Source organism: Microcaecilia unicolor, chromosome 7, assembly GCF_901765095.1.
Source record: "Microcaecilia unicolor chromosome 7, aMicUni1.1, whole genome shotgun sequence".
Classification (NCBI taxonomy): domain Eukaryota; kingdom Metazoa; phylum Chordata; class Amphibia; order Gymnophiona; family Siphonopidae; genus Microcaecilia; species Microcaecilia unicolor.
Genome location: NC_044037.1, coordinates 61,510,477 through 61,798,834, shown reverse-complemented (window position 1 = coordinate 61,798,834; position 288,358 = coordinate 61,510,477).

Here is a 288,358-nt window from a genome sequence, read left to right as displayed (position 1 = left end):
AAAATCATACCAGCATTTTGTTTTGCAGTTATTTTTCATTTTCAACTAGTAGTTTTGCTTCAATACAATATTTTGGGGCCCTTTTACCAAAACGTGGGTCTTTCTCACACGTTGAGACCACTTTTAGCATTGCTGGTAAAAGGCAGCTTTTTCCATTTTTCCAATAATGGTCATGCGTTAATTTCCCCATTAGCGAATGGCAATAGGCGTGTGAGCCCCTACTGCCACCTATTTTATAGGCATCAGGGCTCATGCATTAACTATGTGCTAATCGGTTAGTGTGCAGCAAAGACCTATGGGGGTCTTTTACTAAGGCGCACTCACATTTTTAGTGCACGCTAAAAATAGGCATGTGCTAAATGTTAGAGATGTCCATAGGAATACATTAGCATCTCTAACATTTAGTGCGCACCTATTTTTAGCACACGTTAAATCATGAGCGTGCCTTAGTAAAAGACCCCCTAACTACTCTCCTCCCCCAACTTGCCCAAGTGCTAAAAAATAAGATATACTTTTTAGCACATTGGAAGTGCACACTGATGCCAAAATTACCATGAGATGCATGAGCATGCCCTATATTAAGGCATTTTAAGTTGTGGTAAGCACATGTTAGTGCTTATCGCAGCTTAGTAAAATGACCCATTAGACTTGCAAGGAAAATGTGGATAATGCCCCCTCTTTCTTCCCAACCATAGTTGCTACTGTATAAAACATAGCTGAAACCGAATCAATGATAGTGTGTGCCAAAAGTTATGAAGCTACTGCTTTCCGTAACAAGCTATACCTTTAAGCCAGGAGCCTTGTGGTCTAGACAAAAGAGACCATCTGCAAAACAAATTGGAACTTCAGATCTCAGACTTAATAAAGTGGTAGCCTGTAGGTCAGTGTTTGAGGGTAGAAATAAAAAAAAGGAATGCTAAATAGTAAAAAGGACACAACCTCTTCTGTATGTCATGAAATTGCAGGTCACGGTTATTACAAAATGTCAAAACCATTGCTCTGCTGCTTCTGAAGTAATCCTGCACATATTTTGTTTTAGTAGTAGCCAAGTGCAGCTAGATTGACACTAGTTTATTCCACTTCAATGACTTATTGCAACCTTTTGGCACCTTCAGCAGTTTCAACATGTGTTTCTGTACTACATGTACAATTAAATAACTCCTTTAATGCTGTACACTGTGCTAGATTTCATGTTGCATTTTCTCAGGTATGTCATTAAAAGATTATCAGAGCTCAATCCATCAACACATTGTGGAATGAGCTATTGTTATCATTCAGAAAACAAAGGAATGCCACATTAGCCATTATTAAATGAAATTCACTCTACTGTCTCAGCACTTTTATTTTCATGTTCATACTTCTACTACTACTTATCATTTCTATAGCGCTACCAGACGTACGCAGTGCTGTACACTGGACATAAAGAGACAGTCCCTGCTCGACAGAGCTTACAATCTAATTAGGACAGACAAAAAGGACATAAGAGAGAAGGAAATTACTAAGGTGGGAATGATAAAACATGGTTACTAAACAAGCGAGTAAGGGTTAGGAGTTAAAAGCATATGGTGATATTCTGTCCACAGGGTGGAAAAATGTTCCATAGTAGAAACAAGTTCCCTTGTGGCAATATACCTTTTTTATGCCAAATGACAAATCTGAGTCATTGGTTTAATTTTCTTTTAAAGTATATGTCATATAATAGGGATAGGCTGTCATTTGACATGAATGTGTTCTATCTATAAAAGTGTGCATTATTTGTATATAGTGCATACATTTTTTAAATGTGTTCACCATCCCCCAGATTCTATATATGGCACCCAAATTTGGGCATGGTTTCAAAATGTTTGTGCAACTTAAAGGTTAACAACCAATTATTGATGTGAAATGGTACTAATTAGGATTTGCGTGCATCTGGCTGCATGCAATTCTAGAATGCTGGGTGCCTAAATCTCATAGAGTGCAACCCAACAAAGGGCTATGGGCAGGTGGGGCATTCCAAAAAGTTATGTGCAGTGTTACAGAATAATAGGTCAGTGCGCTGTAAGGAGGAGGTAGAAGGAAGGCAGAGAAGAGCTGACAGGGGCAGTAAGCCAAGAAAGGAAGAGCACTTTCTGACGGGAAAAGGGGGTAGGAGACTTGCAAGAAGGGAAGAGAACTACAGAACCCAGCAGCACTGGCAAGGGAGGCGGGAACAAGAGAAACAGCACTACAACTCCCAGCAGGTAGTAAAGTCAGGAGGTGATTGGGAGATGGAGGATAATCAGGTGGAGGAGCAGCACCTGGGAGAGAGGGTGGGGGAAGACTCCATGGAGTGGGAGGAGATTGAACTAGGGGAGAAAAGTGAAAATGTCATGAAGGAGGCTGAGGTGGAGCAAATGGAGTTCTTTTGCTCAGGACAAAGGGAGATGGAAAAGGAAGAGACTGCAGAGAGAAGCCAGAGATTTGAGGCCGCTAAGTGACAATGCCTAGATGCGGTCTGGCTTCATGGAACTGTGGGAATTCATTACCTGAAGGAGGTCAGTCTGAACATTTGTGGGAGGTTGTCAGAGTGTTGGTGTCTGGCAAATGAGGGTGGTGAAAATGCCTCTAACTCCTAGGCAGTAGCAGAGAGGAGGGGAGGAATAGACTGAACCACAGGTTTTCCCAAGTCTTTAGCTAATTCTAAGACTGAACTGTTGTTTGTTTGGTGTGTTTGAAAAGTGCAGCAAAGTGCACGGAGACCAGCAGCTGCGGTACAGTGAACATACTGTTTTTCCCACTGGTACCGTGGTGTAATAAAGTACTCTGCAGGATAAATTTGGTACTGTGAATAATTACTTTTTTGCAAGTGAGCAGAAGCAGTTCCTTTTAGGAGGTGGATTAGCCCCAATTGTGTGGGTGAAGACAGACAGCACGGAGAGGTGCAGGTCGAGAGCGGACAGCACGGAGAGGTGCTTGCTGACAGCGCCCAACTTAAGATCTAGGATTTATATCAGGTTTCAGCAGGTACAATCTGGCGACTACAGTTGGTCAAGGTAATCGGTACTAAGGTCTTTTTACTAAGCAGAAGTAAGCCCACTATGGGCTTACCAAACGCAAACCTGGAAGTAGTTCCTAACCCTAGCACATGCCATTTCTGGTGTTACAAAAATATGATCTATTTTTGTTGCGCTGGAACTTAACTGGTGGTAATTGGGCAGCACTATGTGCTCCCCAGTCACCACCAGGTTAACGTAGGAGCCCTTACCATCATCTCAATGAAAGGTGGTAAGGGCTTCCCCCCAACATGGCTGCACGTTAAGTGTTTCACTAACTACACGGCCATTTATTTTCCTAAAAAAAAAAAAAAAAGATAGCCTTTTACCCACTATGGTAAAAGAGGGCCTCAGCGCATGTCAAAAACAAGTGCTGATGCTAGAACAGGCTCCCTTTTACCACAGCTTAGTAAAAGGGACCTGAGCAACTGTTATGAAATAGCACTTAGCACCGATCTTTTCCAGTGCCCATTTTTGAGCACCATTTATAGAATTCCTCCAATATGCACATACTAAAGAGTGCCCCTGGTATAAATCAGGGGCACCATAACAAGGCCAAGTCAGGACTGAGGGAGAAAAGGGTTAATAAAAAAAGGAGGGCTAATTATAAGGAATGGGCCTAAGAGAGAGCGAGTTGGAAAGATAAGGAAAGTGTTAAGAGGGATAGGGATATAAAGTGGAAGGTTAACAGGGATAGGTGGCATGTTAGGAGAGAAAGGGAGGGCAGCCGAGATGCTGATTGGTGCTAGGTATTGAAGGCTAGCCAATCAAGTTTGAGGGTTAGAAGCTGTAGCAGTAGTGATTTTGGGAGGGAGAAATTTGTTGGATCCAGAGCATGAGGAGGGTGTCACTCGCCCACCTTTCCGAGATCAGGACCTCTTCAACTACACAATACCCGTAAGCACCTAATCATTTTGGGGACCTTTTATAAGCTGCATTAGATGCTAATGTGCACCTAACACAGCTTAAAATGGTGTAGCATCCTCCAATTTCCTAAGGTCTTCCTGCAATATTTCACAGTCCGCACATGCTATAACAACCTTGAATAGTTTTGTATCATCTGCAAATTTGATCATCTCACTTGTCGTTCCGATTTCCATATCATTTATAAATATGTTAAATAGTACCGGTCCCAGTACAGATCCCTGCAGCACTCCACTGTTCACCCTCCTCCACTGAGAAAAATTACCATTTAATCCTACCTCTGTTTTCTGTCCAATAACCAATTTCTAATCCACACCAGAACCTTGCCTCCTATTTCATGACTCTTTAATTTTCTCAGGAGTCTCGCATGAGGAACTTTATCAAAAGCTTTCTGAAAATCTCGATACACTGCATCAACCGGCTCACCTTTATTCACATGTTTATTCACGCCTTCAAACAAATGAAGCAAATTGGTGAGGCAAGACTTCCCTCGGCTGAACCCATGCTGACTCTGGTTTATATGGTATGTTGTGTGATTTATTTAGTGTTTTCTTCTTAGGAAGTAATGAAATGTAATGTAAGAGCACGCCTCACTTCTTATCCTAATTACAATAACTGACTATAATTGAAGAGTTCATTTATAGTCAGTTATTGTAAGAGTTATACTAGCACGGAACATGCCTAATCTCTACCCAAGGCCCAACCACAGTGCTAAAAATATTTTTTAGCATGCGCATATCCAAACATTTCCACGGGATGCCTAAACGTGTCCTGTAGTAAGCCCTTTCTGGCTGCGGAAAGCATGCATTAGTGCTTACTTCAGTTTAGTAAAAGGACCTCTTATTGTTATCTATAGAAAGACTGACCTTTCCATTTTTTTTTCTCCTGACATATCTCCCTCAAAAATACTAAAACATAAATCCCAGAACATACTCCTTTGGAACTTCACAGATAATTCTCCTTTGCTTGAAGTGAACACCATTTATCACTCTTCTCTTCTACATAAAATTTAACTAGTTTCTAAACCACTCAGTGTTCTGTTAAGACAGTGTCAAAAAGTGTTCAGATTCAAATACCTGCCCCTGATCTGACTATATGGTCTCATATTAAAAAGAAAAAAAATGTTTCACACAATCTCCCTCTGGTAAAACTGTGCTACCATGGTTCCTGCAACACATTGAGTTCAAGAAGTTCACCATTCTAATAGTTATTCCTTTAATTTGCTAACCATTGAAGTCAGAATAACTGATTTATAGTTATCAGTTTCCTCTTATTAATGTCTTTTTTCTTTTTTTTTATTAAAAGGATGACATCTGTCTTTCTCCTAGTCTCTGGAACTAACTTTGTCTTCAAAATTGATTAAGCAGAGCCGTCAGTGATGCGACCAGAATTTCTAACCCTTCTCTTAATATCACAGGATGTATCTATTCTGACCCTATTGCCTTTTCACTTGTTCTAGTTCCAAGTACTGTAAATCAGCTCTTCCATTAAGAGTTACATCTATTCTACTACCATATGTATTCCTCCAACTGCACATGGTCCTTCTCTAATCTCTTTTTTGGTGAGCACTTAAAACAATTGTTTTTTTCAGTGAATTCAACTTTTTCCTTGATGTCCTCCACATATTGATCCCCGGATAAGGTCATGTGCAGGAGGGTAAAATTTGGTTTGAGAAATCTTACATTTAGCTGTTATGAATTCCATTCTCTTTCCCAATAGTGCACATGTGTGATGGTTCATGCATGCATGCATACTCTCTTTCACTTAGTGCACACTCAAAGAAAAGTGCACCTTCTTTACATATTCCCCCAGCTTTTGTATAGGTCATCCAAATTTGGGCACAGATTGCAGATGCATGCATAAATTAGTCAATTAGGTGATAATTATTGCAGTTAATTGGCAATTAATTGGCATCCATATAGCAGTTACGGGCGCATCTGCTCTACACCTTTTTCTATAACATGTTTTCTTCATAGTGCACAACTCTAAAAGGGATGTGGCCATTGGAAGAGCATGGGTGGGTCAGGGAAATTCCCAGAAATTAGGTGTGATGTTATGCCATCATTTGGGTGTGAGCATTTAGAAAGAGATTTTGGTAGGCATATATGCTCACGCCCAAAGTTAGGCATAGGAAGCATGCCAATCTACTATTCTGTAAAGAGTGAAGATCATAGCTGTGCCTAATTTGGGGCACCATTTACTATATCTGGCCCTTAGTTTACACTCCTTAACAAGAGTGCTCACTCTTGACTCTCAATGACATTTGTTCTGGAACAAGAACAATGGAAAATCACACCTTTTCTCCCCTACCCATCCCTAATGGCCTAATAATAGCTGTCCAGTTATTGTGTTTGAGTTGGAGGTCTGTAACACCCCTTTGCTTGGGCGCTTCTGGGTCTGTGGTCCAAGTGGGCTGCAGTCCCTGTGAATGGCAGACCCTCACTCACTCACTTAGCATGTGGTGCCTCCACCTGGGGAAAGAAGTGTTAACAGGTGGTATTACCCTCTCCTCTCTCCCAGGAAAATCAAAGTCATGGTTGGCAGTTAAGATGGGCTATCTTTGGCGAGACAGCTGTGTACCTTTCAATCCAAATGATCTCTCCACATTCAGCAGCTTAAAACTCAAACAGTTTATTCTTCAACTTCACAGGAACATCCAACTGTATGAACTCTTCATCAAATAGAACAATCTCTAAATAAATCTTCCTCTGGTATTCCCCCAGCAGAACCCCTGTATTCTCCTTCCTTAGGGTATACTTTACAAGGTACTCTAAGGTAACAAACAAAAAAAAAAGGGTTCAGGAGTGCACAAGCACAAATAGCAAAAGGATAAAAGCACACCAGGACCTGCAAGACTGGAATAATCAAGAGTCCTTTATTTATAAAGACTTGGCACGGGCCGTGTTCTGGTGTAACAGAGCCTACCTCAGGGGTCCAACTACTCAGATGCTCTCAAAAGCAAACATAAAAAGAAGGGCAAACTCTTATAAATGTCTCTGCTAACAGACTAAAATAAAAGGCATAAAAACACTGTAGTATATCTATAAAGTCAAAACTTCTCCCACACGGTGGACAAAACCAATGTAAATACTGGCAGCACATCAATTAAAACTGCTACAGTGACCACTGTAGAAAAACTGCCATTTATAGGAGTTTGCTCTCTTTTCTGTGTGTGCCTTTCAGAGCATCTGAGTATTTGGACTCCTGAGGTAGGCATTGTTACACTGCAACATGTCCCGTGTTGGGTCTTTATAAATAAAGGACTCTAGAATGTTCCTGTCTTGAAGGCCCTGGTGTGCTTTTTTCCTTTTACAAGGTACTCTCAAACAGGATTATTTACACTTGGTGCAACTCCAGGTCGTGCCTATCCCCAAACATAGTGTTCCAAATGCTTGGCTCCTTTTCTGTATCTCAGGTCCAGACCTTTGTGGCCTGACCTCCTCCCAGGGTGACTTTTGCGTTGGCTCACCCTGGCTATGGTATGGGCACTCCCTGGCTCTGATACCATGCTTCTGGGCTGGGTCTCTCCACTGCCAACCCAGAGCTCTCCTTCCCAGTTACTGTTTCTCCTAGCAGTAACTCTCTTTTTCTTTAGCCAATGGATTCACTTCTTTTTAAATGGGATCCCACTTCTCCTTCTTTGGGTCACTTGGTAGGGGCTTGCAGACAACCAAAGACCCACAATTACAAATAGAAAAAAAACAACAATTAAAAAAAACCCTAAGAGAAAGAACCCCCTTACAGGGTAAACACTTACAGGCTCATTTTCGAAAGAGAAGGACGCCCATCTTTCGACACAAATCGGAAGATGGGCGTCCCTCTCCCAGGGTCGTCCAAATCAGTATAATCGAAAGCCGATTTTGGATGTCCCCAACTGCTTTCCTTCACAGGGATGGCCAAAGTTTAAGGGGGCGTATCGGAGGCGTAGCGAAGGCAGGACTTGGGAGTGCATAACACATGGAGTCTTTACCTGGCCCTGTTTTTCTTACGACCAAGGCACAAAAAGGTGGCCAAAATGACCAGATGACCACCGGAGAGAATCGGGGATGACCTCCCTTTACTCCTTCAGTGGTCACTAACCCCCTCCCATCCTCAAAAAACATCTTTAAAAATATTTTTTGCCAGCCTCTATGCCAGCCTCAGATGTCATACTCAGCTCCATCATAGCAGTATGCAGGTACCTGGAGCAGTTTTAGTGGGTGCAGTGCACTTCAGGCAGGTGGACCCAGGCCTATCCCCCTCCCTACCTATTATGTTTGTGGAGGAAACAGCGAGCCCTCCAAAACCCACAAGAAACCCACTGTATCCATATCTAGGTGCCCCCCCTTCACCCGTAAGGGCTATGGTAGTGGTGTACAGTTGTGGGTAGTGATTTTTAGGGGGGTTTTGGGGAGCTCAGCACACAAAGTATGGAAGCTATGTTCCTGGGAGTATTTTATGAAGTCCACTGCAGTGCCCCCTAGGGTGCCCAGTTGGTGTCCTGGCATGTGAGGGGGACCAGTGCACTAGAAATGCTGGCTCCTCCCACGACCAAAGGGCTTGCATTTGGTCATTTCTGAGATGGGCATCCTTGGTTTCCATTATCGCTGAAAATCAGAAACAACCAAATCTAGGGATGACCATCTCTAAGGACGACCAAAATTTCAAGATTTGGGCGTCCCCGACCATATTATCGAAATGAAAGATGGACGTCTATCTTGTTTCGATAATATGGGTTTCCCCACCCCTCCATCGGGAAGTTTTGCGAGGACATCCTCAACAAAATTGGGCGTCCCTTTCGATTATGCCCCTCTTAACTTTATATCCTCCTAGTCTCCTTCCCCAGTGTCACTCTTCCTTTCAGTGCACTTTCTCTCTGAATTTTATTCCAAAATTACTCTCCTTGGGCTGGGCTTCCTCTAACCTGAGGACCACCCAGTCACTTCCCCAGTGACTCTTTACAGGGATTTAGTAATCCTAACCTAACAGAGGATTATATACAACACCCCTATGGATGAAGTTCCACCTCCTCTTTCCAAGATGATCCCTATTGCTTCCTCTTTCCTCCAAGCTCCATGAATTGCAGCCACTTTAATATTGTTTTTCAACATACACAGCTGCTCCTCCATCTTTTTGGCCATCCCCTCCTAAGGAGATCATAGTCCAGTATGATGGCAACCCATTCGCTGAAGTCATTGAACCATATTTCTACAATAACAATATGAAAAGGTTGGCCTCTAGCATTTCAGTTTGTAGATCCAGAACTCTTTTTGCTTAGACTTGAACATTTGTGGTCACTGCTTTCCAAATATATTTTGTTGGCTATCTCATCTGTATAGATCTTTGCTTAGTCTCCTTTTCTACTTTGTTGCTGATAATTGAGTTCCTAAGGTAGTTTATATTGTTATTTTCTCCACTGTTGTCATGTTTTTTTGTGGGGGAGGGGTGACATTGTGAATTTACCTGCATCTATGTGACATTACAATCATCTAATTTAAATGCCAGAATATATTTCCTGAATTTCACATGCAGGATCCTCTTTCATGCCATAGAAAGATGTAGGATATCATTAAAGTACAGTGTAACCTTTTGTTTTTCCATATATTGCCCCTGCCTCCAAAGTATCTAAAACCTCTTTGTTGATACCAGGTTTTGAATCACTTATTAAATTTCTCTATATGATGGAGCCTTTCCTCTCTTTCCTTTGGCAGTGGACTTTGATCCTGGGGAACTGGGTTTGACTCCCACTGCAGCTTGTCCCAGGTACAAATAAGTACCTGTATATACTATGTCAACAGCTTTGAATGTACTTGCAAAACCCACAGAAAGGCAGTATATCAAGTCCCACTTCCTTTCCCAAATAGAAAAATTACTTGATTTTCACTCAGTTGAAGAAACAGATTATGTGTATTGGGAAGAATATATAGGGAAAACAAGGGAGTAGGGTGAAAGGGATTAGAAGTGACACAATCTGATTGAACCCTCAAAATATTATAGAAATAGAATAGTAACATGCCATATGATTGAACTTATCAGCTAGCAACTCCTGTTGGGCAATTAAATTACCTGAACCCAGCCCTGACTGTTCTCAAATACAGGTCAAGGTTGGTTTTCTAAAGTTACCACATAATAGAAGCTGATATATATTCTATTTTTTTTACAGATACAGATTAATCAAAGGCAGCAAAGTTAGCAATAGTGATGTTCATAAGTCCTGTCTCACTTGGCCAAAATCTGTTTTAGCAGTTTAAAAGAAAATTTTGAAACTGTGTTTTTTTTTCTCCTCATTTTCATTTTGGGTTATTAGATAAATCTCTCTTATCTGTCCCCTTGTCCTCTACTGCTAATTCTAGACTCTGTTCCTTTTGTCTTGCTGCACCTCACACCTGGAATAGACTTCCCGAACCTATGCGTCTAGCCCCGTCTTTGGCCGTTTTTAAGTCCAAACTTAAAAGCCCACCTCTTTACCACTGCTTTTGACTCCTAACCATTACTCACTTGCCCTGTCCTTATCCTTACCTATGTATTCCCTTACCCTTATTTGTTCTGTCTGTTTACCTGTCTTATCTAGATTGTAAGCTCTTTGAGCAGGGACTGCCTTTTTGTGTATGGTGCACAGCGCTGCATATGCCTTGTAGCGCTATAGAAATTATAAATAGTAGTAGTAGTAGTATATGCAATTACTTACAACATACACTACCTTTGACACCATAAAGTTCTAATTATAAGCATGGAACATATTGCTGGTTCCTATTCTGAATTTCCACATTGAATTGACAAAGTTGCCTTATTGAAACCACTATGGACCCTGTTCACTAAGATGAACTAGCGTTTTTTTGCATTGTACATAAAATTAGCATGTGCTACATGCTAGAGACACCCTTATATTCCTGTGGGTGTCTTTTAGTGTTTAGTGCATGCTAATGTTTAGTGTGCACTAAAAATGCTAGCGCGCCCTTAGTGCTGATTTGTAAACAAGGCCCTATATTTTTAATAAGTACATAAGTTTTGCTTTTGATTTTAAATATAGCCCTAAAAAGGACTGTTTCTGCTTTATTTACTGTATACAATATGTGGCCAACTTTAACTGTTGCAGAGAAGTCAGTGTTGTTCTGGCTTAGAGTGGACAAGATTCACAACGTGGTCATGAATGATCGTGTTCCAGGCTGCAATCAGTGACTCTATAAACTCATGCTTTGTCATTAGCTTTCATATGGATATTTGCACTGATACTTGTGCCACAGATTTTTGATAGGATTGAGATCTTGTGACTGAGCAGGCCAGTTAACTGTTGGCACATTGTTCTTTTTCGACCATTCAACAACACACTTGGCCATATGACAAGTAGCAGCTGATGGCAAAATACATTTCTGTACGATTTCCACATGTTTCTTTTCATTTAGCATCCTTTCCACAATATGTAGCCTTCCAATACCAGTTGCTAACATACCACTCTAGATCATACCTTTTGTGGTATACTTCACTGATAGGTCAATGCACTTTGATTTGAATTCCTTCCCTGGAAATCTTACATATGCCTTCCCCGATGTCCCAGATGGAACATGTACTTTCATTACTGAACAAACCTTCTCCTACATTTCCTTGCACCACTTTGAATATTTCTTAACCCAAGTCAATGATCTTTTTCTTTGTTTGACTATCAGTAGTGGTTTCTTCCTGGCTATGTACCCTCTCCAGACCAAATTCTAGGCATCTACCTCTTATAGTGCAGGTACTTATTAAAACTGCCATTCTCTTTACAGTTGAGTTGATGTAAGCTTCCTATACATGAGAGATGTCCTTCTCAAAATACAATCCTGACAATCATCTTTCTTGGTTGCCCACAGTGGTACCAGCCATTTGTATGCCCAGGCTCCATCTTCTGTAGTATCTGAATCACAGTAATCTGACTGCACCAAGAGTAGTGTATATTCTTTCTGCTCGAATAGCCCTCCTCTTGAAGAACTATTATGACTCAGTTCTCCTGTAACAAGTACTAAAATTGGGATTTCATAGCTTTTGGTGTGCTGTCCATCCAGCATAAAATGTGTCAGTGTCTAATATCATGGGGAATTTATAGTTCCCAATGTAATATCCAAAACCCAGATCCAATTCACTTCGAAAAAAATAGGTGAAACTTCCTCAAAATTCTAGTGAATTAGTGTTTATCAACTCTCTACTTATATATTTATATAAAAGGGGAAAAAGATCTCATACAGCATAGCATTTTGAGGTTCTTATCCTCTTTTACATAAATATATAAGTAGTTGGTTAGAAAGTTGATGAACATTAATTCACTGGAATTTTGAGGACATTTATATTTTCCAAATCAAGCTAAAGTCTAAATGTGACAGGCTATTATTATTACTTATGATTGGTCAGATGCATTATACAATGATTGGCTGACTATGATCCTTATATTTGACACAATCCTATATTGCCATTAACATGTTTATGTTATGTTTGTGTTTATTCAATTTGATATACTGCCTTTCACAGTATTGTATACAAAGTGGTTTACAATCAAGGACAGAAAGACATAGAAAGGAACATCAAATATAAACAGGACAGATAACCCTTAAAAAAAGAGAAAAGCTATAACAGAAGTGGGGAAATTAAAGAATCCAAGCCAAAGGGACGTTGCTAGAGGGGAGGGGCCAGGATGCTGTGCTCCACCACGCTACCATCAAAGGCATGGTTAAAAAAAAAAAGAAGTCTAGAGAGTGAACATTCAGACTGCAGAGAAAGAGAGAAAACATTCCAATTTGAAGGAGCTGTGTGACAGAAAGCACTCTGACATGTCGATTCCAGTCTGGCTCCCACCACTGCAGCCAAGAATTATGAATGCTATGTAGAGAGCAGGTAGGAGTCTTAAAAAATGATGAGTAGAGACAAGTAAGGAGTCAAAGAAGAGACTAGAATATTTACCTACAAAAAATGCAAGATGGTGACAAATGAATGCAGTCTGAATTTGTTTGCATGGAGGATGATATTTGCAATAAAATGGTATAACAACTAGAATATATTTCCTCAAGCTATAGATGTAACTGATAAATTACATCAAAAGTCGTAAATTAAGCAGGTGATTCAGGACTTGCACACCACTGTATTTTCTATGAAGCAACAAACATTCAAATAAGCAGACTGTTAAGCAATTTTGAAATCATTTTTAAGAACAGCAAAATTAACCAAAGACTGAAAATAAAGCGAGAAAAATAGTTTAAGCAGCCATAAATGTTTCAAAATTAAGCACATTTTCCAAATTGATTCTACCAGTACACCTCTGCCTCAGTTCTCAAGACACAACAGGAGCCCCTCAAGGGGCAATTTTATCTCCTATTGTAATTAATTTTCATATACCGCCACCATTGCAGACATTGGACAGAGCTTGGAATAAATGATACGCTGTATGCAAACAACATTCAACTTTATTGCACATTAGGGAAAGATCGATTGGAATCTGTAAATAAACTAAATCAATGTTTACAGCAAGCACAATCATGGCTATGTGTAAATAAGCTTTTGCTGAATCTAGTTAAAACTGAGCTACAATAGGTCGCTAGGACCCAGATGGCCTTTTCTTGATCAGAAAATCAAATTAGATCAGGGACACAGGACTTTGGGCTTTGAGTGCTGCAAGCAAGCCACGTTTTCAGGTTATTCCTAATGAATATACACAAGATAGATTTGTATGGATGCTAAATCCATTGGCTTGTTTGCGGCACTCAAAGTCTGAACTCCTACCTACCTGAATTTGGTGACTGTTTACTTCCTGCTGAAAAAATAAAGGTTCTGGGTATTCAATTGGATTTATTTTTAACCATCAAATCATAGATACACTTTGTAGTAAAGGCTTGTTTTTTCAACTTATGGAAATTAAAGTACCAGTGCCCAAATCCAAATAAATCTGATTTGCAAACAGTAGTCCAGTCTTATTATTATCCACTTGAATTATGGTAATGCTCTTAATGTAGGCATACTAAAGATGAAGATCCTGAAATTCTAGTTGCTGTAGAATGGGCATGCTCAAATCTAAAATTACTGCCGGGGGGGCATAGCCTGGCACTAATTTCATTTAGGTGCACGCTACACATGTATAGCGCCTAACACACCTTTTTAAAAATGCCTATGTTATGTTTTATAATTGTAAACCAATTGTAGCATTTTGTGAAGGCTGGTATATGAGTGCCTGGCCTAACTTCTCTGTTTTGCTGTTGGGTCTCAAAACTTTGCCTCTGTTGCTATCTCCAACCTTCCATTGCCTATCAACCACTGAACCCATTTTCTCCAGGGGTCTTCACTTCTCTGCCTTTCATCTTCTAGACCTCACTCCTCCTGGACCTAGATTCTGCTCCTCACCGAGGTCCTGATAATACTACTCTTACTGGGAGGTGATTCTAGCATCACAGTGCTGCCACTCAGTGATTCTAGCTCTTGCCAATGATAGCTGCCTAAGCCTATGGCCTGCATTTCAACAAATAAACAATTTTTTCTTTTGTATTCACTAGGTCATGAGTAGACATTAAAAACATCTTCCTGCCTTATCATTTTGTTTTTGCTTGAAATTCATCTATCCGGGGTTTTAATCTCTATTTACTGGTCATGATGAAAATCTGCCTGCCAGATGAATATATTCCAGAAAGCCTAGTTTCACTTTTCCCAACTAATATGTCTCTGTAGCAGCAAAAGTGAAGCCAGGCCTGGAGCTTTGATAAATACAGCCACACAGAGGTTTTAAGGGTAAAATAAAACAATTTATTTATGTGCAGGAAAAGAAGTAACCTGTTTCTTTCACAGATCAGGAGAAAATAAACATGCTAAAAATCCATTCTTAGGCTCACAGAGTCCTCTCTCTTGCTCCTGCAGGCCCATAATGTGTACTAGTCTGTCTCTCAAAAGGCAGCACAAACAACTTGTCTTTGGCCTGGAGTCCTAGAGTTAAAGTTCTATCTTTTATTATCCAGCACAATTAACATTTAATAATCTCTTCGACCTCATGTGCAACTTTCTTAAATAGTCACCTTATTTTCTAACTCCTCTTACTCTCTTACCTATTTGTTCCATGTTTGCTTATACCCTACACTATCTATTAAAACATGTTCTATTACATATTGTGTTGATATTGTAAGTAGTATACCATGTAATACTTTATATTGTTATTTGAATATTTTTACTGCTGTAATTGTCTATTGCTTATTTTTACTATACTGACTGAATTATTTCAAAAAGATGGTAAATAAATCCTAATCCTATATAATAATTCTCACCTCCAATAGGATGTGTTTGGGACCGTGCCTGCCGGAAGTGGTCTACTAGGCAGGCAGGCACTGACCTTAGTGACATCAGTGACAGACAATTTGGCAAAGCAAAACAATCTGAGTGCTGGCCATTAGGACACAGGGGTGATAGGAGAGTTTTAAAAGACTGAAGGACCGAAAGTGTTAAATGGGGGGAGGGGGGGAGTTCTGAACGACTGAAAGACATGAACATTTGGAAAAGGAAAACAATCTGAATGCTGACCATTAGGACACAGGGTAGATAGGAGAGTTTTAAAAGACTGAAGGAAACAAAAGTGTTAAACTGGAGAAGGGGGGGGGGGGAGTTGTGAATGACTGAAAGACATGCAAATTTGGGACAGGAAAACAATCTCAATGCTGGCCATTAGCACACAGGGTACATAGGACAGTTTTAAAAGACTGAAGGAACCAAAAGTGTTCGGGGGGGGGGGGGGGGGGCAAGTTCTGAATGAATGAAAGAAATGAAAATTTATGAGAGGAACACAATCTGAATGCCAGGCATTTGTACACAGGGTAGATAGGACACTTTTTTTTAAAAAAAATGAAGGACGTGAAAGTATTACATCTTGGGGGAGGGGTGAGGAGGAAAGCGGTGGGGTATCCGGATACTGGGCGTTAGGGCCACGGGGGTACATAGACTTTTGAAAGCCTTAAGGAACCCAAAGTGTGGGAAGGAGGAGGAAAAGGAGGGGATGGAACGGGGTCAGGGGCATTAGGAACAGGAGAGGGGGCCCTGTCACACACTCTCATTCTCACACACACACACTGTCACACAGACAGTCTCACTCTGTCACATACCCGCACAATCACTCTGGCTCTCTCTCTCAAACATACACACTCCCAGGAAAACCTTGCTAGCGCCCGTTTCATTCGTTCCAGAAACGGGCCTTTTTACTAGTAATAAAATAAATTGGGCCAGGTTGGCCCTGAGTTCCAAAGTTACAATTTCAGAACAGTTCCATGATAAACTTGGCCTACCTGAGAAGAGCTTCTGCATCTAACACTTCTGATTTATGCTTCCCTTCTGTCCTCTAGGCCTCTCCAACTGAACAATGCTGAGGTTTTTTATCCTGCCTTGACCACATCCTCCCTGCTCTGCTCCTGCTGAGTCATCTCCTTCCTGCTCTGTAGCCTGTCTTTTAAGGTGGATCTGTGGCTATGAGGGAGTCCTTTTAAGAGGGAGCACTAATTTCCTGTGGAGGGGCAAAATCGAACGGGGCACCCATGTTTTCCTGAGGGCGTCCTCACAGGACATCCCAGTGAAGGGACAGGGAAACCCGTATTATCGAAATAAGATGGGCATCCATCTTTCGTTTCGATAATACGGTCGGGAACGCCCAAATCTCAATATTTAGGTCGACCTTAGAGATGATCGTCCCCGGTTTTCGGCGATAATGGAAACCGAGGACGCCCATCTGAAAAATGACCAAATCCAACTCATTTAGTCATGGGAGGAGCCAGCATTCATAGTGCACTGGTCCCCCTGACATGCCAGGACACCAACCGGGCACCCTAGGGGGTACTGCAGTGGATGAACTGATGCACTAACTGAACGGAAAAAGCCCTTCCCTTACTGATTCCTTAGCGATTTGGAAAGGAGCGGGCATGCATGAAGGAAATTGCATGCAAATGAGGTGCTCACTGTTAGCTCATTTGCACACGATTTCCTTCCTAAGGAGGGGAAGCCAGTGCAGAGCAGCCAAGCATTATGTGTGGCTGCTCTGTGCATGCCAAAGATGGCTTCATACATGTAGACAAGCTGCGTGTATAATAGCCGTCTACAACCTTAAATAAATTGCCATCTGCAACCTTAGAAAAATACAAGTCCAGGTGATAATGTCCAAGTGCTTGTCAGGGACATCTTTTTTTTTTTTAAAGTATGGGTGAAGGACGTCCATTACTATGCCTCCATCCCTGCGGCAGTTGAAGATGTCGTCCAAAATGTGGGTGTTTCTGTGAGAAGGATGTCCATGCCTGCTATGCCTCTGACACCCCTTTATTTATTTGGATTTTGTATCACAAGTAGCAGCAGTGGGATTTGAACCAACCACCTCTGGATTGCAGGACCAGTGCTCTAACCACTAGGCCACTCCTCCACTCCCTTGAAATTTGACTGTCCCTGTGGGGGGGAGGGGCAGTTCAGGACGTCCAAAAAGTTTGAAAGAGAGACGTCCACACCTTCGCTATGCCTCCGCTCCCCCTCCAAGGGACCTGCATACTGCTGCAATGGACCTGAGTATGACATTTCAGGCTGGCAAAATAAGTTTTTAAAGTTTTTTTTCAGGGTGGGAGGGGGATAGTCACCACTGGGGGAGTCAGGGGAGGTCATCCATGATTCCCTCCGGTGGTCATCTGGTCAGTTTGCGCACCTTTTTGAGGCTTCGTCGTAAGAAAAAATGGACCAAGTAAAGTCGCCCAAGTGCTCGTCAGGGACGCCCTTCTTTTTTCCATTATCACTCAAGGACGCCCATCTGTTAGGCACGCCCCAGTCCCGCCTTTGTTACGCCTCAAACAAGCCCCCGGGAACTTTGGTCGTCCCAGTGACGGGAAGCAGTTGGGGATGCCCAAAATCGGCTTTCGATTATGCTGATTTGGACGACCCTGTGAGTAGGACGCCCATCTCCCGATTTGTGTCAACAGATGGGCGCTCTTCTCTTTAGAATATAAGCCTGATAGTCTCCCTCACAGTCTATCACAGTTTTAAAGTTGCACTATTATTTATCTATGTAGTAATATTATTAGTAAAAGCAAAGAATTTGTATTTTCTATCCTTTTGCAGTTAGTTCCCTCTAGTCTGAAACTTCCAGGAATTTACACCAGGCAGCTGATTGCCAGAAGTGTTGGTTCATATTATATTAAAGTGGTTTGGAAGTCCTGCACTTTTCTGTTTAAAATTCATTTCAGCTAAAAAAAAAAAAAAAAAACAACCAAAAATAATTTCTTCCATTCCCCCCAAGACCCTGCTGGGGGGGGGGGGGGGGGGGCACAAGATTATGAGAATTTCTGGGGTGCAGATATTTTTATAGATATAAAATGAGATTTTTAAAAGGGGGGGGTTCTAATTTTTCCCCAAGAAAGAATTTTTATTTTTATAGTATCCAAGTATATATAAACCAGAATAAGAATTTTTACTGTGAAGTCAGCACTGCTTGAAAGCTATATCTATTTCAGGCAGAATTAAACATGTTCAGGCCTGTGGGCATTGAGGTAAATGCAAGATGCCATTGTTGTGGATGAATCAATATTATGAGGCAATTTCTTGGTAAAATGGAAAGTGTTAGTGGATTATCTATGGCGACTCCTTGTCCCATGTGGCTTAAAATAAAACTGATTTGTATTTAATATATATTCTTTTTAGCTGAAAACTTGCTAAATCAGGTTTTATTGCACTTACTATTCAGAACATTCTCAATATCTTTCCAGTATAAGCTGAAAATAATTGTAACCAGGGGACCTATCTGCCCATCAGCAGCAAACTGACTGTTGCAGATAGGACCCTATCCCTTTAGGCCTCTGAAACTCGTTTAGATCAAGCATACCAGGTCCTAAAATCAGGGTTCTGGAGTTGAGTTACATGAATCTGGGATGCTCTTGACCTAGGAAGCCAGTTGCCCAAATACCCCTGTGATGTGCCCCTCAGGAAAACGCAACATCTACAGGCATTGCTTAACATCAAACACAACTTTACTAGCATCTATTGGTTAGACATATTATACAAGCCAGCAGGAAATACCATTTAAAAGAACATTTATTATTATTTGATATGATTTATTTACCACCTTTTTGAAGAAATTCACCCAAATTGGTGTATAGCAAGAATAAGTTGGACATATATAATAGACAATTACAGCAGTAAAAATATTCCAATCACAGTACATTATAATGGCATAGTATTCTTCTTACAATGTCAACATAATGCACATTAAAACATTTTAATAGACAGCACAGGGTGTAAGTAGAGGTGGAACATATAGACTGATAAGATAGAAAATAAGGGTGATTAACAAGAGAAAATTATACACAAAGTCAGAAAAGATGCATGAAAATGACTCAGCTAGAGCAGCAGTGGATAAGCAAGTCCTGCTACAGTATACACAGCTGGTGTTATTCCTTGTGCGTGTGACTAGCTAGTTAGTTGCATTTTCCATTAAAGGCTGGGAAGAAAAGTCAAGTTTTCTCCCGCTTCCTGAAAATAAAATAGCAGGTTAGATACAGCAAATAAATACATAAACAGTGGGGATCTTTTATTAAAGTGTGCTAAGTTTTTGCACATAGAGGGGTCCTTCTACAAAGGCTCATCAAACACTGGCATGCGGAAGTGGGTACATGTTTTTGGCATGCACTTGACACTTATTGTACTGCACCTGGAAAAAGGGAATTTTTTTAAGGTGCTGGAAAATGGATGTTCAGCAAAATGAAAACTAGCGCGTATCCATTTTCATCCTGAGACCTCACCGCCACCCATTGACTTGCTACAATATATGCCTAACTTACCTTACTATTCTGCCATGGCTTTATTTTTTTACTACAATGTTTCAGAGATGGTGCTTATAAAAAACACTGACCATTTAAAAGATCAGATGACCCATGCCTCCCAATCATGAGTAATCATATTACTCAAGGATGATTCACCAAATTTCTCCTGAATTAACTAGCTCATTGGTTGGATCACTATTCAATTTCTTATATGTTTGCTGATGGGCTAACTGTTGTTGTGCTTTGGTAATATAAACCTGTACTGGTTAGACAGTAGTAAAACTTCCCTTGTCCGCTCTCAAAATCATCAATCTAGATTATCCCTTACAGATTTTAATTCCTGCCATTCAAGTGATGCAAGATTTTGCCACAACTTATGACCTCGAAATTACTCTTCTACGATCTTCAAATCCCTCAAGATCAAGTGTTGAAATACCTGAATCGCAGGATCCAATGGTCCTGGAGGTGATCACATCGATTTGTTCTTGTATTTCTCAAAAATACAAAATTGAAAATGTTTTTTTAGGTGTAACTTGCGAAATAACTGATGGAGTGCAATTCTCATTTTAAACAGATCATCTTATTGAGTAGGGACAAATCCCAACCCCATCATTAAAATCTGGTCTTGCTGCTCTGAAATCTTTGCATGTGCAGTAGTGATTACTGTTGAAGTTAATGATCTTGCATTAATTATTGGCATTATTAATACCAATCAAGTATTGGTATTAATTGGCAATAATTTGGATTTATGCTCACATCTCGCTAAGTTCTATTCTATAAAAGATTTGCTTGCACATTTTTTAACATGGATCTCAACAGTTCACCACTTCTGGTCCTAAGTTCAACCCTTTCAGCTTATTCATGAGTCTTCTGTGGGGGACCGTATCAAACGCTTTGCTGAAATCCAAGTAGATTACATCTAGCACACGTCCTTCATCCAGTTCTTTGGTCACTCAGTCAAAGAAGTCAATAAGATTCGTTTTGGCAGGATTTTCCTTTGGTAAAGCCATGTTACCTCGGGTCCTGTAACCCATTGGCTTCTAGAAAGTTAACTATCCTTCTTTCAGCAGCGACTCCATTATTTTTCCTACCACCAACGCGAGACTTACCAGTCTGTAGTATCCCATTTCTTCTCTGTCTCCACTTTTGTGGAGAGGGACCACATCCACTCATCTCTAATCTCGCGGTACCTCTCCCATCTCTAAAGATCTATTAAATCTTTAAGAGGTCCCGCCAGGACCTCTCTGAGCTCCCTCAGTATCCTGGGATGTATCCCATCCAGCCCCATAGATTTGTCCACCGTCAGATTCTCAAGCTGTTTATAAACTCTTTCTTCTGTAAACGGCGCAGTATCCACTCCATTCCCAGATGTTCCCTCGGCAGCCAACCGCAGTCCTTCTCCAGGATTTTCCTCCATGAACACCGAGAGAAATAATTGTTTAACAAGTTCGCTTTATCTTCATCAGCCTCCACATAACCATTCTCATTATCTTTCAGTCTCGCAATTCCATTCCTATATTTTATCCTTTCTCCAATATACCTGAAAAAGGTCTTGTCACCTCTCTTTACATCTTTAGCCATTTTTTCTTCCGCTCATGCTTTCGCTAGCCATATGTCCCTCTTCGCTTCTTTGAGTTTAATCCAATAAGCTTTTCTATGATCCTCTCATTATGTTCTTTTGTATTTCTTGAACAAAGCCTCTTTTGCTGTTATTTTTTCAGCTACTTGTTTGGAGAACCATATAGGCTTCCTTCTTCTCTTGTTTTTGTTTACTTTCCTCTCATAAAGATCAGTCACCATATTTATAGCAGCCTTTTGCTTGGACCACTGTTTTTCCACATCTCCTATGCCTTCCCATGCCAACAGCTCCTTCTTCAGGTATTCCCCCATTTTATCAAAATCAGTACGACTGAAATCCAGTACTTTGAGTTTTGTGCGTCCACGCTCTGCTTTCACCCTTATATCAAACCATACAGTTTTTGGAAGCTCAGCAGTGAAGGACCTTGCTTTTAGTGAGGTTGCTCACATAATTATGGTGCATCAGTCTACTATTTTGGGTGGGCCCACAGTAACTTGGATATGCCCTTCCACCCCACCCTTAGCTCAGCATTTCCTCTTTTCTTCCCAACTCCTCCCACTCCCAAAGACCAGCATCTGCCCCTCTCAGAAACCCCTCATCTCTCACCAGTGTACCTCAAAGGCATCCTGGCAGCCACAGCAATTCATCTTTGCTGATTTACCAGCACCCATAGGCTTTCCTCTGCCATGTCCCGCCCTCACTGACATCACTTTCTGTTTCTCACTGGCAAGATGCAGCAGAAGGAAGCCTTTGAGGTTCAGTGCAGGCAGCAAAAGTGAATTGCTGTGGCTGCCGGGTTGCCTCTGAAGCACACCTGGGAGGGATGAGGAATTTAGAGAGGGTGCAGATGCTGGTCCGACAGAAGAATTGAAGAAGAGAGGGGAGTGAGATGCCGCTGCTGGATGAGCCTGTGACCACCCAGGCACACCCGTAGCTACTTCACTGGTTAATAGATATTTTTTTAATACAAAGAGGCTGAATTATTATGATAAAAACTGAAAACAGAAATTCAAGATAATATATATAATCATGCAGCATGTAAACTCCTGAGTTTTGCTTTTAGTGCAATGCTCTAGGTTTGTTTGTTTTTTTAATTCTGCAATCTATTTGATAGAAAACAAAACAAAAAAAATGCACTACATAATAAAGTATTGCAGCCAGAAATTCATTTAACAATTAGCATTTTCTAATGTTGTTTTTTTAAACTGAGGAAGCCAAGCAGTCAGCCAGTCTGACTTGCAGTGAAAATCCAAAGCTAAAGGGTCAGTTACAATGTCATTTTGAAACATTTAGGATAGAGATATTATATGCACATTTGTGAGCAATGAATGTATTTTACATTTTAACGTTCCACTCTACACATCTGGATTTTTAGACTTAACATCAAACTGTAAAAGCTGATTTTAAGTTTTGGATTTCTCTGAACCTTTACCTTTAGTATAATTGTCTACCATTATTTCCACTAGATTCGATCTTGATATTTACTTTTCATCACTTGGTGATAGGAGACAATATAGTTGCAGTTGTTTTCTGTTTATATTAACTGGTTTAGGCATGTATATTGCCCCATTTTTATTATGTTGTATAAGGTACACTGTTGAAGTAAGATTTATTAAGCACATTAAAAGGTGTGTCTACTAAAGTGTGCTCACAAATGGTCTTAGCACGTGCAAATGTAGGACCTTCCTGTGTGCTAGAAAAGTCCATTTCTAGCACGCCCATGAAATACAGAAATGTTCTGTATTTCTCTTTCCAGTCATGTGCTAATATTCGCATTAATGCACATAACCTGAAAAACATTGACAGAGGAACACTTACCACTTCCTATTTAGGAGGCGATAAGGGCTCCTGCATTATGGACGTGTTAACCAGTTAGCACATAGTATTCGGAACAGGCTATCTGGATAGCGTGTCCATGCCCATTCTTTGCTCCAATACACCCTCTCCAGAAAAGTAATACAAAACAAATTTGAATACTGCATGTTATGGCAAGTACTGGTCATGCCTTGCCGTAGAGAGGCCACTAGAGGGAGTTCTGCCTCATATATGACAGCCTAAATCAAAAAAGGCAAGATGAAGTGGTCTGGCCCTTTTTAGGTTAAAGGTAGGTGGGAGCTTGTCTGAGAGACTCAAAGAGGTATTTCCCTTTTAAGAATAAAACCCCAGCTAGGAAAGTTCTGGACTAATCTAGAACTAGGAGGAGGTGCCCAGAAAGCATGGGTTCAGGTATTAGAAACCCGATAAATCATTCCTTAGGAGGAAGAAGTCAGAAAGGGAAGGGACCCCTGAAGAACAAGGACCGACTGACTGACCAGTAACCTGAGAGAATAGCCAGAGTGGGCTGAGAACCCCAGTGCTTGGACCCCTAAGAAGGAGCCAAGAAGCTGGACCTGTAACAAGATGAAGGTACTTATCTTACTGACTTTCATGTAGAGGAGTTTTTTCCAATGCATTGTATTGGAGACAATGTGAAGAAACACTGGCTTAATTTGAGACTGGAACTAACACTGTGGGGTAGAGGACAGGACCAAAAGTTCAAAGTGAGATATAATCCTGTCTAAGGGAAGGTGGTTGTTAGACTGAGACCCCAGCAGTATACTAAGAGGGACTCAGGTCAATGTTACCTGAATCAGAACTGTGTTTAAAGGCAGAGAACCCCACATTATTGCTTGGAAGAGGCTAATCATGAGCTGAATTTGCATAAGGCCAATTACTGATGAGAGCCTAATTTCCATATCACCTATAACCTTCTATCCAAGGATGTTTTGTCACCCAGGAAAACTCTGAATGTACCAGAATTACTGTTTTTGTCCAAGGAAAGCCTTCAACTCGGTGAAAGGACTGTCTGCTAGGAGATGAGAAAGTCAACCTGAGTGTGAAGAGTTCCCACATCCAGGACTACTAGCCTATAGGGAGGGCTAAGAGGGACTGTCTCTGAGTTCTTTTCTTAGCTGTGATGGCTTTGCTTGCAGACTCCTGAGGGCAGTATCTTGAATTGTGTTTCTAAACTGTAAGGAGAACATGGAGTTGATACCCTAGCAATGCTTAGTCCCAAGATTACCTGAGTAAGGGGAGGGCTATTATTCCATGGATCTCTGTAGAACACCTATAACAAGGGTTATGTTTTGATCTTGAAAGTGTGGGAGATTAAAGTGACTCCTGCTTGGACACTAGAGTAGTAAACTGCTTACTTACAATTCTGTGTTTGCCTGAGTTCCAACATTGCTCTTTGATCATCTGTCTGTGTCTTCCATTTTTCCCAGATACCACCTTGGGTGTGACAGTACTTATCACATGCAAACAGCTTAGAGCCCCGTTTACTAAGCTACACTGTAAGCACGCTAACTTTTTAGAGTGCACTAAAAATTAGCATGTGCTAATTTTAGAGACACCCATTATATTCCTATGGATGTCTCTAGCATTAATGTGGAAAAGTGGAGTCATGCAGCAAACTTGAAGGGACCAACGTGCCTCAATGATCCTGGCCATCCACCGCTATTTATTATTTATTATTTTATTTATGTCACTTATATTCTACCTACAACCTAAGTGGATTCCAATATAAAACATACACAATATAAAACTCAACAACAAAAACAACAAAATAGGTGATTTTTGCAGGTAGTGCTACTCTGCACTCTCTGCAAACACCACCTGTAAATTCTCACAGACTTAACAGCCCTATTTTTTCTTCCTTCCTTCCTGCTATACACTGAAATCACTGCCAATAGTCTATTGGTTTACCAGACCCCTCTACCATACCTATAAGAGTCTCCTGTAAAAGCTCACTAGGCTAATGGTATTTTCTTTCCACTTTCTGCAGTCATCCATCATGATTTGGTAGGTAGATGGTTTTTGTCCTTCCCTCAATCTCCCTCTATCGATCATTTTTTCTTGCCATTTCAGAAGTGGCCACCATATGATGAGACGCCCCTTTTTTTCTGCACGATCAAAAACCATGAAAGCTGAGCTCTCCTGCCACTTTGCCATGTATGCAAGGTGGGATTAAGGAGACCTTCAGATCAGCAACTCTAAAGTGGGTGCTCAAATTTCAGGATTTCCCGAATCCACTGAAAATATCAGGTGTGGAAATCAACACATGGAATAAGTATTCTATAACAGGTTTGGCTGTTATAGAATACTACCATAGCACCAGTGGCATAGCCAGGAATTTTTAACAAGGGGTGCATCTCACCCCTCCCCCACCCCTGCCCTCCCCTGACCCCCCTGTACCTTAAAATCACCTCCTCTCCAGTCTTCACCTGGTCAGTGGCAGCGGCACTGCATCAGGAGTTTTTCTCTGAATCATCCTGCCCTTCACAAAACAGGAAGTTGCATCAGAAGGGTTGGGATGGTTCAGAAAGTCCCAGTGCAGACCACAGGCAGCCTATGAGTGCTGTTGCTGCTGCCCAGGTGAAGACTGGAGCACAGATGATATTAAGGCAGGGGTGGGGGAAGTAGGAGGGGGTCTGACAGGTGGTGCATACGCAACATATGCACCTTGAAAAGATACATCACTGCTTAGCACTCAAATTTCTGGCACCTAACTTTTCATGCCCTTTATAGAATTGCCTCCATAATGCATCAATGCAATTGAAAAGGGTGTCTAAAAATCTGACAAACTTGGGGCACATATTTTTACCTCATATGAAAGAAAAAAAAAAGATCTCATGAGAATTGCTGGTAATAAATTGAACATGCATTTTGTTAATCCATGAAAAGGCGTCTCATTATTCTTAAGCCATGCTATTAGTTAAATTACTACCTTGCCACATTAAGTCTAGCAGACTTAAAATTGACAATACATTTTGCTTTAAATATCTTACCTTTGCAGAACAAATGTAATGATGGCCAGAATAAGTACAGTGGAGGTAATTCTATAACTATTGAATGATCATGGGAAAAAATCTCTAAAAATGTTGATGTTTTCTGTTATTGTTGTAATTTATACTCATGTGACAGTTTGTCTTATTGTAAGTTCCTTGCTAATGCAGTATACTTATTAGTGCATTTTGCCCATGTAAATCAAGATTGACAAGTTAGTATAAGTATGCTATATTAACACTGATTAATGATTTCTCCACAGTGCTGTACATTCCTGTATTCTTTGTGAGCCTGGCAAGGAAAGCATCAACTAGCTTAATTTTGCAGATAACATATGTTTCCCAAAAGCATACTAATGTATCAAGGATGAAAAGGGTAAAGGCAAAAAACACATTTATAAAGGCGATGTTTTAATTAAACAGAAAACCTTTTAATTAGTTTTATTTCTCAAAACATATCAGTGTCTCCAAACATAAATTGATCTTCTAGTCTATCCAAATCCAGGCTTGATAACAAAATTAAGGAAAGGCAGTATTCAGCCAAAGATTAAGAGACAGATAAGAGGTAGGGGAGTGGCCTGATGGTTGATGCAACAAGCTTAGAGCCTGGGGATCTGGGTTTGATTCCCACTGCAGCTCCTTGTGACCTTGGGCAAGTGATCTAATTCTCCATTGCCCCAGATGCAAAAACTTAGGGCCCCTTTTACCAAGCTGTGGTAAAAGGGGGTCTGCAGTAGCATCGGCATGTGTTTTTGATGTGCGCCATGGCCCCCTTTTACCACAGCAGGTAAAAGTTGTTTTTTTTTTTTTTTTAAAGAAATGGCCCTGCGCTAATCACAGGGATAGGCACAAGGCCATTTCTGTAGTGAACCCTTACCACCACCTATGTAGTTGTTGATTAGGGCTCCTGTCCTAACACTGTGGTAACTAGGCAGTGCACTGTGCTGCCCGATTACCATCGGGTAAGACCCAGCAGTATAAAAATACAAAGTATTATTGTAGGGCTGGGAATGGTGTGCGCTAGGGTGGGCACTACCGCTGAGCTCCTGTTGTAGAATTGCCACATGCCAAGCCTTTTATAAAAGGACCCCTTAGTTTGTGAGCCCTCGAGTGACAGAGAAAGTACCTGCATATAGGGCTAGATTCTGTATGTGATGCCTCAAAAATCAGTACTGAAAAATACCCTCATAAGCAGTATTCTTTAAACCACACCTAAAGTTCAGCATGGTTTATAGAATAAACACTTAAGGAGAGAGGTCACATATAAATTTAGGCACCAACATTTGCACCATCAAAAACATGGTGCGAATGCCCATGCCTAAATTAACATGCAGATCACCCATATTCTGTAATTCCGCATGTAACTCAAAACCACACAGCTGTTCTGCCCCAAAACACCTATGACCCTCCCATTTCTGCACCTCCTTTTTTGAACTTCACTTAAATTTTAAGCACTGATCCCAAGCCTAAATTTACACACGTTAGTCCCAATGAAATCTAATTAGTGCCAATAATTGCTTGTTAGAAAGCCAATTATTGGCACTAATTGGTTCATTATTCTATTCAATTGCTCGCAGAAATCAGGAATGCGCTTACATTTACATGCACAACTTTTGGCAAATTTTGTAGGATCGGGAGATAATGTGTACAGCACTGCATATGACTAGTAGCACTATAGAAATGATTAGTAGTAGGTAGGTATATTTTCATCCATCTGTCATAGAAAATATTACAAATATGCCCTAAACTCAAATGGCGTTAAGTCTTGTATGGGTCCTTGTATCTCATGAAATGATGTAGAACAATAACTCTGCAGCTCTAACAGAAAAATAATGAATGCCTTATACTGTTCTACATCTGCACTTAGTCTGAGCTGTCTCAGATTCTTTTACTAATTGAAGAGAATCAAAAAGAGGAAATCTGAAAACAGAAGGCAGATTCCCAAAAGTCATTGCAATTATCTTATTACAAATGTGCTGAGAGAGACAGACATGTGCAGACAGACAATATAGATTTACAGTTAGTACTCATATAATCCTGAATTGTCCTCTTTTCTCAGATTAGAATGTAATTAAAACAAATCTATTTACAATGATAAATTGGAGTTTATTTTAATCACATATTTATAGAGGAACTATTAAAAGTTGAATATATTTTGAATAAAAAGCAAAATCCAAATGTTATGATTGTTGTATTTTCACAGACCTTCAAAAAGGTTCACTATAGTCTTCTTTCACATTTGTTTATTTAGGGCCCCTTTTGAAAAGCTGCAGTAAAAGGGATCCTGCGGTAGCATGTGCCCATGGATTTTCTGCATGCTGAAGCCGCTGAGGCAACATTTTTTTAAAAGGAAATGGCTGTATGTTAACTTGCTGCATGACCATTTCTTGGGGAAGCCCTTACCAATAGGACGTGATAAGGGCTTCCGTGCTAACCCGACATAAAAATCACAAATATTTCCAGTCGCACCAGAAATGGCATGTGCTGGGAACAGCAGCAATGTAGTTGGAGAATTCCCGCTCAGCTTAGAGGGAACAGTGCACCTGGTTTTTCCTTATGGAGGAGGAGTGGCCTAGTGGTTAGTGTGGTGGACTTTGGTCCTGGGGAACTGGGTTCAATTCCCACTGCAAGCACAGGCAACTCCTTGTGACTCTGGGCAAGTCACTTAACCCTCCAATGCCCCAGGTACAAATAAGTACATGTATATAATATGTAAGCCACATTGAACCTGCTGTGAGTGGAAAAGCACGGGGTACAAATGTAACAAAAAAAAAATCCATTGCCCCTGGTACAAAATAAGTACCTGAATATATGTAAATCACTTTGAATGTAGTTGCAAAAACCTCAGAAAGGCAGTATATCAAGTCCCCTTTCCCTTTCATTTAGTTCACAGATATATCCAGAAACTAATTACCAGTCCTAGTGTTAGACATATGATCAAACACAGCCACAGACCAGTGAGAGGGACCACCAGTAAATGAGACATCCTTATTAAAAACTATTGAAAAGGGGCAATGGCTATGGCACAAAAATGCACAAAACAACTTTAGAGCATATTAATTCAGAGGTTTTATGCACATAAAGTTGATTTAAGTGCCTGTCTGCTCAAATGTGGTAAGTTTCTGTTTGCAAAATTAAAAATGTAGCAAGTGTGAAGCCTGTATGGTGACTGTTGGGAGCATGGCCAGTATCTGCCCAGCAGTTGCTGCATAGGATAGATACTTACTGCATGCTAAATGTATCAGCAGATAGTATGGTAAGTACATCCACACTATCAAGGAAACTCTATAACATAGGAACTAACATTTGCATGCCAATTATGTGCTTAACTGTTTTGAATAGTGGCATTTCTGTGTGTAAATGCCAAAGGTCTACAGATATCCACTTAATTAAATAGTGCATATTTTCAAGGAGGTTATGTACCAGGGGTGGGTTGTTGTTTGCAAATGCAAGGGAAATGTCAGTGACATATCCCATGTTGTAGTAAGTCATTAAAACCCAAAATTGAGCAGAAAATAACATGAAGATGCGTAAGGTATTTTTGTCCCCTGCTAATAGTGCACACTATTTTGAAAGAATGCACTCTAAAAGAGTGCATACTCTTTCCCCAATAGCACACACATGCATAACCGGATGTCATAATAAAACAAGGGAGAAATAATACTAGATGAAAAAAGTTTAAGTTTTTAACATATATTAAAATGAGAAAAGCTATAAGAAGGAAGAAATAGAAAGCAATATCTATAGCAGTGGTTCTCAATCTAGTCATTGGGCACATCCAGTCATGTAGGTTTTCAGGAAACCCACAATGAATATGCATGAGATAGTTTTGCATACAATGGAGGTAGTGCATGTAAATCTATCTCATGCAGATTCATTGTGGATTTCCTGAAACACTAACAACTGGATTGAACACTCCTGATCTATATTTACAAATAGATCTGTATGTCTATATCTATTCTGAGGAATCCCTGAGGGTCAGGGAAGAAGGGATCCGGGAGAGGAGCAAGATGGGTAGGTTTCATATCCGGGATTCCAACTACAAGTCCCAGGATCCTAGGGGCTGGGAAGCCATGCCCCCATGGAGGCATAAGTTTCCCAAGAGCTGGAGATGGGAGGAGGACTACAGTTCCCAAGAACCCTTGCAAAGCCCTGGGGGGAAGCAAAGGGAGCAGCAAGGGAACTACAAGTCCCAGGATCCTGAGGGAGAGGAGGGGGATTGGCTGAGGAGGAATAATCAGGAGGGAGAGGACCAGCTGGGGACCTTAAAGGGAGAGAAGCCCATGGAATGGGAGGAGGAGAAAGAGGTCGGAGAGGAGATCCAAGCCCAAGATGACTGGGGAAGTGAGCCCATGGAGATTGCTGCTCTAACTCAGGTATAAGGGAAGAAGTTGAAAGGCTTCATAACAAACCTTCTTCAAGGCTGGGGAAAGTTTGGAGGAAAAGTTAAGCAACTGTTCCACTCAAGGAGAGAGAGGTGCCGTGCTGTAAAGCAATGAATGATTTCAGCTGTGGCCAGAAGTCAGACCCGGCTGGAGAAACAGGTAGTGACTTTAACTGTGTCCAGGAACCTGGCCATGCTGGGGAAGCAGTGAGTGATTTGAACTGTGTCCAGAAGTCATGCCATGCTGGGGAAGCAGTGAGTGATTTAAACTGTGTCCAGAAGTCATGCCATGTTGGGGAAGCAGTGAGTGATTTAAACTGTGTCCAGAAGTCATGTCATGCTGGGGAAGCAGTGAGTAATTTAAACTGAGTCCAGAAGTGGTGCCATGCTGGGGGAACAGTGAGTGACTTGAACTGTGTTCAGAGCACTGCCATGCTGGTGAAACAGTGATTGATTTAAAACTGTGTCCAGGAATCAAGCCATGCTGGGGAAGCAATGAATGATTTAAACTGTATCCAGAAACTGTGGCTGCAGGGGGAAGGAACAAGGGGTGATATGTGCTGTAACCCAGGACTGTGTCTGGAAGAGGAAATGTCTGGGCCTTGCTGATGGAATAAAGCTGTTTTAAACATATTTTTGGAGTCTGCTTCTGGGAGTGCTGTGTCCAGGGAAGGGCCCTTCCAGGGTCAGCCGAGTTCATACCTGCAGGAAGGCCTGAAGGTGGTGGCCTGCTGACACTATATATCTAGATCTGCCTATCTATATAAGAGAAAGACAGAGAATTTAAAACATTTTTTAAAACGAATACATTTATACCGCTGGAGAGCTTCCAGGGTGACTAAATACAAGGTTACTGCACCTGTGAAATACAGAAAGGAGAAAACTTGATATTAATTATAAGATCAGTTCTTCCATGTTTAGATTTGAATCAATATTAATATTTTTATACCTGCTGTTTTCAGTAGTGATTAAATATTTTCTTCAGCTAATAAATCTTGATCAGCATTTTAATGATTTTCTGCATTTAGTAATTATAATTTAATTTACAGTTTTCATAAGTACTTCTCACTTCTTCCTGAGGAACAAATTGTATAGTTAATTATTACTATATAGGGGACAGTTCTGTGTTTTTCTTGTGTCCTTGCACAACCGAGACTGCTGTTTTATGGAGACAATATAAATGTATTTATTTTACTGTCCAATAGTTTATTTATTTCAGTTTACATACTGCCTCCCTTTACAATAAACTCCAAAGACATTTAGGAAGAAAGTTACTAAGTTGCAGCAAAATGTGGCAGTACTGCAGGTTAGTGTCTCTCACAATAAAACAATAATAAAACTTGTGATCAACCTCACAAACTGTGTTATCTTGCCCCCAGAATCACTGGGACAATAAAATATGCCCTGATGCTCTCAGGGTTCATCTCTTAAAGGATCTATTGTGGTAATACTGGCAGCCTTACCACTAGGGTAGTACTTTGAAACTGCATTATTGTACGCCACATTGAGCCTAGGGGTCATGGGTACCATTTTGAACCTGGAACAGCAGGAAAGGGAATGATGGGCACTGCTGATGGCTAGGACCTCTGGACCACCAACAATTACTTCAGGTAGGCTTAGAAGATCTATAGTGTGTGTGGGGGAGTGGGGGGGGGGGGGGCTAGTGATGATCTATGGGGACTAATGTGGGCAGGGTTTTGGTTTGAGCTTGAACCTTCTAAATTGATGTGTTTGGAGCTGGTAGGTGGGGTTTAATCCCTTCTAAACTGATGAGTCTGGGGAGTAGAGGTCTGGGTTATTGAGAGAAATCTTTGGGGGGCTTTGCTGAGAGGAAAGAGGCCCTCAGACCACACATAATTGTTACTGTACTGGCTTCTTTAAGATAACATTCAAAAGCATCAGGCTGTGTGTTAGAGGCCTACTGCTTCCAGTCAGGGAAAGTAACACAGCTTGTAAAGTCAAGTGCAAGCTGCGTTATTCAATTTACATAATAATATGAAGTGTCTAACATGTATTACTTGCTTTGCATCTCCTTGTTATGTAGCTGGAAATACTAAATGTTAGTCCAGGAACCATCTGTGGATCAACATTGGACACATGAATGGTTATGAAAGATGAATTGAAACCTAAGGATGAGTGATTGATAGTTGCAGCCCAGGACAGCTGATTACGAACGGCATGGTTTACTGCAAGCTTTGAAAAAAACAGTGCAACAGACATCTGTAGATTCTGTAAGAAAGAGCTAGAAACAGTTACTCATCTCACTGCTGGCTGCAACGTGCTGATGGCAGAAAATGTTTATACAAAAAGGCACAACAGGGTGGCACATCTCACTCATTGGAAACTCTGTACGCATTATAACATCAGTGTTCTGAAAAAGCATTGGGATCATGACCCTACGAGAATTGTGGAAAACAGAGAGGATATGATCACCTGGGACATCCTCATTCTAACTGGATACCAGAAAACTGGATCTAGTGGTAAAAGAGAAAAATGCTAGAACAGCATTGATTATAGAGGTGTCACTGAATCATGTGGATAGAAAGAAGATCCTCGTGTTCGAAGAAATGCAGTCCGAGACCAAGAAAATGTAACAGAAATATACAGAAATATTTCCCATCATTTTGTGTGCCACAGGCTTGATCAAAAAGCACATCCAAGCATACCTGGATAAGTTGCCTATTCATGTTACACCTTATAAACTCCAGAAAGAAGCTTTCTTTGGCACAATGCAAGTACTACAGCGAGCGTTAGCAGTAAATGTGAGAGACTGAAATCATGCTCCACTTACACTAGCTTAGGAGTGAGGCTCATTCCTTTCATGGTATACATAAAAATAAACCATGTGCAGAAATTGCTGCCAAGATGCACCAGTGATGTAAGTTTGTGTCTGCCTCATGGAGGCATGTAGGCCCCAGGCAATAGCCCATTCAATGTTATAATGCTACAACCATGCTATATTTACTCTCTCCCACACATGTGTGCCCTGATTTTCCATTATATAGCATAACAGACATCACATTCAATATGTGACTCGAAAAGATACCTCACTTATCAACATAAAGCACTGACTTTGCTATCTGCCTCATACTCCATGAAATAGCATTCCTGGATATGTTAACTTAGCAAATCTGCATACATGGCGCAAATTTAATAGCGTTATAAGGGACAGAGCTACCAATGGTAATCTAAACAAAGACAAAGATCTATGGCCCATTATTTCAGTGATTCTTATGAAAGGGTTACCCTCGTTCAGTTTTAAGGAAAGCTTATTTGAGAACCAAATTTGCTAATCCATAGCTAAAGTTACAGGAACGTCTATCTGAACCATTGGACAAGCAGCTTTGTGTGGCTACATATTCTGATTGGGCTTAGATGTTAGATGTGAACATTGGGAGACACTGGAATGTTTTGGTTTCTCATCAAGTTTTTCAGCAAGGACACTGTATATCATTCAAATGTAAGAGGAATTTGGCAAATCATCTGGTATGGGCTGATTTGAACAGTTCGGACAGGAGCAAAGTGCATGAGGATTTCATGGTTTATGTGGTACATGTAGTGTCTGCAAACTGTCTTTACAATGTCGACAGTGGATGAATCCTATTACAAGCAAAAATTACAGACAATGGTCTTTTACATCTTATGATTCTACGTTTGTTGTTTGTGTGATAATACACCCATGTGATAGAATCTACATGGGGTGCACTACATAAAAGATCAAAGTTAGATCGCAAGAACAACACAGGAGGTTATATATGGTTTCTAATTCATCTCCCATGGTTCCTCATTGTAATGAGTTGAGACACAAATTCACAGATTTGAAATGGCTAGTGATTTAAAAAATCTGGGACACTTATTGGGGTAGACAGGCAGGCATACTTGTAACTCCAAGAATGGTATTGGATCTTTGAACTTCAGGCCATTAAACCAGGTGATCTAAATGATTGTATATAATGTAACATTGTATGAAAGCTTGTTCAATAAAGTTTGTTTGATGATGTCATCATCTTTATAAAGCAACGGTCACTATTTTGAAAGCTGAACGGGCATGTGTTACAGACAGTTGTTATACTACAGAATGCTCAAGGGGAGTTCCTGATGAAGGATTTACAAAACAAAGATTTGTAGAGCTCCAATTGAAATTGGGCACATGGACGTTGCATTATACAATCTTCAAAGATAAGTGCTATTGCTTTTGGATTTTATAGACAATTTGTCTCTGTAAACATTTACCCTCATGTTTACTAAGCCATGCTAGCAGCTGTCATGTGCTATTGCCGACACAGCCCATTCAGTCTCCCAATGTGGTATATATCATTCAGTGTAAAAAATGTAACAAAGGATGCTATATTGGAGAAACAGGCCAGATGCTTAAGACAAGATTCAATTTACCTAGACATCACATGAACAATACTGGTGCCAGTAGGGCTCCCATCCCTGTTGGTCAGCATTTTACAGGACCAGGACACTGTACCAGTGACTTCACAGTGAGAATCCTGAAAGGTAACTTTAAAACCATACAAGAACGTAAGACCTTTGAAGTCAGAATGATTGAATATTTTAACACCCAACAGAAAGGACTTAACAAGGATCTGGGGTTCCTAGCCCATTATAAACCATAAAGCTGTATTTCTCTGTTGATCACCCCACCCCTCACCTATCCACACCCATCCTGTTAGAATATCAATGATATGCTTTGATGTCCCCATGCATACCTCCTACCCACCCCCATCCTCCCATCCTGTCAGACTGTCATAGTAATGCTTGAATGTTTTCACTTATATACACTGTCAGCTAGCATTTGCTTATTTCCGATCTGACGAAGAAGGGCAACCTTCGAAAGCTAATCAAGAAATGTATTAAGTTATGTCCAATAAAAAAGGTATCATCTTATTTTCTTTTCCATGTTTTATTTTGTTTGATTTCTATTGATAACCTTAAGAGTGGACTAACACGGCTACCACACTCCTCTATCTAAAAGTAAAAGAAGCAACTTTCATGCCTTCTGAAAAAAAATCATACTATTAAATATACATAAACCAATAATAAATATCTCAGTTGCTCTTAATGGTCTGCATATTTTTACATCGTTTTCCATGTGAAATAAACCTAAATAAATATTTTAATTCCAGATTTTATGCAGATTCCCACTGGGCTAAATTCTATGCTATTCTCCTTCTTATGGTGTGCTATAAATATTTCCATTTGTTACCGCCTGTTAAAAACAAACCGTAGTCATTTTTAGAGATAATTATTGTTACATTTTAACAAACCATGTTCATTCATTCATTTCTATGGCTTCCCTTCCCCAGTAGCTTCAATTGCTGTAATATGTATATATTGATGAAAATACAAGTAGAAGTGACTGTATTTCTTCTTTTCTATGATGCACTTTTTTGCCAGTTTTGATATCCGTGGAAAGTAGGTTCGTGCGGCTTACATTCGATGGCATCTTAGAATCGAGGTCCAAAATTTGAAATTACGTGGCCTAATTACTTATTCTTTCCATATAGCCATTGGGGGCCTTGGGGATCTGCCTCTCCCCCCACCACAACCAGTAGCTGCTGCATTACTCCCCTAACCTCTCCCATGATGCTGTCCGATGTATAACTAATCTGCTTCTCAGCATCTTCTGTGGGGCCCACCTCTTTCCAAATAACTACATTATCCTCTTTTTCCAGTTCTCCCTAGACAGTGGGTGATATGGGGGGGGGGGGAAGGGGGAGGTGGATGACAAGGTTGTGATAGGGCATGGAATTCGTATTTGAATAAACCTGCTGTTTGGATACACATCTGGTCTACCCCCTACTTCTTTTTTTTTATACACTGTGGGGTTTGTTGCTAGGGGGATACTTATGTTTAGTTTTTTTGGTTAGGGCAAGGAAAATAACATCTGGTCATGGAATAGGAGGGGGATCAATAAGGGGTCCTGCAGAGATTGGTGGTGGTGGATACTGGGGGAGGGGACAGCAGATTCTTTTCCCTTTTCACCATCTTCTTCCAATTTACAGATGACTCTACTGGAAGAAAAGTTGATTTTTCAGCCTTCATTCAGTATGTGTCATGTTAGAACATGTACTAAGCTTGCTTGGTTTCTGATGAGGGATATTGGGTGATCTCTGAACTGAAGTGCCACGCTTCACTTGAGATTATCCATTTGCTCCTATACCACTTTTTTACTCTTGTCTGAGATGGTGTAAAGCATTTGTGATTTATTATTCAACAGGGTACAATAATACACCTGTAAAACATATCTACATATATAACCCTATATCTATCTATCTATATGATTCTCATGGAAAAAGTCTTTATTCATCCAATTGTCATGTGCTTTTGTGCACTGTATATATCTTTTTATATAAGAATATTTTATAATTTACCTAAATTATAACGGGTCCTTTTATTAAAGCTTAATGCGTGTTAATGAAATTAGTGCACTCTAAATGCTATGAATCCCACTTTAGGGGGAAGTTATCAACATGGGCTACCATTAAGACAGGTTTTTTTTTTACCACCAGTCATGTTATTTTAGCATAGCCTCTCGGTGCATAAAATGCGACCCTGTGATAAATTAGCATGACTTGTGCTAAAATCACATGATTTAATGGTAGCTCAGGTTGATAACATCTCTCTTTTATATCTATGGGCTTCTTACCATTTAGCATACACTAATTATTTTAGAGCATGTTAAGCTTTAGTAAAAGGGCTTCATATTTTTAAATGGGAATTTCTTTATCTGTAACTTTAACATACCTATTATATACTATAGGCTTTTTTTTTATTTGTCAAAGGTTACTTTATTGAACTAGCAAGAACAAGATTAAAAAAGCATCAAACTACAATAATCCTCTCATATCAGTATTAGCAAATGCTCATATATTAATACATGAACAAAAGCTATTTGAGTATATACTGTAAATTGCCTTTGTTTGTACAGGTATGTAAGTGTTATTGGTAGTTCTTCAGCAATAACATTAACATACATACAAATGCCACTAATTGAAAATATAAATTAAGAGGGGCATTTTTGATAAAACGTCTAAGACCGATTTTGGACTTTTTGCTAGAAACATCAAAAAATTGAGTGGTAAACATTGTCATTTGGGGACCTGAAAAACATCTATCTTTTTGATTAAAAAATTGCCTTTTCCTAGACATTTTGTGCTTAGTGCAATTTTCTGTTGGGACCATTTCGGAAAATAAAATATTCAAGAGAAAAGTGCATCAAAACCAGCCACAGAGACATCCCAGCATAGCGGTGGGGCAACCTAGGGGGCACTGCAGTGGACTTCATATAAAATGTCCCAGGTACACATCTCACCATAAACTATATTGTATGACGAGCCCTCCAGGAGCAGACAAATGCTACTATAATAGCTCTTAAGCTTGCAGGTGTCACCTATATGCAGGTATAATAGGTATTTAGTGTATTTTGGAGGGTTCACACATTTCACCACAAGTGTACCAGTTAGAGTAGGATATGGTCCGGGTCCCCTTTTCTACAGTCCACTGCATTGACCACCAGGCTTCTACTGAGTCCTGCTTGCTGCTCTATTAGGAATGGTCATATCTGAAGTTGTCATAGAGCCTGGTATATATTGTCACTGTCATCTTTTAAGGAGCTGGGAGAGATCAGTGACCAGTTGGGGGGGGGGGTATAATGCCTTTATCTCTTTAGTCGCCATTCGGTCACTTAGTCGTGATTGAAACAGGTCTAGCCAAAAAGTCTCAATTTTGGTCCTAGATGTTTTTATTTTATTCTGTTGTTGTAGAAAAATGTCTCTCTTTTTGGGCCACCCATGTTCCACCTAACACATGCCCCCATCATGCACAATTGAAATTTAAACAATCTGTGGAACAAAACATCTAAAATTAGGATGTCAAAAATCATAACTCAGATGTTATTGTGAGACAATTTGTCCTTCTGCCACCTTATGATGTTTGTTTGTTTTGAAAATGAGTCCCTAAGCTATTATGTATTAACAATGGATATATTAAAATTATTAACATATCCTAACTTCGCAAACATTAACTCTATGTCAGTGGATGAAGGTTATTTTAGCAGCCACAGAAAAGAAGACATTTCCATAGGTAAAATAAATTGTGTGGGAGGGGTGTGGAGCCCAAGGAGACTGATTATTGTTCTTTTGACAAAAAAACTTTTCACCATTACAAGCTAAAAATGGCTTCCAGGGCCACTCGCTCACTGCATTCTCTATGTTGACAAGGACATGCATGGCCAAAATAGCTATCTATTCATATTCAAACCAGTCACCCCACAAGATTTTGTTATAAAAGGGAAGGAAAACTGCTCCTTCCAAACAATCAAAGTTTGCTAATTTTGGGTGTGATTTACATCTGTGGTTGGTAGGTTGTTGGAGGAAATTGAAGAGGTCCTTGTCAGCTGGAGACAGTGACAAGGAGGATACAGTAAACATGTTAGTTTGGGAATAGAAGCCTTCTAAAGATTAGGAATTGGTAAGGGGTTTGGATGTACTCAAGAGTTCCTTGTCAACTTGAAGAGAGAGCAGAGCAGTATAGAGAACTGTTCTTCTCATGCACTTGACCTATTTATTTTCCTCAAATTCTTTTCTTGGTTTTTTTTTACTATTTAATTACCTTTCCTGTATCATGATCATATCACTTAATGGCCAGGTTACCCTTCTGTTGGTGCATACTGTGCCACTTAATGCCCTTAGACAAGCAGAAATCTTGCACACATTGATCTAGATTATCTTCCATCTAAATTCTCTTCTGCTCGTTCCATCTTTTTACTTCAATATCACTCAAGGGACAGATAATTATATGGAACATCACACTTAATATGCCATTGGATGAGGTAACCACACTCACTTTTCACTATCCTAACCTTTGTAGCAATAATCCATGATATCAACCTTGGTTTAGACTTCTCAATCTAGGCAATATGGGTGACTATGGAGGAAGACCAATAAGGTAGTTAACCTTAATATATATAAATTACATCATCATGAATATTATGATAACGTAAAAGCAGCAAAAACAAAGCATTCTCTTCTTCACTCATTTATTCTAGTCAGAATCATTTTACAACAATCTTTGCTACCTCTTCTTGTCATATCTCCTCTGCTAACACAATAACTTTTTATTTCTCATTTAAGACTAGAGTCATTAGGAAAGAATTTGACAATGCCCATCCAAACTTGAGCTCCTTAACCTATAATTCAGATTGCCTTGGTCCAGAAACAGGGGTCCCAATACAAAGACTGTCTTTTCTCCTTTAATCTGCCATTTTCACATCTTCCTGCCACTTAAAATTAGATGATTTCTTATAGAATTATCCTATTAATGCATGGAAATCTCTTTTTATGCATCCACAGCATAACTGCTGCATTGTGTATCTCAATATTTTAGTGTATTGAACATTTAAGCATGATCCATGGCCATCATTAAAACCAGCAAGTGACTTACATGCTCATGGTACAGTTAATGCTGGTAAGTACTAATGCCCCAGTTTGGAATAGTATAAAAATTGGGCTTCCTTCTCACATGGAAGTGGGTTGAAAAAAATCATGCTCCTTTCTTTTAAAAGCTTCAGTATGACCTGTGATTAGCATCTGCTCTCCCTTTAAGTTGTCCAACCTGTCAACAGTTTCTATTTTCCCTTCATTACTCAGTTGACAGTAAAACCTTGTATGAGAAACAATCTATATTTTAAGTATTTAACATTGTAAAGATGCAAAAAAAAAAAAAAATAAAAAGCTGAAGATATACATTTTACTCTAAGATTTGATAGATATTTACACTTTCGGTATTTTTCTTTGCTGTTTTCATTTCTTACAGTTCTTGGAAGCTCCTGTAATTAGGAATCAAACTGTGCCACAGAAACCAGTTGGGGATTTTGATGGTGAGCTGTGCATTGTAGCTGCATCAAGAGATTGTTGCAATGCTCTGACTTTTCTTATTTTTGCTGCTGTCTCTTTTGAACTGTAAATATATAGCAAACATGCAGAACAGTACAAAAGAAAGCAAAACTCCTGCTATTTCAAGGGGATCACACTGAAAAGAGATATAATATATAGTGCTGACCTTTTCAAACAGCAGGATATCCATCATGCTCCTGTGGATTTGGCATTGGTTGATGCACCAACTTGCCAAGGTTAAGCTGGTTTCAAAAGAGTTGATTGCCATGGGACGTTGCTGAATGACAGCAGAGTAAAAAGCTGGTATTGTATTATGTCAACATCTTCTGAAATGACTTGCATGGCCTGCATTAAGAATCCTCTTCAAGTACACATAGGATCTGGTTTAATAAACGTTTACTCCATAGACACAGACGGGCCTATTCACTAAGCTGCGGTAGGTGTTTAATGTGACTGTCGGCTCTGTTATGTAACATACTGTACTGTTTATATACATTAATTGCTGTAATACATACCTTTTACTAAAGAGCGTTAAGCCCTAATACATTATTAGCTCACGAGAAAAGGCTTGCCACAAAATGCATTACAGTTATGCAGAAACATTCTTATTTTTAAACACTAACCCCCTACTTCTATAAATGTTGCCAAAAATTGTGTATGCAAATTTGTCCACATGCACAATTTATGTGTGCAATTTAATTGAATAACAAGTTAATTAGTGCAAATAATTGACTTTTTAGCAAGCAATTCTTGGCACTAAATAGATTTATGTTTTGTTTTGGTTTTGTTTTTTTACTAAAGCTTAGCTCAAGTTATCTGCAGCAGGGCCCATGTTATTCCTATGTTTACTTTTGTTAAATTATCTCTGACAGAGAAGTCATTACAGCATGTTAAATCTTAACAATGCAGATAATACAGTACACTTAGGGGCCCTTTTACTAAGCTGCATTAGATGCTAACATGCACCTAACACAGCTTAAAATGGTTTACCAGGGGACATGCTCAGGGATCCTGCGGTAACTGCCAAATTAGCATGTACTAACTGCTTACTAAAAAATATTTAAATATTTTTAAAGGGACATGTAAGGAGGCAGAGACAAGGAATTCCCGTGCTAACCATATATACAAAACAAAAATACAAAAAGGCCTTTTGTACAGCTGCAGTAAAAATGACTTTAGTGCATGGGAAAAAAACTGAACAAGGGTGCGCTAAGTCCACTTTTTGCCACAGCTTAGCATAAGGACCCTTTAGTTACAGCTACAAGGTTGCAACAAATATTGGCCATGCTGTTAACGTACCATAGCAATTATTGTTTTATCTTAACTGCACAGCTCCCATCCACAAAATGCTGGGAATTCTCTCAACAGTAAACAGAGATGTTTGTATTTACCACACCTTCAATTGGGTTCTTAACATATGTTAGTTATTATTATTATTATTTGTTGCATTTGTATCCCACATTATCCTACCTCTTTGCAGGCTCAATGTGGCTTACAATACATCATGAATAGTGGTAATACATGAGGAATTATACATTTAGTAATAGCAGAAGTGTTTTGGTACATGATAGTGAAATGACATGGTAATATTATAACAAGCAAACATAATAAGAGATATATAGGAGAAATATAAGAATTAAGTAGAGTGTGCATTTAGTGATAACAAAAGATTTTTGGGTAACATGAAACTGAGAAGAAAGATGATAGTAACATGATGCTGAGAAAAGATGGTAGTAGTTTGACAACCAAATAAGGTTGGGGCCTTTCTGGATAAGTGTATAGCGTTCATGTTTGATGATCAAATGTTGTATATCTTGTTGAAGAGGTGGGTCTTCAGTAGACTTCGGAAGTTAACTTGTTCGTAGGTCGTTTTTAGGTTTCGCAGCAGCGCATTCCAGAATTGTGTACTCAGGTAGGAAAATGTTGATGCATGCATTAGTTTGTATTTAAGACCTTTACAATTTGGGAAGTGAATGTACGGGATGACTTTTTAGCATTCCTGGGTGGTAAGTCTATCAGATCTGACATGTAGGTTGGTGCTTCTCCGTGAATGATTTTGTGAACTAAGGTGCAAATTTTGAACGTGATACGTTCTTTGAGTGGTAGCCAGTGCAATTTTTCTTGTAAAGGTTTGGCGTTTTCGTATTTTGTTTTACCAAATATGAGTCTAGCTGCCGTGTTTTTGGCTGTCTGAAGTTTCTTGATTATTTGTTCTTTGCAGCCAGTGTAGAGTGCATTGCAGTAGTCTAGATGACTGAGTACCATTGATTGTACTAGGTTGCGGAAGACAGATCTTGGGAAAAAAGGTCTTATTCTTTTTAGTTTCCACATTGAGTAGAACATCTCCTTGGTTATGTTTTTCACGTGATTCTCAAGTGTTAGGTGTCGGTCAATGGTAACCCCAAGAATTTTGGGGTTTACCATTGACCAAAATTGGAAGATTCAGTTTTGGTGTTTCAATGGTGGTGAATTTGCTCATGTTATATTGTGAGGTGAGTATTAGGCTTTGGGTTTTTCTGCATTGAGTTTCAGCTTGAATGCGTCTGCCCATGTGTGCATGATGTTTAGGCTTTGGTTGATATCATTGGAAATTTCCTTTAGATCTTGTTTAAATGGAATGTAGATCGTTACATCGTCTGCGTACAGTATATGTATGGGTTAAGGTTTTGATTTGATAGTAGTTTCGCCAATGGTATCATCATTAAGTTGAATAGAGTCGGTGAGAGGGGGGATCCTTGTGGAACACCACATTCAGGTATCCATGTAGCTGATGTAGTTAATTAGATGTAACTTGGTATGACCGTGTGGTTAGGAAACCTTTGAACCAGTAGAGAACATTTCCTCCGATTCCAAAGTATTCGAGGATATATATTCCATGATCAACCATATCGAAGGCGCTTGACATGTCGAATTGTAACAATAGTATGTTCTTGCCAGTTGCAGTCATTTGTTTAAATTTATTCATGAGAGTAACTAGTACTGTTTCCGTGCTGTGGTTAGACCGAAATCCTGATTGTGAGTCATGTAGTATTGAGAATTTGTCTAAATAATTTGTGAGTTGTTTGGTTACCATCCCTTCTGTCAGTTTGGTTATTAAGGGCATGGATGCTACTGGTCTGTATCAAGTCTTACACAGGTTTTCTTTTTTTTCAAAAATGTTTTTTTTTAATAGGCTCCAGAATGGGGAAAAAAATCCTTAAACATCGATCCAATAGTTCCAAGTTATTTTTTTTAACCTGTCCAGCAGGAAGTCAAACTAATGTTACCAGTTATCAGTAGTTTCTTTCATGGGCTTTTATAAGCAACAGGTTAAGAGCCTGAATTAACTTTCAGATAAAAATCTACAATTTAGCTTATTTTTCTAGTTTTAAAAGTGTATTCTTTGTTTATGAAATGCCTAAAAAGATTCAGGGGCTATCAAGCTGTGCTAGGGCTTTAAGTTATATAGGGCCCCTTTTACAAAGCGGCGGTAAGTCCAACGTTTATCACTGCTAAACAGGAAGTACCACCGGGCTACCACAGCAATCTGGCAGTACTTCCCACCCCTAGTGCGCCATCATATCTTGTGCTACAAATACATATTTTTATAGCGCCAGAGTGTACCCGGCGGTTATTTGCTGCATGACCATTTCCTGCAGGAAAGAGACTTCCTATTTACCCGCTGTGGTAAAAGGGGGACTTGGCGCGCTTGAAAACACACACCAATGCCAGTAAAGGCCTCCTTTTGCTACAGCTTGGTAAAAGGGGCCTATAATTTGCTCCCTACTGTGACTTAAAAGGTCATAATGCATCGTGGTTTATTTTACAATGGCAATATTTAATTTGCCATGGGTTACATAGTAATGAGATGCAAAACATCCAAATGCATGTAAAGCAGCTCATTACTATGTAAAAAGTCCTAACGCAAATTGTAGTGTGCACATTAGGGCCCCTACTAATTTCAGCTTTTAGCTAGGATTATTTTACTGTCCAGGTGCATTGGGCTGCATATCCCCAGCCTAATACTCCCAGACTGAAAGAGCTGGTCTGAATCCAAAGGCTACATACAGATCATGCTTCCTTATTCTATTGCCTGAAAACCCACTGGACCACCAATAATAACATGGTAGGCATTTAGGGAGTGGGTTCTGGGCTTTTTGAAAGGTGGGGATAGGGGTCTGGAGCTGGGAGGCAGCTTGAATCTTTGGGGGTGGGGGTGGGGGTGGTAGTTCTGGAGCTGGAAGAGAGGTGGGCCTTTGGAGGGTAGGGGTGGGGGCTGGATCCTTTGGGGGATGGCCTCATCTGCCTGCCCGGGAGCATCAAGGTGCCTTGAAAGCAGCATTATTCTTTCACCATGGGATTCAGTAACCCATGGTATATCAAGGTTAGTTATTTCAAAAGCGGGGGGGGGGGGGGGGGGTGTTATCAATGCGAGTTATCATTAAGATAGGCTATTTTACTATAGCTTTTGCTGTTTAGCACAAGTCCAATTATATGCAATGCGACCTAAGAACTAATTTTAATAAAGGGCTTTAAGCCCTAAAGCATGGTTAGGGGTCAATTTTCTAAGGTGTGGCAAAAATGGCTTTAAGGCACCTTTGTAAGGGTTTTCCCCATACACTAAGATCATTTTTACTGCAGCCATAAAATGGCAAATTTTCTATTTTTTGTATTAATGACCATGCGCTAATGTTGCCATTAGTACATGGCCATTAATAAAAAAGAACCAAGTGAGTACTTACCCCTTTTGTAGGTGGTAAGGGCTCAAGTAGTAATTCTGCACCAACTGGTTAGCGAGTGGTGATGTAGCTGCACTAACTTAATAGTGCCAGAATGCAGTCTAACATGCCCCCTCTTAATGCACAGATTTTGGGCACCTGAGGCCCAATATTCAGCTGACAGTGGGCAGCGCTTTTGCTGTCCACCGCCAGCAATAAACCTGGATATTCAATGCCGGGCCAGTTCAGGCGACCAGCATTGAATATCTGGGTTTTTTTAGCGGCTAAAAATGTAAACGGTTAAGCCGATATTCAGCAATAACCAGTTAACATTTTAGCTGTTAAAGATAGACCTGCTATTTATGTGGCCTATTTTGACCACTAAACATAGCTGGCTTAGCACTTAATATCTGTGCCTAACAGGTTATGTCACGTGATATATCTAATTTAACTGCGGATATTTAGCAGGAGAGAATTGGTTAATTCCCACTGAATATCTGCATTTAGGCAGTAAAACACTATTCAACTGACCAGGAGATGTTCCTGGCTGGTTAAATAGCTTTGAATATCAGTCAGCTAATTTTTAGAACCCTTTATAGATTTGCCCCCATAATGCACACTTTTCTTAAAGAGGGCACACTATTTTCATATAACGCATACTCATTCCTAATGGGCACAACATGAACAAACCATGATGCATGCATGCCCTCTTTGGAAAGAATGTGCATGATGAGCAAATAGTGTGTCCTCTTTTAAAAGAAGTGTGAATGATAGTCATAGGAAACAACTGCCAATCCTTGATTGTGACCTGCATTGACCACTGTTGGAAACAGGATACCAAGATTGATGGACTTTTGGTCTGTCCCAGTATGACAATATTTATGTACTTATGTATATATTCATACAGTCATGCAAGCTTTAAGTGTAGCACAGAGACATATAGTCACAGATGCCTGGAATGTTTGGAATGTTTAACCAGCTTTGGAGCTAGCAAAGTAAAGACAACATCAACTATTTTACACTTAGAATAAATCAAAGCAACTGTAGCAGATGCTCTTCAAGGACAGCAGGCATATATTTTCACATATGGGTGATGTCATCCATGGATCCCGGTGCTGACACTGCCAAGTGCACTGTCACTTTAAATCTTTGAGGCACTGCCCTCACCACGCAGGTGCAGGTGCCTTCCTGCCCAACAATCTAGCGCGAAACCAGCAGTACAATATCAAAGCTAAGAAGACAACCCCAAGGACAAGCAGGCATAATATTCTCAAATGTGGGACTCACCAGCTATCAGGCTCACAATATAAATCAGTTTCTGCAATTAAAGAGATAGTGAGTCTGGAGGGGAAAATGGGCCAGAGGGCAGAGTTGGCTTTTAAGTAGTAAAAGGATTTTGCAGGACTTCTTGTACAAACTGGCTATCCTGCCTGGAATGCTGCTCCAGACAGTACTGAGCAGTGAAGGTGTGGATAGAAGACCATGTAGCCAGCTTGCAAATGTCTTCAATGAGGACAGAACTGAAATGGACAACTGAGTGGAGGAGTGGCCTAGTGGTTAGGGTTGTGGACTTTGGTCCTGAGGAACTGAGTTCAATTCCCACATCAGGCACAGGCAGCTCCTTGTGACTCTGGGCAAGTCACTTAACCTTCCATTGCCCTATGTAAGCTGCATTGAGCCTGCCATGAGTGGGAAAGCATAGGGTACAAATGTAACAAAAAAAAAAAGCCCACCTATAAATGATCATTCCAGCCTCAGCATACATGGAGGGGCATAATTGAACAGGACCAGCCATCTCTGGGGCTGGCTCTGTAAATGGGCAGAGCCAACTGTATTTTCAAAAAAGATGGCCAGCCATCTTTTTTTTTCGATAATACGGTTGGGGCCGGCCAAATCTCGACATAAATGTTCAGATTGCCGGGTTTGAGATGGCCATCTTCAGTTTTCGCCCATAATGGAAACCGAAGCCGGACATCTCAGACCCGGCCAAATCCAAGCCACTTGGTCATGGGAGGGGCCAGCATTTGTAGTGCACTGGTCCCCCTGACATGCCAGGACACCAACCAGGCACCCTAGGGGGCACTGCAGAGGACTTCAAAAATAGCTCCCAGGTGCATAGCTCCCTTACCTTGTGTGCTGAGCCCCCCAAATCCCCCTCAAAACCCACTCTCCACAACTGTACACCACTACCATAGCCCTTAGGGATGAAGGGGGGGTACCTACATGTGGGTACAGCTGGTTTTTTTTTTTTGGGGGGGGGGTTGGAGAGCTCAATATTTACCACTACAAGTGTAACAGGTAGGGGGGATGGGCCTGGGTCCATCTGCCTGAAGTGCACTGCACCCACTAAAACTGCTCCAGGGACCTGCATACTGCTGTGAAGGAGCTGGGTAAGACATTTGAGGCTGACATAGAGGCTGGCAAAACAATATTTGTTTTTTATTTTTTTTTTTTGATGGGAGGGGGTTGGTGACAACTGGGAGAGTAAGGGGAGGTCATCCCCGATTCCCTCCAGTGGTCATCTGGTCAGTTGGGGCTACTTTTTGAAGCTTGGTCGTGAAAAAAAAGGGTCCAAGTAAAGCCGGCAAAATGCTCGGCAAGGCCGGCTTTCTTTGTTTCCATTATCGAGCGAAGCTGGCCATCTCGTGAGCACGCCCCAGTCTTGACTTCACTACCCTACCGACACGCCCCCTTGAAGTTTGACTGGCTCCGTGATGGAAAGCAGTTGAAGCCAGCCAAAATCGGCTTTCGATTATACCGATTTAGCCGACTTCAGGAGATCGCCAGCCATCTCCCGATTTGTGTTGTAAGATTTGGCCAGCGATATCTTTCGAAAATAAGCTGGAGAGTTAGCCAGATAAGTTAAGAGTGTACATTTGGTGATGGTTATCCTTAATCTGTTAGGGCAAAAGGCGCGGAAAGCTGGGAAGACTTCTGATGAAGTTTTGCACATTTTAGATAGTATGCTAGAGCATGCTTGCAGTCCAAGGTATGCCATGCTGCTTCTCCAGGATTGCAGTGTGGCTTAGGGATGAAGACAGATAGTACAATGAATTGATTGAGATAGAACTCCAATACCACTTTAGGAAGGAATTTGGTGTGGGTTCAGAGTACAACCCTGTCACGGAAGAACTCGGCATAAGGAAGTTCTGCCACAAGGGCTTAAAGTTCACAGACTCTTCTGGCAGAAGTAAGAGCTATTAAGAACACTACCTTATATGTGAGGAATTTCAGGGAACAGGAACAAAGTGCTTCAAATGGCGGTTTCATGAAAACTGTTAGGATGAAATTCAGATCCCACACCACCAGAGGTGGTTTGATAAGAAGTTTGCTATGAAACAAACCTTTCATGAATCTATTAAGGGATGAACTTAAACTGGTTTATTATCAACTTTAGAATGAAAAGCACTGATAGTACTCAAATGTACTCTCACTGAGATAGTTTTGAGGCCAGAATCTGAACTGTTGAGGAGGTACTTCATAAGGGTAGGTAAAGAACTTATAATAGGCTTGAATGCTCTGGCTGCACACCAGAGAGAAAATCTTTTCCACTTTAAACAGAAACATTTTCATGTAGAAGTTTTCCTAGAGGCCAGGAGTATCCTAGAGACTGTATCAAGATGGTTTAAGGAACATAAATCTTCATTGTCAGGAACCAAGCCATCAGGGCTAGAGAGTGAGGGTCTGCATGAAGAAGGGGGCCTTTGTTCTATGTTATTAGGGTTGGAAAATAATCCATCTTCAATGCTCCTCGGATGATAATTCTAGGAGAAGAGGGAAACAGATTTGATGGGGCAAGTAGGGAGCTATTAGAATCATGGTGTCTTGGTTTCATTTCAGTTTGAGAAGATTTTTCACTATGACAGGTAGAGGGGGAAAAGTGTATAGAAGGTCTGTTCCCCGGTGAAGTAAGAAGGTGTCTGGGGCTGTATGGTTGGGAGTATACAGATGGGAATAAAAACAGGGAAACTTGTTCTGAGGAGAAATAAAGAGATATTTTACTGGGGTCCCCCACTGCTGGAATATTCAATGAATGACAGAAGTGGTGAGAGACCATTTGTGAGGTTGAAGGACCCGCTCAGTTTACCTGCTATAACATTCTTTTGCCAGACAGGTAAAAAGCTCTTATAAAGATGTTTTGAGAAGCTGCCCATGTCCATATTTGGATTGCTTGGTGACAGAAATGGTAAGAACCTGTTCCTCCCTGTTTGTTCAGTTAATACATTGCTACTTGGTAATCTGTGAGAACTACTATTACCTGACTGAAAATATATGTCTGGAAGGTCTTGAGAACATTCCAAACAGCTCAAAATTCCAGAAGATTGATATGATGTCTTTTCTTCTGTGTGTACCAAGAGCCCTGTGTGTGAAGAGCATCTAGGTGTGTTCCTCAACCTGTCATGGAGGCATTTGTGGTGAGGACTTTGTGTTTTAGAAGGAGCTGGAATAGAAGGCTCTGGGTAAGATGTTGAGACCATCCACCACTGTAGAGTGTGGCTTAGCTGTGGAATGATCCAAATGCGAGCTTGTTGAATGGTGTGTAGCACCCAATGGTCAGAGGTTATGAGGCCACCTCTGTTGGGACAAAGTAAGCCTCTATCCAACAGGTAGGTTGCATGGCATGGGCAGCTGTACAGTGGCAATGCTCTGAGTCAATAGTTAGGTTGTTGTTTAGATTGAGATGGTGTCTGGGTTTTCTGACCCTGCTGTTGTCTTGGACATAAGCACTGGCCATAGTTCTTTGAAGCGGAGTAGGAGTAAGAGTAAGAGTATAATTATGCTTGAACATGTAGCAATTTTAGTGCCAAGATCCTCCTGAAAATCTTCTAGAGAAGAAGAAGTAGCAGAAGTTTGTGGCCTGAATAGAGTCTTAATAGTACCTGTATGTTTTTTAATTATGTCAGCCACTTCCTCGACTTTTTCTCCATGAAAAGGGAAAATCTGCTAGATGCTCCTGGACAGCAGATTCAAGGTCATAGACCCTGAGCCAGGAGACATATTGTATTCCCACTGTTAATGCAGAAATATATGAAGAGACATCAAAAGCCTGTCTGAAAGAGATGGACTTGATGGTTACTGACTTTTGGAATCGGACCAGAGCTTTTTATGTGCAGGAATTGCATTACATCTGTGAATGTATGGTGGAGACATATGTGACCCCTGATGAAGGTTTTCCGAAACTTGGTCAGGTTGGGTCTTGTTTCCATTAAAGTTGACATTTGGATAAACTCTTGCAGTGTTTGTTCTTTCTTGGATTGATGCTGCTGTTTGCCTGTCTATATTTTCTAAATACCATGACCCCCTAATGGGTTACATTTAGAAATTGATTGGGCTTCACTCGGTTGGACTAAACACGTGATGGCTTTAATGTCAGTGTTTAGCTGACTTCTCCTTCTTCAGTTAAATGAACAAGTGAACATTGAGGCTAATTGAGGCTAGGTAAGAGTGATCAAACAAGTTTTTATAGATTTCTATGTATTTATATGTTTAAGTAACTTTTTAAATAAGAGTTTTGTTAGTCCAGGGCCTTGCCCTGAAGCAGCATTGGCGAAACATGGCTTATGTTGGATAGGGTCCTGATTGAAGATATCTATGGAAAAGATAAGTCAAAATGGATTGAGATGTAAGAAATTTGTAATAAAGAAGGGGCTCATTAAGATTTAAGTGACTCATGAGGCTGAGTACCTTGTGCGAAAAGAGTCGCTGCCAAAGTCCATTATAAAGGGAATAGAAAAACAATGAGACATTGATTATGATTGTTTAGACCTATGTGAACATTATTTATGTGGCACTGGGCTTTTTGAGATTATTTTGGTCAGATATTTATGACAGTTGAGAAGTTTTCTGTGAAGTTTAAGGAATGCCTCTGCTTTTTTTTTTTTTTTGGGGGGGGGGTAGAAGGAATTCTTCAAAAGATATAGAACTCTGTATTAGAGATTTTAAATAAATAGTGGAATGAAGTTGATAATTCAATATTTGATTGGTTAGCATTGAAGCCTGAAAAGCTTTTTCTGCCAAAAGAGTCTAACATTCTAGCTTCTCTTCCTGGAGGAGCAGAAGCATGAGATCTTTCATTTTCGAATGTGTTTTAAAGCAGATTCCACAACTAATGAATGGTGAGGTAGTTGTGTTTTCCCAAATCTAGTGGATTTTTGTATCCCATACATTGTATCAATTTTCTTTGGGCCTACCTGAACTCTCAATGGATTCTCCCAGTTTTTGAGTAGAGCATTCTTCATTATTGAACAGAGATTCCTTCCTACAAGGTGAATCATAATCTAGAACTTCAAAAAGTTATTAAAAAGGTTCTCCCTCTATTTCTAGTTTAAAGTGTATGGCTTGAGCCATCTCTCGGACAAAGCCAGGAAAAGAGATACTCTCTGGCAGAGAGGGATCAGATGGAATGCTATAGGACTCCTCAGCTGAGAGTTCCTGTGGGTCCTGATCCATCTCCCAGGAGAGGTCTGAGTCTGACTCTTCAAAGTACTGATCATGGACACTGTTCCATCTAAGATGAGTGGGAGTCCTCCAACTTCATTGTTACCGGTGGGGGGGGGGGGGGGGGGGGGGGGTGATGCTACAATATTGTATTTCAATCACTAGGGAAAGGCAGGTTCACTGGACTCCTACAGATATTGCCTGTCTCTCACTATTAAATATGTGATACTGAAACAGCACTCCACATTGGAAGGACTGTAGGTGTTGGACTTCTTCTTAGCTTAGAGGGAACAGTGTTCATGGGCAGTACGAGGAAGAGAATGATGACTAGAGCATCAGTTCTGTGACGAAGTTTATCAACAGAGTTGAGTCTCCAAAGTTGGAGAAAGCTCACCTGCCTATATAAATGCATGCACTGCTCAGGTTTGTGTCACACTGGATGATTGACGCTGAACTGGTGTGTTGGACCTCTCCTGTGACTGTCTCTCTGATGCATTGATAGGCTGGGCTGAGGCTGGCGTAAGCACCCTGTAGGCCTGTATAGACTGCAAATGCAGTAGCCCTGAAAGCTCCTCTGAGCACAACCCAGATATCCTTGTGAAGAGTAGGCATCTGTACCGGCTGAGAAAGCGGTGTGGAAGCAGTCAGACATATAGCCTTTGCAGGTATAGGATATCTGGAAGACCGCAAAGGTTCTTGATAAAGGAAGCAGGAGGAGCAGTCATTGCAGGTCCCTCGATATGCGCAACACTGACAACAGGATATAGAGTCCTTATGTGTATGTGGTAATGAGTCTGATGTCAGACCTTCTCAGTGTTTCTTTGGTGCATCTGATGTTGATGCAGATGCAGGCTCTGTGTTGAATACCAAATCCCCTGCCGTGCTCAATGCGGATGTCATTGCAGAACCGAAAAGTTTTCTTGCTGAACTCTGTGAGCTTTAAGGGTCCTCGCTTGCTTGCGCAGGCAGAGGTTACACTGTTTGTCTCGGTGCTCTTGACCTAAGCACTGAATATAATAGTTATGGGGGTCTGTGCCTGAAGTAAACCTATTGCATCTACTACACTTCTTAAAGTCACTCAGCACCCTCTTTGACATAAAGGGAAAATGGTCAATGCTGGGTCAAAAGGCTCTATTGCTCAGGTAGATCGAGTAGTCCTATACCCAAAAATAGCCAATGCTTCCCAGGTAAGAGAAGGGCTCAGATGCTCCAAAAGGCCAAAAATTGAAAAATAAAAATAACTAAAAAAAATGTATAAAATAAATTGGACTGATCAACAGGCAAATGTAATTTAACAAGTTTAATACAACCAGATTTTCCACCGATAGCTCAAAATATTCTAATAATAATCTGGTTTCAATGTCTCTATATCGTCTTGATACTAAAGATAATGAACAATTTATATATAAAACGTTTATAGCAAAGATATTCCATCCAAGTATTTAAAGCATATATCTATTCTTGAACCTCAGTGATATAAATCGTCCTTTAAAGATAGGAACGATTTAAAAGAACACCCAGTTCTTCATTGGTTCTTATTTTCCTATTTTTTCTTTCAATTTATCTATATATAGAATTATTTCATATCAAACACTTATCTTTTAGTTATTAGTTTTGTCGGACCCAGGGGATCAAACGTCCGACGTGCACATTTCGCCCATAATGGGCTGTCTCAAGGACATTCCCCCCGTGCTTATTATAGCGTCAGCTCGGCAAAAGTTAATGGCCAAGGAAATAAATTGGATACATTTAATACTGAAAATAGAAGAATATGAAGAATAAATGTCTCGAAAAAGGGAAGTCACCAAAAAGACAAAGATTTGACATGACGTACTAAGGAGATATCAAAACGTCAACCCCTCTGCTCCACAGAAAATGATCAACTGCTGGTCCCTTGCTTCAGCATCAGGTGGGATGGCATCCATGTATTCATAGTGGTGGCAGTGTCCACATCGGGCTCCGTGGACAACGTGTGAGAATATTATGTCTGCTTGTTCCCGGAGAATTGCATATAATTTTGTGCACTTTATTGGGTATTTTTATTTTAAGAAATTCACCAAAGCTGGTTTGCTGTAAGTGTAACTGTATGTAGGCAATGTACAGTTATTGTGACAGTATGACCATAATAAATGCTCAAATATCAGCATAGAACAGCAAGTTAGACTTGTAAACAGGCAAATTAAATCATACTAATAATGGTAATATGATACAGTGTTGATGTAATACATATTTATATTATTTTTATTGATTTGGGATATTGACATTCACAGAATACATCAAGACCGTATACAAAAACAACACAGTAAAACATTCAAGCATCAGTTCACATTAAAACAGAGTAAAATATTAATGTATTTTATATTGCATCAGAAATGCAAGAGGATAACTGCTGATGTGATAAAACACATTATCTTTCCAGGTGCTGTAATCTAACTCCATTGCTTCAAAGAAATGCACTTCTAGGAATAGGCAAGAAAAGGAAGGAGGTTGGAATCTGCAGACCAGTTATTCTGATTCCAGTGGTGAAAAATAAATAGCATGCCTTTCTGAAGCAAAGATAGTGAAACACATTGGAACTGGTGGGTTGCATGATCTAAGGCAGCATCCAAGGGCAAAAGTGCCAGACAAATCTGATTTGGTTAATTGGATTACCAGAAAATTAGATTTATGATGGGTCTTAAATATTTGGATTTCAACAGAAGTTTGGATATTGTTCTGCATTGGAGGCTAATAAATACATTGCTGGCTGTGGTGTTTAAACCAGTGGCGTAGCCAGAAGTCAATTTTTGGGTGGGCCAACAGGTTGGATGGGTGGGCACTAGACAGTGGTTTGCTGGTAAATGTTTAAGAACAGGCTCTCTCCCCGGTCCACCTCTGCGCCCCTCCCCCGTCCACCTGTGCACCTCCCCTCAAAATTGCAGAGCTGGCTATAGCCAGGGAGACAGCCTGCTGGGGGGGGGGGGGGGGAGGCAATGCATTACTCTCTCCAGGAAAAAAAAACATTAAATGATCCCAGGTTCCAATCTAATTCATGATTAATGTGGGATAAAATGCCATAAATAAGTAAATAAATATAAACTTTTAATGTTGAGCACCTGATTCTCAAAATGGACATATTCCAAACACTATAATGAAAATAAAATTATTTTTTTCTACCTTTGTTGTCTGGTGACTTTGTTTTTCTGATCATGCTGGCCCAGTATCTGATTCTGCTGCTATCTGTCCTCTTAACTCCGTTTCCAGGGCTTCCTTTCCATTTATTTCTTTACTTTCCGCCTTTCTTCTTCATTTCTTGCTCTATATCCATAAGTAAAAGCTGGGCCCTCCGCAGACTTGACTGTCCAGTGGATCCAGCTTCGGCCTATTTTCTTCATCCATGTGCAGTTTTTCTCCTCTCTTCCTTTTCCCTTATCTCATCTCCTTCCTCACTCTTCCATCCCCTCCATCCATGTCCAGCATTTCTTCTCTCTCCCTTCCCTCTCCATCCATGTCCAGCAACCCTCCTCTCTCCTGCCCTTCCCTCCATCCATCCATCCATGTCCAGCAACCCTCCTCTCCCCTGCCCTTCCCTCCATCCACCCATGTCCAGCAACCTTCCTCTTCCCTCCCCTCCATCCACCCATGTCCAGCAACTCTCCTCTCCTCTCCCCTCCCCTCCATCCATCCATATCCAGCAATTCTCTTCTCTCCCCTGCCCCCCTCTATTCATCCATACCCAGCAATTCTCTTCTCTCCCCTGTCCCCTCCATCCATCCATACCCAGCAATTCTCTTCTCTCCCCTGCCCCCCTCCATTCATCCATACCCAGCAATTCTCCTCTCTCCCCTGCCCTTCCCTCCCTCCCATCCATCTCCTGCTCCTTCCCTCTGCTGTGCCCCATTTCTCCCAGTCCCATTCACCCTCTGCTCCTTTCCTCTGCTCATCACCCCTCCCAGTTCCATCCTTCCCTCTGCTCACCATCCCTCCCAGTCCCATCCATCTACTGCTCCTTCCCTCTGCTCACCACCCCTCCTAGTCCCATCCATCTCCTGCTCCTTCCCTCTGCTCACCACCCCTCCCTCTGCTGGGCCCCACCTCTCCCAGTCCAAGTTGCACCCCGCCTGCGAGGTCCAGGATCGCGCAATTCCGTCTACCCCCTCTCATGGAACCAGGAAAACTAATTTGTGTCAAAAGTAAAGTGCCCTTGAATGTAAAAATAGATAAGAACGTGAAGTTCAAAGAAAACTATTTACAAAGTCCCCTTTTGAAAATACAGCTGGTGTTCACAACGTGGATACTAAAGTACCTACACACTTTTATCACCACATGAGCACAGGAATAAAACAAGCACATTTCAAAATTCAAAACAAACCTCATGAGTACTTCCTTTCCCAGGACCCGTCCCCAGCCAGGGGAGTATATACTGCTCCCAGCGAGCTTATTTCACTTTACACTCTAGGAGGGAGAGCCATTTTCAGAGGGAATCTTTTTGCAGGTAAATACCCATTTAAAAAGGGGAAATGCCTCTGGAAACTGCCCTGCCATAGCCAACCCTCTCTTCCTCCCTCCCTCCGGCACTGTGAAGTCTTTAATCTACCTGGGATCCCGGCAGCATTAGCGATGTATCCACGCTGCCTTCGCACTGCCCCGGAAGCCTTCTCTTCAACTTCCTGTTCCCGCATAGGTGGGACCAAGGGACGCTGCAAAGAGAAGGCTTCCGGGGCAGTGCGAAGGCAGCGTGGATACATCGCTAATGCTGCCGGGATCCCAGGTAGATTAAAGACTGCAGCGCTGGAGGGAGGGAGGAAGAGAGGGGATAGACGGAATCGCGATCGGCGGTGGCAAGCTGTTTGGGGGGGGTTGGGCTGCTGTCGGGGTCCGGGAGCTGACGGACTCTGCTTCTGGGTGGGCCTGAGTCTAAACTGGGTGGGCCTGGACCCATCCAGGCCCACCCGTAGCTACGCCCCTGGTTTAAACCTGATCCATATATTTAGTACAGCTACTGGATAGAAAGCAACACTGAATATAACCATAGAATTATGCACAATGCCAACAAAATGCCCTAAACATTTCAGCAGCTGTACCTGGATAGTGCCACAGAAAATTGGCAGATGAGGCACTTATCTAAATAACAACTTCAACTGTACACATTAATTCTTTTGAATATTGGGCAGAAAGGGGATAATTCTCTGTAAATCACCCAAAGTTATATGCTAGGATGATGCACATGAAGCACAAATTCTGTAATGACTAGTAAAAAAGGCCCGTTTCCAACAGAAAGGAAACAGGCGCTAGCAAGGTTCCAGGGCCCCCTCCCTACCTCCCTCCGTCCTCCGAGTTCCAGGGCCCCTACCTGCCTCCCTCCCTCTCCTCCGAGTTCCAGGCACTCCTCCTCTTCGAGTTCCAGGACCCGCCTCTCCTCCTGCTGCCCCTCCCCCTCCTCCTCCCCCCTCCTCAGAGGGTGTCAGTCCCTTAGGTGAAGAGTGGTTGGGGCAGTTTAAGTCCTTCTCTCCCGCACAGAGAGGGATCGGGACAGGACAAAGGGATCTGTAAGCCCAGGGAGGCGAGCGAGAGAAGGGCGGTAGTGTGCTGCTGATGCAGTTATTTCACCCCCCCCCCCCCCCCAGCAGCTTCAGTCCTCTCATCTCCCGAGGGAAAGTTGAGCAGAAGAATCTCTGGAGAGGCAGCGGGAGAGGAATCACCCGAAACCAGCAGCCGAGGTGGAGCCCGATGAACTGACAGGATCCAGCACTGTTCCCAGAGGCCCAGTGAGAGCCCGCCACCGAGCGCGCATGCATCGGCCCTGTACCTGGTATCGCCGGCGCCAGGCACTCAGTCTGATCCGGAAGTCCCCCAGATCAGACTGAGTGCCTGGTGCCAGCAATACCAGGTACAGAGCTGATGCGTGCCTGTGGAGTTGCAGGCACGTGCGCACTCTGTGGCGGGCTCTCGCCGGGCTGGGGCCTCGGGGAACAGCGCTGGATCCTGTCAGTTCATCGGGCTCCACCTCGGCTGCTGGTTTTGTGTGATTCCTCCCCCGCTGCCTCTCCAGAGATTCTTCTGCTCAACTTTCCCTCGGGAGATGAGAGGACTGTAGGCTGTTAGGCATGTAAATGCAGGTATTATACAACCTGTGCATGTGTAACTGCCTGACATGCTTCTGACCTATCCATGCTCCTCCCAGGTCCAGGCCCCCTAGGAGTTGCACAAGCAAGGTATAGAATACTAAGGGCAGTTACACATGTATCAATTAGTGCCAGTTAGCATATTCTCAATAGAGCTAACACCATCAGGAAAGTCTCTGTAATTAAGTGGGGCCTCTTATGGATGCTTAGAATAATTTATTTTTATTTTTGTTACATTTGTACCCCGCGCTTTCCCACTCATGGCAGGCTCAATGCGGCTTACGTGGGGCAATGGAGGGTTAAGTGACTTGCCCAGAGTCACAAGGAGCTGCCTGTGCCTGAAGTGGGAATTGAACTCAGTTCCTCAGATCCCCTGGACCAAAGTCCACCACCCTAACCACTAGGCCACTCCTCCACTCCAATTCTGTTTCAAAGGCAGTACTCTAATCAGAAAAAGGTAATAAATACAAAATCGGAGCACAGAGAGTTTCTTCGTGGCCTAGGCTGGGGAAACTTGTGATAGCAAGCTTGAGTTTGGACCTAGCTAAAGAAGCAACAATGGCACACAGGTATCATGGGATATACAGTATTTGTGGGTGGGCTGTTGAGGCTTACTGAGTAACCCCCACAGCGCTGAGAGGTATTTCAAAGATTTAAGACTCAGAAAGATCATTCCGGGAGAAATATCAATGTGGGCAGTAAACAAATATTGTTTGAAAGCTATATCTAAAAAAGAAACGGATTACAAGTTATCTACAAAGCTAACACGACTCATGACAGAACAGTGAATACTAACCAACCAGAGGGGGACACATGATGCTCTTGAGCTGGGATTCAAAGACAAACTGGCTTATTCTTGGAAGGAGCAATTCAAGCTGAAATCGTGCCCTGTGTGATACATCCCTTTGTTTCCGCACCCCGCCCACTGCACAGCATCTACCACAGGGGAAACAATGGATGGAAACAATTTTTGCACTCATCCTGTGTGGCCACACTGCTGGCACAGCCCCCAGGATAACACTAGTTGTTGGGTCTCCGTTTTTTCCCCCTTATGTAATTACGATAGACTTGAGTGGACAATCTACTCAAGTCTCTCTCTCTCTCTCTATAGATAGATAGATAGATAGATAGATAGATAGATAGATAGATAGATAGATAGATAGATATGCATACTTCAAATGGAGAGGAGGATATAACATGAAATCTACTATAATAAAACGCACCCTCAACATTCTGAGGACACTGACGTCACTGCAGGCACTCAGACACCGGTTCGTAAGTTCATGGTAGTGAAGCCAGAACACTCACCATGTCTCCATGCCCCGCCCTCGCGTCACACATGATGACGTCGAGGTCGGAGCGTGTTTCCCTACTCCTCCCCTTCCAACGAATCGCAGCCGCCGAGGACGTGCCCATCACCCCGCCCCTTTCGCGCCATCGCCCCGCCCCTTTAACGCTAGCACCCCGCCCCCGGTCGCCCCTCTTCCCCCATCACCTTCCCTCCCCCCTGTCACCTCCCCACCCCTTACGCTACTATCCCTGGCGGTCTAGAGGTACCTGTTCGCTCGGGGCAGGAAAGAAAGAGCCCCCGCTTTCCTGCCCGGAGCGCTGCTGCTAGCTGCCCTGATGCATCCTCTGTGAATCGGGCTCTCGGCATTTCAAAATGGCCACCGAGAGTTGAAGCAGCCTCGTGAGACTTCAACTCTCGGCGGCCATTTTGAAACGCCGAGAGCCGGACTCGCACAGGATGCATCAGGGCAGCTAGCAGCAGCACTACGGCCAGGAAAGAGGGGGCTCTTTCTTTCCTGCCCCGAGCAAACAGGTTCCTCTACACCACCAGGGATAGTAGCGGAAGGGGAGGGGAAAGGAGTCCCGTGCTCGCTAGGGCCAGTTTCATCACAGGCAGAAACGGGCCTTTTTTACTAGTAATCAATAAGTATTCTGTCATGGAACATAGCTGGGATCTCTTCCCTGATAAAATGACAAATTCTGTAAAGGGCATGCACTGGATTTAGGCCTGCTGAAACCTGGTGTAATGCCAGCGCCCAACTTAGGTGCAGATATTCTATAACATCGTGCCTAATTTCTGGGAATGCCCCCTGATTCACTCATACTGTTCCCATAGCTACGCCCCTTTTGAGTCATACACTATGAAATTTAAATATGGATGTGATGTAATAGCAACTATGGCACATGCACATCCAAACTGTTACCACTTAATTCCAATTATTGATTGCTGACAACTCATTAACTAATTAATGTGCATGTGCACCTGCCCTGGCTGCCCAAATTTGGCCAACCTACATAGAATCCAATGGATAGTGGTTACACATCAATAATACTCTATAAAGGCTGATGCACTGAAGATGCACTGAAGAGTTAATCTTGTCTAGGGAACAGCCAAATGAACTGAGCTAAAAACAAGTTCTTTAATCTTAACTTCATGTTTTCTAATATTTGTAGTTAAATAATTCTCCTTGAAAAGTGTGCACTGCATCTAGCAAAACACAAATCTGTAGAAGAGGCACTTTGGGATCATGAGTAGAATATATTAGGGCAGCTTTCCTGTTCTCTTTTGATGATTGCCATACATAAGAAATTATGCACCCATTCCAGAACAAATCTTCTCTATATTTAAAATCTTTCCATTATTCAAATCCTATATAGAAATAAGTAGATGCATTTCAGTTGCTTTCTTACTGCACATCAAATGAAGTGGCAGTATACACAAATAAATGAGAAAAATGCACATTTAAGTCTAATGTTGATGAATTGATCCCTACAGGGTATATTTTCTTAATGGTTCATGAGAGGAACATTATATTGACAATTAATAGGATTTGTGCTCTGTATTTTGAAAGTTTACTCCTAATTGAGCACACCATTGAAATCAAACAGCTTTATAAAGTCTTGTTGCTTTTGTTTTTATTATTTCAAGCTGTTACAATTGTCGCACATGCGGCAGTTTCCAGGGTGCAACTTTCCTATATCATATCCACCATCCCTTGGATTCTATATATTGTGCAGAGATTTCCTCATGGAAATCGAAGTGTATTCCATAACAATGTGCACAACCTAATTAGTTAATAAGCCAATCTGCACTGATAATTGCCAATTAATAAGCAATTATTGACACTAACTGGCATTAATTAGAATTTACACGCAGAAATGTCTAAGCATATTCTATAAGGTAATGCGCATAAATTCTAAGTCGCATAGTTGAAAAGTGGGCATGGCTATGTACATGGAATGGACGGGTTGTGGGCATTTCTAGAATCTATGCACGTTGTTATAGAATATACCCAGTCTGTGCCATCAGAATTTACATCAAGTTTTACTTGGAGTAACTGCCTATCTAAATTTACTCATGCAGACCGGCACTTGGTGTATTATATAACCGTGTGGAAATTTAGGATTATTCTATAAAGTGCATCTAAATTAAGATGTACTTTATAGAAGGTGCTTAGGCAAATTGAATTTCAGCTCTAAAGTTTCGGTGTCATATATAGAATCTTGTCCTTTATGTGTCACAGAATATCACAGATGTGCCCACTTGCATTTTCTGCACTATTAAAACCTTCTACAGCTATCTATATATACCTGCAGATAAAGATACATAGATTTATAGACAAACATTTTAACAAATCAGTTATTCAATGGGGGCCTTTTTTTCTACACCATGGTAAAATGTGCAGTTACTGTGGCTTAACATGGGATTTCACCACAAAGTAGCTGCAAATTTAATGTGGCACCTATTGTGGATGTTCCCATTATTCCCCCTCCCCCCCCCCCCCCGGATTCTATATATGCAATCCAGATGTGGACGCCCAAATTTGGGCACAATCCTGAGATCCATGGAAAACTTAATTGGCTAATGAGCAATAACTGAGCACCAACAACCAATTATTTATGTTAATTGGCACCAACTGGGATTTGCACAATCATCTTGATGTGCACTATTCTTCTACTACTACTACTACTATAAATCATTTCTATAGCACTACCAGTCGTACGCAGCGCTTTACAATTTAACAAGAAGAAAGACAGTCCCTGCTCAAAAGAGCTTACAATCTAAATCAGGACAGACAGACAGGACAAATAAGGGATAAGGGTAGGACAGACAGATATGACATAAGGGAAAGGGATTATTAAAGAGAGGAAGACAAGATAAGGTTACGACCAGGTGACAGGTTAGGAATTAAAAACAGCATCAATCATCTAGGCCTTTAGCCCAGATTTGAAGGCGGCCAGGGATGGAGCTTGACATAATGGCTCAGGGAGTCTATTCCAGGCATGAGGTGCAGCAAGATAAAAGGATCGGAGTCTGGAGTTAGCGATGGAGGAGAAGGATACAATTAGGAGAGATTTGCCCTAGTGAACAGAGTTCCTGGGAAGGAGTGTAGGGAGAGATGAGGGTGGAGAGGTAGTGAGGAGTAGCAGAGTGAATGCACTTATAGGTTAATAAGAGGAGCTTGAACTATATACGGAAATAGGGATAGGGATAGGGAGCCAGTGAAGTGACTTCAGAAGAGGGGTGATATGGGCATGGCGACTTTGGCGAAATATTAATCGTGCAGCAGAATTCTGTATTAACATGTGCCCAAAGCCCATAGTGCACAACTCAAAAGGGGACATGACCATAGAAGGGTCATGAGCATGTCAGGGGCATTCTGAAAAGTTGTGCGCATTGTTACAGAATAATGGGTCAGTGCGCCCAGCTTGGTCACCAGTATTTACACTGGGTTTCAGCAGACATAAGTCTGGTTCCCTGTTAGGGTGCAGGAATTGGCATGCAGATTACATTTTAATGTGGACAAATGTAAGGTGATGCACATTGGAAAGAATAATCTGAATTATAGTTACTTGATACTAGGATCCACTTTGGGGTCAGCACTCAAGAAAAAGATCTAGGTGTCATTTTAGGTAATACACTGAAATATTCTGCTCAGTGCATGGCAGTGGCCAAAAAAGCAAACAGGATGCTAGGAATTATTAGGAAAGGGATGGTGAACAAGACCAAAAATACTATAATGCCTATACTATATCACTCCATGGTGCAACCACAGCTTGAGTATTGCTATCAGTTCTGGTCGCCGTATCTCAAGAAAGATATAGCGGCATTAGATAACGGTTCAAAGAAGAGCAACCAATATGATAAAGGGGATGGAACTCCTCTCGTATGAGGAAAGGCTAAAGAGGTTAGGGACCTTCAGCTTGGAACAGGGGAGATATGATTGAGGTCTACAAAATCATGTGTAGAAGTAAATCAATTTTTTACTTGTTCCAAAAGTACAAAGACTAGGGGATACTCGAGGAAGTTACATGGAAATACTTTTAAAACAAATAGGAGGATATATTTTTCACTCAACAAATAGTTAAGCTCTGGAACTCATTGCTAGAGGATGTGGTAACAGCGGTTAGAATATGTGGGTTTAAAAAAGGTTTGGACGAATTCCTGGAGGAAAAGTCCATAGTCTGCTATTGAGACAGACATGGGGAAGCAACTGTTTGTCCTGGGATTTGTAGTATGGAGTGTTGCCACGATTTGCGTTTCTTCCAGGTACTTGTGACCTGGCTTGGCCACTGTTTGGAAAACATGATACTGGGCTAGATGGACCATTGATCTGACCCAGTATGACTATTCTTTTGTTCTTATGTTCTATAAAGGACACACACACTTTATAGAATCACACTTAGCACCTATCTTTTCTGGTGCCCATTTTTGAGCACCATTTATAGAATCCAGCCCTTTGTGTAAAGTTGTAGAGAATAATAATACATTTTATACTGCTCTAGCCATTTATGTCTCTGTAGAATTTTCTAGTCTGCAAGGAATCAATATATTGCCTAATAATGCAAAAGTTTAGCATTTTTACCTCAGCAGACAAGCTGTGAGGGTTTAATCTGGGCCTCTCTCTTTGTGTCTGACTCTTGTTTGGTGGCAGCAGCATGATGCTATATGTCCTTCCCTTTTAATTTTCTTTCCCTTTCCATATTGTACCTTTGTTGGAAACTGAATTGTATAATTGTCTCCTTGTATCTGGTTCCTTTTCTTTGTTGTTTTGTCCTTGTCTATCCCAGTTCGTATCCTTTCCCTTTTATTATGTTTTTATATTCTAAATTGAACTTTAAATTTTGGTAGATAAGAAGGCCAGTTAATCACCCATGTTTTCATGGAGCTGGGAGATCAGAGCTCAGTTGAACCTGCTTCACTAAATTTCTACTGGGGTGAAAGATTTTGCTGCAGGAGACGTGGTGTCTCCTACAACGTACATAAAAGAGTAAAAGCAATTCTTAGAACTACAAAAGTGTAGCTCAAAGGCATATCCAACTTTGCTAGTTCAAGTGGAAATGGCAAAATAATCTACTTCCTTCCCTCTGAAAAAATGTAGTTGTTACTAAGAAGTTTCTGCTTTATGAGGAGTGGCTACCTCAGTACTGAATGCCAGCTGCACACTGCTGGCTGCACGCTGTTTGGTACAATTGTTAACACAGAATCAGGGAAGTATTTCTTTCCTTTTGTTTTATTTCTAAGGTTTTTTTTGCAAGTGACTTTGAGAGATATGTATTCACATGCCGTTGTTTCACATTTGGAAAGACCTGCACAGGAAAATGTTTGCAATATGAGTGCTATATTAAAGCATCTAAGTGTGGACTTGCACGGTACAAGTTAGACACTTCTCTGATTTATGTGCATTTTTCACTCTTTTGTGAAAGTCATTTTCACCACTTGAAGGCTAGAACAATTCTGAAAATTTAAAATTCAGAAGTATTTTACTTAGGGCCCTGTTTACTAAGGTGCACTAGGATTTTTAGCTCATGCTAAACGCTAGAGATAACCATCTATTCCTATGAGTGTCTCCATCATTAGCATGCTTATACTGCGGCTTAGTAAACAGGACACTTAGGGGCCCTCTTAAAAAGATGCAGGAGGGCTAACGTGGTAGCAAGCGCCCAATCAGCACTACTACTGGGGTAGTGCACACACACAGTAGAGGAGTAGCCTAGTGGTTAGAGCAACAGTCTTGCAATCCAGAGGTGGCCAGTTCAAATCCCACTGCTGCTCCTTGTGATCTTGGGCAAGTCACTTAACCCTTCATTACCTCAGGTACAAACTTAGATTGTGAGACCTCCTGGGACAGAGAAATATACAGTGTACCTGAATGTAACTCACCTTGAGCTACTACTGAAAAAGGTGCAAGCAAAATCCCATGGTAGAAAATAATTTTCTCTTTTCTACCCTGGGGGCATTCCCGGGGGTAACCAGCAGCACACCCACATTGGCGCATGCTGCATGGTTAGTGCGTGGGTAGCGCATGAGCTCTTACCCCTAGGTCAATGGGTGGCAGTAAGGGGCTCAGGCCATAAATAGGTGCATGCTGATTTTAATATTAGCACAGGCCCATTTCCCGGCCCATTAAAAAATAGCCTTTTTCCAAGCTGTGGTAAAAAATGGCATAGCGCATGCCTAAAAGACACGCCCACACTATCATAGGCCATTTTTTACTGCTGCTTTGTAAAAGGACACCTTAGTTTTTCAAATAAGCAAACAAATACCTCGTTCATGTATTTAACCCTAACATGCTGTACTTGAGCTGGTGTGCTGGCACTGGATACTGCTATCCAAGTGGGGAAAAAAGAGGGGTCCGTACAATTTCCACAAGAAAAGCAAGGAAAAACAACAGGGGTGAAAGTGAGGAAAGTTCCAAATGACTAAGCGTAAGAGCATCCAAAAGTTTATTTGCCAAAGGAAACTGACCCAAAGACCCTACACGGGTCGTCTTTCAGCACAATGCCTTCCTCAGGGGTCAAGATGGTTCAGATAAAACAGCTTTGCTGAGAATGAAAATGGTAATAACCATCAAAATACTGGAGCACAATACGCTGTGTGCCGTGGTAACCGGTCCTCTCTGGGAAATACGGCCCGTGTAGTGTCTTTTGGCTCAGTTTCCTTTGGCAAATAAACTTTTGGATGCTCTTACTCCTTGTTTGCCTCACTTTCACACAGCAGATTTCTTCAGTTTTGAGTGCAGGTTTTCTCACTCTTCACAGACTTAGATCAGTTCAGATGCATTACATACTCTACATCATGCTTTCGTTAGCTCCAGACTCAGTTATTGCAACATCATATTTGTGAGGCTACATCAGTCTAATCTTGAAAGATTTCAGTCTCTTCAAATTACAGCTGCTCCTCTCCTGTGTAAGACCACCAGACAGTTAGCACATGCAGATTGCAGATTTACCACAGGACGCCTGAGCATGTCCTGTGCTACTTCATCTTTTGCTTCATTAGGGGACCCTTTCACAGAGCAGCGGTAAGCCCAATGTAGGCTTACTGCTCGCTCTTCTGGCACTACCACTGGCCCAATGTGGCCGCCAGCAGCAGTCCCACCCTGAACGTGCATCATTTCCTGGCAAAAAAAAAAAGCCCTGGAAATGGTTTGCACAGCATTAACCTGGTGGTAATCGGGCATTGCTGCCTGGTTACTGCCAGTTTAGCGCCAGAGCCCTTATCACCACCTCAATGGGTGGCAGTAGCAGCTCCCTGCCACATGGCCACGCAGTAAGAGTTATCTCACCACGTGACCATTTTTTTCAGCTTTTACCGGCTACAGAAAAAATGGCCCTGGCGTGTGGGAAAAACAGCCCCCGCCACTATAACAGGGCCCTTTTTCCTGCAGCTTGGTAAGAGGACCCCTAGGTGTGCAATTGTGCCTAATGCAGTTTAGTAAAAGGATCCCTTAATTATGTATGTAAATTGTGCACTGCTTAGATTTATGGATAATGTTGTATAAAATATTTGTTAAATAAAAAAAATAATAATTCCTGTTTCATTTTTATTTTGCTCAACCCCTATTATGTGGAGAACTTGATTATTAAAACTGAAGATACATGGGCCCTTTTATTAAGCTGCGGTAAGCACTAATGCATGCTTACTGCAGGTTAAAAACCACTACTGTGGTGTGCACTCAGGCATCAGGTTGTTTTCAGATTGACTTGCGTTTCTCATACGCTGTTTGGAGGTGGAGAGTAGGCGTGTTCTGTGTATGTGTGTGTGTGTTTGTGTTTTCTCACATGCTATTTGGGGGTGGAGAGTAGGCGAGTTCTGTGTATGTGTGTGTGTGTTTTCTCACACGCTGTTTGGAGGTGGAGAGTAGGCGTGTTCTGTGTATGTGTGTGTGTGTTTGTGTGTTTTCTCACACGCTATTTGGGGGTGGAGAGTAGGCGTGTTCTGTGTATGTGTGTGTTTTCTCACACGCTGTTTGGAGGTGGAGAGTAGACGTGTTCTGTGTATGTGTGTGTGTTTGTGTGTGTGTTTTCTCACACGCTGTTTGGGGGTGGAGAGTAGGCATGTTCTGTGTATGTGTGTGTGTAAACTCTTCAGGTCCAAAATGGCAAGAGATGAATGATTCAGTGAAACAGTATCTGTTAATATTACAAGAAATATTTGAAATTCTGTATAAATATTAAAAACAAAAATTCCAAACAGTTCAATAAGTCACAATCAAGCAAAAAAGGAATAATCAGTTGCTTTAAATATGCGATTTACATAAAATTTGAATTTAAATAAATTAACCTTTGGAAAAGTGGCAGAAGGATGTTTTTTTTTTCTCAAAAACATCCAAGTTGTGATTTTTGACTCCTTTATTTTTAGATGTTTTGCATCACAGTTTGTCCAAATTTCAAGAGGATGAGTTGTGTGTGTGTGGGGGGGAGAGGGTTGGGGGGCATGGGTGGCAGCAATAGATAGATGTTTCCTACAATAATAAAACAAAATTAAAACTTCTAGGGCCAAAAGTAAGATGTTTTGGGCTAGACCTGTTTCAATCATGATAAATGACCAACAGATGCCCTAAATGACCACTAGAGGGATTAAGTCATAACCTCCTTACTCCCCTCCAATGGTCACTGACCCCCTCCCAGCTGCCTAAGAAGTGACAATGACAGTACATACAAGACTCTAAAGACAGCTTCAGAAATGATAACCATTACTAGCTTCGGGGCCACAGGGGCCTAGGGCCCCCCAAAATGGACCCAGGACCCCTGGTTTGGCTGACAGGTCTCCCCAACCCCTGCCAGCTAAAGGGTTTCTCCAGTGTTATTTCCTTACATTGCCTGACGTGCTTCCCTCTCGTCGCATGCATGTTCGGTTTTAGTGAAACTGAGCATGTGTGACACTTCAAGCATGCTCAATTTCGTTAAAATTGAACATGTACAATGTGAGGGGAAGCAGGGCAGGCAATGTAAGGAGATTATCACTAGAGACATGCTTCAGCTGGCGGGGGTTGGGGATCCCCACCAGCCAAGGTATTTGGCGTTGCGGTGGCAGCAGGGAGGCATGCCAAAATGTGCCCTCTCACTTTAGGCTCTGGACCCCACCCCCACCCCACTTTGAGGTCTGGCTATGCCCCTGTATTAAAGTAGCAAAAAGCTCCCAGGAGTAGCCTACTGGTCAGTGCAGAGAAGGGTACTGTAGAGAAGGGGACTCAGGCCCATATCCCACTCTAACTGGTACATTTGTGGTGGAACAAATGAGCCCTCCAAAAAACACTAAATACCTACTGTTCCTTCATATAGGTGACACCTGCAGGAATAAGGACCTTTCTTTTTAAATAACGAGCCAGATGCAATAAAGAGTTGTTGCTCTTTTTATGCCATTAGCCCTAGCACAGGCCACTTTTTACTGCAGCTTAGAAAAAAGACCCCTGGGTGCTTAAATCCCATAGCACACATCCCAGAAGGGGTATGGCCATGGGAGGAGGATGCAAAACGTTATTAACAATGTTATAGATTAATGGGTCTCTATGGTCAACTTGGGTTCCAGGATTTACCAGGTTTCAGCAGAAAATTAGAGCTAAGGTCTATATAAAGGGAGTGCGACTTACATAGATTAGCACTTATCGCTGAATTTTTCTGGTGCCTGATTTTGAGTGTCATTTATAGAATTTCCTCCAACATGCACATTTACATCTGCCTCAGAACAGATCTAAATTTGTGCAAGAACATTTGGGCACTTCTGGGGATACTTCAAGTGCTTACTTTAAAAGTCTTCATGTGTCAAAGGGATCTGCTTTAATGTACCACTGTTTTATCTTTATAACTTTTATGTGCTCTAACATTAGAAGAAACAGAAAGAAAAATTCAAAGAAGCAAAATTTTAATTTTTATGATGTGGTATGGAAATCTACAAGGTATATATTTGGAGTACATGAATACTAATAAAAATAACATAAATTAATGATACAGCACATTCCTATCCATGCTGTCTGAAGTTTGCAACACATGAAATTTCAGGGCACAGAAGCAATACAAAATTAATAAATTCCTGGCTGCTGTGGCCTTCTTCAAAAGGCAAAATACTCTATATGCAATACTTCTATTCAACTAAAAACTGGTTTAACATGACTGCAGTGAGGATATATTAAAAACTATGACCAACCATGATAAAAATCAATGATTTCTGGTCAAATTATATCATATTTTTACCATATCAAAGTCTTTGATATGGTAAAATATGCTATAATTTGACCAGAAATCATTGATTTTTATCATGGTTCTTCTTAGTTTTTGCATAGTTTTTGCATAAGTCTTTGCATAATTTTGTAGATTAAATTTGATTGCATTTATGTTAACAGACATAAGTACACTCTTTATCACCTCCTACATATGGATGTTCACTGTTATTTTCCATTGCTTATCCAAATGGCAACCAGATTTATTATCCCATTTGAAAACTCTATTTCATGCCAGCCATAAGCATATTTAACTAGCATGTTTCTTTTTAAAATCAATTCCAATAGTTTTCTCTGTGGCACATGTTATGAATAAAATACAGTGGGTCCTTTTACTAAGCTGCGGTAAGAACTAACGTGTGCTTACAGCCAGTGGCAGCCCTACCGTTAGGCCCTTTTCCCGGCCCATTGAAAAAAAAAGCCTTTTTTCCCAGATATGGTAGAAACTGGCCGGTGCGTGCCAAAAACTTGCTTCCACACTACTGCAGGCCACTTTTTGCCGTGCCTTAGTAAAAGGACCCCTAAGTGCATAGCTGTAGGCAACCTGTGCAGAATTACATGTGGCCGCTGCTATATGGATATATCCTATACGAATATCAGGCCCAAAGAATTTACTGTTAGACATCTTGTTGCCTAAGTTTGTCTTCCTCTGCTTGCAGTTGAATATAACAGCCTGGACGCAGCCAGTTTTGGATATTAACATTAGGACTACTATTTCTTTCTTGCTGCAAGTTGGCTGAGTTTTAATAACCAGCACCGAAGGCATATCTTCTTGGGCACAATACCATATTTCCTTTGGAAGTTCAGAATGCAGTGCAAGACGTCAGACGCACGCACACAGATTGCAACTTGATCACATCCTTCGTCCATGTCGTGCAGCCAAGAGGAAGACTTTGGCTGGCGGGGATTTGGGTCCCCCGCCAGCACAGGTACGCGACGGCGGCAGGGTAGGGTTGGCGGTGGGAAGGGGGGCTTGAATGGGTCGCAGCAGGGGTTCCAGGGGTCAGGAACTCGGAAGGGGGGGTCTAGAAATCGGAAGAAGGGGGTCTGGAAATCGGAGGGAGGGAGGGAGGGATTCTTCTGATGTTGCTTTTCCATGAGCGGAGCTATTACGAAGCGTACGAACACTTCAGGGCTTCACGGCTTCACTTCCAAGCAGCCACGGAGTCAGCTTCAGAACATTGGAGGTGCGAATTATTATATTAGATGGTACTCCATGTGTGTTTAAAATGCCTTTTAGACAATCTCACTTGAAGACAAAAGAAAATGTGCACTTCCCTGCAACCCCCCAGCAGATGCCTCCCCATCCCATACCTTTCTAAAGTCCCTGGTGCCTAGTGAGAGAAGAAGCAATGCCTACTTTCTGCTGCTCTTCAAGTAACTTTATTTGATATATTGCTAAAACAAAAATAAAAAAATCTAAGCAGTTTACAATTTTTGACTAATTTATATGAAGGGGTACACAATAGATGTGGAGGGGCATAATTGAACGGGGCGTCCAAGTTTTCCTAAGGGCGTCCCCGCAGGACGGCCCCATGAAGGGGCGGAGAAACTGCTATTATCGAAACAAGATGGGCGTCCATTTTTTGTTTTGATAATAAGGTTGGGGATGCCCAAATCTCAACATTTAGGTCAACCTTAGAGATGGTTGACCTAAATGTTGAGAATTTATTTATTTATTTATAGCATTTATACCCCGCTCTTTCCCACTCAACAGCAGGTTCAGTGCGGCTTACAAGGTATGGTACAAGTATCACAGAGATAACCCAAAGTATGGTACAGGTATGGTACAGAGTATCACAGAGATAACACAAAGTATGGTACAAAGTATCAAGAGATGATCCAGTTATAAAGAGTAGGACAATAGGAAGAGATGTGAGGGAGATGTGGGGGAGATGATTGGAGTATGGGTAGTGCTAGTGGTGTGGATTAAGTTTGAGAATTAAGTTGGGTTGTTTGGTAAGCTTGTTTGAAGAGGTAAGTTTTCAACAGCTTTCTGAAGGGTAGGTGTTCATTGGTTGTTTGGATGTGTTGAGGTATTGCGTTCCAGAGTTGGCTGCCTATAACGGAGAAGGTGGATGCATAGTAGGTTTTGTATTTGAGGCCTTTGCAATTGGGATTATGAAGATTGAGATATGTACGTGAAGATATGGACCCGTTCCTGGCTGGAAGATCGATCAAGTTGGTCATGTAGCTTGGAGACTCGCCATGGAGGATCTTGTGGATCATTGTGTGGGCTTTGAAGTTTACGCGTTCCTTGATAGGGAGCCAGTGAAGTTTTTTGCGAAGTGGTGTTGCACTTTCAAATCGTGATTTTCCAAAAATGAGTCTGGCAGCTGTGTTTTGGGCAGTTTGGAGTTTTTTCATGATTTGGGCTTTGCAACCGATGAAGATGCTGTTGCAGTAGTTGGCAAGGGTGAGTACTGTGGATTGTACTAGGTTGCGGAAAGTTTTCTGTGGGCGGAATGGTTTTACTCTTTTCAGTACCCACATCATGTTGAAGAGATGGCCATCCCTGTTTTTCAGCCATAATGGAAACCGAGGATGCCCACCTCAAAAAAACCTCACTCCCCACAACTGTACACCAATATCATAGCACTAGGGGGTGAATGGGGGCACCTAAATGTGGGTACAGTGGGTTTCGGGCGAGTTTTGAAGGGCTCACATTTACTAGCATAAGTGTAAGAGGTATGGGGGATGGGCCTGGGTCCGCCTGCCTGAAGTGCACTGCACCCACTAAAACTGCTCCAGGGACCTGCAGACTGCTGTGATGGAGCTGGGTATGACATTTGAGGCTGACCAAAAAAATATTTTTAGGGTGGGAGGGGGTTGGTGACCACTGGGGGAGTAAGGGGAGGTCCTCCCCGATTCCCTCTGGTGGTCATCTGGTCAGTTCGGGCACCTTTTTGAGGCTTGGTCATGAAAAAAAATGAACCAAGTAAAGTCGATCAAATGTTTATCAGGGACGCCCTTCTTTTTTCCATTATCGGCCGAGGACGCCCATCTCTTAAGCACATCCCAGTCTTGCCTTCGCTATGCCTCCGTCACGCCCTCGTGAACTTTGGTCATCCCCACAACAGACTGCAGTTGAGGGTGCCCAAAATTGGTTTTCGATTATGCCGTTTTGGGCGACCCTGAGAGAAGGACGCCCATCTCCCGATTTGTGTAGGAAGATGAGCGTCCTTCTCTTTCTAAAATGCCCCTGCTAGACATACACAACATGGAGCCTAAGGGGTTATTTTACTAAGGTGCACCAAAATATGGCCTGCAGTGTTGTAGGCGCGTGTACTGGATGTGCGCAGGCCCATTTTTTAGCATGCCTGCAAAAAGGGCCTCTTTTTTTGGCCGAAAATGGACGTGCAGCAAAATAAAAATTGGAGCGCGTCCATTTTGGGCCTGAGACCTTACCGCCACCCATTGACTTAGCGGTAAATGCTGACATCTACATGGTTTCACACTGGCATGGATTCTTCTTGAGAAATGGAGAATCCATGTTGATGTTGGCCTAACCTAACAATTCCTTTCCCTACCTTCTCCACACTTCCTAGAAATATAAACATGCTTAAAATCCCCTCTTTTAGATAGTCCCTGTTCTGAAATGGTATTTGCCTTTTTCAAACACCTATATATTGTGTCCTTTCTTTGTTCTGTGTATGCCAGGCTCATGAAGTATGGTCTGCATAACTTATTTGTTCTGGGCACCCAAGTCTCCTGGCTCATTCCACCAGCACCCTGTGGAACCCTCCACCAGCACTATAGCAGTCCACACACTCATACACCCCAACACAAATGCAGAGAAAGAAACACCCATGCTCACTCTCACATATACACGGCCATGGACTATTAGACAACAGAGTAATAAGATTGTGCAAGGTCTGTTTATTAAGCACAGTGTCTAGCAGACCTGATCGGTTTTAAGGCAAAGAACAATCTTTTCACCATACTTGAGATATGGAGGTCAAAGATCAGGTGCTTTCACCCACTGATATGTGGGTGAGATGTCTGGAAAGTGAGGAAACATGTCTGTGTGGCCATTGCTTACAGTCTTCCTGAATCCAGATGCTAGTGATAGTAGTCAAATGACAGTGTAATGGGGGAAAAAATAAAAAAGATCATGCTTACTATAATGAAAATGACAATGTAGTACACTTTTCCAAACATGGACATTAAAATTAATTTGCATAAGGAGCGTTTCATGATAATTATAAGGAGGGCCTCTGTGTCATGGATATTTACAAACTATTTAATTATATTTATTGGAAACGGTCTGTAAATTTTCCTATTTGGAAAATGTGTTTTTGTCCCAAATTTTGGTGAATTATTTTTAAGCAAACAAAAATAGGCAGAGTTTGATTTCCATGTCTCTTATCTTTGGACTGATCGCAATTAAGGTGACCTTAAAATACATACCCACTGTTGAAATTGAAATATTAATCCAGTGCTACAAATTTCTAGTCCTCAGACAGCACCAGAAGTAATCTGCCAAAGTGCTTACATCATCATTTTCTGAAAGCAGCAGCATACATTGTAAATATAATTACTACTAATTGTGCTAACATGTGTCAGGGAAATTGGGTGCCCTTTAAATTTGACATTAAACCAAAAATGGTAATTTAGCAACCCAAGCTGTTTCTAGGCATTCTGCAGGTGATAGTCTGTTAAATATTAAAGCACACTTTTAAATAATCAGTTGGACTTAGCCACCATATTAGATATAAATGTTACTTAAATGAAGATTCCATCCCATAAAATCAGAATATAATGTTTTCTGGATCGGGAATTCAGAGGCTTTTTCCTCCATAAGAATATGACAGTCATAGCCATGCCATTGATAGCCACTCTATAGAATTTAAATATTAAAACACAACAGGAAGTGCTTTACCTGACCACCGCAATATACCCTGAATTATTTTTAAAGTATAAAGCTAAAGACCAAGGGGCCAATATTCAGTCCGCAAGAATTAGACCGTGGTTGGTGCTAAGCCCGGATATTCAATGCTGGGCCATTTCCGGTGACCAGCATTACATATTCGATTTATTTTTGACTGGTTTAAAGATAAATCAGCCAAGCTGATATTCAGCGCTAGCCAGTTACTTTAAACCATCCAAAGATATCCCATGTTTTCATGTGGCCAAATATGGCAGCTTAAACCAGCTATAAAATCGGCGGGTAGTCACTAACTGGCAATATTGAGCGGGAGATAGCTGGTTATCCCCCACTGAATATCACCGGATAGCCCGCTATCCAGCTTATTTTCGAAAGAGAAAGATGCCCATATTTTGACTCAAATCGGGAGATGGGCGTCCGTTTCCCGTGGGCGTCCAAATCAGTATAATCGAAACACGATTTTTGGTGTCCTCAACTGCAGTCCGTCACGGAGACGAACAAAGATCACGGGGGCGTGTTGGAGGCGTGGTGAAGGCGGGACTGGGGCTTGGTTATCGGCCGAGGAGAGATGGGCGTCTTTAGCTGATAATCGAAACAAGAAGGGCGTTTTTGATGAGAATTTGGTCCGTTTTATTTGGACCCTTTTTTTCAGGTCTAAGTCCCAAAAAAGTGGCCCAACTGACCAGATGACCACCGGAGAGAATCGGGGATGACCTCCCCTGACTCCCCCAGTGGTCACTAACTCCCTCCCACCAAAAACAACCCACTTTACAAACTTTTTTTCCCAGCCTGTATGCCAGCCTCAAATGCCGTACCCACCTCCATGACAGCAGAATGTGTTCTATCCTCTGACAGCCTTTCCCTGGTTCTGATGTGGGTCTCGGGTGAGTGTGACACCTTTTCTGTTAAGGGCACTGCAGAGTCACATCAGCAATACATTGTGGTGGGTGTAGGGTATTGGGCTTTGTGATTCCACTAGCTTGTGTTAAATGCTCACGATGTTGGTAGTTGGTAGGCTCTACTCCCATGGTGCTTTTCCCTCTGCTTACTGGGTTACAGTGTGCCCTGTTTTGTTTCCGGTAGTCCATGAGGTAGTGGCCATTTGTGTAAGACACTTTTAGATCCCTTTCATGTGTTAGCCACATTACAGCACTTAGTTTGTTTGTTTGTTTATTTATTTATTTATTGCATTTGTATCCCACATTTTCCACCTCTTTGCAAGCTCAATGTGGCTTACAATACATCATGGATAGTGGAAATATATTAGAAAATAGACAATTAGTGTTACAGAAGGATCTTGGGCAACATGATAATGATAAAACATGATAGTAGTATAACAAGCAGATATTGTAATACAGTTCTGAATATCTGTGGAGGAGTTGTGTATATTCACATTGGTTGATCTTGCCTTGTTAAAGAGATGGGTCTTCAGTACTTTGCGGAAGTTCGTTAGTTCGTAAATCGTTTTAAAGTTGCGTGGCAATGCGTTCCATAACTGTGTGCTCAAGTAGGTAAAGTTTGACGCATGCATTAGTTTGTATTTTAGACCTTTGCAGTTAGGGAAGTGTACATTAAGGAATGTGCAGGATGATCTTTTGGCATTCCTGGGTGGTAAGTCTATCAGGTCTGACATGTAGGCTGGTGCTTCTCCGTGAATGATTTTATGAACTAGGGAGAATATTTTGAACGTGATGCGTTCTTTAAGTGGGAGCCAGTGTAGTTTTTCTCATAGGGGTTTAGCACTTCCATATTTTGTTTTACCGAATATGAGTCTAGCTGCAGTGTTTTGGGCTGTCTGAAGTTCGTTAGTTCGTAAATCGTTTTAAAGTTGTGTGGCAATGCGTTCCATAACTGTGTGCTCAAGTAGGTAAAGATTGACGCATGCATTAGTTTGTATTTTAGACCTTTGCAGTTAGGGAAGTGTAGATTAAGGAATGTGCAGGATGATCGTTTGACATTCCTGGGTGGTAAGTCTATGAGGTCTGACATATAGGCTGGTGCTTCTCCGTGAATGATTTTATGAACTAGGGAGAATATTTTGAACGTGATGCGTTCTTTAAGTGGGAGCCAGTGTAGTTTTTCTCGTAGGGTTTAGCACTTTCATATTTTGTTATACCGAATATGAGTCTAGCTGCAGTGTTCTGGGCTGTCTGAAGTTTCTTGATTATTTGCTCTTTACAGCTGGCGTAGAGTGCGTTGCAGTAGTCTAGATGACTGAGCACCATTGATTGTACCAGATTACGGAAATCAGTCCTTGGGAAGAAAGGTCTTACTCTTTTTAGTTTGAGTGGAACATCTTCTTGGTTGTGTTTTTTGCGTGGTTCTCGAGTGTTAGTTGTCGATCAATGGTAACTCCAAGAATTTTTAGGGTGTCCGAAATTGGAAGGTTCAGATTTGGTGAGTTAATGACATCCTATAGTATATCTCCTATCAAACTGAGCTCTCTTTTTCATCAAGCACTGCCATTTCCTCCCCTCACCCTCCCCACAGTTTGAACTTCGTGGGTGTGGCTTGGATCTCTTGCAGGGAGAGAAAACTAACAACTTATAGCAGCAGCTTCAGAGAGCATTTTCCATCTCACAGATAGGCTGCAGAGAATACCTTCTCCTGCTTTAGGCTTAGTCCCGCCCACCCTACCCCTCTACCGACCCACCCCTAGAGTGACATGTCTTATATAACCTCCCTATCAACCCACTCATTACTTTTACATCACCCACTTCTATTCTTCTATCACCTTCTCCTACTACTCCAACCAGAGTTACACCTAATCACACTGACCACCCTTCAACATCTTCAGTCCTTCTGTGACTGTTCTCTTGTGCTTGACTGCTTAAATATTTTAAATTTAAATGCTTTACTTTTTGTCTATTAGATTGTAAGCTCTTTGAGAAGGGACTGTCTTTCTTCTGTGTTTGTACAGCGCTGCGTACACTTTGTAGCGCTCTAGAAATGTTAAATAGTAGTAGTAGTAGTTAATGGCAGTGAATTTGTTCTTGTTATGTTGAGAGGTGAGTATTAGGCATTGGGTTTTTTCTGCGTTAAGTTTCAGCCGAAATGCATCCACCCATGAATGCATGATATGGAGACTTTGGTTGATGTCGTTGGAAATTTCCTTTAGATCTTGTTTAAATGGAATGTAGATCGTTATGTCGTCTGCGTATATGTATGGGTAGAGGTTTTGATTTGATAATAGTTTGGCGAGAGGGGGGATCCCTGTGTGACTCCGCATTCAGGTATCCATGTGGCTGAAGTGGTCGAGTTAGATGTCACTCGGTATGATCGTGTGGTTAGGAATCCCTTGAACCAATTTAGAACATTACCTCTAATTCCGAAGTACTCAAGGATATGTAGTAGTATTCCATGATCAACCATGTCGAAAGCGCTTGACATGTCAAATTGTATGTTGCTGAAAGAGGGCATTGAACACCATTCTGCCAGCTTGGACCTACTGCTAATCTCAGTACCAGCGAAACTCGTTGATCTGCAGTTAACTGTGAGTAAAGGTGCTTATTCAAATAAAGGACATTTTCAGCGAGATTAGTCTTCAGGTGTGAACTGCTGTGCCAAGGTTATACACCAGCAACAAGCCCTGTCCCTGGAGCACTTTTAGTGGGTACTGCAGTGCACTTCAGGCAGGCAGACCCAGGCCCATCCCCCCCCACCCATAACACTTGTGGTGGTAAATGGGAGGCCTCTAAAACCCACTGTACCCACATGTAGTTGCCCCCTTCATCCCTAAGAGCTATGGTAGTGTTGTACATTTGTCCCTCCCACGACCAAATGGCTTTGATTGGGACGTTTCTGAGCTGGGCATTTTTAGTTTCCATTATCGCTAAAAAAAACCCGCCATCTCATTGCATTTGGTCCGTCCAAACCATATTTTCGAAATGAAAGATGGACGCCCATCTTTTTCGATAATACGGTCTGTCCCGCCTCTTCACATACCCGTTTTCGCACATAGACGCCCATGGTGATGGGCGTTCGCGTTCAATTATGCTCCTCCAGGTATCATTTAACCAGCCAGGTGCTGCTACTGGCCTGTTAAATGGTTATGAATATCAGGGAGGGGGGGGGGGGGGGCAAGTGATTTAAGTGATCCAGGAAATTTTTTTCTGGCCAGATTTTTTAAAGAAAGATTTAGTTTCTAAGGGGCAAGAGTACTGATTGTACTTTAACTGCTTAATTTATAAAGCCATGGGGGTAAGCAGGGCATATTTTAAATGGATTTTCCAACTGTAAATGGGTGCTTATATCACAGAGAAAAAAAATCTAGCTTAATGGGTACAGCAGCAGGCTGAGACTCATAGAAGCTAGGTTTTACTTCTACTGCCTCAGCTTTTGCAAGTAATATATGGAAAAATAATATGTATTTCTAGTAGTTTAGGTGCCATCCACATAATATATATTTTACATAATTTAATTTCCTTTTAAATCTCCAAGCACAGGTAAAAAGCAATTCTAGAATATATATAGTAACATAGTAGATGACGGCAGAAAAAGACCTGCATTGTCCATCCAGTCTGCCCAACAAGATAAACTCATATGTGCTACTTTTTGTGTATACTTTGATTTGTACCTGTCCTCTTCAGTGCACAGACCGTATAAGTCTGCCCAGCACTATCCCCACCTCCCAACTACCAGCCCCACCTCCCACCACCGGCTCTGGCACAGACCGTATAAGTCTGCCCAGCACTATCCCCTCCTCCCAACCACCAGCCCCGCCTCCCACCACCGGCTCTGCCACCCAATCTCTGCTAAGCTCCTGAACAGTTATGCATGGATTACTTAGAATAAGGGCTTATATGTGCACATATGCATGTTTATGCCAAAGGTTTGTCTAAGCACCATTCTGTAGGTATGCACGTATCTTATATAGCAAATATTTTACAAGAAGGCATACACATGGGCAGAATCTGGGCACGAATGGAGTTGATACAAGAAGGCATACACATGGGCATTTATGCACAAAGACGGTCAATACTCAATGAAATTTAAACAACCAGAAATGACTCCTGGCCAGTAAAATCACCTCTTCAGAGCTAACCGGTCATTCTTGGCAGCATTTAATTGGATAACCTCACTGAAAATAACTGGTTAGTGTCAAACTGAAAATTGGCATTCTGGGATGGAGTCAGCTAAGACAATTCAGGAACTCAAGACTTTTGAAGTCAAAATGGTGAAATGTTTTTTACACCCACCAGACAGATCTTAACAAAGATCTTGGTTTTCTATTACATTATAAGCCATAAAATTAGTAACCACTTGTATCCACTCGCCTCCACCTGCCCTCCTCTCCCCTTTCCTCTACACATTAATTGATTTGTTTGCTTTATTTTTTGTCTAATAGATTGTAAGCTCTTTGAGCAGGGACTGTCTTTCTTCTATGTTTGTGTAGCGCTGCGTACGCTTTGTAGCGCTATAGAAATGCTAAGTAGTAGTAGTAGTAAAATTAGACTGCTTCTTTTTTCACCCCCTTAACAGCTTTCCATCTCTCCCTGTCTTTCACTCACCCATCTCTCCCTGTTTCTCACATGTCAATATTTGGTTATTTCAGATCCAAAGAAGGTGGCATTGCCTTTTAAAGCTAATCAAAAAAATGTATTCTTTTCAATAAAAAAAGGTACCATCTTTTTTTCTTTTCTACGTTTTGTTTTATTTCTATTTATTACCTATAAAAAATAGGAAAATCGGCCATTTTAACCAAGCAGTAAAAATAGCCTTAGGGCTCTGTTTACGTGTGCTAGTGTTTTTAGCTTGTGCTAATGCTAGAGATACCCATAGGACTATATAGGTGTCTCTAGCATTAGTGTGTGGTAAAAGCGCTAGTGTGCCTACAGCATGGCTTAGTAAACAGGGCCCTTAGTGTGTGGGAATGACCTATGTAAGGTTGTGCTAAGGCCACTTTATATTGCAGTTTGTAAAATGGCCCCATGGTGTGTAAAAAGATCTGTGGGTAGATATTCAGCCGGTGGTGGCTATTGTTTTAAACACTGGCCATGGCAAGCTAAATTAGCCCCAGATATTCAGTGCCAGGACATGTGTGGGCCTAGCATTGAATATTCAGGGCTACACGGTGCTGCTCTGGCAACTGGAGCTTATGCGGGTTCCAGCTGATATTCAGCCAAGGCCTGCACAAGACAGTTATGCTGGCCTTTGCTGAATATTGGTCAAGACCTGAATAACTTAAAAAAAAGGTCCCCCCCCCAGAGCCCTCCATAGTATCCCACATCTTTCCCTTCTCCCTCCCCGTCCCACACTAGTAAGCACCTCCCTCCCTCCTAGTACATGCCCCAACCCCCAACCTACCTTAGTCTAGATAGGTCGCCAGACCTATCTATATCCCCCTGGGTCTACCTGTATCACAGGTGGAGCAGTGGGGGTGATGAGGTAGGAGTAAAGCCAATTCATTCATGCATCATCAAGCATTTAGACAAACTCATCAGTACACATTTCTTGAACTTTAGAACTTCCATTTTTCACATTCTAAAGTATGTCTGTTGCTTTCTTTCTTTTTCAGTTTGGTTCTGGTTCATTTATTGCCTTCTCTTAGTTGCTGTTTTCTCCAGTGTCCTTGTTTTCTGTTGTTGAAGACCTGTTCTTCCTTTATTTAATCTCCATAGTCACATTAACTTTTTTGACTCCTGTTTTGTTTTTCAGTATTTTCTCAGTTGGCTTCTGGCTTTTTAACCTTCTCATTGCTCTTACTTTTTCCAGCCTCTTTGATTTTTTTTTTAAGACTTAGGAGTAAAAGTATTATTATAAGGGTCTGATCAAAGATCCATCTAGCTCAGCATCCTTTTTCTAACAGTGGCCAATTTAGGCCACAAGTATCCGGCAAGATGAGAAAAATAGCAAGATTCCATACTACATATCTTCAGAGATGAACAATGACTTTCCCCAGATCTACCTTAATAACACTTTATGGATTGTTCCTCCAGGAATTTGTCTAAACCTATGTATTTTCCATATACTCCAGCAATGAGTTTCAGAGCTTAACTATACACTGAGTGAAAACATATTTTCTCTACTTTATTTTAAATATATTTTAAGTAACTTAATTGAATGCCCCCTAGAGTTTGCACTTTTTGAAAGTTGTGAGGCACCTAAGGAGGAAAAAGGAGAGGAAGCTAAGGACAGAGGCAGAACAGGCAGCCTGGTACCGGGAGAGCGGGACTACAAGGCCCAGAATCCTGCAGGCGGGGAGGGCAGGCCCCCTAGAGGCTGTAGGCAGACCGGACTCAAAGGAAGGGAGCTGGACTCCAAGGCCCAGCATCCCTTGCGGTGTGAGGAAGAAACAGAAGGAGGGGGGGGGGGTGACCGAGAGAGGAATGCTGAGGGAGAGAATGAGGACTGACTGATGGACACTAATGAGGCAGAAGGGCCACAGCTGGGAAGTACAGAGGGAGATGAATTAATGGAATGGGAGGTTGGAGGGGGAGAAGGAGGAGGCAGGGAAAGAGAAGCCACGGAGGTAATAAAGCCTATGGAGATTTCTGAGTGGGCTCAGGCATCTAGGAGGAAGATAAAAGAGCTATATATCTGCTCTGTTCTCCCAGCTATGGGGAACATGGAAGAAATCTAAGAGCCTTGTCTGATATAAGGGGAGCAGTTTCTGGAGAAGGAGGGAGGTGATAGAACTGCATTATTCCCTGGGTTAGTGAACTTGAACTGTGGGAGTGAAACTGCATTTCTCCTGTGTTTGTGAACTTGAACTAGGGGAGAGGAGCTGCATTTTTGCTGTGTTAGTGAACTTGAACTGTGGGGAAGAAACTGCATTTTTCCTGTGTTTCTGAATTTGAACTGTGGGAGAGAAACAGCATTTTCCCTGTGTTTAGTGACCCTGAACTGTAGGAGAGAAATTACATTTTTTTCTTTTCTATGCTTTTTGCATTCTTCCTGGGCATGGCGTGTGAACCTGGAGGAAAGGAAACTGCCTCCTAACATTTCTTTTGCTTCTTTAACTGCCATCAAGCAGTAAGCAGATTTCAATTTATTATTTGTTTCATTACCTCTACTGTTCCATTTCTTTCACTGTTTTATTCCCCTGTGTTCTCTTTGATAGAATCAGAAAATGATCCATTAAAGTGATCCATTATTTCAAGGCTAAGTTATGGCCTGAGGAAGAGTTCATGAAGACTGGAGTACCCAGAGAAGAGGGATAGAACAAAAGAACCAAGGGTCAGAGTGACAGTACCTGCAGATTCCTACATAGAAAACATGTGGCATTTGCAAAGTACAATGCAACAGGAAATAAAGGGCGTCTTTTACGCTCACATTTTTAGCACGCGCTACAATTATGGGCACACTAAACGTTAGAGACGCCCATAGGAATGCATTGGCGTCTCTAACGTTTAGTGCGCCCACAATTTTAGTGCATGTCAAAAATGTGAGTGCGTTTTAGTAAAAGACCCAATTATAATATGGCCTAAATGGATGTGATCAAAAGGCACTTTTTATAGTTGAAAATGGACATGCAGCAAAATAAAAATTGTTGCGTGCCCATTTTGGGTCTAAGACCTTACTGCCATCTTAGCGGTAAGGTCTCATGCGTTAACCGGACTGTAATCGTCAGCGCACTGTGATAAGTAAATGGCATGCCCTGCCATTAGCTGGTCACTAGGGGGAGCTCCAATGGGGACACCAATGTCAAATGCTATAAAGGGGCCATAGGAGAGAGTTCCAGTATGTGATAAGGATGTGACATGCCCTGCCCTGAAGAGGCCATCACGGGAGCACTCATGGTAAAAAGGTTGATGTAATGACCAGAAAGGTTCACTAGAGGGAGTCCTTGAATTGACAAGCCAGTTCCTGATGGCTGGGGAAGGAGGGCCAACTCTTTAAGAGATAGAAAAGATAGAGAGCGTTCTGGTCCTCGACCTTTATGGAACTTGGAGGAGGAGTCTAGAACGGGAAAGGTTAGCAATATTAGCAGCCCTATAAAAGATGCCTTCCAGGAGGACCTGAGGAGAAGGAAAGAGAACCTCCAGGAAGTAAGAAGGAAGGAAGAATGCCAAGTGACTCATGAGCAGAGTCCCAGGAGATGGACCAAGGCGGGCTAAAACCCCCCGATGATGTGACCACAAAGAGAAGGTCCATAAAGAAGGAGAAGGAAGGACACCTCAAAGAGAGGATCAAGGCAGGCTGAAAACCCCAAGGCCTAATCCCTGAAGGAAAAGGATCCCTAAAGGACAAATAAGGTACTTACCTTAAAATTATAATGACTTGGTTTGTGTGAATACAGAGTGGATCATGGTGGGAGGTAACACTGTATTCTCAGTAATGTTTGAACTAACAGCTGGGGGTGGAGGGCAGGATGGTAAAGTTAGAGTGAAAATAAAAGTCCTGTCCAAGAGGTGGTGGCTGTTCTAAACTGAGACCTAGGTCCCCCATAAAGTAGGCTCAGTTGAAGACTGTTTGCTGAAATTCCCTGCTTGCATGATTAAATAATATTAAGAGAAATATAATTTGCCAAGAAGTGGCTAATTTGCATATTTTGGTGAAGCCTGCTAGTGCAATGTTGTGTCCCCCAGAAAAGGCGCCGTGAGGGTGTGCCACAAGTATACTGAGACTGGAACCTGTTTCTACAGGGAACATCAAAAGGAAGGAATCAGGAACAGGAGGGCTGATAACTGAGGAACAGTCACCCTGAGTGGAAGGAGGACCATTATACCTAAGCCTGAAGGTATGAACAACTATAATTACAAGCTTCTTTTGGGATCTTTCTTAGAAGCAAAACTTTTGTGATGCTTCTATGAACATCCTGAGTGAGTTTTGAAGCTTTGATTGAAGGGCAGAAGTCCCAGGTTGATTGATGCCTCTGTAGAAGTTGTTTCAGGAGCACTCCCACTCATCTGCACTAGAGGGAGAAGGCATTGCAAGTGCACCTTTCAGTTGGAGAGAGTCAACGCAATGTACTCATCACATAGGTTACATTCAAGTTTATGGTGAACTAGGGAACTCCCACCAAGTCCTTGGCTGTCTGAGGTAGTCGGATCCCAAATGTAACCTCCAGTGTGGGAGGAGACTGGATAGAGAGAGCCCTTGACTACAAGGGGCTCATCACAGTGTATACACTGCCGATTACCGCCTTGTTAGAGCCACGCACCAGAAAATAAAAAATATTTTCTGGCGCACATATCTGACACATGTAAAAATTAGAATTACTGCCCAGGGCATGCAGTATCTGGGTGGTAGTTCTAATTTGACGTGCATTGTACACGCGTAGGTGCCTATGCACCTTAGTAAAAGGGCCCCCTAGTTTGTTATAAAAGGAACACAAATAACATGCAAGCAAAACAACAACAACAAAAACAAAGCGCACACGTAAAATGTTTTTTTTTTGTCTTTCAAAAACTGCCCACTTAAATCCAGTCCTTGCAAAATTCCTGTAGAAGACAACATGCATGAAAAGTAACACTAGAAATGGGACTGTCAGATTCTAATATCTGCTATGACTCCCCTGATGCATCATAAGAACTTTAAATTATAAGAAAAGGAAATCTTCAATATATTTTCCACAAGTTCATTCCCAACTGACTTAACACACAGAAATCAGCCACTTGATGCTAGACCTTTTTTATTCTCCACATAAAAGGATACATTGGTTTGAGTGCAAAATGCCTTTTGTATTTCAAAAGAATATTCAAACTCACCATGACAGCAAAGCTTGTCATGAGTCCTGGCCTACTTCTTTTTACTCTAAAGAGCATGATATATCTTACAGTATATGGCACTATACCAGAATATGATTAGAAATTATGCCAAAATACACATTTTAAAATTTCAAATTAGTAAATTTGTCAAAATTGATACAACAACATAGGATCAAATATTAAGAATTAGACCAAGAATAATCCTTCAGCAAGTACAGAATTCTAATACAATTCTACCATTAAAATAGCTATTAACTACAGTATTATCATAGTATGAAAGAACAATTGATATTGAGTAATCTCTACTAAGTAGTGAACTTTAGAAAGAGAGAACAAAATACTAGTTGAATGGAATACAATGTGTGCTGTTTTTTTTTTTTAAATTGTAATCATATTGAGCTTATGGGTTATGTGATAAATGTTTATATATATTAAGGGCTCCTTTCACCAAGTGATGGTAAAAGGGGCCGTGCGGTGGCATCGACACATGGGTTTGCTGTTTGCCTCCGGTAAAGGCTTTTCGTAGGACATGGCTGTGTGGTAAGTTAAACACTTGCCGCATGGCCATTTCCTGGGGTAGCCCTTACCGCCTCCTATTTAGGAGGCGGTAAGGGCTCCTGCGGTAGCCTGGTGGAAACTGGGCAGCACAGCACTTCCCATTGACTTAGCAGTAAGGGATCACACATTACCCATGTGGTAACCATCCAGCATGCGCCAAGTGCTGATTACCGCTGGGTTTTCAGTGCATGCCAAGCAAAGAAATTACCACCAGGTGTACGCACTAGCTGGGTGGTAATGCCAAATTAATGCACGCTGTATGCGTGTAGGCCCTTATGCCTTTGTAAAAGGGCCCCTTAATGCGTGTAACACTAAGCATTATAGGGTCTTTTTACTAAGGTGTGCTGAAAAATGGTCTGCGCTAGTATAGGCACAGGTTTTGGGCGTGTGCAGATCTATTTTTCAGCACGCCTGTAAAAAATGCCTTTTTAAATTTTTGCCAAAAACGGATGTGCGGCAAAGTCAAAATTGGTGCGTGTCCATTTTGGGTCTGAGACCTTACCGCCAGCCATTGACTTAGCGGTAAGGTCTCACACGTTAACTGAGTGGTAGTGACCTATGGGCGTCTGCTATACATGATAGAAAATAAAAAAATATTTTCTGATGAGCGACAAAACTGAAATTACCATGAGGGCGATGCAGTGGCTGGGCGGTAACTCGATTTTGCCGCATATGGGGGCGCACATAGGCGCCTATGCAGCTTAGTAAAAGGGCACCTATACATAGAATTTGGGCATCAGCACATAAAGTTAGGACAGCTTTTTTTTCTGTCCTAACTTTATGCACTCACTTAGCCAGTTAGTGGACTGAATATCACTGTTAACTGGATAAATCCTGGCTCTGCCCAGTCTCCACCCTGGCCTGCCCCTTAAGCTAGCCAGTAAGGTAATTACTGTTTAGGTGAGATATTCAGTGACACTACCTGGTTAAGTCTAGCTCAGGAGTGTTTACCCAGGCAGAAGCCTCTCCTGCCTAGTTAAATCCTGTTGAATATCGAGCCTATATAATGCACAGAAATATATATGTGAATTGACAATTACTTTGGGGCAAGCATGAATTGATATAGGTTTCTTCAGTCTTGTTTCATGTATAAGTATCAGTTCTATAAGGGAAATTATATGTGCACATTCAAATTTTAAAATCAACACTTCTTGGAAGAACATTGAACACATCTACTTATATGGCTGGTTCTAAAATCAATTTCTAAATGTTCTAGAGGTGTTATGAAAAGGCAAATAAAATGTGTTGCAGCTAGATTTCCTTCTTTTTTCTAAACGGTTGTGCTTCAGGCAAGATATATACCATCCTCAAGCTATAGTAAAAATTATGTACATTTATGGAGATGGGGGTGGGATGTGAATTATGGAATTCTGCAAAAACTATTAGTGGAGAATACAAAGTGAAATATATATTGATATCTTATGTATGTATCTATCTATCTAATAATGTATCTTTTTCAGGTTTTGATGATTACCCATTTTGTGGTGAAGAGTTACAAATATTTCTTATTCTTCAACTTCAGAAGCCAAAACTGATTTTGAGTGATCACGTTAATAACATAAAGGAAATGCTGTACTCAAAGACAATCCCCCTTCTATAAGCCATGAAACAGAAAGAATAAAAGAACAGATTATTGATATATAGTGAATGTGCCTGTATAAGGTTTGCAGCAGAAAATGTAATTAATTAAACAAATAATACAGGTCTGGGTATTGGGTATGTAATAATTTGAAATTATTGGAGCACTTCAGAATTTTCAGAGTGCTCAAATTTGTAAATGAAAAGAATTCTAGTCAGAGTAATTTGAAATGATTGGAAATGCTTTTAAATTTGAATAATCTTGAGTTAGTTTTCATTTTGCTTAACCAAAATCCTTTTCACTTGCAAATGACAAAAGCCCCAAGAATCTGAAGCATGCATAATGTGGGTAATTTTCGATTACTCATGTAATTCATATTCCTAAAAACACTTCAGTTTGGAAATGATCACATTTTAATACATATACTGTATAGAATGGTTGTCTTCATAACGAATTGACAACCATTCCTAGTTTTACCTTATGGCATCATTGTTTTCTAGGATAAAATTATTGGCATAGCTTGATTTTTCAGCATGTAAAGCATGGGTTAGACTAGGAAAAGGGAAAATCAAGAATGTGTGGATGAGTATACATGCAAAAAATAATGAAAAGTGAAAAATAATGTGTACTTAACTGAACTCTTTAAATCAATCAAGACCCCACCCGCAGATGAAACCTGGGAAGGCACAGATAGCCCAAAAGCTCCCAAAACACCAACATCATTTTAACTCCATTTATCATTTGTCTTCAAGCATCTGATTTTTGTTTAGCCAAAAATCTAGTTAGCAGTAGTTTAGCCAAGCTCAATCACCTTAGGTTTGCTACATTCTCACATTATATCCAAATACCAACATAAGACCAGGTACAAATCTGGCTTTACACACCTAAGGGTACTAGAAAGCACTTGAAAGCTAAAAGTCCAATAATGGATAAGTTTTGCGATCTTATCTTCAGGCTTTTCACTTTACTACTACTACTACTACTACTACTACTACTACTACTACTACTACTTAACATTTCTAAAGCGCTACTAGGGTTACGCAGCACTGTACAATTTAACATAGAGGGACAGTCCCTGCTCAAAGAGCTTACAATCTAAAAGACAAGTGAACGGTCAGTCCGATAGGGGCAGTCAAAATGGGGCTGTTTGGATTTGCTGAACGGTAGGAGTTAGGTGCCGAACGCAGCATTGAAGAGGTGGGTTTTAAGCAAAGACTTGAAGATGGGCAGGGAGGGGGCTTGGCGTATGGGCTCAGGAAGGTTGTTCCAAGCATAGGGTGAGGCGAGGCAGAATGAGCGGAGCCTGGAGTTGGCGGTGGTGGAGAAGGGTACTGAGAGGAGGGATTTGTCCTGTGAACGGAGGTTACGGGCGGGAGATTAGGGTAGAGAGGTAGTGAGGGGCAGCAGACTGAGTGCATTTGTAGGTAAGAAGGAGAAGCTTGAATTGAATGCGGTATCTGATTGGAAGCCAGTGAAGTGACCTGAGGAGAGGGGTGATATTAGTATATCGGTTCTGGCGGAATATAAGACGTGCAGCAGAGTTCTGAACAGATTGAGGGGGGATAGATGGCTAAGTGGGAGGCCAGTGAGGAGTAAGTTGCAGTAATCAAGGCGAGAGGTAATGAGAGCGTGGACGAGAGTTCGGGTGGTGTGTTCAGAGAGGAAAGGGCAAATTTTGCTGATGTTAAAGAGGAAGAAACGACAGGTCTTGGCTATCTGCTGGATATGCGCAGAGAAGGAGAGGGAGGAGTCAAATATGACTCCGAGGTTGCGGGCAGATGAGACGGGGAGGATGAGGGTGTTATCGACTGAGATAGAAAGTGGAGGAAGAGGAGAAGTGGGTTTTGGTGGAAAGACGATGAGCTCGGTCTTGGACATGTTCAGTTTCAGGTGGCGGTTGGACATCCAGGCAGCAATGTCCTTTAAACAGGCTGATACCTTTGCCTGGGTCGCCGCGGTGATGTCTGGTGTGGAGAGATACAGCTGGGTGTCATCAGCATAGAGATGATACTGGAAACCATGACATGAGATCAGGGAGCCCAGGGAAGAGGTGTAGATTGAGAAAAGAAGGGGTCCAAGGACAGATCCCTGGGGAACACCAACAGATAGGGGGATGGGGTGGAGGAAGATCCATGAGAATGAACTCTGAAGGTGTGGTGGGAGAGATAGGAGGAGAACAAGGAGAGGACAGAGCCCTGGAACCCAAATGAGGACAGTGTGGCAAGAAGTAAGTCATGATTGACAGTGTCAAAAGCGGCAGATAGATCGAGGATGAGGATGGAGTAGTGACCTCTGGATTTGGCAAGGAATAGGTCGTTACAGACTTTAGAGAGTGCCGTTTCTGTCGAGTGTAGAGGGCGAAAACCAGATTGAAGTGGATCGAGGATGGCGTGAGAGGAGAGAAAATCAAGGTAGCGGCTGTGAACGGCACGCTCAAGAATTTTGGAGAGGAAGGGTAGGAGGGAGATGGGGCGGTAGTTGGAGGGACAGATAGGGTCAAGTGATGGTTTTTTGAGGAGAGGTGTGACTACGGCGTGCTTGAAGGTGTCAGGGACAGTTGCAGTGGAGAGAGAGGGGTTGAGGATATGACAGATGGAGGGGGTGACAGTATGAGAGATGATGTTGAGTAAGTTGGTGGGGATGGGATCAGAAGAGCAGGTGGTGCATTTCGAGGAGGAAAGAAGGCGAGTGGTTTCCTCCTCGGTGATGACAGGAAAGGACTAGAAAGAGGCCTGGGTTGGTTGGTTGAGGGAGAGGGTTGAAGGGTGAAGAGGAGGAGATGGCTTGGTAGAGAACTCAAGGTTGATCTTTTGCACCTTGTCGCGGAAGTAATCAGCCAGTGATTGAGGAGACAGCGAGGGGGGTGGGTGGGAGCGGAGGGCACTTTGAGGAGGGAGTTAAGGGTGGCGAAGAGATGACGGGGGTTGGAGCTGAGAGAATTGGTCAATTGGGTGTAATAGTCCTGTTTGGCAAGGAATAGGGAGGACTGGAAGGAGGATAGCATGAATCTGTAGTGGAGGAAGTCTGAAAGGGTGCGAGATTTCCTCCAGAGGCGTTCAGCAGATCGGGCGCAGGAGCGAAAGTAACGGATGCAAGGGGTCAGCCAAGGCTGGGGATTAGTACGCTTAGTGAGGCGGGAGGTGGATGGTGCGAGGGTGTCCAGAGCAGAGGAGAGAGTGGCATTGTAAGCGGAGACAGCCTTGTCGACAGACTCGGAGGACATGATGGAGGGGAGGAGATTAGACATACTAGAGGATAGGGTGGGGGGGTCAATAGCCTGCAGATTCCTGGAGGTAGTGGTTAAGGTTGGACGGGGCTGAGGGGGGGGGGGGGGTGAAGAAGTGTGAAGATGATTAGGTGATGATCGGAGAGAGGAAGGGCTGAAGCGAGGAAATTGGAGGGAGAGCCGGAAGATGAGAGGATGAGGTCAAGACAATGGCCGTCTCGGTGAGTAGGGGTGGTGGAGCATAGCTGGAGGTTGAAGGAGGATGCTAGAGTGAGGAACTGAGAAGCGTGAGGGTCGGATTGGTCATCAACGTGTATGTTAAAGTCTCCGAGAATGAGGGACGGAGATGAGGGTTCAAGAAAAACGGAAAGCCAGGCATCGAAGTCGGTGAGGACGGAAGAGAGGGATTTATTAGGGGGGCGGTAAATGACTACCACTCTGAGTGGCAATGGGTAGAATAGCCGGATGGAGTGTGCCTCAAAAGATGAGAAGCAGTGAGACTGCTTCTGCATCTGATTTTTGTTTAGCCAAAAATCTAGTTAGTAGTAGTTTAGCCAAGCTCAATCACCTTAGGTTTGCTACATCCTCACATTATATCCAAATATCAAAATAAGACCAGGTACAAATCTGGCTTTACACCCCTAAGGGTACTAGAAAGCACTTGAAAGCTAAAAGTCCAATTATGGATAAGTTTTGCGATCTTATCTTCAGGCTTTTCACTTTGGGGTCATTTACCAAAATGCAGTAAAAAAGAATGGTCTTAGCACATACTAACACAGGTCTAAATACAAACATTGACTGTGACTGTATTAATATTGCTTAGCAATGTTCACAATATTTGATTTTTTCATGTATATATTGTCAGTCATTAAGGGGCCCTTTTACCAAGCTGTGCTAAAAAGTGGCCTGTCTATCACTAGCGTGGGGCTTTCCGTTGTGCTGAGGTCACTTTTAGGGCCCTGTTTACTAAGGTGCATTAGTGTTTTTAGCGTGTCTACACTTAGTGCACACGCTAACCATATAGGCGCCTTTAGGGATACTGTAGGCACTTACATGTTTAACGCATGTACATGATTAATGCGTCTATAATGCTGCTTAGTAAATAGGGCCCTTATAGTGGCTGTAAAATGGCTGCATTTTCCATTTTCTCTATTAATGGTCATGTGCTAATTTCCCCATTAGTGTACGGCCATTAGTGTGTGAGCACTTACCAACACCCATTTTCTAGGTGCTAAGGGCTTATGTGCTAATCCTGTACTAATCGGTTAATACATGCCAATGCCGCTACGCTTTTAGGGCCCTGTTTACTAAGGTGCATTAGTGTTTTTAGCGTGTCTACACTTAGTGCACACGCTAACCATATAGGCGCCTATAGGGATACTGTAGGTACTTACATGTTTAACGCATGTACATGATTAACGCGTCTATAATGCTGCTTAGTAAATAGGGCCCTTATAGTGGCTGTAAAATGGCTGCATTTTCCATTTTCTCTATTAATGGTCATGTGCTAATTTCCCCATTAGTGTACGGCCATTAGTGTGTGAGCACTTACCAACACCCATTTTCTAGGTGCTAAGGGCTTATGTGCTAATCCTGTACTAATCGGTTAATACATGCCAATGCCGCTACGCTAACCGATTAACGCAAAAAACACCTACTCTTTGCCCCAAACATGCCCCCAGCGCTAAAAAATAAAATCTATTTTGTTAGCGCATGGAAAGTGCACACCAATCCCCAAACTACCAGAGGATACCTGAGCTCACCTCACTGTAGTGGTTTTTAACCTGTAGTAAGCACATCTTAGTAAAATGTCTCCTAAGTTATAATGGAGATTTTTGAGGTACAAATCTTATATTATATCCTTCCATTTTAAAGATTTGTTCTTACTAGCAATCCTTGCTCTGAATTTTCAAAGATTCATTCAGGAGGTGATTTTATGGTTATGGTTATAGTTATGGTTTATTAGCTTATATACTGCTTATATCTAAGCAGTTTACAAAAGTACAAGCATAAAAGTTTAAAATTACAAAATATAAATCAAATCAATAAAAACATATAACAGCATATCATACAAAAATTTACATGTAAAGAAACACCAAACAAGACATAAAAACAATTCAGTTTGCCCATACCTAATTAGTTAGATCCCTGATTTTAATCATTTTCTCATCACTAGCCACAATATGATTCCACCTTCTCAACCATTTTCTATAAATGTAATCAAGCCTGTTGCACATTTCTCACTCACACACACAAGGATTGACTCGGGCTGCACATACTGCAGCGGGAGATGTTTATCCACTCCTACCCTAGCTGAGATAATATTTAACCATCTCTCTGACCTCACGTGCAGCTTTCTTCAAATCAATCACCTTGCTTTCTAATTCTCCCTACTTTCTTACTCATCTATATGCTACAACTTTGCCTTACCCCTCACTACCAATTATAATGTTCTAGTACATATTGTGCTGTCATTGCAAATAGTATACCATGCCATACTTTGTATTGTTGTTCGAATATTTTTACTGCTCTAATTGCCTACTGCTCATGTTTGATCTATTCTTACTGTACATCGCCTTGAGTGAATTCCTTCAAAAAGGTGGTAAATAAATCCTAATAAATAAAATAAAATACATTACATCAATATTCTCTAATAAACAAATGACTTGAGCAATTTCTGAATTATAGTTGTTCTTATTTTCATTGCACGTGCGATAGAAAAGGAGCTTTTCTAGATGTTTTTTCAAAGGGCACTTTTTTCAAGGCTGGAATATTAAGCGAGCAGATGTTTCAGATCTTAGTGCACGATTAGGTACATATATTTTCAATACTAATTACAAGTAATGGGCAGATTCATTATTAAAGGCATTATAAATCAAAAACAACACCTTGACCATGCAAAATCATGCAAAATTGGTGTAATAAGCTGCAAATGTGAGCAATCGAAGATAAGCCTGGCTGTTGCATTCTGAATAGCCTTTTAGAAGACTTGCTCAGCATCTGAACACGTAAATAACCAGTTTGTACTGGAAATTTCCTAAATGCATGGGCAGATTTGAAAGGAGCATGTTCTGGGCATGGTTTGGGTGGGCCCGAAAATTATTCATGTGTTTTTTATTTTGCAATGATAGTACACACAAGCTTAGAAATAAAATGCCTGTTAGAATTTACACCTGCTCTGAGTCACGTGCAAATGTCAGTTACCTACTCATTTGGACCTAGGTTTTGGAGAACTGATTAAAGGCAATGGTTCTTTACCTCCCTGGTAGTTAAAAGTGCCTTTAAAAAATATGAGCTTTGTAGCATTGATCCTTAATTGGCTTCCCTTGGAATGCTGAATTTTGCAAAACTATACAACATAGCGGAGCTAATTAATGATCCATGCTATAAAAATTAATTTTTTTCTGTTTGAGATAGTATTCTTTTTAATAGTGTTTGTTACAGTAAGGAAGAAACATATTCAGCATTTCCAGTACAGAAATCATTCCAACCAAAATTGTCCACAGGGTCTATATCACTAAACTGTGAGGGTTGGAAGATGAAGTTCTGGAATGAGAAAACTTGTGATAAATGCAAAGCCCATGTTGGTACCCTTTTGGCATGTGAAACACTGAAGCCTTTATGAACAAGAGTAAAAGTTAGAAAGGACCTATAGAACACTGCTCCTGGTATATAAGGTACCTTTACAGTAGAAAGGTATACCACAGTACAAAAGGCGATTCATGGTGATGCTTTTGGTTACAAAAATGATACTTTCTTTTAGAATAAAAGTAGAAGCACCCTCAGTGGACTGTTGGGAAAGAAATATGTTTGAAATGGTTTTGATCATGTTCATGATGGTTGAATACATGCATATATGTGGTGTCTGGAAAAAATGGATCCCTAATATTTTCCCAAATAACCCCAAAATGTCCTACTGCAGCAGAAACTTCTGCCTGAAATTTGACACATTTTGAGTACTTTATTTTTCAACAGGATGGAGCTCCAACACATTGAGTTCACAAAACCGTTGAGCTCTTCTTTAATGAAACCTCATAATTTATTGAGCCAACAGCTCAGTGTTTATGCTTGTATTTATTGATAAAACATGATTAATTGCCAAAAATTGAACTAGCTAAGACCAAGTGATGTACAACTTAAAATCAAAAAACATGACCAAGAAAGGCATTTTCTGACAGGAAAGATATCACAAACATACTAAAAGCCAAATCAAACTACCAAAAGATGAAAGGGATAGGTCTTCAGACCACTTTTAAATTCTTAAAGGACAGTTCAAACCACAAGTCATGGGGCAAGCAATTCCACAGAGTGGGGGCCAAAGAGAAAAAATGCTGGGCCTGGTAGATTCCAAGTTGGTTTTAAACAAAGAGGGAATAACCAACTGAGCTGAGCTGGAGCATACGGTATGATTAAGGGGTCCTTTTACCAAGCTGCGGGAAAAAGGGCCTTGTGCTAGCAGCAGGGGACATTTTTCCCACGCGCCAGGGCCCTTTTTACCGCAGTGGGTAAAAAGCCCCCAGACACACATGGCCATGAGTTAAGAGAACTCTTACCGCTTAGCCATGTAGCGGGGAATCCTTACCACCGGTGGTAACTGATGGTTTTCTTTTCCCACCAGAAATGGTGCACACTTGGGGCGGGTCTACCACGGATAGTCACGTTGGGCCTGCAGTAGTACCAGAAGAGCGAGCAGTAAACCCTCATTGGGCTTACCGCCACTCTTTGTGATTGAACCTCTAAATCAGGTATTCAGGAATCCCTTCTCTTAAAGCCTGAAAGCTTAGAAAAGGGACTTTAAACTGAATCCTAGGGGATACTGAAAGCCAATGTAATTTCTTAAACAAAGGAGTTATATGATCCCAATATTTTACATGACATAAAAAATTGTGCTGCCGTATTTTGAATAGACTGCAGATGCTTTAAAGGTGACATAGGAAGCCTTGCATAAATGATGTTGCAATAGGCCATTCTAGAAGTAATAAAGGTGTGATAACATGTATGAAGGATTTCTGATGTGAGAAATGGTCGTACAGTATAAAGCTGATGGAGCACTAAGAAACCAGATCTAACCATTGCAGAAATGTGTTCCTAATAAGTAAGGCGGGAGTCAATAATGGCCCCCAAATATTTAAAAGATCTCACAGGTCACTGTGGAATGGTAAAAAGGACAAGTATAGAGGAGGTGATAATCCAACATGTTGTAGTTTTATCTGTGTTGAGAATTAAACTATTGTCTTTTAACCATTTTGCTACTTCCTAGAAACAGGATTGAAGAGGCTGCAAATCAGGTTGTGCACCATCTGCATGATAGACCAAAAGAATATCATCCACATACATATAATATGAGATATTAAAAGATTGGTTGAGGACAGCTAGGGGGCTCAAAAATATTAAAAAGTAAAGTTGATAAAATAGAGACCTGAGGGATCCCACAAACCAAAGGAAAAGATGAAGATGTGGAGTCCATAAGTGATACTGCAAAGGTGCGATATTGAAGAAAAGAAGTAAACCAAGTCAAGATTTAACCCACTAACCCCAAGGAAACAAGTCGGTAGAGGAGCAGGAAATGATTAATGAAATCAAAAGTTCCTGTTAGGTCCAATGAGACCAATAGTGTCACTACACCTCTGTCCAAATTTCCATGCAGCTTTCTCAGTAAAGAAGTAAGGATGGTCTCAATACTATGACCCATGTGAAAGACAGACTGCATAGGATATGAGTGGCCTCAACGTGGGCTAAAAACTGCTGAAAGACCAGTTTTCTGTGACTTTAGAGCAGTGGCGTAGCCAAGGGTGTGCCCGAGTGGGCCCTGGCCCACCCACTTTGTGTTCAGGCCCACCCATTAGCAGCACACCTATGATGTGGCTGGCAGGGATCCCCAAGCCCCACCAGCCGAAAACTCCCAACAACTGTCCTTCCTGCATACCTTGTAAATAGCAGATCTTTGCCTGCAACAAGTAGAGACTGATACATACTGCTCACACTGGCCCCAAAGCCTTCCCTCTGATGTATTCTTGCCTATGTGGAAACAGGAAGTTGCATCAGTGGGAAGGCTGTGGGGCCAACATGAGCAGTGTGCATTAGTTGCTGCTCGCTGCTGGTGAAAATCTGCTATTTAAAAGATATGCAGGGGAGGGGGATGTTTGAGAGACCCTATGGCATGCAGGCAAGAAAGGGAGAGACCAAATCACTTGTGAGACAGGGAGATTCTTCTGCCCACCCATCTTGGGCCCTGGCCCACCCAAAATTGGGTGTCTGGCTAAGCCCCTGCTTTAGAGACAAAAGAAACAGTCAAAACTGGCTGATAATTAACTGGTAAAGATGGATCCAATGTAGATGTTTTTCAAAATTGGGCAATTACTTTTTTCCAGGCTAACAGAAGGGAACCTGTCAACACACTTTGAGTGACAATTTGCTAAACAACAGCTACCATTTCAAGAGAGGATGCCTTTAACCAACTAGATGGTACAGGATCTAAATGCGAAGGGGCAGTGGTTTCAAAGACTTCATGAAAGTGTCAAGGTTCAAGGAGAACACTTTGAACACAGAATGGGAGTGCCTGCATTATTTGCCTAGTCATATAATGCAGACCCAACACAAACATTTGACTTTAGCTAACAAAAGTGGTATGGTACTGTTCCCTCTCTCCTCCCTGATCCCCTACCTGTACCTTCTTCATGATATAATCATCCTTTAATATCAGATTCCCCCAACCCCCATGATCCAAACCCCTTTACATTCAGATTACCCCAACCCCCTCCTGATCATAACACCTTTCAATCCCACCACAGTTGCAGTGCATCGCATCTCCTCCATTTACCCAAGCCAAGAACCTTACCCCACCTCTAAACCCACCTGGCCCCTCTCAGATCTTACTATTGGGGATTTTCTGGTCTTCTAGTGGTATGGGGTGGGATTGTTCCCCCTCTGCTCTTACCTCTTTTATGAAAGGCTGGCCCCTAGTGGTAGTACAGCGATAATACTGTTAAAGGGTCATTTGTGTCACTTTGAGGCTCATTCTTTGAAAGAGAAAAATGTCCAAAAAGTGTCATAAAGCACCATTTTGATTAATTTCTTCTCAAAATGTCCAAATCAGTCTTTTTAAAACCTATTTTGCAGATGTTTATCTGTGCAATTCATCTACAGTGCATCCAAATCACAAGGGGGTATGTCGGGGGTGTTTTGAAGATGGGCTTAGGGTGTTCCTAACATCTGAACATTTTTCTGTCAAAAAGGAACAAAACAAAAACATCCAAGGCTATAATTTGGATGTTTTGGACTAGATCTGTTTTTCTAACAAATAAGACACAAAAAGGATTCAGGGATGGCCTCCTTACTCCCCCAGTGGTCACTGACCCTCATCCACCCCAAAAATGAGAATAAAAATAGTACTCACCAGCCTATATGTCAACCTCAGATGTTACAGCCAGGTTCATCAGAGCAGCACACAGGCCCCTAGATTAGTCTAGTTGTGGGTGCAGTGCACAGTAGACAGGTGTACCCAAGCCCTTACCTCCCCCACACCTATTACACTTGAGGTGGAAACTGTGATCCCTCTAAAGGTCACTGAAAACCCACTGTACCCAGATATAGGTGCCCCCATTCACCTATAACGGCTATTGTAGTGTTATACAGTTGGCGGTAGTGGGTTTTGGAGGGCTCATCAAACAAAATAAGGGAGCAATGGTGATATGCGTACCTGATAGCATTTATATGAACTCCACAGCAGTACCTCCTAGAGTGCCCCATTGCTTTCCTGAGATGTCTGGGGGACTAGTCTGCTAAAAAATGCTGGCCACTCCTATATCCCAATGGCTTGATTTTGTGCATTTTTTTTTTTTTTTCAAAAATGGCCAAAAAAGATAAATGCACAAAGCACAAAACCTTGTTCAAAATAGTATTTTTCAAAAAAAGATAAATGTTTTTCTCTTTTCAAAGATGGTAATATTTGCTATTCAGATTTGGGACGTTTAGCACAAATCGTCCAAAGTCCAACTTAGACATCATATTTAAAATGCCCCTCCATGTAACTCAAAGCAAGTAGGGTGGAAGTGGAGGGGGATTGGTCTTTCCATGTGCGACTAGGGGACAAGATATTCCCCAGTGTAAGATACAGGGGGTTCAGGGGTGGGGGAAGGTAAGCTTGAGGAAATATGGAAGAGACTTCAAGTCAGAATAGGATCTGGAAGGTGGATGTGATCAAGAAGTTAGTCAGGGGAATCTTAAGATAGGTTCATTTTGGGAGGGAGGGTTAAAAAAGGGAGGTGGTGGTAGAGCCATAGCTATGCTATCATCTGTCAATAGCGGTGCTGCATTTACCACAACTTCTTGAGGAGTTGGTAAATTCAGCTGTGTTATCAACAGTCATGACAGCACATGTTACCAATCCATGTGTTAATTGTCACAGCCACTCCTTGAACTGGTCTATGCCTTGCCTGGTTTCAACTCTTACCAATATGAAGCAGCTAGCATGGGTGTTTTATAGTACTGGCTGTTTTTGGACATGCGGGAGATGTGTCTACCAAGCTATAAAATCAGTGCTAGCTGCTTAGCACAACTTATTAAAAAGGTCCATTTGACTATTTACATGTGAAAATGGCATTTGTAAACATGTAAACCTTCTAAAATCTCCTACTTATCCTATTAATTTAAAGTCATGGATCTGTAAGTTAAATAACATGTATTTTAAGAAAATGGATGCTTTGGAAGTGTTTCCTTGCTTTTAAATTAATTATATATATACAGAGAGAGAGAGATGAGGAATTATTTAATATTCCATTTTTATGCTTTCCTTTTTCTACTTTTATGTAGTTAACTCAAACTTTTGCATATCTGAGGTGGAAGATACAAGTTGTTTGAAAATCATAAGACGAGTTAAGCTAGGCATGCAATCAACCTTTGTGATGTAATGATTTGCTATGTGTGCAACAATCAGTTCTAAATTGCCAAGATCAAGTATAAATTGTGATGAAAATGTAATCATGAAGAACATCAGGGATGAGACTCCATTTTCATTTTTGACTAATGGGTCTAATTTTAGCCATGTTTCCTTAAAACAAAATGTTGAATTTATTAATGTTTCAAGTGTGAAATTATGGTTAATACAGACCCAAATTGTACATACAAAAAAAGATTTAGCTTAGAATGGGTCAGATATATCCATACTGAAGATAGCTTCTAGCTTGCTGTGTGATATCAGAACATTTGGCAGCATTATATGAAAATATGTAGAGATAGAGATCAACAAACAAGTTGCAGGTGACACCTATTTATTATCATAGTTTAATGGATTTGTAATTATTTATTTATTTTACAAGTTTATAGTCCACCCAGTAGGTGCAGTACAATTTTTAAAAAACGTATAAAACTATCACACAGCAACACATAAACACATACAAAAACTGGAGAGATATACTAATGCACCTCTATAATCAATACTGCCCACTCCCTTCAATTGGAGGGAAAAGCAAGAAGAAATAAATGTCTTCTCTTTGAACTGCATCAAATTTGGACTCAGATGCAGATACCCAGGCAACCAATTCCACAACAAAAGACCAGCAACTGAAAATGCACCCAACCTAATCAATGTGCCAATGTGGTGAGATTTTGCATTACTTTTAAGATTTTAATGTTGCTTTTTAAGACCCATCAATCTGGCTCCCCTTCTTTTTTGGCCTATCATCTGGTCCCTTACACCCCTGCTCAAGCCCTTCGGTCAGTCCATCGCGGTCAGTTGGTGGTACCATCTTTTCACAAGATCTCCTTAGGTTCACAGTGAAACTCGACGTGGTAAAACCTTAACTTTGGAATCAGTTGCCAGCCTCATTAGGATGGAAACAGTTTTACTGACTTTTAAGAGGTTGCTTAAAGCACACCTTTTTCAGGATGCCTTCACTTAAAAACTTGTGGTCTATTTCAATTCTTTTTTCTTTGCTTGGCTGGCAGAGATTGTGGTATTATATACCGGCGTTTGGCACCCTGGAGATCCAGCAGGTTCCTGTCTTTTTGTTGTTGTTTTAATGCTGTATTTACTGTTCTTTTCTTTCTGCTTCTTTCCTTTTCAATTGGAGCAGCAGTGATTGGGCAACGGTAGCTGTCGGAGGGAAACAGAATTTAAATCACAGTGACTTTACCTATCTTTTCCTCTTGTTCCTCACCCTCGTCCAGATGGTTAGATAACCATCTCCTCCCAATAAATAAATAGTGTATCTTGTTTTAATGAATAGACAAAACTATTAGGAAATTATCAACAATGTATTGTTCTGTTATACCATAATGTTGATTAGTTATTGAACTCGGTTAAGTGTCTCATTCCAAATATATATCTTACAGTTTGGTGTGGGTACCCAAGCCCAGTGATTAGGGAGAAGTGGTTAGGCAAAAGATCACCATTCCTACTATATTTGATAGCCCAATGTTGAGTTCACAGGCTCTGGTATGGCATTGTGCCCAACATTTCCCTTTTACCCTTTGTATGGGGGAAGGCTATGACTTCTGCTAGTAGCCTTGCTTGAATGAGGCAGTAAGCCCAGATCTCCTTAATACCAATGAGAAAGACACTGTTTGCAGGACAAGTGCATAGGTCAACACAGGTTTAAAAGGTATTGGCTCACGCACATAGGAATTAAGTGTAATTAGACGAAAAAGCTAAGGCCTATTTTGACCAATCTCTGCTGTATTGGTGCTATTAGCTTATAATGCCTGAGACAATCTGGCAGTCGAGACGGGAGGGGGTTAATAGCAGTTTTTTTGAGTGTGTTATTTCTTATCCAATGACTAAGAGGGCACTAACATTTATGTGTCAGTTAAGTGAGTACATGTTTGTGAGGGAGTATATAGGATGCTGCCACTTCCCCTTGAGGATAATCCTTCACAGTGCCAGAGCCACCTTAAAACCCATAGTCCTACCCAATGAGGAAGTGACACAGGAGAGGTGGAGCCAGGAAGACATGATCCAGGAAGTATAAAAACTCAGGGCACAGCTAGGTTAAAGAGGCTTAATGGGAATCATTGATTCGCAAGTACATTTGCCTCTGTCACCCATGTATGAACTGCACCTGCAACAGTCAGGTGGGCCAATTTTGACTTGGTTTCTTTGACTCAGCTGATTGCAGTCCTAGTCTCTGTGAATGCTAAAGATTGTGCTGGTTACTCTGGAGAGCCAGACCAGAGCACAGCAGCATGTATTGCATTCTCTGGCCCTGCAGGAGCAGACCACAGGAGAATAATCTTGTATGAATTGAATAGCTGTGTGTTCACTTTTATTCCCCACCTGTGAATTGAACAGGACCCCTACCTGACACCTTAAGCAAAATACTATTTTGTTCACCTAACCTGCTATGTACCTTATTCTATAAAGGTTATGCTCCTAAATGTATACTCCTAAATTAGGAGCATAATCTACTTTGGAGCATAGGGTATGCTCGTAATTTAGGGGCATAAATTATGCTCATAAATTAGGAACATATATTTTAGGAGCATAAATTTAGGAGTGTAAATTTAGTAGCATAACCTTTATAGAATAAGGTCCTGTTTTGCTTCGATTTATCCTGGCTCCAGGGCCTGCTCTCACTCATGTTGCCACAATATTTACGAATAATAGCACAATTGTGGATATATGAGCACATACATGTGTAAATGCAAAAAAATTTGCATAAGAGTCAGTGGCGTAGGAAGGGGGGGGCGGTGGGGCGGTCCGCCCCGGGTGCATGCCACTGGGGGGGGGGGGGTGTCGTCTCCGCTTGTTCACTGCTCTCTGCCCCGGAACAGGTTACTTCCTGTTCCGGGGCAGAGAGAGCAGGGGAACCAACGGAACCGACGCAGCTCCAAGCGACTGCACTCGGGGCGGAGCGGTCCTCCCGCCCGCCCCCCTTGGTAAGACTGCGCCCCGGGGGGGTTGCGCGCTCCGGGGGGTGCGCCGTGCTGCACCCGGGGGGGGGGGCACAGCGGCGAACCACCCCAGGTGTCAGCTGCCCTCGCTACGCTTCTGATAAGAGCTATTCTGTAAATATGTGCAACCTGAAACCTGGGTGGATCATGGGTGGTAGTTTATAGAATACAATAAGTTACATTGTAACTCTGGCATTTAGGCACACTAACCGCCTCATAATCGAAAGTGAAAGACGCCCATATTTCGACCCAAATCGGGAGATGGGCGTGTCAGAGGCGTGGCGCAGGCAGGACTGGGGCGTGGTTATCGGCCGAGAGATGGGCGTCTTTAGCTGATAATTGAAACAAGAAGGGCATTTTTGACAGAGAATTTGGTCCGCTTTATTTGGACCCTTTTTTTTCAGGTCCAAGTCCCAAAAAAGTGCCCCAACTGACCAGATGAACACCGGAGGGAATCGGGGATGACCTCCCCGGACTCCCCCAGTGGTCACTAACCCCCTCCCACCAAGAAAAACCCACTTTACAAACTTTTTTTCCCAGCCTGTATGACAGCCTCAAATGCCGTACCCACCTCCTTGACAGCAGAATGTGTTCTATCCTCTGACAGCCTTTCCCTGGTTCTGATGTGGGTCTCGGGTGAGTGCGACACCTTTTCTGTTAAGGGCACTGCAGAGTCACATCAGCAATGCATTGTGGTGGGTGTAGGGTATTGGGCTCCGTGATTCCACTAGCTTGTGTTAAATGCTCACGTTGTTGGTAGTTGGTAGGCTCTACTCCCATGGTGCTTTTCCCCCTGCTTACTTGGTCAGATTGTGCCCTGTTTTGTTTCCGGTAGTCCATGAGGTAGTGGCCATTTGTGTAAGACAGTTTCCCTTTCATGTGTTAGCCACGTTACAGCACTTAGTTCTTACCTTGAATGTTGCTGAAAGAGGGCATTGTGCACCATTCTGCCAGCTCGGACCTACTGCTAATCTCAGTACCAGCAAAACTCGTTGCCAGTGGGGCACAACCTCTGATCTGCAGTTAACTGTGAGTAAATGTGCTTATTCAGATAAAGGACGTTTTCAGCGAGATTAGCCTTCAGGTGTGAACTGCTGTGCCAAGGTTATACAGCAGCAACAAGTCCTATCCCTGGAGCACTTTTAGTGGGTACTGCAGTGCACTTCAGGCAGGCAAACCCAGCCCCCCCCCCCCCCCACCTGTAACACTTGTGGTGGTAATTAGGAGGCCTCTAAAACCCACTGTACCCACATGTAGTTGCCCCATTCACCCCTAAGAGCTATGGTAGTGTTGTACATTTGTCCCTCCCATGACCAAATGGCTTGGATTAGCACGTTTCTGAGCTGGGCGTTTTTAGTTTCCATTATCGCTAAAAAAAACCGCCCCTCTCAGAAAGGACCAAATCCATGGCATTTGGTCCGTCCAAACCGTATTTTCGAAACGAAAGATGGACGCCCATCTTTTTCAAAAATACGGTTCGTACCGCCCCTTCAAGGGGACGTTCTCGAAGATGGACGTCCTTAAAGATGGACGCCCCTTTCGATTATGCCCCTCTAAGGGGCCCTTTTACTAAGCTGTGTAGGTGCCTATACACACCCAATGTGCATGAATTCAGAACTACCACATGGCTACTGCATGGCCCGGGCAATAATTTCATTTTTACATACGCCCACTACGCGTCTTGGGAAATTTCCAGCGCACGGTGCTGCCCTGTTAACATGTGAGACCTTACTGCTACGTCAATAGGTGGTGGTAAGGTCTCGGGCCCAAAATTGGCGCATGCCAATTTTCATTTTGCTGCATGTCCATTTTTGGACAAAAAAAAGGCCTTTTTTGCAGTTGCGTTGAAAAATGGACCTGTGCATGTCCAATACATGTGTCTACAACAGCGCAGGTCATTTCTTGGTGCACCTTAGTAAAGGACCCCTAATATCCTATAAAGAAAAGTAGACACCTACTTTCCTTTATAGAATAGATACCACATCAGCAACATTATATAGAACTACCCCTTTACTGTTTCTCTAGCAGATGTGCTATCAATCTGGAGTTGAACTACTTCTGTTAGATGTTGCAAACATCTAAAGAATAATAATTTTTAAAAAATCACATGATATCTGATAAGTTCATTAAGTAACAATATAAATATTGAACACAATAAGTGCTGTATGTCTAAGTATGCAACTTATTTTACAATCTATTGTTTAGAAATTGGGTTGACTATAACCTTATTCTACATTGGACTGACTTTTATTCAGTTGGTTTACTTGTAGTCCAGTGGTAAATGGCCCTAATCTTTATATTCTGATCATACATATTGGGTCACTAGAGCATCCTCTGCTACAACTTCCTTTATTGATTTTGTAAACTACAGTATGTATGTAAAAAAAATCAATACCTCTCAAAACTAGACAAAGAGCATAGAAAAAATGTACAATAGGGATTAAGTTCCTGCTCCAGTATAGAGAGTTCATTTTAGGAAATGATTGTTGAAAGGCAAATAGCACAAGGGGGATGAATAGTAAGAATATGAAAACTTTTAAAAAGAAGGAGACAAGAGAGCGGAATATATTTCAAAAACAGATCTGTGGAAGAGGAATAATTGATATGGTTCACAAAATAACTATAGACAACAGAGAAGACACTAGATGGGCGTCTTAAAAAAAAGTGTTTTCCCTAGGGTAACAAGAAAAGTAGTTTTGAACCTATAGCCCAAAGCAAAAAAATAGGTTATCTGCAGGCCCCCCCCCCCCCTTGCATCTTCTCCAAGTATCAATAGGAAGGAGCCTTGGCTTGGCCCTGAACCATTTCAAAACCACCAGATGTAGCATTTGATAGAGTGCCCCTACCACCAACAGCAGTAGTGGAAGTGGAAATATCTGATGTACTATCCAAAGTCCTTCCACCAGCAACCAAGGTTTCTGCTCTCCATTCCACTTTTGTTTTTGCCCTCTCTATACTCCTCTCCCAATAGGACCAACCTCTGTTAATCGATCATGATTTGTTACTTCATTGACTACATGAAATAGTTATTACTGATACTGTTTACAACTGGTTTTCTTCATGTCTCAAAAGTTGCACAAACACTGTCCTCTGGCAGGGAGTGCAATCCCAAACATACACCCTTCCTTGTAGGCACTGTTCCCTCTAAGATGAGCAGGAGTCATCCTCCTACAGTCCTGCCAGTGGGTGGTGATGTTTCATTATCCTGTGTTCCATAGTGAGAGACAGGAAAGTTCTGCAGGACTCCAGGAAACCTGCCTGTCCCAAGTGATTGAAAACACAATTTTGAAGCACAACCCTCCACTGGCAATAATGCAATTGGAGGACTCCCGCTCAGCTTAAAAAACATTTTTTCCCAGCCTCTATGTCAGCCTCAGATGTCATACCCAGCTCCATCACAGCAGTATGCAGGTCCCTGGAGTAGATTTTAGTGGGTACAGTGCACTTCAGGCAGGCGGACCCAGGCCCATCCCCCCCACCTGTTACACTTGTGGTAGTAAATGTGAGCCCTCCAAAACCCACCCGAAACCCACTGTACTCACATCTAGGTGCCCCCTCCATCCCTAAGGGCTTTGGTAGTGGTGTACAGTTGGGGGGAGTGGGTTTTAGGAGGGGTTGGGGGGCTCAGCACCCAAGGTAAGGGAGCTATGTAGCTGAGAGCAATTTGTGAAGTCCACTGCAGTGCCCCCTAGGGCGCCTGGTTTGTGTCCTGGCATGTGAGGAAGACCAGTGCATTACGAATGCTGGTTCCTCCCACGACCAACGGGCTTAGATTTGGTCATTTTTTAGATGGGCATCCTCGGTTTCCATTATGGCCGAAAAACGGGGGCCGACCATCTCTAAGGTCGACCATCTCAACATTTCCAGCAGGGACACTGTGTGCAAAAGTCATAGAGCCTTGAAGACCCACTTCCAGGTAAGTCATAATGGTTTAAAAACCCAAAGAAACCTGCAAACGACATTACCAACTACCGTCCAATTGCCTCCATCCCTATAATTACTAAACTGATGGAAAACAGAGTGACCTCGCAACTTAATGAATATATTCAGAAATTCTCCATCCTTCATGAGTCGGAGTCAGGCTTCCGTTCTGCCCACAGCACAGAAACGGTCCTTCTTACCTTAATATCCAAATTCAAACAAGAAATAGCAACTGGAAACAACATCCTCCTTCTACAATTTGACTTATCCAGCGCTTTTGACATGGTTGATCATACTATCCTTACCAAACTTCTGGACAAACTTGGGATTGGCGGCAATATCATTAACTGGATAAAAAACTTAATTACCACTAGATCTTACCAAGTCAAAGGAACCACAAATATATCATCCCCATGGTCATCAGAATGTGGGGTACCACAGGGACCTCCACTTTCCCCGGTACTCTTCAACCTTATGATGATTCTCCTGGCCAGATTACTAACCAAACACAGCCTCAATCCCTTCATATATGCTGATGACGTCACCATATTTATCCCCTTTAAATCCAATTTATCAGAAATCTCCGATAAAATTACTACTGGCATGACCACCCTAACCTCTTGGGCTAACACTTTTAAGATGAAATTAAATAAAGAGAAAACACAGTGCCTACTCCTTTCATATCAATACTCCCCACTCCTTCCGACTACTCTCAGCACCCCTGACGTTAAACTCTCCATATCCGACAACCTAAAGATTCTTGGAGTAACGATAGATAGCCATTTATCTTTCGATAACCATGCTAAGTCCATCACAAAAAAAATGTTCAATATGATGTGGATATTGAAACAAGTGAAATCATATCTTCCCTTGGACAGTTTCCGGAACCTGGTACAATCCACAGTTATTACCCACGCAGATTTTTGCATTAGTGTTTTCTTAGGATGTAAAACCCAAGTCCTGAAAAGACTTCAGACTCCCCAGAACACGGCAGCCAGACTTATCTTTGTCAAGTCAAGATTTGAAAGCACATCACCTCTTTGAGAGAAGCTTCATTGGCTCCCCATCAAAGGAAGAATAAATTTCAAAGTCCATACAATGATTCATAAGATCATATATGGAGAATCCCCTTGCTACATGAATGACCTGATCGACCTCCCAATCAGAAACAGATCAATGTCCTCACGTACTTATCTCAACTTACACCTTCCCAACTGCAAAGGAATTAAATATAAAACCTACTATGGATCCAGTTTCTTCTTTCTGGGCAGGCAGCTTTGGAACGCTCTACCAAGATCCATCCGAACAATTAACGACTATCTACCCTTCAGAAAAATGTTGAAGTCACATCTCTTCAAGCAAGCTTACCCTAACGACCCAACTTAATCTTATAAGCCCACCCACACAACTCCTGATCTGACACTGATTATACCTTAGACCTTGTCTCCCAATCTCCTTATACTTATCCCCAGTCTCTTCTTCTCCATCTTCCCTATACCATTCCCCTCCCAATCTCTTTTCCTTTTGCTTATCCTATCTCTGTTTACCTTCCCATATTCAAGTCATATATTCTTAAAACCTTACTATTACTATGTTTATTACAGTTTGTAATATTCTCCTTATAAAACTTTGTAACCCTATTTACTATGTAAGCTGCACTGAGCCTGCTGTGTGTGGGAAAGCGCAAATGTTATTACAAATGTAATAAATAAATAAATGTGCTCCAAAAACTATTTAATTGATTGGCCTGGGCATGCAACACAAAGCTAAAATGCAAAGGATGCAACAAAGAAGTCTCTACTGATGTATAAGAAAAGTGGGACACATTACAAAAACAATCATTTATTGGCTCATACCACAGACCAATGAAAAAAGCCATACACTCAGCAACCCCAACTCTCCTCTATCTCTTGACAGGTAAGACCAAGAAATAGACATTCTAGCCTTCCTCCCATTCCAGGCATAGCTTTTAATAAGGTTAGAAAGATGTTTATACTGTGCCACTGTGAGCACTAAAGGAGACATTTGGAATATATATAGCCATCGGGGTAATACGATCATATTATATAATGCAACTTTCCTCAATAAAGACAATGGATAAGTTTGCCATGTTTGCAATTTGCTCTTAGTAGTAACCAATAAGGGATCTATATTTCTAACATGCAAAGTAGATCCTGAGGGATCAAAACATCCAAATATATAATAAATCCCTCCACCCATGGTTATCCTTTATCATTTATTGATTTAGTATACCATGAGGGGCATAATCGAACGCGAACGCCTATCTCCATGGGCGTCTATGTCCGAAAACGGGTATGTGAAGAGGCGGGAAAGACCGTATTTTCAAAAAAAATGGACGTTTTTCAGCTGGGCGTTTGTTTTTTTTAGCGATAATGGAAAATAAAAACGCTCAGCTCAAAAAGTCCTAATCCGAGCCATTTGGTCGTGGGAGGGGCCACGATTCATAGAACACTCGCCCCCCTGACATGCCAGGACACCAACTGGGCACCTAGAGGTCAGTGCGGTGGACTTCAAACAATGCTCCCACATGCATAGCTCCCTTACCAAGGGTGCTGAGCACCCAACCCCCCTCCCCCAAAACCCACTACCCACAAATGTACAACACTACCATAGCTCTTAGGGGTGAAGGGGGCACCTACATGTGGGTACAGTGGGTTTTGGAGACCTCCCATTTACCAGCACAAGTGTTACAGGTAGGGGGGGATGGGCCTGGGTCCACCTGGCTGGTGCACTGCGGTACCCACTAAAAGTGCTCCAGGGACCTGCATACACTCAGGCCTCTAGGACTTGTTGCTGCTACATAACATTGGCACACCAGTTGACACCTGAAGACTAATCTCTCCGAAAACGTCCTTTATTGGAATAAGCACGCTTACTCACAGTTAACTGCAGATCAGAGGTTGTGCCCCACTGGCAACGAGTCTCCCTGGTACTGAGATTAGCAGTAGGTCAGAGCTGGCAGAATGGTGCACAATGCCCTCTTTCAGCCACACGTGAAAAGGATCTAAAACTGGCTTACAAAAATGGCCACTACCTCATGGACTACCGGAAACAAAACAGGGTACACTCTGACCCAGTAAGCAGGTGGAAAAGCACCATGGGAGTAGAGCCTACCAACTACCAACATCGTGAGCATTTGCCACAAGCTAGTGGAATCACGGAGCCTAATACCCTACACCCATCACAATGCATTGCTGATGTGACTCTACAGTGCGCATAACAGAAAAGTTGACACACTCACCCGAGAGCCACATCAGAACCAGGGAAAGGCTGTCACAGGATAGAACACATTCTGCTGTCATAGAGGTGGGTACGGCATTTGAGGCTGGCATAGAGGCTGGAAAAAAGTTATTAAAGTGTTTTTTTTTTGGTGGGAGGGGGTTAGTGACCACTGGGGGAGTCTGGGGAGGTCATCCCCGATTCGCTCCGGTGGTCATCTGGGCAGTTGGGGCACTTTTTTGGGACCTGTTCATGAAAAAAAAGGGTCCAAAAAAAGTGACCCAAAATCGCAGTAAAAACGCCTTTTTTTTCAATTATCAGCCAAAGATGCCCATCTCTCCTCGGCCGATAACCACGCCCCAGTTCCGCCTTCACCACGCCTCTGACACGCCCCGTCAACCATACCCGTTTCCGCGACAGATTGCAGCTGGAAACGCCCAAAATCGGCTTTCGATTATACCGATTTGGGTACCCACGGAAGAAAGACACCCAGAGTGGAGGAGTGGCCTAGTGGTTAGGGTGGTGGACTTTGATTCTGGGGAACTGAGGAACTGAGTTTGATTCCCACTTCAGGCAAAGGCAGCTCCTTGTGACTCTGGGCAAGTCACTTAACCCTCCATTGCCCCATGTAAGCCGCATTGAACCTGTCATGAGTGGGAAAGCACAGGCCACAAATATAATAAAAAATAAATAAAAAATCTCCCGATTTGGGTTGCAATATAGGCATTTTTCTCTTTCGATTATAAGCAGTTATCTCTATTTTGAATGCTATTCAAAACAGTTTACAATTCAAAAACAAAATAAAATAAAATCGGGAAAGGAACTCCATAAAATCACAGGAAAGAAGCCACACAACCAAAACACTCAGAAAGAGAGAAAATAATTAATTCCAGTAAAATTCAAAAAGGAAACAAACCCACCAACCCTGTCTTCACAGAGTTGGTGGGTTTATATAAAGTAAGCAAAAATCCTGAAAAATAATTGAATTCATCCACTGTACACAGAAGCCTTTCAATGAAGGTTGTGGCTATGACAATGCCAAAAGAATATCATCTACCAGTTCATGCCAGTTGATCTGGATACCACAGATCTCTATTTCTTTTATAATAGTTCATAGAAAGGGCTCCAAGTACAATAAAAACAATAAGTGGATAGAGGTAAATCTTGATAGGTGCCCCTTAAAATAAGAAACAAATCGGTCTTCACCCCATTAACCAAAATAGACATAGTAAGGGGCACATAGAGTGTGCAAATAGTTGAATATACCACCATTCTATACACATATATCTCAAATGCATGAAAAAGATAACTCTAGTCCACTTTATCAAATGTCTTTTCAGCATTGAGACTCAACCAATATACTGGGAGTCTGAGTAGACTGGGCATGAGCCGGGGCGTATCTGCGTGGGGCCACAGGGGCCTGGGCCCCCGCAGATTTCGCCCTGGACCCCCCTACAACAGACCCTCTCCACCTCCCCCTCCCGCCCGCCACCAACCCGTCGCCGATCTTTGCTGGCGGGGGACCCCAAGCCCCCGCCAGCCGAAGTCCTATCTTCCGTGCAGGATGCAAGTTTCAACGCTTCCTGTTCTTCTGAGTCTGACGTCCTGCACGTACAACGTGCAGAACGTCAGACTCAGAATTTGGAATTCAGTCTGACGTCCTGCGCGTTGTACGTGCAGGACGTCAGACTCAGAAGAACAGGAAGCGTTGAAACTTGCAGCAGTGCAGCCTGCATGGAAGAGAGGACCTCGGCTGGCGGGGGGGTTGGGGTCCCCCGCCAGCAAAGGTAAGTGACAGCAGCGGGGGAGGGTGTCATTGGTGGCGAGGGGGGGGTCCGGAAATGGCGGGGGGGGGGATCGGTGGCGCCGGGGGGGGGGCTAAAATGTGCCCCCTCCCTCTGGCTCTGGCCCCCCCTACCGCCCGAGTCCAGATACGCCCCTGGCATGAGCCATAGGTATCAACACCTTCTGGACATTAAGAACAGATTGATAGACTTTCAAGAACCCCACTTGTGCATAACAGATCAGAGATGACAGAAGGGAAATAGGTGGTCTGCCAATATATGGGCTAAAATTATAATATCAATGTTCAATTGAGATATAGGTCAATAAAATTCAGGGTGGACTGGACTTAGGTTTGGGGATAAGGGTAATCAAAGCTTCATTTGCTCTGAGGGGAAATGTATATGCTATGAGGGGTCCACATAAATCAAAAATTAAGTTTGTAAAACTCAGGGGTTTAACCATCCGGTCCTAGTGCTGTAAAGTTCTTTATAACCTTAATAGCTTTTTGGAGTTCTTTGGCAGAGAGCGGAACATTCAGGCATTCACATGCCTCTGGGGGAAGCAGTGGCATTCCTGCTTCCGCCAAGTAATCCAGGACATCTGGCCCCTCAGTTTAGTTCTCAGCCATGTAAGTCTATGGTCCACAAAATAATCCATGGCCTGGCCCCAACCTACATGACTGAACTTATTGACTTACCAACTAGAAACATCATCGAATCATCAAGAACGTTTCTAAACCTGCATTACCCAAACTGTAAAGGACTAAAATACAAATCAACATATGCATCCAGATTTTCCTACATTTGCACCCAGCTCTGGAACGCATTACCTAGAAACATTAGAACTGTGAACACCCATCTAAAATTCCGAAAAGATCTCAAGACTCACCTCTTCCGGGTCCCAGCAGACCCGAACTAATTCATGAACAATGCATCACATCTATCGAACTAAGAAATCAACAATACCCCTTCCACATAATCATATTACTTCAAACTGTATGAATTTTACCACTCCAGTTATAATTAAGTGTACTTCTACCCTTATCCTACTCTGTATTGCTCACTAGAAGCTGTAGTCCCATCCCTGAACACTTATCAGCATCATTGGGATTACTTCTCTCTATATGCTAGTATACATCCCAGAGTTGTATTCTCTTTTCTGGAACCTTATCAGCTTCCTTGCACCTACTGTTACTCTATTTTCCACTCTGTATATATTCCCGAAGTTGGTACTCTCCTCTCCGGAACCTGTAAGCCACATTGAGCCTACTGCTATGCGGGAAAATGTGGGATACAAATGTAATAAATAAATAAATAATAAATAAAATATTTTTTAAAAATCGTGACTATAGCAGATGTATCATGAAGTAGGTGGCCTACATTGTCTAACAGACAAGATATGTACCTGGAACCCATCTAACATTTGGAAATTTGAGTGAGTAGTTTGCCAGATTTATTACCATAATGTTAGTGTTAAAATTTTTTATAAAAAAACATTTTTTGTACATTCATGAATGAAGGCATTGAGAGCACTCTGTGTGACCATAAGAGCTTCATTCACCAAAGGCGTTGGACATTGTATATAAGTGCATTTAGCCAAAGTATGACTTGGGAGATACACCCAGTTCTCGCAGAGATATAAGAAACGATGCTTCTCCAAAGAACTACTTTGTCCATCTCCCAAAAGAGGCTAGGGGTATTTACATGCTGCGTGTTGAAGCCCACAAAATCTTCCCTGTTCTGGTGTAAATATTGATGAAAATGTGCATCATCATTCAAATATGTTGGATATATGGGTAAGCCCTACATCCAAATCTTCCCAAATCATGGAATGATTTGAGACATGTGGATCCAATCTCTGCCACATTCCCCTGCCCAAAAGCATCATGAGACATTAAAATATAATCAGTCTGGGATAGAGTCTTATGAGCCCTTGAGATATGGGTATAATCACCCTCAGTAGGATATAGAAGATAAGGTAGGCCCTGGGCCTCTCTACCATTGGGCATACCCTTACTGAGGAGTGATCCAGAGATGATTCTATTACCTAATTTGTTGGATTATTTGTAGTAAATAATTAGCAGATTTTAGTACACACAGCTTCAGCTTTAGAAATGTTAATTTCTTTCTTCATCTCTCTCATACACCCCAGAATAATTCACTGCTGAGTCACTTTAAAGTTGAAGTAACAAAACATCTGTTTACTCACAGTTTGTAGTTAGATTATAATCAGACAGGCTTATATATACATAATACTATACATTTGGATTATCAGCTCTTTCCATGTGCTTAGATGGTAATGGATGCTCACACCACCATAGATCCTCTCAGGTTAGGAGAGATCATGAGCTCCATGTGCTGTGTCTAACCCCCACAGGAAGTTGCATGGGTGTGACCTCTCTAAGTAATTCACATCAGAGGTCACAGAGTAATCACAGAGAAAAAATTGGTGACAGGCAATGCATGTAAAATACAATACATTCCAACAAACCCCTTCTCATGCATAACTGTCATGCAATTATTTATTCATACAAAGTCCAAGCTTTATACGCAGATTCACAAAATGTTCTCTGGGTAATGGTTTGGTCATGATGTCAGCTGTCATCTCACTGGTGTGACAATAGTCTAGACTGATGACCCCTTCTTTCGCCAGCTCTCGCACGTTGTGGTATTTCGTTGCGATGTGCTTGGTGCGTGACTGAACCTTGTCATTCTGTGACAGTCGGATGCAGCTCTGATTATCTTCCATTATCTGGATTGGTCTCTGTTCAGCTATTCCAAAATCCAGCAAAAGTTTTTCAATCCACATCAGTTCTCTGCATGCTTCTGATACGGCCACATATTCAGCTTCTGTAGAAGACAGACTCACAATACTTTGTTTATGACTGGCCCATGAAATTTGTACATTTCCATACATAAACACATATCCACTTGTGGATTTATAATCAGAATGATCCCCTGCCCAATCTGAATCACAGTAACATATTAGTTTTGGATTACTATTGGCTGAAATCTTTAATTTACAATCAATGGTACCCTTTAAATACCTTACCATCCTTTTAACTGCAGTCCAATCTGATTTGGTAGGTGAGCTGACCCTTCTGCTCAAAATTCCTACTGCATTTGCTATATCAGCCCTGTATGTGGTAGTTAGATATAAAAGCTTACCTATGGCTGATCTATATTGGATGTTATCTGGTAAAGGTTCTCTTACTGTTTCATCCTTCAGAAAATCAGTGATCATGGGAGTGCTTACAACTTGGGCATCTTGCATACCTAAACTTTCAATAAGCTCATTTATTTTCTGCTTCTGGCTTAGAAGATAAGAACCATCATTTTGTTTCTCAATTTCTATACCAAGATAGTATGACACATTACCAAGTTCTTTTATCTCAACATTCAGGTTTAAATATTTTACAATGTCCTTGTACTCTTGCTCACTTTTGCTTGCAATGAGCAGATCATCAACAAAAGCTAAAATGTATGCATATTGTCCATTTCTGCACCTAGTGTACAAGCATTTATCTGCTTCACCTTGCTTAAATCCTAAATTTGTCAATATTTCATGCAATTTGTCATTCCAACATTTTGCACTTTGCTTTAATCCATAAAGACCTTTGTTTAATTTACACACTAGCTGTCTTTGTTTTGTATTTATGAAACCTGTTGGCTGTTCCATGTACAAGTCTTCAGTTATATCTCCATGAAGAAATGCTGTTTTCACATCAATGTGGTTGACTTGCATGCCTTTTGAGACTGCAATGCTCAGAAGTGTTCTAATTGTCGTGTGTTTCACTACAGGTGCAAACACTTCATCAAAATCTTCTCCATATTTTTGAAGATATCCCTTTGCGACTAATCTGGCTTTATACCTTTCCACTTTTCCTTGTGCATTCCTTTTTAACTTGAATACCCATTTGCATCCTATAGCTTTCTTGCCAGGAGGTAATTTTGTAAGAATCCAAGTATTATTTTTATCCAATGCATCAATTTCTTCTTGTGCAGCTTTACGCCAGTCAGCAGCTTCTTCTGCTGGCATTTTCTCAATCTCATCCCATGTTAAGGGCTCTTGAGCTTCTGCTGACTTTGTTAGGTAAGACAGTCTTGGGGGTGGAACACCTTTGTTTTCCCTGGATGAGCGTCTGACAACAGGTTGGTCTGACCTTTCCGCATCCTCAAAATCTGAGAGTCCTTCTCCAATTGATTCCCCTTCTCCAACTGTACTGTCTCCTGCGATGATCCTTTCTGTGTCTGCGTCCTCTGCCTGTTCCTCGTTAGATACAGATGAGTTGCTTTCAGACATCTGCCTTGGTATGGCATTTATATACACTGGCATGTCTATTATGGTTCTAGTTTCATATTCTGGATGATAAGGCTCATCTGGGATAATCCAGCCTTTATCAACCCTTTTGTTTTCATCAAAATATGTAACATGTCTTATGCCAACAATGCCAGTTTTCAGATTTAAAATTCTATATCCTTTGTGTCCTGGAGCATAGCCAACTAAAATGCCCCTTTCTGTTGTGGAATCTAGCTTATGCCTTCTTTGCTTTGGTACATGAGCATATGCTGTACTTCCAAATGTTCTTATGTGTGACAGGTTTGGCTTCCTACCATGCCATGTCTCATGTGGTGTGCGCTCAGCGCCTTTAGTTGGCATTCTGTTTTGTAGGTACACTGCTGTGAGAATGGCTTCCCCCCATAGTCTTTTAGGGAGATTGCTATCTGACAGCATACACCTGGTCATTTCCACAAGTGACCTAAATTTTCTCTCTGCAACAGAATTTTGCTCTGGTGTATAAGCTACTGTTGTGATATGCTGAATGCCTTCTTGTTCTAGAAATGTGCGCATGCTTTGTGAAGTGAACTCACCACCATTGTCGGTCTGAAGAACCTTTGGTTTTCTTTCAAATTTATTGCTCACCATGGCTACGTATTTCTTCAGCATGTCTGTGACTTGACTTTTTTCTTTCAGCAAATAGGCCACACAGTATCTAGAGAAATCATCCAAGAATATTAGCACAAATCTGTTATTTCCCAATGATGGGATATTAAATGGTCCACATAAGTCACTGTGTATTAAGTCCAGTACTTTATTACTCCTATTTCCTGTGTATGCAGGAAATGAGGGTCTTACACCTTTTTGAGTAACACAGTCTATGCATTTCTCCATTTTACCAGTACCTGCACTTATCTGAATGCCAGTGGCTAGTTGCCCACTGTGAAGATCCTGGATCACCTTAAAATCACGATGTCCCAGGCGGCGATGCCAGATTTCCAGACTACATTTACCATCATTCTTCCTTACTTGCGCCATATGTGAGGCTTCACCTGAAATGCTCAGTTTATAAACATCATTATGCATAAAAGCTTCAGCATACACTTCATCATTTTTAGAGATTGTGCACTTACTGTTTTCAAAATGAATCACAAATCCCTTCTTATCTAATGTAGATACACTAAGCATATTGCAAACTGCTTGGGGAATATACAAGACATCACTTACAGGAATTTCTTTAACTTCATTAGACACTTTGCATTTTAAGAATCCAATGCCTTTTGCTTGGATCTTAGCAGTCCCTGCGTTTGCAGTATTAAGAATACCTTCTTCTGGACACATTTCCTGAAAGAAATCCTTAGAATTGGTTAAATGGCATGTGCTCCCCGAATCCAAAATCCAAGTACTTTCATTTGAATTATTATTTACCATAGTCAAAGATTTTTCTGCCATTAGAAAGCCCTTATGTTTATTATTGTCCTTCATACATTTCCTGGTTGGAGAATTCTTTTCTTCCATTGGCTTAGGTGAGCTAGAGGGGGTGTTTTGTGTTTCCTTACACCATTTAGATACATGTCCCTCCTTTCCACATGAGTAGCAAATCAGCTTGCCCTTGGGTGGAGTTTTCCCATAGCTCCGCCTTCCTCTATTCTTTGCCAAGAAATGTGTTTCATTTCTCTCTGACTTGCTTTGAGAACACATCTCCTCAGAATCATTTATTATGCATTCCTGCCTTAGTTTTGATGCTGCCTGTTCAAAAGATTGCCCTTCAATGGCTTCATTTACAGACCTAAAAACATCAAACTTCTTTGATAGTGAGGTAAAAAGAAATGCTCTTTTCAATGCATCACACATGGGAATTCCAGAAAGTTCTAGCTTTTGAAATGAAGACATAAGATGCATAATGTGATCATTACATTTACTTTTATCCCTTAATTTGGTTTCATTCAACTCTGCTAACCAAATTGGTTGCTGTTTTGCATATGTAGTTGCATACATAGTTCTCAGTTTATATAAAATGTCCTTTGGTGTATCTTTTCCCTCCACTAATATGGCTTGTTTCTCTGAGAGAGCTTCCAAAAACATGCACTTCACATAATAGTTTGCATTGTCCCATTCAGCCATATTTTCAGCTGTTCTGTTTTGGTCTAAGCATATATTTAGTTTCTTTGCTTGAAGGAGACATATGAATCTTAGTTCCCACTGCTGATAATTAAATTCAGTTAATTTAGGCACCTTGAGAGAGTAGAAAAATGGTGAATTTCCTCCCTCAGCCATTTTCTTAGCCTTGCCTGCTGTTTGGTGTGTGGGGGGAGAGAGAGACAGACTGAATCTTTCTTTTAAAACTTAAGAGAAAAATGTGGCTTTTTTACTGCCTGGTAATATTTCTCTTCTTTTTCAATTCCTGGACCCTGGGCCCATAACCCTTTTGTTGGATTATTTGTAGTAAATAATTAGCAGATTTTAGTACACACAGCTTCAGCTTTAGAAATGTTAATTTCTTTCTTCATCTCTCTCATACACCCCAGAATAATTCACTGCTGAGTCACTTTAAAGTTGAAGTAACAAAACATCTGTTTACTCACAGTTTGTAGTTAGATTATAATCAGACAGGCTTATATATACATAATACTATACATTTGGATTATCAGCTCTTTCCATGTGCTTAGATGGTAATGGATGCTCACACCACCATAGATCCTCTCAGGTTAGGAGAGATCATGAGCTCCATGTGCTGTGTCTAACCCTCACAGGAAGTTGCATGGGTGTGACCTCTCTAAGTAATTCACATCAGAGGTCACAGAGTAATCACAGAGAAAAAATTGGTGACAGGCAATGCATGTAAAATACAATACATTCCAACATAATTAAAGTCTCCCGCTAACAGCAAAGGTGATAAGTCTCGCATACCTAGATGAACCAATTGTTTGAAAAAGGCAAGCTCATATATGGTGGGTGTGTACACAGCCAAGAGACAGAACATAAAACCTTTTAAACAATTTTTTTTACAAAATGTAATACCCATAGGCATCTTTTGTAATAATCTTCACCTCACATAGGAAAGACTTCCATATGAGGACCACCAGCCCTGCCCTTGTATGAGAAGAGGAGGAGGAGTATACCCCGCCTCCCACCCATCCCTGGCTAAGCTTCTGACGTTCTTTATCTGAAAGTTTGGTTTCTTGTACATATACAATATCTTGATGATGATTCAGCAGTGTTAAAATTTTGCTACGCTTAACCGGGGATGTTATACCTCAAACATTCCAAGAGAGTATCCAAATACCCTGATTAGTCACCATGTATATCAAAGAAAATCACACACAGCTTAAATGTAACACTAATTCAGTATTCTAACCAGGGTGCCCAGACCTCACCCATGGAATTTCCAGAGCAAGATTTAAACAGAAAGATACCTGAGAATAATATATAGCATTACAAATACAACCATAGCAGCAAACAATGTATTGGGAAACACATACAAATAACACCAAATCAAAATCAATCTATCTCTAACCTTCACCCCCACCCCCTTTAACCAGTGGTGTGCTGGTAAATTTTTAACAACAAGCTCTCTCTCCGGTCCACCTCGGCGCCCCCCCCCCCCCCCCCCGTCCACCACTGCGCCCCCCCATCCACCTCTGTGCCCCCCATCTATCTCTGCGCCCCCCGTCCACCTCTGCGCCCCCCCAAAATTGCAGAGCTGGCTATAGCTGGGGGGAGGCAATGCATTACTCTCTCCAGGAAAAAAAATTAAATGATCCCAGGTTCCAATTGTTAATATGGGTTCTAGCTTGAGGCCTATCCACTGGAAGTGCCCTACCCTGTCCCAGTTACGACAAATGGGCTTTGTTCCATACAGCCCTGCGACACAGGCACGCGCTATTTGTCAGGAACTACACGATCAGGGTTATGTTAAGTTACCCCCTGACCCTGCTAATCCCTCCATGCCTATACTTATGCCTGAATGCTCTACTCCCCCTAGATGGGAAAAGTTGGGTGCACGACCAAAGGTTAGGCCTTCTCCATTGGAAGAGGAATTAGAAGCTCTTCCACATCCCCCGTTATTTCCAATCAAATCTAGCATGGAAGATATCCAAACCAAGCCTCCCCCCATACTTGACTTTTCATCCCTACTGGATTGTGAAGCGATCCCTTCCTTTGCAGACGATTCACCTCGCCATCCTCTACCCAAGGCTCTTACCCTTGGTACACCGGTCCCTTCGGGTGTTCGGCCTACGCCGCAATATGGCCGTGCTTTGGCCAGTATGGGAGATGACCTCGCGTTCGTTTCAGAAGGACTTCGTTCCTTACGCAAGTCCCTTTCAGCACACCCGAGTCTTTCTCACCCGCGTCCTAATATCCCGGATACTGTTGCATCTGCTGCACCAAAATCCGAATTACCCCAACTACATGATGTTATTTCTCATCACACCAGACAGCGCCACCCTCAAAGTTATCTTACTACTGACGGTTCTAGCCGGTGCCTTCCAGTCATTGACAGTCCCTGTAACCCTACAGTTTTTACTGCCCTAGATACCAGTGCAGAGCATACCCCACCTAGCACACCCGCCCAATATGTGGCATTACATGAGAATTCATGGCATTATGTTCAGCCATGGATTGATAATCTTGCAGGATGGTCTGAGGCTCTCCAGCCCCAGTCCGCCCTCTATCCACGTGAAGGATCCTTACGTTCTGACAAGCTCTTGTTAGTACGGGATCTTATTTACGACCACCCTGACCCCCATTGGGATCAAGAGACTACATTATACTTGATCCAAGGCTTATAGGTTTGGAAAAAGTATGAGAATCAATTTCCCCCAACTACCGCGGTAGGACATCTTACACCCTCAAATGTTAAACTCTTTCCCCTACTGAATAAGATGTCAGGCGGGGTCCCTCATACAGAGTACACCCCACTTTCAGCTGTTGAGCTAAATAGCCTCATACTACAGCTCCCAGATATTGCTATGGGTGGCAACCGATGGCTTAAAAAATTACAGGATATTACATTGGGTACTACTCTGTCAGTTGGTGACATGAAAGCGTTATTGGGCAGAACCCCACATGCTAGTGTCACCGATATATTCACTCAATCAGGCTATGCCAAATTTGTAACCGATACCCAGTATGATGGTAATCCTTTGACAGAGATTCAAACTAAGGTGTTTCAGGAGATCCGGACCATATATCCGGCCCTCAAAGATTTTTCTGTTATCACTTCCCAAAGATGGGAAATGGACTCAGAGCCTATTGAGGCTTACTTGCTCAGACTCCAAGATCTCTTTAAAGAAGAGACAGAGGAAAAATTTGACTCCGATAATGCTCTTCCAGTATTCTACCATTTACTTAAGGGAACCTTACCTTCTGAGATTAAAAATAAATTGGAGAACACAGTTGGCCTCCAATTGGAAAAATGGCCAAAAATTCGTGAACACATTCTACATCATTGTAGAAGGCTTATTAAAAGCAAACAAGATGAAGCTCAACATCGTAAGACAGTATGCACTAACTTAGAAGTGCTACAAACTGAAGATCTCAAAGAGAAAAGAGCCACTAAGAGCTCTGACACTGATCCCAATACTCCCGACACCTCTCCCCCGGTTATCGTCATGTACGCTGACCAACGCTATGATAATAACACCCGCAATCAGGGCCCACGGCCCTACCGCCCAGACCGTAGAATTGATTACCCAGAAGAACGAGGTCGTCGCGCCCAACCTCAGCGAGGTCCCCCACGGGGGCTCCCTGATGCAAATAGACGACCCAGAGACTACCGTTCCCGACCTAGTCCGGATCGATATCTAGATGTCCAGTGCTATCGTTGTCATCAATACGGTCATTATGCACGCGAATGTTCACAACCATTACAACAAACACCCAGAAATCAAAATCGCCGAAATCCTCCAGAACGCCAGTCTTTCCCTTTGTGGAACCCAGATCAACGCCGCCCACAGTGACTAGGCGTGGTCCATACTACAGCAGGACTGGATGATCCTATGATCACCCTGCTTATCTGTAATGTTCCCGTCCCCTTTTTAATTGACACAGGCGCTTCTCGCTCTGTGTTGGCCCACGTTCCGCACAAACTGCAGAAGCTTCTCAAAGTTTCTCCAGACAATATTACCACCACAGGATTTGATGGTGTCCCAACGGACACACCACTGCTTGAACCCCTGCCCATTAAATATGCCGATCTTCAACTTACGGCCCCCTTTTTGTATGCCCCACTATGTCCTGTCAATTTACTTGGAAGAGATCTGTTGACATTGTTTCACTTTGAAATTCATTTTGATCCTTCCCCTAATGAAAGCACTTCACTCATGATGGCTGTCACCTCTATGGTTGAAAAACAAATAGAGGTAGCACTGAATGACCTACCGGGTTTCCTTTGGGCCACACCTGAGAAACCCTATGGGGAAGTTACAGGCCCTCCCCATCGTATCCAGCTGTTACCTGGTTGTAAAGGTCCTAAAATTGCCCAGTACCCACTGAAGCCTGAAGTCATTGCTGGAGCTCAGGAACAAATTGATTCCTTGTTACAGCAAGGTATTATTGAAAAGTGTAATTCACCATACAACACTCCATTATTCCCTGTTCCAAAGAAGGATCCTGGAACCTTCCGTATAGTGCAGGACTTACGAGCGCTAAATGACCTCACTTATGCTACATTCCCAAATGTGGAAAACCCGACTACACTCCTCAATAGCATCTCCTTGCAGACATACCATTCCACTATTGATTTATCCAACGCCTTCTTTTCCATCACTCTCGATCCTGTAAGCCGCCCGCTAACGGCTTTCCAATTCAATAACACAACATATCAGTGGACTCGTCTTCCCCAGGGGTTTACTGACAGTCCTACCATCTTTTCCCAAACTTTAGCAGGACACATACAGGAATTTAAACGTGACAGGTATGTTCTCCCACCACATACTTCTATTGTTCAGTATGTGGATGACATGCTTATCACATGCCCTGACTTTGACACTTGTGTTCAAGTCACCTGTGACTTTCTGGGCTTTCTTGCTATGAAAGGCTACAAAGTTAACAGGAAGAAATTAAAAGTTGCTCAGACACATGTTACCTTCCTTGGCCATCACATTCGCCCCCGTCAGAAGGGCCTAGGTCCCGATACCCTCCAACACGTCTCTTCTTTGCGTGTGCCCACAACAGTTTCTGATCTCAGAGGTGTCCTTGGCATGCTAAATTTCTGTCGCCTTTGGATACCCAATTATTCAGCTCGTACTCAGCCGTTCTATATGAAACTACAAGGCAAACAGAAAGCAAAACATGAACCCTTACATTTTACAACAGAAGAAACAACTGATCTTATAGCCCTGGTGAAGGATGTTATGCTATCCTCGCCATTGGCAACCATTGATGTTTCTCAGGATGTGCACCTCTGGGTTGTGCATACTGAAGATACTTGGTCCTGCCTTATTACCCAAGAACATGATGACCTTGCATGCGGTTACCTTTCAGGAACTTTTTCACCCGTTGAAAGAGCTTTTGCTACTTGTGAGAAAGGTCTTGTTGCCGCCAGTACCGCTGTCACCAAATTATACAGCTACATTCCTCACCTTCCGGTGATTCTCCACACGTCCCATGATGTTAAATATCTATTGGACAAACAGATTAGTCACATGACTGTCTGCCGTTTGCAAAAGTATCAAGTACTTTTGTTTAGTGTAGTGCACTCCATCCACCCATTGACTTTAACTGACCTTCAACGTCTGGATCCACTACTCACTGTCACAGAGACAGCACAGAATGCTATCTTTCCCCATGAGTGCACTACCCAATTATCTGTACCCGATTCACTCCACTTACATTCTGAAATTTTGCAGAGTGGAGAGGTTTGGTTTACAGATGGTTCACAGCAAAACGGAGTAGCTGGTTTTGCCGCCCTCCGTTATACACCAGAAGAAGACATACTAGACCCTGTACAATTTAGGTTACCCGATACGTTCACAGCCCAAACTGCAGAACTTGCTGCTGTTTTATACGTTCTGCTGTTTAAAGCACTACACTCCGATTTGAGCATTGTCACCGACTCGGACTATGTTTTTGCTTCTCTGCATTCCCATGTTCGCAAATGGAATCAGAGGGGTATGATTTCCTCTACTGGACAACCCCTGAGTCACTTACCACTGTGGACTGCACTTTTTGACGTGCTGGAACAGCGCCATCAAAAAGGACTCCGCACTAGTATCTCCTGGATTAAGGCACATCAGGAGACGGTCTTTTCTTTCGCCATCAACGGCAACCATGCTGCTGATGAGCTAGCCCGTGAGGTCACTTCCCTTTCTAGTCTTCCTTCCGGATCCGCTGTCGATGTTACACTTCCTGTAATAGCGTCCTCAGCGCCCCCCCTTGACACGCCTCCTTCAACTCCATCAGATTCCACTCATTCTGATTCCTCCTCTCCAAGTACCCCTCCCCTTTTTCATGTTCCTCCCATCATTACTCCCCCCTTACCTCTTGTACCAGAGCCTCCTCTGAATGAGCCTACTCCTCTTGTTACATCTCCTACCTCCTCTGAATCATTGACTTCCGACTTTTCTTCTACCCTCACTTCCTCACTTACACAAGCAGAACTCACCTTGTGGAAGCAAGCTGGCTGTTTTCTTAATCCTAATGGTATTTGGACCCATCCCAACGGTCAATTGTGTGTTTCACAACATGTTTTGTCTCTCCTTCTGCATGCCCTTCATTACCCTTTACATTTGAATGCTAATACATTGTACGATCAACTGTCTTCCAAATTATGGGCTCCCCAACTGATGCCCATGTGTCACACTGTAGTTCACAATTGTTACAAATGTTTCTTGTATACACCTAAACGGGGACCCGTTATTCCTTCAGGTCATTTACCCGTTGTCCAGGGACCTGGCCAACATTGGTATATTGATTTTACAGATATGCAGACACCTGTTCGTGGTAAACGGTATCTGCTTGTCTGCGTGGACGGTTTCTCTAAGTGGGTGGAAGCTTTCTCTTGCTCTAGAGAAACTGCACAAACTATGGCACAGTCACTGTGCAATGAAATTATTCCTCGATTTGGTATTCCTGGCAAAATTACCACAGATAATGGTACACACTTTGTGAATGAACTTTTGCAGAACCTGCTTCCAGCACTTGGCATTACTCACAGAACTGTCTGTGTCTACAAACCCACCAGTAATGGTTTGGTTGAAAGATACAATGGATTGCTCAAAACCAAAATGCGTCAGCTTATGGCAAATGGGATAAAGAATTGGCTTGATGCCCTCCCTTTGGCACTTTTATCTCTCCGTGCCACCCCATCCTCTTCCCTTAAACTGACGCCTTTCCAATTATGTACAGGTCGCCCAATGCAACTCCTACCTGGCAATCCGGACACTCAAGTGCCTGATCAATACTCAGTATATTGGGATATCTTACAGACTATTGTAAGTTCTCTGTCCTCAATTCCACAGGCTATTTCGGACAGAAGAGGGGATTGTGATGCCAATATATCCCTCCCTTACAAAGTGGGTGATCTGGTGCACCGGCGTTATTATACGCACAAGACCTGGCGAGATCCCATCTACATTGGGCCCTTCAAGATAGAGGCTTTGTCAGCTACAGCTGCCAAGCTTGAGGACCATACATCCTGGGTCCATCTGAAAGATATACGAGCCTATCCGAATATCGAATCAGGCCTCCTTGATGTTTCCAGCTCAGCAGCCATTGGAGAAACCTGTCCCACCACGGACCCCATCTCCACCGCCACTGAGCCCAAGACCACCGACCCCGCACCCAACACTGTTTAACCATCTTGACCAACTCGACCAAAGACTTAATCACTTAATTAACCTAGACCAACCATCTCCTGAATCGCACCTACTTGATCTGGCTGATATCACCATCCAAACGATCACTGAATCACCAGAGTCACCACCTGAACAACCACCAGTACTCGAATCTGCATTTGAGTGGCCATCCTCACCTCCACCTTCCAGTGTTCCAGAATTCCCCCTTCCCTACGTTGACCTTCGTATCCGTCTCATCCGAATCCGCAACTTAGCAGGAGAATTGGATCTGGGTGAACCAGAGTCTGTTGAGTTTTCAACAGTGCAGAATTTGTACAGCAACATCAGTGAGCTGCTCGACATTCTACATTTGTATTTCCCGAATCACGCCAGATAAATGCCACGCCAAGTCCAGCCACAGTCCACTCCAGAAGAAAATATTCCCTTACAGACTATTCCTTTACAGAAAGTTCCAATCCCTCTACCACCTCCTTCAGCCACTCCAGTTGGTATACTCCTCCGCAGGGAATCAACCCTCCGCAGGGAACCGACCTCAGAGAACCTTACTGCCCTTGACGACATCAAGGAACCAGATCCACAAAAAACTGAACTTTATCCTGTTGACAAGTGTGACTCTGAGCAGTTATCTGAAACCAATACCCATTGGTCCAACGACTTCGACGGAACCTATCTGGAAGACGACACCATTCCAGACGACACGGACGCCAACAGCACCGTTGCAAGTGTTGTTTCAGCAGTAGTTACGGTGCTACATCAGTACACCCTCTTCTTCTGCTTTCCATCTGCTCGATTGTTTGCTGTTGGACTCTTGTGTTTTATCCTACTTTGTATAGGTTTGGTGTTGTTTTTCACTACCCTGTTTACCTATTCTGCCGATAGAAACCTCGCAGATCTTTGGATCACACTTAGTGCCTTTCCCACTGGCAACGTTACCTTGCCCGTTGGAAACGCCACAGTACTTGCAACTACTTCTGTACTTGCAGCTACCCCAGCAGTACTTGCAACTACTTCTGTATTTGCAACTACTCCTGTTCCAACAACTACTACAGCAGCCTACACAGAACCCCAACAGTATACCACATTCACGCGCTTGTTTGGACACACATCCCTCCAAATGATCAAAAAGACCAGTCCCCTTGCCACCAGTAATCCCACCCCCTGGGCAGACATATCTGCCACAACAGACTTTTCAACTGGCAATCCTACAGTGCCTATTGAAAACTCTGCGACTGCTTCTGTCCTCACTAATCCTCCTATTTTGCATTCTACAAGTGTTCCCAATAATATCAGTAGCTCGGTCCATATTGTCCCCAATCCTACAACTACTTTTGAGGATAATATTACCTTGCCTGAATTGCGAACCACCCCTTCTCCTTATCCTCTGGTGCCTAATAGCGACGTTCCTCCTCCCACGAATACTACCTTAGCCACCCCAAGTATCAGAGTCCCAGATACTCGTCCTCCCCGATAGTTATATTCTTATTAACTATCAATATATGTCCCATAGCAGACCTGGTAACCAGCCTTCTCCGCCACAATCAGTTCCTTCCCTTGAATCTCCATCACTGTCGCCTTTTAATTTAGGAGATCAAGTAATCCCTGAACCCCCAGAGTACCTTTTAGATCCGCGAGAATTAAGATATCCCCATTGGGATCCAGCCCCTGAAGACAATCCCATTTGGGATCCCCTCACACGATATCAGATACTGTGCGAACCCTTACTTGAGAGTTGGACACTCGGTCCCAGTCGAGTAGTTACTCATACCCTAGCATTGTTTGGAGGAAGCTTGGGTTTACAAGTTGAACAGACTGAAGAGCTCCTAATAAGACCAGAAACTGGTGACGTAGTGGATTTTTGGTTAATCACATACACCGTACTTGGCACAGACTGGATACCTTTCCTATTCATTAGAGAGGTTGGATTGGGACCTTTGGAAGTATACAGTCTTTTCGAAGTCCCCAATCCCACCGAACAAGGAGCTACTAGAATTTACCCCCCATACCCAAGTTACCCCTAATGATATATCAAGCCTTGGTATACTTTGGAATACTAATTATAGTGATTGCAGTACTTGCTAAGACCTTAGGGATAATTTTGTTACTCATTTTCATTAACCGCCAATTGCCTTTTGTACAGTCTAGGTCCAACATCTAATCATGAAAACTACCAACATGAAGTGCCTAGCCCTCCTGTTGTGTGTGCTCACCATGCCCATGGTACAAGGAGCACAGAATCTAGAAAGTTTTCTGCAACAATTCATAACCACTTACGAAATAACATTACCCACTACTAAAGACACAACCACAATAACCCTTGATGTGTGTGCTTACACAATGTGCGGGGAACATCCTGTGCAGCAATATTTGTCAGCTTTTGAAATATACCTGTGTCCCTTCTCCAATTGCGGAAGTTGGGCGCAAGTATGGTGGTACACAGGTTCGTGGGTTCCCTACTCAGGTAGCGAAATTCCAGATCTCAAAAAGAGCATTTCCATTATGAAATTGCGAGTGACTGGCCTTTGTTACTACTACTACTACTTAACATTTCTAGAGCGCTACTAGGGTTACGCAGCGCTGTACAATTTAACAAAGAGAGACAGTCCCTGCTCAAAGAGCTTACAATCTAATAGACAAGTGAACGGTCGGTCCGATCGGGGCAGTCAAATTGTTCAATGACCAAATGTAATCAAGTGGCCATCACTTTCAGAGGGGTAACAGCTGTTACATACAGAACTTATTCCTTAGGAATTGATGCCACAGGTAGAGACCCCATTGGAAAATTTAAGATTGTTCCACCCCCAGCCCAACCTGAAAAGAATCCTTTGATGCCAACAAAGATCCCAGAAGTAAAGATTCCTTACCAGATCGTGCCAATTAATAATTCCAAAGATTTAATGGCACTAGAAACAGGGTTTGGAGAGACAAACTTGTGGCTCAAATGGGCGCATTATACTACAAAGAGTTTGAATGTCTCTAATTGTTATTTTTGCGCCCACGCAAGAGCAGAACCAACAGTAGTTCCCTTTCCTCTAGATCTTAATAATGATCCAGATGGTTTTTGGTGTATGTTAGAGCTATTACAGGTGAAAGAAGAAACCAATCAGTCTTGTCAACCTCTTGACAGACACCACCCCTACTTACCCCCTCGGATGAGGGTTCCACCTGCATTCAGGATCCCAGATCCTGGTACTAGATATCATACATGTCTGGAACGATATGGAGTGAAAAATACACGGTTTCTAGGGAATTTGACTAATTGTAATACTACCCTAGAAAAAGGGACCCTGCGAAATCTGAATCTCACAGACTTTTCACAGGCTAGAGCAGATATATGGTGGTATTGTGGAACCCACACTATCTACCATACACTCCACAGGAGTTGGACAGGCAGATGTGCCTTAGTCAAATTGGTAATTCCAATTATAATAGCATCCTTGCTCCCTCCTCATAGCAGCTCTTCCTCACGAGTGAAGAGACATGCAATGCCTGGATCCTTTGATGATCGAGTCTATATAGATGCAATTGGAGTTCCAAGAGGGGTTCCTGATGAGTTCAAAGCCAGAAACCAGATAGCTGCAGGGTTCGAGTCAGCTTTCTTTTGGTGGGCGACTATAAATAAAAATTTAGACTGGATCAACTATATATATTACAACCAGCAGAGATTTGTGAATTACACTAGAGACGCAGTTCAAGGAATTGCAACACAATTAGATGCCACCAGCAGAATGACGTTAGAAAATAGATTAGTGCTTGACCAGATTCTGGCAGCAGACGGCGGAGTGTGCCGCAAGATAGGTACACAGTGTTGCACCTTTATTCCCAACAATACAGCTCCAGATGGGTCAATTACCAGAGCTTTGAAAGGTTTAACCTCACTGTCGCAAGAATTGGCAGAGAACTCTGGTGTCGATACATCCTGGACTGGTTGGATGGATAAAGCTTTTGGTAAATGGAAGACATTTATCATTTCTGCGGCCACCACCATAATCATAGTGGTAGCAATTTTTGTATTAGTAGGATGTTGCATAATCCCTTGTGCTAGAGGCTTAGTAGAACGCTTAATTGAAACCGCAATAACAAAAAAGACAACCGCAGGACAATATGCCCTGTATGAAAATCTCCTTCCCAACACTACAGGAGATAACACATTGGACTATCTTCCTATGAGATGGACCAATCGCTATGCGAATGCTAGAGACACTATAGAAATGTCTGCAACCATATAATCAGATAATAGCACACAGGGGTACAATATAATGAAGTAAAGCTTTAGGAAATTATATGGATTAAAAATGTATATGACTATGTAATCGTTACATATGTATACCTAACAAATAATCAGTATATAACCAAAGAATTTATGATTGTTAACAATATATACAATATATACACATATAGGTAAGAGTAAGATTGAACCCGCATATTAATGGGTAGGAAAATATTATTGGTGTAATTATAGTATGTAACGTAACTGCTGATATGCATAACCTAGGAAGGATTGAAATAATCAAAGTAGTACCAACATGGTAGTCTCAAACCAAACAAATCTGACTGTACCGGTTTACATTTAGACTCTCAAAATTCGATAGCTCTATAGAATACCTTCTGGAATGGATGGTACCATGGTACATTAACCCTGGTGTCACCCTATGGGATAGGGTGAAGAGGGGAATGTTAATATGGGTTCTAGCTTGAGGCCTATCCACTGGAATGGTGATGGGCCAAGTTACACGGCTTTAACCAGCTGAGAAGCCCTGACTAGGCCTGAAAGCCCACCAATGGCCTCATAGATGAGAACCTGCAAAAGCAGGCCTGCATGATGAGTCTTAACAAAATCTGGTACAACTGTCAAATTGAACATAGCACCTAAGATGTAGAAATAATGGACAAAAATGGATAAAGTTTGGTCTAAAATGGAGTTTGTCTTTCTATAAGATGGCACACAGATCATAAGATGATATAAAAGAGGATGTGAAACTGATATGTGATATTTTGGTAACAAGAAAAACAAGTTGTTGACAATAACGGAAATTGCAAAATAACTTGCAATAGCTAAAACGGAAAGGAGAGGTGGGTACAAATGGGCACCTGCCGGAAAGGAAAGTATGATTCAGAAGTTGTGCAATATTAAGAAAAAAAAGGGTCTTGCCATTGACTTGCATAGAGACCTGCGCCTATAAAAGAGATGAGATTTTGGCAGATCGTTGGAACTTTCCCCAACACATCCTCAATGCCAGAACTCTGTGCAGTTGAACCTAGAACTTGTCTGATGAATGTACCATATTGAAGACTTAACCTTGGTAAGAATAAACTAAACCTTCTTTCTGAAAACCATCTCTGTCTTCATTTCTACTTTATTTCTCTGTCATTAGTTCTACAAAGTAAGTCTTACACAAGTGACCCTCACTCCCAGAACTAGTTAGGGTAGACTTTTAATAGAATATATGTGGGAACATAAATTGCCTACGATCTCCTTAGATCCTATCAGACAGAAAGCTGTGGTCATGGGAATTAGTTTTGAACTCCGCCTTCTGATGCCCCCACAACAAAGATATCCCTGGGAAGGAATATCTCTGGAATTCAGGGAGGCATTCCGACAGATAGTAGAAGCCCAAACCCTCTATACACCTCCGTGTAGAAGGACCTCACGGGGGTCTAGAGAGGGGCGATAAAACACAATCTAATTCATGTTTAATATGGGATAAAATGCCATAAATAAGTAAATAAATATAAACTTTTAACGTTCAGCACCTGATTCTCAAAGTGGACATATTCCAAACACTATAATGAAAATAAAAAATGTTTTTCTACCTTTGTTATCTGGTGACTTTGTTTCTCTGATCATGCTGGCCCAGTATCTGATTCTGCTGCTCTCTATCTGTTCCCTTGACTCCGTTTCCAGGGCTTCCTTTCCATTTATTTTTTTTCTTTCCTCCTTTCTTCTTCATTTCTGGTCCTCCGCAGACTTGACTATACAGTGGATCCAGCTTCTGCCTATTTTCTCCATCCATGTGCAGTTTCTCTCCTCACTTCCTTTTCCCTCATCTAATCTCCTTCCTCTATCTTCCCTCCGTGTCCAGCATTTTTTCTCTCTCCCTTGTCCCTTCCCTCCCCTCCATCCATGTCCAGAATTTCTCTTGCCCTCCCCTCCATCCATGTCCTGAAACTCTCCTCTTTCCCCTTCCCCCCTCTATCCATTCATGCCCAGCAATTGTCTTCTCTCCCCTGCCCCCTCTACCCATCCCTGCCCAGCAATTGTCTTCTCTCCCCTGCCCCCCTCTATCCATTCATGCCAAGCAATTGTCTTCTCTCCCCTGCCCCCTCTACCCATCCCTGCCCAGCAATTGGCTTCTCTCCCCTGCCCCCCTCTACCCATCCCTGCCCAGCAATTGGCTTCTCTCCCCTGCCCCCCTCTACCCATCCCTGCCCAGCAATTGGCTTCTCTCCCCTGCCCCCTCTACCCATCCCTGCCCAGCAATTGGCTTCTCTCCCTTGCCCCCCCTACCCATCCTTGCCCAGCAATTCTCCTCCCTCCCCTGCCGCTCCTAAACATGTCCAGCGATTCTCCTCCCTCCCCTGCCCTCCCCTCCCGCTCCCAAACATGTGTAGCTATTTTCCTTCGCCCCCACCGCCCCTCCCCGCTCCATCCTTCTGAAGGCGGGACTAAGGGCACGACAAACGAACTCATTGAAGCAAGCAGGGAGGGAAGGCTGGAGATGCAGCAGGGCTTAAATAAGGCGGCGCTTCAACGGAGAGGTACTAAATAAGATGGATGGGAGCGGGGAGGGGCTGTGGGGGCAAAGGAAAATCGCTACACATGTTTGGGAGCTGGAGGGGAGGTAAGCATGGCGCCCTCCTGCCATGCTTACCTCTGTAATGGAGCCGGCTCGCCTCAAACAACAACCGGCTCGCAAGAGCTGTCAAAAATTAACAAGTGGCTCTTGCGAGCCAGACAGAGCCGGCTCTAGCACACCACTGCCTTTAACCCACCATCCACCAGAACATTCAGTACTAAACTCGACATCATCCCTCACCAAAATTTGGTAAGGAGATATAGCAGTTCATATTGCTGATGCTTCATGGGGCCACCACACCCCTTCACAGATGACAAAAAGGCTACATGGGCAAAAGTTGGAGCAAAACAGAGCAAAGTCAAAAAGTGAAGTCAAACGTTACCAAAATCCATAATGTCCGGTCACAAAGCACCAACTTATAGAAGAGAAACTTGTATAGCTCCCAGGAACTCCTAAGCTGGCATCAATGGTGGACAGTCCATAGTGTTGACAAAAACAAGTGCTTCAGCAAAAGAAGCATACACATGTCACTTACCCTCATGGTACACTTTCAAAATTGTTGGATAAAGAAACATGAAGTGCACCTTGCGATCAGATAAAGTTGCACATAATCAGTGGAATTGTTTCCACTTTTCCAGCAAAACTGCCAAATAATCCTGGAATACATACACCCGGACATCATTGTAATTTAACTTACATTGATATGTTTTATATTGTTTCAGCATTTCCACTTTATGTACAAAATTGTGGAATTTAGCAATGACGATTCTTGGCCAGATTTCCCCAGATATCTTCCTGCCAATACGGTGCATGCATGGGTGTGTACCAAGGCCTGAAGAGTCTTCAGCTCTGCAGACGACATGCATGCCCCATCTTCAAGCTCAGAGATGTGAGTTTCTAGTTCTGTTGTTCTCCTGTTTTTCTAAGTAGAGCTTCTAAATGTGTGATTTGTCCCAAAAGGTGCTCCGGATGTGGGTCCAAGGCTTTCTCTGTTGTTTGTTGTACCTCTGATAAGACCGCTTTGGTAAACTGAGAGATGACCCCTACCACAGGAGCCACCATCTTGTCTTCAGCCTGTTTCACATGTTCGCAGTCTCTCCAGCCCCTTTAGCTGACATTGCATCTCTCAAGCACTCCAAGAACTCGTCCATACATTCATCAAACAATGAGAAGTCTCGTCCAAGTAGCTTATAGCCCCAATTCAGCAAGGTGCAGGAATATAATGACGGGGGTCCCAGAGCATGTCAGACAAATCTCTTGCCTTGTTCACAGCATCACATGATCGCTAAGCATATATTTTAATAATATGCATCTTAATTTGTGTTCAAGATAGGACCACACATCTCTTATATAGGATGCTAAAATAACACTTTGACCTCTGCAACAGGAACACTTTCAGGATACTGCTAGTGGTATTACAGTTCTGAAAGACACAGCCCAGTATTCAACTACTGCAGAGTTTTATGTGAACCATATTTATATAAGCTACAATAAATATAGCTTTATGATTCTGTTTACACAAAAACATTAAGATCTCAAAGGTATTGGTGAAGGTTAATATAAGATTCATTTTTATTAATGCTTGAGGCCAAAGTTTTGTTGCTGGTCAATCAATAGTAAGAGTATATTGGGAGCTTTCCTGTTGCTTTTCTAGTATGAACTGGTATTTATTTTAGAAAGAGGCCAAATTGCAAAACCAAAGGAGGTTAAAAAAAACAAAAACAAACAATGGAACCAATATTTAGTGGGAAATAAGTGTGTATGAGACAGTGGCATAGCCAGAAGGCAATTTTTGGGTGGGCCAACAGGTTGGATGGGTGGGCACTAGAGTTGCCAACTTTTTTGAAAGAGAAAAAACAGCAACCTGATGCACTCATACTCTGTCCCTACCCCACTCCCCATAACTTCAATGAGGGTTGCAGTGCAGGCTTCAGTGGCTGCAGGCCAATTGAGACCTAAGGGAAGTACAATAGACTGCACCATTCAGACCCATTGAGCCACACATTCTGCATCCAGAGAACCTCCTGGCTCTCCATCAACAATGGATACAGAGCACAGCAAGGACAATTCTCCATAAAACTCATCATACAAAGAAATTTTGTTTTCTAGTGTAATCTCAATTACAGACATATTATAAATTAACTTTAAAAAAAATCTATAAAACAAAAGTCACTCAGAACCTAGAACAAATCTAGCAAGCCAACACTAACTTCCAAAAACAAAGATCCTAACTATGAAAAAGAAGTGCCTTAAATATTATAGTAGAGCCCTAAAATACAAATACATTTATCAGGAAAGCTGAACAAGCCAAATTACTACAGAATGCTACATGGAAACTTCATGCTAACAGAATACCTCAGTCACACAAACAAGACACAAATGCCAAATACAGAATAAGTGACCACAAACTCTAGAAATATAAATTAAACGGAAACCCCAAGAAACTAGACCTTGCATGTAGTACAACACCAGAGAAACAAGAAAGAAAGGCATTTGCTCCTGTGCAAAATATAAAAGATGGCACATGCCAGGGATGGTGTTAGGGGATGGAACTAGGGCAATTGTGCTTCGTACCTTGGCCAGGGAAAGCCTGCATGCTGGAAGCTGAAGGCGCAGCCTGGTAATGGACTTTGGGGTCCTTTCCTAGATTTTTGTTCTGGACCCCAGCCATGTTTAACATCAACTTTGGCAAGATGTACATTTCAAATCCAACATGTTATATTCACAACATTGAAAATAAAATATTTTTTAATACCTTTTTGTTGTCTGGTCATTTTTTCTCAAATCATATTGGTCCCAGTATCTGGTTTCTGCTTCCCTCTGTCTTCTCTTAAATAACTTGCCAGTGTCTCCTATTTGACATTTCTTCTTTCTTCATGTCCATCATCCATCTCCCATCTCTGTTTTCCTATATTTCCTTGTCCAGTATCTCCCCTGTGTTCTTATCCCCTCATCCATCATTCCTCTGTGCACCTATGCACCCCATGCCCAGCATATCCCTTCTATATTCCTATTCTCCCCCTTGTCTGGTATCTCTCCCCCCCTCTGTGTCCATATACTCCCCTTCAGTGTCCAGCATTTTATCTCTATTCCATATCCCCGTCCCCCCCCCCTTGTCAGGCCCCTCTGTGCCCATGTGCCATCCCCATACAGCATCTCACATTTGTGTCCCTGTCCCCATGCTCCCACCTAATGCCCATCATCTCCCTTCTGTATCTGTATACTTCCCTATGTCCCCTTTCTCCCTCCTCCACACACACCAATGTGTCCCTCTCCTCTCTGATCCCACCCCCCAACCAGCTTCTCTTCCTCTCTTTCCTTCCCCTTATGCATCTGGCTCTTTCTCCCTGCACCTCTCTCTCTTCCCTCTAACACCTCCCATAGGTCCAGCACCTTTCTCCCTTTGCTCCAGCCCTCCTTGCAGGTCCACATCTGTCTCCTTTCCTTTCAGCCATCATCTGCATATCCAGCACCTCTCTTTCAGCCCCCCCCTCCACATGTCCAGCATCTCTCTCCCTTTCATCCAGCCCCCCTACATGTACAGCACCTCTTTCCCTTTCATCCAGCCCCCCTACATGTCCAGCACCTCTCCCCTTCACTTCAACCCTCTGCGTATCCAGCACATCTCCCCTTTCCCTCCACCCCCCCTGCATATCCAGCACCTCTCCCCTTCCCTCCAACCTCCCGTCTGCAAATCCAAAACCTCTCCCCTACTCTCCAACCTCCCCTCTGCAAATCCCAAACCTCTCCCCTTCCTTCCAACCTCCCTCTGCAAATCCCAAACCTCTCCCCTTCCCTCCAACCTCCCCTCTGCAAATTCCAAACCACTCCCCTTCTTTCCAACCTCCCCTCTGGAAATCCCAAACCTCTCCCCTTCCTTCCAACTTCCCCTCTGCAAATTCCAAACCTCTCTCCTTCCCTCCAACCTCCCCTCTGCAAATCCCAAACCTCCCCCCTTCCTTCCATCTTCCCCTCTGCCCTTGGCAAGTCCAGCACCCTTCAGCCTTCTGTTCCCTCCCCTCCCCTTCCTGGGCCAGCACCCCACTGACTTCCTCACCCTCTCCCACCCCTGCAGCGCTTCTTTTAATGCTGTCGGCTGCTGTGCACAGTCTCCCACCCCCGCGGCGGCGCTTACACTTCACTACGGCGCTGCCTGCCTGCCTGCCAGCAACTCTACAGATGAGGCACTGACATCCGACGTCCTGCTCCGGGGCCTTCCGCGTCCCGCCTCCGTAAACAGGAAGTTACATCAGCGCAGCAGAGGGAAGGCCCCGGAGTAGGACGTCGGACGTCGGTGCCGCATCTGTAGAGTTGCTGGCAGGCAGGCAGCGCCGTAGCGAAGTTTAAGCGCCGCCTCGGGGGTGGGAGACTGTGCACAGCAGCGCCGACAGCATTAAAAGAAGCACTGCAGCAGGGGTGGGAGAGGGTAAGAATCTTCTGGGCGGGCCTGAGGCTAAACTGGGTGGGCCTGGGCCCATCCAGGCCCACCCGTAGCTACGCCCCCTGGTATGAGAGGCTCCCACCCCATTATCTCTTCCTCATCCTAGATTTCTAGCATAACTGAACAGGGACTGCCATGGTACTATATATTAGTGCTTGTGGTGCCAGAATCAGGGTAGATGTATTCAACAGTGGTAACTGGATGTTTACAGAGTTAACTTAGGAAAGTAAACAGGTTGTGCTAGGTTAATGAGTTAGCTATGAAGGTACCAATGCTGCATATCAGCAATAGGGATGGCCAGCTGGAAAATGTTTATTTTGTGTCATTTGTCCTTGTTATTTCAGGGAATACTCATTTTATATGGGTTTTCTTTGCCAATTTTTTATTATGGGAGCAATATCATTTAGAATGTGCCATTTTTACAAATAATGCTGATGACTGCCCAGATACTCGGGGGGGGGGGGGGGGGGGGGGGAATTCCTCAAGGTGCGGTAAAAGTTCAACTTTTACCTCTCCTTGATACCTCATGGGGTTCTGGCCAAGAAAATAATGCTGCCTGCAAGACACCTTGAAAGCAGCTCTAAAAGCTTAAAGCCCACCTCTTTGCTACTGCTTTTGACTCCTAACCATGACTCTCTTACTCAACACCCTCACTTATCATCCCTACCACTGCAATTTCCCCACCCCTAGCAGTCTGTTCGTCTGTCCAATTTAGATTGTAAGCTCTGTTGAGCAGGGACTGTCTTTTTCATGTTAATTTGTACAGTGCTGCATAAGTCTAGTAGCGCTATAGAATTGTTTAATAGTAGTAGTAGTGGTATTCCTGTGGTCCCGAAACATCAGGCTGCACAAAGCTGTGACCTACAGCTATGAGTCCCCCCAACTTATACCCCTGTAGTGACTACTTTAAGTGATCATTGATGGTGCAAGGAGGGGTCCAGGGGAGTCCGGGGGTCCGGGGAGTGGTCTGAGGGTCCAGAGGTTCTTCAGGCAGGAGCAGTGCCCAATCATTCCTGCCCTCTCTGGGTGACATTGTCCAAATGGTGCCCTAGTGGTAGTCTCATGCGACTACTGCTAGGAGTCATATTTCCATATAAGATAAAAATTTAGGGAGTCTTTTACTAAGGTGTGCTTATGTTTTTTGCTCATGCTAAAAATCAGCTGGCACTAAACGCTGAGATGCCAATAGGAATATAACGGACATCTCAGAGTTTAGGGCCAGCAAATTTTTATAACAAGCTAAAAATGCTAGTGCACCTTAGTAAAAGATCCCCTTAGAGTCTAAACCCTCTGGAAACAAGGAAGTACGAATTACCAGAATGTACCTTGCATTAACTTATTACTGAAAAAACAGTACTAGTACCTAACAGAACATTTTAGAGACACAAAGGGTGAACACTCAATTTAAATTCACTAAAGAGAATAGATAGCCAGTAGCTTGAATTAACAGCTTCAAAAGTCAGGATTTTTCTGACAACCACTGAGGTTATGAGGGGCATTGCTCTATGAATAGGTCTGGAGGAGTCCTGGCATCACCAGACATCTTAAATGAATGGTCCAGACAGCTGTAGAACGAGAAAGCAGGTTTTCTGAATGAAGATGGACTGATACACTCATTGAAGAAGAAGACATGAGGATCATTTAGAGGCAAATGTTTATGGCTGGATTATTTGCTTTACAGATTGCTGAAAAGTGTAGTTGAATGCTTTTGCTATGTTTTGTGGTCTGTCCCAAGAGTTGCCTGAGATACAAATGCTTTTGATGAGGAAGGTTAATAGCAAACTGAGGGGCCCTTTTGCTAAAGGATGTTTAACCCTAACGCATGCTTAGTATATGGTAAAACAGTTATTGCAAAACACATTAAAACATCTTATGGTAATTTTGCTTTTTCCACATTGCACACGTGTTGATAATTTGTTACAAATATTTTCAAAAGGGGGTGTGCATGGGTAGAGAATGGGCATGTCTGCATTAACCAGCTAGCACTTTCTAATTTCCATGTGTTAACAAGATAATGCAGTTAAGGGCCCCTTTTACCAAGCTGCAGCAAAAGGAGGCCTGCGCTGGAATTGGTGCATGTTTTTGACATGCGTTGAGGCCCATTTTTACCACAGTAGGTAGGTCTTTCTTTTTTTCAGGACATGGCCGTGCGGCAAGTGAAGCACTTGCCACGTGGCCATTTCTGGAGGAGCCCTTACCGCTACCCATTGAGGTGACAGTAAGGGATCCCACGCTAACTCAGCGGTAACCGGGCAGTGTGCAGCATTGTCCAATTACTACCAGGTACACACCGGTGCTACAAAAATAAATATATTTTTGTAATGCCGGATATGATGTCAAGCTAGGGGTGGGAACTACCATCAGGCTGCTGTGATAGCCCAGCAGTACTTCCTTTTTAGCAAGTGGTAAGCCTGCGTTGGGCTTACTGCCGCATTGTAAAAGGGGTCCTTAACATTGGTGCTCTTAGGGGTAGGTGCTCTTATTTTAATTATTTTACAGGTCTCATGCACTATTGGAAAAATTAATTCAGGGCCAGCAAAAAGAAAAAAAAAAGTCCTAAGTCCTATTTTATAGCAACATTAAAAATGGTCTTAGCATGCTGGAAAGTCCTGTGTTAAAATGCAGTAAACCCGTTTTCTAAAGTATTTTAGTAAACAGCTCCCTAAGCCTGTTGTGCTACTGTGAGAAGTGGTACAAGTACAACACTGGGAACAACTAAAGATTGTTTTTACTTTGGTACAAAATGCAAAAGTATTTTAAAGGTATATGGGACTCTAATACAGAGGTAATAAAAGTCTTCATTGGCAAGGACTATTGGAGAACCTGCTGGAACCTGGTGGAAGAAAACAGCAGCTATTTTAAAAATGAAGTTTGCCAAGCTGTAAGGACTGTTGGAATTTGGAATTCAAACTACTGGTCTGGTGTATGACTGCATTCACCTGTTTGGAAGACTTCTAATTTTGAAGCACATAAAATAAAATCTGTGGATTGAAACAATTAAGATGGTTCTGGTTCCTCTTATCATATATATACTAAATAACAGCCTTTTTTTTATCAAGCTGAGCTAGTGGTTCCCACACGGCAATGCCGATGGAGCCCATTCAAAGTGAATGGGATTTGTTCGGCATTACTGCACCAGGAGTCATTAGCACAGTTGTTACCATTTCAAGTTCCCAAACTATTTATTAAAAAACTTGATAAAATATTCTCAAAAATTTTTCTGGAAAGGTAAACCACTCTGAATATCTGTACAGAAAGTAAAACTTTCTAAACATTTTGAGGTTTAAAATGTCCTGATTTCTTCAAGTATAAACAAGCCTTTTTAATAAAGGCAGATACATTTTGGTCTTCTTTGAATTTAAAAATATTCCTGTTTGGTTATGTATTGAACAAATATTGCTTAACTCGTTCCCATTGGATAAACTAATTGTAATGCCTTCTATGTATAGACCACCTAACTGGCCCTTATGGCTGCAACTGTACACATTTTGGGCTCTGTTTACTAAGCAGCATTATATGCACGTTAAAGTTTTTATTGCGTGTTAACCATGTACGTGCCTACAACATCTGTATAGGTGCCTAAATAGCTCTAAATATAGACTTGCCTTTCTACATTAATACAAGTAGGAAAATCCCCACTACCAAAGTACTACTGGAATGTAAAAATATATTAAAAAATGAAAACTGATTTTCAAGTAAGATTTTATATTAAAATATCACACAGCCTCCTTGTGATAAAAGATGACAAGGTCCGTTCAGCTGCAGCTCTGTAGCTTACCCATAGAATGTGAACCAGTGCACAAAGCAAGGATCTTGGAACTTTATTCCTGGTGCAGGGATAGACTCACAGGTATCCTGCTATAGCCTCAACAGAGGAATCCCATTCTTCACAACACAACAGAAGTATGGAACCTGCGGACTGCAAAGGGTAAGAGAAGCAGGATTTTCCTTTCTATAATTCAGGGTAGCTGGTCTTTGCCTGCAACTTGGGTTATAACAGGACATGTGGTTAGCCTAACTTGCTGCTAAGTGTTGGTAATAATCTTTTCTCAGGATATTGTAGTTGTGTAATTACTCATATATACAGTATATATATATATATATATATATATATATATATATATATTGGTGTAATAATAATTATTTTGTAGTGCACAAATATATTTTTGTAACTTGATTTGCATTTTGCCATATTGCTATTTTTGTATGTATAATAAATAATATATTTCCATTTTTGGCATTATTCTTTTCATTGGTCCAGCCTGTTAGCACAGCTTAGGGCCAAATAAGAGTTATTGTCACAAATCCAGAATAATTGCTATTTAGTAATTTTCTGCCCACCTAATAATACTTCTACATGCCCCTATCAACCATCTCTTGCACCTGTTCTTAATGGATTCCTGATTGTTTTAGTTGAATCTTTTAAATATCTTGGGGCCAATATTCAGACTGTGGGAGGTAACCGGGCTGCCTCCTGTGGTCAGCACTGAGCCCGGATGACCAGCATTGAAAATCTGGTTTATTTTTGGTTGGTTCCAACATAACTGGCCAGTTAAGTTTGAACTGACCAAAGTCAGGCCTGCTATTCACATGGCCAGATTTGGCCATCAAACTTAGGAGCCTTTTTACAATGCCACGGTAGAAGCACCGCAACGTAGATACATGCCAATCCAGCACTACCACCGGCCCACCGTGGGAGCCAACAGTAGTACTGCCCCCACCATGTTCCATTTCCAGTGCGACTGGAAATTCTTTTTATTTTTACCACTGGGGGCTACCGGCAAATCCACATGCCAATGCAACCGCAGGGCCCCTTATACCACAGTTTGTTAAAAAGCCGGCAATGCACTGAAAATCAGCAGATAGCCAGTTATATCAAGTTATATAACCAGGTATCTACTAGGCACTAACTGGCGATATTCCGTGGGAGACAGCTGGCTATCTTTCACTGAACATTGCCAGATAGCCAGCTAAGTAACATTTAACCGACCAGGTGCCATTCCTGGCCGGTTAAATGGTTTTGAATATCAGAGGGCTTAAGTTATGTGCCCTGTTAGCTATATCGCCGTGCTAAATATGTTCTGACTTTGTCCCAGACCACCCCGTTACTCTTCAGAATGTGCCAGGATTGTCAGAGCTGACATACTAGCCAGTTCAGGGCTTCTGACTATTAGCAGACAGCTTGCTCGGTGAGTTACAGGCAGTAGCATCTCCTGTCTGCTAAAACAATGCAGAATATCAATACCTATGTTTATAAATTTAGGTCTGCTGTTCTTTTGGGTAGATTTATGAGCCTAATTTATGAGCCAGTGCTAAAAATCAGTATTAAGCTCCTAACTTTTGCCCCTGCCCTAAATCCACCCCTGTTGCCACCAACTTTTTATTGAATGAAATTTTGAGTACTCTGCCCTCATAAATTTTCACTGGCCAATTTTAGAGCATAATTCTCATAGAACTATAAATCATTTGAATAATGGGTCCAATCATTTAAAATCATGTTTAGGGGAAAGGTGATGGGGGAAATAGATCTTGTAGGGGAGAGGGCTACAACTATGCTGGAAAGTCTCCCTGCTAGACAAAATATCTATCCCTGCATAGTAAAATAAAAACTAAATATTCTTCAGCCATTCAGGCCTGCAGACACAGAATACTTATTGTCTAAAAATATCAACTGCTGAAAGAGTCAGACAGAATTTCCTAATATATTTTATGGTGCAGTAACTATATGCATAAAAAAGTAATTTCCAACTAGGAAAATATATAGATATGCTAAAACAAGTCAAACTCAATAATATTGCTTTTAAAAGCAAATTTTATCTCTGGAAGACAACCTTGAAATATAGAAGGCTATAGTCATGAGCCAGTGAGCAAATGCATATCATTCAAAGAAGAGCATACATTCAATGTTTGTCAGGGAAAAATAACAGAATATAGAGCAAAGTGACTGAGGTAAGATTATAAAATAATTTTAAGCAGATTGGATATATTCCATTTCTCTTTTAGGGAAAAAAAAAGAAAACAGACAACAAAAGGGTTAAATCTGGAAAAAAATACTAACACTGCAGAAAGCACATTGTCTAGTCAGAAAAGCCTCATTTGAGATAACTAAAGGGTCCCTTGGTTCAAGTTTCTGGGTGTGAATGAGCAGTTACTTCAACCCTCACACCTCAGTTACATTACAGTTGTGAACCTGGACCACTGATCCACCACTGCTAATCCCCAGGTAAACACCATAATGCAGCAGTGATGGGGTGGGGGGGGGGGGGTAGAGCTCAGGATGGTAAAGTTTTCTGGTGGGATGAGGCTTCTAGTACTTAAGAACATAAGAATAGCCATACTGGGTCAGACCAATGGTCCATCTAGCCCAGTATCCTGTTTCCAACAGTGTCCAATTCAGGTCACAAGTACCTAGAAGAAACCCAAATATTTGCCACATTCTATGCTAACAATCCTAGGGCATGAAGTGGCTTCCTCATGTCTGTCTCAATAGCAGACTATGGACTTTTCCTCCAGGAACTTATCTAAACCTTGTTTAAACCCAGATACACTAACCGCTATTACTACATCATCTGGCAAAGGGTTCCAGAGCTTAACTATTTGTTGAGTAGAAAGTATTTCCTCCTATTTGTTTTAAAAGTGCTTCCATTTAACTTCATTGAGTATCTCCTAGTCTTTGTACATTTTGAAAGAGTAAAAAATCAATTCACTCGAGTAAAAAAGCAAGGTATTTAGAATGGGGGTTGGATTGAGCATCGGGGGGGGGGGGGGGGGTTAGGTTGTGCATCAGGAGGTTGGTCCATTAAGTGAGGGGTGTTGAGTTGTGCACCAGTGGGTCAGAACTTTAATGGGCGGGGTGTCTGGTTGTGCCTCAGAGTCAGATTTAGCATTAGGATACCAGGTTGGTCATTGGAGTATCAGAATCAGTATTAGGATAGCAGGTTGTGCATCTTGGGAGGATATGGGCTTATGATAGGGGGCTCACGAATAGGTAGTGATGCCATGGGTAGCTGTCAGATAGGGTGTTAATGCATGGTCACCATATTACATGCCTGTACTGATAGTGCAAGAGCCTGTGCAAGTAATGTGGTAGTCATGCATTAACCTGTACCCTGTGTAATAAATGTGAGGCATATTCAGGACTTGCACCCTGGATTTACCACAAAGACTTTGCACATAGTACATGTTAATTTTTGTGTTACATGTGTTGTAAGCAGTGGCGTAGCCAGGGGGGGTGCCAGGGGAGCGACCGCTCCCCCAAATAGAGCTCTGCCAGCTCTGGCGCCAATTTTCTCAATGTGCCACTCTCAATGTGCCACTCTCGCGCTGCTCTCGCTCCCCCCGTGCCATCAACCTGGCTCCGCTTCTGGTTGTAAGTGAAGCTTAGTAAAAGGGCCCCTCTATTTGATGCATCATCCTATTTTATTATTAAGATTTTGAAGCTTATATTTAGAAAAAACAATCAAGAATATGAAGGAAATTTCTCTCAACAGAGAGCATAAAAAAAACACACACACAGACACACACAAACAAAAGAATATCCATACTGTGTCAGGTAAATGATCCATCTAGTTCCAACAGTACTTGGCAGAAAACCAATTAGTAGAAATATTTCATGTTAGCAAACCCACATTACAGGCGAGATAAGGTATGTTGGTCCATTTTATTAAAGGGCATTGAAATTTGGGCTTAGTGCATCTTAAAACAGGTCTTTCCCATGCTCTAAGCCCAGATTCAATATGTCAGTTGTTTAGGGCTTTTGTATTTTAATTGTTTTGCAGGTCTCATGCTAATCTTTCCATTAGCACATGGAACTTGCAAAAAATTAATGCTGGAGCACTTACTGCCTCCTATTTGGGAGGCTCTAAGTGCTCCCAACTTAAGTTAGTATTAGCCAGTTAGTACACATTATTGCGAGTGAGCCATGGTTAAAGCTTCCATGTTTATTCTCCATCCATGACGTGCTCCTTCCAAAAATATATATGTAACAAATAATGTATGATTGACATACAAAAAGGTGGATATTACTTCAAAGCACTTTAACACGTTTTGCAGTAAGTGTTTCCTGAGTTAATGCCCTTTAGTGAAAGATTCCCTAAGATGAATACCTTGGAGGAAAGGAGAAACAGGGGTGACATGATACAGACATTCAAATATTTGAAAGGTATTAATCCACAAACAAACCTTTTCCGGAGACGGGGAGGTGGTAGAACTAGAGGACATGAATTGAGGTTGAAGGGGGGCAGACTCAGGAGTAATGTCAGGAAGTATTTTTTCACGGCAAGGGTGGTAGATACGTGTAATGCCCTCCCGCGGGAGGTGGTGGAGATGAAAACAGTAATGGAATTCAAACATATGTGGGATAAACACAAAGGAATCCTGTTTATAAGGAATGGATCTACGGGAATCTTAGTGGAGATTGGGTGGCGACACTGGTAATTGGAGAGTAAAACCAATGCTGGGCGGACTTCTATGGTCTGCGCCCTGATCGTGGCTGAATAGATATGGATGGGCTGGAGTGTAAATTTTAAGGGGCTTCAACGTTAGCTTCAGAACTTTTAGTACAGGAACAGTGCTAGGCAGACTTTTATGGTCTGTGACCTGAAAAAGGCAGGGACAAATCAAACTCAGGTATACATTTAAAGTAGCACATACCATTTAAAATGAGTTTATCTTGTTGGGCAGACTGGATGGACCATTCAGGTCTTTATCTGCCGTCATTTACTATGTTATTGATAATCCCAAAACACAGAAGGTAACCAAATTCAGAAGTATGACTACAACCCACTGCCAACACATTATATAGCAGATCAAAATATATAGGCTCCTATATTCTAACTACAGCCTCAGTCAACATAAGATCTAATAATTTTTTTTTTACAATTAAGTAGCATCCCAAAAAAATATAATTAGTATTCTGATAAGTAGTGGTTTATTTGACTTAATATACTGCCCTCCTTAAGTATACATCAAGGTGGTTTATAAATGTCAATATAATATATTCTAAAATTAAGAAAGGAATGCCATTAAACAAATAGAAAAAGAGTAGAAAGAAGAAAAAGTAGATAGCAAATATCCGGCCGAGGATCCATCACATTGATGGTCATTGGGAATGTAAAACTTATTGAAAAAGATAAGATTTTAAACCCACTTTAAGGGGACCTTTTACTTAGCTATGGTAAAAAAAAATGGCCTACGGTAGTGTGAGCACATCTTTTGGGTACAGGCTGGGCCATTTTTTACCAGGTGTATGAAAAAGGCCTTTTTTAAGGGTACAGGATATGGGCATGCACTAAAATTGAAACAGTGTGTAACCGTTTTTGGCCTGAGACCTTACCGCCACCCATTGACCTAGCGGTAAGGTCGTACGAGCTACCTGTGCGGTAAGCATGCAGAATGCACTAAGGGCCCTGTTTACTAAGCCAAGCTAGTGGTGCATTAGTGCTTTTAGCGTGCACTAGCCATTAGAATGCGATAACTGTGTAGGCGCCCACAATATTCCTATGGTCGCCTACACAGTTAGCGCACACTAATTTTGTGCATGCGCTAAAAATGCTAGCTCACCTTAGTAAATAGGGCCCTAACTGCTGTTTACCGCTGGGTAAGTGGCCCGCGGTTAAAAACAGAAAATTATTTTCTACCATAGGCTTCAGCGCATGCCAAATTCTGAATAACCACCCAGCTCACACTCTAGCCGGGCAGTAGTGCCAATTTGGTGCACACTGTATGTGCATAGGCCCTCCCGATCTTTTGTGAAAGGGCCACTAAATTTGAGGAAAGATGGCTCTACATGTAAGGCTGATGAAAAGGTATTCTATTGGAGGGGAGCAGCACAGAAAAAAAGCAAAATGGAGGGTAGATTCTAAGGGCATCTTTTACAAAGCCGTGCTAGCAATTCTTATGCGGTAAATGAGAGGAAGCTCATATTCTTATGGACTTCCTCTCATTTGCTACATGGGAATCTCTAGCACAGGTTTGTAAAAGCAGTCCTACATGAGTAAACTGGGAAGAGATAAGACGTTTACGTGGAAATTTGAGAAAACAGGAAGCACCCCGGGCAACTAACCGCATAACTGTATTTTATTGATGCACTTGTAACATACTCAAGATGGCTATTATCTTATACTAAATTTTAGTAAAACATATTTTCCTGAACATGATGTAGTGCCAGGAGGAACAAATGAACGCACAGCTTTTTCAGATATGGAACAAAGAAAAGTAAAACATTTTTTTTTCTTTAATGGACTTGCGATATATGCTAAGACACAGAGCTTGCTTTAATTATTCTAGAAAAGAAGGGAAAGAGAACAATATCAATGAAATGAGAAATAATTGGAGAATGAATTTAGAAAAAAATTAAATACATTTCATATTAAGTGGCATTAATTAATACTGTACATGTCACACTACCAATATATGTGCTATAAATGTAACTCTTTCAAGATTTAACATTTTCTTTATTGTACAGTTCTCAAGAACATATTTGCTGCTCTGGTTATGATCAAATTTTAATTGCCTACTCTGTAAGTACAATTGTGCTCAAGTTTTTGTAGAAGTATATTTGAAATTTATAGAAAAATCATTACATGCAATACACTGAATACTGCAAATAAAGCAATTATAGTTGTAAACCTCTCAACAACACAAACAAAACATCAAAGGTATCACTGCAGTTTCATGGATTTATTATGTTTATTATGATAAGCTTTGGATTATAATAAAAGAGGGTGTTAATAAGGGATCACTGTGGCTTCATTTTTTATAAGAATGCTGCTATAAGTTAATGTTAAACGTATGAGGCAGGGGCGTAGCCACACAACAGATTTTGGGTAGGCCTGGGCAAGAATTGGATGGGCACCAAGTGTTCTCCCCCCCCCCCCCCCCTCCAAAAAAAATGATCTCAGCTAGCGGGAAAACGCTTCTTTCCACCTTGGCAGCAAGCATGCACTGAAAACTGAGCATGCACAGGTGCCGGTGTTGTGGAGAGTAGCATGTTCGTTAACATCAGGGAGAAATCTTCAGCTGGCGGAGCTTGGGATTCCCACCAGTTACCACTAAACATATGCTACTGTTGGGTGGGCCTGAGCCATAAATGGGTGGGCCCTGGCCCACCCAAGCCCACCTGTGGCTACGCCACTGGTATGAGGCTTTATTTTAGGAAACAATGTGAGCAATATTAATTTGTTTTTCCAGGTAACTTCAGAGGTTACCCAGATATAATGAACTTTGAAAGTCCCTCCCCCCCCACCATGTTCTCTCTCGCTCTCTTTTTTTTTTTGGCTAGTCCAAAAATTATGTAGTTTTAATTTAGGGATATTCACTTAACCGGTTAAATTAGGCCCCTCAAATAGCAGACCTATAGTAAACATATATATGGACAACTTAAGTACCAACACCCCACTGGATATTGGCCTCAGTGACTTAAACATTCTTCCTCCCTTTTGATATATTCAAATATGACGGTAGATAAGGATTATCTTTCGACAGATTTGGATGGGCTAGAGTGGGGCTTTGATGATAACTTCAGAATTTGGAGAAAAAGGACAGTGCTGGGCAGACTTCTATGATCTACGTCCTGAAAATGGCAAGGACAAATCTAGCAGCTTGGTAAAGGGACCCCTCTATGCTCCATATTTGCTTTTACCCTACAATGTTTATTAAAATGTTTTATTACGTTTTGTGTTGACATTGTAAGTAGTATACTATAACTTCTTACCAAGTGGTACTCAGATATTGTTCTCCCAGTTTGTGTCTGCACTGATAAGTTTTACTTAATTTAAATGGACCTCAATGCATCCACACTTAGCAATTCACCCTCAGAGTGAAAACAGCCCTTTCATTACAAAAGAGCGCCAGAGTTATCAATGGAGCTAGTCTTATCACTGGTCCTTTTTTCTTTTTCTTACCAAAACAGGTAGTTCAGATACCGATGTAAAAAACTCCTGCTAGGAGAAAAATCATTGGTTATCCAACTATCAGTCTCTGTGCACATAAACAACCCCTGTGAGAACAAAACCTGTTCATAAATGTGAACTCTAACTGTAATAATTCTCCATATATTAGCAGTGTTAGCCTCCCTGAGGATTCCAGCACTCCAACTACCCACCGTTGCAGTGGCATAGGAAGGGGGGGGGGGGTCCACCCCGGGTGTACGCTGCTGGGGGGGTGTCGGCTCCGCTGGTTCCCTGCTCCCTCTGCCCCGGAACAGGTTACTTCCTGTTCTGGGGCAGAGAGAGCAGGGAACCAGCGGAGCCGATGCAGCTCCCAGCGACATGCACTCGGGGCGGTTCGGCCCTCCCGCCCGTTCCTCACCGCTTTCCCCTGTAAGTACGCGCTCCGGGGGGTGCGCTCCGGAGGGGGGAGGGTGCGCCATGCTGCACCCGGGGGGGGGGGGGGGCGCAGCGGCGACCCGCCCCAGGTGTCAGCTGCCCTCGCTATGGCATTGCACCATTGTGCCGTAATTATCTCGTTAATGTCTCCCAGCTGGCTGGTCCATGCTTGGTAGATTCCCGGTGCTAATTCCTCCTTCGGTAGGTTTACCCGCTGATATTGTTTCTTCTACATAACTTCTACTCCTTCAACAAGAACATCTCATTTCGCAAACTGTTTTGCTGCTTCAGGAAGTCTTTGCTCAATATTATGCTCAGTACAGTTCCTTGCTCCAAGATGGTTGCAGAATTTAAATGAAAGCCCTCTAGGCTAGCCAACCAATCATCTGCAGGGGCTCTCTTAAAGGGCCTTCACTCTTAGCCAGCTTTCCCTACTGATGGTGACGTGACAGGTCCCACCCGCGCGTTCCTGCTTTTGCAGAACAGGAAGTTGCATGATGCATCAAATGATGGGAGCCCTGGTAGGGAAGGCTGAGGTGCAGCCACTGAAGCAGATGAGATTGCTAATCGATCGCTACAGTACCGCTACTGGTAGCGTAGCGATTAAGGGAGCAGTGGAGCACTCAGCAGGACTCGATGCCAGCCCTGAAGTGAGAGTCACGCGGCCCGTGCAGGGGAGGGAAAGAGTGAGGAGAAACCACGGGGCGCTGCAAAAAAGAGAGAGGACTGGCTCCCAAGCCTCTTATACCGGGCGCCTATGGGGATAGCCTCCACGGGGATCATTAACACCTCATCAGGTATCTTTTAAAAGCTCCAGGGGATTGATAGAGAGCAGCCAGGGAAAAATTTAGCACCCCAATATTAAAATAACTCAGTCTGTTCTCCTCCCTTTCCATTTTGTGATGAAAACGTAAGCAGTCACATACCACCTTGGTCTGTAAAGACTGGACAGAGTTACTCTCATTTTCATAATTCTCTGTGTTTTCTCTACTTGGTCTTTCAGATCACTTTGTCATATATACATGCTGTTTTATCTCCTCTAAAGAACCATCAAAAGTGCTCAGTTTATTACTCAGTCCTTTCCAGTCTTACTATAACTTGCCAAATGAATACCAGAGCAATCATCACAGTTCTCTCCAGCATTACCAAGTATGCAATCATATCTGATCTCACATACTGTTCTCCTACAGGGGTTAATTAAGTGATGGGTGACACTGCCTTTTAAACAGTTCTGCCCACTGATGTGCTAGCTTTCAACTTCCCCTTGGTCTGCTTTGCTGCCATCTTCAGCTATATCCTCCGGATTCTATATAGTGTGCCTAGAGATGTGCGCTGAAATCTAAGCAAATTCTAATATGGCGTGTGTAACTTAATTGCCTTATAAAGATAATTGGCATTGATAACAGCACTTAAAAAGCAATAATAAGCACTAATTGGCAATAATTAGAATTTAAACGCACAACTCACTAAGTGTATTCTATAACACATTGTGCCTAACTTCTAACATGCGCAGGGCATGGTTATAGGTGGGGAAATGGACATTTCACGGGTGTTCTGAAATTTACGCATATAGTTATAGAATATGGCCCTCTGCTCCTAAATCTATGTGCCAGGATTTACATCATGTTTTTGTTGGTGTAAATGGATGCGCGTAGATTTAGGCACTAAAATTGTGCCTAAGTATATTCTATATACTGCGCCTAAATCTAGGTGCAGCTAATAGAATACGCTTAGGCAGAACTGTTTTCCACACAGAACTTTAGGTGCCATATAAAGAATTCCCCCTATATGTCTCTCAGTAGGCATGCCCACTCCTATTGTGAGGCTCACAAGTTCCCTCTCAACAAGAGAACTCAGGGGGCTGGCTGGAGTGAAGCATAAAAATCTATGCTAAGTGTCACTTTTCAATGGAGTGGAACAGACTTCCTTCATCTGCTCGACTAGTGGAAGCACTCCCCACAATAATCTGAGTATCTTCTTACAACAAACTGATACATGGTATGTAATGATGAATGGAAAATGGGCCCAATGGCAAGATTGCTGGGGTATATACCCACACTGTCACTTTCCTCTTACCCATAGTAGAAAGAAAGAATTCAAATCATTAAAAATTGAGAGTTTGTAAGCTTGGAAACCTGGAGAACAATATCAGAACCTCCTACCACCTTGGGTGCATCCCCCTGGCGTAACTTTATAGGAGGCCTTTATGCATACAAAGAAGAGTATAAACATCTATTCTATTCTATCCTCATCCTTCTCGATCTATCTGCTGCTTTAGACGCTGTTGATCACAGCCTACTCCTTGATACGCTGTCCTCATCTGGATTTCAGGGCTCTGTTCTTTCCTGGTTTTATTCTTATCTCTCCCAGAGTACTTTTAATGTATACTCTGGTGGATCCTCCTCTACTTCTATCCCACTGTCAGTTGGTGTACCTCAGGGATCTGTCCTGGGACCTCTTCTTTTCTCCATCTATACTTCTTCCCTTGGTACTCTGATCTCATCCCATGGTTTTCAGTATCATCTTTACGCTGATGACTCCCAGATCTACCTCTCCACATCAGAAATCTCAGCCGAAATCCAGGCCAAAGTATCAGCCTGCCTGTCTGACATTGCTGCCTGGATGTCTCAGCGCCATCTGAAACTAAACATGACCAAGACTGAGCTTCTTATCTTTCCCCCTAAACCAACCTCTCCTCCTCCCCCATTCTCGATTTCTGTGGATAACTCTCTCATCCTTCCTGTCTCATCAGCTCGTAACCTTGGGGTAATCTTCAACTCCTCCCTCTCCTTGTATGCACATATTCAGCAGACTGCTAAAACCTGTCGTTTCTTTCTCTATAATATCACCAAAATTTGCCCTTTCCTTTCTGAGCACACTACCAGAACCCTCATCCACACTGTTATCACCTCTTTCTCAGACTATTGCAACTTGCTTCTCACAGGTCTCCCACTTAGCCATCTTTCTCCTCTTCAATCTGTTCAAAATTCTGCTGCACAACTAATATTCCGCCAGTGTCATTATGCTCATATTAGCCCTTTCCTCAAGTCACTTCATTGGCTTCCTATCCATTTCTGCATACTGTTCAAACTCCTTTTATTGACCTATAAGTGCATTCACTCTGCAGCTCCTCAGTATCTCTCCACTCTCATCTCTCCCTACATTCCTCCCCAGGAACTCTGTTCACTGGGTAAATCTCTCTTATCTGCACCCTTCTCCTCCACTGCTAACTCCAGACTCCGTTCCTTTTATCTTGCTGCACCATATGCCTGGAATAGACTTCCTGAGCCGGTACGTCAAGCTCTATCTCTGGCCGTCTTCAAATCTAAGCTAAAAGCCCACCTTTTTGATGCTGCTTTTAACTACTAACCCTTATTTTATCATCATCACTTTAATATTCCCTAATCTCTTGTTTGTCCTGTTTGTCTGTCCTAATTAGATTGTAAGCTCTGTCGAGCAGGAACTGTCTCTTCATGTTCAAGTACACAGTGCTGTGTACATCTAGTAGCACTATAGAAATGATAAGTAGTAGTAGTAGTAGTATTAAAAATATCCTTTACAACATTAACCCCAAAGAGTTCCCTCTTCCAAATGCCTGTATTGGTTCAAAGTCCAAAAAAACGTTTTATCCACAACCTTTCCTATATTTTTCAAACAGCTACCATATGCATATTTTCAACTTGAAAGCTGTTATGGGTAACATGAACCTGCAGATTTTTCACTTAATTTTATTCTCACATGTTTATCAATATACCTTATTTCCTTTTTTTAATACTAGACTCATTAAAAATTAAGGGATCCTTTTGCTAAGGTGCGCCAAAAATGGCCTGCACTGTTGTAGATGCATGTATTGGATGCACACAGGTCCATTTTTTAGCATGCCTGCATAAAAGGCCTTTTTTTAAATGAAAAAAGACATGCGGCAAAATGAAAATTGGCACGTGTCCATTTTGGGCTTGAGACCTTACCGCCAGTCATTCACTTAGCAGTAAGGTCTCAAGCATTAACCAGGTGGTAATCATGAACGTGCAAACAATGCTGATTACTGCCCGGTTAGCGCCACATGCCAGAAAATAAAATATATTTTCCTGCGTGCGTGCTGGATGAACGTAAAAAATGAAATTACTGCCTGGGCCACATGGTAGCCGGGCAGTAGTTCCGAATTGGCACATGTTGGGTGCATGTAGGCGCCTATGAGGCTTAGTAAAAGGGCCTCTAAATATAATGAGTTCTACCAAAAAAAGAAAATTAGACTTGATGATAATTTTTCTACTTACTAATTACAATTTTTAGAGCAATTGAACCCAAAATATCAGATCATCAGTAAATGTAAGTGATAAGCACACTGAATAAAAGATAACAAATTTATATGGTATAGGTTCGCTTATTTATTGAATGCCAGTTATTTTCTTCCATATTGCAGACCAGATTCACAGAACAAAAGTACATATTTTCAATGCTCCTAATTTCTGTCTTATAGGACCAGCATACATTAAATGTAGCTTTACATACTCTGTGCATCATTTAAAAAAAAGAGAGATTGCAAATTAGAAACAGAAGCTAAAAGTCTATTAATTTTATGCCAAAATCTAGATCATTATCTGTTAAGTTAATATTAGTTTCTTCTGACCATGTGACTTTGTGGATCATAATTTAGTAAACAATTTATAAAATTTGGAGGTCATTTTGCCCATAACCAAAACCTCTGAAAAACCTTAAATGATTTCTGGAGATTTACAAAGGTATTGATAACAACTACAATAAGACAAGAATGAAGGTGCATATATTTAAAAATTTGCGAGGATGGTAAAGCAAATATCACTTGTAACATTATCATGGGGAATCTATATATGGTACCTAAGAAACTGGAGCTGAAATCAATGCTGATGAATCATATTCTCTAATTGGTGCCTAGATTTAGGTACTGATTATAGAATACAGTTAGTTAATACTTCAACGTCTAATGTCTATGTTTACTAAGGTGTGTATAAGCGCGTTAGCGTTTTTAATGTGTGTAAATGGTTTATGCATGTTAAAAGCTAACATGCCCATAGAAATGTATAGGTGCTCCAACTTTTACATGCGTTGAACACTAATGCAACCATACCCCTAAACCTATGTGCATCCATTTACACAAATGAAAATATGGTGTAAATCTCAGCATGTAGATTTAGGCATGCTGGCCATATTCTATAGCTAGGCATGCAAATTTCAGAATGCACACAAAGCACTCACTTATAACCACTCTCCTTTTTGCCTGCACACGTTAGAAGTTCAGTGCACATCATTATGGGATATGCTTAGCAACTTGTACACCTACATTCTAATCTGTTCTCATTATTGCTTGTTAAGTGCTGTTATCAGTGCTCATTAGCTTGTTAAGCTTGCTAAATTATGCGTATTCTTATAGAATCCACCATAGGCGCCCTATATAAGAGGTTTGGGAGGCTAAACCTCCCCAGTCCGGCCTTCCACGCCTGCTGCTTTCTTCCTAGTATTGCCCCTCTCTTCCTCCCCACCCCACCCCACCACCTGCCTTAGGCTGTAGAGGTTTTCCTTCCCTGTCCCGTTTCCACCTCTGCCATTCCTACAGTACTAATTATAACTCAAAGCTGTGCGGGACCATGACTCTCTGCACGCTGCAGCTGCTGCCTCCTCCTCTGCCGGCCGACCTCCTCTGAAAGAGGAAGTTATAGTAGAGGAGGCGGGGTTAGCTAGAAGTGGTAGCTGCAGCGTGCAGAGACCTATAGTCCCACACAGCTTTGCTCTATAATTAGCGAGGCAGAAATGGCAACAGGAGGGAGGGAGCCTCTGCTTTCATAGGCAAGGCTGTCGGCTCTGCTGGTCACACTTCCTCTGACATCAATTTCCTGTTCCAGAAGGGAAAGGACTGGCAGAGAGCAGGCAGCCACACCTATGAAAGCAGAGGTTCTGCAGTTTGTTTGTTTTTTTTAATTGCTGCTGCTCTTTTGTGGAGAAGCAGAAGGGTCTGCAGGAAGTTCAGAGAGAGAATAGAGGTGCTGGTTGAAAGAGGGCAAAGAGAAAGGAAGGAAATTCTGTGTGTGGGGGGGGGGGGGGGAGAGTTGGAGAAAGAAGAGGCTAGCTGCAAGGGGATACAGAGCAGAGGGACATGCTGGCTGAAAAGGGGGGGGGAGAAAGGTGGGAGAAACACTGGATATAAAAGGTGGAGAGAAAAAGGGATATGCTGCATGAAAAGGGGGAAATAGAGGGGAGTTGCTCAATGAAAGATGGAAGAGAGGAGAAATTCTGCCAGGAAAGAGGTAGAGAGAGAGGAAGACACTGGCTGGAAAGGGTGGGGAAAATGCTGCATGGAAAGGGTAGAGAAAGAGAGGGGAAGATGCTGCATTGAAATGAGGAGAATAGAGGGCTGCTGAAGGGAACAGAGGAGAAATACTGGCTGAAAGGGATGGAGAAGATGGGGAGATGCCAGATGGAAAATGGTAGAGAGGGGAAATCTGCTTGGAAAGGTGGAGGGAGAGGGGAGATATTGAATGGGAGGGGGAGAGGATAGAATTAGTGAAAGACTGGAGAATATAAGGAAGGGGAATAGAACTGGGCTGAGGGAAAGAGTTAGAAAGCTGTAGGTAGATGCAGGAAAAAAGAGAAATTGAATAGTGTGAAAGATCCGTCCTTCCCTCCGGGGTCTGCGGGATCTTGCCTCTGCCTTGGACCATCCGGCTACAAACCAGGATTCATGTCCCAACTTCCTTGCCCACTGTAGTCCACAAGGCAGGGCTTGCAGAAATCAAACTCAAAAGAAAATCAGCAAGTCTCTTTATTTTCCTTATGGGATTCACAGTCCAGCAGTTTCAACACAAAAAATAAAGCAGGCATCCAAAACACAACCCCCTTTGTTTCTCTTCTCAGGGCACTAGCACAACAGGGGTAAACCCAACTCCACTTCACTGTTTCCAGAACTCAGTTTGTTCCACCTTAAGCAGTCTGTAGCCCCGTGCTCTCCTTCTTCCCCTCCCCTTAGAAAAAGGGGAAGAATGTCCGTGAAGGGCAATAAAAAAAACACAAGAAAAAGAAAGAAACTGCTCCCGGTTTCTTCCTGGAGCTTTGGCAAACAGTCCCAATAAACAGTTCCTCATAAACTACTTCTTCAGGCTTGAGCAAACACTTTCCCACAACCAGCTTCCTCCCGCTGTGAACAGTTCACACAGGGGGAGCCAATAATCCCTCTTCAAATAGCACCTTTAACACACAGTTCATAACAGCCTGAACTTGCTTTGGGAAGAAAAAAGATCCCACCCTTTCTTGGGTCACTCTCTCAATACACTGACCCTCCTCCCTCATGACCCTTTCTCTTTTCCCTTGCAACCCAGCTGCCATACCACGAGTTCACCTGCTTTTTCAGCTTTTTTTCCTAAGGAATGAGCCCAGGCTGTGAGGTCCATCGGCTCCTCTGGGCTCTCCTCTCTCCCACTCTCCTCATCCTCTTGCCATTCCATGGGTTCTTTGTCCCACCCACTTTTCAGCTGTTCCTCGTTCACCTGATTACCCTCCAGGGGCCCCTCCCTTGCCTTGTCAGAGTTCTCCCCTGTGACTGGGGCTGCTGGGTAGTGTAGTCTTTTTCTCTCCTCCATTTTTCAGGGGGCACTAACCTTTCTCTTCTCTCTCTCTGGGGAAGTAGTAAAGGCAAGGCTTTATTCTGTCTCCTTTTGCTCTTGAGCCTTCTCACTCCTTCCCCTTCCACTTCCATCTGCTCCACCCCTTCACAATAGTAAGAATAAAATAAACTTGGACAGAGAGGTGGGAAAATAAATAGAATAAAGCTGATAGGAAAAAAAATCAATGTTGGAGACAGATGTGTTAGAGGAAATGAATATGACAGGAGGAGAGAAATGGCAAACAGAGAGAAAACCCTGTGAAGAGAGCTATGAGAAGACAAAGGAAAGTAGAAACTAAGGACGGGGACTGACACAATGAGAAAAATTGGCCAGACAACAAAAGGTAAATAAAAGAAATTTATTTTTATTTTAGAATACATCACTGTTCACATGGCCAATAGGAATATGCTAGACTGAGGAGCAAGGACTGACCAAGAGCCAAATGTTAGACTACCTGCACATAGTACTGTACATACTATTCTCTTTAGTACATTGTATTATTTTAATTTTTTTGGTACATAATTCCCTGGAGTGTACTCAGTGTGTATGATACCATCAGTTACAGAGGTACTAGGTGGAAGCAGCTAGTAGGGGTTCTTCTGTACTCTGCTTTAAAAATGCATCTGTTGTCCCTTTCCTGTTGATATAGATGTTGACCCCTAAGGTTTTTAACTTGACCCCGCCCACCTTAGCCCTGCCCATCTTAGCCTCCCCAAACAGTTGAGTCACCGACAGTGGTGTGCTGGAGTCGGCTCACTCCGGCTCGCAAGATCCGGTTGTTAAATTTTGGCCGGACTTGCAAGCCAGTTGTTGGAAAGAGTGAGCCAGCTCTCCCTCCCTCCGCCCTCCGGATCCAGTCCCTCACCGATCCTACCTTGACTATTGAATTCTTCGGGGCAGGCAGTGTTGCCTGCCCGCTGCTATCGCTGACTTTCCTCCGCCACCTGTTTGCGCTTTAAAAATGGCCGCCGAGACTTCCAGAGGCGGCCTCGCGAGACTTCTGTAAGTCTCGGCGGCCATTTTGAAGCGCGATCGGGCGGCGGAGGAAAGTCAGCGATGGCAGCGGGCAGGCAACACTGCCTGCCCCGAAGAATTTGATGGCCAAGGTAGGGTCAGTGAGGGACCGGATCCGGAGGGAGGGAGGAAGCAGGAGAATTTGCGGAACAAGTCGGGAGGGGGTGGCAGGGGAGAGAAGGGAGCTGCTGGCCATGGGTGGATGAAGGGCAGGGGAGAGAAGGGTCGCTGGCCATGGGTGGATGGAGGGCAGGGGAGAGAAGGGTCGCTGGCCATGGGTGCATGCAGGGCAGGGAAGAGTAGGGTCACTGCTGGACATGGGTGGATGGAGGGCAGGGGAGAGAAGGGTCGCTGGCCATGGGTGGATGGAGGGCAGGGGAGAGAAAAGAAATGCTGGACATGGATGGAGGGGAGGAAAGAGTGAGGAAGGAGATGAGATGAGGGAAAAGGAAGAGAGGAGAAAAACTGCACATGGATGAAGAAAATAGGCAGAAGCTGAGGACCAGAAATGAAGAAGAAAGGAGGAAAGGAAAGAAATAAATGGAAAGGAAGCACTGGAAACTGAGTTAAGAGGACAGATAGCAGCAGAATCAGATACTGGACCAGCATGATCAGAAAAACAGTCACCAGACAACAAAGGTAGAAAAAAATCATTTTATTTTCATTATAGTGTTTGGAATATGTTCCCTTTGAGAATCAGGTGCTCAACATTAAAAGTTAATATTTATTTACTTATTTATGTAATTTTATCCCACATTAAACATGAATTAGATTGGAACCTGGGATCATTTAATTTTTTTTTCCTGGAGAGAGTAATGCATTGCCCCCCCCTACCCACTGGCTATAGCCAGCTCTGCAATTTTGGGGGGTGCAGAGGTGGATGGGGGGGCACAGAGGTGGATGGGGGGCGCAGTGGTGGACGAGGGGGGCGCAGTGGTGGACAGGGGGGGCGCCGAGGTGGACCGGGGAGAGAGCCTGTTGTTAAAAATTTACCAGCACACCGCTGGTCACCGACCGCCTATGGAATCCACGCCAATTTCAGAGCCGATCTCTAGATGTGCTATATAGAATCTGGGGCTAAAACAGGTCCTTTTAGAAAGCTGCAATAGAAAGTGGCTTTAGCACACCCTTTCATGGGGTCTTTCCCATGTACTAAGTCCATTTCTACTGCAGCCAGAAAAATGACATTTTCCATTCTGAATTAATGATCATGTTGCCATTAGTGTGCATCCATTAACAAAAATTAGCACATGAGCCCTTACCACCACATATTGTGTAGGGGGTAAGGGTTCATTGTTAATCCTGCACTAATCAGTTAGTGCACAGCAATGTCAATGCGCTGATTAACACAGAAATGCTCACTGCCTCCAAACATGCCCCTTGATCCCAAAATATAAAATATTTTGTAGCACCTGGGCAGCACATTTACATTTGAAACTTATTGTGGTATGCCTCAGCATGCCCCATGGTAAGCTCATTTAAGCTTTGGTAAGCACACATTAGTGCTTAAACCCAACTTAGTAAAATGATCCCTAAAAGTATTAAGGGGTCCTTTTACTAATGTGCTCTGAAAAATGGCCTGCGGTAGTGTAGATGCATGTTTTGGGTGCATGCAGAATTATTTTTTAGCCCACCTACAAAAAATACCTTTTTTTTTGCCAAAAATGGACATGTGGCAAAATGAAAATTGCCACGCATCCATTTTGGGTCTGAGACCATACTGCAAGCCATTGGCCTAGTGGTAAGGTGTCACACAGTAACCGGGCGGTATGGTCTACATGTGAGGCCCCTCAGGATTCTGTTTGGTAGGTGCAAGAACTCAAACCCTGATGTTGGTAATCGTGGCAGGTAAGAGTCTTGCACCCCAGAATTCAGGGAGGTCCAGAGAAACTAACCTCGCTGTACACTCTCAAAGAGATGTACAGGGAAAAAAACTAAAAGACTATTCCTGAATTTGAGAGAACAAAATCACGACTTTCTTATCAATAAAATAACATTTATTTTCTTTCTTTAACAATCCAATAACTAATAGTCAATTCTATTTTAAATTGTACATTTAATGTTTCTGTTTCTTTTAGGTCTATTCTACTCCGGAGCACCTCCCTGCATAGACATCAGATAAGTATTTCCCCCTCTAACACCAAAAATTATACCCTTTAGTTCAAATAAATTTCAAAATGTCTCTATTAAAAAAAATGATACTTTGTGTGCAATTTTTGTATTTTTCAGGTCACGTGACAGCTGCACCCCAAGGTAAGTTTGATGTTGTATGTTTGTTTGTCTGTTGGTTATATTCACCACAACCGCCGCTGCTGTGCTGGATGTCTGTCTTGCGCTGGGGCCTGAAGTTCCAGATTTTCTGTGCACGTCTTTTCTTCACCTAAACCTAACACTTAACAACTAAAATGGAATAAAAACCCTAACTCCTTAACAAATCCCTTATCCCCACACTAGATGACTTTAACAATATAACATTTGGACATTCTAACTATATAAAAAGAAAATAACCAAACAACCCTTACCTAATTTTCCTAAACTCAAACTGTATTCCCTATTCTATAGAGCTTTCACATATATACACCACCTCTGCCATCAATCATAAATGTACTTTCACTATAAATTAAACTCATTCATAAAACTACATCAAATTTTCCCAAACACTCTCCCACAGTAATCAATCACCCAATTATACTCTCTTACACTTAACTCACTCACTTCCAATTCTCCAATATCACTCTTAAAGCACCAATCTCACCAGCTCACATAAAACACCTCCTTTCTCAACCACCGTCTCCAACGCTCTCTCAACTGCCTTACTGAACATCTCCTAGGCAACCGTCCCTTGGCTTGGAATTCTAATCCCAGCCAGCCAATCGCAGAGCCTGCCCAACATTCAAATCCTCCTGCTGAACAGCGGAATGTTGGGCAGCACCGCTAAATCTCCATCTTTATTGGAGAAATCCCATTGAAGTCAATGGGAATTTCTCCAATTAAATAAAATAACCATTACATTTTCTTCAAAAAATGTCCAATTTTCCCAATTAATAAAACTTCTAATTCCCTATCAAACTATGGTTTTAAAATTTAAAAATACCAAATTTCAACCCCCGCCCCAAAATAACCTTCCCAAACTTCCCAAAAATATATCCAAAAAATATAAAACCACTTTCAAAGATTCCAAAACCATTCCCCGGACCCGCTGTGTCGAATTAAAAAAATTAACTATTTCCTAACCCTATTAAACCCTCACCCGTGAAAAACCCCTATTTAAAAATTAAAAATTCAAAAACTGACTCACCACAAAAATTCTAAAAAATTCCCCGAGCACAAAACCGAAATCAGAATTTAAATAACTTTAACCCTTTATTTTTAAAAAATAAAAGAACGCATTTACACAATTTAAAATTAAACTAATTAAAATTTTTAAATAAAAACCTCCTTACCTTGAAGATGATTTTCTCCACACATGTAGACTGCCATCCGTTTCGATCCCGGACGTCCACCAACGAAAACGGAGCTAAAAACAAAAAAGCTCCGAAGCCGGCCCGAAATTTAGGCCCCGGCTTCGGCCTACACGAAGAAAACGCGTCCCCGATATGTGCATGAGGCGCGCCGCCTCATGCACACGCGCGCCGACGCCATGCTCGGCCGGCCATGCTCCTCCTCCCTTCCCCTGCCCAAAACACCACGACGCCGTCTCCCTGCTGCCCCTGCAGCACTGCCTTCCCCCACGAGCGGCCCAGCAGGGCCCGAAGAGACCGGGAATGCCCGGTTCATGAACCCAGGTCCGGGGACGTGCTCAATCGTCCCCGGACCTACCCAACGGACGCGCTGCCTCCTGCAGCGCTTTTTCTGGCCCCAACTCGGGCCCGAAATCCTCTTCGCTCCCGGAGACGTTTTCAATCGTCTCCGGGAGCCCAAAAGATCCAGCGCTCTCTCCCAGAGCGCTCTCTCCGCCTCCAGCCACCAGGTAAGTAAAAATAAAAAAACTTATTCTTTCTTTTTTTTTTTTTCCCTTTATTTAAACCCCTGGTTACATACACACATCAAATTACACTTGACGTGCATAGCTACCATGCATCAGAAAATAAAAAATAGTTTTCAGACACAGGTAGCGGACGAGTGCCAAATTTGAAATTAGCGCAAGGGCCATGTGGTAACCGGGTGGTAACTCCGCATGCGTTGGGTGTGCATAGGCGCCTACGTGGCTTAGTAAAAGGACCCCTAAGGATCTTATCTTGGACAATATCACTCAGAAGAAATATGGCACTCTTGATCATAATTAACAGATAGTTCCATATAGGAGCTGCCATGGTATTAGAAACTGGAAGAGGAAGAACATGATTCAAACCCTGTACTGCTTCAAGAATTATATGTGTTATAAGTTTCTCCTTTCTGTATCACCCTTTCCTAGAGACAAGCCTTTTTAAAAGTAGAACAGAATGAGCTTTTTATTTTATTTTATGTTTTTTTCTAATTGGAAGCAAAGTGGTTCATTATCAACCACCTGGTCTGAAACCCACCAGGCCACAGTAAGAAATTTCCCTCTTCATACTGATCTTTCTACGGCATTATTACTTGATAGATTTATATCTATGGAAAAAATTCTGAACAACTTAGGTGGGGTTTCTGTTCAACGCTTAACTTTCCTGTAATTGCTTCAAATAATTGCTCTTGCATTTATTCAATTTTATTTTCCTCCAGAAATTATGTCCCAGTTTAAATTTCACCCTAAGTTCCTTCATTATACTGGCGATGCTTGACATTAAACTTTTTAACCTAGAGATTATAAATTCAAAACAACTTCTATAATTCTGTCACCATGATAGAGTTCCTGCTTTGTCTTACTAATGCTAAATAATAGGAGATAATTTAAATTTAATTATGTGTTGCATTTCAATATGTGACAGCATTAGATAGAATGTAAATTTAAAAAGACATTTTTAAGTGCAGAGCAAGTCAGTTATGCACAAAGAATAATTTAAATCTCCTGCAAAACAGTAATATACTATAGCTTCTGTAGTGAAAGTCTGCGCATAAATGACTTGCATAATTTTTACTGTATGTTAATTTTTCCATAGTGCATTCTATCAATATTCTAACATGTTAAAGGTGCATCACACATTATAAACTATGAAGATGAAGGAACACAATTTCAATGGTGTATAAAAAATCACATGCATATTCTTTAATACCGAGGGGCCCTTTTACAAAGGTGCGCTGAAAAATGGCCTGTGGTAGTGTAGACGCGTGTTTTAGGCGCACACAGAATTATTTTTCAGTGCACCTGTAACAAATGCCTTTTTTTTTTTTTCCTGAAAATGGACGTGTGGCAACGTGAAAATTGCCGCGCATCCATTTTGGGTCTGAAACCTTACTGCCAGCAATTGGCCTAGTGGTAAGGTCTCACGTGGTAACTGGGCGGTAATGGTCTACGCGCATAAGATGCCGATTACTGCCCATGCGCCGATTACTGCCCATGCTCCTACCCTTTCAGTGCTGCCTCTAAAATCGTGCCACTAGCTGTAGTCTTGTGCTACTACCAGAGGTGTTATGTTTCTATATATATCAAGCCACAATTCCAGAAAATAACATTTTAAGTAAATCACAATACATACTAGGAGAGTCTCTAAACCAACCAGAAAAAAAAATATCCTACAGAGTAGATGCTGTATGGGTCTCCACAGTTGGAGATGGAGTTTCTACTGTTCTAGAATTCAAAAATACAATCCCATGATCTGGCTCATAAAGCCAATATTTCATAGAATTCAATTTAATCACACATTTACTAGGATAATTTAACCACAAAAAAGCTCCATATTGCAAATCCATGGCCTTAGACTCAAAAACTGCTGATAGCTCTTTTGTGTAGCTTCAGTAACATCTGAGCAAATTCTAATCTTAAAATTTAGAAACAGAATACCATGATGACAAAACAAGAGTTTTAAAATTCAAGCTCTATCCAGATATAGAACAAAGTTCACTATTATTATTATTATTATTTGTTACATTTGTATCCTCATTTTCCCACCTTTTTGCAGGCTCAATGTGGCTTAAAGTGGCAGGAATGATCTCGTTATCCATATTTTCAATTTTCCAAAGAATGGGTACATTATTTTTCATAACCAAAGTCTCACATAAAGACACCTATATGCCTTCATAAAATACTTTAGAAATCCTGCACAAATAGCAGCTAAATTGAAGTCATGGACATTTATGCCTGCTTGAGAGCAGAGATCACATTTATACCTGCACTTCTTCTAAAATACTGCACCTGAGTCTCACACAAATATGTGCCTAATTATATCACAATACTTCTACAAATGAAGTGATTTTATGAAACCCGGTATATTAGTCCAAAAAATCCTTTATAAAATTGCCTTCATAGTAGATGAAAATACATGGATAGCAACCTTATATATTTACTACACAGTGTTTATGGTAAGAAACTAAAGTACTAAAAATGCACATTACAGTGCATCTTTGATATGCTTTAGAAAGCTCCAGACACCCACCTGGAAGCAAGACAACATGGCTGAGCTCCTTTACTTCTGCCTTTCTAAGGGTTAACATGCCAGCCTGGGGAGAGAGTGGGTGCTATGCGTATGTCTTGTTCCAAGGTAATCCATGGCTCCAATAGTGGAGCTCACCTGCTAAGGTAGCTGCCATTAGTCTGGCTTGGTGGGCAGAACTTCTGGGGCCTCCACAGTGTAGGCAAGTGTGAACTAGAACTCTTATTATAATTATGAATTAGCACTCTGGAACTTAGAAGACCAACATTTTGTTCCCTTATAGATCCAGATCCATAGCCCAGTTACACTGACAAGTAACTGACACAAGATTCTTAGGGTATGGTGTCTTATAGCTGAAGGTGGTAAAATTGGGGATCAACTGTTTCCCTGTGTTGTCATTTTCTATATATGGAGAAATTTACTGAGTTGAATGGTGACTGGGGTAAGAATATACAAGGTACCCAAGGTACCTCATTTAGTTAGGTCACAACCAACTTGCTGAATGATCAAACCAAGCAATGGAGGAATAAGTTGGCCTGGAAGACTATAAATACAGAGGGGACTATTTATGGGTAAATTAAATTGGTTTTATCTGTTAATGATGTGTTAATGAAGATGATAATAAAAGGTGCAGCCAGTTTTTGCTACCACCTTGTCAAGTATTTAGTTATTCTTAATGAGAGAGAATTGGGGATGGAGAGAGTATGAATGATTATGTTAAATATATGGGGTCTTTTGTCAACTAGGCGTGAAATTCTATGCTTTCTGCCTAGTATGTTTACTTCAGGCAAACCTTGTCCCTGGCATCTCCACAGTTTGAATTTCTAAATCTAGAAATCTAAACAGCTACATTTAGCTGATCAATAGCTAAAAATGTTCACTTTTTTTTTTGTTACATTTGTACCCTGTGCTTTCCCACTCATGGTAGGCAATGGAGGGTTAAGTGACTTGCCCAGAGTCACAAGAAGCTGCCTGTGCTAGGAATTGAACTCAGTTCCTCAGGACCAAAGTCCACCACCCTAACCACCAGGTCACTCCTCCACTCCACTTTGAGAGATCTAGATAGATAACTGCTTAGTTAGCCTCTTTATCACTCCATGGTGCAGCCTCACCTTGAGTATTGCATTCAATTCTGGTCACTGTATCTCCAAAAAAATATAGCGGAATCAGAAAAGTTTCAAAGAAGAGCTACCAAAATGATAGAGGGGATAGAACTCCTCATCTGAAGATAGGTTAAAAAGGTTAGGGCTCTTCAACTTGGAAAATAGATGGCTGAGGGGAGATATGATTGAGATCTATAAAATCCTGAGTGGTGTAGAATGAGTAGAAGTGAATCTGTTTTTGTACTCTTTCAAAAAGTACAAAGACTAGGGGACAATTAAGTTAAGTGGAAATACTTTTAAAACAAATAGGAGGAAATTGTTTTTCACTCAACAAATAGTTCAGCTCTGGAACTTGTTGTTAGATGTGGTAACAGCAGTTAGCATATTTGGGTTTTATAAAGGTGTGGACAAGTTCCTGGAGAAAAAGTCCATAGTCTGCTACTGAGATAGACACGAGGAAGCCACTGCTTGCTCTGGAATTGGTAGAATGGAATGTAGCTACTATTTGGGTTTCTGCCAGGTATTTGTGTCCTGGATTGGCCACTGTTCAAAGCAGGTTACTGGGCTAGTTGAACCATTGATCTGAACCTGTCTGGCTCTTCTTATGCTCTTATATTAACAGGTTAGCTTCCTCTAAATATCTGCATCTATGCAACTAGAGGATAGTATATAAGTACCTTGATGGTGAAATTTAAATGTTAGGTTTGAAAACAGCAAATTCTCTTACAATATTGGACTTAGTTCATTACAACAAAATCTCATCATTGTTATTAAAATTAACAGGGCAACACTGAAGGGGTGGCAGTCAATATTTATTTTAACACTAACCACTGCTAGCTAAATTAAACCAGAATATTCAGTACAAGGCCATATTTGGGCACTGGCACAGAATATCCAAGTCATTAGCAGTGCACAGAATATATGTGGGTACAACTAATATTCAGTGTTGAACCAGCATAGCTTACTTGTCAAAGGTAGAACTGTGTTTTATGCAATCTAACTTGCCCAGGTAGATATGCAGGCACCAGCATTGAATACTGCTGGTGCATGCAGAACTTACAGCTTTGCCTCAACTGTACCCCGGACTATCCCGGCATTAACCAGATGGTGTTGTGGTGGTCAAAGCTGATATTCAATAGCATTCTCTTCTTAAGTGCCATTGAATATTGGCTGTTGCCTGATTAAACCATGTTGAATTAAGTAAAACATAAAGTTGTGTCATGCTCTCTCATTTTAATCATATTTAAATCTAAACTAAAGCTTAGCTTGCTGAGGTTGCTTTTGTGTTTTGACCACTTTACATTTTATTTATCATGTGTGTTTATTTATAACTCTTTATAGCAGGGATTGTATCTCTTGCATTTGTCTGTAGAGTGCTGCATATACCTGGTGGCACTTCAGAAATAAGTAATGGAGTAGTAGTAAATGGTTATAGACTTTTCAGACATCATATGCCATTGTTTTTATATATTTAGCATAACTGCTTTTTTATAAAACTGACTAGAAAGCATTGCCCCTTTCATATCAAACAGTAAATGAAAGGATGGGATGTAGTAGTTAGAATATTAGACTATCCAGGAAAAGTTCAAAATTCCTATCTGTAGCTTACTCTCTCTAACCTTGGACACATCACTTTATCTTATAATGATTCTGGAACATGTGTCATCCATTGTCTTTCCAGGGAAACTAATAGAAACAAAGTCACTATGCCAGCCATTGCCAATTTGTTTTGCACTCATTTGTCAATAGAATGCTGGGGCAGCAGACTCTGCTGTAACTTTAGATTTGAATACTCACCAAGCAAATGGTCAAGGTGTGTTATATTTCAGACACAGCAGATATATCCCTATCTCTGAGGGCTTGTATTGTAATGGCCTGATTCATTAAAATGTGTTAGAATTACTAATGAAATTTATGTTCCTAGTTATTAAACAATAATTCATTATTATCAATATTCTAATGATAATAATGGGGCTTGCAACAAATAATGGAGGCAGTTTTTAATTTATGCATGCGAAAATATACCATTTATACAAATATATCAGCATATACATATAAGTAAAGATTTTAGAAGAGGAGATTAACTTGAGAATTCATATCCCTTCACTCTTCATTCCAATATAACTCTTTCCCCACTCCCCAGAACAACACTTCAACCAGACATAGCAAAATGCAATAATTCATTAACAATTTGAAACATCTTAGTAACACATTTAATTAAAATCCTACAATTCCCTTCTTCCTCATTGGCCTAACTTACACAATAAACTTTTCTGGCTTAAAGCTTCACTCCACTCCAATCTTTGCCCCTTAACTCATCTCACCACATGGCCACTCAACTAGTTGGTTGTGCTTTAACTGTAATATGGTACCAAAGGCACCCTGTGGATGGGGCTTCTTGATACATATAGCCTGTATGTCTTCCCCTTTCTCTGAATACCCATGGTGGTGTCCATGTGGATCCCATCCAACTTACATTATTCAAAACACCTCAACTTACAGTAAAGGCCAAATTATGGGGAAACAGTTGTGCTCAATTATTACCACTTTTCATTAAATGAATAGAGACCTACCATTAGCATGCTGTTACTATTTGGTGCTGCTGTTCAAAATGGCATCAACTAACCCATATATGTTACTTGCTTAGTACATACTGTTGACCTGCAGACACTGAATGATTGACAGGAAGAACTACTGAGCACAAAAATTATTCAGGGGGGAGGGTAGGGCCTACTTATAAGTACATAAGTACATAAGTAGTGCCATACTGGGAAAGACCAAAGGTCCATCTAGCCCAGCATCCTGTCACCGACAGTGGCCAATCCAGGTCAAGGGCACCTGACACGCTCCCCAAACGTAAAAACATTCCAGACAAGTTATACCTAAAAATGCGGAATTTTTCCAAGTCTATTTAATAGCGGTCTATGGACTTGTCCTTTAGGAATCTATCTAACCCCTTTTTAAACTCCGTCAAGCTAACCGCCCGTACCACGTTCTCCGGCAACGAATTCCAGAGTCTAATTACACGTTGGATGAAGAAAAATTTTCTCCGATTCGTTTTAAATTTACCACACTGTAGCTTCAACTCATGCCCTCTAGTCCTAGTATTTTTGGATAGCGTGAACAGTCGCTTCACATCCACCCGATCCATTCTACTCATTATTTTATACACTTCTATCATATCTCCCCTCAGCCGTCTCTTCTCCAAGCTGAAAAGCCCTAGCCTTCTCAGCCTCTCTTCGTAGGAAAGTCGTCCCATCCCCACTATCATTTTCGTCGCCCTTCGCTGTACCTTTTCCAATTCTACTATATCTTTTTTGAGATACGGAGACCAGTACTGAACACAATACTCCAGGTGCGGTCGCACCATGGAGCGATACAACGGCATTATAACATCCGCACACCTGGACTCCATACCCTTCCTAATAACACCCAACATTCTATTCACTTTCCTAGCCGCAGCAGCACACTGAGCAGAAGGTTTCAGCGTATCATCGACGACGACACCCAGATCCCTTTCTTGATCCGTAACTCCTAACGCGGAACCTTGCAAGACGTAGCTATAATTCGGGTTCCTCTTACCCACATGCATCACTTTGCACTTGTCAACATTGAACTTCATCTGCCACTTGCACGCCCATTCTCCCAGTCTCGCAAGGTCCTCCTGTAATCGTTCACATTCCTCCTGCGACTTGACGACCCTGAATAATTTTGTGTCATCGGCGAATTTAATTACCTCACTAGTTATTCCCATCTCTAGGTCATTTATAAATACATTAAAAAGCAACGGACCCAGCACAGACCCCTGCGGGACCCCACTAACTACCCTCCTCCACTGAGAATACTGGCCACGCAATCCTACTCTCTGCTTCCTATCTTTCAACCAGTTCTTAATCCATAATAATACCCTACCTCCGATTCCATGACTCTGCAATTTCTTCAGGAGTCTTTCGTGCGGCACTTTGTCAAACGCCTTCTGAAAATCCAGATATACAATATCAACCGGCTCCCCATTGTCCACATGTTTGCTTACCCCCTCAAAAAAATGCATTAGATTGGTGAGGCAAGACTTCCCTTCACTAAATCCGTGCTGACTTTGTCTCATCAGTCCATGTTTTTGTATATGCTCTGCAATTTTATCCTTAATAATAGCCTCCACCATCTTGCCCGGCACCGACGTCAGACTCACCGGTCTATAATTTCCCGGATCTCCTCTGGAACCCTTCTTAAAAATCGGAGTAACATTGGCTACCCTCCAGTCTTCCGGTACTACACTCGATTTTAGGGACAGATTGCATATTTCTAACAGTAGCTCCGCAAGTTCATTTTTTAGTTATATTAATACTCTGGGATGAATACCATAAGGTCCCGGTGATTTACTACTCTTCAGCTTGCTGAACTGACCCATTACATCCTCCAAGGTTACAGAGAATTTGTTTAGTTTCTCCGACTCCCCCGCTTCAAATATTCTTTCCGGCACCGGTGTCCCCCCCAAATCCTCCTCGGTGAAGACCGAAGCAAAGAATTCATTTAATTTAGTTTCATTTAATTTAGTTTCTGTTCAGAACATACCTTTTATAAGCTTGTCTGCCAGGAATATCTCAGTCAGAGTTATATTAATACCTCTTGTGATGTGATTAACTTTCCTTGGCAGCTGTGAGTCTCTTGCTTGTCAATACTGCCCCACTCTCATGGCTGTTGGAAAGTTGCCACCTACACACGTCTCCATTAAATCTTGAATGAAACTGAAAAATATGTCCAACTCATTATCTGAAAAGAGAACCCTATCTTATGGTTATAATGCAAGACAATCAGCTGTCAACAGCTCCTCTGCCAGCACCAGCCCAATCAACAACCCCACAAATCTAAAAAATTTAACATTCACTCTCTTACACTGCTTTCTGATTGCCTTGAAATTTATGTCATCATTCCAAATCTGCTCTGTGACCAAATTATAAAAGTGACAGAAAAATAGAAATTTTCTATTCATCTGGTGAATAAACTATACCCCTTTTATAGAATAAATGTTATTACCCCTCCAAAAAAAAGTATCTGAGATGAAAGAAAATGGTCCCACAGCATGCCCCATAGCCCAAGCCAGTGAATCCTCATACCCAGAGAGGACAGTCAGGTGCAGACATAAGCAAGACTCAACTGCTCTCTTCTGAACCCAAATTATAAAGAAATGCTCACAGACCCAAACAAGAACTTCCAGAGGTAAAGGCCCTGCAAAGAACTAACACATAGTGGAATTAGCAAAATTATGGATCTCTAACACAGTATTGTCACAGTGCAAGGAAAAGGTGAACCTATGGACCGTAGCTGGGTCTGACTACGGCAGGTAAGTCACTCGGGCTAGTCACAGCACTAGGCAAAGTACTAGACCAGGCTTGGCAGAAGACAAGGCAGGCAAGATTTGAACTGAAGATAAGGCAGGCAGGATTTGGACTGGACAAGGCAGACAAAACTAGACACGACAAGACAAGCAAGGCTAGAACTGGACCCAGAAAAGACAAAGCAAGGGAAAAGGCAGGAGCAAGAATTATGCAAGACAAAGTTGGACAAGACAGGCAGGACCAGGACTGGAACAATAGACAAGAGAGACAAAGCTAGGGTTAGGGACAAGGCAAGGCAGGAACTCGGAGACAAGGCAGAATTAGAGTTTGGCAGGAATTCAGAGACATGACAGAACTGGAGCTTGACAGGAACTCAAAGACAAGGCAGGACTGGAGCTTGGCTGGAACTTGGAGACAAGGCAGGACTGGCACTTGGAAGGAACTCTGGGAGTAGCCTAATGGTTAGTGCAGTGGGCTTTGATCCTGGCAACCTGGGTTTGATTCCCACTGTAGCTCATTGTGACCCTCAGCAAGTCACCTAACCCTCCATTGCCTCAGGTACAGAGACTTATATTGTGAGCCCTCTAGGGAAAGAAACAAGTACCTGCAAATAATGTGTACAGCACTGCATATGTCTGGAAGCACTAGAGAAATGATTAGTAGTAGTAAGGCAGGACTGGAGCTCGGCAGGAATTCAGAGAAAACACAGTACTGAAGCTTGAGAGGAACTTGGAGAAAAGACAAGGCAAGGCAGGAACTGGAACAAGCAGGGACACATATGAGGAGACCAGAAGTCCTCTGGATAAGTACATAAGTATTGCCACACTGGGACAGACCAAAGGTCCATCAAGCCCAGTATCCTGTTTCCAACAGTGGCCAATCCAGGTCACAAATATCTGGCAAGATCCCAGAAAAGCTCAATACATTTTATGATGCTTGTCCCAGAAATAAGCAGTGGATTTTCCCACGTCAATTTAATAATGGTCTATGAACTTTTCCTTTAGGAAGCCGTCCAGACCCTTTTAAACCCCACTAAGCTAACCCGGGGAGGGGGGAGCTCTGAGGGTCGTGGGCTTACCCCGAGGTAAGAGTGCAACCCTGAGTAGAACACAACAAGGGAGCCCAGGAAAATAGAGTTGATTCCCCCCTTTTTGTAAGTTGAGAGGTCTCGTGGCATGGATGGACTGTTTGGCTAAGGATTCCCACAGACTAACCCTTTTCTGGTTGGATTATTGATGGCAGATAGATTGCAGAGAGGATTCGGCCTTCACATTCAGGTAGGCAGCGATTGATTATTAAGGAGGATTTGGCCTACATCTTCAGGTAGGTGGCGACCGGCTGTTGTAGATTCAGCCTGTACCTTCAGGTAGGCAGCAACTGGCTGTTATAGATTCAGCCTACACCTTTACGTAGACAGTGACGGGCTTTTAAAGACTCAGTCTACACCCTTGGCTGGCAGCGATGTTCACAGGGAAACAGACCGTAAAAGTCTTCCCACCACTATCCTCATGTTCCAAATTACTTGAGTTTCCATCAAAGCCCACTCCAACCCATCCTAAACTGGATTGCTATATACAGGACCCAGAATGTACAAGCTTGCCTTAGTTCTTTAATTCTGGAGTCATCATCTAAGTGCCATTTGACGTGCAAACACACATGCAACCATTTAAATTTTCTTTTTATACCATTAATTTTCTAATTAGAGATCCTCTGTGTTCCTTCCATGCCTTTTTTAATTCCGTCACTGTTTTTTTCTCCACCACCTCCCTTGGGAGGGCATTCTAGGCATCAACCTTCTCCGTGAAAAATAATTTCCTGACATTACTCCTAAGTCTACCACCCCACAACCTTAAGTCATGCCCTCTACTTTTACCATTTCCTCTTTTCTAGAAAATATTTGTTTCTATATAAATATCTTTCAAGTATTTAAATATCATCAGGCTTATTTTTGAAAGAGAAGGGCGCCCATCTTTGGACACAAATCGGGAGATGGGCATCCTCCCCCCAGGATCGCCCAAATCTGCATAATTGAAAGCCGATTTTGGGCGTCCCAAACTACTTTCCGTAGCGGAGCCAGCCAAAGTTCACGGGGGCATGTCGGAAGCGTAGTGAAGGCGGGACTGGGGCGTGCCTAACACATGGGCATCCTCGACCGATAATGGAAAAAAGAAGGGTGTCTCTGACGAGCACTTGGGCGACTTTACTTGGTCCATTTTTTCTTATGACCAAGCCTCAAAAAGGTGCCCGAACTGACCAGATGACCACTGGAGGGAATTGGGGATGACCTCCCCCTACTCCCCCAGTGGTCACTTACCCCCTCCCACCCTAAAAAAAAATTAAGATATTTTTCCAGCCTCTATGCCAGCCTCAAATATCATACCCAGCTCCATGACAACAGTATGCAAGTCCTAGGAGCAGTTTTAGGGAGTACCGCAGTGCACTTCTGGCAGGCGGACCAAGGCCCATCCACCCCTACCTGTTACACTTGTGCTGGTAAATGTGAACCCTCCAAAACCCACCATAAACTCACTGTACCCACATCTAGGTGCCCCCCTTCATCCCTAAGGGCTATGGTAGTGGTGTATTGTGGGGAGTGGGTTTTGGGGGGGTTGGGGGGCACAGCACACAAGGTAAGGGAGCTATGCACCTGGGAGCTTTTTCTGAAGTCCACTGCAGTGCCCCCTAGGGTGTCCGGTTAGTGTCCTAGCATGTGAGGGGAACCAGTGCACTACGAATGCTGGCTCGTCTCACAACCAAATGGCTTGGATTTGGTTGTTTCTGAGATGGACGTCCTCGGTTTCCATTATCGCCGAAAACTGGGGGCGACCATCTCTAAGGTTGACCTAAATGTTGAGATTTGGGCGTCTCCGACCGTATTATCAAAACGAAAGATGGACACCCATCTTGTTTCGATAATACGGGTTTCCCCATCCCTTTGCGAGGACGTTCTCAGAAGAACTTGGGCGCCCCGCCCCGTTCGATTATGCCCCTCCATATCTCCCCTAAAGAGAGGGGGGCTAAAAAGAAAAAAAAAACCCAATACTTCTTGTACTTTCCCATTTTGCCCTAGAGGGCCCAGGAAGGACCAGTCTATGGTCATTGAAGAACCATAGAAAGCGCGTTGGGACACAAAGTATAATATGTGAGGCTAAATAATCAGGGAGACCAGTGTGCAATGCTTTATGAGTCAATAGTTAATTTTTAAACTTGATTCTGTAGGCTACTAGTAGTCAGTGTAAACACTAAAACAGTGGAGAAACACGGTTGTGTCTCCTCATGGCAAAGTAATTGCATAGCTGTGTTCTGAAACAATTGCAAATTAAAGTACAAAGAAAAACACATTAAATAATTTACTTAGTGAAAGTAAAGAAAGTTATTGCTTAATATAATACTTTTTGAGTAAAAAGTAAAAGTACCACAACTACAATGGATGTAAATATTGTTAAAATGTTTATCCCAACAATTTTTTTTTGCCCTACAATTCAATCCACTTCATGTTTAGTAAAACTAAATTTTGAAAATCATTGTCACTCGTAAATGCGCTTGTGAGTCATTAACTAGCACAGCTAAAGAGGTGTGCAACAACTGCACAAGCAAGAAGTAAAGTGTTCATTCTGATAAAAAGCTCCTTCAAAAAGAATCAGGCTTCAATATTATTGATGCTTTTTGGCAGGGTCTGCAGGTATTGATCAAGGGAATCTCTGTCTGAAACACTTGACACAAAGAATGCTTTATCATCATTGCTGTCATTATCATCTGCATTAGAAATAGTGCTGTCTAATTCATCACTTGCATCTTCATCTTCATCTTTGTTATCAATGTCATTCTGTCCAATTACAGAGAAGGCTTTCAGAAAGTTGAAATCATTGACTGTTGTTGTTCTACTAATTTTTCATCTGATGGCAAACTTTGTTTAAATATCTTCAAGAACTAAACTGATACAAGAATGTCAAATGTGTGGAAACCCTGTTCAGTCTTAAGGTCAGACAAGCAAATTTTAGGTCCAAGGGATTAAAGCAACTCTGGGAAACCTTTCATATCCATCATATTGCCACCTCGGCTTACCATCCCCAAGCCAATGGGATGGTGGAGAGGATTAACAGGACCCTGAAGCAAATGTTAGGGAAGGGGTTACAAGGTCGGTATGAGGAGTGGGACCAGTTACTTCCGTTTGTTTTCTATGCTTGTATAGAAAACATCCAGGCCTCACTGGGGGTGTCACCCTTTGAACTGGTGGACGCCTGCCCCGAGGCATTCTGGATATCCTACAGGAGGGATAGGTGGAGAAAGGAGAGGAGAGTAGAGAGGTGAGTGGCTACTTAAAAGAGTTAAGGGCAAGGCTCAAGCGGCTCTCTGACTTCGCTCATAACAATCTGGAAAGGAGCTAGGACGCCCAGAAGGTGTACTATGATAAACACACTAAGGCGAGGCAATTCCAGGCCAGGGATAAGGTGTTGGTAATGATTCCCTCAGATCCCCATAAATTCTCCTCCCAGTGGAAGGGACCCTGTGAAATCATAGATAAGGTAGGTCCTTGGTCATATAGAGTGAAACATGAGAATGGGAGGGTACAGGCCTACCATATAAACGTTCTCCTCTTCCCTGCCCTCCATCCATGTCCCGCGATTATCTCCTCTACTGTCCTCCCATCCCATCCATGTCCATCAATTCTCCTCTGCCCTGCCCTGCCCTCCCCTCCCCTTCCTCCCTCCCGCCCCTCGATGTCCCACGATTCTCTCCTCCCCTCGATTTGTACCTGAACGTTCTCTGGCTGGCTGGCGCTGGCTTCCGTCCCATTCGTAACATCCGTCCTGACGTCAGCTCGCCTCCAGCATTCCCTTCCCTCTTAATGTTCCGCCCTCTGACGTCATTACGTCTTGATGCGAGGGCGGGACAGTGAGGGAGAATGGAACGTTGGAGGCTGACTGACGTCAGGAGATGTTATGAACTCAGGCAGCCAGGAAATGTTACAAACCCAGGCAGCCAGACATGGAACGTTGGAAGTGCAAATTATTATATAGGATATTGGGTCCAACTGTTGTTTTATATCCTTTTGGTTTCAAAATCTATCATGTAGAGGCAAGTTAATTACAATAATATATTAACAAGTGAATAGCATTAAAAAAGAAAAAAAAACAACAATACATTGTGAAGGTTTTCAATGGCTAATGAGGAAGTCCGCCTGGCAAAAGTAAAAGTTTAATTTGCATAAGTAACCATTGAGCCGAGCATCTGAAGCCTTTTTCCTCCTTTGAAGAAAAATCTCCACATGTACAACACTATAAATAAGCAACTTAACTTGTTGGTATCTTCCTAACATGCCATGAGAAAAGAGAGCATGCCTGAAAAAGCTGACAAAATAAATACAGCATTGACCAAAAGTGAGAATGAAACCATTTACCAATCCAAATTTGAAGCATTATTCCATTTTCTGTCTTATCACTCTTAATTTACTCATCTTCCCAAGTAATGTCAAGGTTAAAGACAGAATCAGACTTTGTTTCTTTCTAGGGCCTTTAGGAAGAGCTTCCTAAAATGGGATCAAAGGAAGTAGACAGCTTTTGAAAATAAAACTTATTTTGTTCAAGATGATAAGCACCAACCTACCCTAATCCCTAGTGCTTCTATTAAGCTGTCTAGCAGCTATCACACTGTCAGCAACATTGAAATTGTCTTGTTGAGACTATCATCAGCCTGATACAAGCAGGAGCTGAACTCTGGATATGAACTTTTTAAAATTTTGTATTTTATTGTTTTTTGTTTATTTTTATTTTTACATATTATTTAATTATGCTGACAATAGATTGTTGGGTTTATTAATTCAGCCTCAAAATCAAACTTTTTTCAAATTATAATTTTGTTTCAACAGAATACACATTTGTGTAACAAAACTATATAAGAACTAGGATAAATAAGTAAGAAACAAATCAAATCTATTTAAAAGAATTTCTTTGTCAAGTTCATTTAGTTGAATCAAATATAAAACTGTGCTAAAAGCTTTGTAGGTTAGTAAGAAAAATCAATGTTGATAGTGCACACAGAACAATTCATAGTAAAGAAGAAATTAACAGTACATCCCACAGAATAATAAAGATTAATTAATTCTGTTAACACATGGATCAGTGCTGGGACTGTTATGCCTTGAAATTCAAAGCTTCTTGGTTTTTTTTTCTTTAATTGTGTCATTTTCTGAGCAAAATATGCTTATCTTAGATAAGGCATGAACTCAGATTGAACTTGGATAGTGCACATAGAATACATGCAAGACTGAATTTTGACTACATTTCATTGTTCAAATTATTTTTTGCATTGCATTCTATGCTCCTTGTCTCGTCAATGAACTCTTGACCTTTCATTCAACCCTATGAATTATTTTATTTATTTATTTATTTGTTGCATTTGTATCCCACATTTTCCCACCTCTTTGTAGGCTCAATTAAGTTTAGTATCCTTTGTGCTAATATGAATACAGAAGAGTTATGTAAATTATACAACTTTATTATCATTCCAGTATATGTTATAGTAAATGAACTACGCTAGGAAGTTATAATATTCACAGAATAAAAATATAGAATTTTTAAAAACCCATTCACCAAGAGAACAATAATAGACAAGAGGGTTCTTTTATTAAGCCATGCTAAAAAGTGGCTGGTGCTGCTGTCAGCACATGGGTTTAATGTGTACTGCAGCCACTTTTAGCGTGACAGTAAAATGGCCACATTTGAAATATCCCCTATTAATGGTCACAGGCCAATTTCCCAATTAGCACGTGGCCATTACTGCAGGACCCCTTACTGCCATCTATTACTTGAGGGTAAGGGCTCTCACACTATTCCCATGGTAATCGGGCCACATACGGCAATGTGCCCATGCTACCTGATTAGCACAGGGCACATCTACTCTCCACACATGGGCACACCTCCTGCACTGAAAAATTAAAAAATATATTTTTCAGTGTGGGATTAGTGCACGCTGGTGGTGCACTACTGCAAGACCCCTCAGAGCATCCTGTGGTAGTGCTTTGTAGTGCATAGTAGCCATGCACTAGTGCTACCATGTCTTAGTAAAAGGGACCCACAGAAAGCAAATTTAGCCAAAAAAAAATCATAATACCTTTTACTATGTGCCCAGAATAAATGTTTTCTACTTTCAGTAGGGTTTCCTCCATGCTGTAATCCTGTAAAACTGTTGAAAATAAGGCACTAGTCATTTTTGAGCCCTTTACTAAAGTATGATAACATTTCGCATTTACTGCACATTAACCAGCGGGTCCTATATATGGCGCCCAAAATTGTGCTCCCAAATTTTGGTGTGTGCACAACTTATTTGAGTAACAAGCCGTTAATTAGCAATAATTGACCACTATCAATGAATTATTGCAGTTAATTGGCTCCAATTAGGATTTGTACACACATCTTGCTAGGCGCAACTCAAAAGAGGATATGGCCATGGGAGGGGCATGGGTGGGTCAGGGGCATTCAGTTAAGATGAGTGCAGTATTACTGAATACCGGTGATTCACACCTATCACTAGGTTTCAGTTTGTGTAAATCCTCACATCCAAAGTTTGGCGCAGAGATTTGCTCTAAGCGCTATTGTATACACGGTACGCAACTCGGAGTTAGCATGCTTACGTATTCAATGTAAAAATCTTAAAAACTGGACTGAGTTGTGACCCTACAATATATTCTGTATATCGTTTAAGATTAAAAATTAAATTCAAAAATATATTCAATATTGATATTAAAAAGATATTTAAAAATAGTGTATATAAATATTGGTCAGTATTCAGCCTGTGGTAGTCAATGCTTTTTTATATACTGGCAGCTGCAGGTAGATATGAACCTAGTTATTCAGCACTGGGCCAAACCCAGATACTGATGCTAAGTCAGTATATAGATAGCTATCTAGGAAACTTAGGAGAGACCTCTAGTCCAACTTGCCCAGAAAGTTACCTGAGCATTGGCAGTGACCAGATAAATTCTGGTTCCACTTTAGCTCCACCCATGGACTGCTCTGACATTAACAGTGAGAGTTCCAAGGCATCACAGCAGATATCCTCCCACTCATTTACCTCTGGCTAAATATTGACCCGTATATATATAAAAAAATAAATAACATTACTAAAATGAATTCAGTGTTAAGATACAGTTTACAGCACACTCCTTTAACACTTTACTAGCTGAATAACTAATGCAATCTTAATTCATTCAATTCAAATGCAGCATTATTTTTGTGTCAAAATATGCAATTACACCTGTTAAATCAATATGCATAGCATTAGCAATATTGGAAAATGACTTTTGTGGCCACAAGAAGGGCTAATCTTATAACTCTACCTGCCGCCCTGCATGCTCAGAGAAATATAATAACATGGTAACATAGTAAATGACAGCAGATTGGGCAGACTAGCTGAACGGTCCAGCTAGTCTGCCCAACAAGATAAACTCATTTTACATGGTATGTGATACTTTATATGTATACCCAAGTTTGATTTGTCCCTGCCATTCTCAGGGCACAGACTGTAGAAGTCTTCCCAGCACTGTTCTTGTACTAAAAGTTCTGAAGCTAATGTTGAAGCCCCTTAAATTTACACTCCAGCCCATCCATATCTATTCAGTTATGATCAGGGCGTAGACCGTACATTTCCGCCCAACACTGGTTTAGCTTCCCAATTACTGGCATTGCCACCCAATCTCCGCTAAGATTCCGTAGATCCATTCATTCTAAACAGAATTCCTTTGTGTTTATCCCACACATGTTTGAATTCCATTACCATTTTCATCTCCACCACCTCCTGCGGGAGGGCATTCCACGTATCTACCACCCTTTCTGTGAAAAAATACTTCTTGACATTACTCCTGAATCTGCTCCCTTCAGCCTCGATTCATGTCCTCTAGTTCTACCACCTTCCCATCTCCGGAAAAGGTTTGTTTGCGGATTAATACCTTTCAAATATTTGAATGTCTGTATCATGTCACCTCTGTTTCTCCTTTCCTCTAAGATATACATTTTCAGGTTGGCAAGTCTCTCCTCGTACGGTTTGCCACGCAAATCCCATACCATTTTTGTAGCTTTTCTTTGCACCACTTCCAGTCATTTTACATCTTTAGCAAGTTACGGCCTCCAAAACTGAACGACTTGTAGAGGGGCATCAACACCTTCTTTTGCCTGCTGGTTATACCCCTCTCTATGCAGCTTATCCTATTTCTGGCCATGGCCGTCACCTTGTCACATAGTTTCTTCACCTTCATATCCTCTGACACCAACACCCCAAGTTCTCTTTCCTGAGTTGAGCTTAATAATCTCTCCCCTCCTATCCGGCACCCCAAGTGCATCACTCTGAACCTTTTGCATTAAATTTTAACTGCCAGACCCTTGACCATTCTTCTAACTTTTGGAGATCCCTTCTCATTATTTCTACTCCCTCCAGGGTATCCACTCTATTTGCCATCTCCGTGTCTTCCGTAAAAAGAGGAGTAGGAGGAATGACTGAAGGACGGTTTAAGTTAATTTGGGATTGGATAAAGGGAAGGTAGGTTTTGTATATAGAAGTTAAAGGAATTTTAATTGGTGCTCGAAAAGTATATGGGGTTTTGTGCTGTCGGCTGAAATAAATTTTCCTTGGCAGAATGAGATTAGTTTGTGGAATGGCAGTGGTGGAGGGAGTTTGGGGTTATGTGGTAAATTTTGCACCTCCCGTTGTTGAGGTGTTTCTTTGGTTTCCCTGGGTATTGCTTTAATGAGGTGTGTGTGTGTGGGGGGGGGGGGGAGGTTCTTGGTGGTGTGTTTGGGAATGGGGTGTGGGGCAGATAGTCACACAGCTTGGCAGAACAAGGGCTCCTAGTACTAAAGAAGGTTTCCCAAAAACATTGTAGGAAGTGAAGATTAAGAGGAGACCTATAATAATTTTTATGGTCCTATATGCATCACTACCTCATGGACTGGTGCAACCCTATGCACTGTGAGTTGTATGTATGTGAAATGTGATGTTAATTAACCCGGTAGTACTATAAACTGTGGTTGTCACAGATTAGCTTTTTGGCATGATGGATATTTGGGGGGGGGGGGGGGGGGGGGTTAAATTATTTTGTTCTTGTTAAGTGTTTGTGATATGTTAATAAAAGCTGCAGCCAGTGTCTTGCCAATAATTTAGAAAAATAGAAACATGACAGCATGGAAGGGCCAAATAGCTCATCCAGTCTGCCCCTCTATAGTAGCCACTAACTCCTCCTTTTCCTAAGGGATCCCACATGCCTGTCCCACGCTTTCTTAAATTCTGACACAGTCTGCCTCCATGACCTCTACTTTCCGTGAAAGAGTATTTCCTTAGATTCCTCCTAAGCCTATTTCCTCTTACCTTCATCCTATGTCCTCTCATTCCAGAATTTCCCTTCATTTGAAAAAGGCTCACTTCCTGTACGGTAACACCACTGAGGTATTTAAGTGCCTCTATCATATCCCTTCTCTCCCACCTCTCTTCCAGTGTATATATGTTGAGGATCATGAGTCTGTCCCTATATGTTTCATGACAGAGACCGCTTACCAATTTTGTTGCCACCCTCTGGGCCGTCTCCATCCTGTGTATATAGAGTTACTTGGGGTGATTAATATGGTGCTAGTGCCAATGTTATAGTGTGTACTAGTCACAAATAGTGGGTCCTATTTGCAAAGAGAGCACACTTTTTGCAAAGAGGACACACTGTTGTGGAAAGTGTATGCACTCTTTTCTGATAGTACCCGCATGGGTGAACCAGTTTACATGTGCAAATTAGTATGCATATGAGTGCACTATCAGGAAAAGATGTATACTCCCTCCTGAACACTTCACATTCATTGCAAAGAAGTCACACTCTTAATAACATTGCCCCTGAAAGAAAATAAAGACTAGACAACAAAATAAAATTAACAATGCTGCAAATGACATGGGAAATTGTTTGTGCTGCCAAGCCCTCCTATTTGCATATTGATTTGACTATGCCTATTCACTTAGCTCAGGCTTTCTTAAGCCAGTTTGGATATAAAGAGTCAGGATTATTTAGAAGCATTATAGATTAATAGGTGCAAGAAAAAAATGTCCACACTTTGTTCTGTTAGGCTAAGTTCAGTGGATATTCAATCAAAGAAAGATTTTACTCTTTTTGGGCAATTCTAAAGAAAGTATAGTTTAACAAATTTGAAAAGATTTTGTGTTCTAGCTGAATCAAGGCTGCCCTCTACAGTGTAAGAGATTCTGAAACTGCAGGAAAATCTATTCTATCAGTTTCTATTCATCCTTACTTCCACAAAACTGATTTTATACCAAATGTAGGATGAAGGAAGTGGCACATATTTTCAAAATCAGCTCTTGCTTTAGCTGGCATTGCAATACCAGATGAACACATTTTGAAAGGCTCACAAAAGACTTCTGAACTGTCCTCTCAAACTGCATGCCAAGGGAGCGAGGACAACTGAGGGATAACTATAAAGATGCATTTACACATTAAAAGCAAAGAGTGTGGAAACTGAAATGCTTTCCCCTTTCCAATAGAAGCTGACAATATAGCTTAGTTTTTTCGCTTTTCCTCACAAAGTGGTCGAGGGATGGCTGACAGAGGGCTAAGAGGGGTCAGGGTCAAGGAGGAGGAGGAAAGAGGTGAGTAAAGGTTGCTGTTTGTGAATTGGTTTTACTGTTATCAAGAGGTCCTTTTACTAAGCTGCGATAAAAAGGGCCCTGCGCTAAAGGCGAGTGCCGTTTTCCCCCCACACACTATGGCCCTTTTTACCGCAGCAAGTAAAAATGCCTGAAAATAGCCATAAATATTTGGTAAGATTGCTCTTACCGCTTGGCCATGCGAGGGGGAGCACTTACCGCCACCCACTGAGGTGGCGGTAAGGGCTCCAGTGCTAACCTGCTAGTAACTGGGTAGCACGCGGCACTGCCCAATTATCACCGGGTTAGCGCTGCGCTAGAAGATAGCCAGCTATTTTCTATATAGCATAGCAAATGCTGCACACTGGGCTGGAACTACCGCCGGTGCCCACATGGGCCGGTAAAAGTTCCAGATTACACAGTAAACCTGCGTAGGGCTTGCCGCCGCTTTGTAAAAGGCCTCTGAGTGCAGTATGGCAATGAATGAATTTTGTAAATTGCTTTGGCTGATTTTTAATCATGAGGAAGCAGATAGCACATATAAACAGAAATCTAAAGAAATAATAAGAATATTGCCAATAACCATTTAATATTACTAAAAACAGTATTATTGATAGAATCAGAGAAAGTGATGAAAACAACTATAGTGTAGAGGTACATACAAAAATCTTCAAAACACTGATTAAAATACATAAAGGAGCCCTTTTAATAAGCTGCTGTAAGCACTAGCCATGCATACCACAGCAAAAAATGGCTTACCGTTGGGTATGCTGAGGTGCCCCGCAGTAATTTTTGCCCTGACTGCTGCATCTCACCTAATACATGGCCTGGCCTCTCAAAAATAAAAAAAATGCAGTCTTTAGTGGTTCTTCCCTTAGTTTATACCAAGTATGGCTTGCTGCAAATGTGTGCACTTGTTGCATAGACAATTAACACATAGTTTTGCTCAAACAGTTTCAAGATAAATAATGGCCTAGTAGTTAGAACACCAGTCTTGACATCCAGAGGTACATAAGTACATAAGTATTGCCACACTGGAACAGACCAAAGGTCCATCAAGCCCAGTATTCTGTTTCCAACAGTGGCCAATCCAGGTCATAAATACCTGGCAAGATCCCAGAAAAGCTCAGTATATTTTATGATGCTTATCCCAGAAATAAGCAGTGGATTTTCCCAAGTCAATTTAATAATGGTCTATGGACTTTTCCTTTAGGAAGCCGTCCAGACCCTTTTTAACCCCTGCTAAGCTAAGCACCTTTACCACATTCTCTGGCAACAAATTCCAGAGTTTAATTACACATTGAGTGAAGAAAACTTTTCTCCAATTCGTATTAAATTTACTACTTTGTAGCTTCATCGCATGCCCCCTATTCCTAGTATTTTTGGAAAGAGTAAACAAATGATTCATGTCTACCCGTTCCACTCCACTCATTATTTTATAGACCTCTGTCATAACTTCCCTCAGCCGTCTCTTCTACAAGCTGAAGAACCCTAGATGCTTCAGCCTTTCCTCATAGGGAAGTCGTCCCAACCCCTTTATCATTTTCGTAGCCCTTCTCTATACCTTTTCTAATTCCATTATATCTTTTTTGAGAAGCAGAGACCAGAATTGAACACAATATTCGAGGTGCAGTCGCATCATGGAGAGATACAAAGGCATTATAACGTCCTCACTTTTGTTTTCCAATTTTTTCCTAATAATACCTAACATTCTAGTTGCTTTCTTAGCTGCCGCAGCACACTGAGCAGGACATTTCAACGTATCAACGACGCTGAGATCCCTTTCCTGGTTGATGACTCCTAATGTGGAACCTTGCATTACATAGCTATAATTCAGGTTCCTCTTTCCCACATGCATCACTTTGCACTTGCTCACATTAAACATCATCTGCCATTTAGACGTCCAGTCTTCCAGTCTCTAAATCTGAGGGTGCCGATGGAGCTTATCCTTTTTGTACTAATGTCAACAGTTTGTATTATATATGTACAGACACAGGAAGCCAATGTTCTCTTTAGAGTAGAGGTGTTACATGATCAAATCTATATGCTTTGTAGAATAGTTTCATAACTGTGCATTGGAACAATCAAAGTCGCTTGAGTAGAAAGTGTAAGTCCAGAATATAGGGGTCCTTTTACTAAGGTGCACTGAAAAATGGCCTGTCTAGTGTAGGCATGTGTTTTGGACATGCTCAGAGCCATTTTTCAGCGTACCTATAAAAAATGGGGGGGGGGGGGGGGGTTGTGACCGAAAATGGACGTGCAGCAAAATAAAAATTGGAACGCATACATTTTTGGCCTGAGATCTTACCACCACCCATTAACTTAGCGGTAAGGTCTCATGCGGTAACCGTGCGGTAATTGTCTATGCATGTACAATGCCAATTACTAACCAGTTAGCACCATGTGCTGGAAAATAAAATATTTTTTCCAGAGTGCATAGCAGACGTGTGTAAAAAATTAAATTACCGCTCAGGCCATGTGGTAGCCAGGCGGTAGTTTCAAATTGACACATGTTGTGCGTGCATAGGCCCCAACGTGGCTTAGTAATAGGGCCCCACAATAAATTTCAATAATCAGTGTGTATGATGAATGCAAGTGAATGCAAAAAAGATGCAGGTAAGTAACATTTAACTGATCTAATTCACTGTAGTACATAAAAAGAGGAGCATAGAACTTTATCAATTTGTGATTTAAATGTCAGTTTATAATTAAATATTATGCCCCAAATCCTTTTTTCTCAGAAAAAGGCAATACATGCCCTTAAATAGATGGAGGTGAATGAATTTGGCAATATGGATTAGGAAAATGAATAGCCTCACATTTGGTAACATTTAAGAAAAGCTTATGAGAGTTGAGTAGTGAAGAGTCTATGGAGTCAAATGAGTAAGTGTAGATAATTTGAATATCATCCATGTAGCAATATGGGCTACAGCCACAGGTCTGAATTAAAGTGATGAGGGGAAATAGAAAAAGATTAGATAATGATGGGGCCAAGATTGATCCCTGAGGAATACCAAGATTGATGGGAACTGTGTCTGAAAAGAAGTGATAGTGCAGATTTGATATGAATGATTAGATAGATAGGACTGAATACATTTTGGAGCCCTTTTACTAAAGAGTTGGTGCACAGCAATGGGCTTGCCATGCACAAATCCGGAACTAGCACCAGGATAATGCCAGCGTGCATCATTTTCAGTACTATAAAAATGTTTTCTATTTTGTAGCACCAATTCTTACCCAGCGTGCTGCACGATTACCACCTAGTTAGTGTGGGAGCCCTTACAGCTACCTCAATGGGTTGAGGTAAATGCTCCTCTCCCTGAAATGGCCGTGTGGTAAGTGGTTCATTTACCGCATGGCCATTTTTTGTGAAGTAAAAATGACAGCCTTTTTCCACAGCAGTAAAAGTGGGCCTCAGCATGTGCCAAAAACATGCACTGACGCTTGCACAGGCCCCCTTTTAATGCATCTTAGTAAAAGAACCCCTTAATCCTAATTTGTAGAAGTGTTACACTTCTAGGTCTATATTAATATTTCAGCAAAGTAATATGGGACTCTTGCCTAATTTTCATTTGGCATCAGAAAAGAAAAGAAAACTCACAGAGAAATAAAGTATGCACACAAAAATGTATACAAAATTCATATATAATTCTCCATGATTCTTCAATGAACTCTTGGTAGATTACAGGACATCTATTTCTGCTTGGTTTTCTACTTATCCAGCATACATTGGGTAAATAGAAACCCAAGATGATATCATTCAAAATTCTGTTTTTTTTTTGTTACATTTGTACCCTGCGCTTTCCCACTCATGGCAGGCTCAATGTGGTTTACATGGGGCAATGGAGGGTTAAGTGACTTGCCCAGAGTCACAAGGAGCTGCCTGTGCCTGAAGTGGGAATCAAACTCAATTCCTCAGACCAAAGTCCACCACCCTAACCACTAGGCCACTCCTCCACTCAAGTAATAATGTGTCCTATGAACAGTTTATATTGGCACAATCATTACTATAACCCAGAAAAATCCTAAGCTTTGAGATCCAATAGGGTTTAGTGGAAACAAATATTCATGGAGGAAACACATCTCCGTATCAGGTATAATTATACATGTATGGAGACTAAAAGCCGTGAGAAAAGGAAACCTTTAATTACTCATCTGCCTTTTTCTTTCTCTCTTTTTCTTCTCAAATTGGAGTGAATCTTTGCTCTACTGGGAGACTTGAAGTGCTATTTGTAATGAGATCAGGATCTAAGAATTCCAAATGAAAGCAATAATCTCCAAGGAGTCACTTTTCAGATAGTGAGGATTCTTTTTGTTATGAAGTAAAGGGAACTCGGCAATTCAGAAGCTTTATTTGAAGTTCAACAGGGAATATTTTTAAATCAAACCTTAAAACATTCTCACCATTCTTTCCCTGCTGAAGTTATATAGAATCATAAATATTTCAGGTAAAAGTATTTGTTTTTATGGGTATGAAGGTGGGAAGGGCAGAAATACATGCATGAGAACATCTTGTATTTCTGTTTGCAATTACATTGTGTCTTCTGATTTGGTCCAGACAAATGGCAGGCAAACAGAGGAAATATACAGTCCAAGAAATGTAGAAAAATATGGGGATTTGTTTCTCCCTCTGGCTTCCTTTTTAAGAGAAAAAATATATATGTTTATATTTATTAAAATCTATTATACTGTCCTATCTGTACAAGCAGGTCAGGGTGGTTTACAAAAACTAAAATATAAATAAATTAAAACAGAGAAAAAGAAAACAGAGAAACAGAGAAAAGGAATTCCATTAGGATAGGAAAGAAAAACATAAACCTTGATAAGCATGGAAAAGAGTTAAGACAAACAAACAAGTTGGAATCCCTAGTCAAGAAAAGCATCACTGATAACCAGATTTGAAAGCAATAGTTAAATAATGTGTTTTAAGTGAAGACTTGAATTTATTGAAAGAAGGTTCTGAACAGATAGAAAATGGTAGATCATTCCAGAGCGTAGGGCCAAGAAAATAAAGGCAGAATGACATAGATTCTAAGGGCCCCGTTTACTTTGATGTGCTAGCATTTTTAGCATGCACTAAAACTTAGCACACACTAATGCTAGAGACACCCATAGGAATATATGGGTGTCTCTAGCGTTAGAACATGCTAATTTTTAGCACACGCTAAAAACACTAGCGCGCCTACAGTACGGCATAGTAAACAGGGTCCTAAGTGAGCCAATCTTGGTGAATGAAGTACTAAGTAGTGAGAGTCAAGATAATGCAAAATCTAGAAGGGGTATAAGGAATTATCACCAATGAGAACAAAGAAGAATAACTACTTTGGTAAATTTTGTGAACAAGACATTATCTTGAATAAAGACCCATAAGGGAAAGGCAACCAGTGAAGTCAGAGAAACAAAGGTGAAACATGATCAGAGCATTTGGCCTTACAAAGAAAATGAATAGCAGAATTGTGAAGTGTTCTGAGTCTTTTTATTTGGGAATTCGGAAGATCTGCAAAAATAGAATTACAATAGTCAAGCTTAGAGATGATAAAAGAGTAAACCAATGTGTGTAAAGAGGGAAAATCAAAATAAGAACGAATAAAGTCTACAGAGTGAACAGAAACCCGATTTAAGAACAGGCAAGATATGTTGTGCAAAGGATAGCTGAGAATCGAGTATAACACCCAAGTATCAAACTGAGGGAACAGGATGAACAGATTGGTTAAAAAGAGTGAGGGGAAATGTAGGAGCTGAAAGCGAACCCGTAATCCAACATGCAATAGTTTTATTTGGATTTAGAATGAATCAGTAATCGGAACGCCTTAGTTGAATAATGCTAAGAGAAGGATTTAATGTCTTTTATTCAATGCAATATATGTGGTGTTTTATTCCTAAGACAAATCATCTGGTACATTAAAGATTGCCCCATCTGTCTCCAAGTATCAGCTATGAAAGATGAAATCAACAAACTCAAGAAGGACTTGGCTGCAATCAAGGAAGCATCCAGGACTATCTAATTCCCAGTCAATTTACTACTAGCACTGCTACAGAGAATAAAGCAGAAAAAGAATAGATGAGTCACATTAGGCTCAGGTAGACTATGATCTGTGGCACAGAGGGTTTCACCCTCCCAACCTTTACCCCTATATAATTCCTTTGCTGTATTGGAGCATTATGAAGCTCAGAATAGAAGTACTAAGGAGGAGCCAAGGCAAGCAGTGTAACTCAATCTATGAGAAACCCCATATGATATCCAATGATGAATTGGGCTGAAGGAGAAAACTCTTACTGCTAGGAGACTCCATTATAAGAGGCATTAATTTAGGAACACAGCTCAAGTGCCTCTGCCATCTCCTCTGGTTTCTTCAGGTTCCCTTATGTGATCTAGTATTTTTTTTTTTTTTTTTTGCATTTGCCCCAGTTTTACAAATTCAGGAGCCCTTTTACTAAAGGGTTGGTGCACGGCAACAGGCTCGCTGTGCACCAATCCAGTTACCACTGGGTTATCATGAGAGCCCTTACTGCCACCTCAATGGTGGTGGTGGGGGGGGGTAAGTGCTCCCCCTTGAAATGGCCACACGGTAATTGGTTGACTTATCGCATGGCCATTTCTTTTTGAGACAGCCTTTTGCCCACTGCGATAAAAGGGGGGGCCTCAGGGTGCATCAAAAACATATACAAACGCTAGAACAAGCCCTCTTTTACCGCAAGCATAGTAAAAGGACCCATCAATTCACTAAACTTATGGTAGTTTCTTGACCATCTGACTCAATTCATGACCAGATGCCATCCTGGTTACTGAAAGATTGTTCTATTTCTCTTTCACCTATTCTCTTGAACTTGGTTAATTCCAGCATTTCATCTGATGTTGTTCTTGGTGGACTCGCTGATCTGTCCACTCCTTAAAAACACTGGTGCAATTACAGCTTCCCATTATAGTTTCCATTCTATGGCTAACTTGTCTTTCCTAGCTAAAGTGACTGAAAGAGTGGTCCTCAATCAATTTCCTGCCTTTTGGGACACCACATATATTTTCCATCAAAATCAGTCCAGTTTCAGGGAAGGGAATAGCACTGAAATAGCCCTAGTGTGATTGCCCAATGATATCATTTGCCATTTAGATTCTAGAAAGGAAATTCTTTTTTTCAGATAGACTTCAGTGCAGCATTCAATGTAGTGGGTCACTCACTTTTATTGGATAGACCGTTCAGACATGCATGGCATTGCCCTAAACTGTTTTCATTCCTATCTTTCAGCTAGGTCTTTTGAAGTGGTTCTCAATGACACCTCTTCTGCCTCAGGGTTCTGCTTTGTCCCCGATTCTGTTAAAAAGTTTCCTGGCACCATTGGCAACCTTGATTCAAGATCTGAGATTAAGCATGCACATCTATGTAGACGATATTCAGTTGTTGATAGCTTCAGTTACTTTGGATACTTCCTTTCAGTCCTCACTCGACAATGTTTGCTTGATTTCCTCTTCACTGACGACTAATAAGCTGATCTTAAATCTCTCTAAGTCAGAAGTACTGTGGATTCCTACTTCCCATTTCCTGCTTCCTTTTCAGGCATACCTTAATTCCATACCTTAGTTCCATTGGTGTCATGATGTTTTTCTAGGTGAAGATTGATATCTCCTAGTAGAAGAACATCAATGAGGTTGTATAAATAATTGATACAAAATCCATGAAGTTGTCTTGAGCATTGGACCAACTTCCTGGGGGGGGGGCGATACAAAAGTATACAACATAATTGAACAGTTAGTGTTGTAGCTGTGATTTTACATGCCAGAACTTCAATTGCTGAGGGTATGTGTTCAGCAACAGTCTCTACTGTGCAGAAGGATTTATATATTAAGGCAACCCCACCTGTTCTTTTTGGTTATATTGATGTGTATTATTTTATATCCCGAGCAGTATCGAGTCATCTTTGAGGTGCAGCCAACAACAGTAAACCTAGTTGTTCAGTTTCAATTCAGTTTCTAAGTATCACTGACCTTGTATTTATATAGCCTATAGGAATGGGGGCATATGTATCATGTTTATTGATGGTATCCTTAACAGTTTGTAATTGTCTGTGTGTTCTGTCTTTTTTGAAATTATGGTCATATTGATTGTTATTCAAACTTATCTTTTTGCTATTGGTTAACTTAGAGGGGAATAATCAAACGGCACCGGCGAAATACATGGCCGGCGATGTATTTTGGTGGTGCCGCAAACAGCTGGCCAGACCCGTATTTTCAAAAAAGTTGGCCGAACATCTTTTTTTTTTTGATAATACGGTTCCAGCCAGCCAAATGCATTGGATTTGGCCGGGGTTTGAGATGGCCGGCTTCGTTTTTTAGCGATAATGGAAAGTTATGTCGGCCATCTCAAACCCCGGCCAAATTCAAGGCATTTGGCCGTGGGAGGGGTCAGCATTTTTAGTGCACTGGCCCCCCTGACATTCCAGGACACCAACCGGGCTCCCTAGGGGTCACAGCGGTAGACTTCAGAAAAGCTCCCACGTGCATAGCTCCCTTACTTTGGGAGCTGAGCCCCCCGACCCCCCCCCCCCCAAAAAAAAAACCCCACTACCCACAAATGTACTGCACCCACTAAAACTGCTCCAGGGACCTACATACAGCATCTAGGACTTATTGCTGCTGTATAACTTTGGCACACCAGTTCACACCTGAAGACTAATCTCTCTGAAAAAGTCCTTTCTTGAAATAACCACGTTTACTCACAGTTAACTGCAGATCAGAGGTTGTGCCCCACTGGCAAAGAGTCCCCTGGTACTAAGATTAGCAGTAGGTCAGAGCTGGCACAATGGTGTACAATGCCCTCTTTCAGCACCATTCAAGGTAAGAACTACGTTCTTTGATGTGGGTAACAGTGGCATTCCTAGTGTCGATGACACCCGGGGCGGATCGCCGATGCGCCCCCCCCCCCCCCCGGCGAAATGACACCCCCCGGGTGCATGCCGCTAGGGGGGTGCTGCGGCGTGCACCTGTCGGCTGTGATTTCAAATCGCTATGCTAAATTCTCTCGTTCGCTGCAGCTCCCTCCCTCTGCCACGGAACAGGAAGTAACCTGTTCCAGGTCAGAGGGAGGGAGCTGCAGCGAACGAGAGAATTTAGCGTAGCGATTCAAAGTCGCAGCCGACAGGCGCACGCCGCGGCACCCCCCAGCGGCGTGCACCCGGGGCGGACCGCCCCCACCGCCCCCCCCCCCTTGGTACGCCACTGGTGGGTAATACAGGAAAGGGATCTAAAACTGGCCACTACCGCATGGACTACAACAAGAAACAAAACAGGGCACACTCTGACCCAGTAAGCAGGGGAAAAGCAGAGTCTACCAACTACCAATACCTATACCCACCACAATGCATTGCTGATGTGACTCTGCAGTGCAAATAACAGAAAAGGTGCCACACTCACCCCAGAGCCACATCACAAGCAGGCAAAGGCTGTCGGAGGACAGAACACATTCTGCTGTCATGGAGGTGGGTACGGCATTTGAGGCTGGCATAGAGGCTGGCAAAAAAGTATTTGTAACCTGTTTTTTATGCTGGGAGGGGGTTGGTGACCACTGGGGGAGTATGGGGAGGTCATCCCCAATTCCTTCCGGTGGTCATGTGGTCAGTTCGGCCACCTTTTTGAAGCTTGGACCTGAAATAAAGGGACCAAGTAAAAGCGGCCAAATGCTCTTCATCGCTGGGTTTTTTTTCCATTATGGGCTAAAGCCAGCCATTTCGTAACCCCTCCTATGCCAGCCCATGTCCCGCCTTCACGTCGCTGCCAACACGCCCCTTTGAACTTTCGCCGGCTCTGCGACGGGAAAGCGGCGATGGTGTCAAAATAGCGGCTTTCGATGATACCAATTTGGCCACTTTTGCGAGATCGCCGGCCATCTCCCGATTTCTGTCGGAAGATGGCCGGCAATCACTTTCAAAAATGAGCTGGTTATTTGTCTCTGGTTTGTTATGAGGGTTGTAATTTGGCTCTTCCAGTTGATAGTGGGGGCATCATCTGACAGAAATAAGTACAGTGATTTTGTTCCAATTGTTAAGTGAGGCAGCTTGCAATCCAGTTATCCACAGGGGTCAGCGTTATCAGTGTTGTTGTTTAACATTTTAGCCGTGTAAGCCCCGCCCCCCCTGAGAAGGCAGTCTGAGTGCCCCTTTAATGTAGTCGAGCCAGGCACTCAGACTGCCTTCTCAGGAGGGGCGGGGCTTACAAAAAATGGCGTAGTCGGGCATGATAGTGCCTTCACTTTATCAACAAAGTGAAACAGAGGGGCAGGAATATATGTGTATGTATGGTAAAAAGGTATTTACTGTTTTTAAGCAATTCGTGTAAAGGCAATTGTTCATCTCTGGTGAAAAGTAAAATTTGAACGGTTGGGGCAACTGTTGTGTGGGGAGGGAAATTTTGTTTGCTTATTGGGGCCCACATATCAGGTTCAGAGAAGAACATGGAGGAACTACAGCGTCAGATTAACGAATTGAGGAACTCAATGAAAGGACAGGGACGAGGTGAACCAAGCCAGCAGCAGACCACTACAGTGGTACTTCAAAAGGAAAAGAATATTCCAGATTTTTACGGGTTTCCCACCCGCGCAGGTGACATCCCAGTAGAAGAATGGATTGTGACGGCCAAATCAGCCTTAAAGATCCTGAGAGTGCCATCAGAGGACCAACTGGAGATTTTAAAAGATCACATCAAGGGTCAGGCTAAAGACACAGTGAAGTATATGGCAAGAGAAAGAGAACAAACAGTCGAGAACGTCTATGAATTACTTACCCAAGTGTATGGAGACAAAGTCCCTCTGGGGATACGGGTAAAGGAGTTTTATGACAGACGACAAGGTGATAGGGAGACTATCCGGGCATTCGCATACCAACCAAGAGAAGTTAGAGATGATCAGAGCTCGGGATAGTTCTCGAGTGAGTCAGCCAGAGAATGTCCTGAAGGAGCAATTTCTGTTAGGCCTTAAAGATGTGTCACTGAGAAGAGAGATGACCAGAAGGTGGGAAGACAATCCTGAAATACGGTTTACAGACCTGATGCAAGCTGCCATCCGTTGGTCTGAGGAAGAGCGGATACCTGAGCCAGGGGTTTCCCGAGTAAGGATTCTTCAAAGGGGACAGAGCGAAGTTTCAGAGCGTCCCGTCTCCACAGAAACGGAAGGGCTGGTGACCGCACTATCTGAGATTACAAAACTGCTGTGGCAGATGGGGAGGAAGCAGGATGAAATATTAGAATGGCAGAGAAGAGAGACCATAAGTCGTCCTGATGATACAAGAAGAGAAAGGACGACACCATACGGAGGTGCTAATCGGAGAACACCTCTACGGGATGACCGAGGGCTTTTAGTTTGTTATAGATGCCAGGAACCCGGGCACATAGCCAGATTTTGCCAAAGTGAGAGGAGGGTGACATCTGGGTCACAAGCTGGAAATTCAGAGGAGAACAATCGGCCATCCACAAGTGCCGGTTCTAATTTTGAAAGAAAAGGGAAAGCACTAGTGAAATCCGCACATGAAGGGGAAACACAGATACCCACAGTAAGAGTGCAGAGGGTGCAGGAAGAGAATTTGGACACCAATCGGGAAAGTTTTAAGGACAGAGCAATCGGGAGTAGTCCGGTATTAACAGTGTCCTTTGGAGGAGTTAAAACGCAGTGCATTGTTGACACCGGATCAGATGTCACCACCATCGTGGCAAGTCATTTTTATAAGTATTTTGATAGTATAAATCAATTACAAGACGCAAGTTGGATCACGTTAACTGCAGCAAATGGTACAGACTTGCCGGTATTAGGATGTATCGAGACCACTGTGGAATGCCTGGGACAAAAAGTGCCATCTTGTTGCATTTTTATTGTGCGGGATAATTTCAATACTGGCAAAACTGAGAAGAATTGCATCCCGGGCATATTAGGCATGAATGTGTTACAGTCCCTGGAAGGGTTGTTTAAGGATTTAGCTCAACTATCACCAGAATCCAAACATGTTGGGGTTACACGAATTTGGCATGATATTGTGCAGAAAAGGAAGTTTGAAGAACATGACCCTTCAAAAAGGTTAGGGTTCATCAAGATGATAGGCAATGAGAAGCATATCATACCACCATTGTCTGAGAAAATTTTGAGCGGTAAATGTCATAGTGTAAAAGGTATGACGGCGTGAACAATGCTTGTAACTGCAACAGCTACAGTGAATCTGCCAAGAAATATAATGGTGGCAAATACTTTGGTGAGACCCGAAAAGGGAAACATTCCCGTGAGAGTCTTAAATTTTGGAGACACGGAAGTATTATTATCACCCAGAGTAAGAGTGGCTGAAGTATACAAGGCTGATCCTGTGCTGACACCCTGGAATTTACAGATGGAAGTTAAAGAGGATCGAAAATGTGAAGTAAGAAAGATTTGCAATGTACAAAAATCAATTGTAGAATCGGAATGGCCAGATAAACTTTCTAAGATTAAAATTGACTGGAGCAAGCTGAATGCAGAGCAGGTCATAAAATTAAAAAAGTTGCTGATACAATATCAAGGTGTGTTTTCCAGCGATGATCAAGATATTGGATATACTACCATAATCACGCATGAGATCAAGACAGGAAATGCCCTACCAATAAAGCAACCCTATCGGCGAGTATCTCCTCACATTTTTGAAGAATTCAAAAAACATGTATACGAACTGGTTAATCAAGAGATATTGAGGAAGAGTAAAAGTCCGTGGGCTTCACCGGCGGTAGTTATAAGAAAAAAAGATGGGTCCCTGCGTTTTTGTTGTGACTATCGCCGCCTAAACTCTGTCACCATAAAGGACGCATACCCGCTTCCACAGATAGATGAGTCTCTGGACGCCTTAGGTGGTGCTGAGTGGTTTTCCTATTTGGATTTGACAGCAGGGTATTTCCAACTGGGAATGGCAACTCAGGACATGGAGAAGACGGCAGTAACAACACCCTTCGGCCTCTTCGAATGGACACGCATGCCTTTTGGCCTCTGCAATGCCCCTGCGAGTTTTCAACGTTTAATGGAGTGTGTCCTGGGGGAATATGTCTTCAACATCTTGTTGTTATATTTAGATGACATATTGATTTATGCTGCATCCTTTGACCAACATCTGGAGAGATTGGGGCAGGTGTTCCAGCGGCTGCAAGAGTGCGGATTAAAGCTAAAACCCTCCAAGTGCCGATTACTAAGTTCAAAAGTTCGATTTTTAGGATATATTGTGTCCGCAGCAGGTGTATCAGCTGATCCTGAAAAGATGGAAGCGCTGAGGGTTTGGAAAACTCCAACGAATGCAAAAGAAGTCCGGAGTTTTGTAGGTTTTGCAAGCTTCTACAGGAGGTTTATTGCGAATTTCGCTGCAATTGCTGCACCTTTACACCGACTAATGGGAAAACAAAAGAAGAATAAAAAGGAAGTTCCATTCAGTTGGTCTGATGAATGTCAAGTAGCATTTGTGACGTTGAAGACAAAGTTAATGACTGCACCCATATTGAGCTTTCCTAGATTCGAGCTTCCTTTTATTTTGACGACAGACGCCAGTAACAAGGGCTTAGGCGCTATTTTAAGCCAAATGCAGGAAGGCGAAGAAAAGATTATTGCCTATGCTAGTCGAGGGTTGAGACCTGCTGAAAGGAATGATAGCCACTACAGTGCTTTTAAGCTTGAGTTGTTAGCTTTGAAGTGGGCAGCCACAGATAAGTTTCGTGAATACTTGTTATACAGAAAATTCATTGTGAGAACAGATCATAACCCACTGAAATACTTAGACACCGCAAACATTCCGGCGACAGAACAACGGTGGCTAGCTCAGCTAGCTGAATTGAACTTTGATGTAACCTATAAAGCGGGAAGGTTTAATCGAGCAGCTGACGCATTGTCCAGACTACCAGAGGGAGAGAGTGAAATTGGGAGTGAAGCTGAAGAGAAAGATTTCTTTATCCTGTCCAAAGCAGATGTTGTTGCCTGCTTGAAAAGTAAAATAGATAAACGAAGGGGTCACATAAGTGTCCAGAATGCTGGTGTGTCAAAAAGTAGTGAAGAGGCAGTAATGGCAGAAGAATTGTTTGATTTGCAGCGACATGATCCAAGTTTAAAGCCTGTTATTGAAGCACTGGAGATAAAACAAGAAAGGCCTAATGATTATGAAGAGTGGTCTGTAGAATCAAAAGAACTATGGAAACACAGAAGGAGGCTGGTGCTCAAAGATGGAATATTGTGTAGAATCATTGAAGATTATAGGGATGGGAAAGAGATTATACAGATGGTAATGCCAGATATTGAGAAAAAGAAGATTCTGGAGAGATACCATAATAAGGGGGGGGGGGCATTTTGCAACGGAGATCACATGTAAGCAAATAAGAAAGCAATATTTTTGGGTACATTTGACCAGAGATGTCAAAGATTGGATACAACGCTGCAAGAATTGTGGATGGGCAAGAGAAATGGTGCCTAAAGAGAAAGCGCCTATGCAACCATTTGTGGTTACAAGACCTCAGGAAGTGGTTGCATTGGACTACACCGTTTTAGAAAAAGATACAAGAGGGTTTGAAAACGTGTTGATTATCACGGACATGTTTACCCGGTTCACTATTGCAGTGGCAACACAAAACCAGACTGCAAAGACTACTGTAAAAGTACTCTTAGAGAGATGGATCATGGTCTATGGTTGCCCTGAAAGAATTCATTCAGATCAGGGAAAAACATTTGAAGCAGCAATTGTTAAGGAACTTTGTCAGAGATATGGAATACAAAAATCTCGCACAACACCTTATCACCCCCAAGGCAATAGTAGGTGTGAGCGTTTTAATCAGACCTTACACCATTTACTAAAAACTCTAAGAAGGTGGTCTGAGTATTTGCAAGAAGTTTGCCAGATATACAATAGCACCATACATGGTACCACAGGGTATACTCCCGCCTATTTATTTCTGGGACAAGAAACCTTAATGCCATATAAGGAATGGATGTTTGATGCGGAGAAGATGGAGTTGTCTACTGAAGAGTGGTTGAGAACACATGAAGAGACCTTACAGGAGGCCCGTGAGTTAGCAAGAAGATGCTCAGATCAAAGTGGGCTTAAGACAAAAAGAGCTTATGATCGGCTTGCATGTGGTTCAACTCTGGAGCCTGGTGTGTGGGTGCTAATAAGGAGACAAAATTTTGGGGGTCGTCATACTGTAAGTTGCAGAATATATGGGAGGAAGAACCCTACCAAGTGCTAGAAAGTTTGGGGTCTGGAAATAATGTATATAAACTCTGTACCAAAACGGGTATAAAGAAAATATTGCATAGAAACCAATTGAAACAAATCAATTGGGAAATATCTGATGTGGATGTAACAGAGGCAGAAAATATCCTGGATGAAATAAAATCTAGAAAGCTCACAGAGAATGAACAAGTGTCTAGTGAACCTAATACATCATGGCTCATTATTACCAGGAGGGATAATCCTCAGAGAAATGAGCAAGATGTAGAAAGGGAAAGTGTTGTTGTGCATGAACCTGAGGTACGAGTTTCGGAGAGGGCAACAAAAGGGAAAATTCCTGTATTTTTAAGGGAACATTTTATTATGCAATAATGGTAGTACAGAAATGGAAGTAATATAATAGAGTGATTTACAAGGGAAGTACTGAAATGTGGGGGAAAAGAGAGTTGGTGAAATGTAAAAAAAAAAAAAATGTTTACTGCATACATTTTTTTTTTAACTGGGCTAGGGCGAATGTAACCCTGAGGGTTAAAATGTGGTCTTACCTGGGGTTTTGGGAGTGTTTCGGTTGCGTTCCAGGCGGCAGCGGTAAGCCTGAAGAAGCGGCGATTTTGGGTTGAGGAGGCGCGAGGAAAAAATGCTGGAGTGAGGTTTGGGCCGGCGATTTTGAGGGTGTCGGGTGCTGCAGGAAACTCGGGCTGCAGTGGTGTTTGGGGCTGCTGGTTTTGGGCGGCGTGTTTGGGGGTGGCGAGTCACGCTGGAGCTGTCCGGGAGGCTGGGGTCGGCTGTTCGGGCCCGGCGGGAACGCTGCTGTTGTGGAAGGCGGGGCGGGGTTGAAGAGAGGGAAGGCCTGGGTGAAGCTTAGCTGCAATTGGTCCTGCGTCGGCGTCTGACGTTGACGCTATGACGTCAGACGCACGTTGCCGGCGCAGGGCCAAGGAATCCCCATTCTTAAAGAGACCCGGCTCTTTTGAATGCAGAGCCGGGCCTGAAGATAAATAAGGAGCAGAACGGGACCGGAGTCGTTGGGGGGAAGGGCTCCGGTGCCCTTCCCCAACGTTTTTATTTTAAGTAAAGCGGCCAATAGCAGCGTTAATGCTGCACGCGCTGGGAGAAGTGCACGTGGACGGCAGCAATGGCTAGCAGAGCGAGCTGGTGAGACGGAACAGCGGGAGGCTCGTGCCAGAGGTGAGATGGAGATTTTCAAGCGTCAGGGACAAAGAAGGTACAAATATTCTTATAAATGTAAATTGCTGGTTGCATGTATAGGTGTAAAATGGGTTTTAAAAAGTTTAGAAATGCTGTGTTTATGTACTTAGGGAAATTAGAATGCAGAGCTCGTGCTAGCAGCCTGAGCTAGGGTGAGGGTTCCAAGCTTGGCAGTTAAACAGTTGGGTGGTAAGCTCGTCACTGGGTAGATGTGTGTTAGTGCTCAGTGTATGATTGTTTGAGGAATTGGAGTGAAAATTTACTTAAAAGGTTTAAAAAGTTTGATGTGGTTATTAGAGATGTGCTGGAGGTTTGGTATTTAAAATTGTAAAGCCCTACGCGAGTTTAGGGGGCTTCAGGGAAATGTTGATGTTTGTTTGAAGGGTTTGAAGGGGTGGAAATTGTGTTGGGGTAGTCTAATTATTGTGGTGATAAAATAAATTTTCCTAAATTTTTGAAGTGGGATGTGTAAAAAGTTAAATGTATCTAACAAGGTTAATGTCCAGCTGCAGTAGTGCAACTCAGAATTCTATGGAACCTGATTGTTTCAGGAAAGCATAGAGAGATGTGATGCTGCTCTGAAGCTTTAAAGATATAGCCATTTGGGGAATTTTGATATTTGTAATTCTGAAAGGAAAATTATTTGATGCGTCCTGTTCTGATTGCTTTGCAATACAGAAGTGGCTACCTCTGTCTAATGAGCTAAAGGGAAAGAATTAAAGCACTATTGTACAGAGCTGGTTTAAAGGAAAATAACTTTACATGCTGTGTGTATTGTGGCATTGGCTGTAAGATCTAAAAATCTTTATTAATTTAAGGGTTAGAGTATCCCAATATTTTGTTTCCAACTTAAGCAGGTGTGGGAGGGCGTAGAATAGGGAAAAATAATTATCCATTTTTTTTACAAATTGGAATAGCCAGCTAGGGAATAAATTTATAGTGAAGGACATAGATAACTAGTTAAATAATTTTAGTTTAGGTGTAGGGTTTTTTTATTGTTGATTTTGTAAAGCATAGGTTAGTAGGTACACGTCTGTTCCTGAGTCCGGCTCCCTGGCCAGGGATCAACGCGATCGATCATCCAATGGTACCCACCGTTCACAGAGAGAGAAAAGAAGGAAAGCTGACCCTGTAAAATTTAGGAAAAGTATCCTTTTCGATTATCACAAAAGTAAGAGAAAATGAAGAGGACAGAATTGTAGAATTTATACTTACCTGAGATCCGTCTGAAGAGGAACCTGGAAGAAAAAAAAATAAACAAAGGATCAACTCTTGACATTACACCAGTACTAAGCTAATTTAATTGCATGCATGATTAATTTAGGAGTTAATTGAAGAGTTACTTATCTGATATTGATATTTTTTTCTGGACAAATAAATCTGGGGAGGGAATAGAAAAACAAACGTTAGAATTTTCTGTTGTTAAACCTATGAATGTTTTATTATTAGGTAATTGAAAATAGGGGGCATTAGGAAATTTAAGCAAAGGATTTTAGGTATTGGAATGTTTCTATGAATAGAGTTATTAGTGAATTCTTATTATCTGAGCTGAAGATTAATTTTTAAATAAAAATTTTCTGTTAAAAAAAATCATTTCCATCTTGATCTAATTTTTTTTGTATTGTTCCGTCTGTTCCTGAGAAATTTTCCTGAGTGCCTGGCTCGACTACATTAAAGGGGCACTCAGACTGCCTTCTCAGGAGGGGCGGGGCTTACAAGCCGCACTGGGTCAAATATTGCAGTCTTTGGGAGCATCACACCATTTTTATCTGGATGATGTTCAGTTTTTTTTCCCTATTGTGTCTTGGGGAGTGGATTTGGATCAACAATTGAGTAATTTCATGATGAGGATACAGCGGTGGATGAGAGAGAATGGTTTTGTTTTGAATGTCGCTAAAACTGATATAATGATTGTAGTTATAGAGGAAACAGAAGAGTGGCCAGAGAAGGTTTGCTTGGGGAATATGTATGTTCCGGTGAAGAAAGAATTGAGACTGTTGGGAATTATGTTGGATTGTAAAATTACAATGAAGACCCGGGTTATCAGTGTGATTCAAAAAGCTTTCAAATTTTTGCACATGATAGTTAAAATGAAAACAATGTTACCTTTGTATGACTTTCAAAGAGTACTTCAGAATATGGTTTTAGTGTGGCTGGATTACTGCAATGCCTTATACATTGGCATGTCTGCATCAAGTGTGAAGGCACTGCAAGTAATCCAGAATGCAGCTGCTCGTGTCCTAGTAAGAATACCAAAACAGGGCCCTAGGGATTTTGTGGCCGTGTTTTTCTGACTACTTTGTTAATGTTCTGAGGAATTTGCCTAGTATATTCTGATATGTTCTGTCTTTGTGCTATGATGTGTATTGAATTATGAATATATAGTATTCCCTTATAATAGCCATTTTGAGGTATATTAGGACACAAATATTAAGTCAAGCATTAGTTGTTCAGAGAGCCTGAAATCGACTATCAAGTTATTGTTCCTGCATTTCCTAATCTGTGGTTGTAACAAAACTTGTCCTGTAGAGTTGTGAACATTCAAAAGGTAGAGTGCAGCTGCATTGTTCCCATATATTGGAGGGTGAGTCCAAATGCACAACAATGTAATGTCCATAGAAATGAGAACTGTTCTTAGATGATCAGTGAAGTTTGAAGGTTCTGTAGCAGTATGGATTAAGGTAGAAAAGCATGCCATGTAAGAGATTTCAATGGCACTTCAGGTTGTGTGTTACTGAAAAGCCATGTATCACCCAGCCACTGAGAATTAACCAGGCATGAGCCATTTATTCTGTTTTTTAACATGTGTGTGTGTGTGTGTGTGTGTGTGTGTGTGTGTGTGTGTGTGTGAGTGAGTGTGAGGCGACCCACAATTTCTTTTCTTTACCTGGGTTTGTGATTTATTATGCAGGGAGTTGTCCCATGTGCAGGCTTTTATTCATATCAGGAAGTGATGATGTTGGGTGAGGGGGGTCAGCACAACAATCATCTGTATGATCACTTATTTAGGTTCATCCGCTACACATACACCGGTGGCATCAGGCTTGCTCCTCTATGTGGTGCCTATCGCTAATGGGGTGTTTATGTCGGAAGCAGTGTTGTTGGTGTTTAGGAGTTCATTGTCTTAGCTACCTATGCATCAGCTCCTCTTGGAATCAATTCCCCAGCTTCTCTCTGGTCTCAGTGTTAGGGAGTTGTGAAATCATCTGCGGATTCAGTGCTTGATCCAATGCTGACTTCCTGGCCGATTTCCATCGCGGTGCCGGTCATGATGGTAGAGCCCCAGTAGGGAGTGGTGGCTGTGGGGCAGAAGAAGTCTATGCTCTAGTTGTTGGGAGTGCTCTAGCTATCTGGTGCTCGATCACCATGCTCCCGGATGACATACCTGCCATATGTGGTGGTGCAGATCACGATGATTGAACTTCTGAAGGAAGTGGCGGCTGTGAGATGGGAGATTTTAACGCTCCAGTTGTTGGAGCATTCTAGCAAGGTCCTTGCTCTGCAGGGCTTTGAGTGCTCATTTGATAGCAATATCTCTGTGACCCAGCTGTGTTCCACCACATGGTTCCGATCATGATTGAACTACTGAAGGAAGTGGCAGCTGTGGGGCAGGAGAGGTTAGTACTCATCTGTTAGCGATGTCTCTGCTTCACCTGGCTCTCTTTGGGAGTCTTTGATGGTTTGCTCTCATTTAATTTTCATATTTCCCAGGTTATGGTGAAATCTTCTTTTCCCCTGCAAAACATGAGGTCACTATGTCCATTTTAAGATGGTCAAGCTTTGAAGACACTCGCTCATGCCATAGTAATCATTAGGCTGGATTACTGTAATTTCCTTCTGGCAGGAGTTCTTGCCTGTTCCCTTAAGTGGCTCCAATTAATCCAGAACATGGCAGTGAGACTTTTATACATTGCTTGACCATTTAATATTGTCAGTATGTGCACTTGTATGCATAATCTAGCTATGAAAGATGTGGATTTCTTATTGTTTATTCAGGGCACTTTCACTAAGTTATGTTAGGTGCACATCAGCAGCTAATGCAGAAAAAATGGTGTAACGTAGGACATGTTAGAAAATTATATTCTATTCTATTTAGGTACTTATATACCACCTTTAACCCTGTCTTCAAGACAGTTTACAGTTAAAGAAAATATCTCAGTCAGATATAATTAACAATATTCCTTAAAGTACTTAACATATTTCTTACAATACAAACTAATGAGTTTTCAAGGCTTTTCGTAACAAAAGATAATTAGATTTTTTTCTCTATGGGAAATGGTATGTTATTCCAAAATGTTGGACCTTGAAAAGAGACAGTTCATTCCCAAATCGACTTGGATTTCATCTCCTTCATTTATGGAATATCCAGTGTCAAATTATTATTACTTCTTAAATTTTCTCTTAATCCCGGAGATGGTAACAATTTTACCATCATTTCTGAATTCATTCCATAAATTCATTTGCAAACTTGACAAGTTATTTTAAATTGGATTTGTTCCTCTAATTTTAGCCAATGTAGTTGTTTTAAAAGACAGCTTATTTCACTGTATTTTCACAACCCAAAGATCAACCAAGCAGCAGTGTTTCATAAAAGTTGTAATCAATGCATTTGCTACTTATGCACATTTGAATACAATGAGTTGCATTAGTCAAGTAACGGCATCAAAACTTCCTGTGTAATAATCCAGAATCCCAATAGGCTCAACAATGATTTTACAACTCGAAGCTTATGTAAGTGGAAGAAAAACTTTTTTGTTAAAGCACTTATCTGATTTTTATGTATAAGATCTGAATCTAATATAATGCCTATTACTTTAGACATTGAATCAATTTATAAAGATATTCCACAAGAAAGGGATATCTTTATAAAAGCAACTTTTGAATAATCCTCAAACCATAATAGTTTAGCTTTCTGAGTATTAAGTTTGAGGTGATTTACAAATGCCCATTCCTCTATCAACGCTATATATTGCTTTAACAAAAGAAAAGTGAATTCTGTAGTTTTTTCTGAACTGGTCATAAAATAAATATGTTATACACACACACACACACACACACACACACACACACACACATATATACTGGGTACACACTGGTGCTTTAAAAATACCCTGGGGCACACCACAGCTTGGCCTTCAACTAGTGGAGGTTTCACTGTTCTTCAAAACACTATATTGCTTTATACTCAAAAATAATGAAAACCATTTCAATACTATTCCACCCATACCCATCTCACTCAGTTGGAAAAGCAACAATTCATGATCAATGGTATCAAACACAGCCGGAATTTTGAACTGCATAAGAACTACCTCTTCATCTTTATCTAGATATCTTTTTATTTCAGTTGTCAATACTGAGCATAGTTTCTGTGTAATGCATAGGATGAAACCCATGATGTGAATAATGTAAATAACAAGGTTAATCCAGGAATGAAGAAAATTGTATATTCACTACAAATTCCAAAAGTTTGGCTAACTATGCAATGCTAGAAGTTGATCTAAAATTTTCAACTAAGATGAGCTTCTCATCCAAATATTTTTGTATTGGAGTCAATGTTATTGAAGCTATTTCAACTGTCAAAATATTGTTAATTAATTTAGGGGTATGTTTATTAAGGTGCGTTAGCATTTCTAATGCACCTTTAAATTTAAGGCACGTTAAATGCTAACATGCCTATACATTTTTATGGGTGCATTATCGTTTAATGCATGTAAACCATTTTTGCGTGTTAAAAACGCTAACGCAGCCATAGTGCAGCTTAGTAAACATAGGCATTAGTAAGCCAAAGTAATATGGAAAATGGAATAGTTGATAGAACAAAGGGCAAACATCAAGTGGGAAATTCTTTTTTGATATTCTTCTAATCAATTTTACAACTGTATAATGATATATTTCATCAAAATTATTCCAAATTCTATCTGCTGGAATCAATATCTTGACATTTAAGTTCTGGTTTATACGCATTGTTTTTTTAACGCAAATGAGAGTCAAATATTGCTAACTTTCTGTTGAAAACAATCTGCTAATTGTTCAGCTGAAGGCTACAATGATTCAGGAACACATTTGGTTCTATCTATGGGTATGTTTACTAAGGTGTGTTAGCATTTTTAACGTGCCTGTAAATATAAGGAGCGTTAAATGCTGACACGCCTATACATTACTATGGAAGCATTAGCGTTTAACATGTGTAAATTATTTACGCACGTTAAAAACACTAACGCACCCATAGCACTGCTTAGTAAACCTAGCCCTATATTTGTTAGAGTTGTATATATATTAAATAATTCCTTAGTTTAATTTTCCAACTGTTCTATTTTTTTAATCAAATTTTATCAAATTTTGCTTTCTGTATTGCTGTCTTATACTCCCATATATAATCTCTCCAACTTTTATAGTCAACTTTTTCTCTTGTTTTCTTCCATTTTACATTCATATTTTTTTCAGAGTCTGCAAAGACTTCTTACTATTTTCTTCATATGAATAGGGGCTAGCCTATCTAATATCTCTTTAGTAGTCCCTTCCCAATTTCCTGCATATGTTGTACATCTTTTGAAATAAATTAATAGCTGTGTGTCATTTGCCTCCAAAAATATTTTCTGGATACCTACGAGACTTCATTTGCTTCTCTGAGGGACCATTTTACTAAGCCGTGTAAGCGCCTATGCATTCCCAATATGTGGCAATTCTGAGTTACCACCCGGCTACCGTGTGGCCTGTGTGGTAATTTCATTTTTATGTGTGCCCACTACGCATAAAATATTTTTATTTCCTGGCGTGTGGCAGTACTGGGCATTTTATGCACGTAGACCATTACCACCCAGTTATCACGTGAGACCATACTGCTAGGTCAATGGCTGGTGGTAAGGTCTCAGACCCAAAATGTACACGCAGCAATTTTCATTTTGTTGCACATCCATTTTCAACAAAAAATTTAAAAAGGCTTTTTTTACAGGTACACTGAAAAGTGATTCTGCATGTACCCAAAACATGTGTCTACATTACCGCAGAGTAGACTTATATCAATACACTGTTCCTACGTAAACTGTTGTGTGCAAATATCTTTATCCTAACAGGAGGATAGGTGGTCTCATAAATCACTGGGCTCTGTTGCTAAATGCCCTTCTTACGTCTCTCTGCTGTTGTGCTGTTGTGCTGTTGCTCAGTTCTCAGCACAACAGCAGAGAGACATTTCCAAATGATCCCTGCTCAACTCCCCTAAGAAAGCGATAGCAAAACAAGTACTTGTTGGGAACAGCTGAGCTTTTAAAGATAAATGGAACAACAATAGTTAAGAGTGAACTGAACTGTTAGTTGCTTTGCAAAAGTCAAATGATAAGTAAAACTGAAAGAAAATTACAAAAAAGTAAAAAGCTTGCAAACGTAAAATGACAAGTAAAACTGAAAGAAATTTACAAAAAGTAAAAAATAAAAACAAAAAAGTAAGAAGGGTATTCAAATTCACATCCAAGGCAGGAGGAGGCTGTAGAGGTCAATGATTATACATAATCACAAAAAAGAGGATTTATATATTTGAGATAATCTATTTAGCAACAGATCCCAGAGATTTATGAGACCACTTATTCTCCTGTTAGGATAAAGATATTTGCCCACAAGAGTTTAGGTAGAAACAGTGTATTGATATAAGTCTACTCTGTTTGATGCACATTGTGAGTGATTGTGTTGATGAATATAAGCCAACATAGTTTGTACATTACCGCAGGTCATTTTTCAGTGTGCATTAGTAAAGGGCCCCTGAATCCTTATTACTGTTCACTTTATTTAAGATCTCTTCGATTCTCATATACCATGTAGCAAGATAATGATCTATTCAGCCCATTGGCCCCCTTAATATATTTCCAACCAAAGATTGCACAACATTGTTTTTAGTGTATGCTATTAGGTCTAACATATTACCATTTTTATGAGTCATACTTATTGGACATAACTCTAAAATCTATTGACTGCAAGAACTCCTTAAATTGTGAAGCTGATGAATCCATATCGTTTTCTAAAGGAGGTTTAAATCTCCCAATAATTCTAGCCTATCAAACCTAACAATAAACTGACTATTTCCATTAATTTATTTTGCTCTAAATCCCAATTTCCAGGTGGTCTGTAAATGAAAAGAATACCTATGGTGTATCTACTTCCAGTATTTAAAAACTGACAGACTATATATTCAATAGGCTTTTCTGTTTTACTATCTATACATTTAAAATGATAAAAATTCCAATATATTAATGCCAGCCCTCCTTCCTTTTTTCCAGATGTTACTCCATGAATAATCTTATAGCCTATAGGACAGATTGTTAATAATAGTGGAGAATTATTATCTGGGAGCCAGGTTTCTATAATTAGGACCAATCCAGTTTGTCTTTCTCTAATTAAATCTCCAATTTTGTCTTTTTTATTACAGACTGATCGTGCATTAACATAAATAGCTTCAATGACTGTATAATTTTCTCCCAGCATATAATCCATTGTAACCTGTATCAAATTATCTAAGTTTCTGCTTCTGTTCTTCAACCTAGTTTTCCTATTGTTAATAATAATCTCTGGCACACATTGTGATAGCAAATTACAATTTACAGCATTATAATTTACAACATTATAATTGTAAGTCTGACTTATTATACGATTACTTTTAACTTATCTGGTTCCACTACTAATAATGGGAATGAAAGAAGGTTCTGAAACTTCCACATCACTCAACCCTTCCTCCCATAAAAGGCCCAACCCTAAATACACAAAGCATAAAAATTTCAACCAATGTATTTTAAACAGCATTTACATCAATCTAAAATTATGAATTCCTCTTAAAAATATAAAATATCAACTTATCCCTGCTCCAAGTTGCTGCTCTAAGGCATGCGCCTTTGACTTGTGCCTTAGATGACACGTCAAACAGCAGTGCAACATTAGTCATCCCGACTTAAAGAGCCAGCTGCTGTCTGACATCAAAAATAGATGGAGTTTGCTCCCATGCCAGGACAAGCAGTCCGATGGTAATAGTTTTGATGGAACTTGCTCCCACGCCTCCTTTGTTGCAATTAAATTCAATGCCGGATTGATAGAATTCAAAACTCATAAAGCAGCTTCTCAAAGATGTTAGTTTCTTCATCTGTACATGCTACGCATGTGCTATTTATTTTTTTGTGTTTTTTGGGAGGGTGTTTGTGGGGTTGAGAATGGACATGGATGTTCTAATCAGCTAGGATGCTGGCATTACCTCCATGCTAACTGTTAAGCATATCTATAATGTGGGAGCCCTTAGTACTTCTTAAATAGGAGGTGATAAATGCTCCCGTGGTAATTTCTTTAAAGGATTATGCACTAATGATAACAATAGCACACGGCCATAAAAATATAGTATAGAAAAATTACTTCTTTTATTGCCCCTGTTTGATAGTTAACCTTAAATTTGGTAGGGATATGGATTCATTAGTCCATCTTAAACATTTTGTGTGTCCTACATCTAGCATCTGATAACCTTTTTTTTTTTTTTGTTCTCATAATTTTTATTGATATTTTGAGAAGAACAAATACAAGAAGGGCAAGAAGCCCTAACAGGAGTAATAACAACAGCAAGCTAAGAGGGATAAATTATAATAACAATATACAAACAACATATTAGTATAAAATATCCCAAAGCGTAATGGTGAAGCTCTTCATAACTAGGAGAAACATGGCACAATGATCCCTTAAAAATAAGCACACTCAGTATATTCCAGTAAAATTTGTCAAAGGAGACCACACTTGATGATATCTAAAGAGCACTCCCCACTATTCAGCTAGATAATGCTCATACTTGGAGGAGTGGCCTAGTGGTTAAGGGGGTGGACTTTGGTCCTGAGGAACTGAGTTCAATTCCCACTTCAGGCACAGGCAGCTCCTTGTGACTCTGGGCAGGTTATTTAATCTTCCATTGCCCCAAGTACAAATAAGTACCTGTATACAATATGTAAGCCGCATTGAGCCTGCCATGAGTGGGAAAGAACAGGGTACAAATGTAACAAAAATAAATAAATCACTGGTGTGTGGAATTGATTAATTGTCTTTCCAGTGGAGCAGGATAGTTTTTAGTGCCACTGCAAGCAGGCTATCTAATAACTTTTCTTGATCATCAGAAAGTTCAAATAGAAACTTCGGAGAATGAAGAAACGGTATAATGGGGCCCGTATGGGCAGTAGATGACAAATTATCTCCCATACTCCTGAACAGAATGAGATCAAATTGATGCATTCAAAAATAATATGCTGAAGAGAACCTGAAGAACTCTGACAGTTTCAACAGAGATTAAACAAACATGTCTTAGCAGCATGTTGTTGAACCGGAGTCCAAAGTTCCTTATGAAATACAAAACAGAGTGATTGCAGAATAGATGCAGAACATACAGGTCGACAACTTTTTAACCAACAGTGAGATCACTGAGCGTTATTAAAAATAGTTTTCACATCCATTTCCCAAATACCTTGGATGAACATAGACTGATAATATTTATAGCAAACAAGGTGCTTAATGATTTGAGAAATAGCATTTTAGTAAGACTCAAAGAACACAAAAATATAAATAAATCTGGGTCTAAAATATTTAAATTGAAGAGGGCACATCCAAAAGATTGAAACAAACATTATTTTAATTGCAAAAAATTGAAAGGCTAGCTGAGGTGGAAGGCCATATTGGTGTTGCAAGTCTGAAAGTAAACAAAAACCATTGCCACTAATTATGTCTTTTAATCACCAAATGCCTGCTCTAGCCTATGTATTCCAGAAGACAGAGTGGTTGCTAATGTGAATTTGCATGTTCTCCCCACAATGGAGCAGCTAGATGAGTATGTAGGGGAGATGTTGAATAGCTTTGAGAGTTTCCTGTATTGCGATTCATCTATGGATAATTGTTATCCCACAAATGCCAATGAAGTCAGCAAGTGAAAATGAAAAGCCAGCAAAGAAAGACAACATGGAACACCATTATCATACAGGTCCACGAGCCAAAGGCTAGCTGCTCATAGTAGAGAGGCTTTCACAAACATGCTAAAGACAAGGAATCCCACTCCTCGTAATTCCTTCAGGTACTTCAGTTTGTGAATAGGAATTTTGTGAGGATTTTATTGATGATGTTGTAGAGGGAGGATAGAAATGGAAGATGAAGCATCTGGGGAACATAATTTATTTGAGGCACTATTATCATTTGTATGGCCTCTGGGTGATGCCACCAGGTGATCCATAAGGGAGACCACATAGTACAGATGTCTCTCACTTTGGTAATGAGCAATTGAGCATTGTAAGATAAAGTACTGTCTTGTTCCATAAGAAAGTGCTCCAGTTCTACAGAATCAGTGTTTGATTCAGTTCTTATGTGCTACTTTCATGTAGGCTGGAGCCAACAGACCATGTCTGACATCTATAGATTTAAGCCATTGCAAAAGCAACAAAAAGTGGCATTGTTTCCCTGTTGTAACTTTATTGAAATCAGCAACAATAGTGATGGTTTGGCCTTGCCAATGGATTTTCTGCATGTATTTCATTTTTTCCAGTATGAGTGTTACGTCTAGTAGTGCTATAGAAATGATAAGTAGTAGTAGTAGTAGTATTGGAGCAGCTTAATGATCACCAGATGCAGCCTGCTATTACTAGCAATGGATCTGACAGGTATGCAGTATGCTTTTTCTATTTCCATTGGCCAGTCAAATTGTAAATAAAGCACAGAAGGAATCCATTGTTCATAGAACTTAACTGGATCTCTTCCATCAGTTCCTTCATATAAACCGAGAATTCTCAAGTTGTTTCGACAACATCTATTACCAAAATCATCAAGTTTTGCCTTCAGCATGATTGGGGCCTTGTGATCCATGTGTTGATTAGAAGTGAGTTCTTCCAATTGCATACTCTTCCTTTCAAGTAGACACATGTGGGAATCAATAGTAGCAATTTTGGCAGGAATTTTGGTCATTTTCTATTTAATATCCTTAATTTCTGACTTGCTTTATGAGAGAAAGGCTGAGATTTGTCACAGCTGCTCTGCAACCTCTACCATATTATGGGGTTCATCCCTGTCTGTATCCAGCATCATTGGTGAGAGAGGGTTGGGTTTAGGGCACTTGGTGTTTTTTGCAGCAAATGTTCCTTCTATTTTACCAACCTTCATGTTAGGCATGCCTTACAAAGTAGAATTGGTCAAGAGACCAAAAAAAAAAAAGAATTCTATGCCAATAAATAGCTAATTTTGTTTAGCAGAAACTCTTCCCTCAGACTTCCATTCTGATTGGGCTCTCTATCACCCCATCTATAAATTAATAAAATTAATTAGTGTGCTTTAAAAATGTTTAACACATGTTTAAAAATCTATTTAAATGAATGTATGAAAGGAACCAACATAATACCCAAAAACTGGGGGAGGGGAGGCTAATTGAAATGTAAATGAACTAAAATTCTTTGCCATCTGCCCATCTCTCAACTTTAATGTGCAGAAAATAAGATTTTTAACATGATTTAACCTATGAATCAACACACACACTATTGCTTTGCTTATGTTCAAAAGCTAAATTTTGTATTAAAACAAATGTTGGAAATGAACTCAATAAAACACCTCAAACTCATGAAGTCTGAAAAATCTAAAATTGAGTAAAGTGTTTTGCCTTTGTGCATTCTTTTTGATGACAGAAAAAGACCAATTTTCTGTGCATGAAACTTGTTCTTTTATATAAAAAAAAGTCATGAAAATTACCTCCAAATGTTTATGCAAACTATTCTGCACATATTTTGTTTTTATATACTTCACAAAATGCCTATAACATTCTCATGGGAGTTAGAATACTGGACTAGATGGATCTTAGGTCTCAAGTAGTATGGAAGTTATTTTGTTTGTATCACATAATTATAATCACTTATAACTATTTGATCAATCTCGTACAGCCTTTATCATGTCATTCGGAGTACACTATCCAGCTTATAATCGAACGAGAAAAACGCCCAAGTTCCGACCTAAATCGGGAGATGGGCGTTTATCTCACAAAAACGAATAACGCGGTATAATCAAAAGCCGAATTTGGGTCGCTTTCAACTGCACTCCGTCGCGGATGCGGACAAAGTGGACGGGGGCGTGTCGAAGGCGTGTCGAAGGCGGAACTGGGGCGTGGTTATCACCCGAACAGAGATGGGCGCCCTTCGCCGATAATGGATGCGTTTGTAGCTAGAATTTAGGGCACTTTTCCTGGACCCTGTTTTTTCACGAATAAGGCCCCAAAAAGTGCCCTAAATGACCAGATTACCCCCAGAGGGAATTGGGGATGACCTCCCCTGACTCCCCCAGTGGTCACTAACCCCCTCCCACCACAAAAAAATGATGTTTCACAACTTTTTATTTTCACCCTCAAATGTCATACCCTCCTCCCAGGCAGCAGTATGCAGGTCCCTGGAGCAGTTGTTAGGGGGTGCAGTGGACGTCAGGCAGGTGGACCCAGGCCCATCCCCCCTACCTGTTACAATTGTGCTGCTTAATGCTTATTAGTCGTCCAACCCCCCCAAACCCACTGTACCCACATGTAGGTGCCCCCCTTCACCCCTTAGGGCTATAGTAATGGTGTAGACTTGTGGGCAGTGGGTTTTGAGGGGGATTTGGGGGGGCTCAACACACAATGGAAGGGTGCTATGCACCTGGGAGCTCTTTTACCTGTTTTTTTGTTTTTGTAAAAGTGCCCCCTAGGGTGCCCAGTTGGTGTCCTGGCATGTGAGGGGGACCAGTGCACTACGAATCCTGGCCCCTCCCACGAACAAATGCCTTGGAGTTATTCGTTTTTGAGCTGGGCGCTTTCATTCTCCGTTATCGCTGAAAAGCAAAAACGCCCAGCTCACACATTGGCGAATAAAACATGGGCGTCTATTTTTTTCGTAAATACAGTTTGGTCCGCCCCTTCACGGACCCGTTCTCGGAGATTAACGCCCATGGAGATAGGCGTTTCTGTTCCATTATGCCCCTCTATGAATACTAAATGAAAGCAATTTATCTATTTTTTTCTGCAACTCCATATGAGAATAAACTTTTATAGAAAATAGATGAAATCCTCAATGTGGTACAGCAGGTAACTAGGTTTTTCAGCTGCAGCTCCATGGAAACATATTTTAAAGCTCTCTATTTTACCTGTGATTTAAGCAAGCTCAGACTGACAATAACCACCCACCTTACTGGTCATTATCGTCTAATTATATAACTTTTTCTGTTCCGAATTAAATAAGCTTGGTTTGTAATTAGATTGGCTTTGTTTCAATAACCTCCCTCTGGTATTGTCAGACACTTTCTTCAAAAACTGCTTACACTGCTGAGAGCTGTTCAGTAACTGGAGTGCAATTCTAATAATGTACCATTGTTTAGTATAGTTTTGTGTTCCCACTGGTATTTGACTGTTATTAAAAACATAAGACTGTTCCAGAAGATCTGTCATTTAAAAGTCATATCAATTTGCATAATAACACAGAATGTCACATGTCAAAAAGCACTTTCCAGTGGAATGTCTCTAAGGCAGTGGTTCCCAAACCTGTCCTGGGGGAACTCCAGCCAGTCAGGGTTTCTGGATATGCACACTGAATATGCATGAGAGAAATTTGCATGCAGTGGAAGCAGTGCATGCAAATCAATCTCATCAATATTCATTGCATATATTATGAAACGAGCTCCACCTAAACTCCACTTTACTGAATAGCACTTAGAATTTGGGCATATAAATTAAAGCCTATGTTACAGAATTGTCCCTGCAAGGGAGGAGGGCACCAACATTTAGATGTGTAAATAAGAATACAGATATATATGTGCATATATGTGCAAAAATGCCAATATTGTGGCTACATGTTATTCAGTAAAAATCAACACAAAAAGCAGACCATATAGAAGATGCAGTTTTTATTCACTACTTTAGCACCCAGGTTTACACAAACATGCCCGATATGGCCATGTTTCACCAAAATGGCTGCCTCACTACATGAAAGCCAGGTCAAAGATAGGGTTTTTACCAGTTACATAAGTATAAATTTTACACCAGTTAGTATTCATTCACCCTTGAGGCAGCCATTTTCGTGAAACATGGTCATGTCGGGTATGTTTGTGCAAACCTGGGAATTAAAGTAGTGAAAAGCAGCTTCTTCTTCTACACAGTCTGCTCTTTCTGTGGATTGCATATTGTATGTTGCAAACCCATTTCCCTTGTTGCTTTCTTGGATCTATTCTATAAAAATGGCACCTAAATGTGATGCTGTTTAGTTTGAAGGTGGACGTACATATGGCTACAGTTTGGATGGAACATGGGAATGGTGCAGAGTTAGGCACATAATTATAGAATACTGATTCGATTCCAAGATGGCGCTTTGAACGCACGCACCTGAAGTAGCTCCGAGTGTTTGCTGCAGATTGCTGTTCCCTCCTGGTCCCTCGATTCCTCGTTATCGATGGGAAAGCGAAGGGGGAAGGTAAAGGAGGTCCCCTCGACTCCTGGACCATTGTCAGGGTTGAAACAATCTATTCTGCAATTTCCCAGGGCGCTACCGGGTCCTCTGTGCACATCGACTCCTTCTGTAAACGCCGACGTATTGACATCGATGGGAAGCGGAGACGGGGCTTCCCTGAGCCCCGTGGAACACAGGGCTCCACCACAGCCGGGGAGTGAGTTATTCTCAACAGCCCGAGCAGAAACGGACACCGGAGTGTTGAATCCGCAACTGTTAGAGGGGAGGACTGTTGTCAATCGGAACGGGAGCCAGGACCAGGCGTTTTCGGCCGATTTGGCCTTAAAGGTATTACCACAGCATATTGTGAATAAGTTATCATGCACTGAGCCCGCGTCCCTCACCCCGGTACCAGCATGTGAAATAGTTAAACCCTTAAATGTGACGCTTGAGTCACTGTGGGATATGGTCTATAACACTCACTCCTCTATGCAAAAAATGTTGCAAGAAAATACTATTGATATTAGAACTCTTTCTGATGCCGTGCTGATACAGGCACAAGTAACTGCGCAGCAGTCCTGTAAGATTGAGAGCGTGGACACTAAAATTCAAGAAATGGGGACTGTGGAATCTGCTTTGGTTAAAGACAATAATTTTCTACATAAACGTTTAGAATACCTAGAAAATCAGGCTCGTAGACTTAACCTTCGGTTCCTTAATTTCCCCAAATCTCCTTTAATTTCCCCAATGGACATGGTGAAAAAATATATGATTGATATACTAGGAATGGATAAAGACTCATTGCCTCCTATAACTCGGGCCTATTATATCTGGAACACTAAGGGGATAGTAGGAGAACCCCCTATACGAGGGACGGATGCAGAAATGAATCTTACTTCCTTCCTGTAAAGCTTTTTGGAAGTAATTACTCACAGGACGACTATGCTGGTCACTTTTGTGCTGGAACTAAGTACTAAGGCTTTCCCTGAGACATTTAGATAGCGTGTTTATGGGTTCCAAGGTTAGGATTTTTCCAGATTTATCTAGGCCAACACAAATGAGACGCAGGGCCTTTTTGGAACTGCGACCCAGAGTTGAGGCCATTAAAGCAAATTTTGTATTACGTTTTCCTGGTATTTGCAATGTAATGTTTGAAGGTAAACAGTTTCAATTTGTGGACCTAAACAGCTTAAAGATTTCCTAGATGCTAGAGGTGACGTAAATGTTATATGCCCTCCTACACAACAGGCTGGAGTTTGAACATAGAGGTAGCAACTGTGTATTAATTTAATATTCTTGTTAAAAATTTTTCCTATCTTGGAATCAATTTTCTTCTTTTGTGTGGACAGAAAAAATGTTCTTATTTTTTTCCTTATATGTTAAATGAAATGTTTTTCTGTTTATGGAACTAAATGTGTATTGCATGGTCACATTGTATTGTGTATCATTGAAAATATTAAAATAAAAAAAAATAATAGAATACTATCATTTACACCGATTGTTTTTAGCAATCTGGTTATGAGCATTTATACCTGCTCTATGCAAGTGCAAGTTTCCATACCTATAATATATGTGATATTTGCATTGTTACTCTAGTATTCTATAAAGGAAAGTAGGTATCTCCTTTTATTTATAAAACAGACTTCAAACACGTGCCCATTTGCTGCTTAAAAATAGGCTCCTCTTTATATTATTACCCACACTGGCCCGATTTATTAAAGTGTTTCTCTAGAGGTGTACATGATTTTATTTGTTTCATTGATGGGAGTGTGTGTGGATCTCTATAGGGGGTCCTATAGTTTTTTTGTTTTTGTTTTTTTTTTATTGTTTGAAGATTTTATTAAACATTGAAAATTGTACAACAGCTGATAAGGCACCAAGGCTTAGCCAAAACATATAACCCAGGAACTCTTCACCTCAGCCCAAAGGCCTTTGTAAATCACCTCAGCCCAAAGGCCTTTGTAAAAGTTCAACGTGCCGAAAAAAGCAAACTATATCTTCAAATTTTAACATTTTTTATGAAGGTTCCCTCTTCCCACTCAGGCAAGTCCCCACCCACCCCCCCTCCCCAATCCCAAGCCCCCCAACTCTCCTCCCCGCACTTTTTGATTACCTTCCCCCCTATATCCCCCCTGAGAATCCACCCCCCCCTCCACACACACACACACAATTAACATGAACAGTTCTTCAGGAAGGGCTCCCACATAGTCTCCCATTTCTACACAGTATGGCATTGCTCTGAACGAAGTCTCTCCCTTTCGCAAATGAACCACAGTTTGTTCAGCCATCGCACCTGAGAAGGAACTACGGGAGACTTCCAATGAGCCGCCAATACCACTCTCGCCGCCAACATAGCCTGCCTGGTCAACAGCCCCTGCGATTTGGTAAGGTCCGGAGGCTTCTTGGAAAAAAAGGAAAAATTCCGGCGAACATTCAATAGGTCTCCGAAACCAATTTTGTAATCTATATTGAGTGGATTTCCAGTAAGCTCTTACTTTAGGGCAGGACCACCAAATGTGTCCCATAGTACCTTTCTGACCACATCAACGCCAGCACAAAGGAGATACATCTGAAAACATGTGGTGCAACCTCACAGGTGTCAAGTACCATCTATAAAGCACTTTCAGCACATTTTCCTAGAAGGGAACAGATACTGATACCTTCGCCCAACCATTCTCCCAAACAGACCAGTCAGCCTCATCTAAAGTGACTCCTAGTTCTTGAGTTTTGTGGGGTTTTATGGTTTGTTTCTTTTTAAAACCATTACTGTATCAAATTATGCGCTGACAAAGTTTAATTAAAACAACAACAAACAGTCTCAGCTTGCTCATATTTCTCCTCTCTTTAGCCTTACCCAAGTGTGGGTTTCAAAACAGGCATCCTCATTTATCTCCTGCCCCTTCAGCGTGCTTTAAAATGGTGCTGGATGACCCAGAGTTCGATGTGTTCACAGGACTGAAATCCCTAAAAGGGATTTCAGCATTGCCTTCATAATTAATAAACGCAAGAGATGCAGCATCAAGTTGTAGCCTTAATTTATTTTCATTTTTCTTCATATGGTTAGAGATTTCTAATGAACAGTCAGCTGTTGAATTTGGCAGACTTCAACCAGTCCAGTGCGTAAAACCCATTCTCTTCAAGTTAGTTAATGAGGCACTTCTTGACCAGATGGTTACCAGTTTGTGTTTCTCCACATTCAGAAGTTGCTGTTTTGCAAAGATTCTGATTCTATTTACAAGAGCTAAAATACTCAATGCCTGTTTGTGGTAATCCTGAAAGCCCAGATAGCTAGATATGCCTCCAGAAGAGGATTAAGAAGCACTGCTGTAGATGACATGCTTTCTTCTGGCTCCAAACAGTCCCTAATGCATGCTAGCACTCTGCTAGCTGCTAGCTGAACATGGTCATAATTCATTTCACCATACTAGTATATCAGTTCCTTACTACACATGAATCAATAAGGCAGGGACCCATAATTTAGTATACCACATATGCCCTATAACAGGGACACAAACAGCAATCCTTTTGAAAAACATGACCTATACTTGTTTATATACTGCTACCCTAATGTCTGCTAGCCATCATAAATGATTATCAGTAAGTGGAATACATAACAAACTACAAATTATGAATTGGCATTAGATATAAACAGGTGCAATTCAGATGCATGTGCACTTTTTCTGTATGGGCAACCAGAAAATATTTGTGCGTTGTCATTTATGGGAATGTTCATTTTTTCCAGGTATATTTTTGTTCTGGAATGAATGTCATGAAGAGTGCTTACCTCTTGCAAACAGGGTGCACTTTTCCTAATGAATGCACAGCATTTTACAAAGAGTGCATACTATTATTGATAAATGAAAAAACACAGTGGGGCTAATAATGAGACCATGGTAAGGAGCCCGGCTAACTCCCATGGTCGGGGGCGAACCCAGAAATTCAATGCCAGGTCCATATCCGGTAACCGGCATAGGATTTCCAGGGTTTTTTTTGGCTGCTAAAACATAGTCAGTTAAGCCAATATTCAACAGCTGACTGGCTAAGTTATAGCAGCCAAAGATAGACCTGGTATTTATGCGGGTCTATCTGGCCACTAAACTTAGTTGATCAGCCAATGAATATTGGAGCTGACTGGCTATGTTGCATGACATAGCCGATGACTGGGCTATCCACTAAGTGATAATATTCAGTTAAGATAGCCAGCTATCTTGCACTGAATATTAGTGCTTAGCTGGCTTTAGGCTATTTAAATGGCCAGGAGTGGTTCCTGGCTGGTTAAATTATTTTAAATATCAGCTGGCGTGTGATGGTTTTTCTGCTCATTTTGTTAAACAACATGCGACAGTGTGATGTCATTGACATTTCCCATGTTGTTGAAAGAGACTGTTCATTCCTAATGAAGTGAAGCGGAGGAGTAGTTTAGTGGTTAGTGCAGTAACCAGAGAACTGGGTTCAATTCCTGCTGCAGCACTTTGTACCCCTATTGTCCCAGGTACAAAATAAGTACCTATGTAAACTGCTTTGATAGTAACTACACAAAGGCAGTATATCAAGTCCCATCCCCTTTCCATGCAATGTGCATTCCTATACCAGGCATTCATATACAGTAGAACAGGTGAAATATATAAATTAAATGTGTAAAAGTTTAAATTGATTATTTCAACAAACACTGTTCTCCAAATTCACTGAATTTTAATTACATGTTTGAGGGAGCCTTATGATGTACAGTGAGTGTTAATGATTTGACATGAGGTAGCATTCATTTCTCCGCTCCTGATTACTGCAGTCTGGATACTGCAGCTTACATAACTGAGAGTCCCTACGCTTCTCACAAATTTAAATTTAAAGTTTCCTTTTCTATGGGGGCAACTTTATTATATAGTTAAACTATACTCAATTGGATAGATTTTTCCCCCTGATATGGGTTATTTTTTGTAGAAGAAACAGAATTAAAAGACCTGGTAAAGTGTTTCTCAGTAAGGTAGCAGAAGATATTTAAGTTAGTAGGGAAAGGCGGTATGGGATGTGAGTAGTAACTAATGCTACATGGGAGGTATTAGTGGTGTGATGTATATATTCAACTACATGGAGTAAATTTAGATGTTTATCTATGGGGATGTGTGTTATTTGTCAGACTGTGCGTTGACTGTGTGAGAGAATATGCTGGGGATTTGAGTATGGTGTGTGATGACACATTTGGTTTCGGTTAATTCACACAAAAAGGAACACTTAAAACTTTAATGCATGTTAACTTATGAATTAACATGGATAAAATTTGATTTCTGCATGTTACACAAACAAAAAAAGCAACACTAGGCCTTCAGGAAAGAGAAAATAGCCGTCCTTTATTGTGAAAAGATCCGACACGGCCCATGTTTCGGCGCACAAGCGCCTGCCTCAGGGGTCAAAGTATATCTTCACAGTATATAAACAGGAGTGATTGAACGGTCTCAGTAAAATACCAGCAAACGCTAGACGTACACTCAATCTAGTCAGACGCTGTCTGTTGAGAAACCGCTTTTGGGGAAGTTATCAAGCTACCTTACAGCACTAACCCTTGTTATTTGTCCCTTTATGCATGTTAAATGGATCTAACACAGGCTACAGGGATGTAGTGACCTATCACTGTGATAAATAGGTTGCCCCACATTACATAAGAATGGGATGTAATACCTGCAAATGCATGTAAAGCAGCTCATAGCTATCTGAATATTATAACTTGGTTTGTAGTATTAACTGGATGCATACAACAAGCAACTTTACAGATAGTAAAATGACCCCAGTTAAAAGCTGGGGTTATTTTATGGCACAGAGCATTGGGCTGCCGAACCATTTCCCGAAGCTATCAGGCTATCAGGAATAAAATGGGCCCTGCTGCAGATAACTCGAGCTAAGCTTTAGTTGAAGACCCCCTGTATGATATATAATTTTTAAATCTCAAAGCGTATTATGAGAAAACTATAAGAAAAAGTGCAAAACATTATTGAAGGTTTTCGGCCAGTGATGAAGTGATTGTCCATTAAGTGCTAAAATATGTCTATGAAATTCTTACTGCAGCACTAAGAACTTTTGAGGTCTTTTCCTCCATGTTTGTTTTTACTGATTTGAAGCACTGTTTTTGCATATCCACAGTTTGCTTATTAAAAGTGATTTTCAAGTTCTGTGGAGAGTTTTGGCTTTTAAACATATGTTAAAGGGGCCACCACCTGACTCCCCCAGGAAGCCCGGCTTACCTCCATTAAACCCCTCTCTCATGCTGGCCCAATTAGTCCCCCCCCCCCACCCACAAGTTTCCTCCTCTCCAGGCAGTAATCCATCCCCTAGCCCCTCCCCCCAACTTCCAACAGTTCTCCATGAGTATACCTTACAGTAAATCCCTGATGCCTAACTCATATTATTTTAACACAGGAACCATGTTATGCAATGAGATCTAGTAACTAATAACTGGGGGTTAATAGTTAATGAACACGTCTTAACAATAGCCTACATTCATAACTTCCTCTCAGTATGGGGATTTTCCATTTCTGCCATTTGACTTGTGACTTCCCATTTGAGTTGTGACAGCCCAATGGAAAATCTGGACTGGTTCACCAGCAAAATTGTGTAATCAAGAATAAAAGGGGTGCACCCTGTTACAGTAGAATATTGTACAACTACGTTAATATGAGGCTATCCAGGATGGGTCATCTTGGAGATAGCTACTCAGGAGTTAACAACAAAATCCATGTAAGAAACATGGAGTATCAAGTGTAAAAGTTAAGGCCAGACTCTAAAAATTAATTTCTCTTAAGAAAAAAATCTTTTGCAAATAAGCATCCTGCAGGTATTTGGAAAAGTAAGCTTAAAGTAAATATGATTACTACAGATTAAGAAGCTGTAGTCAAGTTTCTCTATTTTTGTACTGAAAAAGTTATTCATTTTATGAAGCATTTGACTTTTGAAGTGAAAAAAGAAAATAATATATTTAAATTGCATTTTAATTATCCATTAATTCTGATATCATTAAGTCTCAGTCAGGCTTCATCATTATAGTGATGTACATGAAATTGTCAGTATAATTTGTATGCAGTTTGTTCTGTGCTATAAAACAAACTACTACCTACTTATGATTCATTCCATTCACAATCTAAACATGTAATTGCAAAGGGTGCTATCTGGAACACTTAGCTAATGTAAGAAATCATTAAACTTCAGTTTAATCTGAGAAAATCCAGTTTTTATATTCCTGTCACCCACTCTAGATAAAGTTTGACCAAAGATCAGTGTAGTGTGTGACTGGTAATTACATTTTCAGTTCGCTCATTCTTCAAAATGACTTCTTCTTACTTGGGTAATGAAAAAAAAAAAGAGAGAGAAAGAAAATGTGCCTTCTTACATCTAATGTGTCTTCTCAAGCCAGATTTGTTAAGACAAGTTAAATTTTCAAAATGTCAGTATGTGCACCTACAAATAGGGAACGTTATTAGAGGGAACATTTTTGAATATCCCACATTGCTTGCACTTTTTGCTTGCATACAGTACATTATATTACATTTTTAAAGGATCATTGCCCACAATATTTTCATTTGAAAACTAGAATTCACTAACCCTGAAATTCTATATATTGCACCTTAATTATCTAGCTGATCAGTGCTATCAATTAAATGTTAAAAAGTAATTATCATCACTAACTGGTATTAAGATCTACGTGCACAACTTGCTAAGGGGGTCTTTTACAAAGGCACACTAGTGGTTTTAGTGCAGGGCCCAAGAGACAGGCAGAGCTCCAGAGTCTCAATGCATGGATGAGACGATGGTCAGGGAGGAGGGTTTTAGATTTGTTAGGAACTGGGCAACATTCTGGGGAAGGGGGAGCCTATTCCAAACTCAAAAAGTCTGTTCCAGGCAAAGAATATAGCAAGATAAAAACAGAGTCAGGATTTGGCAGTGGAGAAGGGCACAGATAAGAGTCTTGTCAAATTAAGGGGCCTTTTCACTAAAAGGGGTTAGGCACCTCAGGCCAGATTCAGTAAATTGCACCCAAATTAGGCATTGTGAAAAATTTGTGCCAAGTACTATTTTTAAAAGGGTGCATAGCTTGCAGCACCGGCATAGAATAGTGCTTAGAGTGGATTCCTACGGCCAACTGTGGGTGCAAGAACTTATGCCAGCTGAAGCCTGGCATAAATCTTGGCAATCAAGTAGTGTATGTATCCCCAATATTCTTTAACACTGTGCTTAAATATTTGGAATACTCCTGACTCATCCATACACCTCCACGGTCATGCTCCCTTTTGGGTTGCATACTCATTTTCAAAGCACTTAGACTTACAAAGGTCTATAGGTTACGATGGAACTTAGTTTAAGTGCTTTGAAAATATGCCTCCATGGGTTCCCAGTACTTTAGAATAATGCATAAGCAGATGTGCATAAAAATTAAAATTAGTATCAATTAAGTGCCAATTATCACCAATTAACCTTAATTAGTTGTTAACACTCAATTGACTAATTTGTTAATATGTGCAAATTTGGACACCCAGCCTTGGGCTACCTATATAGGCTTTTGCAGTAGTTTGCCTGATTCTCTGCATTAAACTATGAATTTCTAAATTTTTTGTCAGGGAGTGTGGCATTGGTTGAGAGTGAGAAGCATTATCCAGCTAATGTGTTATAATTATCACATGCTAGCTGGCTAACGCAGTTAACTTGGGACCACTTACTGCTTCCTAAACAGGAGGTGTTAAGTGCATTTGTGTTAACCAGGAGCAGGTACCATGCGTTAATCGTGATGCAGTATTAGTTTTGGGTTTACCATATTTTAATAGAAGGATCTTAAGTAATTTCATAGGGTGCATGGAGAGAGAAGTAATAAGAAGCTGCAGAGTGAATATATTTGTAGGTGAACAATAGAATCTTGAACTGTATGGAGAAAAAGATGGGGAACCAATGTAATTAATTTAATCATTTTTATTTCACTACAACCAAATATTAGTTTGGAGTGGATTACAACTAAACATAACGTACTAACAAAAGAAACCACAAAAATGAATGTAAATCAAGAGTTGTAACATATAGTAAATAAACAGAAATATATGATCATTGATTAAAACAGATCAGGTGAAATATTGATGAAATAATCATTTTTTAACTTCTTGTAAAAGACTCAGGGGCATAGCTTTTTAATGTTGGCTCCTGTTAAGATGGATTATTTTTTACCCCTAAATTGTGCTTTTATAGCACATGTCCCATTTTATGCAACAAGACCTTGGGGCTCTTTCACTAAGCCATGGTAAGCACTTGATACACATTTTATTGCATAGCAGCAAAATTAAGAGGCTTTGTGGTATTTTTGTGGCTTTGTGGTATTTTTGTGGTTAGCGCACGGAAAACTCTACCTTAAGCATTTTGTGTGTGTGTTTGTGTCTGAGGGTGTAGCATTAGTGAAGAGTGGTTATGGGCAGCTTTTGGTGTGGAAAGGTAGATCTGGTAGTCAACAGCATAAAGATTTATTTTTTATTTATTGCATTTGTATCCCACATTTTCCCACCTATTTGCAGGCTCAATGTGGCTTACAGAGTCCTGTAATGATATTGTCATTCCAGGATGATACTGAAAACCACGGGAGGTGATCAGAGCACCAAGGAGCCCTTTTACTAAGTCACGGGAGGGCTAATGTGCGTGTAGCGCACACAAAATCGGCACTACTGCCAGGCTAGCATTTGCACCCAGTGGTGGGGAACTAGGTCAATGGGTGGTGGTAAGGACTCAGACAATAAATAGGCACACACTAGTTTTAATTTCAGCGCACGCCCATTTCCCGGCCCATTAAAAAAGCCCTTTTTCCCAGTTGTGGTAAAAAAAATGGCCCAGCACATGCCCAAAACACATGTCCACACTACTGCAGGGCACTTTTTACAGTGGCTTATTAAAAAGACCCCCAAGGGAATAAGTATAGAGAGAGGAGAGAAAAGGTACCAAGATAAAGCCCTGAGGTTCACTCTGGTGGTGTGCACTAAAGTGTGTTGGGAGAGACAAGAAGAAAACTAAGACAGAATACAGCCCCAAAATCCAAATGTGGACTGTGTATCAAGGAGATCAGCAGTATCAAAAGCAGCAGATAGTTCAAAAAGGATGAAGATTGAGTAAGAGTCACAGGAGACTATGGCAAGGGCTATTTTCTTGGAATATAGAGGGCTTAAGCCAGTTTGTAGTGGAACAGGAGTAGCTAGAGATGAAAGAAAGCCAAAACAACAGCAGTGAACAGTAAATTCAAGTAGTTTGGATAAGAAATGGAGGAGGAAGATGGGATGATATTTGGAAGAGCAGGTAGGGTCCATTGAATGTCTTTTGAGGTGTGATGTAACCACAGCATGTTTGAAGTATCAGGAACAGTTGCAGTGCAAAGTGAAAGTGGGGTATGACTGATAGAAAGGATGACAGTAAGATAGAGATGAGTAGATGGGTAGGAATGGAATCAGAGGAACAGGTAGTGAATTAGGAGGGAGAGAGAAAGATGTGCATTTTCCTCTTCAACGATTGTAGAAAAAGAAGACATGGTGGGAGGGGTTGAAGAAAAGTTGTGAGAATGAAGTGGGGGAAAAGGGAGATGGAGTTTCAGTATCATTGACATTTATTTATTTTCTATTTTTTTTTATTTGTGCTTATTGACCACCTTTATGAAGAGATTTACCCAAGGCGGTGTACAGCAGGTACTGTTTGACATAAAAATATTTTAACAGCATAACAATAATAAAGTGACCAAATATAAACATAAATATAAATATAATAAATGAGGTGAATTTGGAAACAGGAAATTCAAACCTAATAATATGACTAGCATGAAACAGTATCAAAAGTATATACATTTAATAGCACTACAGAACAACCATTTAACAGAAATATGATGAATGTCAGTACAATACAAACAATGCCATAACAGACAGCATGGACGAACATTTAAATAACATAAATATAACACAATATCAGCATAATACAAAAGAAACACCTAATAAACAAGCATTAGAGCATTCAAATAACATAGATATGATGATAATGCTTTTAAAATACAGCTTACCATGTACTGAGGGGTCAAGTCCAGGTATATAGATGGGGATGAGATGGGCAGTACAGAGTCAGTTGGGATAAATAGATGAGTGGTTAAACTGAAGGCAAGTTCTTTGAACAGTTAAACAAGATATGAGGAACTGATCTAAATTACAGTATGTGTAGAAAGCTAGTCCCAGTGAGGAATGAATGTATAGTCAATCACCAATGGCCCGATTCTATATATTGCACCTAAAATTAATGTGAGCTAGGCAATTACACCTAAGCGTATTCAAAATACCATGTGTAAATCCATACATAGTATTTGGAATACGCTTAGGTGAAGTTTATGCAACTGAATCTACGTGCATCCATTTACACCAACGAAAAGCTGGTATAAATCCCTGCATGTAGATTTATGTGCACTAGCCTATATTTTATAACAGAGCTCGTAGATTTTAGAATACCCACAAAACACTCATTTCTATGCCCTTAACCATGCCCTATCTTTATTGCTTGTTAAGAGCTGTTAACAACACTTAACACCTTGTTAAAACAATTAATTTATGGGTGTAGTTATAAAATACACCTAGATTTATACGCAAAATCACACATAAATCTAGGCACACCATATAGAATCTGGGGGCATGTGTATTAAAAGCTTGGGAGAAGAACCAGGCTTTCACCTGCTTCCTGAAGTAGAGGTAGTCTTGAGTTAGACATAGCCCCTTGGGAGTAAGTTGCAGAGTGTGGGGCTACTCCTGAGAAGGCTCACTGGTGGGTATCACATTATAAAATTTCTTTTGATGAGGGTACAGATAGTAATGGTCCTTCAGAGGACCTTAGAGGTCTCCAAGGTGTGTAAAGGGTGAACGTAAGTACTCTGGCCCATTTTGTCTGAGAACCTGGAAAATGTAATATAGAGTTTTAAATTTAGCCCTATATTGTACTGGCAGCCAGTGTATAGATTTACACATGATGTGGTCACACCATTTACAGCTGTTTATCAGTTGTGCTGCATCATTCTGAATTAGTAGGAGCTGAAGCAAGCTTTTTGTTGTTGCTGTTGTTGTTGTTTGACCAGTGTACAGGGCATTGCAACAGTCCAGTTGTGATGTTTCCATGGTATGGACCAGGGGCGTATCTGAACTGCGGCGGTAGGGGGGGCCAGGGCCAGAGAGGGGGGGCACATTATAGCCCCCCCCCCCGCCGCCATTGCCGATCCCCCTCCCCCCAGCCGCTGCCATTGCTAACCCTCCCCCTCCGTTGCTCGCCTACCTTCGCTGGCGGGGGACCCCAACCCCCGCCAGCCGAGGTCCGCGTCCTCCTGCCGCTGCCGCTGCCGGCTGCCTTTGGTCCTTTCATTTTTTCACTGAAGCTGGCGCCGACGAAAAAGTTTCTTTTGAATCTGACGTCGCTGCACGTTGCACGTTGTACGTGCAGGACGTCAGACTCAGAAACAATTTCTGAGTCTGACGTCCTGCACGTACAACGTGCAGCGACGTCAGACTCAAAAGAAACTTTCGTCGGCGCCAGCTTCAATGGAAGAATTAAAGGACCAAAGGCAGCCGGCAGCGGCAGGAGGACGCGGACCTCGGCTGGCGGGGGTTGGGGTCCCCCGCCAGCGAAGGTAGGCGAGCAACGGAGGGGGAGGGTTGGCAGCGGTAGGGGGGTCCAGGGCGAAATCTGCGGGGGCCCAGGCCCCTGAGGCCCCACGCAGACAAGCCCCTGGTATGGACCACTGTGCTCATATTTGTCTTTTCAATATGTGGATATAGATTTCATAGCTGCCACAGGTGATAGAGACAATTTTTAAAAGTTGTTTGTATTTGCAGGATCAGAGTGAGTGATAAGTCTAGCAGTATTCCAACATTCTTGGCCTGTGATTTTGGGGGGAGTTCATACTTCCCAAAATGTATTTTGAAGTCAGGTATTTGTTCACTTGTGTTAGTTACCAAAAGACTCTCTGTTTTGCTTGGGTTCAGGCAGAGTTTGTTGGTTTTAGCCCATTCCTGAGTTGTGGTTATACAGGCATTCAGTTTACTCAAACCTGTGGGTAGATCTGGTTCAGTGGGTACGAGTAGTTGCACATCATCAGCATAAATACAGAATTTATTTATCAACTGAAGCAACTCAGCCAGAGGCGTGAGGCAAGAATTAAATTAAATGGAAGACAGTATGATCCCTGTGGCATTCCACAGTTCAGTGTTCAAGACAGTGATGCGCTGTCACTGTGTAAAACACAGGTACTGATCTATACACTACAATTTCAGTGTGGCTCATCTGTTATTTGAATGTTGTGTTCATTAGTTTATTCCTAAAATTATCTAAATGACACACAATTGCTTGTGCAGTTATAGAATTGGGTTAGTTACGCATAGAATAAAAAAAAGAAAGGAAGAAAACATACTGACTTCCCATATGTGGGCAGACATTACATGGAAACTTAAGAAAAAAAGAAGCCCTAACAGCCAAGGCCTGGTTACAAGAAAATAACATTTTCAAAAACCCAGTTTCAACTCTTTAGTCTGCAATATTACAATTAAAGTTGATCTCTTAGTAATCAAAGCCTGAGATTATTCCAAAAACTTGGAGACATCCAAACTAACAGGTGTACTAATTGAATCCATGGCACCTTCTTCATTAATCACTCTGGAGCCCTTAGGCAAATAATAAGCATTAATCAAAGCCACAGTATCTGGCTGGGGAAACTACAGAACATCTATTAGATACTTTTTGAAAAGCTCACAAGGTGATAAGTAATGTATAACAGGAAAATTAAGTACTATCAAATTACATGATCTAGTGGCATTATCCAAAGTCTCTAAATTCAAATGAGTAGATAAAATGTCTTTGCAGCTGCATCAAGTGCTGATTGCATTACAGAGCACTCACATTTAGTTTTAGTTAGACACTCCAAAAATATCAGAAATCTTCGTATCATGTTCAAAAATCTTAGCTGAAGCTTCTTCAAAAAATTTACACAACTGAGCCAAATTATCCTGCATAGCCTTCTCTACCTGAATCATTGCTGCCCAAAGATCTTTCAAAGTCACCTCAGCTGTATTTGAAACAGAACTAGAGTTGAATTTATTTACAGGCATATATTTAGCAGGAGTAAGTAAAGGTTTAGTGCCACTAACTTCATTAGTAGGAAAACGAGAAGTGCCACCAGGCAAGGAAACATCTCTACAGGCTAAACGACCCTCATTTATTGGAAGAGATTTCTCTAGCATAGGGTTAATTCACCTGATGGGAGAGATGCTTTAGCAGGAGATAGAGAACTAGCCCAATTGAATCAGTCTCATTCACCATGTTGACAAGGTGATACACTGTGCCTTTCAGCTGAGAGACATACCCAACTCTTGCTCCTCACCTTTGATCTTCTGATTCCTCATAACTAAAACTAACCAAAGTCTATTGCTCCTTGGCTCCCCAAATGGTTCTAAAGGCCCTTCAGACACATGCCCATAGCTGTGTACCATGGTAGGGGTTCTGATTTAAAAGAGCAGGGTCCTTGTCTGTTGATGTCACTAGACTCACTCTCATCCACTGCTGTGTCAGTGTCCCAGACCCAACACTCACCTGGACTCTACCAAAGTTGTTCTGCAGAGCTTAAGTGTGATTGTAACAGGAGTCCTTAAAGAAGTTTTATGTGAAATGTGATCCATGTCAGCCTCCAGACGCCTAGCAGTTGCATGCACTTTTTTGGTAATATTACTTTGAGCACACTTTTCTGCAACATGAAAATAAATATTTTTAAAATATAGAAATGAATAGAGATGAGATTATATCATGAAGAATATTCTACATTTTTTTGGATTAATGATAATAGGTAATGACAAAGAATGTATGTGATGGGTAAAGTTCTGAGTGTCTTTTCCTTCTTTTATGAAATTATCTCTCTCTGCTGCCAATCTAGTGAATTCAAACACAAAATTAATAGGGCAAAATTCAGCCAATGGTGGTCACAGTTTCTTTAAATGCTGACAGCAGTTGACTAAATTAGATCTGCATAGTCAATGTTGGGCCATGTATAATCATAGTTTTAAAAATATATAAAAGGATAGTAGTCTTCTGTCTACTATTTAGGATTATAGTAGAATATGAACAGCATTTGTAACATCCAAGAGAATTTTCAATCATAATTTCTTAGGGGGTCTTTTACTAAGCTGCAGTAACATTTTTAGCTCATGGTAGAAATCAGCTGGTGCTAAATGCCGAGATGCCCATGGATGTCTCAGCATTTACTGCCAGTTGATTTTCTACTGTGAGCTAAAAATGCTACCACAGCTTAGTAAAAGATCCCCTTAGTTTGTGCTTATTATTTTGGCTCGCTCTCTACTAACTGTGGACTACAGAAGATCTCTGTTGACTAGAGTTATGAATATATTTCCTTTAACTTTATCATGTGAGAGATTTTTTTCTTTTCTTTGAATCTGTAAAAAATTGAAAATTGCAAATAAAAATATATAAAAGAATTGTTTAAAAAAAATCACACATGTTTTGTAAATATTATTAACTGTTTTGAACATGTGGAATATAGTTTGGATGGTTATTACATGACAAATCCCACAGCCTCGCTATAGCTGGTTTGTGGACAACATATTATAAATACAGTGTATGGATATGTAGGTGATATAATTCCAATCAAAAATACTGAAGTGTAAGTACATCAGTATATTCTTATGTTAGAGTTATATTTCATATTAAACATTTATGACTGGAAGACATGAGGGAAGGGATTATTGAATTTATATTACATAGGCAAGCCATGGAATCAATGTTCTCTCTCTTTTGACTACATAAAATATTAAAGCTATTTACTTACAAAACAGTACCCACAAATTTTTATAAAAGTTGCTAAAAATGTGTATGCAAATTTAATTGAATAATGAGCCAATTAGCTCTGATAATTAAGATGTTAACAAGCAATTATTGGTGTAATTTATATTTAATTAATAATTACGCACATACATTTAGACATGGGATCAGTGTGTAAATTTTACACATGGGTCCAAATAGGGGGCATGGTCATGGGAGGGACATGGGCGGATCAGATAATTCCTTGAATTTATGCATGTTATAGAATAAAAGGGATCCGTTCCTAATTTAGGAATGGGGATAGACACCAGGGTTTCATTGGTGTAAATGGTTGCTCCTAATTGTAATTGCAGTTCCTGACACTAAGCGCTATTCTGTAAACAGCATCTAACTTTAAGTGCTGTTTATAGAATAGCGTTAAGTGCTATTTTTGCACCAATTTTTCTAGGAGTCATTTGTAAAATTTAATCCTATAGAACAATAAGCAGCAGTTAATAAAAGTTTTAGCCTAGACTGGAGGTAGTGCATGTCAGAATAATTTATATGCCTGGCTTATCCTCTTTTATGTGTCATTTCCATTGCTGTACTTAGCTTCTGGACATCATTCATCATTTCAGTAAACAAAACCTTTTCCCCCTTTACCATTCTTTCAAGTTCACCTATCTTGTTTCCTTTTATATATTTTACTTTCTATTTCAAGGTCAATTTTCCAGAGACAGGTACCCTACATTTTCAAGCAGCTACTATGTGAGCCAAGCTGTTCTCAAAATCACATTATGGGCTTGATTTGATAACCTGAATCATATTGTAATGCACATTATTGCAATTTAGCATACGTTATTTAAAGAAGAGCTTATTATTCTTGATGGAACCTATTCTCTAATAATTTGTGTTATATAGGAATACAAACATTCACATGCTACATACTAACCCCTGGATTCTATATATCGCACCAAATGTTGCATGCAGAATTCTGGGCATGTGCCCAAGATGTGTGTGCAACTGAATTGATTATCAAGCTCTTAACTCGAAATAACTGGGTGCTAACAACTAATTATTGCAGTTAATTGGCTTTGCTTGCCAGTTGCATATGTATCTTTCTGTGCACTATTCTAGAAAGATCCATGCATAACTTCTATAGCGCGTATCTGAAAAAGGGGTGTGGCTGGGGCATGTCGGAAGCATTCCCAAAACTTGTGTATGGAATTATAAAATTAGGTTGACCTGGGCCTAAATTAGGCACAGCATTTACATCTGCTTGTAGGAGCAGATTCTTGCCTAAGTGCAATTCTATAAAGTGTGTGCACCCTTTATAGAACAGTGCTTAGCAATGATTTTTTGAGCACCATTTACTGAATTATCGCCTAACTGATTAGCGTGTGATTAGCACATGAGCCCTTACAGTTTACAAAATAGGTGGTGGTAAGCACTCACAAGATTAGCACTTTTAATGGCCATGCACTATTCTTTCCAGATCTTAGAGGAAATAGGCATTGTTGGAAATATGCTTAAATGATTGTGTGTGTGTGTGTGTGTGGTTATTTTTTGACTAGTAGGTCTAATAGGGTCAGGATTAATGGTGTCCTTTCCTTGAAGTGGCATAATCCCTGTGGAGTACCCCAGGGTTCTTCCCTTTCCCACATATTGTTTAAAGTTTTTTAGCACTCATTGGGGTATGTGTTGGAAAGTAATGGTGTTTATGTTATACAGTTATGCAGATGATATTTCTGTACTTATCCCATCAAGTTCTGCTACAGAGATTGCTCTTTCTAGGGATCATAAGTGTATAAATTTGCAAGGAGAATGCATGCTTAGCCATAAGTTAAAACTCAATACTGATAAAACCAAATTTCTATGTTTTGACAATAAACTAGATTATATTCCCAGTTCTATTTGTATTAATCAAGTAGAATACAAACTGTCCACACTGATAAAGATATTGGGAGTTTTAGTTGACAGTTCAGTTTCTTTGGAAGGCCAAATCTCCTCCTTAGTGAAAAAAACATCATTTTTTTTCTGATGAGGAAACTTCCCTGCATCTGAAACTACTTTGAGAAAGATCAAACTCCTGATACAGGCACTTTTACTCTCACAATTGAATTACTGTAATCTTGGTTGCTTGAACTGTACTTTAATGACTACAGACTGTACAGAATCAAGCAGTACACCTGATTTTTGGTTTAATTAAATATGACAGAATTTTGTTATTTTATGTTAAACTTCATTGGTTGACTATTGAGGCTAGAGTTCTTTTTAAATTGATATATATATAATTTAGCCTTCTGTCTCTTAAGGTGACAGCAAATTGAAAATGAGAGTATAAATACTTTGCTGACAGTACATTATAAGAGACAGAAGGCTAAATTGTCCAACTGTCCAAATTCATCAAGAGGAAAGAAAAGACTAAAAATGTTTGAAACAACACTGGCATTTTAAGCCACCAGTCATTGGAAAGAATTTGTAGGGACATTTAGGTTATCTCACTCTTATCTATCTGTCCAACTGTCTAATTTGCCAAGAGGAAGGAAAAGACTAAAAATGTTTGAAATAACACTGGCATTTCAAGCCGCCAGTCATTGGAAAGACTTTGCAGGGACATTTTAGTTCTCTCATTCTTATCTGTCATTTAGGAAGAATATTAAGACTGCTTTTTTCAGAAATGTGTACTGCAAAAAGATGTTTAACCATAATTTTAATGTAATTGTCACTCTTTTTTAACTATTCTCCCAGAGGATTGTTCTGGCTCTTGATGTTACTGTTAAAAGCTTTGAACTACAAAGTGTAAGTGGAATATAAGACCAGATGTTATGTATGCTATGTTAGGAAATGTGGCCATTTTCTGGCTGTAGCGAGCGGGAAAGACCCATGTAAGGGTACACTATGGCCATTTATTTTAAGCACAGTTTGGTAAAAGAGCCCCTTAGTGAGTTTTCACTGTGACATTAAGATGGGTGCAAAGATATTAGGTAGCCTAGCAGGCTTATTTTCAAAAGAGAAGGGCGCCCATCTTTCGACACAAATCGGAAGATGGGCATCCTTCTCTCAGGGTCGCCCAAATCGACATAACCAAAATCCGATTTTGAGCGTCCTCAATTGCTTTCCGTCACGGGGACGACCAAAGTTCACGGGCGAGTGTCAGAGGCGTAGCAAAGGCGGGACTGGGGCGTGCTTAACACATGGGTGTCCTCGGCCTATAATGGAAAAACTAAGGGTGTCCCTTATGAACACTGGGCCGACTTTACTTGGTCCATTTTTTCTTGCGACCAAGCCTTAAAAAGGTGCCCAAACTGACCAGATGACCACCGGAGGGAATCAGGGATGACCTCCCCTTATTCCCTCAATGATCACTAACCCCCTCCCACCCTAAAAAACAAAATTTAAAAAATAATTTTTGCCAGCCTCTATGCCAGCCTCAAATGTCATACCCAGCTCCATGACAGCAGTATGCAGTTCCCTGGAGCAGTTTTAGTAGGTGCAGTGCACTTCAGCCAGGCGGATCCAGGCCCACCCTCCCCTACCTGTTACACTTGTGGTGGTAAATGTGAGCCCTTCAAAACCCACCACAAACCCACTGTACCCACATGTAAGTGCCCTCCTTCACCCCTTAGGGCTATGGTAGTGTTGAACAGTTGTGGGGAGTGGTTTGTTTTTGGGGGGGGTTGGGGGGGTTCAGCACCCAAGGTAAAAGGGAGCTATGCACCTGTGAGCAATTTGTGAAGTCCAATGCAGTGCCCCCTAGGGTACCCGGTTGGTGTCCTGTCATGTCAGGGGGACCAGTGCACTACGAATTCTGGCTCCTCCCATGACCAAAGGGCTTGGATTTGGTCGTTTCTGAGATGGGCGTCCTTGGTTTCCATTATCGACAAAAACCAGGGACGACCATCTCTGAGAACAACCATCTCTAAGGTCAACCTAAAAGTGTTGGGCATCCCCGACTGTATTATCGAAACGAAAGATGGACGCCCATCTTGTTTCAATAATACAGGCTTCCCTGCCCCTTCACCGGGACGCCCTGCGAGGACGCCCTCATGAAAACTTGGGCGCCCCGTTCGATTATGCCACATTAACCATCATCTGTGTGCCCCCCTCACCCTTAACCCAATATTAACTTTCAAGTTCATAGATTACCCACTAATATTTTGATATGGCCACCCCCTGAAAATTCTCAGATTTTCAAGGCTGTCAGTGAGGTTAGGGAGTTGTTACTGACAGTCCCATGGTGAAATCATTTTAGGGCCAGTCCAAGGATCTTGGACCAGAGAGCTAACAAAACTCCTGAGGGTAAGGTGTTCTGGGTCTTTGGTAGCCCACCCCCTCCAGATGACCTACAGAACTAGAGGAGCCCTGTTTTAGAATGGGTTAGAGAACAAATTTAAATTATAATATTGGACTTATGTCATTCTGTTGACCGGGAGCCCTGAAGTACCCTCCATGCAGAGGTTGACCAGGTCAAAGAAACTAAACCAAGAGGGGACAGAGTGGGCCCTCACCGTTGCTGTAGTCAGACCTGAGAAAATACCGTGAGGGGGATTCAGTGCAGAGTTACCACATAACTGGTCCATAGACCTAAATCTGAGAACTGAGAGCTGATTCTGAGGACAATGTCAAGTGCCCTGTTCCAGATGCAATCAGGAGAAATGTGAGATAAAAGGGTCTGCGTGTACCTGCATGTGTGGACTGAAGCTTATCAAGAGGAGAAAAATCACTCTAAGTACCATCTCTTATATTGTTTATTTTGTTTAGTGGAGAGATAATCACTATTTGGAAAGACTGAAATGTGAATTTAGGAATGCGGCCTGATATCACTGGAGACTAGGTTTAAAACTGTGTTAATGTATCTGAAGGATACATGAAATGTTTAAACCAAGTTGACTGTTATGAACTGTGTTCTGAGTTCTTGCTAATAAAGCAAGTTACTGTTTCTGCAAAAAATGAGACTACTGACTTTTCTTCAGAGAAAATAATGCACTTGGCCTACCGCAGTATTCCAGCCCAGGTTCATGCCCAGCTTGTGTGTTCCTGCCCATGAGAGCTGTGAGTATGGCTGAGAAGGGAGTTTATCTATTTGTGTAACCTCCGGCTCCTGGGGGTTGAAGTGAGTGACCCTCAGGGTGAAGAGCTGAGTCGGAGGGAGGTGTGCTCAGGGTTAATTTAATAATGAACTCAACAATCTTATTGACCACCCCCCACCCCCCCCCACCCCCACACACACACACACTGACACCACTACCACTCTTCCCATAATAATCTTGTAGAAACTGAAAGCTAGACCTAAGATGGGCAATTTTGAACAGCCAATATTCAGCTGGCAGTGGAGAGACATTTTCAAGGTGCTGACCACTAAGGGTGTTGAATTTGACCCAAATATTCAATTCCAGGCATAATTTGACTATGGTGTTGTATATCCAGGCCTTAAATAGCTGCTGGAGACATTTTCAAAGCACAGAGACTCACAAAGTTTCCTAGATTACTGTGTAACTTTATAAGTCTAAGTGCTTTGAAAATACGGCTTTAAGTCACTTTATTTTACATATCAGTGCTCATTGCTCAGTCCAAGGACTCAAGTAAAATAGTAGAATAAAGTGACTTAATTCCATTGGAAGTTGTACTTGGTTGATCTCTTAGAATGAGAAACATCAGCTTGGCTGTAAGATTCTCCAGTTCACCATTTCTTTTAGTTAACCCTACTACTTTTGTGTGTGTGTGTGTGTGTGTGTGTCTTATTTTTGTGCATCCCGTGACGCTAATGAACCTCACTCCTAAGACATTGAGAGCCCCCCCAAGGTTGCATATGACTATTTGGGAATCAGCACACTAAGTATGAATCTCTTATAAATACTACAGCTCTTCTATGCATGTATGTACTGCTGGCTGTAGAATAGATTGTTGTATGGAACTTTGTGTATTCTGTCCTATGTTAACACATGGTGTTCCTTTTCTAATCTTTTGATTATTATTTTGGTATTTGTAAACTACTTTGTTGTATTTTATAAAGGCAGTATAGAAAGTATGAAATAATCATAAACATAGTATGGCACTTCAGACTTTTTTTTAACACTTGTGTTGAACAAATGGGTCTTCCATTACTGTGTTCACAAAGAAAAGGAACATGTAAAGCAACCAAATAGCAGATAAGGAACCTCGGTTTTTTTCGCTCATTATTCAAAGCTTTTTTTATATACTTTTTTGTGTTAAGTTTCATATTTTATAATAAGAATAAACTGGTACTTAGCTGCTGTTTACTCTGGAACTAATGGGTATGCCTGACAGCGAGCTCCTGTTTCACTGGTGCTTCTTAAGGAGCTGAACTCAAAGTTGTTGTTTTTTTGTTACATTTGTACCCCGTGCTTTCCCACTCATGGCAGGCTCAATGTGGCTTACATATTGTATACAGGTACTTATTTGTACCTGAGGCAATGGAGGGTTAAGTGACTTGCCCAGAGTCACAAGGAGCTGCCTGTGCCTGAGGTGGGAATTGAACTCAGTTCCTCAGTTCCCTAGGACCAAAGTCCACCACCCTAACCACTAGGCCACTCCTCCACATTACAGGGTATTGTTTTCAACAATACCCTGTAATCAAGTAAACATCATTAATTTTCCTGAGAGATTAGAAAACTCGTGGATCTGCTTATCTATAAGTCCTTTCCCATACCTGATATACATGTAGGCGTCCATCTTGTCAACCTTCTAAGATGGCGCCTACATTTTAAACCTAACGTCGACTTTGTCAACCAATCAGATTTCACTTAAATTTTAAAGGGGACATTACCTCTTAATTAGTTACTCTCAAAAAGGGTCGTTAAATTACTACTACTACTTGACATTTCTAAAGCACTACTAGGGTTATGCAGCGCTGTACATTTTAACATGGAAGGACAGTCCCTGCTCAAAGGAGCTTACAATCTAAAGGACAAATGTACAGTCAGTCAAATAGGGGCAGTCTAGATTTCCTGAAAGGTATAAAAGTAAGGTGCCGAAAGCAACTTTGAAGAGGTGGGCTTTGAGACTCTCCTTGTATGTATATAGGAAGACAAATCTTTTATAAACACAGATAGCACATGAGCTCTTACCACCAACAAAATGGGTGACAGTAAGTACACATGGTAATTTCTCTAAATAGCTCCATGCTAATGGCAACATTAGTACAAGACCATTAATACAAAAATAATTTTAAAAAATTACAGCTGCTGTAAAAATGTCCTTTGCACGTGGGAAAGATCCACATAACGGCATGCTAATGCCACTTTTTACCGCAGCTTAGTAAAAGGGCTCCTTAATTAGCTACCAATCTGTTAATTGGTATTTACAATAAATTATTGGCAATGATTGGTGTGAATTGATGCTAATTGACAGTAATTAACAGTGACACTTGTAACTTCCCGTAATCAGCATATAAATTTCAGCTTGTGCTAATACAAGGGGAGAATGGGCCTGGGAGGGGCATGGGTGGTTCAGTGGCATGTCTAGCAGTTATGCATGCAGGATATAAAATACCTGCAGTTATGCACCTAACTGTCTACAAGTAGGCACAAGTAGGCTCTCATCTCTAAGGACGTCCCGGCGAAGGGGCAGGGAAACCCGTATTATCGAAACAAGATGGGCGTCCATCTTTTGTTTCAATAATGCAGTCAGGGACGCCCAAATCTCAACATTTAGGTCGACCTTAGAGATGATCGTCCTAAATGTTGAGATGGTCGACTTTAATGATGGTCGTCCCCGGTTTTCGGCCATAATGGAAACCGAGGACGCCCATCTCAAAAATGACAAAATCCGAGCCCTTTGGTCATGGGAGGAGCCACCATTCGTAGTGCATTGGTCCCCCTCACATGCCAGGACACCAACCGGGCACCCTAGGGGGCACTGCAGTGGACTTCACAAATTGCTCCCAGGTGCATAGTTCCCTTACCTTGGATGCTGAACCTCCCACAACCCACTCCCCACAACTGTACATCACTACCACAGCCCTAAGGGGTGAAGGGGGGCACCTACATGTGGGTACAGTGGGTTTCGTGTGGGTTTTGGAGGGCTCACATTTACCACCACAAGTGTAACAGGTAGGGGGGGATGGGCCTGGGTCCGCCTGCCTGAAGTGGGAGGAGGTTGGTGACCATTGGGGGAGTAAGGGAAGGTTATCCCCGATTCCCTCCGGTGGTCATCTGATCAGTTCGGGCACCTTTTCATGGCTTGATCGCAAGAAAAAATGGACCAAGTAAAGTCAGCCAAGTGCTCATCAGGGACACCCTTCTTTTTTCCATTATCGGCCAAGGACGCCCATCTCCTAATCACACCCCGCCCTGCCTTCGCTATGAAGCCGACACGCCCCCGTGAACTTTGGTCAGCCCCGCGACAGGAAGCAGCTGAGGACGCCCAAAATCAGCTTTCGATTATGCCGATTCGGGCGACCCTGAGAGAAGGACGCCCATCTCCCGATTTGTGTTGGAAGATGGGCACCTTTCTCTTTCAAAAATAAGCCTGATAGCATACAACATCCCAGAGTCCAACTTTAGGTGACCTTTGGAGAATTACCCCTTTAGTGGGTCAAGCAATCTAGTGAAACTGCATTAAAGTTAAGCCAAATGATGTGACTCTATGCATACTAGGGCCCATTATAGCTCCAAATTTTTGATGCCGTGACAGTAGGAAAAAAGAGGGCATTCCTTAAGTGTGAGCTTTTGGGCACCAGCAAGTTTCATAAAATTCCTACAATTGTCATATTTTGGGAACAATTTCAATTCACCATACTGACAGGTAATGGTAATGGATAGACAATGCAAGATGTGATAATATATATATATATATATATATATATATATATATATATATATATATATATATATATATATATATATAGTTTAGCATTATGCATTAATAATTGATTAAAAAAAATCCATGATCATCATCAATCTTTAGCTTTCATTCCAATGTTACATATTATAGACAAATTCTATAGATATGATGTAGTCACCTGAAACTACCTCAGGTATTCATAAGAATCATTTTGGTTCCAAAATCAGTTGCAAACTGGATTATCAGAATATACCAGGGATATAACACTGTATGTGTTGATTCTTTTTCTGTTGCTTGGATGAAGTGAAAAGATAACTATTTGACATTAAATTTGTATTTCCCCAAAATATAATCACTTATGACTCCTAGGTAAATATCAAAAATTACCCCTGTATCAATAATGACAGGCCTGCCCCAAAATGCAACTGTATCTGGGTTAGGTATGGAAAATAATTAACTGTCATTGATAACATGCCTGCCTTGATTCTTAATACACAATATCTTTCCAGTTGTTATAAATTCTCTTCTCTAACCAGGTTTTCTTCACACCAATGCAGTAACTGCTTTCAGGTAGGTGAGAGAAATACCCACCTAATCTCAAAATAACTTTTGTCAACAAAGCAGCAAACTTGACTTTAGGAACAGAAGGGAAATAGCTGAAGAAAATTGCATGTAATCTATTTATTATACCATAATTTATAGTGCTTTCATAGTAGCATGTTTTCAAGAATTTCATGCTGACATGAAAATCAATATTGCTCAGTAACTAAATATCACCAATGAAAGCTGCAGGTGTTTTTTGCTGGCACAGCTGGTATTGCTGTCTATAGCTGCCCATGCTTCATCTGACCACAATTGTTTATGGATACCTACAGTTTTTGTGAGCAACAAAACAAGATATGTTTATCAGTCTAGCAGCAAACATTAAAATTAAGAAGGTACATTTTCAAAAGCTTAATTAATGGCGCTGTATGCCTGTGTTACTTCAGGAGATATATGGAAATACTGGTTATTTAAAAATTAACCCACCCCCCACAAGCTCAAACAGGTGTTTTATAAAATTCCCTAACTGTATACAACATAAGAATATTCATACTGGTCCAGACCAATGGTCCATCTAGCCCAGTATAATGGTCCATATAGCCCAGTATCCTGTTTCCAACAGTGGCCAATCCAGGTCACAAGTGCATAGCAGAAATCCAAGCATAAAAAAAAACAACAAATGGTCAGAAAACATAAGGGCACTTTTACTAAGCTGCAATAGTAAATGGGCTTACAGTGCCCTAACGTAGGACTTTCCATGCGCTAAGCTCATTTCTAGCATCGCCCTAAGGAGCCCTTTTACTAAAGGGCTGCCGTGTGGCAAATCGGATCTACTGCAGGCCTAACGCAGCCTCCACTGGTAGTTCTTCCCCCAGCACACGACATTTCCAACGCTGCCGGAAATTCCAGAAAAATATTACCACAGGGGGTTACCCGATAGTAATCGGGCAGTACTTCATGCTGCCCGGTTGCCGCCGGGTTAGTGCGGAAGCCCTTACTGCCACCTCAGTGGGTGGTGGTAAGTGTTCCCCCGAAATGGTCATGTGGTAAGTACAAACTTACCACATGGCCATTTCTTTTTTTCAGGCTTTCTACCTGTTGCGATAAAAACGGCTTTAGTTTGTGGCAAAAATGGCTGCCACCACTAGCACAGGGCCCCTTTACCACAGCTTAGTAAAAGGACCCCTACAATAGGTATTTTTTCTATTTTGTTGAATTTCTGGCCATGCGCTAATGTTAGCATCAGTGCTTTTTTGTGACGGTACGCGCCGGTATGGCGTACCGGCACCTTTTTTGTGCGCTCCGGTTCACCTGCCCGCCCCCTTCCGTTCATGCACCCGGCCGTGCTCCCTGCATTGCAAAACTTTTGTTTACCCGTAGTCACGGCGAACCAGCAGTGAAAGCAGCAAGCAGGCTCGCCACTCCTCGCCACTCCTCGTCACTCGCTCTTCGCTTCCCTTCCCTCTCAGCGCGTCCCGCTCTTGTGAAAAGGAAATTATATCAGAGGAGGGCGGTACACGCTGAGAGGGAAGGGAAGCGAAGTGAACGATGAGGAAGCGAGCCTTCCTGCTGCTTTCACTGCCGGCTCGTCGCGACTTCGGGTAAACAAAAGTTTTGCAACGCAGGGAGCACGGTCGGGTGCACGAACAGAAGGGGGCGGGCAGGTGAACCGGAGCGCACAAAAAAGGTGCCAGTACGCAGTACCGGTGCGTACCGTCACAAAAAAAGCACTGATGCTAACATTAGCGCATGGCCAGAAATTCAACAAAATAGAAAAAATACCTATTGTAGGGGTCCTTTTACTAAGCTGTGGTAAAGGGGCCCTGTGCTAGTGGTGGCAGCCATTTTTGCCACAAACTAAAGCCCTTTTTATCACAACAGGTAGAAAGCCTGAAAAAAAGAAATGGCCACGTGGTAAGTTTGCACTTGCCACATGACCATTTCGGGGGAACACTTACCACCACCCACTGAGGTGGCAGTAAGGGCTTCCGCACTAACCCGGCGGCAACCGGGCAGCTTGAGGTACTGCCCGATTACTATCGGGTACCCCCTGTGGTAATATTTTTCTGGAATTTCTGGCAGCGTTAGAAATGCCATGTGTTGGGGGAAGAACTACCAGTGGAGGCTGTGTTAGGCCTGCATTAGTTCCGATTTGCCACACAGGGGAACGGAAGGGAACGGGCAGGTGAGGGCGGGCAGATGGGGCTGGGGTTTGAATGATCTCGGGGGCAGGTGGAGGCTGGGGCAAGTCAGTGGACATGGAAGGGAGGGGGAGAGGAAAGAGGAGAGGAGAATCGCTGGACATGGAAGGGAAGGAAGAGAGGAGAGGAGAATCGCAGGACATGGAGGGGAGAGAGGAGAGGAGAATCTCTGGACATGGATGGGAAGGAAGTGCAGGGGAGAGAGGAGAATCGCTGGACATGGATGGGATGGGATGGGAGGGCAGGGGAGAGAGGGGAATCGCTGGACATGGAAGGGGAGGGTAGGGGAGAGAGGAGGCATGCTGGACATGGAAGGGGAGGGTTGGGGAGAGAGGAGACATGCTGGACATGGATGAGAGGGGAGGGCAGAGGAGAGAGGAGAAATGCTGGAAATGGATGGTGAGGAGAGCAGGAGACAGAGGAGAATTGCTGGACATGGATGGATGGAGGGGTGGGTGGGGAGAGAGGAGAAATGCTGGACTTGGATGGAGGAGAGGGGAGAGAGAGTTATTGCTTTATATGGATACAGGGGAGGGAAGAGAGAGGAGAAATGCTGGAAATGGATGGAGGGGAGGAGAGATGAGAAGTGCTGGACATGGATGGAGGGGAGGAAAGAAAAAAGAAGATGCACATGGATGGAGATGAGGGAAAGGGAAGAGAGGAGAACAACTGCACATGGATGGAGAAAATAAACAAAAGATGGATCCACGTTATACCTCCTCCAGTCAATTTCATGGAGGAGGACTCAGCTTTTACTTATGGATGCAGGGCAAGAAATGAAGGAGGAAAGTAAAGAAATAAACAGAAAGGAAGCCCTGGAAACGGAGTTAAGAGAACAGATAGAACAGCAGAATCAGAGACTGGGACCAACATGGATGGAAAAACAAAGTCCCCAGACAATAAAGGTAGACAAAAATCATTTTATTTTCATTTTAGTGTTTAGAATATGTCCAACTTGAGAATTTACATCTGCTGTGTTATTTTGCACTGGGTATACTGGAGCTGTAACAGCTTACAGAAATTATTTATAATGGAAAAAAAATCACAAGTTATTTTTTCCCCTATACTAGTATAATATTTTCAATGATGTCTGTTTATATGCGCCATGGCTGGTATAAGGGGTGTGGCTAATGTGAGTGTGGCTATCATAGGGGCGGGACCATATGTGGTGACCCCGCCCATGAGTACCGGCACCTTTTTTCCTACAAAAAAAGCACTGGTTAGCATTATCATGTGGCCATTTAAAAAAATTAACACAGGAGCACTTATATTTTCCTATTTAGGAGACACTATCAGGCTTATTTTTGAAAGAGAAGGACACCCATATATCGATACAAATCGCAAGATGGGCGTCCTTCTCACAGGGTTACTCATATCGGCATAATCGAAAGCCGATTTTGGGCGTCCTCAACTGCTGTCACGTCTGTGGCCGTGACCACCTCAGACTTGCCTTTCTGGTGGCCTTTGTTTGCTTCTGTCTGTTTCTGTGTTAGTCTTGTCTCTGTCTCTGTGTGCTGATTGCTTCACTAGACCTCACTTGTGTGGGATATGCCTCTCTGAGGAGCCAGCATCTAAGATGGCTCCCGCTTGTTTTGTGCCAGCTTCCAAGATGGCTCCTGCCTGTTCTTCCTATGTGTTCCAAGCCTCTCCTTGGTGTAAGTGTGTTCCCTACTCCTGTCCTGCAGTAGGTGACATCATCAGTGAGAGCCTTCATAAGGAAGTGTTGTGCTTGCATTCAGGGCCTTTGCATGGTGCGTGTGTGTTATGCCAAAAGGTCATCAGGTTAGTGAGTGTGCTGTTGCACTGCTACAAGCCTGTCTTTCCATGTGGGCTCTGTGTTTGTGTTTGTGGACTGCTAGTCCTTCTGTGTGGGATCCTGCCCCTTCTGCTCGGTGTCTGTGGACTGCTAGTCCTTCTGTTGCCTTACTCTGTGTTTGGAGTCTGAAGCTTCAGCCTTTGTGTACTCCCTGTCCATGTTGGGAGCTGCTGAAACTCCAGCCTTGACTCTGTTATCCCTGATTTATTCCTCTGTCTGCTGCCAGCCCCAAGACTTTGCAATCCCTGCTTTATTCTACTGTCTGCTGCCTGCCCTAAGACTCTGTTAGCTCCTGGTTTATTCCTCTGCCTGCTGCCTGCCCAAAGACTCTGTTTGCTCCTGGTTTAGTCTATTGTCCGCTGCCTGTGCAAAGACTCTGCTAGTTCCTGGTTACTTCTTCTGTCTGCTCTGCCTACCTTGTTTGTGTATCCTGAATCCTGTCTCTGCCTAGCTAGTGTGTATATCCTGAGTGTATATCCTGAATCCTGTCTCTGCCTAGCCTTCGTGTACGTCTTGTCCACTTATTCTGTCTTGTGTTTCTGGCTTAGTGGCTGCATGCAGCTTTCAGTCCAAGTCTTGTATTTAGCCTAGTCTCCCTCATGTACCCCGGACCCAGGGTGGGTCCTCTGGATCTTCAGTTCCTGCCTTATCCTGCAAGTCCTGCCGGCCATCCGCATTCCGGAGCTCAACTCTGGAGGAATGGTGGTCAAGCACAGGTGAAGTTGTTCCTGTTCTGCCTGTTCTAGTTGCCTGCCTCAGTACTACTCCAGTCCAGAGTTCCAGTCCTGCTGTTCTGTGTATCCAGTTCCAGGGTGGTCTTGCCTGCTGCTGCCGCTCCTCGGCAGTGGCCCAAGGGCTCACGTATTCCGGTCCTGCCTCGAGGTCCTGACAACTGCTTTCTGTCACGGCGATGACCAAAGTTCACGGGGGCATGTCAGAGGCGTAGCAAAGGCGGGACTGGGACATGCCTAGCACATGGGCATCCTCGACCGATAATGGAAAAAAGAAGAGCGTCCCTGACGAACACTTGGACGACTTTACCTGGTCCTTTTTTTCTTACGACCAAGCCACAAAAATGTGCCCTAAATGACCAGATGACCACCGGAGGGAATCAGGGATGACCTCCCCTGACTCCCCCAGTGGTCCCTAACCCCCTCCCACCCTCAAAAAATTTGTTTTAAATATTTTTCCAGCCTCTATGCCAGCCTCAAATATTATACCCAGCTCCATGACAGCAGTATGCAGGTCCCTGGAGGAGTTTTAGTGGTTGCAGTGCACTTCAGCCAGGTGGACCCAGGCCCACCCCCCCACACACACGTTACACTTGTGGTGGTAAATGTGAGCCCTTCAAAACCCATCACAAACCCACTGTACCCACATGTAGGAGCCCCCTTCACCACTTAGGGCTATGGTAGTGGTGTACAGTTGTGGGGAGTGGGTTTTGGGGGGCTCAGCACACAAGCTAAGGGAACTATGCACCTGGGAGCATTTTCTGAAGTCCACTGCAGCGTCCCCTAGGGTGTCCAGTTGGTGTCTTAAGCACACCCTAGTCCCGCCTTCGCTATGCTTCCGACAAGCCCCCGTGAACTTTCGTCATCCCTGCGACGGAAAGCAGTTGAGGACGCCCAAAATTGGCTTTCGATTATGCCGATTTGGGTGACCCCGGGAGAAGGACACCCATCTCCCGATTGTGTCGAAAGATGGGGGCCTCTAGTTTTGAAGAAATTTAACATCTTCGTAGATTTTGAACATTGGTTAATTTCTTTCCAGTTTAGTTTAAAAGAGAGGCTATAGTGGTCTGACCAGGGTACTGGAGTCCACTGTGGTTCAGATATGAAAAAGTTGGTTGGGTCAATAAATTTTGTAGCTAATATGTCTAATTGACGACCTTTAATATGGGAGGAATTCCATTGAAAACTGAGAATTGTCATATATTGATTGGTACTATTTCTAAGGTGTAAATTAATGTCACCAACCATAATAATATTGTCATTATTGATACGAACTTTAGATATTAATTCAGTAAGCTCTACCTCTGTAAGGTTCCAGTTTTTAGGAGGTTGATATAGTAATAGTAGGCAAATAGATTAAGGAGTCATCATTTACCGAACAAGCAACAATTTCCAAATTTGGAGATTGTGATTCAGAAATTGGGCTTTTATCTCAAAAAAAATGATTTATAAATGATGACTAATACACCACCTCTTTTATTGGTTCTGGGAAAATGAAGGATTGAATACCCAGGTGGACACATTTCAAGAATTAAAGGATCATTTTTTGCATATAGCCAAGTTTCAGAGATTATAGCAAGACCAAATTGAACTTCATTTATCCAATCTTTAATGATTTTATTTTTATTAACAACCGAATGAGTATTGACATACTCTATAGGAAGAGGCAGATAGGAGTACTTGTTGTGATTTGATATAGGGACTTTAGTGAGTATGCGTTTATTGTAAGAGACTTTTTATACTGTTGCTTAGCAGGAGGTATTATATTTGGACCATTGTGATCCAGATATCTGGATGCAAAAGTGGAGGGATTATTTTGGTATTTAGTTGTTGACTTATAGGAATAATATCTCGGAGTGTGTATCATTGGGATATTATAAAAGGATTTAAAAACATCAGTGGAAAGAGTTAGGTGTCTTGATAGAATGAGTATGTTATTAAACAGAATAACAAGATTCTTAACATGCTAGTGGTGAACTTTGAAACAGGTATTCAATGTTTGTGTGAGAAATGATATCCGTGACAACTTAAAGAGTAATAAATCCAGGGCTTTTTTTGAGGGGGTACTTGGGGGTACTGAATACCGGCACCTTTTCCACTGTCTGCTAAAATTGACCCATGGACCTCAAGTTTTAATGAAAGAGCTCAGGCTCTACACACCAATTCTGCCTTACCATAGGTTCTGTGACTGGTTGCAAGAGATCTGGCTATTGTGGGGAGGGTCACTCAGTGATCACCCCCACCCCTGAAGGGTGGCCTAGCATTTGAGTACCGGCACCTTTTTCACTAGAAAAAGTGCACTGAATAAATCACTTGGACTAGATGGTATACACCCTAGTGTACTAAGGGGCCCTTTTACTAAGATGCGTAGGCACCTACGCACATACAATGCACATCAAATTGGAACTACCACCCGGCTAACGCGTGCCCCAGTGTCACGTCCCTTACCTGCACCGCCCTGCCCGCTGGGATGCCTCGCTCCGCGAGCAGGAGAGAGCGGGGTATCGCGGGTTATGGGCGGCGTGGAGTTGTGCCCGCCTCCTGGACAAGGCCGGTTCGCCGCTATAGCGCGGTGGCGGCCGGAGAGCACCGGCGCTGCCAAGATGGCCGGTGTTCTCAAACTAGAAAGCTTCTTCCGGGTGCGGGACCTGGGAGCGGAGAGAACGCCCCTTCTGGGCCCGGATTGGCTGGTCGCGGCTGAACTCCGCCTTCTCTCTGGGACCAGCCTATCCGGAGCCCTGGGGCTGGCTGTTGGCTCCACCCTTCTGACAGCTGATGAGCTTCCTCCGGTTAGAGGGGGCTATTTAAGTGCAGACGCTGGTGGAGTTCTTTGCTTCGGCTTCTGCTTGCGGATCCCTGAGTTCTGTGTTTTGGATTGCCTGCCTCTGAACCACTGTTTGAATCTGGACTTGCTTTTGCCTGCCGCCTGCCTTTGAACCACAGTTTGGACCTGGACTTTGCTTTTGCCTGCCGCCTGCCTTTGAACCACAGTTTGGACCTGGACTTTGCTTTTGCCTGCCGCCTGCCTTTGAACCACAGTTTGGACCTGGACTTTGCTTTTGCCTGCCTTTGAACCACAGTTTGGACCTGGACTGTGCTTTTGCCTGCCGCCTGCCTTTGAACCACAGTTTGGACCTGGACTTTGCTTTTGCCTGCCGCCTGCCTTTGAACCACAGTTTGGACCTGGACTTTGCTTTGCCTGCCGCCTGCCTTTGAACCACAGTTTGGACCTGGACTTTGCTTTTGCCTGCCGCCTGCCTTTGTACCACAGTTTGGACCTGGACTTTGCTTTCGCTTGCCGCCTGCCTTTGAACCACAGCTTGGGTCTGGACTTTGCCTTTGCCTGCTGCCTGCTTTTGTACCACAGGTTGGATCTGGACTTTGCTTTTGTCTACCGCCGGCCTGGAACCGCTGATCGGACCGGGACCTTGTCTTTTGGGCATTTGTCTGCTCCATCCTGCCCTTCGTGGGAGGTCTCTGCCCTGACTCCCCAGGTAAGATCAGAACTGTCTGGCTGCCAGACGTTGTTTGGCACAAGGGCTCACTTTTCGGGGCATAGGCCTGACAGAAAGCCGAAGCCATGAGCTCGCCAGATAAGCCTGATCTGACTGACTTGGCTCAAGCTCTTCAACAGCAACAGGCCCAGCTCAACAGATTATCTGGAGTACTGCAAGATGTGTGTTCTCAGATGTCCGTGCAGCGAGCACTGGCTTCCGGAGCAAGTAGGACATCTCCACCTCTGCCTGCTTTTCGTTTGCCTGAACCTCCTCGGTTTGACGGCACACCCTCCGCATGCCGCGGATTCTTGAATCAATGTCAGATGCTCTTTGACATGCAACCTGCTTCTTTTCCTACGGACAAACAGAAGATTACCTACATTATCTCATTACTCTCCGGTTCGGCTCTGGCATGGGCTTCACCTCTCTGGGAGCAACAGGATCCTCTCCTTTCGGAATTAGGAGAATTCCTGCGTCAGTTCCGCATGGTCTTCGATGTTCCAGGACGCCCTTCTTCTGCCGCAGGAGAGCTACTACGGATTCAGCAAGGAAGCAGTACGGTTGGTACCTATGCTATTCGATTCCGTACCCTGGCGGCGGAACTTAAATGGAATCAAGAGGCTCTTACGGCCATTTTCTGGCAAGGCTTGAGTGGACGCATTAAGGACGAATTAGCCGGCCGAGAAATCCCTGGTACTCTGGACGCTCTTATCGCCTTAAGTACTCGGATTGATGTCCGCTTCCAGGAACGAGCACGAGAACAAGTTGCCTCTCGTCCGTCTCGCAGGTTTTCCCCTCAAAGACCACGAACGGTCTCTCCTCAGGAGGGTGCGGTTCCGACTGCGGAGGGATCGGAAGTGCCTATGGTGATTGGCAGGCATCGACTAACAGCTGTTGAACGAACCCACCGGAGGGAGAATAAACTATGTATGTACTGTGGGAAACCTGGTCATTTTGTGAAAGGGTGTCCCAACAAGCCGGGAAATGCTTAGACCCTAGCCTGGTGAAGGGGGTGGTTGTGGGTCGTTCAGGAACCCTTCCGGATAACTTAATGACAGTACCTATTATCTTACTGTGGCAAGAATACAGGATAAACACCCTAGCCTTGCTGGATTCAGGAGCAGGAGGCAACTTTATTGATGCTAGACTACTTCAGGGCCTAGGCAGGCCGGTTACTCCCTGTAAACCAGCTCTTCAAGTAACGTCTATTCATGGCTCTACTCTGCCACAGCCTATTACCCATCTCACTCTTCCGCTGCGAATGCAGGTGGGCCTTCTTCATCATGAGGAGATACAATTTCTTATTTTACCTCAAGCCATCCATCCTGTAATTCTAGGTATACCCTGGTTGCGGCTGCACGCGCCTTGCATAGACTGGCCTTCGGGAGAGATCAGCCGATGGAGTGGTCGTTGTTTTGAAACTTGTCTGACACCAGTGCGCCCTCCTTCTATTAATGTGCCAGCGCTACCTGGAGTCCTCCACCCCTGTGAAGCTTATCTTCCGAAGGAATACAAGGAGTTTTCTGATGTCTTTGATGCCCGGGAGGCAGATTCCCTCCCACCCCATCGCCCGTTTGATTGTCCCATTGATTTGTTACCCGGTACGATGCCCCCTCGAGGAAGATTATATGCCTTGTCCCGGGATGAATCTGCTACCATGCGGGACTACATTCAGGACAATCTTCGTAAAGGATTCATCCGACCATCTTCTTCTCCTGCCGGGGCAGGGTTCTTTTTTGTTTCCAAAAAGGATGGGTCCTTGCGGCCCTGCATTGACTATCGCGGACTTAACAACATCACAGTCAAGAACCGGTATCCCCTCCCGCTTATCCCGGAGCTTTTTGATCGACTCCAGGGGGCAGTTATTTTTACTAAGTTGGATCTGCGAGGGGCCTACAACTTGATTCGTATCCGTCAGGGGGACGAGTGGAAAACTGCATTTAATACTCACGACGGTCATTTTGAGTATCGGGTCATGCCTTTTGGACTTTGTAATGCTCCGGTTGTATTTCAAGATTTCATCAATTTCATTTTCCGGGATCTTCTTTATTCTTCAGTCATTGTTTACTTGGACGATATTCTGATCTTCTCTGCTTCTCCCCTGGATCATCCCGGGCATGTCCGCACAGTGCTTCAACGACTCCGGGATCATCGACTGTTTGCCAAGTTGGAAAAATGTGCGTTTCATCAATCCACTATTCCTTTTTTGGGACATATTATCTCTGCTGTTGGATTACAAATGGATCCTGCTAAACTGCAGGCTATCCGGGACTGGCCTCTCCCCCAAGGTCTCCGAGCCTTACAGCGTTTTCTTGGCTTTGCTAACTACTACAGACAATTCATTCCCCATTATTCACTCCTCACGGCTCCTTTGACAGCCCTTACTCGGAAGGGGGCGGATGTTCGGCATTGGTCTCCTGCTGCCCTGGAGGCCTTTTCTGCCTTGAAGGCGGCTTTCTTGTCTGCATCTGTGCTCCGTAGTCCTGATGTCACGAAGCCTTTCATCGTGGAGGTCGATGCCTCTGCTTTGGGAGTAGGGGCGGTGCTGTCCCAGACAACTTCTTCTGGTAAGAAACATCCTTGTTTTTTTTTTTCTAAGAAGTTTTCGCCTGCTGAACGCAATTATACCATCGGGGACAGGGAGCTGCTGGCCCTGAAACTCGCCTTTCAGGAGTGGCGATACCTACTGGAGGGGGCTGCTCACCCTATTACAGTCATTACCGATCACAAAAATCTGCTTTATTTGCAAGATGCCAAACGCTTGAATCCCCGGCAGGCTCGCTGGTCACTATTTTTTGCGCGTTTTACCTTTCACTTGGTGTTTCGGCCCGCAGAGAAGAATATACAGGCAGATGCCCTCTCCCGAGCTTTTGACGTACCTGAGGAGCCTGAGGAGCTCTATCCTATGCTCAATCCTGCTTGCCTTTCTCCTACGGTGGGGGCATCCGCCTGTCTCAAGACTCCTGTTCCGGCCCGATCTCGTCGCAAGGTCCTTCAGTGGGGTCATTCTGCTGCGTTTTCGGGACATTTTGGATTCCGTAAGACCTACCATCTTATTTCCCGTTATTTTTGGTGGCCCCACATGGCCCAGGAGATTCGGCAGTTTGTCTCTACCTGTCCTACCTGTGCCCGTACCAAGTCCTTGCCAGGCAAGCCGTGGGGGCTTCTTCAACCATTGCCAGTACCCCACCTACCGTGGCAGGAGGTCTCCATGGACTTTATAACTGATCTTCCTTGTTCCAGGGGCAACACGATCATCTGGGTGGTGGTGGATCGTTTTTCTCGCATGGCCCACTTCGTACCCATGCGGTCCCTGCCATCTGCGAAGGCTCTTGCATCGCATTTTATCCAGCACATTTTTCGGTTGCATGGACTGCCGCATCGTATCATCAGTGATAGAGGATCACAATTCACCTCTAAATTTTGGAGATCGTTATGCTCAGCCTTTGGGGTTACCACACATTTCTCTTCAGCTTACCATCCTCAGACCAACGGCATGGCAGAGCGTACTAACCAGACCCTTAAAGCCTTTCTTCGGGCCTTCACTAATGCTCGTCAAGATGATTGGACGGATCTTCTGGCCTGGGCTGAATTCGCCTACAACAATAGTTTCCATTCGGCTTCACGGACATCCCCCTTCTTCACTGTTTTTGGACGTCACCCTCGTCTTCCGCCTCCGATTCCTTTGACTGCGGCTCCTCCACTGATCCAGTCTACTCTCACCACCATTCATGCAACCTGGAGGACAGTTCGTCAGCAGTTGGGGAGGGCGGCTGCTCGGTACAAGCAATTTGCTGATCGACGTCGCTGTGCCGCTCCCGTATTTCAGCCAGGACAGCGAGTATGGCTCAGCACCAAGTACCTCAAACTGCGTCTTCCCTCTCTTAAGTTTGCTCCTCGCTTCATCGGGCCATTTTCTGTGAGATCTAGAGTGGGGACGATGGTCTATCGCCTTCAACTACCGGGTAATCTTCGCATTCACAATGCTTTTCATGTGTCTCTGCTTAAACCTTTTAGGACTTCCCGCTGGCATCCTGCTCCCAAGAAGATTCTGGTTCCAGACTCTGACCCTGATCCGGAGTTCGAGGTAAAAGAGATTCTTGACTCTAAAACTCCAGCGAGGTCGAGTGTTTTACTTGATCTCGTGGAAGAACTTTGGTCCTGAGGATAACTCCTGGGAGCCAGTTGCTAATATCCTTGCTCCTGATTTGTTGCACGAGTTCCACTCTCGCTACCCTACTAAACCTGGACCAAGACGGAGAGGGGGGGCTTACGGGGGGGGTACTGTCACATCCCTTACCTGCACCGCCCTGCCCGCTGGGATGCCTCGCTCCGCGAGCAGGAGAGAGCGGGGTATCGCGGGTTATGGGCGGCGTGGAGTTGTGCCCGCCTCCTGGACAAGGCCGGTTCGCCGCTATAGCGCGGTGGCGGCCGGAGAGCACCGGCGCTGCCAAGATGGCCGGCGTTCTCAAACTAGAAAGCTTCTTCCGGGTGCGGGACCTGGGAGCGGAGAGAACGCCCCTTCTGGGCCCGGATTGGCTGGTCGCGGCTGAACTCCGCCTTCTCTCTGGGACCAGCCTATCCGGAGCCCTGGGGCTGGCTGTTGGCTCCACCCTTCTGACAGCTGATGAGCTTCCTCCGGTTGGAGGGGGCTATTTAAGTGCAGACGCTGGTGGAGTTCTTTGCTTCGGCTTCTGCTTGCGGATCCCTGAGTTCTGTGTTTTGGATTGCCTGCCTCTGAAACACTGTTTGAATCTGGACTTGCTTTTGCCTGCCGCCTGCCTTTGAACCACAGTTTGGACCTGGACTTTGCTTTTGCCTGCCGCCTGCCTTTGAACCACAGTTTGGACCTGGACTTTGCTTTTGCCTGCCGCCTGCCTTTGAACCACAGTTTGGACCTGGACTTTGCTTTTGCCTGCCGCCTGCCTTTGAACCACAGTTTGGACCTGGACTGTGCTTTTGCCTGCCGCCTGCCTTTGAACCACAGTTTGGACCTGGACTTTGCTTTTGCCTGCCGCCTGCCTTTGAACCACAGTTTGGACCTGGACTTTGCTTTGCCTGCCGCCTGCCTTTGAACCACAGTTTGGACCTGGACTTTGCTTTTGCCTGCCGCCTGCCTTTGTACCACAGTTTGGACCTGGACTTTGCTTTCGCTTGCCGCCTGCCTTTGAACCACAGCTTGGGTCTGGACTTTGCCTTTGCCTGCTGCCTGCTTTTGTACCACAGGTTGGATCTGGACTTTGCTTTTGTCTACCGCCGGCCTGGAACCGCTGATCGGACCGGGACCTTGTCTTTTGGGCATTTGTCTGCTCCATCCTGCCCTTCGTGGGAGGTCTCTGCCCTGACTCCCCAGGTAAGATCAGAACTGTCTGGCTGCCAGACGTTGTTTGGCACAAGGGCTCACTTTTCGGGGCATAGGCCTGACAGAAAGCCGAAGCCATGAGCTCGCCAGATAAGCCTGATCTGACTGACTTGGCTCAAGCTCTTCAACAGCAACAGGCCCAGCTCAACAGATTATCTGGAGTACTGCAAGATGTGTGTTCTCAGATGTCCGTGCAGCGAGCACCGGCTTCCGGAGCAAGTAGGACATCTCCACCTCTGCCTGCTTTTCGTTTGCCTGAACCTCCTCGGTTTGACGGCACACCCTCCGCATGCCGCGGATTCTTGAATCAATGTCAGATGCTCTTTGACATGCAACCTGCTTCTTTTCCTACGGACAAACAGAAGATTACCTACATTATCTCATTACTCTCCGGTTCGGCTCTGGCATGGGCTTCACCTCTCTGGGAGCAACAGGATCCTCTCCTTTCGGAATTAGGAGAATTCCTGCGTCAGTTCCGCATGGTCTTCGATGTTCCAGGACGCCCTTCTTCTGCCGCAGGAGAGCTACTACGGATTCAGCAAGGAAGCAGTACGGTTGGTACCTATGCTATTCGATTCCGTACCCTGGCGGCGGAACTTAAATGGAATCAAGAGGCTCTTACGGCCATTTTCTGGCAAGGCTTGAGTGGACGCATTAAGGACGAATTAGCCGGCCGAGAAATCCCTGGTACTCTGGACGCTCTTATCGCCTTAAGTACTCGGATTGATGTCCGCTTCCAGGAACGAGCACGAGAACAAGTTGCCTCTCGTCCGTCTCGCAGGTTTTCCCCTCAAAGACCACGAACGGTCTCTCCTCAGGAGGGTGCGGTTCCGACTGCGGAGGGATCGGAAGTGCCTATGGTGATTGGCAGGCATCGACTAACAGCTGTTGAACGAACCCACCGGAGGGAGAATAAACTATGTATGTACTGTGGGAAACCTGGTCATTTTGTGAAAGGGTGTCCCAACAAGCCGGGAAATGCTTAGACCCTAGCCTGGTGAAGGGGGTGGTTGTGGGTCGTTCAGGAACCCTTCCGGATAACTTAATGACAGTACCTATTATCTTACTGTGGCAAGAATACAGGATAAACACCCTAGCCTTGCTGGATTCAGGAGCAGGAGGCAACTTTATTGATGCTAGACTACTTCAGGGCCTAGGCAGGCTGGTTACTCCCTGTAAACCAGCTCTTCAAGTAACGTCTATTCATGGCTCTACTCTGCCACAGCCTATTACCCATCTCACTCTTCCGCTGCGAATGCAGGTGGGCCTTCTTCATCATGAGGAGATACAATTTCTTATTTTACCTCAAGCCATCCATCCTGTAATTCTAGGTATACCCTGGTTGCGGCTGCACGCGCCTTGCATAGACTGGCCTTCGGGAGAGATCAGCCGATGGAGTGGTCGTTGTTTTGAAACTTGTCTGACACCAGTGCGCCCTCCTTCTATTAATGTGCCAGCGCTACCTGGAGTCCTCCACCCCTGTGAAGCTTATCTTCCGAAGGAATACAAGGAGTTTTCTGATGTCTTTGATGCCCGGGAGGCAGATTCCCTCCCACCCCATCGCCCGTTTGATTGTCCCATTGATTTGTTACCCGGTACGATGCCCCCTCGAGGAAGATTATATGCCTTGTCCCGGGATGAATCTGCTGCCATGCGGGACTACATTCAGGACAATCTTCGTAAAGGATTCATCCGACCATCTTCTTCTCCTGCCGGGGCAGGGTTCTTTTTTGTTTCCAAAAAGGATGGGTCCTTGCGGCCCTGCATTGACTATCGCGGACTTAACAACATCACAGTCAAGAACCGGTATCCCCTCCCGCTTATCCCGGAGCTTTTTGATCGACTCCAGGGGGCAGTTATTTTTACTAAGTTGGATCTGCGAGGGGCCTACAACTTGATTCGTATCCGTCAGGGGGACGAGTGGAAAACTGCATTTAATACTCACGACGGTCATTTTGAGTATCGGGCCATGCCTTTTGGACTTTGTAATGCTCCGGCTGTATTTCAAGATTTCATCAATTTCATTTTCCGGGATCTTCTTTATTCTTCAGTCATTGTTTACTTGGACGATATTCTGATCTTCTCTGCTTCTCCCCTGGATCATCCCGGGCATGTCCGCACAGTGCTTCAACGACTCCGGGATCATCGACTGTTTGCCAAGTTGGAAAAATGTGCGTTTCATCAATCCACTATTCCTTTTTTGGGACATATTATCTCTGCTGTTGGATTACAAATGGATCCTGCTAAACTGCAGGCTATCCGGGACTGGCCTCTCCCCCAAGGTCTCCGAGCCTTACAGCGTTTTCTTGGCTTTGCTAACTACTACAGACAATTCATTCCCCATTATTCGCTCCTCACGGCTCCTTTGACAGCCCTTACTCGGAAGGGGGCGGATGTTCGGCATTGGTCTCCTGCTGCCCTGGAGGCCTTTTCTGCCTTGAAGGCGGCTTTCTTGTCTGCATCTGTGCTCCGTAGTCCTGATGTCACGAAGCCTTTCATCGTGGAGGTCGATGCCTCTGCTTTGGGAGTAGGGGCGGTGCTGTCCCAGACAACTTCTTCTGGTAAGAAACATCCTTGTTTTTTTTTTCTAAGAAGTTTTCGCCTGCTGAACGCAATTATACCATCGGGGACAGGGAGCTGCTGGCCCTGAAACTCGCCTTTCAGGAGTGGCGATACCTACTGGAGGGGGCTGCTCACCCTATTACAGTCATTACCGATCACAAAAATCTGCTTTATTTGCAAGATGCCAAACGCTTGAATCCCCGGCAGGCTCGCTGGTCACTATTTTTTGCGCGTTTTACCTTTCACTTGGTGTTTCGGCCCGCAGAGAAGAATATACAGGCAGATGCCCTCTCCCGAGCTTTTGACGTACCTGAGGAGCCTGAGGAGCTCTATCCTATGCTCAATCCTGCTTGCCTTTCTCCTACGGTGGGGGCATCCGCCTGTCTCAAGACTCCTGTTCCGGCCCGATCTCGTCGCAAGGTCCTTCAGTGGGGTCATTCTGCTGCGTTTTCGGGACATTTTGGATTCCGTAAGACCTACCATCTTATTTCCCGTTATTTTTGGTGGCCCCACATGGCCCAGGAGATTCGGCAGTTTGTCTCTACCTGTCCTACCTGTGCCCGTACCAAGTCCTTGCCAGGCAAGCCGTGGGGGCTTCTTCAACCATTGCCAGTACCCCACCTACCGTGGCAGGAGGTCTCCATGGACTTTATAACTGATCTTCCTTGTTCCAGGGGCAACACGATCATCTGGGTGGTGGTGGATCGTTTTTCTCGCATGGCCCACTTCGTACCCATGCGGTCCCTGCCATCTGCGAAGGCTCTTGCATCGCATTTTATCCAGCACATTTTTCGGTTGCATGGACTGCCGCATCGTATCATCAGTGATAGAGGATCACAATTCACCTCTAAATTTTGGAGATCGTTATGCTCAGCCTTTGGGGTTACCACACATTTCTCTTCAGCTTACCATCCTCAGACCAACGGCATGGCAGAGCGTACTAACCAGACCCTTAAAGCCTTTCTTCGGGCCTTCACTAATGCTCGTCAAGATGATTGGACGGATCTTCTGGCCTGGGCTGAATTCGCCTACAACAATAGTTTCCATTCGGCTTCACGGACATCCCCCTTCTTCACTGTTTTTGGACGTCACCCTCGTCTTCCGCCTCCGATTCCTTTGACTGCGGCTCCTCCACTGATCCAGTCTACTCTCACCACCATTCATGCAACCTGGAGGACAGTTCGTCAGCAGTTGGGGAGGGCGGCTGCTCGGTACAAGCAATTTGCTGATCGACGTCGCTGTGCCGCTCCCGTATTTCAGCCAGGACAGCGAGTATGGCTCAGCACCAAGTACCTCAAACTGCGTCTTCCCTCTCTTAAGTTTGCTCCTCGCTTCATCGGGCCATTTTCTGTGAGATCTAGAGTGGGGACGATGGTCTATCGCCTTCAACTACCGGGTAATCTTCGCATTCACAATGCTTTTCATGTGTCTCTGCTTAAACCTTTTAGGACTTCCCGCTGGCATCCTGCTCCCAAGAAGATTCTGGTTCCAGACTCTGACCCTGATCCGGAGTTCGAGGTAAAAGAGATTCTTGACTCTAAACTCCAGCGAGGTCGAGTGTTTTACTTGATCTCGTGGAAGAACTTTGGTCCTGAGGATAACTCCTGGGAGCCAGTTGCTAATATCCTTGCTCCTGATTTGTTGCACGAGTTCCACTCTCGCTACCCTACTAAACCTGGACCAAGACGGAGAGGGGGGGCTTACGGGGGGGGTACTGTCACATCCCTTACCTGCACCGCCCTGCCCGCTGGGATGCCTCGCTCCGCGAGCAGGAGAGAGCGGGGTATCGCGGGTTATGGGCGGCGTGGAGTTGTGCCCGCCTCCTGGACAAGGCCGGTTCGCCGCTATAGCGCGGTGGCGGCCGGAGAGCACCGGCGCTGCCAAGATGGCCGGCGTTCTCAAACTAGAAAGCTTCTTCCGGGTGCGGGACCTGGGAGCGGAGAGAACGCCCCTTCTGGGCCCGGATTGGCTGGTCGCGGCTGAACTCCGCCTTCTCTCTGGGACCAGCCTATCCGGAGCCCTGGGGCTGGCTGTTGGCTCCACCCTTCTGACAGCTGATGAGCTTCCTCCGGTTGGAGGGGGCTATTTAAGTGCAGACGCTGGTGGAGTTCTTTGCTTCGGCTTCTGCTTGCGGATCCCTGAGTTCTGTGTTTTGGATTGCCTGCCTCTGAAACACTGTTTGAATCTGGACTTGCTTTTGCCTGCCGCCTGCCTTTGAACCACAGTTTGGACCTGGACTTTGCTTTTGCCTGCCGCCTGCCTTTGAACCACAGTTTGGACCTGGACTTTGCTTTTGCCTGCCGCCTGCCTTTGAACCACAGTTTGGACCTGGACTTTGCTTTTGCCTGCCGCCTGCCTTTGAACCACAGTTTGGACCTGGACTGTGCTTTTGCCTGCCGCCTGCCTTTGAACCACAGTTTGGACCTGGACTTTGCTTTTGCCTGCCGCCTGCCTTTGAACCACAGTTTGGACCTGGACTTTGCTTTGCCTGCCGCCTGCCTTTGAACCACAGTTTGGACCTGGACTTTGCTTTTGCCTGCCGCCTGCCTTTGTACCACAGTTTGGACCTGGACTTTGCTTTCGCTTGCCGCCTGCCTTTGAACCACAGCTTGGGTCTGGACTTTGCCTTTGCCTGCTGCCTGCTTTTGTACCACAGGTTGGATCTGGACTTTGCTTTTGTCTACCGCCGGCCTGGAACCGCTGATCGGACCGGGACCTTGTCTTTTGGGCATTTGTCTGCTCCATCCTGCCCTTCGTGGGAGGTCTCTGCCCTGACTCCCCAGGTAAGATCAGAACTGTCTGGCTGCCAGACGTTGTTTGGCACAAGGGCTCACTTTTCGGGGCATAGGCCTGACACCCAGGCAGTAATTCCATTTTTGATGCGTGTTCAAAACACGCAATAGAAATGTTCTACCATGTGGCAATTACCCGGCGGTAATCAGCAGTGTATGCACGCTGACAATTACCACCCAGCTAGCACGTGAGACCTTAAAGACCGTCAATGGATGGCGGTAAGGTCTCAAGCCCAAAATGGATGTCTGCTGGTTTTAACTTTGCCGCACGTCCATTTGCGTCCATAAAAAAGGGCTTTGTTTGCAGGTGCACTGAAAAATGGACCTACGCACGTCTAAAACACATGCCTACACCAACACAGGCCATTTTTCAGCATGCTTTAGTAAAAGGGCCCCTAAAATAACTCAAATATGAAATTGCAGATCTGCAGTTAGTGATCTGCAATGGTTAAAATCATCCATATTATTTGAAAATTGGAGGGTAGCCAATGCAGTACCTATTTTTAAAAAGGGATCCAGGGGTGATCTAGGAAATTGCAGATTGGTAAGCTTGATGTCAGTACCAGATAAAATAGTGGAAAATATTATAAAAAGTAAAATCACTGGACACATAGACAAACATAGTTTAATGGAATAGAGTCAACATGGATTCAGCCAAGGGAAGTCTTTCCTCACCAATCTGCTTCATTCCTTTGAATGTGTGAATAAACATGTGGATAAAGGTGAGCTAGTTGATGTAGTATACCTAGATTTTTGGAAGGCATTTGACAAAGTTACTCATGAGAGGCTCCTGAAAAAATTAAAGTCATGGGATAGGAAATAATTTTCTATGGTGGAGTAGGAATTGGTTGATGGATAGAAAACAGAGGGTAAGGTTAAATGGCCAATTCTCTCAGTGGAGGCAGGTGAATAGTAGACTACCCCAAGGATCTGTACTGGGACAGGTGTTATTGAACATATTCATTAATGCTCAGGAAATGGGAACGATGAGTGAGGTGCTTAAATTTGCAGATGGCACAAAACTATTCAAGGTTGTTAGAATGCATGAAGATTATGAAAAATTGCAGGAAGAACTTAGGAAGACTAGGCATCTAAATGGCAGATGACGTTTAATGTGAGCAAGTGCAAAGTGATGCATGTGGGAAAGAGGAACCTGAATTATAGCTATGTAATGCAAGATTCCATGTTAGGAGTCACCAACGAAGAAAGGGATCTAGGTTTTGTCGCTGATGATACGTTGAAACCTTCTGCTCAGTGTGCTACGGCGGGTAAGAAAGCAAATAGAATGTTAGGTATTATTAGGAAAGGAATGGAAAACAAAAATGAGGATGTAATAATGCCTTTGTATTGCTCCATGGTGCAACCACACCTCAAATATTGTGTTCAATTCTGGTCACCACATCTTAAAAAAGATATAGTGGAATTACAAAAGGTGCAGAGAAGGGCAACAAAAATGATAAAGAGGATGGGACGACTTCCCTATGAGGAACTGCTGAAGTGGCTAGGGCTCTTCAGCTTGGAGAAAAGACGGCTGAGGGGAGATATGATAGAGGTCTATAAAATAATGAGTGGAGTGGAAAGGGTAGACGTGAAGTGTCTGTTTACTCTTTCCAAAAATACTAGGACTAGGAGTCATGCGATGAAGCTTCAAAGTAGTAAATTTAAAACGAATTGGATATTTTTTTTTCTTCACTCAACGTGTAATTAAACCGTGGAATTCGTTGCCACAGAATGTGGTAAAGGCAGTTAGCTTATCAGGGTTTTAAAAAGGTTTGGACGGCTTCCTGAAGGAAAAGTCCATAGACCATTATTAAAATGGACTTGGGGAAACTCCACTGCTTATTTCTGGGCTAAGCAGCATAAAATGTTTTATACTTTTTTGGGATCTTGCCAAGTATTTGTGACCTGGATTGACCACTGTTGGAAACAGGATGATGGGCTTGATGGACCTTTGGTCTGTCCCAGTATGGCAATACTTATGTACTCTACCTAGAAAAGTGAGGACATAATACAAGAATAAGCATCAAAAATGTCTGTTTGTCAAAATATTAACTGAAACAGTAAAAACTGCTTACGGAGGAAAGGCCTCGAGAAGCCCCCAGCGTTACTTGAAGCTTCGGGGGCTGGACTTCATCATCATCGGCCATAAAACCTCCTTGAAAGTATTCAGTTCGTTTTTATTTTTTCATTTTTTAATGTATTTTCTAAATTTTTACGGAACCGCTTAGTACATTTAATCTGTGAGTTCCATAGACTACATCTGCCAGACAGTAAAATCTATCAAAGCACTGACATCCAGTGGCCTCCAGATACGGTGTTGAGACTCTCCAGCGCTCTTGAAAAAGTGACAGGAGGTTGTTGAATTTCATCAGCATGTGCCTCGCTGCTCATTTCATCATCTGTTTCATCATCAGCCGTTGCCTACGTGTAGGCACATATCTGGACATCAGTGCTGTCGTCAGCTGTTTGTAGATCGTAATCAACAGCTATGTAGTGATGAAACTCCTCTTCAGTAACACAGGCTGGGATGTCACTAGCCTGTTCATCTGACGTGTTTGCAACAGCTGCATCTGTTTCGTCCCTCTCCACATCCCTAACAAAGCTTGCCCGCTTGTAGCAGTTCACAATGGTTGCCTGTGTAACATGATTCCAGGCTTCTTTCTGCATATGTAGGGAATCCAACAGTGATAGATTACGAGCCAGTTCAACAGCACGTTTATCTTTGCCAGTCTGGTCATCCATAATGCTTATCAGACGACGTAGCACAAGAGCCCGATAATGTTGTTTGAAATTGGCTATTATGCCCTGATCCATAGGTTGGATCAGAGAGGTAGTGTTTGGTGGCAGGAAGACCACCTTGACGTTAGAGAGCCTGACATCATCACTGTCTGCAACACAATTATCACAAAGCAACAAAATCTGACGCTTTTGTGCCCGCATTCTAGTGTCTAACTTCATTAGCCACTGCTTCCAAATTTCCCCAGTCATCCAACTCGTTCAGGATGGTAGGAAGAACTGAAACAACCCAATTTTCAGCAACAAAGTCATCAGCGTCTTGTTTTTCACCATGCTGTTTCTTGAATTTTATCTTGTTCCTCTCCTCCCATCTTTCCAACCATCCAACAGTGGCTTTGAATTCAGTTAGTCCAAGACTTTCAGCTAGCTGATTAGCTTTCTTCATAAGCAGTGGACCACTGACAGGAAACTGTCTGCTCCTGATTTGAGAAAACCACCGAAGAAGAGCATCTTCTACATCCTGAGCTTTTCCCACTTTTCATTTCCGGTGTGGATTTGTATTGTTTTGCCAGTCTTCCAGAAGCTGGTCTTTCTGCTTCAAGATACGTGAAATTTGACTGGGATTGACACCGTATTCTTTAGCAATAGATGCTTGACTTTGTTTGTTTTCTAATTTTTTAAGAACTTCTATTCGTTCAGCCAGTGTTAAAGTCTTACAGTTGCACGACGACGACTGCAGTAACAAAAAAATTATTTCACTTATTCTGCCTGTGGCAGTTAAACGAGCGGTAAATTTGAAATTTCATTGGTTGTCTCGCGCCAATCGGCTTCCATATTGCATGTGCACACTTATGCGGAGTCTTCCCTGCAGAGGAGTGGTCTTAAACCATGCATATAAGCGAATCTTGCACTTATCAGTGGTGCACTAAACTGAAGTCTGTCCCCATAGAAATTGATGGCGCCAAAAACGGGACCGAAGTACAGCATGCAGTTAAACAGAGCATGCGCTTATCCGACATGCACTTAAATGGAGTGCACTGTACTTATGTTCTTATCCATCTTAGGAGTCAGCACCCAAGAAAAAGATTGAATGCCATTGTAGATACTATGCAGAAATCTTCTGCTGAGTGTGAGGTGGTGACCAAAAAAACAAACAGGATGCAAGGAATTATTAGGAAAGGGATAGAAAATAAGACAAAGAATATTATAATACCTCTATATTGTTCCATGGTTTAACCACACCTTGAGTATCTTGTGCAATTCTGGTCACCATATCTAGCTGCTTTAGTCTTTCCTCATAGGGAAGTTGTCCAACCCACTTTATCATATTTGTCACCCTTCTCAGTACCTTTTCTCATTCTACTATATCTTTCTGTTATATCTTTGCCAGGTAAAGGTATCATGTTAGCTTAATAGTTACTAATAACTGTCTGTGTAGCAGCACACTATCACCATATTATATATACAGGAGACAAATATCTAATCTGTTCACATGCATGACTCCCATTTTATGACTTCTGCACTAGCTTTTGTACATCCTTTGCAACTGTTCTGCAGGTTTGCACAGGTTTTTTAGGTCTTTTATCTGCTTGTGTTTTGCATATGTAAGACCCCATTATCCTCAGAATTCTATATATCACGCTGAGATTTGCACATGGAAATCGAAGTGTATTCCATAACAATGTGCATAACTTAGTTAACAAGCTAATCAGCACTGATATTTGGATGTTAACAAGTAATTATGAGCACTCATTGGCATTAATTAGAATTTATGTGCACTACTTGCTAAGCGTGGTACACGTAAATTCTAAGTCACATAGTTGAAAAGTGGGCATAGTTATAGACTTGGAATGGAAGGGTTGTAGGCACTTATAAAATCTATGCACGTTGTTATAAAATACACCTGTTCTGCACCTAATTTATTCATCAGTATTTACACCAGGTTTTAGTTGGTGCAATTGACCAAAACTAAATTTACTTGTGTGGACCATAGCTCAGTGTATTCTATTAAGTATGCCTAAATTAAAGCTTACTTAATAGAATATGCTTTGATTTCCATGTGGAATTCTCAGCATGACATATAGAATCTAGTCCTATATGGGTATTATTAGATATTTTTCCAGAGGCCTTGGGGGAAGAAGGTCCCTGCCAGTGGGCTGGATAGAACTTTGGGAGGCATGTCCAAGGGAGAGGTTAGCAGAGCAGTTGCTGAGATAATGTGGTTCCCTGTAGTGAGTGACAGTAGGGGTAGAATTTTGAGAAATAATAAAAGGGACTGTAGGGGGGAACACGAGGTCTTTGGTTGTCTGTACCCCTGCCAGGACCCCTGTGAGTAAAATAAACATGGGCTGGAACAAAGGAGTAGTAGCTGCCCCTATAAGTGGCAACTGAGAAGGAGTGAGAGCTTTAGGTGGACTAGGAAAGTCCATTTTGAAAGTGGGTTCCAGAACAGGAGGATCCTGTTCAAGGCCAAGGTGAAGCCCATGAGGTGCATTCGCCGGAAGCAGAACAGCCTAAAGGGTCTGTGCCTGAGGGAGTTGGTTTGATATGAGAAGTAATGGGAGCATACTTTGATTATTCTTGACGCAACAGGATAGGCAGATGGACAGGTGAAGTTGTAAATATGTTAAGTATCAGAGTGAAGTGGAGTGGCTGAGACTATTATAAATGGTCTTGGGTGGAACAGCCTCGCATATGGTATAATATCCTGTAAACAGAGTTCTGAAGTATTGAAGCTACTACTACTACTACTTAACATTTCTAGGGCGCTACTAGGGTTACGCAGCGCTGTACAATTTAACAAAGAGAGACAGTCCCTGCTCAAAGAGCTTACAATCTAATAGACAAGTGAACGAGCTGCCTTTAAACATTTTGCATTAAATGAAAATTCTTGTAGTGCTTTGTGGTCTTTTATATGAGAATGAGGACGCTTGCTCCCGGACAGAAGTGCCACTATACAGTTCATCCTGATCTCCCAATGCCCTGGTTCACTATTCCAGGCCATTGACCCACTCCCAAGCTCGATGGCTGGTGAACTGGAACTGTAAGTGCGGTGTGTGGGGTCAGTTTTAGCTTGCAGCCCAGGTCGGACTATCCGGGTTCAACAGAGCTAGCAGGATGTGAGACCCAGATTACACAAATCTCTTGCCAGTTTTTGAGCATTCATTTGTCCAGCATTCCCCCTGCAGTTCCGTCAAAGGCACGTTCCATACCATGTGTAACTGTCAAGTCTGTTCTTGGACCAGCTTCATATATTATGCAAGATACATCTGTGTTGTAAGACATTTTCAATGGCTTAGGGTTCCTTTTACCAAGATACGGTAAGCACTGTGTGCTTACTGAAGCTTGAAAGAGCTGAGGCATCCCACGGTAAAATCTCAATATGTGTGTGGAGATGGGCCATGTTTGCGATAATCAGTTAGTGCAGCCACATTGCCACACTTTAACTGATTAGCACATGACTAGGGCATGAACCCTTACCATCTACAAACCGGGTGGCAGTAAGGGCCCACATGGACACATGCTAATAGCAACATTAACGATTGGCTATTAATAAATCAAAAATTGTCCATTTTCCGGCTATGGCAAAATGTGACCTTAGCGAGTGGGAAAAAACCTATGTAAGGGTGGGCTCAGGCCACGTTTTGCTGCAGCTTTGTAAAAGGTTGCCTTAATTAAGTTAAAACCAGTTAAAATAATGATGTTTGTGTATATTTGCTTGCAAACTACGTTAGATTTTCAGATGCAAAAATAACATGTGTGCTTTCCCAGCTTAGCATGGGTACTTCAGAGATATTTTGAGACTGGTCTGATGAATTAAGCATGTAATCACAGAATGTGAAAACATTATCAGCATAGCATGTTTTTTTCTTTAACTAGCTATTTCAGCACTTAGTGAAGACATAATTTGTCCTTTAATTTCCTTTAATTTGAATGCTTAAATGTGCCTTTTGGCCAAATGTCTTGCTGATTGGATTGCTTCAATATTTCTCATTAATTGGAACAGCTAGAAAATCATTGAATGACCTACTGCTTGATTTCATGAGATGTGGTATTTTGCTACATTATGAATTTTGAGTTTTTGTAATTAATATTTATTTTAATATATTAAACTGATGATGATTTATTATTTAATTGTATATCTTTATTGTATTACTAGTGGACACATTTGTCTTTGAATTTTGGGAATCTAGATGACACAGTTTAAACTCATTCACTCTCTTTCCTAAACTAAATTTCACACATAGAAGAATCATAAGTGGAGGCACCTTATAAAGTCCTTATGACTGGTGGTACTACATTGATAGATGGTGATTTGAGATGGAGATGTCTATATGTGAGAACTGGTGGGGCTGTATACACATAAGAGTGAATAGCAGTGTTGGTAAGTATGTGTTACATATCTTAATGTGGGCAGCTGTGTGGACAGGGCATGAGTGTAAGTGGGGTGTATATGCATGCAAATGGGAAATGGGTTGTTGTAAATGTAGGGAAGGTGGGTAATAAGTAAGGTTATGTGAATGACTTTGGGTATGTGAATGGATAGTGCATAATTCATTTGGTTATATGTGTGTGTGTATTTTGTAAGTCAATCACATTCAGTTTGCTGTTGAATTACAAATGGGAAGCCTAGCTTCAAATCCTACCATTGTTCCTTGTGATCTTGAGTTAGTCACTTACCCCTGGATTCTATACAGTGTGCCTAGAGATCCATGCCAAAATTGGCATGGATTCTATAACAACGTGTGCAACTTAATTTGCTTAATAAGCTAATCAGTGCTGATAACAACACTTAAGCAATAATAAGCACAAATGGGCACTAATTAAAATTTAGGCACACAACTCACTAAGCATATTCTGTAATGAAGTGTGCCAAACTTTTAACATCTGCAGGCAAAAGGAGGTGTGATTATAGGTGGGAACATGGGGGTTCCGTGGGTCTGAAATTTACACATGTAGTTATAGAATATAGCCCAGTGCACGTAAATCTATGCACTGGGATTTACGCCACATTTTCATTGGTGTAAATGGGTGCATGTAGATTTAGGCACTGAGATATCAACTAAGCGTATTCTATAAACAGCACCTAAATCTAGAATTAAAGAATACGCTTAGTCAGCAATGAATTAAATAAAGCATGGCCATTTTGGAGGGGGAAACCCTTACCGCCATCCAATGAGGTGGCGGTAAAGGCTCCCGTGCTAACCCAGCGGTAAACAGGCAGTATGTAGCACTGTCTGATTACTGCTGGGTATACCCCGGTGCTCAGGGGCATAGCCAAACTTCGGCGGGAGGGGGGTCCAGAGCCCAAGATGAGGGGGCACATTTTAGCCCCCACAGCGCTGACGACGCCCCCGCCAATTTTGACTCTCCCCCCGGCACCCCTCCCCTTTCGAGACCCCCTTCCCACCGCCGCCAATCCCCACCACCGTTGCCGTCATAAGGTACCTGTGCTGGCAGGGGTCCCCAACCCCCGCCAGCTGAAGTCCTCTTCAGCGCCGTCCAGGCCGGCACGTTGCTACAGCTGATCTTGATGGAAGATTTCTGTTTCTGTGTGAGTCGTCCTGAAATCCTGCACATTCCTACGTGCAGCACATAGGAACGTGCAGGACGTCAGGATGACTCACACAGAAACAGAATCCTCCCATCCAGATCAACTGCAGCAACGCGCCAGCCCGGAGATCAGCGCTGAAGAAGACTTTGGATGGCATGGGTTGGGGACCCCCACCAGCACAGGTACCTGATGGCGGCAGCGGGGGAGGGTTGGCAGGAGGGGGGGGTCGAAAGGGTCGGCGACAGGGGGGGCAGGGCCAAATCTGGGGGTGCCCTTGCCCCCGTGGCCCCATGTAGCTACGCCCCTGCCGGTGCTACAAAAATAAATATATTTTTGTAGCGCCAGATATGACGGCGTGCTAGGGGTAGGAAGTACAATCAGGCTGCTGTGGTAGCCCAGCAGTACTTCCTGTTTAGCGAGTGGTAAGCCTGCGTTGGGCTTACCGCTGTTTAGTAAAAGGGGCCCTTGATACACTGCTAGAGGGCCTACCAAATGGGAAAATTAGGTTCTTACCATGATAATTTTCTTTCGTTTAGTCATAGCAGATGAAGCCATTACGTATGGGTTGTGTCCATGAACCAGCATGGGGAGATAGAGAGCACTCAATTTTTCACAGTGCCTCATGGCCAGCTAGCTCCACTGCCTCTTCAGTATTTGAAGTTTCCAAAGCAGTATGGCAACCACAATGGGAATAACATGAACTTTCCTCACAGCGAACGATGGCCCCTTAACAAGGGCATAAACTCCAAAAAAGGAGGGAATGAACTCATCCTCCTGGAGGGAATAAACTCGTCCTCCACTTTGTATAAACGGAGGGAATACTTGCATCCTCCTGGAGGGAATAAACTCATCCTCCCAAAATATGAACTGGAGGGAATGAACTCATCCTCCTATAACTGTAACAAGAATCCTGAAGACTGTTTTCCGACTCCCCAAGGAAGGAATATAACTTCAGGAAACAAGAACAGCACCTAAAATCAGAATCACTGCAATACAGACAATCATACAGGGAGGGCTCATGGCTTCATCTGCTATGACTAAAAGAAAGAAAATTATCATGGCAAGAACCTAATTTTCCCTTCCTTGTCATCAAGCAGATGAAGCCATTACGTATGGGATGTAACAAAGCAATCCCTAAATAGGGTGCGAACAAGCCACACCACGCGCTAGCACCTGTGCTCCAAAACGCGCATCCCTCCTGGCAGCGACATCCAGCCTGTAACGTCAGGTGAAAGAGAGCTTAAAAGCCCATGTTGCAGCACTGCAAATCTCATGAAGAGATAGTGCTCCAGTTTCCGCCCAGGAAGAGGAAATCGCTCTTGTGGAATGTGTCTTAAAGGCTTCAGGCAGAGCCCAGCCAGACAGCAGATATGCTGAAAAGATAGCTTCTTTGAGCCAACGGGCAATAGTGGCTTTAGACGCTGAAGACCCTCGGCGAGGACCTGCAAACAGCACAAAAAGATGATCAGAGGTCCTGAAAGAATTTGTAATTCGCAGATACTGCAACAGAGTCCTGCGCACATCCAAAAGGTGCAACTGCCCCAATGAATCTGGAAACTCCTCCTCAACAAAGGAGGGAAGAAAAACAGGCTGGTTTAGGTCAAACGCTGAAACCACCTTAGGCATAAAGGAAGGCACGGTCCGAACTGTGACCCCTGACTCTGAGAATTGCAGAAAAGGGTCTCTACAGGACAGCGTCTGGAGCTCTGACACCTATCTCGCCGAGTTAATGGCCACTAAAAAGACGGCCTTCAGTGTCAAATCTTTTTCTGAAGCACGCCGAAGCGGTTCAAAGGGAGCCCCCTGAAGAGCCTTCAATACTATCCCCAGGTTCCAAGCTGGACAAGGTGCCCGCACGGGAGGACGGAGCCAAAGCACCCCTCTAAGAAACCGTGCCACATCTGGATGAGCAGATAAAGACACGCCTTCAACCTTGCCAAGCAGGGAGGCCAATGCTGCCACTTGCACCCGCAGGGAATTATAGGCCAAGCCTTTGTGTACACCATCCTGCAAAAAGTCCAGAATCGGCGAGACAGGAGCCCGCAATGGAGAAAGCGCTCTTGAAACACACCAGACTTCAAACTGGTGCCAAATCCTGGCATCAGCCACGGAAGTGGAGCACTTACGGGCCTGCAGGAGAGTGGAAATTACCTTATTTGAGTAGCCTTTATCTCTCAATTGCGCCCTCTCAATCGCCATGCCATAAGACCAAAGCAGCAGGCGTCCTCCATGGCCACCGGACCCTGTGACAACAGGTGCAGAACCAGAGGTAACGGAAAGGGAGCCTCCAACAGCATCTGTTGGAGGTCCGCATACCAAGGCCTCCTGGGCCAATCCGGGGCGATGAGCACCACTTCTCCTGGATGCAGCCGAATCCGCAGGAGCACTCGCCCTATCAAGAGCCATGGAGGGAAGACATACAGCAAGCCCAGGGGCCAGGGTTGAGCCAAGGCATCCAACCTGGCAGAGCGAGGATCCCTCCATCGCCAAAAACAGCGGTAAAATTAAAAAATGGCGGTTTGCGCCAAAAACGTCCAGATCCCGGGCCCACCCCGGAGGAGTCAGAAAACACTCTTACCTCACTAGACCGAGTATCACAGCTCCAGTCCTGCAGAAGAATCTCAAGAAAAAAACCTCTTTTCCAAGATCGCTGCGCTAAAGCGCAACGCGACTTTAATTATTTATTTATTTATTAACGCTGTGAGGAAAGCAGAGGCAAAAGAGGTAAATAAAAACACTCCGGAGGCTCAGATAAGTGGGAACGGCAGGGAAAGGCGAACCAATGTGCCTGCATCCACTGAGTGGGAAAGGACAGGGAAAAGCAAGCTAATACGTCCACATCCACGGGGGCATGGGTAAGGCAGGGAAAGGGCTGACCTATGTGCCTTCAAAGTGAAGCTGCTATAGCCTCTAACACCCCGGCTAACAACTAGCAAGCCAGGAGCCACCCCCAGGCAGATTTTTGATGGAGCTCGAAGAAGCTGCAGTCACCCTGCTTGGGGAAATAGAGAATACTGAAGAGGCAGTGGAGCTAGCTGGCCATGAGGCACTGTAAAAAATTGAGTGCTCTCTATCTCCCCCTGCTGGTTGATGGACACAACCCATACGTAATGGCTTCATCTGCTTGATGACAAGGAAGCTCCCTTTCATCTTTTCTCCAATCTGAAAAGCCCTAACCTCTTTAATCTTTCTTCATAAAATAGATGTTCTATCCCCTATACCATTTTTGTCAGCTGTCTCTGAATCTTTGAGTTATATCTTCTTTGAGATGAGATGACCAGAACTGTACACAATAATCAATGTGTAGTTGCATCATGTATCAATGCAGATGCATAATGTCATTGTTTTTCATCCCTTTTTGAATAATTCCTAATACTTTTTTGTTTATATAGCAGCTACGGCACACTGGGCTGAAAATGCTAATGTATTCTCCACAATGACTCCAAGATCTTTTCATTGGGTGTTGGCTCAAATAGAGATGTGTACATGTACTCTGTGTGTACCAGTACTTTATAAAATACTCATACATTCTGCCTCACTCTGCCTATACTATGCTCCCAGAAATGCCTATGTCCAACATGCTCATAAATATATGCCATCTGCCAATACATGTACTTGTATGTATGCAGTAGGGGTGTACATTTGAACTCATATTCAGTTTAACTGGGCAGCTAAAAATTTAAAGTAAATGTAAATTGCTAGTATATATAACAATTTATTTCAAACAAGCAAAAAATGAAGTCTTACCTAGTTATTCTGTCATTTCATTCGTTTTAAAACCTTTTCCCAAAATACATTTTAATCTGGAAAAAACTTTAGAAAATTATCCTCAGTGTGTTCAGAATTATGAACCAATTGAAATGTTATTTTTCTTTACCAGATTTGATGAAAAATTTTCAACCATTATTCAATTTCTGTAAGGACTATTGCATTGTACTTCTAAATAACATGATGAAACCTTCAGCTCAGTGGTCAAAAAGGCAAATATAAAGCTATCTATTATTAGAAAATAAATGGAAAATAAAGAAAATATAATTCTTTTCTACTTAAGGTACAGTCACACCATGGATCAATATTGTATGCAGCTCTAGTTGCCTCATCCCAAAAAATGATATAACAGAGCTAGAACAAATTCAGAGATGGATGCAAAAAAGATAAAAGGAAAGGAGCAGCTTCCTGCAGAGAAAGACCAAAGAGGTTAGAGCTCTTCAGCTTGGAGAGGAGATGGATGAAGGGGCATGTGATAGACATTTATCAAATAACAAGTAGAGTGGAAGGAGTCAGTAGGAAATAGTTTTTGTATGTAGGTGTGTGTGTTCAAATAGTACCACAACTGGCAGACTCTCCATCACACAAATACCATATTTTTCAGACTATAAGACACACTTTTTCCCCCAAAATTTGGGAGGAAAATGGGGGGTGCGTCTTATAGTCCGAAGGTAGAGAAATTTAGCAGGCCGCCCTCCCTCCGAGTTCGGAATCGGCCGCCCTCCCTCCTGCCAAGTTCCGGGATCACCCTCCTTCCCCTGCCCTCCCTCCCTCTGAGGTCTAAAAGTAATTTTACCTAGTCGGGGCTGCAGCGAAAAGCATGCAGGCTCAGCACATCACTCTTCCCTTCTGTTTCTCTCAGCTCTGGTCCCGCCTTCAGTTCCTGTTTGAGGGCGGGACCAGAGAGCTGAGAGAGACAGAAGGGAAGAGTGATGTGCTGAGCCTGCATGCTTTTCGCTGCAGCCCCGACTAGGTAAAATTACTTTTAGACCTCAGAGGGAGGGAGGGCAGGGGATCTCGGAAATCGGCGGGGCGGGAGGGAGGGAGGGAGATCCCGAACTCGGAGGGAGGGATTCAGACAAGATGCACTGGAGCACCTAGGTTTTAGAGGAGGAAAAAGGTGCGTCTTATAGTCCGAATTTTTTTTCCTATTTCCCTCCTCTAAAACCTAGGTGCGTCTTATAGTCCGAAAAATACGGTAGGCAATTTTTCACTGATCACACAATTAAACTGTGGAATTTGTTGTTGGAAGATTTGATAAAAAGAACTAACCTAGGCCCCAATGTTCAAAAGTAAACACGGGTGCTAGAGGTCATTAGCGTCAGACTTAGGACCCTGTTTACTAAGGTGCGCTAGCATTTTTAGCATGTGCTAAAATTAACGTGCACTAAATGCTAGAGATGTATATTCCTATGTGCGTCTCTAGTGTTTAGAACATACTAAAAATGATAACGTGCCTCTAATGAGTCTTAGTAAACAGGGCCATTAGATTTTATACTTTTATGTTTCATTTTATTATTTTTATTATTCTAATGTAATAACTTTTTTACATTGAACAAACAGGAGAACAAAGTAAAAAAATGAAAAAAATAAGAAAAGAAAAAAATTAGTCACTTGAATCTTATTTTTCTGCAAGTAGATTTTTTTGAAGAAAAGGTATGTACAACCTAAACATATCTTTAATACTTCCTCTGAATGCAAGTTAAAATAAGTACATTGTAGTACAAATGTCAGACTTATAGTTCCATTGAGAGAAGGAAATACTTAGACAGTTGATTAACTAGCTGATTTTTACATGGCCAGTTTCCTTCATCTACAGTGATTACATTTCAATAACAGGATCTTAGACTGCTGATGGTTGAGAAGAAATTAACTGTTGAATCTCAAGCAGCTACTGTCTAAGCAGCTGCTACAATACTTATTAAGGTCAGTCTTTTGTTATGTAGACAGTACAAGATTTAAGATTGTTGAATTTTCCTATGACACAATTTTTATCTCTTACTATCTTATTAAAGGGCCCTTTTACTAATTTGCAGCTTAAAATGGCCTACAGTTGGATATACTCAGGTGTCCTGTGGTAAAAGCCAGATTGTCACATGCTAATATGCGGGCTCTAAATTGGAGTGGAGAAGTAGCTTAGTGGTTAGTGCAACGGCCTTTGATCCTGGGGAATTGGGATCAAATCCCACTGTAGCCCCTTGTGACTGTGGGCAAGCCACTTAACCCTCCATTGCCCCAGGTACAAAATAAGTATCTGTATATATGTAAACCACTTTGAATGTAGTTGCAAAATACCACAAAAAGGCAGTATATCAAGTCCCATTTCCCTTCATATATTTTTGTTGAAAGGGATTTTATCAGGGAGGCGGAGAATGGGCATTCCTGCGGCACATCTACATTATAGCAAGATTAGTGCATGTGCTCTTACTGCCTACAAAATAGGTGTCGGTAAATGCATACACACTAATATTGTTTAATGGCCACGCGCTACTGCTGCATTAAAATTGTCCTTAGTGCATGGGAAAAACCCACTTTTTACTGCACTCCCCTAATGAAATACTTGAAGGACATTTTGTTGCTTGGTAATACAGACACCATGATTATTTCTAGTATATTATATCTGTTCTAGATCTATAGTTCTATGAAAACTGAAGTTGACCATTTGACTCTGAAGTTTCCAGATAGTTTGGATCTGACAAATTTTCTGGAATACTCAATAGATGAGAATTCTTCTAGTGCTACTTTGATAGTGGCTTAGCTGCTGAAATAGATAAGGTCTGAAGTGGATAACATCTGGAGCAGATAAGATCTGGAATAGAGGAGTAGCCTAGTGGTTAGTGCGGTGAACTTTGATCATGGGGAACTGAGTTTGATTCCCACTGTAGTTCCTTGTGACTTTGGGCAAGTCACTACTGTCTCCATTGCCCCTGGTACAAAATAAGTATCTGAATATATGTAAACTGCTTTGAATGTAGTTGCAAAAACCTCAGGAAGGTGGTATATCAAGTCCCATTTCCCTTCCCTATATTGAAAGCATATTTTCTTAAGAAAAATATCTTATTTTGTGGTTAGAAGAATATTTCCTGACTCATTGACTCCGCAGGCTCGTCAAATGTTGCTTCTACAGCAAAAGCCTTGGGTCTGGCTGTGAGAGCAACCTTATTTCTATATTTTCTTTCTAAACGCCCTGTTTGCAAAGACTCACTAGCATGTTTAGTGCGTGCTAACAATTAGAGTGTGATAACTGTGTAGATGCCAATAGGAATATTATGGGTAACTACATGGTTGGTGTGTGCTAAAAACATTAGTGCGCCTTTGTAAACAGTGTCCTTAGGGGGACTTTTACTCAAGCTTAGCTTGAGTTATCTGCAGCAGGGCCCATAGGAATAAAATGGGACCTGCTGCAGATAACTCAAGCTAAGCTTTGATAAAAGATCCCCTTAGTGTTTGGTTACATTTCAGGACACTAGAGATATCTATACTGATCTATCTCATTTGGAGAATCTTCTTGAGGTAGGTGGAAATGCTGATAATACTGGAATGACTATTTTTTTTAAATGTTCTCTTTTACAGATTTTCAGAAGCAGGTTTTGTAGTCAATTTGAAGTGTTATTTAGCTCTGATAATGTATTCTCTCCTTTCCTCCCTCTCTTCGTGATGTACGCTTTGGAATATAATATATTTTGCTTGGCTTTTTAAAAATTATTAATGTAATTTTGCTTCAGGGCTGATGAAAATGTTAGCACCTACTTTCTGCAAGTATGCACATAAATTAAGGAACATTGTAATCTACTGTACAGTAGAGACATAAGTGCAGACTTGTCCATAGTGGAAGTATGCAGTATGAAATTTGCAAGCATTCTTTCACACTAGCTATGAGTAAGCACCTAAAATACCAGAATTTACACTTGTTCTCATGGCCTAAACTGAGCAGTTCCTTATAAAATCAACCCTTACTTGTCCTCTAAGGGGGTCTTTTACTAAGGTGCACTAGTGATTTTAGCTTACACTAAAAATCAGCTAGTGCTAATGGCTGAGATGCCCATTATCCCCGAGATTCTATATATCACGCCGAGACTTCTGTGGGGAAATCAAAGCGTATTCCTTAAGAATGCACATAACTTAATTAGTTAAGCTAATCAGCACTGATAATTGGAAGTTAATAATCAATTATCAGCAATAATTGCCATTAATTAGAATTTATGTGCACTACTGTCTAACTCCCCTGTTTACAAAGCCGCGCTAGAGACTGCCACATGGCAATGCCGACACAGCCAGCTTTGTAAACAGGAGGTAAATGTATTCTGTAACAAGGTACGTATAAATTCTAAGTCACATAGTTGAAAAGTGGGCATGGATATGGGCGTGGAATGGGCAGTCATGGGCATTTCAAAAATCTATGCGCATTGTTATAGAATACACCCGCTCCAAGCCTACTACTATTTATCATTTCTATAGCGCTACAAGGCATACAATTTAGGCATTGTGATTTAAACCAGTTTTTAGCTGGCGTAATTGACCACAACTAAACTTAGTCACGTGGACCAGTGCTCGGCATATTCTATATATCACATGGCAAACTAGGCTTATCTATAAAGTACTCCTAAATTAAAGTGCACTTTATAGAATACGCCTAAGCAAATTTCATTTTGGTGCCAAACTTTTAGACATGATATATAGAATCTAGTCCTATATTCCTATAGGCATCTCAGCATTTAGTGCCAGCTGATTTTTAGCATGAGCTAAAAAAGCTAGTGCTCTTTAGTAAAAGACCCCCTACGAGCCATAGTAATGAATGCCATAAAAGTAATAATATATTATTATACACATACAACATTTAAAACTGTATTTCTCTAAAGACAAAAGGGCAAAATTATCAATGTGCAGTAGAAGGTGAGCTTTTATTGCATCTTGATTTATCATGGAATCACAGTAAGCCACAGAATTGTAAGCCACATTGAGCCTACAAAGAGGTGGGATAATGTGGGATACAAATGCAATAAATAAATAAAATAAGTATCACAGGCTACTGACTATTGTGGTAAATGAATAATGCTGCTTGTGAGACATCTCTGAAGAAGTGTTATTCCAGTAGCCAGCCCAGGAAGTTGTGGTCCGATGCTCCTGGGCCGCATTTTAAATATGGCCTTGGTACTGTTCTATCCACCCCATAATCATCACCCCATTACCCCCCAATCAACAATCCAACCCCCCAATCTGAAGCCCCAACCCCCAGATCCAAAGCCATACCCTTCAAATACCTCATTCACGATCTCCATGGTCCTACCAGAATGTCCTTGGTGGTGTAGTGGGTCCACAGGCGGAGAAATCCATAGTCACTTCTGCTCTTACAGGCACCTTTTTACAAAATGGTGCCCCTAGCTATAATCTCACAGTACTGCCACTAGGGGTTAATTTACCAGCTATACCACGGCTTATAGTGTGCACCAGGTGTTCATTGCAAACCATGGTATAACATTTATCTATTAATTAAATGCTTTACATTCATTTGCATGTTTTACATCTCATTACTATTTACTCAGTGGTAACTTAACTAACTCTGTATTGGGACAAGACAACCCTCATTAGTGCACTTTAAGTCACACTAAGGGGGCAAATAATACAGGTCGTTGCCCAAATGCAGCTTGAAAACTTCATCCCTAATTTGTTCTATGATATGAATTTACCAGTACTATAATTGACAGAAAATACAAATATATAGCATGGTATACAATTATACTTTATATTAGCAATCAGGCACATTGGGCGATGCATTGTTTCTCAAAATGTATTCTTCATAAGAGCAATTCTTAAGAATCCCACCTGATAAAATAACTGTGGTATAAGAAATAGCACAGGATCTACTGTGATGTAGCAACTAAGGCTAAGTGATAGATTTTGAAGAAAATCAGAATCAAAGTGCCAATGCTAATTGCTAAAAACATATCAGGCAGTGTCAGAAAACCTACAGACCTTTGAGAGTGGTGTTGATGTTTCAATAGAGCTGTCCGCAGTACCTTTCAAAATACTCACTAATGTATAAATTGCTCAACATCTAAAAAATTGCTACATATGGAGACATTATGTATGTGACAAATGTTTAGAAGAGTCAGGGGGAAGAGAAAAGGGGATTAAAGACTAACTATGGAGAGAACAACCCAGTTCTGGAGCAATGTAATTGAAAAAATGGCAAGTTAGAAGTTTTTCTTAAGTGGATTTTTTTAGTCTTAGTTGTTGTGCAGAATGAAAAATGAATAAGTAGTTTAACCAGGATAGGCAATTTGCCTTCTAAGCTAAATATTACTGTAGGAAAGATACATGTTTAATAAGTTACCATACTTTATCAATGGTTATTGGATATGAAGAATGAATTGCTCAACATGGTACCTAAATTAAGGAACATAATTTTATAACTGCATCCACAGGTGAAAAGTGCAGACTTTTTGCATTTGCAGAATTTTCTGAAATTCCAAAGATGTATGTGCATATTTCTAATTGAATATTACCCCAGGAAAACTAATGGGCCAATTTACTAAAATATAGATTTTACAATTACTGATCCTGATCTCCCTGAAAAACCACTCTAACCACATTGATCCTATAAAGCCTGTCCCCTAACTGGAAGTTACATGAAGCCCTGGCCCTTTCTCACATCCCCAACTCTTACAGTCAATTGACAAAATCCTGATTTTATAAAACTGGGATATGGATGTCTAAAACTGCAGTACGTATGGGAGTGTTTCAGGTGGGGCAAGGGAGGGGCCAAAATATGAGCATCCAACTCCAGTTTCAGAAAGGTAGGGGACCTCTATGTCTCAGTATTTAGACTTGGTACCTGGCACATCCAGGTTATAGAAAAGTGCTTAGAATAAGCAGGTCTCAACTGGAGGGAGTAAGGGAAGTCACTGTAGCTGTTTTTCTATATCTGAAGGGCTCACAATTGGGAAAAACAATTCAAAAAGAGCTGCACTGGGGGGCGCTGTGGAGCACTGACAGAGATGGCAGTATAATCACTGAGCTCCTGTTGACTCCTATTTCAATTTGAAATATCAATTCCTTATATACAAACTCATTCAAAGTAAGCCATCGACTTCTAAATCAAGTCTCCTTCATGGTTTATGGAAAAAAACAGCATGTGGCAAATAATAATGAGGAACTGTAGACATGGACAAGCAGCAGTAACAAGAAAAAGAAGGAGGGACATGAGCAAAAACAGGACTCGTTGGAGCAGCATGCAAAAATGGTGATTGCACCTTTGTAAACACCACCCTTACTGCTTCTAGTGGTCACCTCCTTTCTCTGCCCCAGGATTTCCTCTCTGGTTACCTGCCTCCTCCTCCCTCATCTACTCCTACTATCTCACTATTCTTATCCTTAACCTAACATGCTTAAGCCTACGAGCCCTTCTTGACTCCCTATCACCCTCCCCCTCCCTCCCAAGATCTCCTCCAGCCGTGCTAGGCCGCTGCCCATTTGTGCTTGTGACTACCTAAATGTCTGGGTCCCTGGCCTTATTTGATATAATCTAAGATTTTTGATATATAATAAATGAATGTATTGCCCTGTATGGATTAATGCTGGTATATGGTATATATCACAGCTTATGGATCAAAATAACTGGCTGTCATTCGATATGCAATGCTCTAAATATAATCAAAAATTATTCCTTTCAATGGTTACAACTAATACATTGCATATCTTCAAATGTGAACATTAAATCCCTAGCATATGAGTTGCCTAGCTGTTGGACTGTATGCCAACAAATCAATAAAAGTTGCCTCCAATTGGTACAATGGTTTACAGCAATATCACGTTAACCCATCAGTTGGATTAGAAAGCATCTGGGAAACTGAACTGAAAACTACCATTTCAGCATCCCAATGGAAAACTACATGGGCTTCCTTGACTAAATCCACCACATCAGCATCTTATTCTCAAACATCGTTCTTCATCATGCACAGAACCCTATGGACCCCCATCAAGGTATCCAAAATTACTAAGTCTGCTGATGCTACATGATGGTCATGCAAATCTTTGGTGGGAACTCTGGATCATTTACTATATTACTGTCCTCGTTATCAACGTACTGGTTACAAATTTGGAAAACTACATCAGAAATTTTGTCAATCACAGAACCTCTCACCTACAAGAAAATTACGCTTGGTGACGCTATCAACCACCATGCTGCTAAATTATTACACATCTTAATTAAAATAGCAGTCCAAATGTTGTGTCATTGCTGGAAAGACTTCACCAAATTATCATATAACATATGGTGGAACAATGTTTGCTGAACCGCTAAATTTGAACATATTGCAGCAAAGCAAAATAAATCACATCCTGAGAAAGTTTGGTCACCACTTAAAAATTTGTACAGAAATCAAATAAGTGACTCTCTTCATCACATTTCTTATTGCATTTTTAATAAAGTAGATTAATTCTCTCTTACAATTGACTCTATAATGCAACTTTCAATTTTATGTTTCTTTAATTTTGTGTAACTGAGAACATTTTGGTTAATAATTCTTTTTCATGTTCATATATTTCTCACTTGAATTGTCTTAATGTATGTTACCTTATCTTCTAAATAAAAATCAATTGAACTGGAAAAAAAAGAGCTGCAGTGGGATTTGAACTAAGGTCCTCTGGTGCTCTGTTAACTAATCTAACCATTAGGCTACTCATCCAGATATATGTTTACAGTATGTGGCCATTTTATTATATGGATTGTCCTATGTTACTATAATGATGTCCATGTTCCTTGACTTGCCCCGTTTATAGTTTGAACACTTTTGTTTGTAAAATAGATGTTCATGCTGAATGTAATCCTCAATGTTGTGACTGATCTAAATATGGCTAACCAATATCAAAAGTAAACGGTGCTGGAAGTAGGCATGTGAGGTTACCGTGAGTCCGGATCTATTCTACATTTTTATTTCCATAACCAAATGTGGGTTTTTTGCATGTTCACTAACTCAAAGAAGTGACATTATTGTTTTTTTAGGTTGAGTTCCTTCCCTTGATAAAGTGACAGCGAAACAGATGTCTATCGGAAATGGTGGAGCTGGAGATAAGTACTACATATTTCTAAAGTACCACTAGTTACTTCCACATATTTTTGTTTTGTTAAAACTCACATTATGTGCACAGCATAAGTACTGGGTGGAGGTTTTTGGTCAGTGATTATATGTATGACCAAAATTAATAAAGAGTGCTCCTTAAACTAAATTAATGAAGAATTGACTGGGTGATTTATGAGACCTTTTCCTCCATGACATCCTCAAGCTATAATTTTCATCATATTTTTGGTACAATAATTTTTGTGAAGCTTCCTGTTTTGTGACTGTCTGGTCTTCAGCATTAGGAACGTAACCAGCACTGGACATCCATTTCTCATGCATTTTAGAATAAGCTATATAATGACAGATCCTATTCTAATATAAGAAAAATGAATATCCATATGCAAAAAACTGACATAGATGTCCTTAGGCAAATCAGAGGGTAAAAGCAAGACAAAATGTCATCAGGTGAAAGAATGGATGAAACTAGATGGTGGACTCAGAGGTCAAAATGAAGCAATGTTTACTCAAACCCGACATGGCCCGTGTTTCGGCTATTGACTGTATCACGGGTCTGCCATAGAAATAATACCATACATATACAATTAAAATCATATCCTATATAATAATTTTCACCTGGAACATTCTGAAGGCTAGGCTGTCAGCAACACTCACTCTCACTCATGCACCACTCACTGTCACTCAGGACCCGCCCTCAGCCACGCCCCTTCCAGACATAATTCGCAACTCCAACGTTCTAAATGAAGCCTCAAAACCCCCTCAAAACCGGAACTGTGAGGCACCAGAGATATCCTGTTTGCCCATGCCTGGAAACCGGAAGTCAGAACTGTGATATCTCCCCCTGCCCCAAAACCTTGCAGTTTTGCCTGTAGTTGTAATCAAACACGAGGCACAGAACAGCAGCACAAGAATTTCTAGAGGAAAAAAAAACCCTGTTTTGTTTGCCTACTACAAAGAGAAGGTTTCAGCTCTTCGTTCGCCAACACACAGCACAGGAAAAGAGTCTCAGCAATCCGCTCACACAAAACAAAAAACAACAGCTGAGCAGACTGACGTCCTCTTGAACACAGAACACTAAAAACTTCCTCTTCTTTGCAACACATTGACAATTTTGCCAGCAGTCATAATCAAACAAGAGGCAGAGAACAAGAGCACAAGAATTTCTACAGAAAAAAAACGGTTTTGTTTGCCTACTACAAAGGGAACGTTTCAGCTCTTCGTTTGCCAACACACAGCAGAGGAAAAGAGTCTTAGCAATCCGCTCACACATGCAAGAAAACTTTGACACCATCAACACTTGGACAAAGTAAAAAGCAAAACGGCAAAGGGACCTTTTCTTTCACATTCATATATTTGCTTTTCCTGTATGTGCCACATTGCAGCTGCAGGACATCACCATATATTCACATCTGGGGCTGGGTTTTACTTTTTTTAGGAGACAGGGGCAAAACAACCCTGAAAATGGGAGGGAGGAAGGGAGAGATGGGGGGAGGGGGCAACGACCCTGGGAGGGAGGGAGGGAGGAAGAGATGGGGGGAATGACCCTGGGAGGGAGGGAGGGGGGCTGGCCCTGGAACTTGGAGGGGGGCGTGCACACAGACCCTGCAACTGGGAGGGGTACAGGGCAGTCCCTGGAACTGGCAGGGAGGGGGGCGGGGCACTCTCATTCTCACACTAACACTCTCGCACCCAGTCTCACTCTCTCTGTCACACACACACACATTCACTCTCTCTCTATCACACACTCACTCTCACACACACTCTGTTAAACACACACACTCCAAGGAAAACCTTGCTAGCGCCCGTTTCATTTCTGTCAGAAACGGGCCTTTTTCACTAGTGTTAAAATAAACATTTAAATACCAGCAAGAGGTAAAAATATAGATGTCAATCTGTGAAGCCCTTCTCAATAACAATAATATAAGAGAACTCTGTGAAAAACATTTATAAGCATATGTATATAAAAATTTTAAATACACCATGCAATATAGGACATGAACAAATATAAAATAACAATACATAATCACTGATATCATATTACTATATGAAAAACATATAGGTGTATCAAAGAACATGAATATGTAAATAAAGTAAAATAGGTTGCCATACATACAAGACATATAGGGGCCAACATTCAGACTGCAGGAGTTAGCTGGCTCCCGCAGTAGGTGCTGAGCCCAGATATTTAATGCCGGGTTGTTTTTGGTGACTAGCATTGAATATACATTTTATTTTTGGCTGGTTTAAAGATAACTGGCATGATGTCAGACTTACCTCCTTTGTATCCATATAAAGCAATAATTCTCTCTCCCCTCTCCTCCATCTAAGTCAGCATTTCTCCTCTCTCCTCGCCAACTCCTCCATCCATCCATGTCCAGCAGTTCTCCTCTATCTCCTGCTCTCCTCTCCATCCATTTCTAGCATTTCTCCTCTCTCTCCCCTCTCATCCATGTCCAGCAATTCTCTCTTCCCTGTCCTCCCCTCCCTGTCAAGCGATTCTCCTCTTTCCACTCCATGTCCAGCAATTCTCTCTTCCCTGCCCTCCCCTCCAAGTCCAGCAATTATCTCATCCCTGCCCTCCCATCAATGTCCAGCAATTCTCTCTCCCCTGCCCTTCCCTCCCATCCCATGTCCAGCAATTCTCTCTCCCCCCTACCCTTCCCTCCCATTCCATGTCCAGCAATTCTCTCTCCCCTGCCCTTCCCTCCCATCCCATGTCCAGCAATTCTCTCTCCCTTGCCCTTCCCTCCCATCCCATGTCCAGCAATTCTCTCTCCCCTGCCCTTCCCATGTCCAGCAATTCTCTCTCCCCTGCCCTTCCCTCCCATCCCATGTCCAGCAAATCTCTCCCCTGCCCTTCCCTCCCATCCCATGTCCAGCAATTCTCTCTCCCTTGCCCTTCCCTCCCATCCCATCCCATGTCCAGCAATTCTCTCTCCCCTGCCCTTCCCATGTCCAGCAATTCTCTCTCCCCTGCCCTTCCCTCCCATCCCATGTCCAGCAATTCTCTCTCCCTTGCCCTTCCCTCCCATCCCATCCCATGTCCAGCAATTCTCTCTCCCCTGCCCTTCCCTCCCATCCCATGTCCAGCAATTCTCTCTCCCTTGCCCTTCCCTCCCATCCCATCCCATGTCCAGCAATTCTCTCTCCCCTGCCCTTCCCATGTCCAGCAAGTCTCTCTCCCCTGCCCTTTCCTTCCATCCCATGTCCAGCAATTTTCTCTCCCTTGCCCTTCCCTCCCATCCCATCCCATGTCCAGCAATTCTCTCTCCCCTGCCCTTCCCATGTCCAGCAATTCTCTCTCCCCTGCCCTTCCCTCCCATCCCATGTCCAGCAATTCTCTCTCCCTTGCCCTTCCCTCCCATCCCATCCCATGTCCAGCAATTCTCTCTCCCCTGCCCTTCCCATGTCCAGCAATTCTCTCTCCCCTGCCCTTCCCTCCCATTATTTCCAGCGATTCTCCACCTCTCCCCTGCCCTCCCATCGACGTGCCGCGATTCTCCGTCCCTCCCCTGCCCTCACCTCTCCCATATCCAGCGATTCTTCATCCCCCAGCATCCTCCTTCCCTGCCTGCCAGCCAGCGTCGGACTCAGAAGCGAATGGTGCAGGCAGCGATTGGCTGGCAGCGTCGTAGCTTCCCTCTGCAAGTCCCGCCTACAACTTCCTGTTTACGCATAGGCGGGACTTGCAGAGGGAAGCTACGATGCTGCCAGCCAATCGCTGCCTGCACCGTTCGCTTCTGAGTCCAACTGGCTGGCAGGCAGTGAAGGAGGACGCTGGGGGACGAAGAATCGCTGGATATGGGAGAGGTGAGGGCAGGGGAGGGACGGAAAAATCACTGCATGTCGATGGGAGGGCAGGAGAGAGGCGGAGAATCGCTGGAAATAATGGGAGGGGAGGAGAAGAAAAAGGTGCTGGTACGCCGTACCGTTGCATACCGTCACAAAAAAAGCACTGCTTATATACTTATTGGTTCAAATCCTACTGCAGCTCTTTTCCATTTTTCCAGTTCTATTTTTATTTCTTTATTTTCCTCTTTTCTGAATTACAGACTTTGTAAATATACAGAGGGTGATTTTCAGACTGCAGGAGTTAGACCAGTTAACTCCCACAGACAGTGCTGAGCCTGGATATGCAATACCGGGCCGTTTCCAGTGACCGGCATTGAATATCCGGTTTACTTTTGACAGGTTTCAAGATAATCATCTAAGTTGATATTCAGACTGAGACAGTTATCTTGAAATCAGCCAAAGGTATTCTATGGTCTGTGACAAGCAAGCTGGGTCTAAACCCCTGGGAGCCAAGAGATTAGAATTTCGACCTTGTGATCACTTGGGAAACCCTCTATTACCTGGAAAGTCAAAAGAACTTTCAGTAATATATCCTTACCTGCTTGTTTCTTTGTCTATGTCCAAGTAACTCCCTGTAATCAGGCAAAGCAGAATGCATGGGGGAGGGATAGTAACAGGAAGCAATAAACAGGAGGTAACTCCAGCAGCCAGCTGGGGTCAGAGAGCAGAGTCTCTTGGGATAGGTAGTCCAGGAGTTAGTCTCTCCACAGCTGAGGCAAATAACTCATTAGCTGCCTGGGCAGGAGCAAGCACACACTACAGGAAGTACTTGAAGAAGAGAGACAGATCACAGAGAGGGAATTCTTTTGGTAGACCATAGACCCTAAAGTATGAGAAACACAGGCATGCTGAAATTCCCTGGGTAGTGAATAGTCCCAAAAGTATTAGGAACACAGGCAGGCTCAAATTCCTTGTGTATTGGATAGAACACAAAGCATTGAATCTACCAGGAAGATAAAGAGGCTGGGAAAGAAAAAAACCTTTGGGAAAGTAATTGCAGCCTAGAAATAGAACCTGGAAGAATGTTTGGGCTATGGAAACACGGGCAGGCTGGAATTCAGTTGGTATTGGATAGACCCAAAAGCACTGAATCTACCAGGAAGGTAAATAGGCTGGGATAGAAAAGCCTTTGGGAAAATTATTACAGCCTTGGAAGTGGGAGGCTGAGAGAGAAAATATAAAGGATTTTATTGCAGCCTTGAAAGAGAACCTGGAGGAAGGTTTGGACCTGGGGGAGGAACCTCTTTATACAGAGCTTTGTATCCCGAGGGACAGTACTGGTGGGCTAAACTGGGAAAGGGATTTGAGAGCCTACCGGCCTTATTTTCAAAAGTGATGGGCGCCCAGATTTTGACCCAAATCGGGAGATGGGCGCCCATCTCGCAAAGGCGCCCAAATCGGTATAATCGAAAGCCGATTTTAGGCGCCTCCAACTGCACTCCGTTATGGGAATGATCAAAGTTGATGGGGGCGTGTCAGAAGCGTGGTGAAGGCGGGACTGGGGCATGTTTATCGGCCGAGCAGAGATGGGCGTCCTCGGCCGATAATCGAAAAAAGAAAGGCATTTTTAGCGCGAATTTGGGTCACCTTTTTGGGCCCTTTTTTTTCACGAACAAGTCCCAAAAAAGTGCCCTAAATGACCAGATGACCACCGGAGGGAATTGGGGATGACCACCCCTGACTCCCCCAGTGGTCACTAACCCCCTCCCACCAAAAAAAAACAACTTTAACCTTTTTTTTCCAGCCTGTATGCCAGCCTCAAATGCCATACCCAGCTCCATCACAGCAGTATGCAGGTCCCTGGAGCAGTTGTTAGTGGGTGCAGTGGACCAGGCGGGTGAACCCAGTCCCATCCCCCCCTACCTGTTACACTTGAGGTGGTTAATGTTGAGCCCTCCTAAACCCCCCCAAACCCACTGTACCCACATCTAGGTGCCCCCCTTCAACCATAAGGGCTATGGTAATGGTCAGCAATCTGTTTACATGTGTTCTACTTTCCTTTTTTAAGTTATTTCTAAATGTATGTTATATTCCTTCTCCTAGATGCCTTTGCTATTACATATATGTATATCTATGATATTAATCCTATAAGAATAATGTGCCAAGGACATTTAAATTCAATGGAGTAAAGTATCATCAGATAAAATCATGGTGAACATAAGAGTAGCCAGACTGGATCAGACCAATGGTCCATCTAGCCCAATATCCTGTTCCCAACAGTGGCCAAGTCAGGTCTCAAGTATCTGGGAGAAACCCAAATCGTGACAACATTCCATGTTACCAATCCCAGGGCAAACAGTTGATTCCCCATGTCTGTCTCAATAGCAGACTATGTTCTTTTCCTCCAGGAATTTGTCCAAACCTTTTTTAAACCTAGATAGTTCCCATTTAGTATTTGGTAAGTTCATGTTGGACTTACCAATGCTTTCTAAAAGACCCCATCACTATTGAAAACAGTATATTGGGCTTGAATGAGTCTGACCTGGTATGACAGTTCTTAAGTTCTTATATTATTCTTCATACTATCTACTCCTGCTCTTCCTAAGTGGTGCTCTTAATCCTGAAAGTATCACTTCCCACCCCCTTTGATTGCTCAATGTCTGTTTTGGTAGCAAAAAGCTTATCCACCGCTCACCCTCTATACGTTTGACCATTAAAAATTAACATTTATTTGGTTAAAGTTAACCACATAAGACATTTTACCAACTTTAATTGGATATTCAGCTACATAACAGATTCTCATCTTTCCCCATAAGCCTACCTCTCCTCTCCCTCCTTCCTCTATTTCTGTGGATGGCACTCTTATTCTCCCTGTCTCATCAGCTCGCAACCTTGGGGTCATCTTCAACTCCTCTCTCTCCTTCTCTGCTCACATTCAGCAGATTGCCAAAACCTGTCGTTTCTTTCTGTATAACATCAGCAAAATCCGTCCCTTCATCTCTGAACACTCAACTAGAACCCTTATCGACACTCTTACCACCTGCTTCTCACCGGCCTCCCACTTAGCCATCTCTCTCCTCTTCAATCAGTCCAAAACTCTGCTGCGTGACTCATTTTCCGCCAAAGTCGCTATGCTCACATTAGCCCTCTCCTTAAGTCACTTCACTAATTCCCTATCCGTTTCCGCATTCAATTCAAACTTCTCTTATTGACCCATAAGTGCATTCACTCTGCCGCTCCCCAGTACCTCTCCACTCTTGTCTCTCCCTATGCCCCCCCCCCCCCCTCTCGGGTACTCTGTTCTGTTGATAAATCTCTCTTATCTATCCCCTTCTCCTCTAATGCTAATTCCAGACTCCGTTCCTTTTATCTCGCTGTACCTCACGCCTGGAATAGACTTCCCGAGCCTGTACGTCTAGCCCCGTCTTTGGCCATTTTCAAGTCCAGACTAAAAGCCCACCTCTTTGCCACTGCTTTTGACTCCTAACCCTGTCGTTATCCCCACCACTTTATTCCCTTGCCTCTTAGTTGTTCTGTCTGTTTACCTGTCTTATCTAGATTGTAAGCTCTTTGAGCAGGGGCTGTCTTTCTGTGTATGGTGTACAGCGCTGTGTATGGCTTGTAGCACTATAGAAGTGATAAGTAGTAGTATTAGGTCAGTGCCACTGGATGTTGCACATTATACTTGACTGAATATCTTTCTCTACTTAGGGGAATTTTACTAAATAACATTAAATGCTAATGCTCACTTAACATGGAAAAAAACACAAAATGTGTTAAAAGCATTTTGTGGTAGGTTTCCTGTGAGCTCATGGCAACTTGCTTGTTAGGGTTTATATATCTATCTTGCTGAGTGTGTGTTATGGGCAGAGAATGGGTCAGGTAGTGTATTTAAATTAGCATATACTAACTTTTTATTAGGTAGTGCATGCTAATGTGAATACTAGTGCATTACCTGAAAAGATTAATTGAAAAATGCCTAAAATACCACCATGTTAGAAAAGGGGCTTAGTATGCAGGTAATTCCCATGTTACAAATGTGATAGGACACTTTCTATTGATTTGCTCCAACTTAAATTGGTCACGAGACAGAATATTCAGTTAAAGTTAATTGGATAGAGCTGAAAATTGACACTATTCAGTAAGTTTTAACTATACCTTCCACTAACTAGTTAAATTTGCCCCACATTTTCAAAGAAGCTATTTATCGAGTTACTTCACAAAGGTAACTGGATATGTCTATGTATATTGTTCCCTGAAGATCCTGTGGCATATTTAATTTTCATATCTGATTTCCTAAATTCCCACTTCAGTGAAACCTAATTAGAGGCAGAAACATCTGTACAGCCATATGCATTGTTTATTAAAATATTATTTGGTATTTACACAAGGCTCAATCAATCAAATAAGATAATATAATTTTCATTTTAGTGCCTTCTGTTTTTCATTGTTAACAGTACTAAAATGAGCTAGAGCAAGCACAGATTGTCAAGCTTCTCATATCCTTATTTGCTGATTGCAAGTAACAAACAGATAGAAGCATTTTATAATTGTTGGGTATACTTGGGAAATTATTATATTTAGGGGGTTATTTTGGAACTGAGCACACACAAAAATATAATGCACATGCTTTTTCTGTATAGCTAACAGTGATTTTTTAAAACAAATATATCTAAAATATATGTGTAAATTAACCCAGAAAAAGTATGCATGGTAAAGAGTCAGTATAAATGTCAGCCCTTAAATTTTTAGATTTATAAACTATATATGATTTTTTTTTGTGCCTGTTAAATAATGCTAATTTTATAAATGTGCATTAGCACAGATTGTCCTTATGATACTGGAATACCATAACGATCAATATAATTATATTCTTTATAGTTATCTGCACTGCAAACCTAGGCCCTTATTTACAAGCCTGTGATGAAATCACACACTTGTGTGCCATTTTACCATGAGAACATTTACTATGGGAGTTACTAACCCATAGTATCTCAGTTCTGTCTTTTAATGAATCCTAATGATTTTTTTTCTTTGCAGTAGCTGGGATTACTGTGTGTGCCTAGCACAGAAAAGATAGTGAGACCAACATTCCTTTACCCCAAAGTAAGCAGGCAAATTAGATCACCAAGTGCCCCAAAACCAACCTTTCACCCCAGATATTTGATCCTTTATAAATCTATTCCCCTACCCCAGAACTGAACAGTCACTCCTGATCCCAAATCCTTTTAAATCTGGAATGCTTCCCCACCCCACCCACACCCCTGTATCTCTAGCATCTAATGGCTATCCTTGGTGTGAAGGGAGCAGGATCAATCCTTGGTTATTCTTGTCCTGGTGTGTTCCACTTGAAAATTAATACTCACTTTCCCCTATTATCGTGGTACCACCTCTAGGGTTCATCAAATAACCAAACCATACTCTGAAAGTTCAGAGTGTTGCTGGCTTGAGAAATTAAAGGGAACTATCATAAGGTTTGAAATCACTGAATCATAGAGGAACCAAGCATCAAGGCTATTCACAACCACCAAGGACATTTACAAACCTAAGGGGGTCTTTTACTAAAGGTTAGCTGGAGTTATCTGCAGCAGGTCCCATTTTATTCCTGCACGATCCTACCTTACTCTACATTACCCAAGCTGCAAGTCTGTAAAATACAAACTGCTCTTTTCATCTTCTTTCTCCTATGTCAGCCCAAAGCCTTGGAACGTCC